Genomic DNA, 288,358 nt, shown 5'->3' with positions numbered 1-288,358 from the left:
CTTGAGTATATTGTTTCTTTTTTAGAAATCACCATCTACCACAATAACTGCAGCAAAGGGAGTAAACGGAATTTGTATTACATGTCAGTAAGGAATATAGTATAATCACAATGGTGGCTTTAATAAGCTTGGCTTGAAACAATGTACTTTAATAAGCTTTATTTGAAAATACTCAGGTAATGCTTTTTCGAAGTCTTTGAAATAACCAATGCACTTCTCTTGCTCTGGAGACTGAACAAGAAGAAATTACTCAACAGACTAGGACACAAGGTTTTATTATACTTATAATTTTCCTGTTGTTTGACAATACATGTTAACCTAAATAGAACAGATATATAAAATGTATTCTGGTGAGAATGAAAAATTTCCTTTTACAAATTTGTTTTGCTTCATTTTAAGATTTTTCTTAAATCTTAGTACTGATTATGTGACTATGAAAAGAAGTCAACCAATCAGCCAAGTTTTTAGCAAGCAGTCTCTAGGAACTGCATGGGTCAATTGTTGTAGGTATTAAAAACACAAACACACACATATCAATCCATACACAACCTAAATCAATTAAAAACAACTTAATTCTTAAATTTCTATAAATAAAAGCTTATTTTAATTCAGTTATACATCTATTTCAGTTGATAATAAACTTTTTGGTGCAAGAAGTTGAATATAATGATCTTTTCAAGTAATAACACATAAAAATGATTATTTTCCCAGGGGAAGATACATATATATATCTTATATAAGGTCATACATACATATATATGATACACATATATATTTTATACATGTGTATATTTATAAATGCATGTATGTATATACATGTATATATGTATAGAGTATATATGTGTATATACATATATATATACACATACACACCTTTGTGTACGTCTGTGTGTATATGTGTATAAGGACAAGCTTAAATTCTGTGATTTGGGTACCATATTGGAAAAATTTGAACTAAGTTTGAACTAATTTAAACAGAAACAAATCATGTTTTCTTTTGTTTTGAAGTGAAAATACAGGTCATGTCCTTTTCCTGAATTCACTGAGGTTGCCTAAATTGACTTGACACTATTGAGCCAGCACAAGCAGTCAGACTTCCCTGAATTTTTAAAATGTGTTAAAATAAAAGGCTCTTCCACTAACAACTTCACTAGAATTATCAAATCTTCACCACTGAAATTTAGTCATTAGGCAGATGGATGAGTTTTTATTCCTCCTATCATTTTTAATTGTCATGGACTTACATTTATCCTCTCTAGACCAGTACAGTGTATGCTGTTCTTGGTTCAGTTGAAAGGGATGCTCCTTAGAAGAGATAAATTATTCCATTATCACCAAAACATTTATTAAATGTCTGTATTTTTAGAAGGCAGCACTGTTATAAACGGGAATTAATTAAGCTCAATTCCTGCCTCATTGGAGGTTTGAGTATGAACTGTCCAGACAGCAATGATGCAAGCGTTTTAAGGCCATGCATTAAACAAAGAGAAAGAGATAAGCAAGTTTTTACCATGAACACTTGCACCCTTGAGCAGAGTATATCAGTGAACTGGGTGAAAAAGGAGACACTTGGGAGATGCATGTCATGGTGATTCACGACCGCATCACCAATCATGTAGGAAGAACCCTCGCTGAAATCCCAGGACTTGACTGAGTGCTGTTCAAATGAGTGTGTGATAAGAAGGGGAGAGGGGCACGGTGGAATTTTTCCTAAATCTTCCATATCTCATCTCAGAAATTACTAAAGGGAAAGGATTGCTAGCTTGCATCTGTTTTACATGTTTTGAAAATGCTTTATATCCTCTGGGGAAGATGGTCAAATCAGAAATAAACTACTTACTGGCAAACATTGCAGCGAACCACAATAGAGTAATGCATACTTTTCATTCTGGTAGAGTTTAAGTACATGTTTAGAGAATTACTCCCATTTCATTATCAAAAAAGTTATATATCAAAATCCTTAATACAATGTCAAAGATAGTGACACGTCACTACCTCTGTTACTCTGCAGCTTATCCTTCACCATTTAGTACAGCCAAATTAACATGGATTGTTAGCCCTGGCTTTCTGGATAATTGTAATACATTTGTAGCTATTTTTCTTTCTAGTCTGTTTACTAATCCTTTGAATAACAGGTCCACACTGCTGACTTGAGATCACTTTTTTTTTTAATATATATTTTATTACACACTTTCCATTCTAAAAATTCAAGAGCTTTCTCACCCGTGTTTCCAAACTAGGGGTTACCAGTAGGTAGAAAGGAGAGAGGAAAGGCAAGACAGGGGCACATGATTAAGAGGTACAAACTACTATGTATAAAATAGATAAGCAACAAGGATATACAATACAGGGAATTATAGCCATTATCTTGTGAAAATTTTAATGGAGCATAATCTGTAAAAATACTGAATCATTCTGTCATACACTGAAACTAATATAATGTGGTAAATCAACCACATTTCAGTAATAAATAAATAAGTAAATAAAACCTGAGTCTCTAAACAATTAGGCAACGAAATCTTGACTCATCACACTAACACATAAATGATCATAATACATTAGTTTTTCGTCAGCCACCTACAGCTCACTATCTTCCCACTCTCCTATTTCAGCCACAAGTTTAATAAGTTTATTATGATTTTTCTTGCTTATCTATATGGGTACCTATTGTCCCCTCTGTTCAGAATATTGTTTCCTTTCTTCTCCACTTGAAAGAACCCTGACTTTACCTCCAATATCAAGTCCAGATATCATTTCTTCTGTGCAGTTTTCCACTATGTTCCAAGGAAGGTGAGAACTCCCTCCTGATTTACCCATGACATTCTATGGGTCTGATTTCTCCACTGTATTGACAGCCCTTAAAAGTCAGACAACTCACCACAGTATTCTTCCCTGGAAAATCCCACATACAGAAGAGCCTGGCGGGCTACAGTCCCTGGAGTCACAGAGTCTGACATGACTTAGAGGCTAAACAACAACAATAAAAGGCAGACACAGATGCTATTCATATCTCCTCACTTGCCAGCATTACCAGTGAATTAATGATGCCATCTTCTCAGTACATGTTGCTTTTGATTCTCATAGTAGTTTCAAGCACAGTATTTCACTTTATACTTTCAATAAGTTTGTAAAGTATCATACAGCAGATTTCATTGTCATGTAATGCAAGGAAATTGAGTGTTAAAGTCAATAAGTAACAGTGAGTTCTTGTTTGTTTTAAATAATGTTGATTTATAATATTACGTTAATTTCTGATGTACAGCAAAGTGCTTCAGTTATACTTATATATGTATGGTTTTTTAATATTCTTTTTCATTATGATTTATAATAGGGTGTTAAGTATAGATCTCTGTGCTATACAGTAAGACCTGTTGTTTGTAGTTTTTATTATTAAATATAACATTTAATCCCACATATATATGTGTGTATTTCCCCCTCCCTGCTGTGGGATAGAAACAAAAATTTCATGGGCTGGTGCACTGGGATGACCTAGAGGGATGGTACGGGGAGGGAGGTGGAAGGGGGGTTCGGGATGGGGAACATGTGTATATCTGTGGAGGATTCATGTTCATGTATGGCAAAACCAATACAATATTGTAAAGCAATTAACTTCCAATTAAAATAAATAAATGTATATTAAAAAAGAAATAAAAATTTCTCCTTTGTACATAGATAGTTCCTTTGAACAGTCATTAAGGATCAGTATATTATAAACCAAAAATCCCTTAGCTTTAATTTTTTCCATTTTGATTCTACCTCATCATGTCCTAAACTATGTCTTGACTGATGATCCAACCAAGGTATTGTAAAACATTTTACATAAGTGCCTTAGGATAGTGATTTATGAAAAATCTTTGAAATCAACTACTATGAATGGAAAATGCCGAAAGTCTTAGTACAAAAGTCCCAATGGATCATATCTTCTCTACACCTTGAGGAGGTAACTATAAATTTATTTTGATAGTTTCTATGTCAGTCAGTATTGTTTTATTTCTTTTTTATGCAAAAGACTGAGAATTAATATAAGTGAAAACCTGTGAATACTAGAGCCTAATTAAAAAAAATAAAACCAGTTAATGTAGTCTCTGCATTTCTGTGTTGAAAATAAACCAAATTTTGTTTTCATCCTACATGGGAGGGAGCGGGGAAGAATAATATTAACCAAATATACTAATTCAGTTTCCTTTTCAGAAACTGTTAAGAGTATACACAGGGAAAATAATGAGAGGAAGAAAACTGAGGCGTTTGTAGGACTCTAAAAGGAAAAGCAAATGACAAGATAATGGGTTTTATGAGATAACACCATATTTTCCTGTATACAAAAAAGTTATCCATGCCCCTTGCTGTGGGGAACGTTGCTTTCATTGCTTCCAAAATAGTTCCATGGTTTTGTCCTGGTTCATTCACGTTTCATCAACCAGTCCCTATTTGTGTGCATAACCCTGTATTTATATGCAGATGCCTGGGATCTGTTAGTGACCTTCTTCTGACTGTGTATGAACAAATATATCTCCTTATCTGAGCATTTAGAGCAAGGTTTGGTAAATAGTGCAAGATTCAGGAGGGAAGACATAAATCAAAACTAAAATCATGATTTCAGCACCTTGAACTTTTGCTATATATTTTGTCATTCTTGGGCTTTACTCAAATGGTTAATGAGATCCAAACTATTTTAAATTCTTGTCTCTAAAATCTAAGTGGGATACAGCTACATTTGAGTAAAGAGCTATTAAAATGATGAAATCATTATATTATATCCAAGGATAAAAGACATTGTAAATATTTAGTCTTTCATAGCCACAAACCACTTAAATGGATGACTATAGTCTATTCATCAGTTTATGGTTCTAATCGCCTCCAGGAAATGTCAAATTCACATACTGTCTCAGAACACAAGATTTAGTTTTGGATTTTTAATTTAACTAAAAGATGTGTAAAAGCACACTGTGATCTAGCTCCCTATTGGCTCCACATCTGTGTAACATTATATACAAACAATATTTGAGCTAGCATAGGCCTCACATAGGCTCATAAGCTCACTAGCTTGAATGTAATTAATTTTTTTTAAGAGACAAAAGACACGAAGAAAGACAAGTTGGAGAAGCACTGTTTTCAGCAATAATCTTACACATGAGGTAAGGCTCCAAGTTGCCAAAATGGAATCTGGAAATAAATAAATCATAATTGTTCTGAAAGTGATTAACTCTAGGTGACAGCCAATGTTCTTTTGATAAAATAGTACTTATTCTGATTCTACAATTCAGCAGACAGGAAATGGCTCACCGTTTGGTAATGAATTAACTCTTTCTTGGAGGGCTACAGTAATTTCAAAATATAAGCCACAAAAATGTCTAGGATGCCAGGAGATGAACGATGTCCATGAGTAGCAGACAATTACTCTTTTTCTATCACTGACTCAAGTTCCTCTTGCTTTTACTCTTTTCTATCTGCAGATTTTGGTGGACTACATATCTATTGCTCAAGAAGTTCCTTAAAAATTGACTCTGCTGGCATGGCAGTACTCTTCGGTGGCTTTTCAGCTTGCAAAAGTTGCACACACATGCATGAAGGAAACTCAAATTTGTTGAGCATCTGCTGCATATCATGCACAAATTATGTGCTTAAAAAAATCTGATAATAAATAAATGTAAGGCAGATTTCTCCCAAATTACCCTTTAATATAATAAGAATTTGTCTTACATTCAGGTCCTTACAAGTTTTCTATATTATGGATGGTCTCTCAATTATTTATTTATTATTTATTAAATTTAAAATTATTGTTTTTTCTTCCAGTTTTATTGAGATATAATCGACATAGAGCATTGTACAAATCTGAGGTCTACAGATGTGAAGATGTGAAGTCGCTCAGTCGGGTCCGACTCATTGCGACCTCATGGACTGTAGCCTTCCAGGCTCCTCCCTCCATTCGATTCTCCAGGCAAGAGTACTGGAGTGTGTTTCCATTTCCTTCTCCAGGGGATCTTCCTGACCCAGGGATCAAACCCGGGTCTCCCGCATTCCAGGCAGATGCTTTAACCTCTGAACCACCAGGGAAGCCCAGGTGGTATGTTTTTTAACATAAGTCTTAGTAGTAATTTTTAGACCTGTCTCCTCAGGCAAGAGAAATAAAAACATAAACAAATGGAACTACATCAAACTAAAAGGCTTTTTGCACAGCAAAAGAAACAAAACAAAAAGTCCATCTACTAAATGGGGGAATATATTTGAAAACAATATATCAAAGAAGGGGTTAATATCAAAAGTATAGCAAACAACTTATGCAATTCAACATAAAAAAACTCAATTAAAACATAGGCACAGAATCCGAATAGACATATTTCTAGAGAAGACATATATATGGTCAATAGGGACATGAAATGATATTCAGCATCACTAATCATCAGGGAAATGCAAGTCAAACCACAAGAAGATATCTGCTCACACCTGTCAGAATGGCTCTTATTAAATAGACAGTAAACAACAAATGGTAAAGATGTGAAGAAAAGGTAACTCTCCTGCATTTTTTTATGGGAATATAAACTGGTACTGCCACTATGTAAAATATTATGGAGAGTCTTCAAAAAATTAAAAATAGAGCTATCATAAGATCTAGGAATTCCACTCTTGTGTATTTATCCAAAAAAGTGAAAACACAAATTAGAAAAGATATATGTACCCTATGTTCAAAGCAGCATTATATACAACAGCCAAGATATGGATGCAACCTAAGTGTCCATCTAGATGAATGGATAAAGATGTGGTATTATATACAAGGAAATACTATTTGCCCATAAAAAAGAATAAAATCTTGCCATTTGCAAAGACATAGATTAACCTAGAGGGTACTATGTTATATGAAACAAGTCAGACAGAGAAAGACAACTATTATATGAAGTCATTTACATGTGGAATCTAAAAAACAAGCAAATGAAGAAAAGTAACAAAACAGAAACAGAATCATAGATACAGAGAACAAACAGGTGTTTTCCAGAAGGAAGCGGGGTGAGTGGGTGAGAGATATAGGTAAGGGAGATTAAGAGGTACAAACTTCCAGTTGCAAAATAAATGAACCACCAATGTAAAATGTAAGATGTGGGGAACATGGCCAATAATTATGTAATATTTTTGAAAAGTGATTGATGGCAATGACTTATTGTGATGATTATTTTGCCATGTATAGAAATGTCAAATCACTATGTTGTGTAGCAGAAACTGGAAGAGCATTGTCTGTCAATTATACTTCAAAAACAAATAAACTCATAAAAAAAGAGATTAGATTTATGGTTACCAGAGGTGGGGATGGGGGAAGGAGAACTGGATGAAGGTAGTTAAAGGGTACAGACTTCCCATTATAAGTACTAGGAATGTAACATGCAACATGATAATTATAATTAACACCACTACGTCATATATGAAAATTATTAAGAGAGTAAATCCTAAGTGTTCTCATCTCAAGGAAAACAATTTTTCTATTTAATTTTATATCTATAAGAGATGATGGGCATTCACTAAACTTATTGTGGTAATCATTTCACAATGCATGTAAGTCAAATCATCTTACTGTACACAAAGTATTAATACTGTGTAATAAGGTGGGACACAGGCAGATAAAATTCCTATAATTTGTCAAATGTAGTCATTAAAGTTGCAGTTAGATCTTGAGAGTTCATGATTCCTGGAATACAAAATAAAAGAGAAACACCAAACAAAACTGGGTTCCTATCATCATACAGTATATTTATGTGACTTTTTTAGACACTCGTCTCCCTATTCCACACCACACTCCTTATACACAACGTTGCCAAGCCCAGGCTGTTTCTTCCCACAGGCATAACTTAAATCCATCTAGAAAATGATTTGATCTGCAGAATGCATATCATTTTAAACTGGACAGAAGAATAAAGCCTTGGAGACAAAACAGAGTGTGGTTATAGTAGTCCAAGTTAAAAATGAGCAGAGCATTAGCAAGGGCTTGGCTGCTAGACTACTGTGGTTATTAATGAACACATGCTCTTTCCTCAACTGGGGAACTGCTTCTACTTTTTGTGGTTATGGGAATAGGAAATGGAAGGAGACAATGCTTTACTGGCAGACACATTACTGACCCTTCAGAGGCAGCAAGAATAATGAGTAGAGAAGGTTTTAAAGAAGACAATCCTGCCAACCAGAATAATTGCTGCAGGAAGTGAAGGATTCCTTGGACATGATGGTGACTGGTTGGGTCACGCTCAATCAGAGTAGGATGGATCAACCAATGGTCTGGTGAATAAAATCATCCTAGAATGCTGAAATCACTGGATACAAAGTAAAGGCATCCTGATTCCTGTCCATTTGAGTCAAGGTAATTTGAAGGAACTAATCCTTCACTTCACGTGACACATCTTGACAGTCACTTGCTGCTCATATATCTGATATGGTCCTGAGTTCTGATATTCATTCTGTTGTCTGAGTATGTCTTGATGTTTTGGTTTAGTAAATATGGCTATCAAAATAATACAGAATGCAGTTTTTAGATTAGTATAACTCTCCAAGATAACATATAAAATAAACAAAATGTTCAGTTTTTTTTTTCTTAAATTACACATTTTAGTAAATACTTTGGACTGGAAAGAAGCCAGCACGAAATTTATGTTTTTAGATTTGATGTTTTGCTTTTTGCACATCTCTAAATTATTTGCTTAGAATTAGATTCTAATAAAAAACGTATTTGGAACTAGAGTCAATAAATATAATGGATGAAACAGATAAAGGAAGAATAAATAATGGAAGAGCATAAATAAAATTAAATGAGAAAGCAAGCCATGTTACTGTAGGCTAAACAATTTCTAGAAGCGGCTTCTCCTTGGGAGTTAGTGCTGTTTAGTGTTTTTATTCCTCTCTCTTTCACTTTGACTTCGGGAGCCCAGAGAATAGCTCTGCCTGGGAACAAAAATACAATTAAGAGAGTCAGGCAGAGGGACAAACCGCTCCTCACCTCTGACACTTGGAACTAGAGGCATAAGTGGATAATTTCTGAAGAAAAATGGCTTTTGCAGAACCATGTTTTTGAGATGTTTAAAATTCTTCCACTAACAATATATTCTTCTACTTGTGATGTATTATTAAATTTACAGCAGAAATTTATCAAAGGTTTTTAGGGCTTCCAAAAACCAATTTGCTTAAATGAAAATGCCCCTGGAAAGGGTCATAACATTATCTGCAGACACTTGGGCAGCTTGCTCTGTAATTGTTTTAGAAAACCTTGCTTTCTGGAAAGAGAAAATAAGATGATCCTCTCAGGAGCTACGGGAAAAGAAAACTAGGTACCTCATTTGGGAAGAAATGGACACAGAAAGAAATCAGAAGTGGCCTTTCCCTGGATCTTTGCCTTTTCTGCAGTGTGCCCCACTCTGACAACAAAGGGGTACACCTCTGGCTGATCCTCTTGATGATATTATTGGCAGTCAGCTGAATGTGTGCACAGAGAATGCCGCAGTAACGGCAAGATTGTTTCTGTATTGAAAAAGCAGAAACAAGGTTCCAGCGCTCCATCAGAAGAGATGTGATTTCCTAACGAAAGAGGAATGCTCAGTCAGAAGAGTTTTTGGAACTTTTCCCTCTGCCATGAAACCTGGTGAATGGTTTGAGTTTCTCCAGAATTACTTGGAATTTAGCTGCTGGGAGGCTCTGCTGATCGTTCTAGCTTTACTTTCAATTTTGCATTTTGTTGGAGGCTTCCCTCAAGTCTTCTGGTGTAGTTCTGTCATTAGTCAGAGCTGGAAGGTTTATTATTTATTTTGACAGTCACCAACCTATTTTGTCAAGCAGTACACATTACTGCTCCAGTTGACAGGTGTTACTCTTAAAATCCTTCAGTTTCCTTTCTCCCTCTTTGAGCGAGGCTTCTATATCTGCTGTCTTGTTTACCTTCCCAAAGGAAGCACAGTACATTTTCTGGTTAATAAAAGCTTCATTTTGTTGCTACCTTTCAGTAACAGGTTAAGCAGCCACTGGCCAAAAAAAAAAAAAAAAAAAATCTTTTTGTGATACAGTCTAAATTTTGATCATGTGCTTAAGCTGGTATCCAGTGGAAGCCTGAAAAAAAAAAAAAGAATAATAAAATGTAGTTGTAGTTAATGTAATGTAAATAGAGGCAAGACAGTAATGTCATTTCACCTACAATATACATATTGTGAGTGCAGAGATCAAAACAAGCTTTAAGTTTAGTGGCATGAGGTTTGGATAAAAGGAAATAAGCTGTATAACATGTTCCAACTCTCCTGGAAGAAAATGTGGTTGGAGATGGTGACGTAGAAGAGGACATCTGCTCAGGTTGGAGAAGTCAGGCCTTTCTGAGGAAGATGGCATGAGAATTCATTTTCAAATGCAAATAGAAATACAGACAAAAGAAAAGAGCAGGGCCTTCTATATCGGTGTCAATATACAGGTGGGAATTTAATTTTGAATATGCCGGTTATAACCTATTATGAAACATTGGGGAATTATTTTTCCTGATATTCATGGTTCATCACCATGACCCATTCAATTCTCTAATTTCCTTTTCTGCTCAAATGTCACCTCCTCAGGAAGCCTTCTCTGATCACCCAATGCAAGCGCTTCTCTACCACTTCCTTGGCAGCTCTCTATCATCAAGTCCTGTTTTATGCTTCTTAAAAGAATGATTCAATTCCTGTCAGGAAGAAAAGGCAAATATTTATGTAATAATTTACTGCTAGAAGAGTCTCTCTTAGCAATAATCAGTAACACTCTACCCTACACCTAGTGGACTAAAATGAAACCCATGTATTAATCGTGATTCTGTGATTCAGAAATCTGAGTGGGGCTCCTCAGAGAGTTCTCCTCGTTGTTGTGTCAGTGACACTCACTCAGATGGCAGCTGGGCTGGAGGATCAGGATGGTCGCCCTCTCATGTTGGGGGCCTTAGTTCTGGACTGTTGGATGGGGCCTCTTTCTCCAAGTGGCCTTTTTCTCCAGATGGAGAGCCTGGACTTCTTTACCAGAAGGCTCAGGATAGCAAAAGAATGAAAGCAGCAGCCACAATATCTCATAGAGCCTAGAACCTGAACTAGCACAGAGTTAGTTTTCCCACATTCTATTGCTCAAGTTAAGTCTAAAGCCAACCCATATTCCAAGGGAGAAAAAAATAGGTTCCAATTTTTAACATGAGGTGTTGCATGCATGCACAGGAATAGGAGGAATTGTTACAGTCCGCTTTGCCAACTACTCATTACACTGCCTAGAATTTGAATTTCCAGATGGCATCATTTTGTTGTGTGGAATCAAGAACATAGTTGCTCATTTATTATTATTATTCATTGTGTCTACATTTAAACAACGTTGAATACCATACCTACATATCCAAGACTGATTTTTAAACTAGGGTTTTAAATATCTATCTAATAATAGAATAATATTTCTTCTTATATGCCCTAGCATTGCTTCAGAAACAATATACACAAATAAACCCATCTCTTCTCTAATGCCAGCATTTTCTCATAATTCTATTCTATAAATGCTATTATTTCAGACTTTTATTATCACCAAGGATTTAAAATATGGAGTTATACCTTTCTCTCTTTCTTTTAAAATCAGAGGGAAAGAGAACCACATTTGAAACCTGGCTCTACCTTTTACTAGCAGTGTGAACATGAATAAATCACTTAGTCTTTCTGATCCTACTTATTCATCACTTAAAATTGATATGATAATTTCTTCTCAGGGTCATTGTGGAGATTAGCTATGAAAAAACTTTGAAAAGTCCTAAACATATTAAGCACACACCGAATGCAAATTTCCAACATCATGACATCTTTTCTATAATGCTCGCAGGCACCATACTTATTGCTAACATTTTCTGTATACACTAAGCGAAGTTGCTCAGTCGTGTCCGACTCTTTGTGACCCCATGGACTGTAGCCTACCAGGTTCCACCGTCCATGGGATTTTCCAGGCAAGAATACTGAAGTGGGTTGCCACACTATACCTCCATAATTAGACAGTAAACTCCTTGAAGGTAGTGACTTCTCAAATTCTTGACATAGGACCATACACATTTAGAACTCCACACATGATAAAGCCTGTCTATTGACTCAGATTAACATTGATTAAAAAGTTTAAATACTATTTTGGGGGCAGTAAATGTGAACTCAGTGGCTTTTTGGAAAAAAAGACAATATATATTTCAGAGTTTTCCATTGTTCTCTATATGGCAAACTGTATTGAAAAGAAAACCATATAGGAAAATAAGATGGCTGGTTAGTGTAAAGGGGAGCACTGGTTTTTACAGCCAGGGGAAAGTTTTTCAAAACCTGATGCCTGATGTTGGGTCAATCTTGGAAGTTATATTCCTTTTAGTTTTACGTTAAGATCCTTATATCTCCTTTAAAAAAGTCTTTGATATTGCAGCAATTATAATTTTAGGAAAAAAATTCAGAGACCAAATGCTTTTCTTCCCCTCTCTGAAATATGATTATTTCAGTTACTAGGAGGAACAATTAATCACTATGTGATTCATCAGCCTGCAGCTGGGATTGGAGAGCTGACTTCCTTTCTTTATTCCTACTTTCTGCTCTGTGCGCAGCAAACGTTCAGTAATAGCAAACAAATAACTTTTCCCTACCTTCAGTACGTTTTCTAATACTAAAAGGGAAGAAAATGTTGAGTATTTTTTCCCAAATACATTTTCCCTTACACATTTCTGAAAAGGAATTATAGAATTACAAGTGATGGTCCATTTTGTTGTAAGAATAAGGCATTATAGAATAAATGGTTCCTTAAGATTTGAGTTAACTGTTCTTTGCTATTTTTATTGCACAACTCGTGTTTAAAGAATGGCTAAATCACTCACTTCAAATGGATAATGATTTTCTATTTCTGGGCTACCTGGCATTTGAACTTCATGTGAATAACATATAAAATGCTAGCTTCATGTCCATTGACAGAGAACAACTATTAGCAAATTCATTAGTTGGATACTATATATACTTTTAAAAATTTCAACAAGCTATTTCCCCGACTTCTAATCTGTGAAGTCAAAATTAATTTAGAAATGTATCTGATTCATGTGATTCTAGATTTATGCCATATTAGTATATACCCATCTACCCAGTAATGAATCATATTCAAATGTTCCAGTGTTCTGATTTCAAGTATGTTGCATTTCCTAGAATTCTGTGAAAAGATATTGTACCCTGTTATGTCATTCCTAGGAGGTGCCAGCAGGTTGGCCTGGGAACAGCATACTCACTAGAAAGGGAGTAAATTCACTTAGAGCAAGATTCTCAATTAAACAATCCACAGACTTAGAACTATCTACAAATGTCAAAGCACAATTTGTGTTATTGGGCATTTTCCATGCTCTTTATCAATTTATCCAACATATTAAAATAAATGCTCTTAGTACAAACCAGAATTTCTTTTCAGGAGAGTGCTGAATTGCTTTCTATTTAATCACATTCATTTGCTCACTTAATTAAAGCCCAGTGTGCCTTGAAAATGTTAGCTACAAGATCTGTAGCCTAAGGGTTCTTTCTCCCACTCTCTTTAATGTAAGTGAAATTATAATTAGTATATGTTAGTAATTTTATATATGACAAAAACATAGAAGGTTCTGAGATGTTACTCTACCTGTGTGCCAAGTTACCATGCTACAGTTCATGGGTGCTGGCAGAAGACAGGAGACTTCAGAAGAAAAGGTGTTTATTACTCATAGGAATAGCAGTTATCAGTATTTGTGCTGGTGCCCATAAGAGCATGCAGACTGAGGCAAGTGCCTGCACACACACACAGTGGTTTGTATTACAGGAGTGGGATTCCAACCTTAGGGAAACTGAATCTTTTATAATGGGCAGTAAACCTGTCTGATTTTTGTCTCCAGGGGAAAAACTATTTTTGTCATACTGAGCAATAAACGTTCAAGACCTATGGAGACTAGTCTTCTAATGGTATCTACCCCTCCATCCAAAACTGTCTTGATATCTGGAAAATTTTCCTCTGAGTACAACCCTCTGTCAGCCACATGATTAATCAGGCTGATAGAGATTAGGACTAAATCTGTTCAATTTGGCTCATATCACATTTCATTATGGCTGATATCAATAGGACTCTGAGCAGCTGGATGAGGAAATATGCATTATTACCCTCAACTGTCCCTCAACCAGCTGAACAAATCTCATAAACCATCTGGATCTACCTCAGAAATCTAGGGTTTTTTTTTTTTCCCTTTAATTCCACATTGACTTTTCAAATTGTCCCATGGCCTTAGTCCAGATATAGCAGGAGTTTTAGAGATTACACAGACTTTACCTTGGCACTCAAGGAGCAAATTTAGGGGCAGTATCATCTATCACAAGCTTGGTCATTGAGTTACTGCTAACCTGAATACATTCCAGGACTACAGCAGTATCTTTGATCACCTCAAATAATACTGAAGACAAATTTTATATCACTTTTTTCTAATTGGGCAACACACATTTCAGGGAAAGCTGACTGCAAGGTGGGTGCAAATATAAGTCAGTTCCCTATCCAGGGAGCTTCCCAAGTCATCATTTTGGGAAGATGGTACAGTCATGCAAGGCCTACATTATCCTAGGGGAATTTTCCTTAAAAACTTGGAGGTCTTTTATGACCATTCCTAAGGTTACAATCAACATTTAGGGAAGAGAAGCTAATGTTTGAGTTTCCACACAAGACATATAGTCCTAAGGGTACATGCGCCCTAAAAGAAATCCTACTGGAGTCACTGAAGAGGGGTCTATATCAGCCGTCCCCAGTGCTTTTGGCACCAAATACTAGTTCCGTGGAAGAAAACTTTTCCACAGATGTGGCAAGGGTGGGGGACGTGGGGGTGGAGGGGATGATTCAAGCACATTACATTTATTGTGAACTTTATTTCTATTATAATTACATCAGCTTCACCTCAGATCATCAGGCATTAGATCACAGAGGTTGGAGACCCCTGGCCTACATCATCCAGGAACATAAGTTGACTCTGTTCCAAGGTGGCCTCATACCCAGCTAGTAGACTTTAGGGCTCTCAATTCAATTTGAAAAAACTGAGTCTAGTTATTGTTTTTGAAGGTAATGCCTAAGGACAGTGAGCCTACTCTCTCCTGCTAGCTGCCTCATCAGCTGGGCAGCTTTTATACACTCTGGAGCATCACTGAACTACAGTGCTTGGCACAGGGTGAAGTGGATACTAAAGGTATTGACAGGAATTTAATTGTGAGTTGTAGAGAATAGAGTTGTTATCTGCCCCTTTGGTAGACTTTTTGGTTATTTTAAGAAATTTGGCAATCAGATGGTACCAGACCTTCTTGCTGGGCGATAACAGATCCTGAAATCAATTAAATTTAAGTGCTCATTAATTTGGGAGCAATGCACTTTTCTTGAGGAAGACTCTAGGGATAGCTTGCAAGGAAAAAAGAAATCTTACTGTCACTTTCTCATCCATGCCTCCCACAGGCTAAGATGTTCCCTCTGCAGGTTTCAGAATGATGCTCTTCCTCCACTGCCATAAAATATCTATGCCACATTACAGCAGCTAAAACTTCATCTTTTCTCAACTATTCCCTACTCACACTCAGAAGGGATAAATGCAAAAGTGACAAAGGCAGTTTAAGAACTTACAGAGCCCTGTTGTGTCTCTTGCTCTGACCAGTGTGGTCTACTGTAGGGGATCATGGCAAGCAGTGTTCTCAACCAAGTGGTCATTATCTTTGTAACTTAACTATGTCACTGTTGGATGAGGCACCTCTAGATGGAGGGTACCAATCTTTCCAGAGATTCCAATCAGCAATATCATCAGTCATGGAGGTCACTTGTGTAGAGACCATGCAGGGCTCACTGGATAGCTTCTAATCCATCCTTTTGTTCTGGGTCCCATCAAAGGATGAATGTTTTTGAACTAACCGATATAATGTTACAAACAGAATGCCCACTTGAGTTGTGTACAGTCTTTAATATTCAAAGTATCAGTTGCTCAGTTGTGTTGGACTCTTTTCAACCCCCTGGACTGTAGCCTGCCAGATTCCTCTGTCCATGGAATTCTCCAGGCACGAACACTGGAGGTATAGCCATTCCCTTCTCCAGGGGATCTTGCCAACACAGTGATCAAACCCAGATCTCCCACATTGCAGGTAGATTCTTTACCATCTGAGCCACCAGAGAAGCCCAAATAATATTCAAAGAATTCTATACATTGTTAAATCTCTCTGTGAAGAGTAGCAAAGAGACAGTAGTTTTTCCTTCATTGCCAGAGGATTTGAGAACTTTGATATATACCCGCACAATCCCAAGATACTCCTTGGCTATCAAGCCTCTAAATTTTGTTGGCGTTTATCAGCCACTCTTGCTGGGAGAAATGTGGTAATGCTGAAGTTAAGGCTGTTCACACTGAAGTCTCAAACTTGCTGACCCACAGGTTGTCATCTATTTACTGAAAAATTCAGACTTAATATGGTAGAGGTATTAGTGTTATCTGGGCCACGCCCTGAAGGCAAAAGACAGGGGAGCTTAGGTACCCCCTGGGGAGGACTGTAAATGTATATTGAAGGCCTTGCTGAGTGAAGGGATATTGGTCTTGATCCTTGACAGCAGGATGCAACAGACGGTGTTGCCAATGTTTAGCAAAGCATACCAAGGGCCATCAGTCTGTGCAATGAATTTATTTGTAGGGCTATAGTAGCAATAACAAGATTCAGTTGGTAATAAGCCACCATAAGACTCTATCTCCCATTATGATTTTTTGCTGGCTGCACAGGATTGTTGTTTTGATTTTGTGATCCATCCTTGCTGTCTTTAAGACCTTAAGACTGTGGTTTTTATTTGTTATCCTTGGATTATATATTGTTTCTGTTGGACAACCTTGGAGTGAATAGGCAGAGGAGCTTGGAAGTGATTTACATGTCCCATAGTGATTTTCTATATATGATACTTCCTAATTGGGAGAATCTATTCTGGATTTTATAAGTATTCACAGTAAACACATATAAATTAATCTAATTGTACATGTAGGAGCAGAAATCACAACAGTATATTGAACTGATCAGAAGGCCCACATCCACAAGGACATATTAACTCTCTTTACCCAATGCGTACCTAGTCCAAATCTCAATACCTGAATCTGGGTATCCCTGTAACTGTAGAACCAGGAGGAATTGGGACTCAGTTACCCTTCTCCAAGGGCTTCCTAGGAAGCTCAGTGGAGAAGAATCTGCTTGCCAATGCAGGAGTCTGGGGTTCTTGCCTGGAAAGTCCCATGGACAGAGGAGTCAGTGGTGTTGCAAAGAGTCAGACACGACTTGGCAACTGAGCGTGCGTGCACTCTTCTCCAAAAGAATTACACACATTTGAATTTCTTCCTTCCTCCAAATTCCCCTGAAGACTTAGATGGATGTGTATAGCCTTTGGTTTTTCATGGAATCGGGGACACCTAGAACTCATCCAAAATCGCCTTTCTCTTTAAAGCGGTTGAAATCAGGTTAATCAAGAGGGAAGAATCAGAGAGCCTGGGGTAATCAAAAGTCAAATCATGTTTACTTTCAGTTGTGAACAGAGTGGTGCCCACATACAGCTCAACCAAATGAAGCTTCAGTGTTTTCAGTCCACCCAAAGTCATAAAAGAGGCCAAGATTATAACTACTGACACCAACTATTTTAGCTTTGAGGAAACTTTGATTCAACTGCCATAGTCACATTGCTTGGTTGAGGCTGTGAGATTTATTCTACTTGGCTGATGTGGATGTTACATACACAGAGGAAACTTTTTTGATTCTACCTTAATTGAGAACATCTGAAATTGCATTGTGAAAATAACAACTTAAGTTCTTATCCAGTTTCAATGTAAGGCCTAAGGGAGTTTTCCAAGGTGGCATCTTTGCTGAGCAAACTTACCAGGTTTCTTTGAGTCCATTTCTTATTTATTAGTGAGTCACTTTCATCAGCCTTGTAAAGCTCACCCTGGGCAGTAAGAGCCCAAATCTTTATGAATGCTGTATCTATGGTTTCCCAAATGAATTTTCTCTCTCGCCAGGAATTCCCCTCATGGTAGCAAAGGCCCAATGCACAAAGCCTAGAGACCACTCATTGTGATCTCTGGAAGTATCTCTGAAGTTGGCCTGCTAGATTGCAGAAAGGATTAAGCCATAAGCAACCCTTCTATAGCCATTCTGCCTTAATAGTCATTACATGCCCAAAGTCAAGCATTATATCCCATTGTCTCATCTCCTCAGCCAAACTAACCAAAATTCTGATGGTTTGTCTGCTTTTACCCTCTGTGGTAATGAAGTCTCTTCAGTCCATTTCTTTAGAACGAATGGTGGTAGAAATTTCTGCCTGAGGATGATCCAGCTGAGAAACTTCAGTTTTTGCTCTTAGAAGAGAATACCTTGGCATCATTTGAGGTTGTGTTTACACTTACTTCCTCGTGCTCGACCTGAAACCATCTCCACAATTCCTGTTAATTAAAAGGAAATAAAATGGAGAATTTTTTATACCCACTTGATCATACATGAACTTTCCTCTTCTCTTTTTAACCAGCCCATGAGACCTTTATCTTTATTCTTGCAGAAAGCCATATCTCTGCCAGCCTCTCATCCATCAGAATAATGGAGGGTTTGAGGTTTTACTTAACTAGCAACTTACTCTCTGTTATAGATTTTCAGAGAACACAAAAGGTAAATAAATTAAAAAACAACCCCCTGGGATAAGAGACAAAGGACTTTATTTCCAGTGACAGTAATAGCAAGAGTGTCAGTATTTTCACAGGTTCCCCAAGTTCTAATTCCCATAGTGCAGCATGAAGAGATTCAGTTGATATCTTGCACATGGTTACAGTATGAGACAAAACATGAGTTAGAGAAACCAAAACCTCTGTAATAGGTAGAAAACATGCCTTCTTTTTACCCAAAGACAAACATGTTTTCATTATAGTGGACAGTAACATAAGGAAATAAGAACAACAAAAACAGTGAAACAATTGAGTGAGTCTCTCAGTCATGTCCAGCTCGGACTGTATAGTCCATGGAATTCTCCAGGCCAGAATACTGGAGTGGGTAGCCTTTCCCTTCTCCAGGGGATCTTCCCATCCCAAGGATTGAACCCAGATCTCCCATATTGCAGGCAGATTCTTTACCAGTAGAGCCACCAGGGAAGCCCAAGAATACTGGAATGGGTAGCCTATCCCTTCTCCAGTGGGTCTTCCAAACCCAGAAATCAGGGTTTCCAGCACTGCAGGTGGATTCTTTACCAACTGAGTTATCTTGGAAGCCTGAAACAAAACACAGAACAAAAAATAAAACTGCCCTTTGCTCCAGGGGGAGAAACTATCTATCTCTTGATGCTGTTTGGTAAACTAACAGCCTCAAAATAATAGTCCAGAACAAAGGCCTAAGCCTCTGCTCAGAAGATGTGCAGAAATGTGAGAAACTCATGGATAACTGTCTCCCCAAAAGGTTTCCATATGAAAACGTAGTAAAGGGCATTTTCTGGCTGTGTTTTTGTTTCCGTCTCTGTCTCTTTTCTTTTACAGATACATAAACACACACACACATAACCTAAATGTTGAAGAAAGTTTTGGAGATATTATAGCTTTAAAATAATTCCCATTAGTTTTACAATAAAATATCAGAATGTTCATATGATATGAGCCTCGGAATTTCTTTAACAGTTGACAAAGCTTAAAAACCTCTTTTTCTGGTAATTATTAATGGGAAATGGAATGAATTCTAACTATCTTAATTACACAGATAAGAAGAATGACTGCAGAGGATAAATGAGAGACTGACATGGGGCAAAATCCAAAGTCACAGAATTAGGAACATTGTGTACAGCTCAGCAGATATCAAGCTGGGGAAATTGGCTGGAATGAGAGATTTTGGCAAATATTTGAAAAAAGAAAACAATTTGAGTTAAATTTATAAATGAAAAGAAATCCCATCAGTTAAGGTGATGGAGGAGGAGTGAGGGGAAAGCAGTCCCGCTTCACTGAGCAAGATAATAGTCTGCTCAGAGTATTCTGGACCCTGGAATTTTACAGACTAAAGATTTAAGGTGGCTATAAAAGCATGAATTGTAGTGGTTGACACAGGAAGGATGAATAAGGATATCAATTGAAGCCTATTCAATGTAAGGAAAATCTGGCAATGTTTCAGAGATGATGAGAGCCTAAACTATACACGGAAGAACAAAAATTCCTCTTGGAATTTGTCAGTACAAAAGCCATTTAACTCACGTGGAAGTGAAGGTCTTTGGGACAGCCAGCTATTTCACAGGACATAAAGATCTTCTCTAGCGGGAGGTAACAGATATAGCCCTCCCAGCGCCTGTCTGAAGATATATGCAGCACAAGTTTAGAAAAATGCTTATTATTATATTATTTTTATTGTGCCATAAATATTCATAGCATCATACCACAGAGGAAAATTGTGCCAAAGGAGAGATAGAATTCCAGAATCAATGAGCTTATGGAGCAATGTAATATGCAGAAGGAACAGAAGGAGAAATGTAATATACTGACTTTTAATTTTTATTTGAGACTGGTGCTCACGGCTATCTAAAGCCAGCCTCATTACCAGAGGAGCAAAATAAATTATATCAGTACAGGAGGGAAGCAACACTACAAATTCCAAACTCTAGGTTTGACAGACTTATTTATTGCATAAATATGATGAAAATGTAACTATTACCATTTATAATTATGCTTTGCAGTCAGGTTTTATTTTCCCTTTGTAAAAATGCACACATGTAATGTGCAAGAGACATTGGATAAGGCCAGTTTAATTATCCTTTCAAGAACAAATATCTCTATACAGCCAAGAGGATGACACAGGGTGTGCTCATAGGATGGATACTACCTTTTTTATATTCTCACCTGGGCCTGCCTTGAAAGAGAATAAAAGAGGCAAATGCAGGAGCTAATACATTCAGACTGTCTTCCTAAAATGCATTTTACGTCTCAAGAATAAACCCATAATGAAATACATTTCATTTGACTTAGCTTCCCCAAAAGTCATCCACTGCCATTGCTTCAAATCATGCTGCCTATGCAGTTTATCTTGCAACAAAATCTAAATTAATTTTTATCTGTATTACAGAAGGTAAACTCAGCTGGAAGGTAGGCCTGTGAAAATACATTTGTGTACCTTGTCATATACGCAGAGAAGCAGATCTTCTATTTTGAATTCCAACTTTGGGATCCAGTTCTATCAGTAGCTTTGTGCAGACATGAACATACAGTGGGACGGACTGAATTCTAAGCATGTGAATCCAGTCGATTCTATTTGCAATGTCTCTGAAAACCACTGGAGGAAGGAGTATTGTCAAATAAATAAATAATATAATAGCTAATAATCATTTTTTACTTATTGGGCATGAGATAAACATTTATATGCAATTTCTTATTAAATTATAACCACAGGTCTATGTGACAGGTACTATAATCTGTTATCTATATATATATACATGAGGAAAAGCAGATTTTGAAAGTTATATAACTTTCCTGAACTCATAAGCCTGCTAAAAGATAGCATCAACACTTGGGCCAACTTCTCTATGACCTCGGAATGCAAGACCTATACATGATCTTGAGAAACACTTGAATATAGTCTAGGATTCTACAAAGAATGAATCTAAAATTGATTAGAGAAAAAGATGAGGCATGGAATTCAGTTAACTCAGTTTGTTAGAACATATTATTAAAAATGTTTTGCTATGTTTCGTTTTGTTAAAAATGTTTCTCCCACATTAGGAAGTTATCTTTATCAAGAATCCTGAGTCACAGAGTGTAAATCCAACCTGGGAAAGTGCCCTGCAAACACAAGTTGCTACAGGTGATTCAGGATGAAACATTATCTTCTTTTGGAAATCTCATATTCAGTCCATTATTATAATTTCAATGGTATTGTCGATATCTCAACTTTACAGCTGAGTATCTCAGCCATACTTTATTATAAAAAATTTTCTTAAGTTAAAGAAATACCTTATGAAGGTTTCAAGTTAAATATAAAGTCAATGTTTAGGGCATATCATTGATTATAGAGCAGTAATACTTAGGATTTCAATAAATATTGATCAGAAATAAGTTTTTTAATATTGAAAAATGACTTAATAAAATGTTTAAATGATCTATATAATAAATGCACGTAAAAGCTGGACAATTACATGATTTAATTGTGTTCTAATATGTTAATTATTTTCCTGTGAAAATAAGATGAACTCTGATTAAAATATTAATGGAATAAATTAATCACCACTTCATGTAAAAATTAAAAGATAAAGTATTAAAAATAACTATAACTACAATAACTTGCTAATGGATACACAAGATAAAAGATGCAAATTTTAGCATCAAAATTATAAAATCCATGTGTGCATTGGTGGGATAGTAAAAGTGTAAAGCTTTATTTTGCATTTAAAGCTAAGTGGTTAAAGCTTAAAATAAACTGTTAAAAATATGAGACATTTTTTGTAAGCCTCATCATAATCACAAAGCAAAAACCCATGTAAATAAATGAAAGATATAGAGAAGGGAATCTGAGCGTACCACTACAGAAAATCATCATATCACAAAAGAGGAGAGCAAGGGAAGAAGAAAGAAACAAAGCAATTACAAAATAGTCACAAAACAGCTAATAAAATGGTAAAAGTAAGTCCTTACCTTTTTAATCATTATTTTAATTGTAAGGGGACTAAATTATCTAATCAAAGGGCACAGAATGGCTAAATGGATTTAAAAAATGCAACATTCAGTTATATGATAACTATAAGAGGCCTCAGATTTCAGGACATACAAAGACTGAAAGTGAAGAGATAGAAGATATTCCATGCAAATGAAACTGAAAAGAGGGTAGAGGTAGCTATTTTATATAAGATAAAATAATCTGTAATAAGAGATAAAGGAGGTAATTATACAATATCAAAGGAGTTAATCCAATAAAAGGACATTACATTTGTAAATATTTATGTACCCAAATTGGATCTCCTAAATATATAAGGCAAATATTAACAGATCTGAAGAGAGAAATAGACAGCAGTATAATAATAGTAGAGGACTTAGATGCTCTACTTTCAATCATCCAGATCAAAAAATACCAATAAGGAAACAATGGACTTAAACCACGCACTAGACCAGATGTCCAACAGACATACACAAAACATTCCATCCAGAAGCAACAGAATAGTCATTCTTCTCAAGAGCACATAGAACCTTCTCCAGGACACATCATGTATTGAATCTGAAAGAGGCTGTAGCACCTATGTAGACATGACCAAGCAGGGAAAGGGGATCTGCCTTAGATCATGGTGGAGTGGGAGGACAGACTAACAACTGGCCGTGGACAGAGAAGGATGCCGCCGGTTGATCCAAGGGGAGGTTCTATGAGCTACTAGTGGGCATTGTTGTAGACAATAGGCTGGCTGCTGCAAGATCAGTGAGCTAAAGCAGGTAGAAGGTGAGGTTTTGTGAAGCAGCTGGAAAGGAAAGTAGATTCTACTTTATGAGTGGAACATTAAACTGGGCTAGAAAAAGTACAATTAAGGAAGCTAGAGTATATTCAAACTTTCTGAAGAAAATGAAGTAGATGACATTGAGGCAAATGTGAGCAAAACATTTTTTTTTTTTTTAAAGGATTGTATGAAAGCTGCAGGCACTTCCAAGAGCAGGAAGGTTATCTTGAGGTTACCTGAGAGAGTCCCTTGGACTGCAAGGAGATCCAACCAGTCCATCCTAAAGGAGATCAGTCCTGGGTGTTCGTTGGAAGGATTGATGCTAAAGCTGAAACTCCAGTACTTTGGCCACCTCACGAGAAGAGTTGACTCATTGGAAAAGACTCTGATGCTGGGAGGGATTGGGGGCAGGAGGAGAAGGGGACGACAGAGGATGAGATGGCTGGATGGCATCACTGACTCGATGGACGGGAGTCTGAGTGAACTCTGGGAGTTGGTGATGAACAGGGAGGCCTGGCGTGCTGTGATTCATGGGGTCGCAAAGCGTCAGACACAACTGAGCAACTGAACTGAACTGAACTGAAGGCAGTCTACTGTTTGAGCTACTGAAGCAGCTCAGCACACATGCACAAAGGCACTTAGTAAGGAATTTAAGACGGGAATGAATTTACCAACAAAGTTATAACAACTCAGGAATTGTCACTTTTTAAAAGGCAAGTGAATGAGAATACATTGCAGGCCTTCACTTTCATGGCATCAGGCATAATGATTCCCACTGTGGCACTGCACATGATGGAAATATTTGACACATCTGCAGAGAAGGTAAATGGTGCCTTCACTGTGAAGGTCTGGTGCACAAATTTTATAATTATCCTGTTGTACTAGAAGCTGAAAATGGAGAGAAATCACAACTCGATGGGAAAGTCATCAGTAAATATATGGAATTGTTAATGAAAATATAATCACAAAGTGGAGATGTAGGAACTGGCCAGAAATTGAACTAGATTTTGTCCCCTATCCAAGGTAAAAGGAATTGCAATTTAAATGTAAAGGACTTCCTATCTGTAAAGAAAGAAACATGAGATTTGGTTGGCAGAGAAGCATTTTGAAGAACAAAAGGTTTACTGCAGAAGACTACCCTAGCTGGTTGAATTAGTTAGAAGACTTTATAAGGACATACATCTTGTAATCAGAAAGTGTCAAGTTAACGTATTCCCTATTATTATTTTTAAAAAAGACATTAAAACTCTTAATTCACGTTGGATGAAATTCATGCACTTATACAGAATTTAAAATAATGTTTGAATCTTCATTATGACTAGACTTCACATTGAGTTAAAAGAAGCAAGCAACCTGAAATCAAGTATTAACCTTACTGTCAATAGATGATCCTCTGGGAATAGATTGAGTCCCTGAGGACAGATGGTTGTTTCCCAAGCTAAGCTTATTCTAGGAAAGCTTACTTTCATCTGCAGTTTTAGTTCAGAAAGACAAAAAAATAATAAATGGCATTACTATTCCTTAAAAAAAATATCTTGTCTTTTTCCTCTAAAACATATACTTGAAAAGAACAACAATCTTGCTATGCATTTAAATTGTTCTGCTAAAAGTTCAGGGGAAAAAAAAAAGAATTAAGCACAGTGTTTACTGTATGAATAATACTTTACAATTGTAGTAGTCATTTTGTTTACATTTTGAAACTGAACTTAGAAAGAAAACAGCCCATTCATTATAAGAAAACTTTCAAAGTTCAGATTACAATTTTTTAACAACCTCTTCATTCTCTCTCTTCTGTGAATACTAGAAAGAGTTCAACAACTACATAATGAATTAGACTGTGAAACCAAAGACCCATGTTCTACTCCCAGATTTACCACTAATATTGGTCTGGGTCTCATTTGTTAGATCACAGTAATCTCTAACAAACCTCATTCTTGCCTTTCTGCAGTGTGAAGAAACCATACAAATAACTATGAAATAAAGCCTTTGGCTGTTCTTCAGTGTTCCAGCATGGTCATGGAATCTCCATCTGTGCATAGGGAGGTCTGCTGCTTACTAGAGGGTTGGAAATAATCATAGAAGGGGCCAGACTTGGACCCAGCTCAGTCAGAAGGCTCTGCATAAAATGAGAAAAGGGTTTCTGTGAATGTGAGGATCAGTTTAGAAAACTCACAAGGTTCATGAACAAAACCACAAGGTCTCGGAGGTAAAACCTCAGTCTCCTAGGAGTTCTTGGACTAGGATTTGTTCATCCATGACTCTACTATAAACTTGCTCAGTTCCTTAATGAAAACAATTCTTCCAGAATGTCTTTCAATCTCAAAATTTATATCTGTGCAAAATTTCATGACTTGGGAAGCTTCTGTGCTTCTGACTCCCTCCCTGAGATACAGGCAACCCTCACAAAGGGAGATATAAGCACTGATCAGTTGCCTCTAAATTTCCAGAGAACAGAGGTCTGTTCTTAGCATAAGAAGCCCAATACCCAGGGGTCTGTATAGAAGCAGCCAATTGAGAGGTGCCCAGGTTTTATGTGAAAGATGTTCATTTGTTACCTTGTATCCTACAACCTTGTTATAATCACATATTAATTCCATCATTTTTGCTGTCCACTTATTTGGATTTTCTCAACTGTCTTCTATGAAAAAAGGCAGTTTTATTTCTTCCTTCCCATGCTGTATATCTCTTATTTCCTTTTCTTATTTCATTGGCTAGTACTTCCAGTAGAATGATGAAAAAGGGTTGGTTAGGGCAAATATCCTTGCCTTGTACCAGAGGGAAATATTTGATACTAGCTGTAAGTTTTTGATTGAGAGTATTTATCAACTTGGGGATATTATCCTCTGTCCCTAGTCTGCTGAGTTTTTATCATGAATGGATGTTGGATTTTACCAAATGCTTTCCTACATCTAATGAAAAAGCCATGTTTTTTTTTGTTTGTTTTGTTTTGTTTATTGATGCAATTATTACATTAATAATGCTTTTGACTGATTTTGATATTAGTGTAACTCTGGCCTTAAAGAATGAGCTAGATTGTACTCCATCTGTTTCCATCATCTGAAAATGATTTTAGACAACTGGTACAAATTCTTCCATCAATGTTTGGTAGAATTCACTGGTATGATGCTTTGTGGAAGGTTATTAATTATTAATTCAACTTCTGTAATAGATTTAGACCAACTCAGATTTTTTCTTCTTGGGTGAAAAGTTGGATCTTTCAAGGAATTTGTCCATTCCATCTATGTTGTCATATTTATAGACATAGGGTTGTTCATTGTATTCCTTTAGCTTTCTTTTTTCTTTTTTTTTTTGTCCTTTTATAGTTCATGAAGTTCTCACAGCAGGTATACTGAGGTGGTTTGTCATTCCCTCCTCCAGTGGATCACATTTTGTCAGAACTCTCCACTATGCCCTGTCCATTTTGGATGGCCCTACATGACATGTCTCATAACTTCATCCAGTTATGCAAACCTCTTCACCATAGGCAGTGATCCACGAAGCTGAGACTCCGGTATTTTGGTCATCTGATGTGAACAGCTGACTCACTGGTAAAGTCCCTGATGCTAGGAAAGATAGAGGGTAGAAGGAGAAGAGGGTGTTGGAGGATGAGATGGCTGGATTGCATCACCCATGCAATCAAAATGAATTTGGGCAAACTTTGGAAGATGATGAGGGATAGGGAGGCCTGGTGGGCTGCAGTCCATGGGGTGACAAAGAGTCAGAACTGGACATGACTAGGTGACTGAACAAAAACAATCTTTCTTTTAATGTCCATAAGATCACTAGTGATGTGTCTGCTTTCATTTCGGATACTGTACTTTTTATCCTCTTTTATTTTCTTAGCCTGCTAGAGGTTTTTTTTTTTAATTTTTTTTAATCTTTCCAAAGAACCAGATTTCAGTTTCATTAGTTTTCTCTATTGATTTTGTTTTCAATTTTGCTGATTTCTGTTCTAATTCTAATTATTTATTTTTCTCCTGCTTACTTCAGATTTAGTTTGCCCTTCTTTTTCTAGCTTCCCTAGCTAGAAATGTTATTTTTTTGATTTATATATTTTCTCTTTTCTACTATAGTAATTCAATGAAATATATTTCCCTCTAAGCACTGCTTTCATTGTAAAAGACAAATTTTGATGTCATATTTTCATTTAATTAAAAATATTTAAAAATTTCCCTTGAGAATGTTTTCTTGACATAGGTGTTATTTAGAAATGTATTGTTTAATCTCCACTTACTTGGGGATTTTACAGTTATCTTTCTATCATTGATTTCTGGTTTATCCTCCTCTGTGGTCTGAGAGCAATACTGTAGCAACTCTAGTCTTTCAAATTTGTTAAAACTGTTTTATGACCCAGAACATGCTATATCTTGGTGAATGTTCCATATGAGAAGAATGTGTATTCTGGGACTGTTGGTTGAAGCAGTCTATAGATGTCAATTATATCAAGCTAATTGATGGAGTCCTTGAATTCAGCTGAGTCCATACTGATATTTTTTTTTCCCCTGCTGGATCTTTCATTTCTTATAAATTAGTATTTTTTTTAATCCTTGAAATTCATACATCTCACCAGATTATGACTAACTAGACCCTTCCTTCTTTCCTCTTTCCTTCCTTCCTACCATCCTTCCTCACCTTTGTCTCTTTCTTTCTATTTTTATTTTTTGTCCAATATTGAAGGGCCATTTTTAACCACCAGAACTGGTCTTTAATTGAGGCAAGGTTGTTGATATTACAAAAATGTATACAAAACATTTTTCATTATAATGATGCATTGGATTGAAAGTTCAACATTGTAAAGATGCCATTCATACCAAATTAGTTTATTTTCAACTTATCATTGAATAGAAATACTTTATTTTGTATTACTTGTTTGTTAATTTTTCTTCTCTGCTCTCACTTATTTTTAAATTTTTTATGACGTCTGTTATTTTACAGAAGTTTTAAATATTTTGTAGACAAACTGCTATTGATTTCTAATTTTTTTCCTTCCTAGGGAAGCTATTTGTTTATCAATACTTTGTCAATATATAAATTCCTCTACAATCCTCCTAGAAATTCATTTATTTTTGTTTTTATTTCACATTTCAATATATCTGGAAACTGCTTGTGTGTGTGTATATCAGTGTGTTTTAGATTTATAACCTAATCAATAAAATCTATCTTTCCTCAATGATTTCAAAGATCATGCTCATGATAAGGAAAATTTATATATGCACATAAATCTATTTCATACTTCTGTTTTACTGACTTATTTTCCTATTTCTCTGTGTACACTACAATGTTTTGCTGGTTTTGCTTTATAGTATGATCTGATATTTTGCAGACCACTAATTCTCAATATTAAGTTGCTCCATATCATTAGGGAATATTGGGAGGTGTGAGGGTATTTTATGGTGTCACAATGACTGATGGTGTGCCACTAGCAGTACTAAGTGAAGGCCAGAGATGTTAGCATATTTCAATAAATGAAAGGATCCTATCCAACAAAGAAATATTTCAACTAATATGTTAGCAATATCTTTATTTGAGAAAATTTATTTAAGAAGAAAAGCAAAAAATAAAGCAAAGCAAACCACAACAAACAAATGAAAAACAATTCGGAATCAGTTAGACAAGTTAAAATAACAAAATGAATTTGACTTAAAAAAATATTAACTGTCTTAGAGGAGAATTAACAAGAAAAATTAAGAATTAGGATAGAAACTTTGTATTCAGAAATACATTTCATGCTTTAGAAAAAATTTTTTTTCTCTCCACTTAAGTTTTATGCATCCTTGTCAGATAAATCCATAGGAATCTTGAAGGGTTTTGCTACCACTGTGAGTGGAATTTGTCCTTTATTTTACATGCTATCTTTACATTATATATTTTCACTGTATTTTCTAGTAGTTGTATCTTGTGCATATGAATGGGAAAGCCATCAATTTTACTTTATTGATATACTCAATTACCTTTTAAAACAATTTTATTAGGCCTAACTTAAAGAATTGTTTGTTCCATTAATTCCCTTGTTTGTTGCAAGAGTAATTTTTTCCTATCATTGTAATATCTCTTACATGTATTGCTCTGTATAATTATATTACCTAGGAACTCAAGAAATAGTAATAGTATCATCTTGCTTCTCATTATAATTGCACTGCCATTAATATTTTAGCATCAAGTGTATTGCTGACTTTGTTCCTATTAGATATGCTTAAGCAAATTTTCTTTCTATTTCCAGCATGTTAACAATTTTTATAAAGAAAATTCCATCTGAAGACAAGTATCAGCTCAGAAAAAAATATCCGTTTAAGTATCCATTTAAACATTATGACTTAATTGTTCAACATAAGATGAAACATGAAAGACATCTAATTTACCAGTTTGCTCTGATAGGAGTTTTTAAATTAATTCTAGTAGCAATTGTCTACATGCTCTCTTTTCTTTTTATTTACATATTTGTATTTATTTTCTTCACACTTAAAGAGGTTTTATCTCTCTGCTACTACTACTAGTTAACTAACACGCAAAAGTGCATGTTTTATTCTGGGTACCACTATATTAGTTTTGTGTGTGTTACTCATTTTTTCCTCACAACATCCTCATGAGGTAGATATTATTATCTTCATTTTAGAGATAATGAACCAGTTACAGGAAGGATAAGTGACTTTCTCAAGGTCATACAACTGATAATTGAGCATAATGGAAGATATTAAATGAAGATGGCACATTAATCAAATATCTCTTAATATCCCTTCCCTCTTAATATCAAATAATGAATGCCTCTATTACATTCTTATGTATCACCAACAGAGACAGGCTTCAGTTTCTCTTCTGCTTGATCGGCATTCTTTTTCTTGCTTACCAGTGATTTAAACTGGATTTATGCCCTTTGGATTTATCATCTATCACTTTCTGGTGTGGGTAGCAGTGGTATAATCCTGCAGCAGACTTGTACTATGGCACCATTGGTACATAAGGGGCATCCAAACAAGTGCATTTCTTCAACATCATCTTGGCTGCAGTTCCTCCCACAAATCTTCTGTTGTTTTCTGCCCATTTTCCTAGCAAGTCTTCCATCCTGCCAGCTAACTGTGTGAGCTATCCAACATTCTTTCAACAAATCAATTTTCTCCTTTTATTAGCTAGAGCTGTTTTTGCTGCTCACAATCAAGATCCATAACCGAGAGAAATTGTTACCAAGGAATATGGTGCATTGACAGATACCTGCAAGGGAATATGGGGACCATCAATTGTTTCCTGGCATAGCTGGATCAGAAACTAGTCAAAACCTTGCTTAAATGCCAATATGAGAATTCTTCAGCAGTGAAAAAGCTGATCAAATCATTGCTTGTGGTCACCTGGCATCAAGTGCACAGTACAGGCATCGCTTATGAGAACTGAGTTGCTCTTACCACAGAACAGTAGGATGTACATGTGGAATTTATGGACTTAGAAAAGGAGCAGCTGCTTCAAACATCAATGGGCAGCTTAAAGAAAGAGAATGACAAGTTAAAATCCTTGAATTCTAGGCTCATAGCACTGAATGAAATCCAGGGAATCTTTAGGATCAAGATAAAAGAATCTCTCATCTTTTGTTGTTGCAGGAACTGAGCTGGGTAAAAAATAAAATGTGGTCTTCGAGATAGTAAAAATTAAGACTATCAGCCTAATTCACAGCTTTTATTTCTCTCTCATGTGAAAATTAAAGAACTGGTAGAAAGAGTATGTTGGCAGTCCAAACACTAACTCCCACTGATAGTCCATTGAAACTGAAGAAGATTCAAAGAAACATCCTCCTGCTTCTCCCTAAAGACACCTAGATCCACTTAACAGGGTAAAGGTTCCCTGATGAAAGGGAAATGCTTAAATGAGCTTTAAGCATGTATTAACTCCTTGCACCTATTGGAGGATATTCTTTCTTTATGGTTATCAGGGCAACTTGTGAATCTCCTGGTACAAAAATATGCCACAGGAAGTCCAGTTTTCTTGGTTGCTATCATGTAGACTTTGACAACTGTTTCACATTGCCTTCATCAAGGATCTGTCAGAATTTATAGGTAGTGACTGCTAGTTTTCATTAATAGTAAAGAATCTCAAAGAATACATATTTTGGAGGGGTAGGAAAAGCAGGGATGAAGTTTTTTGAAATGGGCTTGGAACATGAAGAATATCCATGCTACATGCTCAAAGGACATCTTCACTCATAATAATTAGGCATACAGGACAACATGATCTGTAAGTGCCAGTTATCTCTCCTCTATAATATCTTCAGAACTTACCTAATGAGTTATGTGGCTATGGTGAACAATATGGATGCATTCACAAATACAACAAGACAGAATCCCCTTCACCAATATATGAAGACATTTTCCAAAAAGTAGTATGTCTGAATCTGTAATATTGTACAATAATATATTTGGGCATCCGTTGATGATTTTTCTATTTTACTTCCTTTGTCATGGAGAGTTCCTGTGATGCAGATTAGTCATTATACTTAGACTGAATTTGGATTTAGATTTGATTTCTGCATTCATTATGCCTCAAGACAGTATTTTCATGAGTTTTTTATTCAACAGAATACTTCATTCAACATGATGACATTGTTCATAGTTTTTTCCAAACAAGGAGCTCAATTTATCATGAAAGAACTAAGACAGTGGGGTAGTGCCCTTAGGTTACTTTAGTCTTATCATGTACATTACTAAGGAATCAATTATGGCATCAGATCATAGGATGGTATCTATGTTTTGAAGCACTGACAAATATATGGCACTATTTCTTTCATAGTAAGTATTTGTAGGTCCCCAAACAAAGGAATAGGGCTTATCTGATGGTTTAGTTGATAAAGAACCCACCTGCAATGCAGGAGACCTCAGAGATTCAGGTTTGATCCCCGGGTCAGGAAGATATCCTGGAGAAGGAAATAGCAACCCACTCCAGTATTCTTGCCTGGGAAACCTCATGGACAGAGAACTCTGGTGGGCTACATCCCAAAGGGTTGCAAAGATTTGAATATGACTGAGCGACTAAGCACACAAACATAAAACAAAAGAATAAAGTTATAATTATTATAGTATCTCTCACAATTAAACCTAATCAACCATTGACATTTTTAGAAAAATTCTCATCCCTGAGATTGGGAACTACTAATTTACACATTAGTAATAACCATGGGAAAATGTTCTACCAGGGGATTCAGCAATGGTTACATGAAAGTAAATGACATCATCTAGACCATTCATAGTCTCATGAAACCGAGTCAGCAGGCAAAAACAGGGGTTACTCTCTTGAATTGGGTTATTAGATTCTGGAAATCAAAAGAAGAAAAAATAGTGATGCATCAAGGAGGATAGGTTTTTCATGGTCTCTGAGGAATTTTCATACAATCATATCTACTTGTAGAAGACTGAGACTCTGTATAGACAGGACTCCTAAACAGTCAGACACGACTGAACAGCTAAGCACAGCACAGCACACAGAAGAGCTTAGAACTCCTAGGAATAAAGGGTGGATCACTTCACTGGCTAAAAAGCTCAACAAGTGACAATGGCAAAGAAAATACATGGTTTAGAGAAAAAATAAAAGTGATATTGGGAATTCCCTGACAGCCCAGTGATTTTGACTTCATGCTTCCAGTGCAGGGGGTGCGGGTTCAAACATTGGTGGGGAACTAAGATCCCACATGCCACGTGGTGTGGCCAAAATATTTTTTAATAAAAGTGATACACACACACATGCATATATATATATCACATCCACATATGCATATATTATATACAATTTTGTGATCATTGTAAAAATGATCATTAGCTCCAATGATGTATCTTTTTCTTGGCAAACCTTATTATTTAAAATATATATGAAAGTGAAAGTGTTAGTTGCTCAGTCTTGTCTGACTCTTTGCATCCCTGCAGATGTAGCCCACCAGGCTCCTCTGTCCATGGAATTCTCCAGGCAATGATACTAGAGTTCGTAGCCATTCCCTTCTCCAAGGGATCTTCTTGATCCAGGGATAGAACCCAGGTCTCCTGCATTGCAGGCAGATTCTATGCCATCTGAGCCACCAAAATATATATACATAATTGAAATCTCTTTTTGCTTTCATTTCCTTTCCTTTCAGTAGCTACTGCCACAGGAATAAATGATCATTAAATTTATAATTTCAGATGTATTTTGTTGAACATCAACTGGATTCAAGATAACTAGGGTCAGGATGGATGTTACTCAAGGCTCCTAGACCCAGAGCTGGGTGAGGAAGGGAAGAGACCTATAGTTTTCTCCTTTTGAAACGCTGGTAAAAATGGATTTTTGCTATGAGAGGAAATTGCACTGTTAGGAAGTTTTTCCTTTCAAAATAAGAAGAGCATTTTATATTTGGATCGCCAAAGGGATTTTTTTTTACAATCCTTTTATTTATTTATTTTTAAATATAAATTTATTTATTTTAATTGGAGTTTAATTACTTTACAATATTGTATTGCTTTTGCCATACATCAACATGAATCTGCCACAGGTATACATGTCTTCCCCATTCTGAACCCACTTCCCTCCTCCCTCCCTGTACCGTCCCTCTGGGTCGTCTCAGTGCACCAGCCCCAAGCATCCAGTATCGTGCATCGAACCTGGACTGGCAATTCATTTCATATATGATATTATACATGTTTCAATGCCATTCTCCCAAATCATCCCACCTTCTCCCTCTCCACAGAGTCTAAAAGACTGTTCTATACATCTGTGTCTCTTTTGCTGCTGGACATACACACCAAAGAAACCAGAATTGAAAGAGACACGTGTACCCCAATGTTCACCGCAGCACTGTTTATAATATCCAGGACATGGAAGCAACCTAGATGTCCATCAGCATATGAATGGATAAGAAACCTGTGGTACATATACAAAATGGAGTATTACTCAGCCATTAAAAAGAATACATTTGAATCAGTTCTAATGAGGCAGATGAAACTGGAGCCTATTATACAGAGTGAAGTAAGCCAGAAAGAAAAACACCTATACAGTATACTAATGCATATATATGGAATTTAGAAAGATGGTAACAGTAACCCTGTATGTGAGACAGTAAAGGGATATTTTTTAATTTATTTATTTATAAATTGAAGGATACTTGTTTTATGTAATTTTGTTGATTTCTGTCAAGCCTCAACATGAATCAGCCATAGGTATACATATGTCCCCTCCCTCTTGAACCTCCCTCCCATCTCCTTCCCCATCCCTTCTCCAGGATGATATCAACCAATCACCTCTAGGTTGATACAGAGCCCTAAAGGGACAATTTTTAGTGAGCATATTTTGGCCATGATACAAATATTCAACTTACTTGAGAATATTTATTTGAGAATAAAGTCTCCATTATGTCAACCTGGGAGGGAGCCAAGGTTCAAGGTCAGACAAAGGGTCAAAGTCTATTCATTTTTATCTCTGGCACCTAGAGCAGGGCAAGAGACCTACCTTCCACCAAACAGATGCCACCCCTCCCTTTTTTTTTTTTTTCAATTTATTTAAACTGAAAAAAAATGTTTACCCATTTCTCCCAACTTCTACTTCCTGCCTTTGGCAAACACCAATATATGAGCTTGTGTTTTTTTGTTGTTTATTTTTCATTTCCATATATGAGAGACCATGTGATATTTGCCTTTCTATGTCCTTCACTTAGCATAATGGTCTTAAGAACCATCCATGATATCCCAAACAACAGAGTTCTTCCTTTTTAGAACTGAATAGTATTCCATTTTATACATATACCACAATTCTTTAACTGTTCATCCATGAATGAACACTTAGGTTATGTCCATATATTGGATACTGTAAGTAATGCTGTAATGAACATGAGGATGCATATATATCTTTAAATTTGTGCTTTTGATTTATTTGGAAACATACCCAGAAAAGGAATTGTTGGATCATATGGTGGTTTCATTTTAATTTTTTAAGAAACCTCCATATTGTTTTCCACAGTGGCTGTACTAACTTAATCCCATGAACAATGTTCAAGGGTTCCCTTTTCTCCACATCTTCAACACTTCTGACTTTTTGTGTTTTTGAAAATAGCCATTCTAAAAAGTGTGAAGTGATATCTTGTGCTTTTGCTTTGCATTTCTATAATGCATAATAATTTTGAGCATCTTTTCATGTACCTGTTGCCATTTGTATGGGTTCTTTGGAAAAATATCTATTCAGATCTTCTGCCCCCATTTTAACTGAATAGTTTATTTTTATCTATCCAGTTGTATGAGTTATTCATAAGTTTTGGGTATTAGCTTATTATCAGATATATGGTTATATATGTAGAGTTTCCCTGGGAGCTCAGTTGGTAAAGAATCCACCTGCAATGCAGGATACTCTGGTTTGATTCCTGGATCAGGGAGATCCACTGGAGAAGGGATAAGCTATCCACTCCAGTATTCTTGGGCTTCCCCTGTGGCTCAGCTGGTAAGGAATCTGTCTGCAATGCGGGAGACCAGGGTTTGATTCCTGGGTTGGGAAGATCTGGAGAAGGGAAAGGCTACCCACTACATTATTCTGGCCTGAAGAATTCCATGGACAGTATAGTTATATATGTATATAATATGTAATATTTTGCAGATATTTTCTCTCATTCAGTATGTTGCTTTTTCATTTGGTTGATGGTTTCCTTTGCTGTGCAGAAGCTTTTTTAATTTGATGTAGTTTCACTTGTTTATTTCTGCTTTTGTTGGTTTTGCATTTAGTATCAGATTCAAAAGCTTATTACTGAGACCTATTTCAAGGGGCTTACTGCCTATGCTTCTTTTCCAGGAGTTTAATGGTTTCAGATATTACATCCAAGTCATTGGTACATTTTGAGTTAATTTTTGTTGTGCTTCAATTTCATTCTTTTGCATGTGGCTGTCTACTTTTTCCAACAATAACAAAACAAGAGACTCTTCTTTTCTTATTGTAATTTTGGCTCCTTTGTCATAAATTAATTGACCATATAAGTATGGATTTATTTCTAGGCTTGCTATTCTGTTACTTTGGTCTATGCGTCAGTTTTTAATGTTAATACCATACTGTTTTGACTAGTATACTTTTGCAATACAGTTTGAAACTAGGGACCATGATGCTTTCAATTTTGTTCCTTTTTTCTTCTCCTGAAGATTGCTGTGGATACTTGTACTTGGTTTTGCATTTGTACAAATTTGTATATGGTTCCGTACAAATTGAAGATTGTGTCTTCTATTTCTTTGAAAAATACCACTGGAATTTTGATAGAATTTGCATTGAATCTATACATTGCCTTGGGTAATACGTGAATTATAATAATAGTTCTTCTGATGAATGAGCACAAAATATCTTTTCATTTATCTGTGTATTCTTCAATTTCTTTCATTAATGTCTTATAGTTCTCAGTATACAGGTCTTTATTTATTTATTTATTTACACCTTGAGTTTCATTTGGTTCTCACCATTAACAAAGACCTTCCAAATGAGAATACGACTGAAGCAACTTAGCATGCATACATGTATGCAACATAAACACATGCATGAAACAAGCACGCGCTATGCACTGTAATTATTACCACTTTGCAGTTAATTTTAAAAACACTCACGAAATTTTTTTAACCATGGAGTATTTGAATATACAGGTATTTAAATTACTCGGTTAAATTTTTTTAAGATATTAAATTAAATTAAAGGACATTTGCTCCTCGGAAGAAAAGCTATGAGAAACCACTCTGTATAGTCAAAAATTATGGTTTTTCCAGTAGTTATGTACAGATGTGAGAGCTGGAACCTAAAGGGGTCTAAGCACTGAAGGATTGATGCTTTTCTACTGTGTGCTGGAGAAGACGCTTGAGAATCCCTTGGAATGCAAGCAGATCAAACCAATCCATCCTAAAGGAAATAAACCCTGAATAGTCATTGGAAGGAATGATGCTGAAGCTGAAGCTCCATTATGTTGGCCACCTGATGTGAAGAGCTGACTCAATGGAAAAGATCCTGATGCTGGGAAAGACTGTGGGCAGGAAGAGTGCAACAGAGGACGAGATGGTTGGATGGTAGTGAAGGACAGGCAAGCCTGGCATGCTGCAGTCCGTGGGTTCCAAAGAGCCAGAAATGACTAAGCAAGTGAACAACATTACGTTCTTTTAGAAGCAATTATAAATGGGATTGTTTGCTTAGTTCTCTTTATGATAATTTGTTATTAGGGTATGGAAATGCAACATATTTTTGTGTATTGATTTTGTGTTCTATAACTTTATTGTATTTGTTTATTAGTTGTAACAGATTTTTGATGAATCTTCAAATTTCCCTATATATAATCTCATGCCACTGGTTAGCAGTTGCAATTTACTTCTTCCTTCTCAATTTGGTTACTAAATTTATTTTTCTTGCCTAATACAAATGCCACTCCAAAAGTCCCATATTATTACTTTTATTATTATTTATTATTATTATTCTTAAATAATATTATAATTGCTTTCTTTGTCATATTAAAAGCCATATTAGAAAGGAGATTAAAATTTACCTGCAATTGAGTTGGGTAAATTGTAGCCTTACACAGAGTCAGACACGACTGAAGCAACTTAGCAGCAGCAGCAGCAGCAGCAGCAGCCTCACACAGGGCCTTGTGTACAGTAAAAACTCTGTGTTTCGCTAGAGGAGTATAGCTGATTTTCTGCCTGTTACCTTATACCACCTTATTAAGCCATTGCTTTTCAGTTCAGACTGTCTCTTCTGTGCTGTTCTGTGATGCTGCCTGGAAATCTATCAGCTTTGCCAGCTGCCTCTCTGTGTTGGTCAGTAGGAAGCACAAGAGGCAGCTATGAGGATGGAGGAAGAGGGACTTGTTCCATCCTATTTGCTTGTTGCTGGCTTCCTGCCCCTATCAGCATCACGTTGGCCTCTTCTCACTTCTTCCCTTTGGAGGCACCAGTTTATTTCGGTAAAATGTTGAACTAAGTTTTCAGCTTTTCTAAACGTGCTGAACCAACCTTGGTGTGAACCTGCAAAAACTCCAGCACCTTCTGATGTTGTTCATTATCCCTCTTCATGGGACTGGATCCTAGTCCAGTGAGATTTCTCCTCCAAGCTAAGAGATTCCAGTTTAGGTCAAGCAGTGGTCTCTTCTCTGAGTTCTGAGCTTCAGCTTTGTTGGGTGCCTACTCCAAGTTTGTGCATTTGCACTTCTTCCCAAGGCCCTAGGATGGTAGCTGCAGTCTGCTGACAGTCTTTCTATAATCATTTAATTTGCCTTTTTCATTCTTTAAAACCTTACTAATAATTATTTATATATTCTGTTTCTGTTACATTAATTTGATTTTGTCTCCTGATTGGACCCTGACTGATACAAATTCCTTCCCAGGGTAACAGATGCAAAAGCATGCTTGATGGGAACTTAAACTTCTGTTGTAGCCTACTTAAATCCCAACTAGCTCTGACAAGAGCAAGCTTCTGCATGTGTTTCTCTATGTGATATATGGACTCAGAAAACTAGAAAAATCCAGGTGCTTAAGCCAATTCAAATTGTGTTTCCAATTTTCTCAAGTAAAAGATGTAAGGAGGATGTTCATGTTTTACTCTTTTATTTTTGTATTGTTTGAATAATTTATAAGAAGTATCATGTATCAATCAAGGTTCTGTGGAAAACTACTTGTTTTTTGACTACTTGTTCAAATTGGGTAATTTGAGATAAATTTAATTAAATGACTATTTGTAAAAGCTAGCCTATAAAGGTGTAAGGAAACCAAGAGAGATAATGCAGTTCCCCCAGGGCAAGTTACATAAAGAGATCTGTTACCACTCTTAGATCTGAAAGGACTAAAACCCATAGAGAGATCTACTGGTAAGTATCACGTGCCAGGAGCTGGGACTTTTTGCTGAGGTACACAGTCAACCTGCAGTGAAGGGGCTAGGGGATAAATTTCCCTATCCACCACCTCTGATCTCCTGCCAGAGATCTCCATTAGCAGAAATCAACTGGAAACTGAAGGGCAAGGAACTGCTTGATATAGTTCATAGAGGTCATCTCTTGGAGGTCTAGCAGGGTACAGAAAAGAGGACAGGGGACCTGGAGGAGGGGGTGGGGAATGTCTTGCACAATTGGGTTAACTAAAAATACAATGAAAATGTTTTTAATAAAGCCACATATTCAGGAAGAAATTCTCTTTAGAAAATGAAAAAGTAAACTGAGGACAGGGAAAAAATACTGAGGGGTGGGAAGAGGAGAGGAGCACATTCACAAAACACTCCTGGAAGTATAGAAGTTAAATATCGAACAGAAACACTGTCATCTGAAAACATGAAAGGGCATGGAAATATAAGTGTTCTAATATTTTTTTAACAATAAATGCAGATTTTTAGCAAACTCCCATCTTGATTCTGGAAAGCATTTTAGTGTTAAGTAGCATAAAGAAACACTGAAACAGTTTGACAAAGAAACACTGAAACGGTTTGACAAATACCTCCACACATATATAACATGTGGATATATGTGTATTTAACACTTCAAAATATAATATGTGGCAAGTTGCAGAGCATCTATTATTAATTAAGCTGTTTTCACAGCCCTCTAGAAGAATATTTTTTCCAGGATAGCTGAGTGCATAATCTGAGCATGATTTATTTATAGAGTACTAATGAAGACATATCTAATCATCATAATTAATTGGTATTTTTGTGCTTTGAGGTCTAATCACAAAATCTTTCCCATGCTGACTTAAAATTAACCTGGCTATGGGGCAAGCATTTAGGACAAACCTGGCTTGTTGTTTCTAATACACAGCTCTATCATATTCATCTACTTATTCAACATTTTTAGCTGCTCTTATATGATAACAGGACAGGCAGCCCATTTAGTCAATTCAGGTTTACAAAGATTTTCTTGAATGAACCAACAAACAAAAAGAAACCAGAGGAATTATATTTGGCATAGCAGATAAAAACTTGAGTTGTTTATGTTATTTATTGTGTTATATTATTGTCAGAATTTTGATTATCTTGATGTCAAAGCAGACTTTTAAAGAAGCTTATTACTTGTTGAATAAAAATATACATTTCCCTCTTCATATTTACTTGTTAATTTTCCTTTCTTTTTTACTTGTATGCAAAGTAATTCAGACATATCATTAAAAGATATATTAGGATAATTTTGTCCATTTTGTTCTAATTATTGAGAGTTTCTGAGGAAGACTCTCAGAGTACTTTCTTTCAAATTTGGATACTGAAATCAGAAGAAATTACACAAACAATAAATATTTGTAGCAAGTGTTTCTTTCACCAAGTGTCTAAAAGTCAGGTTTAGGACATGGATTATTGTTTCAGAATTAGACTGGTCCTTACCTTTCATTCATAGGCAGCCCCATGTGGAAGACCTGTCCTGGGAGAATAGGGTAAAACTCATGCTCTTTTTTGGCAGTTTCTTGGCTGAATTTATAAATTCCTTAGATCACTCCACCTCCAAGGGATGGGATGAGCAAAGATTTAGAGAGAAACCAGAGTTACACTTGTTGATTTTCTTTTCAAGGTGAGTTGGAAATAAAAGTTTTGGTTCTGTTAAAAAGAAACAGAAAAAAACAGTATTCTGTATTTGCCAACAGATTTATTCAGATTACATTTGCTTCTTTGAATATTTCAGGATTAAATTAGTCTTAACATTTCTTTTTATATGGCTAGTATTAATTAATTGATCCATAATATGGTTACTAAAAAGGGGGATAAACACTTGGGTATTAAGATTCCCACCTTTTTCTATTCATCCAGGAAAAGTGTGTATTAAAAGTTAGTTAAATATATCATTTGTCTAATGGAGCAAGAATTGTGACCAGGGGTTGAGCAGATGGCCAGTGTGGTTTTCCACAGTGAATCAGCGTCTTCAAAAGTAGCCAGGTGATGACCACAATAAGCAGATGATAGGGTATAGAAATGACCGAAAATAGCCAGGGTCATCTCAGTGACTTTAATAGGGTCAACTATATTTTCTCTGGATATTCTGACACAGGGCATCCTTCAGGGTGTTCAGAACTTGCCTTTATCCACACTGTAATGGTAATGGGTAATCTAAATATCTAGCTATAGTGGTGAAAACAGATGTGCCAACCTCATACTGCCTAGCTGTAAGAAAGATGATCGGCAGACATTTCCAGCAGTTAGCATTTTCAGGAGCTTCCCAGAACAGCCCCCATCCAGTGGCTAAATGAGGTGAAGGTAACAAGGCTGGGCCATTTTGGCCCAAGGCTGGTCAACTTTGATATTCTAACGGGCAAGATGGGTCCAGGCTTTGTCAGGTCTGCACCTCAATCTGATTTTTCTCTTCCTAGAGGAGTCAATAGCAAATAAATATCTAGAATCCCAAATTCAATGTTATTTACTTACTTCTACAAAACTTATAATAATTATATCAATTATATGAAGCCCTCCTGAGAAACCACTAGAATGACAGAAAAAAACTGATTGCTCCATCAACAAAAAAGAATCAAACAAAAGAGAGAGTGATTAATAAAACTGACATGGATTAATCTCATAAAATTGTTTGAAAATTCAAGTATTATGAAAATTTGAAGTAAAAGGGGGCATATATTTCTAAATTAATGCACTTATGAATCTGTGAATACAATAAACATGGTAATATGAATTGTATAACTATAGTCAGCTTCAGCTGCTCTAACAATTATCACTGTGTGGCTTAAACTACAGACATTAATTTTTTATAGTTCTGGAGGCTGGAAAGTCCAATGTCAAAGAATCAGCTGATTTGATTCCTGGTGAGAGCTTTGGCCTGCAGATGGCTTTTCTTTGTATCTACACATGGCAAAGAGAGTGATCTCTCTCTTTTCTTATAAAGCTACTGATCTCATCTTAAGGGTCCCATCCCTATGACTTCACTTAGCCCTGATTAATTCCCCAGAGGTTATTACATTGAAGGTAAGAGATTTAGTATATACTTTTTGGGGGGGAGACTTAACTCAGTCTGTAGCATTATTCACAGAAAAGCACTTTATGATAAGTAGAAAAATTCTTTCCAGATTGTGGAGCAACTTTCAGACTTCAGTGCATATATTCATAAAAATGCTGAACGGAAGGTGACCCAGGCTGAGTTCCAATCACAGGGCTGAAAGCCTGCATGACTTGGTATGAGTTGGAAATTGTGGACAACTTTGACCTTCTTCAGAAGTACGATGAGGGTACCCAGAGATCTTTCCGCTGAGTCACTGTGTGTTTCTAAATGGGATAAGGAATAGGTAGTATTAAAACAATCATGGAACATTAAAGGTAAATATCATTTAAATGACTTCATTTTAGAGGCTTATGTGATACATGAACTAAGCTTTATTTTTAAAGTAATTATGATAGTGAAATATTGGTTAGCTGCTGCTGCTGCTGCTAAGTCACTTCAGTCATGTCTGACTCTGTGTGACCCCATAGACAGCAGCCCACCAGGCTCCCCCGTCCCTGGGATTCTCCCCACAAGAACACTGGAGTGGGTTGCCATTTACTCCTCCAGTGAAATATTGGTTAGAGAAAAGACCAACTTGAAGAAGATTTAGTGGTGTGTAGAGAAGTTTGGGGAACTACATCTGAAGCTTTCTACCACTTACTGTCTTATTAACCTTTCTGTGTTCCTCGTTGGATATGTTCTTCCTCAAATGTTATATTTCCTCTCTTTAAAATAGACTGTATGAGATTTTAAATTGTGTGTTTTGCATTCAATTTCTCAAAGCACTTAAATTGAGTTGACTGGTTTCACAAGCAGTGCTGTCAAAACTGATGGGTAATTTGTGAAAGAAACAAAAACAAGAAAACATACAAACATGTGTAGTAGGAGACTGGAAAGAGAGGCATGGCATATTAAGAGGCTCTCCTGATGCAGTTAGAGCATTGAGTTAATTATTACTCCCCAGAAGTTAATGATGACAATGATTGGCTCAAACTTGTGCGTGAGGGAGGAAAAGGACACAAATAAACTCAGTAGTAATTTGTTTTACAAATGTGAGAAAATACCATCTCCCTAGAATGTAACTATTTATTATCAAGGATTGATAGATAACTTTTGGGGACTACGTCCAGTTAGCTTTAGACATTGAAAAGTAGTTTGAAAAGTTTGACATTGAAAAGAACGTGCTGTAACACCTTCTTGATTTGTACTACAAAGAAGATATTTTCTAATTGAACACTTTGCTAAATTTTGATTAAATATAAGCATACACTTTCTTCTACCTCTTTCTTTACTTGTTAAACACTTATCATCAATCCTTACAAATTATGCAGAAGGCACAAGAACTTTTACAACTTAAAAATAATAAACTGTGCATAGGAGATACATAAGTTTAGCTAGCACAGGGAGAAAAAGACCTTCTGTGTTTTATGCCATGTTTATTTATCCAATTATAGAAGTAGAAATGATCCCCCAAACAGTTTGATAGATGATGATTAAGGTAGCAAAAATAATTGTGGCTAATTGTGTTTATTCTGTTTCATGAAGCTAATTGAGAATAAAGGTAGAATCTTCCTCTAGAAAGATTCTATGTTTGATTATATTTATAAAATCATAAAACAGCTATGTCATCCTCAATTTTCAAAAATAATTACATTGGTTTTGAAACTGTCAGAACTTATTTCCTGACTGTGTATAACATAAATAGGTAAGCAATCCAATATGGTGACCTAAATGTTCCATGTTGAGCCATCACAAATTGTGGTGGTTCTTTGGCTTCTCTTTGGAAAGTGCAGCAATTACATCTAACAACATGTTTGTCTTTGGGGAGGCATCTATTGTGACAGCATTCAGAATACTAGAGATTTATATTCTATAAAGGGTCTCAGGAGCTTAACTTCAGCATTAGGGCTATGCATTGTACAAACTTTGATAAAAGTTTTTTTTTTTTTTCCCTCCCAACATAAAAGGAATCATTTAAATTTACTTTAAGAATTCCAAACTTTGGTAGTCAGTCATCTTTTGTTCTCCAACTTTGCAATTCATGACATTTAAACAAAACTTAGTCTGGTGGATAAACTGGCTTAGGTTTTTTACTTCACTGACTGATCAGTTTGAAAATTGTTAATTAATTAGTTTGCTTCCATCTCCCCTGCTTCAATTCTGCCCCTGCCTGCGCTGTTATCAGAGTAACCTATTAGCCTGGTTTTATGTATCAGCATAGTCTCAGATGAAGAAGCTTATCCAAATATATTTACACTTTGATAAAGCACTTGTTCAACAGAAGGGACCATAAAAATACTTATCATATTTTTTATATGTATTAGTCAATAAAATAATTATTCACTGAAATGTAACTGGGTGCAGTCTTAGGTGGGTGCAAGCTCCAAAGCTTCCCTGATGGCTCAGATGGTAAAGAATCTACTTGCAATGCAGGAGACCTGGGGTCAATCCCTGGGTTGGGAAGATCCCCTGGAGGAGGGCATGGCAACCCGGTCCAGTGTTCTTGCCTGGAGAATCCCCATGGACAGAGGAGCTTGGTGGGCTACAGTCCATGGGGTCACAAAGAAGCGGACATGACTGAGGACTAAGCACAAGCTCCAAAGGGAAAGTGAGCGCTCTCCCTGCTGCTGGTAGAGATACATCTAGATCCAGCACTATCACTGTCGTAAGAATGCTGAGAAGCAGAAAGCTGGATAAAATCCTGAATCACAGCTGCTGCTTCACTTTCTGTAAGAGCAGAACTATGCTGATTAAGCCATGAGTATTTGAAGAATTTTTTCCTTCTTCTTTTTTAAAAACAAATTTCTAGCCATCTGTAAATCATGGAAGAACAGGAATGGGTGGCTTTCTCCCTTCAGCATTGGGTCATCAATCAAAATACTCCTCCCCCACACATAATTTTATCTTGGCCAAATTATTTTCCATTTTTTGATGGGATTTTGCATTTTGTTCCATCTTTCATTGTGGTTCTTTCAACTAAAATTATTTATTTCTATGGGCTCCCCTGGTGACTCATCAGCAAAGAATCTGCCTACAATGCAAGAAACGCAGGTTCAATTCCTGGGTTGGGAAGATCCCTTGGAGTAGCAAATGGTAAACCAGTACAGTATTCTTGCCTGGGAAATCCCATGGACAGAGGAGCCTGGTTGGCTACAGCCCATAGGGTCACAAAAAGCACAACTTAGTGACTGATCCATCACCACCATTTACTTCTATAATATACATTTATGAAAAAGCACCAATTACCACACTTTCATCTGTTCTCATATAAACATGAATTCTTAAGAGTTTTTTGCTTATACTATCGTTATGGAATTCTTCACACAACCTATCTAGTCACTAAGTGTAGTGATTTTGTATTCTCAGGAAGAAGAGAACCAGACATTGAAGAAAATAGCAGGGTCTACTATAAGTGTCTTACTTTATAACATTGAATATGACATTCAGCAAAATGAGTCTCTAAACTATCTGTTAAATGAAATGAACAGGTAAATCAATGAATGATCATGGAATAAAATACTACTTAAAAATGACATAAATGTTATGATACAATATTAATTCAAGCCAATAAATATTTATTGAGCATCTACTATGTGATACATTTAGTTCTATGTTTTGGGATGCAGCAATTTTCAACACAGACAAAACCTACTCCTTACATTTTAAGAGTAGAGAGATAATTAAAAATAAATAAGTAAATAAAATAATTTCTAATTGTAATGAGTGCTCTGAAAGATATAAACAGTTAATTTAACAGAATACTAAGGAAGATGGGGAACAAATTTAGATAGAGGAGTCAGAAAGGCCTCTAGAAGAACTGCAATCTGAACATGACAAGCTAAATCTACAAAAATCCAGGCTGAAGAAATAGCAAGTGCAAACGCCCTGAGGAAAGATCTTTTCTTCTTAGTTGATTGATGGGAAATGACATCAGAAATATAAGCAGTTGTCAGTTACAGCAGTATTTTTGTAGGCTGAAAAGAAGAGGTTAGAATTTATTGGAGAGTTGTAAGCAGAAAGCTACCTAATTTTATAGCATATTGAACTTTTACTGTCTTAGGTTGAGTTCCCTACAAGCAGAGCATCAGCCAACCAGCTGTCTCAGTGGAATGGGAGTGAGAGAAGAAAGAATGCAGGCTCAGTGGGGACTGGCTTCATCTGATCCCACTGGAAAACATGAGACCCACACAGCACCACAGAGTTAGTACTGGAGCCGAGGAACCAGACTCCTTTACCCTACCTATCAGTCACTATTTTCTATCCTGGGGCTGTAAGAGAGTACAGCTTCAGGAAAGTTCAGTTCAGTTCAGTCACTCAGTCGTGTCCGAATCTTTGCGACCCCATGAATACCAGCACACCAGGCCTCCCTGTCCATCACCAACTCCTGGAGTTCACTCAGACTCACATCCATCGAGTCAGTGATACCATCCAGTCAGTCATCTCATCCTCTGTCGTCACCTTCTCCTCCTGCCCCCAATCCCTCCCAGCATCACAGTCTTTTCCAATGAGTCAGCTCTTCACATGAGGTGGCCAAAGTGCTAGAGTTTCAGCTTTAGCATCAGTCCTTCCAAGGAAATCCCAGGGTTGATCTCCTTCAGAATGGGCTGGTTGGATCTCCTTGAAGTCCAAGGGACTCTCAAGAGTCTTCTCCAACACCACAGTTAAAAGCATCAATTCTTCAGCGCTCGACTTCTTCACAGCCCAACTCTCACATCCATACATGACCACAGGAAAAACCATAGCCTTGACTAGACGGACCTTAGTCGGCAAAGTGATGTCTCTGCTTTTGAATATGCTATCTAGGTTGGTCACAACTTTTCTTCCAAGGAGTAAGCGTCTTTTAATTTCATGGCTGTAATCACCATCTGCAGTGATTTTGGAGCCCCCAAAAATGAAGTCTGGCACTGTTTCTACTGTTTCCCCATCTATTTCCCATGAAGTGATGGGACCAGATGCCATGATCTTAGTTTTCTGAATGTTGAGCTTTAAGCCAACTTTTTCACTCTCCACTTTCACTTTCATCAAGAGGCTTTTTAGTTCCTCTTCACTTTCTGCCATGAGAGTGGTGTTATCTTCATATCTGAGACTATTGATATTTCTCCTGGCAGTCTTGATTCCCGCTTGTGCTTCTTCCAGTCCAGCGTTTCTCATGATGTACTTTGCATATAAGTTAAATAAGCAGGGTGACAATATCCAGCCTTGACGTACTCCTTTTCCTATTTGGAACCAGTCTGTTCCATGTCCAGTTCTAACTGTTGCTTCCTGACCTGCATACAGATTTCTCAAGAGGCAGGTCAGGTGCTCTGGTATTCCCATCTGTTTCAGAGTTTTCCACAGTTTATTGTGATCCACACAGTCAAAGGCTTTGACATAGTCAATAAAGCAGAAATAGATGTTTTTCTGGAACTCTCTTGCTTTTTCCATGATCCAGCGGATGTTGGCAGTTTGATCTCCGGTTCCTCTGCCTTTTCTAAAACCAGCATGAACATCTGGAAGTTCGCGGTTCATGTATTGCTGAAGCCTGGCTTGGAGAATTATGAGCATTACTTTACTAGTGTGTAAGATGAGTGCAATTGTGCAGTAGTTTGAGCATTCTGTGACATTGCCTTTGTTTGGGATTGGAATGACAACGGACCTTTTCCAGTTCTGTGGCCACTGCTGAGTTTTCCAAATTTGCTGGCATATTGAGTGCAGCACTTTCACAGCATCATCTTTCAGGATTTGAACTAGCTCAACTGGAATTCCATCACCTCCACTAGCTTTGTTTGTAGTGATGCCTTCTAAGGCCCACTTGACTTAGGTGAGTGATCACACCATCATGATTATCCGGGTTGTGAAGATCTTTTTTGTACAGCTTCAGAGTCAGTTTCTATTTTGTGTAAGTCAATCTGCAGAGGAGACCACAATCAGTTGTGTATTATTATTAGCCAGCCTTCAAAATAACTGGAAAAGGAGATCAACCTGGGTCACCAAGCACTTTTACTGTAATCACATGGGCTACGGAGGGGAGAATTGATTGTGGTTTTGGTGGGGTTTGGCAAGAGGTGAAAAAGGACAATCAGTTAGTACACTGTTTTTATACTACAAATGAGGGAAGAAAGGGAATTAAACTGCCTTGGGCTTACAAAAGTAAAATTGGAGGAAAGAAACAGGACATATTTTGGATGGACAGTAATGAGACTAGATGTATGAAATGAGGGCATGTGGCATTTTTTTGTATGAATGACTAGATATTATCATTTACAGAGGTAATTTATGGAGGAGTAAATAAGACATATTATATACCTTTCCAAGATCCTCCAAGATATTTCCTTTTTAGGAAAGACTTCGTTTTCATGTATAGCTTGGATAAAACAGGGTAGAGAGTGTTCAGTGGGCAGGGTGAAGAAAGGAGAAACAGGTCAGAAAAATAAAGATGTAGATAATAAAGTAGAGAAAAAATAGATAAGGGAAGGAGAAAGAAATAAAAACAAGTATGACATGAATGAGAAAAAGAAAGAGCAGAGATATTTAGTGTGAGGAAGTTAAGGGAAGGCAGAAGTACAAATAGAAGGCTACCCACAGAGCAGTTGTTTTCAAATCATGTTGATGTGTGGCAAAACCAATACAATATGTAAAGTTTAAAAAATAATAATTATAAAATAGATAAAAAATGAAAAAATTAAAATTAAATAAAAGTGTGATCTGAGGACATGTGAAGGACCTTGAGACTTTTTCATATGTGTTTAGAGTCAGTCTTTCTTTACATACTCCAACAAAGCAACATATTGCAACAGACTACAGAAGCAAGTATGACAATCCAGTGATTTTCTATTAACAGGCATAGATTTGCAAAAATGCAAAACAATGCTCTTCATAAATTTTTTGGAAAAATATAGTTATTTTTCATAGAGAATTTAATTCATCTTAACATATAATACATTTCTATTATTTTAAGAATATTTTAAAACTTTCACACAGAAACAAAGCTCTAGGTTTGTCACTAGTTTTTTTTTTAAATTAATTTTTATTGGAATATCGTTGCTTTACAATGTTATGTTAGTTTCTACTGTAAAGTGAATAAGCTGTACATATGCATATATCTCCTCGTTTTTTGGATTTCCTTCCTATTTAGGTCATCACAAAGCATTGAGTAGAGTTCCCTGTGCTATGCAGTTAAGTTTTCATTAGTTACCTATTTTAAACACAGTAGTTGTATATGTCAATTCCAATCTTCCAGTTCATCCCACTTCTTCCTCCCCCTTGGTATCTGTATGTTTGTTCTTTATGTCTGTGTCTCTATTTCTGCTTTATAAATTTATCTGTATTATTTTTCTAGATTTGGCATATAAGGAATATTATGCAATACTTATTTTTCTCTTTTTGATGCACTTCACTCTGTATGACAGTCTCTAGGCCTATCCTTGTCTCTGAAAATGGAAGAGTTTTGTTCCTTTTTTATGGTTAAGCAATATCCCAGGGCATAAATGTACCACATCTTTATCCATTCCTCTCTTTATGCTTCCATGTACTGGCTATTGTAGATGCTGCTGCAATGAACATTGGGTGCATGTATCTTTTTGAATTATGGCTTTCTCTGGGTATATGTCAGGAGTGGGATTGCTGGGTCATATAGAACTAAATAGACATTTCTCCAAAAAGACGTAAGGATGGCCAACAAACACATGAAAAGATGCTCAACATCACTATTAGAGAAATGCAAATCAAAACTACAATGCTCTTCATAAATTAGATCATAACAGATCTAAAATAGAGCTGTAACATCATTATGGGCAGAGGGTATTCTAGGGATCCTGCTAAACACAGATTCTCACTTATGGCCTTGTTTGTTTCTTCCTAATGCCCTTTACATTTCTCTTAGTTCTTCTCTTTTTATCACATGGTACTATCCTCTGTATTTTTCAGGTCCAATTCTATAGGGAGGCATTTGTTGCAATCAAGAGAGTCTTCACACAAAGACTCCATCGAGGCTATTGGCCGCACAGTGAAAGTGAAAGTCGAGTCGCTCAGTCGTGTCCTACTCTTTGCGACCCCATGGACTGTAGCCTACCAGACTCCTCTGTCCATGGGATTTTCCAGGCAATAGTACTGGAGTGGATTGCCATTTCCTTCTCCAGGGGATCTTCTCGACCCAGGTATTGAACCCGGGTCTCCTGCATTGTAGACAGGCGCTTTACCGTCTGAGCCACCAGGGAAGTGCCCACCCTAAAATCATCTTCAGCTGCCCCTCTCAAAATTCATCTCAGGTTTGTAGCGGAAAGTTCCAGTGAGAGGGGAGCAGAAGCTGTGGAAGACACCACCGTATGTGGTTTATTTCTTACATTTGCTTAATAATTTTCAAAAGAAGCAAAAAATTTTCAAAAATCACAAAATTGTGAATAATCTTGTGAGTACATATGTTTGGAATTCATTTGTAATATAGTTCTTGTTATTCAGGCCAATTTTTTCTTTCCCCCTTTAATGCTGTATTTAATGTGGATGTTCATGGCTTGGCCTAAAACTGTTATGTTAAAAAATCCAAATTTTTTTCCTCTGGGTCTACTCAAATATCTTAAAATTGTTCCTTTTCTTTGGTTGAGCACACACTTTGTTTATTCTATCAAATGGTAATTTTTGAAGAATTAATCAAAGGAAATGAAACATATTCAAAAGAAGGCAGAGCATTCTGGAAAAATATCCCCCAAAGATGTAGATGTTGTCATAATGCAATATAGATATCAATAGTAGATTAACAAGGTAAGGATGATTCCTGATTTACAATGGTTTAAGATTTATCAGCTTTACAACAGTGCAAAAGTGATAGCATTCAGTAGAAACTGTACTTGGAATTTTGAATTTTGACCTTTTCCATGGCTAGAACTATGCGATTACGTATTCCCCTGATGCTGGTCAGTAACAGCAAGACACCGCTCCCAGTCAACCATGTCATCACCAGGGTATACAACTGATACACTCCACAACCACCCTCTACTCATACAGCCATTCTGAGTACCTTATTCAATAAATTATATGGGATATTAAACACTATAAAACAAGCTTTGTGTTAGATGATCTTGCCCAATTATAGGCTAAAGTAAGTGTTCTCAGCACACTTAAGGTAGGCTACGCTAAGCTGCAAGGTTCACAGCTTAGGTTATTAAATTCTTTTTTGACTTAAAGATACTTTCAATTTATGATGGGTATATTGAGACATAACCTCATATAAGTTAGGAAGAACTGTGTTTCTGTATTTAAAATGTCTGTCATTTCGTACTTAGGAGCAGGATCTATAAAAAAAAAATCTTTTAGTGTAAAGCAGATATTGTGATACAGTTCAAGGACATATTCTCATAGATGTGATAAGAATATTAGTCCCATGGTTATTATCATGATGACCCCTGAAAATAAAAATATAATATAGAGAGCATGATGATACATATATACAGAGGCATTGATTCAGATTTGCAAAAGCAGGTGGCTTCCTGTTTTATTGTACTAATGTTAGATTTCAGCCAGTGCATATGTGTGCTGGAAGTGCAGAATTAACTTCTACTGAGACATATAATCATGGATTGTTTCTAGTTTTAAATTCAGACTGTTTTTCAGAAGATGCTTTTTCCATACCATTTTAAGTCATGAAAACATAGTTTTCCAGTTTTATTGAGATATAATTGATAAAGTATTGTTAAGAGATAGAATGTGATAATTTGATACATGCAAATATTGTGAAATGATCACTATTATGAAGGTTAGTTAGCAAACCCATGACTTCACATAGTTAGTTTTCTTGTGGGTATGTGATGAAAACATTAAAGCTTTATTCTCACAGCAATTTTCAATTACATAATACAACTGTATAAATATTTGTGTAATAATTATACAAATATATAAATGTTTATTATGTAAATATAATAGTACTTTGTTGCTAACTACTTTCACATACTCTACAGTAGATTCCTGGAACTTACACATTTTATAACTGAAAATTTGTACCCTTTCAATATCTCCAATTCTCCCCCACCCCCACCTCTTGCAATCACCAATCTATGCTCTGTTGTTGTGACTTCAACTTTTCTGAATATTTTTTTAATTTGGAAAATGATAATTAGAGATGAGATCAATTTTACTTTTACAAAAGTTTCTTAGACATTTTGATGTCTTAATACGTCCAAATACTTTTGATTTACTTTAACCTTGGATTAACTCATTACTGTGGGAAATAAATTATAGAGAGGAAAGTTCAATTAGATTTACAAAAATACTACAAGGGAAGGTAAACAAATATTCATGATAGTATTCAAAGAAAAGTTTCTAGGTACAAATATTTTAGTCTGAATAAGGTTAATTTGTAGTAAATCATGCATTATAACAAAATATATTTTCAAGTATATTAAATTTCTTCTAGATATCTCCTTTGTTCTATTAGTATTCATAATTTATTCTTTCTCCCTTTACTTTCAGGTCTCATTCTATTTAAATTATCAAAAACTCTATTAGTGAAAAAAATTACATTGCAAAGATTTTAGTGAAATTAAATTATAAATTTCTATTAAAGTACATTATAAAGGAAGTTAACAGAATTAGGATAGTGATTAAGTATTTAAAATAAATATATATTCAGTAGTCATAATTCCCACAACTTCGGTGTATAGGTGTAATATTCATACACACACCCCCCTCAAGTGAGGAAATGTGGGAATAAAGGTTCAAATAGTTTAACTTTGCTAACCCCACACAATAATTTCATTTCAAAATCTACTTTATAATAAACAAATTGGATTTCTTCTTGTTTTGAGGTATAGGAGCCAAGTGTTTCTTACAAAACAAAAACAAAAAAACAAGCTTCTAAACCTTTCCATCTTCTAGCTTTCTCTTCTATAAAGCAGGTTAACATCATTTACTTTATAAATGTGCAAAAATTATTTACCAAAGCCTTTCTTACCCAAGTGTAGTTTTCCACATGCTTTAAAAAAAAAAAAAATTCATGTTGTGCAGGTGGGAAAGAGAACTATATTAATGAAGGGTTTTGGCTGTAAAAAAGTACAGCTGGACAGTATGACGCCAATCTTGTCTCTCCAGATCGTATCTGTGAGAGTTCCACTACAAAGAAAAGTGGTTTCTTGCACTTGGAACTTAGACAACTGTATTTGTTTTCTATTGTTATGTAACTTTTGCATATTTAGTGATAGAAAATTATCACTAAATGACAACATCATAAATGACAACACTCATTTATTATCTCATAGTTTCTTTAGGTCAGAAGTTTGTCCATGTCTTAGGCTGGGTCCTTTGTCTCAGGTCTCAAAGGATGATATCAAGATGTTGGCTGGGGCTCTAATCTCATCTGAAGCTCAAAGTCCTCTTTAAAGCTCTCTGACTTTTGGTACAATTCATTTCCTTATAGATGTAGGATAAAGACCTTTGGCTTCTAGAGGTCATCCACTGGTCTCTGCCACATGACCTTCTCTCCACAACACAGCAATTTGATATTTTCAAGGCCAACATAAGAACATCTGCTGCTTCTTATCTTTTACCTTCAGATTCTCTTTTAAATGCCTCACCTGACTAGGTCAGACCCATCAAGGTAAATTCCTTTTGATTAGAACAAGTTCAATTAAATAGAAACCTCAATTATATCTGCAAATTCCCTTTTCCTTTTCCATATACAGTAATCTAATCATAAGAGTGATCTCATATTTATAGGCCTTTACCCATGACTTAAGGGGAGGATTTATAGAATGAGATCATGTCAGTTTCATCATCATTGACATTTTGGTTGTCTTTTCATTATTTTATTTCTTTCTCTTTCTCTTCAGCAGTCATACAGTTTTGGTAAAATATGTTTTCTCCTGGACCTAATTAGTCCTGGGTCCTAATTAGACCAAGCAAGTGCCTTTTAAGTATTTTTAACTTCACCCCAATGATTAATGTATAAACATGTTAGATTACAATCTAATTCAGTTACACATACAAATGAAAACATCTAGGGTTACTGTATGTAATTCACTCTATTGTATTCTGTTTGATTCTTGTCTAGTCTATTTCATTCCAAAATGAAATGCTAGTTACAGTTTAGCAAGTTAACATCACGAACCCATTAATGTCACCATAGGACATGAAAAAACACTGGATTAAGCCAATCATTGTGATTCCATTCCATTGCCAGTGACTGTTGTAAGAAAGCTAAGCATTTTAGCCCTTAAAACAAATGCAGACTAAAAATTCAAAGGGAATGAGTCCTCCAGTAGAATAATTAGCAGGGAAATTAGGGTATATTAAAGAAATCAGTTAGAATCTGGAACATGAGAATGCATGTAAAAATATTTGGAAATATAATGAAAGACACATTACAAATTAATATTTTGTTATCCTACTATGGCTGCCCTAAATTTTCAGTAAACCACGCCAGAGTGGATGGTGCCCCTATTCATTCTTTATATGCTTCTCAATTGAGTAAAGCAAGATTGTGGCTGAAGTCTTGTCTCATTTCATTCATTTCATGTCGCTATGCTTAGGAATATAATGGGAGACTTGGAAGCTGGTGTCAGACCTCTATGTGTACAACAGCAGTTCCAGATGTCTGAAATTCAGATTTGGAAGATCAGATCTGCATTCCATGAGAAGATTAATTGTAAGAATGTCAGTCTTTTTTGAGTTCATTAAATTATGATACTTAATTAACATCAATGTCAGTGAAAGAAAAAAGTACCCAAAGCTTTCCTAAAAGCAGTTCATATTCAAATATATGTTGATTGATAGAAGCCTATTGTTTCCCAGGGCTTAGTAATGTTCCTTACTGCATATATTACCTGAAGGCTTCACCAAACACTGAGATATTTGGAACACTAATGAAAAAATAGCTTCGGTTGTTAGCTGGAAAGTGCAATTTTATGATCAGACCTAGTGATTCTCCCTATCCATCTACTGAGCATGTATTTACAACTTGATTGATTTTGACACATTCTTTACCAGCTAGTTATTGGTCAGAGAATCCCATGAATAAAAATAAGAATCTATTTGTTGGTTGGCATATCAGAACATGTTAGGAAGGCATGGTTTCAATTTATGAGGTATCATATTGAATTTATTCCTAGGTAATGTGGAATAATAATAAAATTAAAACTATGTGATTGATTAATTAGAATTGAATTATCCAATATAATTTAAAGTAACTTTGTGAAATACTCAGTAAGTGATTGCTAAATAATGAAAACAACTGGACCAGGTATAGGGTAAGACTTTAAAGAAATCATGCTGTTATCAAGGAAAAGCATTAACAGAAACATGAATCTAGTCACATTTTGCTTGAGTTTCTTATTACTGGTTACATAAAATGAATTAGTTCTATGATATCTGTAATAAATAAATAATTCTAAATTCCTTTGCAGAATAGGAAGAAACATGAAGTGATGCAACATATTGAACAATGCAGATGGTAGATATCCATTATTAGTTGCAATGCATATTTGTATGATTTGAGATGAACAGGTCATACATAGTAATCACAATGATCCTACAGCAGAGTAGAGTATAAAGGATGGAAAGGCAAATTAAGTAAAAATCAGATATATTTATTAGGAATTACAAAATATGTGGCATAATTTATTTAGCTTGTAAATACACTGTTTATCAAAGCCTTTGCCATCTGGCAAAATGAATTATTTCTTTCCTTCTACCCCTAAATGCCTTTAAAGTCATTAAAAAGAATAATACAACACTAGAGAATAGGCCTAGAAATAGAAAAAATAAATAGAGAAAATCACAAACAAGAGAATCTATGAACCAGCAATCTAAATCCTAATGAGAGAGGAAAACCATAAGAATAGATTCAAATAAAAGCTACAGTTGTAATATAATATTAACTTCCAAGCAAAATGTAATTAAGTATAGAAGCAAGATGCAGTTCCATAAATAGCTATCCACAATCGTATACAATCGGCATGCCATTATTTTCTATTTGAAAAAATGAGTAAATGAGAATAAAATGCAATATTAAATGTCTGATAGAATTGAGCTCCTAATTAAGTCTTCAACTGAATCAAGTAAGCATCTCCCTTTCACTTTTTCTTTATGTTTAATGTATAGCCTGTTTAAAATACTCAGCATAATTGCAGTCAAAATAGATGTATTTTTGCCTTTTCTAAACATGAAGTTTGTTATGAAATGAAGAACCCACCATAGCCAGATTACTGGATCCTTAAATTGTTCATGCAAGCAAGAAAAATCTATGGCCTCTTAAGCTGGAAAAATAATTATACTTTTGTGATCTTTTCTTTGTCTAGCACATAGTTTATAACTTATGGTGCATCAAAAATAATGTTTTGCATGCATTCAAGCATAAGCAGTTGTTTAACCTACTGAATATCTTCACTAACATTCCCTATATTAATAAATTGTGAAGACATGTCTAAATCCTTCAACATTTTTGAAGGGTAGCTTTTCCCTCCAAATTGGTCACATATCATTGGACTGGTATACTTTGGCCTTTTTTTAATAAGCTTGAAATCGCTATATTTCAGCTCCTAGAAAGTAGCAATTTTGTGGTTGAGGGAACACCAAATAGGACATGTAGCCTCTCACCTTTAAGTTTTACATTTAAATCCAGTGTACATTGTCAGTAACCAAGTATTATTGCATCTCATGACCGTTCTAGGAATGCTACAAAAGATTTAGTTGCCTCAATTTCATTTCTAGTGAACATGCTGTTCTCATTACTTCAAACTAAAACCATGTCTGTCTGATAGTCTCAGCTGCATCTGCAATTAAGTGGGTCAAAAAATAACCAACACTCTGAGTCTTAGTTGGGTGTGGAAGTTCTAGTTAATTTGAGAAGTCTCACTCTTTTATATATTTTCCAATAACTCTAGAAAATGATTCATAATTTACCATTTATATATTTTTAAAAGTTAGAAGTTGATTGTTTTACCCTTATTAAAAAATACATGGGACTTCTGGTTCTGGTCATAGTGAAGTAGCTGGTATTATTTTTATTATGAGTCTCATTTTTCCATCATAAACAACTATAAATACTGGCAATACATATGAAACAATTTTTTCAGGTGTTAGTAAACAACAGAGAGTGACAACTCTTGCGAAAAGAACAGCACATTAAATAAGCTGCACATTTACCTTGACTTTCTCTCAGAAACCACTTTCCAAGTTATGTAAGGCAAAGAGTGTAAACTGAGGTCAACTGCCTTATTGGATGAGGAAGCAGAGATTGTTATCCCCATTCTATAAAGGGAGATGAGTTCCTGGACAAGATAGAAAAGAAGGGAGCCACAAAGACAAAATATTAAAATTCTGCACAGAAACTTCTAACAAATCCTTGGCTAACTGATAAATTACACATAGATAAGGTGATTCCGGCAGGCATACAGACCTGAAGAGAGTAGTAAACTGCTGGGGAGTTACTTTTCCAGGGCAGCCAGAGTGGAATGACCTTGATGACCAATTCAGGCATTGTCTTGGGACTCCTAATGGGCAAGTCCTAGAGTCAGGACTATCCCTAAGAAGCAATTCAGTTCAGTTCAGTAACTCAGTTGTGTCCAACTCTTGGTGACCCCATGAAACGCAGCACACCAGGCCTCCCTGTCCATCACCAACTCCTGGAATCCACTCAAACTCATGTCCATTGAGTCAGTGATGCCACCCAACCATGTCATCCCCTTCTCCTCCTGCCCTCAATCTTTCCCAGCATCAGGGTCTTTTCAAATGAGTCAGCTCGTCTTATGTGGCCAAAGTATTGGAATTTCAGCTTCAACCTCAGTCCTTCCAATGAACACCAAGAACTGATTTCCTTTAAGATGGACTGGTTGGATCTCCTTGCAGTCCAAGGGACTCTCAAGAGTCTTCACCAACAAAAGTATCAATTCTTCAGTGCTCAGCTTTCTTCACAGTCCAACTCTCACATCCATACATGACCAGTGGAAAAACTATAACCTTGACTAGACAGACCTTTGTTGACAAAGTAATGTCTCTGCTTTTGAATATGCTGTTTAGGTTGGTCATAACTTTCCTTCCAAGGAACAAGTGTCTTTTAATTTCATGGCTGCAATCACCATCTTCAGTGATTTTGGAGCCCAGAAAATTAAAGTCTGCCACTGTACCCACTGTTTCCCCATCTATTTGCCATGAAGTGTTGGGGCCAGATGTCATGATCTTAGTTTTCTGAATGTGGAGCTTTAAACCAACTTTTTCACTCTCCTCTTTCACTTTCATCAAGAGGCTCTTTAGTTCTTCACTTTCTGCCATAAGGGTGGTGTCATATGCATATCTAAGGTTATTGATTGCATAGGAACCTGGAATGTTAGGTCCATGAATCAAGGCAAATTGGAAGTAGTCAAACAGGAGATGGCCAGAGTGAACATCGACATTCTAGGAATCAGCGAACTAAGATGGACTGGAATGGGTGAATTTAACTCAAATGACCATTATATTTACTACTCTTGGCAGGAATCCCTTAGAAGAAATGGAGTAGCCATCCTGGTCAACAAAAGAGTCTGAAATGCAGTACTTGGATGCAATCTCAAAAACGACAGAATGATCTCTGTTCAATTCCGAGGCAAACCATTCAATATTATGGTAATCCAAGTCTCTGTCCCAATCAGTAAGAAGCAGTAGCAAGTTAAAATAGACCTATCTCAGAAGGCTGCCAATGCAGGAGATGCAAGTTTGATCCTTGGACCAGGAAAATCCCCTGAGGAAGCAAATGGCAGTGTCGGGAGCCACGTTAGGCATTACTGACAAAATGGAGGCATGGTCCCCAGCCTCCTCTCCTCATTCTGCAGGCATGGATCCCGGGATGAAGGAGTTAGGCCTTGTAATTCTGACTTGTCTCTTCCTCTCCTCAGCTGAGTTGACTGAAAAGGAATATTAAGGTGCTTATTGTTCTTGAGAGGAGCATGAGAAGGCACAAAGCCTTCTGTAGCTGGGCTCAGAAAATAATTCATAAAGTTAATCATTGACATTTGTTCAAGGACTTTAACAAAAGAGCGTTCTAAGATGAGCACATAGGCCGTAGCTTGAGGCCATGGGAGGGATTGCTATCTGAAGCCTGTTTGTGAGGAAAATGTTTATGGCAAAGGAGTTTATTGAATTTAGGGTTTAGAAATAAATAAAATAGTTAGAAGTTAAAGATTTAAGGCATGTTGTAAAGTTAGCATATTTTACTATAGCTTATAGAAGTTAGGAATTTTTAGAGACACTATAGCTAGAAGCCTTTTTAAGAGATAGTGAGCTCAGGATGTTAGGGGCAAACAGGATTTAGGAAGATAAGTAGTAAACTGAGGAATGTAGCATGAGTTACAATGTAATCACAAGTTAACAGTAGGACACATTAGAAGAGGTAGATAATAGATGATAAAGCTGATTCCCAGAGAATCCGTGAACCAGGAACTCTGTTTGAAGAGCAACAGTGATTTATGGAAATAATAAATCTGGGAGAGGGGGAACTGAAAATGTCAAACCTCTGGCCTAATGTTTTTGTAAAAGTATAAAAGAAAATCTTAAACTTGAAATAAACAGGCAGTCCAAAAGAAAATTGAGAGGCTGTCTCACTCACCGACATCGTCCATCTTTTCAGGTTGAATCCCTGGCTGCTGGAGTTGGACTCCAGCAGGCAGTTTGCTCCAGTGTTCTTGCCTAGAGAAGCTCATAAACAGAGGAGCCTGGTGTGTTTCAGTCCAGGGGATCGCAGAGAGCTGGATATGACTTAGCAACTAAATAACAACAGTCCCCAAAGAAGCTTAAAACTATGTCTTGAGGTGATTTAACTGCATATTGGAAAATAAAATAACCTTCATTGGAGGAATATAATATAATCTAGAACCTCAGCAATGGCTAACTTCCAATGCACTGCTGCTGCTGCCCCTATGTCGCTTCAGTCGTGTCCGACTCCGTGCGACCCCATAGATGGCAGCCCACCAGCCTCCTCCATCCCTGGGATTCTCCAGGCAAGACTACTGGAGTGGGTTGCCATTTCCTTCTCCAATGCATGCATGCATCCTAAGTTGCCTCAGTCATGTCTGACTCTGTGAGACCCTGTGGACAGGAGCCCACCAGGCTCCTCCATACACAAGATTCTCCAGGCAAGAATACTGGAGTGGGCTGCCATTTCTTTCTCCAACAGATGCACTAGGCATGTGAAGAAGAAAGAAATAGCTAACAGATATTCAAGAGATAGAATAGTCTGTAATTACAGACCCAGAGAGGAACCTGATATCAATGTTAATCCACAAAATTTCAAATAAAGTTAAATGCTAAATTAAATATTAAGGAAAATAGAGAAAATGTGAACACAATGGACTAATAGAATGAGTAATTACATGGGGTATTAGATTCGCTGAAAAGAATTGAAGGACACTTTAGGACCGAAAACAATATGTGAAATTAAGAACTCACTTGATAGCTCTTGATTTTCATCAAAGATGTCACTATAATTCAATGGGGGAAGGAAAGTACTTCAAATAAACAGAGCTGTAGTAAGTGGCTATCTATAAGACAAACAATAAACCTTGACTCGTATTTCACTTCACAAATAATAATTAATTTGAAATGGATCAAAAATCCTAAACGTGAAAGTTAAAACAATAAACTTCTGTAGTCAAACATATGAAAATATCTTCATACCTTGGAGAAAGCAAATATTTATTACTAATATCCAAGCTAAAAATGAAAGGAAAATATATAGATGTAACTTTATAAAAATGTGAAGTTCTACACACTCAAGATAACATTAAAATTGAGAATTCAAGACAGAAACTAGTGGAAGATATTTGTAATGCACATATCTGATAAAGAATTTTATGAATCATTCATAAATATCTCCTACCAATTTGAAAAAGACAAATAACTTTTTTTTTTTAATGGACAGGAGACTTAGACTTGAAAAAAAAATCAAAAGTATAAAAGAATATCTGAATTGTCAATCAGATTTTTCCTCAACATAATTTATCACCAGGGAAATGGAATTACATTTATAAATTAGAATTAATTTACAACTAAAACATGCTTCTTAGATCAGGTCAACTGACTGAACTGCCAGTATTAAAGGTTGACAATGATGTAGAGACTCCAAAACTCTCCTATATAACTGGTAGGAACTTGAAAAGTATAAGCAATTTGCAAAGTGTTTGATAGTTTTTTAATAAGTTGACACAGTAATTCTATATATTACTAGCTATATACCCAAGAAAGTAAACTATATTTGTCCAATTCAGGGCCAGTTTGTTCACAATAGGCCACTACTGAAAGTAATCTAGCTGAAACACAAAAACAGGAGAATGGATAAGTAAACTGTGATACAGTCACTCAGTGGAATACTACTCAGAAATAAGATTGAAATATTTATACACATAACAGCATGAATAACCCATAAAAAGACTTAAAAAAAAAACCAATTAGCCAGGTAACAGGGACTTCCCAGGTGGCGCTAGTGGTAAAGAATCCACCTGCCAATGCAGGTAGACTTAAGAGACCCGGTTTGATCCCTGGGTCAGGAAGATGCCCTAGAGAAGGAAGTGGTAACTAACTCCAGTATTTTTGCCTGGAGAATGCCACCACAGAGGAGACTGGCAGGCTGCAGTCCATAGGGTTGTACAGAGCGGGACACAACTGAAGCAAATTAGCATGCACAGGTAACAAGAATATTTAGTGATTTAATTTTTTTAAGGTTAAGAAATAAGGTAGGGTAAAGTTGACTTATGAGATAGAAACCATAGAAATGATTACCTCTCAGAAGGGAAAGAGGAAGGAAGGTGATTGACACAAGGGGCTGTTCCAGGGTAATGGATATATTACCATACTGAAATGTGGGTATATGAATATATATGCATATAAAGATTCATTAACCTGTATACTTACAATTTGTACAATTCAATGTATGTCAATTATATTGCAATTTTTAAAATCCCTGGATGGTATAAGAGTTGCTTAGAAACTGCAAGAAAAATCTGATCAGTGAATTCAAGTGTGTGTGTGTGTGTGTGTGTGTGTGTGTGTGTGTGTGTGCGTGCGCACTAAGTCACATCAGTCTAGTCCAACTCTTTGTCACCTCATGGACTGTAGGCCAGGAGGCTCTTCTGTCCATAGAATTCTCTGGGCAAGGATACTGGAGTTGGTTGCCATGCCCTCCTCCAGGGGATCTTTCCAACCCAGGGACGGAACTCCAGTCTCTTATATCTCCTGTATTGGCAGGCAGGTTCTTTACCACTATTGCCACCTGGGAAGCCTGAATTCAAATGCAGGTGAATTTAAAGTATGCAATATAAGCATGGCAAGGTAAAAAAAAAAAAGAATGGGAAAGCAACAAAGTGAGAGACATGTGGGACACTGTTACATGATCTTATGTATTCTTAATTGGAGTTCCTGGAGGACAGCTCCATGAATGTACGTATGTGACTGTAGAATGGATGTATGTGACAAATGAGAATATACTACTGAAAACAAACTGGATTTTAGTACTTTATGGGGTTTATAATACCTGAAGGAATAAAATATAAGAAAACAATAGAATAAAGATGAGCATGATAGATCAAATTGAACTCTTCCAAGGGACGTCACCAAATGGTCAACACTGAAATCAGATTGATTATATTTTTGGCACCCAAAGGTGAAGAAGCTCTAAACAGTCAGCAAAACAAGACCAGGAGCTGACTCTGGCTCAGATCATGAAGTCCTTATTGCCAAATTCAGACTTAAATTGAAGAAAGTAGGGAAAACCACTAGACCATTAAGATATGACCTAAATCAAATCCCTAACTATTATACAGTGGAAGTGAGAAATAGATTTAAGGGAATAGATCTGATAGACAGAGTGCCTGATGAACTATGGACAGAGGTTCGTGACACTGAACTTGAGACAGGGAGCAAGACCATCCCCAAGAAAAAAAAATGAAAAGAAGCAAAATGGCTGTCTGAGGAGGCCCTACAAATAGCTGTGAGAAGAGAAGCAAAAAGCAAAGGAGAAAAGGAAAGATATGTGCATTTGAATGCAGAATTCCAAAGAATAACAAAGAGAGATAAGAAAACTTTCTCAGTGATCAGTGCAAAGAAACAGAGGAAAACAATAGAATGGGAAAGACTAGAGATCTCTTCAAGAAAATTAGAGATACCAAGGGAACATTTCATGCAAAGATGGGCACAATAAAGGACAGAATGGTATGGACCTAACAGAAGCAGAAAATATTAAGAGGAAGTGGCAAGAATACACAGAATAATAATACAAAAAAGACCTTCATGATCCCAATAAACACAATGGTGTGATGACTCACCTAGAGCCAGGCATTCTGGAATGTGAAGTCAAGTGGGCCTTAGTAAGCATCACTATGAGCAAAGCTAGTGGAGGTGATGGAAGTCCAGTTGAGCTATTTCAAATCCTGAAAGATGATGCTGTGAGAGTGCTGCACTCAATATGCCAGCAAATTTGGAAAACTCAGCACTGGCCACAGGACAGGAATTGGACAGTTTTCATTCCAATCCCAAAGAAAGGGAATGCCAAAGAATCTTCAAAGTACTGCACAATTGCACTCATCTCACATGCTAGTAAAGTAATGCTCAAAATTATCCAAGCCAGGTTTTAACAGTATGTGAAGCATGAAATTCCAGATGTTCAAGCTGGTTTTAGAAATGGCAAAGTAACCAGAGATCAGATTGCCAACATCCATTGGATCACCAAAACAGGAAGAGAGTTCCTGAAAATTATCTACTTCTGCTTTATCGACTATGCCAAAGCCTTTGATTGTGTGGACCACAACAAAGTCTGGAAACAAACTCTGGAAATTTGCTGTGTAAGCTTCCTATATTATTTTGAATAACGAGTAAGTGAGAATTCTGACTGATATCACAAGAAATACAGTAAGTGATAGAGGACAAATATAATATCAGTTTGTGCCCTTGGGTGAAGAATATTCTGTATTCCTCAGCTTCCCCTTTAACATTTTTATCACAGTTCAATAATTTCAGTAAGTAAGCATTTGTCTGGGCTTTTCTGGTAGCTTAGTGGTAAAGAATCCTCCTGCAATGCAGGTGATGCAAGAGATGTGGATTCAATCTCTGGGTCAGGAAGATCCCCTGGAGAAGGAAATGGCAACCCGCTCTACTACTCCTGTCTGGGAAATCCCATGGACAGAAGAGTCTGGCAGGCTACAGTCCATGGGATCTCAAGAGTTGGACAAAACCTAGCAACTAAACCACCACTACCACTACTAAGCATTTGTGTATCAGTGTGTATCAGTGTGAGAATTTTGCTACTGATTAAGTGACATAAACCATGCTCAGTGTGGAACTTCAGAAAGATAGTGTCTTAATGTGAAACTGATATAAATCAGGATTCAAGGGTACAAACAAAACTGTAGGGTATCAATTAATGAGGATTTTCAGCCAATGGCTATGTTAGGGTAAACCTATGAAACATACTTAAAGAGTCTTCCACATTCCTTAAGCAAGATGACCTTCACTTTTCAGTCAGTTTAGGTACCCTTCTAGGCCTTAAAAATTCTATAAATATTTGTGAATTGCTCTTCCTGATTTCTTTATGTTTTAGGATGGCATTTTTTTTTTCAGATCATCACCAAGGTACAAATTTGCAAATTTTGATAATTATACTTATAATTGCTGTAGAACAGACAATGCTTAATTATTAGATTGTGAATACAATGATTTTTTTAATGTCAGTATAGAGATACAAAGATAATTGAAAGATAATGTAAGAAAATGCAGAAAAGATATAAAATAAGAAAAGCAGAACTTGGCAATGTTTAAAGACAAATGATTTTTGAGCTTCTAAAATATGAATAGCTTGGTAAAATATGAACAGCTTCTAATCTGATAGTACATTACTTCTCATTGCCTCAGCAAAATTATTTTTGCATCTACAAAGACTTTGCCACCATCCTATTCATGGGAAATCTACCACAGCTCTGCAAATCACTCAAATTTTGCAGGAAATTATAATGCTGAAAATTATCACATAAGGCTCCATTTTAGCTTCAGCCTAGTTCTGTTCTTGGATGTCAGAATATGTTGCAGGTGCTTAATCCTGAAATGACTCCACAAAATTTGGTTCTCGTTACACGTGAAGTAGTCGTTACCTTTCTAAAGTAATCAGTTTCATATCAACTGTAAGTTTATACTTTATGTACTCTCTATAGTTATAATATGTTAAAACATTCATGTTTCTAATTATTTAAAAGTCAATATTTTTATATTAGTTGTTACATGTGAATAGTTAAAAATTATGAATATAACCTTATTCTAAATCTGTCTGCCCTGAGATTGAACATATCATGATTTGCTAGAGATAAAGTGGGATAGGCAGTCTGGAAGTAAGAAAAAAATCTATTTAATGGAGTTAGGCATAAAAGGATGAATGATGAACTTGGAAAACAAGACACATATTTTTTGCAAGTAACAGCTACTCTTACTGGCAATTGCTTTACATAAAATTTTGGAATTATCTTAGAAAGATCAGGGCTTTTTTTTTTTTTTTTTTTTCATTTCTTAGTAACTAAGTACTTTTTGACAGAATGTGGTCCACTAGAGCAGGGAATGGCAAGCCACTTCAGTATTCTTGCCTTGAGAACCCCATGAACAATATGAAAAGGCCAAATGATAGGATACCAAAAGAGGAACTCCCCAGGTCATTAGGTGTCCAATATGCTACTGGAGATCAGTGGAGAAATAACTCCAGAAAGAATGAAGGGATGGAGCCAAAGCAAAAACAATACCCAGTTGTGGATGTGACTGGTGACAGAAGCAAGATCCGATGCTGTAAACAGCAATAATTGCATAGGAACCTGGAATGTCAGGTCCATGAATCAAGGCAAATTGGAAGTGGTCAAACAAGAGATGGCAAGAGTGAACGTCGACATTCTAGGAATCAGCTAACTAAAATGGACTGGAATGGGTGAATTTAACTCAGATGACCATTACATCTACTACTGCGGGCAGGAATCTCTCAGAAGAAATGGAGTAGCCATCATGGTCAACAAAAGAGTACAAAATGCAGTACTTGGATGCAATCTCAAAAACGACAGAATGATCTCTGTTCGTCTCCAAGGCAAACCATTCAATATCACAGATATCCTAGTCTATGCCCCAACCAGTAACGCTGAAGAAACTGAAGTTGAATGGTTTTATGAAGATATACAAGATCTTTTAGAACTAACACCCAAAAAAGATGTCCTTTTCATTATAGGGGACTGGAATGCAAAAGTAGGAAGTGAAGAAACACCTGGAGTAACAGGCAAATTTGGCCTTGGAATGCGGAATGAAGCAGGGCAAAGACTAACAGAGTTTTGCCAAGAAAATGCACTGGTCATAGCAAACACCCTCTTCCAACAACACAAGAGAGGACTCTACACATGGACATCACGAGATGGCCAACACCGAAATCAGATTGATTATATTCTTTGCAGCCAAAGATGGAGAAGCTCTTTACAGTCAAAAAAAACAAGACCGGGAGCTGACTGTGGCTCAGATCATGAACTCCTTATTGCCAAATTCAGACTTAAATTGAGGAAAGTAGGGAAAACCACTAGACCATTCAGGTATGACCTAAATCAAATCCCTTATGATTATACAGTGGAAGTGAGAAATAGATTAAAGGGTCTAGATCTGATAGATAGAGTGCCTGATGAACTATGGAATGAGGTTCGTGACATTGTACAGGAGACAGGGATCAAGACCATCCCCATGGAAAAGAAATGCAAAAAAGCAAAATGGCTGTCTGGGGAGGCCTTACAAATAGCTGTGAAAAGAAGAGAGGTGAAAAGCAAAGGAGAAAAGGAAAGATATAAGCATCTGAATGCAGAGTTCCAAAGAATAGCAAGAAGACATAAGAAAGCCTTCTTCAGCAATCAATGCTAAGAAATAGAGGAAAACAAGAGAATGGGAAAGACTAGAGATCTCTTCAAGAAAAGGAGAGATACCAAAGGAACATTTCATGCAAAGTTGGGCTCGATAAAGAACAGAAATGGTCTGGATCTAACAGAAGCAGAAGATATTAAGAAGGGGTGGCAAGAATACATGGAGTTTGAGGGTGAATTCGTTCAGTCATGTCTGACTCTTTGAGACCTCATGGACTGTAACCTACTAGGTTTCTCTGTCCATGAGATTCTCCAGGCAAGAATACTGGAGTGGATTGCCATTTCCTTCTCCAGAGGATCTTCCCAACCCAGGGATCGAACCCGGGTCTTGGGCATTGGAGGCAGACGCTTTAACCTCTGAGCCACCAGGGATGCCAGAATACACGGAAGAACTGTACAAAAAAGATCTTCATGACCCAGATAGTCATGAGGATGTGATCACTAATCTAGAGCCAGACATCTTGGAATGTGAAGTCAAGTGGGCCTTAGAAAACATCACTACGAACAAAGCTAGTGGAGGTGATGGAATTCCAGTTGAGCTGTTTCAAATCCTGAAAGATGATGCTGTGAAAGTGCTGCACTCAATATGTCAGCAAAGTTGGAAAACTCAGCAGTGGCCACAGGACTGGAAAAGGTCAATTTTCATTCCAATTCCAAAGAAAGGCAATGCCAAAGAATGCTCAAACTACCGCACAACAGCACTCATCTCACATGCTAGTAAAGTAATGCTCAAAATTCTCCAAGCCAGAGTTCAGCAATACATGGACTGTGAACTCCCTGACGTTCAAGCTGGTTTTAGAAAAGGCAGAGGAACCAGAGATCAAATCCAACATCTGCTGGATCATAGAAAAAGCAAGAGAGTTCCAGAAAAAACATCTATTTCTGCTTTATTGACTCTGCCAAAGCCTTTGACTGTGTGGATCACAATAAACTGTGGAAAACTCTGAAGCAGATGGGAATACCAGACCACCTGACCTGACTCTTGAGAAACCTATATTCAGGTCAGAAGCAACAGTTAGAACTGGACATGGAACAAAAGACTGGTTCCAAATAGGAAAAGGAGTACGTCAAGGCTGTATATTGTCACTCTGTTTATTTAACTTATATGCAAAGTACATCGTGAGAAACGCTGGACTGGAAGAAACACAAGCTGGAATCAAGATTGCTGGGAGAAATATCAATAACCTCAGATAGGCAGATGACACCACCCTTATGGCAGAAAGTGAAGAGGAACTAAGAAACCTCTTGATGAAAGTGAAAGAGGAGAGGAAAAAAGTTGGCTTAAAGCTCAACATTCAGAAAACAAAGATCATGGCATCTGGTCTCATCACTTCATGGGAAATAGATGGGGAAACAGTAGAAACAGTGTCAGATTTAATTTTTTGGAGCTCCAAAATCACTACAGATTGTGACTGCAGCCATGAAATTAATAGATGCTTACTCCTTGGAAGAAAAGTTATGACCAACCTAGATAGCATATTCAAAAGCAGAGACATTACTTTGCCGACTAAGGTCCGTCTAGTCAAGGCTATGGTTTTTCCTGTGGTCGTATATGGATGTGAGAGTTGGACTATGAAGAAGGCTGAGTGCCAAAGAATTGATGCCTTTGAACTGTGGTGTTGGAGAAGACTCTTGAGAGTCCCTTGAACTGCAAGGAGATCCAACCAGTCCATTCTGAAGGAGATCAAACCTGGTATTTCTTTGGAAGGAATGATGCTAAAGCTGAAGCTCCAATACTATGGCCATCTCATGCGAAGAGTTGACTCATTGAAAAAGACTCTGATGCTGGGAGGGATTGGGGGCAGGAGGAGAATGGGGCGACGGAGGATGAGATGGCTGGATCGCATCATGGACTCGATGGACGTGAGTCTGAGTGAACTCCGGGAGATGGTGATGGACAGGGAGGCTTGGCGTGCTGCAATTCATGGGGTCGCAAAGAGTCGGGCACGACTGAGCGACTGAACTGAACTGAAGTACTTTTATAAAAAATTAAAACATTTTAAAGATATCATTTGTGAACATGTACTTTTGAATTGTGCTCAGTTAAGGCAAATGTAATTTTTAAGATATTAGAAGAATACCTACAAACGCTGCAGTAGTGCATTAACTTCACAGAATGAACAAATTATCCTACTAGGGCACTAAGATAAAATTAAAAATTTGATATTGGCATTTAATATACCAGAAGACATTGAAAATATATTTATTTTGTGTGGAACAGTTGACTCACCAAATATTAATGTCGTAATTATTATAAAAGTTTTGGAGAAACTGTATGTCTTAGATTTATATCAGAAACTAAAGTTTGTTATAATTATGCATATTCTTATGTGCATTCCAAGTCACTTTAGCCCTGTCTGACTCTTTGTGACCCTATGGACTATAGCCCGCCAGGCTCCTCTGTCCAGAGGGATTCTCCAGGCAAGAATACTGGAGTGGGTTGCCATGCCCTCCTCTAGGGGACCTTCCAAACCAAGGGACTAAGCCATGTCTCCTGTGGCTCCTGCATTGCCAGAGGATTCTTTACCACTGAGACACCCATATTCTTTTTTTTAAAATTTTAATTTTTACTTTATTTTACTTTACAATACTGTATGCAAACTAGTACAGCCCCTATGGAGAACAGTGTGGAGATTCCTTAAAAAATTGCAAATAGAACTGCCTTATGACCCAGCAATCCCACTGCTAAGAATACACACCGAGGAAACCAGAATAGAAAGAGACACATGTACCCCAATGTTCATCGCAGCACTGTTTATAATAGCCAGGACATGGAAACAACCTAGATGTCCATCAGCAGATGAATGGATAAGAAAGCTGTGGTATATATACACAATGGAGTATTACTCAGCCATTAAAAAGAATACATTTGAATCAGTTCTAATGAGATGGATGAAACTGGAGCCGATTATACAGAGTGAAGTAAGCCAGAAAGAAAAACACCAATACAGTATACTAACACATATATATGGAATTTAGAAAGATGGTAATGATGACCCTGTATGTGAGACAGCAAAAGAGACACCCATATTCTTATGTAGATTATTATTCAACTGCCATAGCGATTTCTGTTTTTACAATCTAGAGTCAAAATTTTGCTAAGTTTCCCATAAGATACGAGTAAAGTCAAGCAAGTATAGAATAGCTTCTTCTCACTCTGTCTGATATGTCCAAGTTGATGCTGAGAGCATAGAACTATAAGGAAACTATTGGAATAACATTTTCCAATAATTCTGCTGCTAGGTTGGTGTTATTAGAAACAGAACTATTTTAATAGTCCTGCCTGTAGTGATTCTTACATATTTATTTTTGAAATTATTTGAATTAATCAACCATATGAAATCAATGTATTTGGGCTGGTTTCTCACAATTTCCAACATATTCACCTCTGCTTAATGATATATTTTCGACCATTGGAAGTAATGTTTTTCAGGAAGAAATCCTGGCACTGATCTTAGCTCAAAACCTGAGTCAAGTTGACAAAGCCATGGATGTAAGTTCCTGAGATCATGCGTACAACAGGGAATATCTGACTTTTTAAAGAATTATACCAGTATAGTATAGTTCTAAGGGCTTCCCTCGTGGCTCAGTGGTAAAGAAACTGCCTGCAATGCAGGAGACATGGGTTCAATCCCTGGGTTGGGAAGATCCCCTGGAGGACGGCAAAGCAACCCACTCTAGTACTCTTGCCTAGAGAATTCCATGGACAGAGGAGCTTGGTGGGCTACACAACTGAAGTGATTAAGCAGCAGCAGCAGTATAGTTTTAGAGGAGATAGGCATTATAGTTAAACAAACCTTCATTTCATTCTTAGCTGTGCTAGTTTATATAAATTTGAGGTTTGTGCTAGTTTCATAAAAGCTCTAATTCTTAATTTTCTCAGCATTAAGATGAGTTTATGAATTTAGCAAGGATCTAAATATAGCAAATTGTGAAAGCTGCTCAGTCATATCCAATTCTTTTTGAACCCGTTGAGGTAGCCTGCCTGGCTCTTCTGTCTGGGATTTTCCAGGCAAGAATACCGGAGTGGGTTGCCATGCCCTCCTCCAGGGGATCTTCCTGACCCAAGGATTGAACCTATGTCTCTTACATCTCCTGCATTGGCAGGTGGGTGCTTTACCACTAGCGTCACCAGGGAAGCCCTTGAATATAGCAAGGATGATGTAATGTTGCAATTACCAAAATCAAATAAAGCACAGTAGTACTTGAATAATAAAATGGACATTTTGTAACAGTCAAGAATGAGTCAAACAGCAGGCCTCAGGAGTTCTAGGAATAAGAGTTTAGAAAGACATTAATGATGAATCAAGGAAATGCTCTGTAATATATCTAGGAATAAGTTGTTGCACATCTTCACTTTTCTAACTCTGCTTTTTATTTGCTCTGTAGATAGCCTTTTCTGCTTCAGTTACATAAGTAGATTTATATCACTTTCATTCTAGCATTAATAACACAGTACCATAAATAATCCACAAAACAATCTTACAGTCAATACTAATATTCATGATATAGTTATGAAATCATAGTATGAATAGTATAGAATAAAATAAATAATATAATTGCATTAATCTTGTTAGGAACAAATTTCTAAATGTAATTGGAGAAAACTACAAATATAAAAACAAAGTATAGGCTTATACTTTGAGGAATTTTAATATTTGAGTTGGATATTTTGATATAAACTCATGACACTTATAAAATATACTTTATATTTCTGGCTATTGAAAGGGCCAAAAAGTTTGGCACAACAACGAACATAACTATGCTCAGAAAACTTGGTTTCTAAATATTAGTATATGTGGATCACAGCAAACTGTGGAAATTAAAGAGATGACAATACAAGACCACCTTACCTGCCTCTTGAGAAACCTGTATGCAGGACAGGAAGCAGCAATTAGAAACGGACATGGAACAATGGACTACTTCCATATTGGGAAAGGAGTACATCAAGTCTGTATATTGTCTCCCTGCTTATTTATCTTCTATGCAGAATGCAACATGCGAAATGCTAGATGAATCACAAGCTGGAATCAAGAATGCCAGGAGAAATACCAACAACCTCAGATATGCAGATGATACCACCCTAATGGCAGAAAGTAAAGAGGAACTAAAGAGTCTCTTGATGAAGGTGAAAGAGAAGAGTGAAAAAGCTGGTTTACAACTCCTGGCATCCAGTCCAATCACTTCATGGCAAATAGATGGGGAAGAAATGGAAACAGTGACAGATTTTATTTTCTTGGGGTCCAAAATCACTGTGGATGGTGACTGCCACCATGAAATCAAAAGACACTTGCTCCTTGGAAGAAAAGCTATGATGAACCTAGACAGAATATTAAAAAGCAGAGACATCACTTTGCTGACAAAGTTCTGTATAGCCAAAACTATGGTTTTTCCAGTAGTCATGTGCAGGTGTGAGAGTTGTGTCATAAAGAAGGCTGAGTGTTGAAGAACTGCTGCTTTTGAATTATGGTGCTAGAGAAGACTCTTTTGAGAGTTCCTTGGACAGCAAGGCAATCAAACCAGTCAATCCTAAAGGAAATCAATCCTGAATATTCATTGGAAGGACTGATGCTGAAGCTGAAGCTCCAATAGTTTGGCCACCTGATGTGAAGAGCTGACTCACTAGAAAGACCCTGATGCTGGGAAAGATGGCAGGCAGGAGAAGGGGACAACAGAGGATGAGATGGTTGGATGGACATGAGTTTGAGCAAACTCTTGGAAATAGTGGAGGACAGAGAAGGCTGGCATGCTGCAGTTCATGGGGTTGCAAAGTGTCGGACGTGCCTTAGTGAGTGAACAACACAACAAAGAATCAGGGCTCATTGGGGAAGCAGTTGATTCTGATACCATGAAGGACCATGTGGAGGTCCTGGGTTACAAGGCCTTTGTGTCCCCCATTTCTCTGCTTATAGAAAGAGCCTTCATGATCTTCACTAAGTTCCAACCAGCAGGTTCATGCAGTTGTTATAGTAAAGGGACGGGATGAGACCAAAGAGAAAGAGTCAAGAGCAGCTTTGGGGTGAGGTCCTGTTTCCCCATTAAAGGATACACACAGCAATATCTTTGAGCTATTTTGCAGATACTGAAACTCCCTCCAGGTGGGAGAAGTTAAGGATTAACAATGCTAACCACAAGTGAATAGACTCAGGCCAGTTGAACCTGAAGGTTGATACTGTTGACTCCTATTTACCTCACCACCAACCCATCAGAAGAAAGTCCATGAGCTGATCACACCCTCTTCAGTGTGATCACACCCTTTCCAATTACTGTCTTTGTCACTATCTTTCCCAAGGGGGGATGCATGGTCCTGAGGGCACTGGCCTGCTGTTCCCCTCCTTTGCCAGGCAAAGCAATAAAGCTATCCTTTTCTACTTCACCCCAAACTCTGTCTATGAGATTCAATTCAGCACCAGTGTACAGAGCAGCTGAACTTCTGCCACCAGTTACAGGAGTGAGGAAAATAAAGTCAAATATGAGCTTATAAGATATTTTATAGTGCCAGATAGATAGGATATATTTAAAATACGTTCCTTTAAAATGTCTCCATTCATTTTTGGTATTTTAAAGGAACACAAGGGCCAGCTAAGAAGGGGCTCCCCATGGTCAACTATGTAACAGTTCAAGTATAAGAGATTAAAAAAAGAAGGAAAGAATGAAGAAAGGGAGAAAGAGAGGGATGGAGGGAGGGATACAGGAAGAAAAGGGGAAAGAAAGGAAAAGCCATGATCTTCAAAAGAAGAAAACAAGAATAAATAAATAATCAAAGCTAAAATAGAACATATTAGATTGTCTACCATGGGAGGTGATTACAGTACCAACTTTTTATTCTAAAAATTGGTAACTAAAGAAAAAAAGATATTTAGTCTTTTTTAAAGGAGGAAATAAAGTGAATTTACATGTGATGTGAGAAATTTCTTTTCTACAGAAGAATATCAGCTAACAACTTTTTAAATAAACATTTTTCAATCCTTAATGAAATATTGATAACTGATTCAGGCAAGAGTTATCCATGCTTGCTAAAATTATTCAATGTTCTTACATTGAATAATTAAAATTATTTATATTATTGCTAAATAATATTAATGGTTATAGAAAATTAATGATAAAATTATTCAATGTTTTTATGAAATATAGTTTTAATTAATTGATGGATTCATTTGCAGAACATTTTCTTTGAGGTTTTGTGTCTATTCATGAGGGAGATTGAACTTGTGGGATTTTGGTATCAAGTTATGCTGGACTCACAAAAAGAGTCTGGAATAATTTTACTTTTGAGTTTATGAAAGTGGTTATTTAAGACTGATTTTTTTTTTTTTGGTTTCAACGTTTCTACCTGGAGTTTATCTGGAGGGCTATTTTAATTAGATTCGATTACAATAGGACTAACTAGATTTTCTATTCTATCGATTTAATAAAACTTTTTACTAGGATTTCCATTTAAATTTTCATATTTATTTACATAAAAGCTGTTTATAATATTCTAATTTTTGATAATATATTCCCACAATATCTCCATGAAATAAGCTACAGGCTTAGTGGCTTAAAAAGCACATTGTTTTTTGTGCATTGATTTTTTTGTCTGGAAAACTACATAAATTCATTAATTTTGTTAGTTTAAATGTAGATTTGTTTGGATTTTCTATGTGAAAATGTTGTTTACAAAATATCAAAAGCATTGTTTTTGCCTTTCTAATCTTACACATCAGTTTGCTTGTTTGCTTATTTATTTGTCTTGGCTTTGTTCTTTATGCTCATCAACTTGGCACAATCTTATAGTCTCAGTCCTGCAATGCAGGAGACCCCGGTTTGATTTCTGGTTTGGAAGATCCACTGGAGAAGAAATAGGTTACCCACTCCAGTATTCTTGGGCTTTCCTTGTGGCTCAGCTGGTAAAGAATCCACAATGCAGGAGACCTGATTTCGATCCTTGGGTTGGAAAGATGCCCTGGAGAAAAACAGAAAGGATACCCACTCCAGTCTTCCAGCTAGCAAAGACTCCAACAGGACTGGGTGACTTTCCCTTTCAGTCTTCCCAGGTGGCTCAGATGGCAAACTCTTCCCTGGTGGCTCAGATTGTAAAGCGTCTGTCTATAATGCAGGAGACCCGGGTTCAATCCCTGGGTTGGGAAGATCCCCTGGAGAAGGAAATGGCAATCCACTCCAGGACTATTGCCCGGAAAATCCCATGGACAGAGAAGCCTGGTAGGCTACAGTCCATGGGGTCACGAAGAGTTGGACACGACTGAGCAACTTTACTTACTCAGGTAGCTCAGTGGTAAAGAAACCGCCTGTCAATGCAGATGTGGGTTTGATCCCTAGGTTGGAAAGACCCCCTGGAGAGGAAGCGTTAGTCGTTAAGTTATGTCCCACTCTTTGAGACCCCATGGACCGTAGCCTGCCAGGGAGTTTTCAGAAGATCCCCTGGAAAGGGGAATGGCAACACACTCCTGTAGACTTACCTGGAAATTCCATGGGCAGACTGGTCCAAGAATGTGGCAGGCTATATATGTATGGTCCGCAAAGAGTTGGACATGACTTAACAACTCTACAGCAACAAGCTGTACTTGGAAAGATCACTGATGCTTTCACAGTCAGATATGTTAAACTGAGTAGCTTTTCTGAGCTTAACTGGGTCCTCTTAGATGTCTGGAGCCTCAGCTATGTCTTGGGGCTCATTCTGCTTTGCTCCACATGGTCTGTCATCAGTTCAGACTTGCTTGGACTTGCTCATAAGGAGAAGGTGAAAGTCCAAAAGAAAGAGAGAGAGTGGAATTTGAAAGACCTCTTGAGACCAACTTAGAATTTACATCCCATCATTTCCCACCATATTTTATCAGTTAAGAAAATTACAAGAAAAGGCCTAATTCAAAGGATATTGAAATAGATTGAGCCTCTCTCTTTAGAGACGCTGCAAAGTCACTTTGCAAAAAGCAATGATAGAGGGGAAAAAATGGGAATATAAACAATTTTGCATTTAATCTATCATGCTTTTATTCTCTTTTCATTGCCTTTACTAGTTTAATATTTTCACTTTTTGAAAAAAAAATTAATGTTGATATTTTGTGCTTTTTTTGGTTTATTTCTTGGTCAATTTTTTACAGTTTTTTTTTTCAGTTCTTACTCTTTTTTAAAAATAAAGCTAAATTTGGCTATGCTGAATGTTTTTCTATTTTTATTTTATATTTCATTTATTATTTTTTTCTTTCCACTTTTTGGGAACCTTATCTGTTCTAACACTTTACAGATATTCTTAAATAATTTAATTTTAAATGTTCTATTTTTCTTTATATATGCATTTCAAAACATTTTCTACTTTGTGATGTCATCTCTTATTTGACAAACAAGCTATTTGAGTCCTATTTCTAAATATTTGGAAAATCTCAATACATTTTTATTATTTGTTTATATATAATTCTGTTCTTATCAACAATGATCTCTGCACATTTTCAATCCTTTGGAATTTGTTGGAATTTTTTCCCCAATGTATAATCAGTTTTTCCTGTTTTCATGAGTATTTGAAAAATATGGGAAATCAATCATTGTTGGATTCAGTCTTCTGTGTATATCATTAGGTTAAATTTATTGATCATTATAATATTCTATACTCACATGGATTTTTTTTCTGGTTTCATTCATCCTGAAATGTGTATGTTGCAATTTTCACCATGTTTGTGCACTTGCTTATTTCTCTTTTTCAGTTCCATCTGTTTTATTTTAAATTATAAGACAGAGGTTATTTTGAATAAGAACTGTATATTGGGAAATTATTAATAATTTTATTAGGAATAATAATGTCATATGGGCAAATATTCTTATCCTTAGAAGATTCATGATGAATCAATTAGGGAAAAAGACATTTGACATCTGAAATGTATTATTAAGTATCTTAGGAAATAAATTCTGTTTTTCATACACATGTATAATTTTACAGTAAAATTAACAATTAATAACCTCGATATTAGGTATATGGGAATTACAGTATAATTCTTTCATTATTTCTATATTTTAAATTCTCATACTTAAAAATTGGTGAAAAATCCAGGAATTTTCTAAATTGCTTTCCTAACTTGATTTTTAGAGGTCTCATCATGGTGACTAGAGAAAAAAATTCCTTACATTAGGATGAATGTGAGTTCCTCTTTGTGGGTTTATATCAGTACTCCAGTAGTACTTTAAGTTAATCTTTTCTTTAAAATTTTCCTAATATATTACAGAGCAATCATCTAATCCATGTATCTCTATACTATCAAAGCTTCAGAAAGAGGAAATTTGGGCTGTCATAACTCGTTAATGAGATTGGTTTTAAGCTTCTTTTCTGTTTTAACTTTGTCTTCTTCTTATTTCCTCAGCATCTTCATCTCAGATTTATCAGAAGAGACTATCTGATTGAATCACTCCAATTGATGAATTGTTCCTATTTGGAGAAAGAGTCTTCCGTATTCAATCAGATGCACTTAGGTTGGAGGGTGGGCATAGGCTCTGTGTTTCAAATGGGAAAACCACAAATGTCGGTCAGAGGTAGTTTTAGCAGAGATTGTGTGCTGGAAATAGTGATCACCATCTTCAAAACATCTTTTTAACACAAGCATTGTCAAATTCATTAGCAAATGGAGCCAGTTTTCAACAGTGGTCACTTGGAAAAGCAAAAAGTTTATGTCTGCATGTGAATGAATTCAACTACTATTATAATAAATATTAGAAATTTTTTACATTATCTTATATGTGCCATGATCAGCTTTCTGGAATAAGAGGCTGCCCTGAATAAATTACTTTAATAGTGTGATGAAATGATATAAGATTTTTTGTCAAGGTAAAACAAAATGTTTAAATAAAATAGCCAACTTGAAATTAAAATAGTAATACAAACTGTCCTGTAATCAGATCCACCAATTTGCCACAGGAAGCTCCTTGAATATATGTAATGAAAGGGAAAATAGATTTACATTTATAGCTACTCTTCTACAGAAATGTGAGTCAAAGGAATTTTCTGTTCTTTTTTTTTTTTAATTTTAAAATCTTTAATTCTTACATGAGAGTTCCTATGGATACACTCTGGTTAGACACACCTATCTCATAGAGATATTTTATTAAATTTTGTTAAATTTTATTAAATTTTGTTAAATTCAATTTATCAAGCATATATCTATTACAGACTAAGAATCCCAAATTTGATGAGATCTTTTTTTCAAAAAGGCAATACTCTAATAAATTATTTTATGATTTTAAAGTGAAAGTGAAAGTCACTCAGTCTTGTCCGACTCTTTGCAACCCCATGGACTAAACAAGTCCATGGAATTCTCCAGGCCAGAACACTGAAGTGTAGGAACCCTTCCCTTTTTCTCCCAACCCAGGAATCTAACCCAGGTCTCCCACATTGCAGGTGGATTCCTTACCAGCTAAGCCACAAGGGAAGCCCAAGAATACTGGAGTGGGTTGTCTATCCCTTCTCCAGCAGATCTTCCCCACCCAGGAATCAAACTGGGGTCTCCTGCATTGCAGGATTCTTTACCAACTAAACTGTCAAGGAAGCCCCTTTTAACATTAATTTGTGGACAATATTCTTAATGTATGATGAAGTGTTGATGTATGAAATATAAACTATGTAAAAGAGTAGCTCTGAGCAAGGAATTCTCCCAGACATGATAAATGGATAAGCTTTGGATAAATGGAGGGAAAAAAGGAAGCACAAGCAGGATGGAAAAATTTCATAAATTTTAATTAAAGATTAGTTTACTAAAGACAATAGTCTAAAACTCTTTTATGATTTTATGAGAAATCTTTGCAGAAGGATAAGGAAAATATATCCTCTCCACCATGATTTTTATAGAGGATATTGTTGTGCTTTGTGGAATCAGGACTGGAAAATTATGCTGAACAAGTCAGATGAATTTGAAAAAGATGTTTCTTTTCTTTGCTAATCTAACTGAATATTTAATGATTCAGTCACGATGTGTGTGTCATATTTGTGATTCAGTATCATCTATTTTCACAAATGCCATCCAAATACTAATACAAACACAAAGACAAGCCATGAATTGTTTGCTATCTCTTGGCAATAGTACAGTAAATGGTTTTACTAAATTATATGTTCATTGTTTTTCAAATATTGTAATTAAAGTCTAACAAAAGCCCTGTTAAATAATATTTTTTCATTAAAAATACCACATTTTTGTAGGAGTCTTTTAATTTAAAGTACTGAGTACTTTTGACTATTTTTGCTATGAATCTCTCAGTACCTTGAAAATTCCTTTCTATGGGAAATTAAAAGTTCATATTAAGTAGCAAAATGTTTAATTTATAGTTATAGCTCATGCATTTAAAATAGTTTTTAATTTTTCAAAATGTTCACAGTTTTTAAACCATCCTACACATTTTTAATCTATCAAATATATCTAGCGGTATCTTTTTCAGAGAGTGTCATTTGAATTAAATGAGATATTTGTATAGATTTAAATGAGTAAAACAGTTAATACATTGGAGTTACATTCATCTAAATAAAAATCTAACAACAAAGTACATAGAGAATAGTTTTAATACTATTTATACTGTGCCAAAAAGAATACCTCAAAGATATCTCTTTTCTCTCCAATTAAATTATTAATCAACAAATATTCAACATTTAGAATGTGAGCATTTAAATGCCAAGTTTTCTGTGATTCAAAGTATACCTAAGTTCTGTGTTGTGACTTGACAATGGGAACTGGCCTATAAGAATTCTGAACCAATTGATAAATGAATACAGGTTCAGAAATGATTTAGATATTAGCTTCTTTTATGGACTGGAGAATAAGATAGGTCACTACTGCTACCATGGGGAGGAGTCAGAGCTTATAAGAGCTAGAGGAAAGGTGGAAATTTTTTATCCATACTCCCCTGGGACAACAGAGGTTATCAGGAGAAATTTTTTACATGGACCAAGAAAATAACATAAAAAATAGAAAGAACATGGCCTCCAACATCATGCTATTAATTTCCAGTTGTGAGATAAGATATATATGTATATTTTCAGTGATCAAGAAAACATTTATACTATAAAGGATGTTAAGTGGATATGAGTGGATATATGTATATGTATAATTGATTAACTTTGCTATACACTTATCTCCAGTTGTGAGATAAGATATATATGTATATTTTCAGTGATCAAGAAAACATTTATACTATAAAGGATGTTAATGAGTGTTCTCTGAAGCTTGAAAATGTATGATTCTTTTACATGCCTATGCTAAGTCTACTTTGATCTTTTGTTTCATGCCAATACTAATGTTTTCATCAAATTTCAGTCTCTGTTTTAATAGATTACTGATTCTGAAGCTCTAAAACTCTATTGTTAAAAGTGAATCTAAGCAGAGGGTAAGGAAATTGGGATTGACATATATATTATATTTACTCTATACATAAAATAAGTAGCTAATAAAGATCTACTGTATAGTGCAAGGAACTCACCTCAATATTCTGTAATGACCTATACAGAAAAAGAATCGAAAGAAAGAGTGGATACTGTAGTTCAGTCTCTCAGTCGTGTCCGACTCTTTGTGACCCCACGAACCGCAGCATGCCAGGCCTCCCTGTCCATCACCAACTGCCGGAGTCTACCCAAACCCATGCCCATTGAGTCGGTGATGCCATCCAACCATCTCATCCTCTGTCGTCTCCTCCTCCTGCCCTCAATCTTTCTCAGCATCAGGGTCTTTTCAAATGAGTCAGCTTTTCACATCAGGTGGCCAAAGTACTGGAGTTTCAGCTTCAGCATCGGTCCTTCCAATGAACACCCAGGACTGGTTGGATCTCCTTGCAGTCCAAGGGACTCTCAAGAGTCTTCTCCAATATCACAGTTCAAAACCATCAATTCTTCAGGGCTCAGCTTTCTTTATAGTCCAACTCTCACATCCATACATGACTACTGGAAAAACCATAGCCTTGACTAGATGGACTTTTGTTGGCTAAGTAATGTCTCTGCTTTTAATATGAGTGGATACATGTATATGTATAATTATTAACTTTGCTGTACACTGAAACTAGCACAGTGTAAATCAACTATACACCAATCAATTTTTTTTTTTTAAATACAGGGAATCTATGAATTTCTTCTTCTATTCTAAGGCCAGACAAACTTTCTTTGAGAATAGCCTAAGGAATCCTATTAAGGAAACCCTGCTCTGAATGTCATTAGAGCTTATAAATAGTATTTCAATTAGAAGACCTTTATAATCAGTTAAACAACACTGTTCTTTTTATTTAAATTTTAGGACCTTTCCTGGAGATTTAGCATAGAGATTTTATTAAGAAATAGGTCCATATTTTTTGGAACCTCTGTGAATATATTAACAAGATTAAAATTTTACAAAATAAATTCCCTCTATACCCTACCCACTTTCCTACCTGACTTTCTAATTAATGGGACTTAACCCTTTTTGTTCTTCATATGTTTTAATATTGTTTAGATAGCAATAATTCATCATTCATTTAGGTTTTATTTTTTAATGTATTGAAGATAAAGCTACTGACAACATAATATATTTAATTTATTTTCAAATGATATGATTGACAAAGGCTTAATTTCCAAAATATATGAACAGGACATAGAATGCAACAACAAAAAAAACATCAATCCAATCAAAAATTGGGCAGAAGACCTAAACAGAAACTTCTCCCAGGAAGATATACAGATGCCCAATAGGCCCACAAAGAAATACTCATCCATAATTATAAAAGAAATGCAAATCAAAACCACAACGCCAGTCTATGTCTGACGCAGGATACAGCATGCTTGGGGCTGGTGCATGGGGATGACCCAGAGAGATGTTATGGGGAGGGAGGTGGGAGGGGGGTTCATGTTTGGGAACGCATGTAAGAATTAAAGATTTTAAAATTTAAAAAAAATATATATATAACTGAGAGCTTAACAGAGAAAAAAAAAAAAAAACACAACGAGGTACCACCTCACACTGGTCAGAATGGAAATCATCAAAAGATCTACAAATACATGTTAGAATGTCATTCTCCCAAATCATCCCACCCTCTCCCTCTCCCTCTGAGTCCAAAAGTCCATTATACACATCTGTGTCTCTTTCCCTGTCTTGCATACAGGGTCGTCATTGCCATCTTCCTAAATTCCATATATATGTGTTAGTATACTGTATTGTATACTATCATGTAAGAATTGAATCGCCAGTCTATGTCTGATGCAGGATACAGCATGCTTGGAGCTGGTGCATGGGGATGACCCAGAGAGATGTTATGGGGAGGGAGGTGGGAGGGGGGTTCATGTTTGGGAACGCATGTAAGAATTAAAGATTTTAAAATTTAAAAAAATTAAAAAAAATAAAAAATTAAAAAAAAAAAAGATCTACAAATAACAAATGCTGGCGAGGGTGTGGAAGAAAGGGAACTCTGCTACACTGGTGGTAAGAATATAAATTGGTGCAGCCACTACAGAACACAGTATGCACATCACTCCGAAAATTAAAAACAGAGTTTCCATATGAAACAGTAATCTCATTCCTGGGCATATATTCAGACAAAACTATAATTTGAAAAGATACATGCATCTGTATATCTATAGCAGCACTACTCACTATAGCCAAGACATGGAAAAAACCTAATGTGTATTGACAAATATATGGATAAAGAAAATGTAGTGTATATACAGATACATACACACACACACACAAACACACACACACATATATATGTACACACACATATAAACACAATGCCTCCCACATTGTAGACAGATGCTTAACCGTCTGAGCCACCAGGGAAGTCACAATGGAATACTACCCAGTCATTAAAAGTGAAATAATTCCATTTGCAGCTACTCTGATAGATCCAGAGCTTATCACACTAACTGAAATGTCAGAAAAGATGAATACAATATGATGTAAATTATATGTGGAATCTAAAACATGGCACAAATGAACAAACAGAAACGGACTCACAGACACAGAAAACAGACTTGCGGGTGTCAAGGGAGATGGGGAGCAGTGGAAGGTTTGGTGTTACCAGTTGCAAATTATTATATATAGGATGGATAAACAACAAGATCCTATTGTCTAGTAGAGAGAATTATGTTCAGTATTCTATAATAAATCATAACAGAAAAATCATAACAGAAAAAATGAACACATCAAATTTTCAAGTGTTAGTCACTCAGTCGTGTCCAACTCTTGAGACCACATGGCTCCTCTGTCCATAGAAATCTCCAGGCAAGAATCCTGGAGTGGGTTGCCGTTTCCTTCTCCAATATATATGTACATAACTGAATCATTTCACTACACATCAGAAACTAACACAACTTTGAAAATCAACTATACTTCAATTAAATATGTCTATTTATTTATTTACTTAATATATACTTAATTTACTATTGGTGACTTCAGCTGCATGTCATTAGAAAAATCTGACTCATTATGACCTTAACAATCAGGTAATCCTTGGACTCATAAATGGGTTGTTCAGTGATGGGATAAACTTGATGGTTAGTTTTTTCACCATCTCGGCTCCATTTTTTGTGTGTGATATCTTAATTGTACATGTTAGCTTAAACTGCAGGCAGCATTCCTTAAGGTGGCTAAAGTTTTCTTATTAGTATACTTCAGCATGCAAAAGAGAGAGAGAGAGAGAGAGAGAGAGAGAGAGAGAGAGAGATGAGTACTTTTAACCTAACTTTGCCAGGAAAATGGCAAGATTCACTATGATTTGAATGTTTCCATCATATGTATCCTGATGCTAGTTTTGGGAACAAAGTGTATCGATTAAGTCAAACATGGCCCGTCTTAGGAATTGGAGGTATGGTCAGTTATAATCAAGGCTTGTTTAAGTGCTAAAACTTGGATATCTCAACCAGATTAGGATTTTTTGTTAGTAACAGAAAAGGAGTTGCCTAAGTGATCAATTATAATAATCCTGCCCATCAAAATTATCCTCTTTCAAAATATCTTTTGCCCAATGTCTTTTCTTCATGGGCAAAAGCAGTTTTATTAGAAAGAGCTGCTGTGTGTTAACATGAACAACTTTTTCCCTTTACAAATCTTGCAAGTATATATTTAGTTAACTATCATGATCCTTAGCATCCTACTTAAACTCTCAGGCTAATTATTTCAAGAGTGATCCATTCGATGATTAAAGACAACATTTAGGTTGTTAAGATCTATTGACTATTTGTCTAATTTATTCACGGCGGTAGTGCTTCTAATGAAATATTTCAATCAGAACATGATATCTTACTTATATTCGCTAAACCTGTGTTTTTATACTTATTTCTCAAATATTCTGATGTTCCTATTCCTGGAAAAATGCAAGTAAGTTGACATGATGAAATTAGATCTGGTGTTCCCATAGAAACTACTTTATAACAGGAAGTTATATTGCAGACCAAGGGCCTGATGCATTTTAAGTTTTGCTTTGTTTAAGAAGTGGCTACAAAAAATTATTAAATCAAGTTAAAACATACTTGTAAGACAAACAGTATGATGTTTTTCAGTATGTTTATTGAATTGAACAACCCATGTACATAAAATTTTATGAATTCTGATACAGTTTCTAGAATAATCTTTTTTGCATTAAGAAATTAGAGATATAAAGAAAACATTAATCAAGGATATATAATTTAAATAGATACTTTGAAGCAATTTTAGCAAGAAGCTTTAAGGCATTTTTAGGAATCCCAAGGATGCCTATCAGCAGTCATTTTTGTTTGAATCTTTGTTTGTTTATTTGGAAGCTGAAACATGGGGTTTTATTTTGATAGTTTCTGTTGATCATTACAATATTTTCTACAGAAGAAATAAGCTTAAATCTTTGCATTTTACATTAAAATACATTTCTTCAGTAGTGGCTGGAGAAGATAATTGTGCTGTATCTAAGATACTGCTGTTGCCAATGTTTCAGTTCACTTCAGTCACTCAGTCGTGTCTAACTCTATACGACCCGATAAATCGCACATGCCAGGCCTCCCTGTCCATCACCAACTCCTGGAGTTCACTCAGATTCACGTCCATCAAGTCAGTGATGCCATCCAGCCATCTCATCCTCTGTCATCTCCTTCTCCTCCTGCCCCCAATCCCTCCCAGCATCAGAGTCTTTTCCAATGAGTCAACTCTACGCATGAGATAACCAAAGTACTGGAGTTTCAGCTTTAGCATCATTCCTTCCAAAGAAATCCCAGGGTTGATCTCCTTCAGAATGGACTGGTTGGATCTCCTTGCAGTCCAAGGGACTCTCAAGAGTCTTCTCCAATACCACAGTTCAAAAGCATCAATTCTTTGGCACTCAGCTTTCTTCACAGTCCAACTCTCACATCCACACATGACGACTGGAAAAACCATAGCCTTGACTAGATGGACCTTTGTTGGCAAGTAATGTCTCTGCTTTTGAATATGCTATCTAGGTTGGTCATTTGGCCAAAGTTTAGTGATCTATTATTTTATTTTATTTTTAGTGCATTTGGAAGAGATTGGAGACTTTGTTTGCAGGGATCATTGAGATCGTTCCATTCAATTGTGACCTCCTTCATTAGTAGGATAGACAAATCTTTCAATGATAGGTATTGGTCAGAAACCCGGTTCATACTGAAGCTGAAGCCAACAAAGCACTTTTAATCAGCTCACAGGACTCAGTCATAAATGAAGCTGAGCTAGCACAAGAGTGGACACCAAGAGCACCATCACTCCATTCAATCTCCAAGTGTGTGTTTCATTCTTGTCTCCTCTTGATGATTCTTCACTGTGATAGTGAGCCTGGCTAATGTCAGGCTAATGTCAGGTTAGCTTCAGATTCCAGGAAATGAAGTTCTTTCTGTCTCCACACATAAAACACCAGGCAGTGAAGCCCAAATAGCCATGAGTCATGAGTTCATAATCTGGACTCATAAAACTTAACCTAAGATATAACTGTGATATAGGCCAAAGGCATGTGTCCAAGGAAAAGTGGAAAGTGATGATTAGACTCCTCCCATCAAATCTATGTGGAACTGGAGAGAAGTATTTTGTGAAGTGAGGGTTTCTAAACATGAAATCATTAAGAGATGATGGGCAGATGAAAACAGTAGGTACTGGTACAACCACTGTGAAGAATAGTATGGGGATTCCTTAAGAAACTAAAGCTAGAACTACCATAAGTGTTAGTTGCTCAGTCGTGTCCAACTCTTTGCGACCCCATGGGCTGCAGCCCACCAGGCCTCTCTGTCCATAGGATTTTCCAGGCAAGGATACTGGAGTGGGTTGTCATTTCCTTCTCCAGGGGATCTTCCCAAACCAGGGATTGAACCCAGGTTTCCTGCACTGCAGGCAGATTCTTTATCAACTGAGTTACAAGGGAAGCCCATATAATCCAGTAATCCAATTCCTATGCATGTATCTGGAGAAAGCCATAATTTCAAAAGTACATGTACCCCAATGTTCATGGCAGCACTATTTACAGTAGCCAATACATGGAAGCAACCTAAATGTCAATCTATAGAGAACATATAAAGAAGATGTACTATAGTTAAAAACTACAAAATGTATAATATACATAGTATACTATGATTTCCCTTGTATAACTTAAAAATATTAAGGCTAATCCATGCTAAATAATGTAGAGTCAAGTCATTTTAATTAGTATTTATTATTCAACAGTTTGACCACTGCATATATTCAAATCATTCATTTATATATTTCTTGCTGCTGCTGCTGCTGCTGCTAAGTCGCTTCAGTTGTGTCCAACTCTGAGCAACCGCATAGACGGCAGCCCACCAGGCTCCTCTGTCCCTGGGATTCTCCAAGCAAGAATACTGGAGTGAGTTGCCATTTCCTTCTCCAATGCATGCATGCATGCTAAGTCGCTTCAGTCATGTCCAACTCTGTGCGACCCTATGGACAGCATCTCTCCAGGATCCTCTGTCCACAGGATTCTCCAGGCAAGAATACTGGAGTGTGTTGCCATTTCCTTCTCCCATATATTCCCTACAAAGGAATAATTAGGTTGCCTCTTTTCCCTGTTACAAACAATTAAGATGCTTAAATATTTTCTCTTTTATACTCTTTCATAGTGTTCCCCAAGAACCCATAGATACAAATTACTAAATAATAAGAGATATGCAAGTTTATAACTTTATTAGATATTGTCAGATTGCTTTACAAATGAATTGCTTTCCAATTATATCTCATTGCTCTACTTACAGCAATGTAAGAGATTCTGGTTTGTCACAGTTTCATCACCTTACTGTCTTTAAACTTCCTATTTCTGATTATATGGTTTTAATGATTCTTATAATTTGAATTTTCTGGTTTCTAATGAAATTGAAGTATTGAACATATCATTAATTTGATTTTCCTTTTCCATAAATTTCCTTTTGATATTTTTGCTCATTTTTTGATAGGCTATGCTGATCCTTTTTCACTTGATAGATTTATGGGAGTTTAATATTCTCCAAAGTTTGGACTTTCATTCATTTTATACATTGTAAGAATTTTTTCCCAGACCTTACCTTATTTTTCACTTGGTTGATGGTTGTTTTTATTTATATAGCTGTATATAAGTATATACATTTAAACATCAATGTTATCAAATTTAATATTCTTATCTGATTGCATAAATACATCATTTATATTTTATTGTAATAATATTCACATTTATATCTTTAGTCCATTGGAATTTAATGCATTTCTGTGAGTTATGATCCAATATATAAATTTTCCAGATAGGTTGCCAGGTATTCTGTTCTTTCTCCAATGTTTGTAATTCCATTTCCCGCGTACTAAACTATTTCTGTTTCTAGATTTTCTCATTTGTTACATTACTTCATTTTCCTATGGCATTCTTCAAATTAGTCTCATTTTACTGTGTGTTTTGATATATTGTTGGATAAGTTTTCAAAGTTGCTTACGGTGTTCTTGGACTTTAACTTTCATGTATACATTTTAGCATAAGCTTGCAGGCCAATAAAATATGTTGGAGATTTTGAGTGAAATTGCATTACATTCCTTATTTAACTTGGATAAAATTACATCTTTATAATTTTGAGTATTCTGATCCATGAATATGTTATAATCTCTCCATTTACTTGCCCTCATTTATGCCCTCTAATAAAGTTTTATAATTTTTTCCATAATGAATTTGCATTTTTTTGGTTGGATTAATTCCTATAAATCTTATAATTGGTTTTGATTTTGAGATAGTTATCTTTATTAAGTTACATTTCCTCATTACTTTATTGAGGAAAAGTAATGCTCCTGATTTTGGAAACTGTCCTTAGATTCATTGAGCTTGATTAACTGTATTGTCTTATCGATTTTGAAAAATTACAGCTTTCTTTTTCACTTCACTCTTTCACTTTTTTATTATTGTGTACTACTGAATAAAATCTCTAGGACTGAATAGAATGTCTATAGACACAAAAATCATGAACCTCTTGTTTTCCTTCTGGCTTTAAAGATAATGCCTCCAGAAATTCAACAGTAAGCTTATTGTCCATGTTTTAATTTCAGTTATACATTACCAGATTAAAGAAGTTTATTATTTTGTTTTAAGTTTTTTTTGTAAATCGATGGTATATCTTTTCTGTATTTAGTGACATTATTTTATGGTTTTCTACTTTAATAATTTGGTAACTAATGATAGATTAGCTAATATTCACTACCTGAATTCTGGATATAAATCCAAAAATGTAGAAATAAGTATTAAATTTTTCAATTGCATGGGGATCAGGAGTGTATTTTTTTCAATCTCTGTATGACTTTTGCATATTATTGCACCATGGACAGTTAGGGTGACCAACCATTTCAGTTTTCTTGGGACTATCTTGTGCGCTTCCTTGGTAGGAAGGAAGAATCCCTGGTTAAGAATCTGCCTGCAATGCCAGAGACCCCAGGTTGATTCCTGGGTCAGGAAGGCCCCCTGGAGAAGGGATAGGCAACTCATTCCTATGTATTCTTGGGCTTCCCTGGCAGCTCAGATAGTAAAGAATCCACCTTCAATGTGGGAGACCTGGGTTGGAAATCTGGTTTGGGAAAATCCCCTGGAGGAGGGCATGGCAAGCCACTCCAGTATTCTTGCCTGGAGAATATCTTGATTTTTAGCACAGAACTCAAAAAGTCCCATTTTTTGGTAATAGGAGTAGTGGTTTAGCATGAAAGTACAAAAGTCAAGCTAGAACTGAAAAATAGGTATGAAAGTAACATTGCTTTCAGCATTAAATGTATACTACAGGGATCATTTGACTTCTATAGTCCTTGTTGCTAGTATTTCCTGACCACTGATGTTGACAATATGGATATGAGATGCTTATTCCTTGAAAGGGAAGTGATGACCAATCTAGATAGCATATTCAAAAGCAGAGACATTACTTTGCCGACTAAGGTCCGTCTAGTCAAGGCTATGGTTTTTCCAGTAGTCATGTATGGATGTGAGATTTGGACTGTGAAGAAGGCCTAGCGCTGAAGAATTGATGCTTTTGAACTGTGGTGTTGGAGAAGACTCTTGAGAGTCCCTTGGACTGCAAGGAGATCCAACCAGTCCATTCTGAAGGAGATCAGCCCTGGGATTTCTTTGGAAGGAATGATGCTAAAGCCGAAACTCCAGTACTTTGGCCACCTCATGCGAAGAGTTGACTCATTGGAAAAGACTTTGATGCTGGGAGGGATTGGGGGCAGGAGGAGAAGGGGACGACAGAGGATGAGATGGCTGGATGGTATCACTGACTCAATGGACGGGAGTCTGAGTGACCTCCGGGAGTTGGTGATGGACAGGGAGGCCTGGCATGCTGCGATTCATGGGGTTGCAAAGAGTCAAACACGACTGAGTGATTGAACTGAACTGAACTGAACTGAACTGATGTTGACAATTATGATACAAAGTTTCTGGTAACGGATCACCCAATGTTATATCACTTGATTGATTCAAGGAAAATATACAGCGTAAGTATGTTGTATTTATGATCATTAACAGTTTGGTTTGGGAGACCTACCTGACAGTTCAGTGGCTAAGACTCTGTGCTTCCACTGCAGGGGACATAGATTTGATTATTGGTTGGGGAACTAAGATCCCACATGTCCTAGAATGGGGCCAAAAAAGAAAGTTTGCCTTTGATTTTTCCTCAAGATACTATTAATTTAGTTTTTAATCTTGTGAATATTGTAACCAGCTCTTCTAAAGGTTTATATAAAACTGAGAACAAAATAATACCAACATCAACATTACCCAGACCTCAGTGAAAAAGAAGGCTAAACTGTGTAATTTTAATGTCAGATGGAAGGACACATAAAGGGCTACTCAAGAGCTCCATAACCAAACAGAGCACACTATAAAATATGCAAAATCTAATTTGAAGTTAGGTATAGTGGAGAAAGCACACGTGAAGATTGAATCTTACATGTCAAGACCAGCAGATACTTCTAATTCAATCACAGTACATTTCATCTCCCAAAGATAACCAATGCTCAGTCAGAAATTGTGACTGCTGAATTAACTCGGGCATACCACATGCGTGAACATACATCATCATATCTCAATGAAAATGAGCAAAGTTACATTTTCTGATAAAGAAATAGCAACTAAAAATGCCCTGCATTTAAAACAGAAATAATAAATTATCTGCTGTTTGCTCCTTAGGGTCCCATCTTACTCATGACCATACTTTCTTATGGTGGCATCAAGTGATATGTCAGTCATAAGAAGAAGAACAAAAACTGTTCATCAAGTGATATGTCAATCAAAAGAAGAAGAACAGAAACTGTTCCACTTAGATCTGAGGTACTCTGATTTGCAAAATGAAGGTCTGAGTAGTCTGCTTAATTTCCATGACAATTTTGATAAAAATATAGAAACTATAAACAATAGATTGCTGATATCTGGTCCAGATACAAACAAAGCCATACTCATCTATCTGCATTTTCAGCAGTAATTATAAATATAAACTTTGGCAAATTGCATTCATAAATAAACTTCTAACCAAATGAAAAGAACAGTTCTGACCCGCTAAAAATGCTTCATACCCTTTATGCATTGCTAAAGGAAGGCATGATTTGCTTACCTATCATATACAAGCTTTTATAGGGAAGCATTTTATTTTTATAATTTTTTTATTTCTTCAAAATGTTCAGAAACACATGATGAAGCTTCTGATTTATTGAGAGACAATTTAGCCCAGTTATAAATTAGCTGACACCAGATATCAGCTGAGACTGGACAAAAAGACTGGTGTCAGCTGAGACTGGACAAAAACAAAGATGGAAATAAAAATGAAACTTAAGGTTGATTGTATTGCCTTACTTATAAATAAAAGAATGAGCCCCTAAAGGCTAAAAGCCATCCAGGGTAGAATTACTTAGAAAAGGAGACTGAAAAGGTACAAATGTCCTACTGTATTATGGAATAGAAAGAAACATCATTATTATTTAATATGACAAATATTTGTTTAATTATTTCTATTGTGTTATGGTTTCATTTTCAAAAGTCTTATATTTATTAATTTTAAAGAAAATCTTATAAATCTTTTATAAGATTTTATATCTTATAAAATTTAATGTTCAATAAAAATTTTTTAAAAATTGTTGCATCAGAATACAGAAACATAAAATTTCAAATAAATTCCAATTTTTCATAGTTTATATTAAAAAGAATGTTATATTATAAAGCATTTAATATTATTATTATTGTTGTAATAAACATAAAATTTCTAACAAATTACAATTTTTCATAGTTTATGTTAAAAAGAATGTTATATTATAATGCATGTACTATTATTATTGTTGTTGTTGTAATTATTATTATTGTCTGGTATGGCTGTGTCTTGAGTTTACTCTCTAAAATGTTGGTTATGTTAGGTACTGTCTATATAATATGATATTTGGAATTTGTTATATAGCATTTAATTCATGATTAATTTTTGTTTCAAGAGAATATATTAGCTGTAAGATTTAGGAGTTCAAGTTACAAGTCAGTGTTTAGAGATTAAGCTTGCTATGTGTTTTGTTTAAAACATTTATAGCCTTACTTTTGTTCTGCTTGCTCTATAGCTTCAGAAATAGTGATATCATCTCCCACGCTAATTGAAGATATGTCCATTTCCCACACAATAGAGGTGAATTCTGAATTATGTATTTTGAGATTGCTTTAAGCTTATCCTGAGTTATAGCATCTTGTCAAATTTTACCTTTAATCACTGTGTGTAGTGACTTTATAGTAATCATTCTCTCTTAAATTCAAAATTGCCTGATTAATATCAACTTTCTTCTCCTTAATATTTGCCTATATCATTTTACAGCCTTCTACATGCAATCTTTCTCTGTCATTTTACATGTGCTAACTTATATAACAGGTTTCTTTTCAAAATTCATTTTGAGAGTTTGTCAACTAGTAAAATTGGCTTTTATTTGTTGTGATTACTCTTTTATTTAAATTCATTTCTGCTGTCACTTTTTGTACTTTTTAATTGCCATACGTTTATTTCCTTTATTCTTACTTTTTTATTTAATAAACTTTATTTTTCAGAGCAGTTCTAAGTTGATAGCAAAACTGAGTGGAAAGTACAGAGTTCCCAAATAGTCCCTCTTTCCACACATGTTCAACCTCTCCAGCTGTCAACATTCCTCTCCATAGTGGTACATTTCTTACAAGTGATGACCCTTCAGGACACCTCAAATTCACCCAGAGTCCACAGTTTACATTAGCTGGCTCAGTCCCTTCTGGTTTCTATAACAGAATGTTATAGACTGTTATAGAAAGTTTATAAACAGCAAAAAATTTATTTCTCATACTTTGTGGAGGCTGAGGGGAAAAGGCAATGGCAACCCACTCCAGTACTCTTGCCTGGAAAATCCCATGGACAGAGGAGCCTGGTAGGCAGCCGTTCATGGGGTCGTGAAGAGTCAGACACGACTGAGCGACTTCACTTTCACTTTTCAATTTCATGCGTTGGAGAAGGAAAGGGCAACTCACTCCAGTGTTCTTGCCTGGAGAATCCCAGGGACGGTGGAGCTTGATGGGCTGCCATCTATGGGGTTGCACAGAGTCGACACAACTGAAGTGACTTAGCAGCAGCAGCTGGAGGCTGAGAAACACAAGATAAAGTCTTCAGCAGATGCAATGTCTAGCGAAACCCAGCTTCAACATATGAATTTTGAGGGGACGTAAACATTCAGTGTATAGCTTTAGGGTTCAGTCTTGGTTTGGCACATTCTATGGGTTTGGGTAAATGTATAATAACAGATATTCATTAATATAGTATCATACAGAAGTTTCACTATTCTAAAAATCCTCGGTGTGCCTATCATCTCTCCATACCCTCTAACCACTGGCAAACACTGGTATTTTTACTGTCTCGTTTTGCCCTTTCTGGAAAGCCATATAGTTGGATTTATATAATATGCAGCTTTTTCAGATTGAATTATTTTTCTTAGAAATAAACATTTAAGCCCTTCCCCCATATTTTTTTTTAATGGCTTGATATCTCAATCACTTTTCAGCAGTGAAGAGTCCTGTCTGGATGTACCACAATTTATTTATCACATTCACCTACTGAAGGACATCTTGGTTGCTTTGAATTTTTTCCCATATGAATAAATCTGAAGATTTCTGTGTGGGTATATATTTTCAATTAATGTGGATGAATACTATGGAGCATGATTGCTGGATCAAATGGTAAGAGTACTTTTAGTTTTGTTAAAGCTGACAGACTACCTTCCAAACTAGATGTACTGTTTTTGCATTCTTACTATTAATAAATAAGAGTTCTTCTTTCTTTTTCCTATTCTCACCAGCATTTGATGTTTCAATGTTTTGAATTTTGGCAATTTTAATAGGTATGTAGTGGTAGCTCATTTTTTGTGTTAATTTGTAATTACCTAACAGTGTCAGACTTTAGTTTTCTGGGCTCCAAAAAATTAAAAGACGCTTACTCCTTGGAAGAAAAATTATGACCAACCTAGATAGTATATTCAAAAGCAGAGACATTACTTTGCTGACTAAGGTCTGTCTAGTCAAGGCTATGGTTTTTCCAGTGGTCATGTATGGATATGAGAGTTGGACTGTGAAGAAGGCTGAGCACTGAAGAATTGATGCTTTTGAACTGTGATGTTGGAGAAGACTCTTGAGAGTCCCTTGGACTGCAAGGAGATCCAACCAGTCCATTCTGAAGGAGATCAGCCCTGGGATTTCTTTGGAAGGAATGATGCTAAAGCTGAAACTCCAGTACTTTGGCCACCTCATGCGAAGAGTTGACTCATTGGAAAAGACTTTGATGCTGGGAGGGATTGGGGGCAGGAGGAGAAGGGGACGACAGAGGATGAGATGGCTGGATGGCATCACTGACTCGATGGATGCCAGTCTAAGTGAACTCCGGGAGTTGGTGATGGACAGGGAGGCCTGGTGTGCTGCGATTCATGGGGTTGCAAAGAGTCGGACACGACTGAGAGACTGAACTGAACTGAATGATATATGATGTTGAGCATCTTTTCATATGGTTATTTGCCATCTGTTTATATTATTTGATGAGATGTCTGTTAAGATCTTTGCTCCATTTTTCAAATCAGGTTATTTTCCTATTGTTGAGTTTTAAGAATTCTTTGTGTCTTTTATTTTTATTTTTACTTTATTTTACTTTACAATACTGTATTGGTTTTGCCATACATTGACGTGAATCCACCACGGGTGTACATGAGTTCCCAAACGTGAACCCCCCTCCCACCTCCCACCCCATATCATCTCTCTGGATCATCCCCGTGCACCAGCCCCAAGCATCCTATATCCTGCATCAGGATAGACTGGAAATTCGTTTCTTACATGATAGTATACATGTTTCAATGCCATTCTCCCAAATCATCCCACCCTCTCCCTCTCCCTCAGAGTCCAAAAGTCCGCTCTACACATCTGTGTCTCTTTTGCTGTCTCGCATACAAGGTCATCATTACCATCTTTCTAAATTCCATATATATATGTTAGTATACTGTATTGGTTTTCTTTGTGTATTTTAAACAGTTACTTATCTATGTGTCTCTTGTGAATATTTTCTCCCAGTGTGTGGCTTCTTCATCCTTTCGAGAATGTCATGAACAGAAATTTTTAATTTTAATAATTCTGGCTTATCAATTATTTCTTCCACGGATCATGACTTTGATGTTGAATCTATAAAGGCATCGAAATGAGCAAGATCATCTATATTTTCTCCTATGTTATCCTCTAGGAGTTTTATTTTAGTTTTTCATTTTACTATTAGGTTTATGATTCATTTTGAGCTAATTTTTGTGAATACTGTAAAGTCTGTGTCTAGATTAATTTTTTGCATATGGATGCCCAGTTGTTTTAGTACCATTTGTTTGTTGAAAAGACTATCTCTTCTCCAGTGTATTACCTTTGCTACTTTGTCAAAGATTATTTCACTATATTTATGAGGGTTGATTTCTGGGCTGTCTGTTATGTTCTGTTGATCTATTGTCTTTTCTTTCACCAATACCACAATGCTTTGACTACCATAGCTTTAAGGTAAGTCTTGAATTGGGCAGTGTTAGTCCTCTGACTTTGTTCTTTTTCAATACTGACTTAGTTATTCTGGTTGTTTGGTCTCTCTATATATACTTTGGAATCAATTTGCCAATATTCAAAACTTGCTGGGATTTTGACTGCAGCTGTGTTGAATTTTTCCACAGTTTATTGTGATCCACACAGTCAAAGGCTTTGGCATAGTCAATAAAGCAGAAGTAGATGTTTTTCTCGAACTATCTTGCTTTTTCCATGATCCACCGGATGTTGGCGATTTGATCCATGGTTCATCTGCCTTTTGTAAAACCAGCTTGTACATATGGAAGTTCACGGTTCACATATTGCTGAAGCCTGGCTTGGAGAATTTTGAGCATTACTTTACTAGCATGTGAGATGAGTGCAATTGTGCGGTAGTTTGAGCATTCTTTGGCATTGCCTTTCTTTGGGATTGGAATGAAAACTGACCTTTTCCAGTCCAGTGGCCACTGCTGAGTTTTCCAAACTTGCTGGCATACTAAATGCAGCACTTTCACAGCATCATCTTTCAGGATTTGAAACAGCTCAACTGGAATTCCATCACCTCCAGTAGCTTTGTTCGTAGTGATGCTTTCTAAGGCCCACTTGACTTCACATTCCAGGATGTCTGGCTGCAGAGACATTACTTTGCTGACTAAGGTCCGTCTAGTCAAGGCTATGGTTTTTCCAGTAGTCATGTATGGATGTGAGAATTGGACTGTAAAGAAGGCTGAGCACCAAAGAATTGATGCTTTTGAACTGTGCTGTTGGAGAAGACTCTTGAGAGTCCCTTGGACTGCAAGGAGATCCAACCAGTCCATTCTGAAGATCAACCCTGGGATTTCTTTGGAAGGAATGATGCTAAAGCTGAAACTCCAGTCCTTTGGCCACCTCATGTGAAGAGTTGACTCATTGGAAAAGACTTTGATGCTGGGAGGGATTGGGGGCAGGAGGAGAAGGTGACGACAGAGGATGAGATGGCTGGATGGCATCACTGACTCAATGGATAGGAGTCTGAGTGAACTCTGGGAGTTGGTGATGGACAGGGAGGCCTGGCGTGCTGCGATTCATGGGGTCACAAAGAGTCAGACACGACTGAGCGACTGAACTGAACTGACCTGTGTTGAATTTATAGGTCATATTGGGAATAACTGACCAATTGACAATATTCAGCTTTCCTGCTTATGACAAGGAATATCTCTCAAAATAATTAATTATTTGATTTCACTCATCAGGATTTTATAGTTTCCCTCATAAAAATCTTAAACATATTTTGTTAGATTTATATACAAGTATTTTATGTCAGAGTGCAAATATAAATGGCATTGTGTTCTTAATATGAAATTCCACTTATTTATTACTAGTATATAGGAAAATGTTTGACTTTTATGTATTAACCTTTTATGCCTTGTATCATGTGATCCTGCTATAATCATTTGTTAGTTCAAGGAGTTTTTGTCTTTTATTTTGGATTTCCCAGAGATGTTGACACCATCAGCAAACAAAATCTATTTTATTTCTTCCTCCCTAATCTGTACATTTAATAACATTTTATTTATATTGTTAAGAACACAGATATATATTCATATTATATGATTAATTATTTTATTTCAAATATTTCTAGCCACTGTGGCAAAAGAGTTTTATGCTTTGTCCATCTGTCATCTTGATAGAACTAAATGTCCTATCAAGCATGTTATCGTCAGAATTTGTAGACATCCCAACGAAAGGAGGGACAGCATTCTCGTGCTCAGTCATGTCCTGTGGATTGTAGCCTGCCAGGCTTCTCTTTCCATGGGATTCTCCAGGCAAGGATACTGGAGTGGGTTGCCGTTTCCTCCTCCAGAGGAACTTCCAGACCCAGGGATGAAACTAGTGTCTCCTGCATTATAGGAAGATTCTTTACCCTGAGACAGGCTCTTTATGCTGAGCCACTTGGGAAGCTCAAAAGAGGAACCTAGGTGACCATTTAAAGGGCTGTCTCCAAACCTCTATTATGACCCATTCAGAAATAATAAATGTACAATTCACTGAGGTAGATTGTAAAAGACTTCTTTTAGCTTGTAGCAACCAACCTAGGCACCTGGCCATACCAGGCTCCATCCACCTCCAAGGATAGCTCAGATCAGCAGCCATTTAGCTTATTTATAAGCATATTGTGTTCCTTGGCACACAGCTTAGAAAACTCTGATAACTAAGATGACTCTTTCGCTATTTCCATTTTTTATAATTTTAACAATAATATCATAGTATAATTGCTAGAAAACACCATTTTTCAACAATAAATACATTTTTCAAGAGATGGCTTTACTCATGGATATCACCAAACTGTCAATGCCAAAAACAGATTGATAACATTCTTTGTAGCTGAAGATGGAGAAGGTGTATATAGTCAGCAAAAACAAGACCTGTAGTTGACTGTAGCTCAGATCATTAGCTTCTCATAGCAAAATTCAGTCTTAAACTAAAGAAAGGGGTGTGGCGGGGGGGGACTACTAGGCCAGCAGATATGACTTAAATCAAATCCCCTATGAATATACAGTGGAGTTGATGAATAGATTCAAAGGATTAGATCTAGTAGGTCCTGCAGAACTATGGATAGAGGTATGTAATATTGCACATAATATTGAAGAAGTGAACAAAACTATCCAAAGAAAAAGAAAACCAAGAAGACAAAGTGGTTGTCTAAAGAGGCTTTGCAAATAGCTGAAGAAAGAAGAGAAGTGAAAAGCAAGAGAGAGAAAAGGTACATCCAACTAAACACAGAGTTGTAGAGAATAGCAAGGAGAGATAAGAAGGCCTTCCTTAATGAACAATGCAAATAGAGGAAAATAAAAGGGGAAAGACTAGAGATCTCTTCAAGAAAATTGGAGACATCAAAGGAACATTTCATCCAAAGATGGGTACAATAAAGGACATGAACAGCAAAGACCTGAAGCAGAAGAGATCAAGAAGAAATGGAAAGAATACAGAGAATAGTGGTACAAAAAAGATCTTAATGACTCAGATAACCATGAGATTGTGGCCACTCACCCGGATCCAGACATCCTGGGGTATGAAATCAAATAGACCTTAGGAAGCACTGCTTCAGTCAAGCTAGTGGAGGCAATGGAATTCCAGCACAGCTATTTAAAATAAAAGATGATGCTGTCAAAGTTCTGCACTCAGTATTTCAGCAAATTTGGAAAACCCAGCAGTGGCCACAGGACTAGAAAAGATCAGTCCTCATTCCAATTCCCAGGAAGGCATGTTTGAACTAAGTTTGAACTAAGGCATGTTCAAACTACCATAAAATTGCACTCGTCTTCCATGAAAGTAAGGTTTTGCTCAAAATCCTGCATGCTAGGTTTCACCATTACATGAACTGACAAATTCGAGCTATCCAAGCTGGGTTTAGAAAAGGCAGAGGAACCAGAGATCAAATTGCCAACATCCGCTGGATCATCGAAAATGCGAGAGAGTTCCAAAAAAAACATCTATTTCTGCTTTATTGACTATGCCAAAGCCTTTGACTGTGTGAATCACAATAAACTGTGGAAAACTCTGAAAGAGATGGCAATACCAGACCACCTGACCTGCCTCTTGAGAAACCTATATGCAGGTCCGGAAGCAACAGTTAGAACTGGACATGGAACAACAGACTGGTTCCAAATAGGAAAAGGAGTACGTCAAGGCTGTATATTGTCACCCTGCTTATTTAACTTATATGCAGAGTACATGAGAAATGCTGGGCTGGAGGAAGCACAAGCTGGAATCAAGATTGCCGGGAGAAATATCAATAACCTCAGATACGCAGATGACACCACCCTTATGGCAGAAAGTGAATAGGAACTAAAAATCCTCTTGATGAAAATAAAAGAGGAGAGTGAAAATGTTGGTTTAAAGCTCAACTTTCAGAAAACGAAGATCATGGCATCTGGTCCCATCGCTTCATGGGAAATAGATGGGGAAACTGTGGAAACAGTGGCTGACTTTGTTTTTCTGGACTCCAAAATCACTGCAGATGGTGATTGCAGCCATGAAATTAAAAGACGCTTACTCCTTAGAAAGAAAGTTATGACCAAACAAGACAGCTTATTAAAAAGCAGAGACATTACTTTATCAACAAAGGTCCATCTAGTCAAGGCTATGGTTTTTCTAGTGGTCAAGTATGGATGTGAGAGTAGGACTATAAAGAAAGCTGAGTGCTGAAGACTTGTTGCTTTTGAACTGTGGTGTTGGAGAAGATTCTTGAGAGTCCCTTGGACTGCAAGGAGATCCAACCAGTCCATCCTAAAGGGGTCAGTCCTCGTTGTTCATTGGAAGAACTGAGGTTGAAGGTGAAACTCCAAAACTTTGGCCACCTGATGTGAAGAGCTGACTCATTTGAAAAGACCCTGATGGTGGGAAAGATTGAGGGCAGGAGAAGAAGGGGACGAAGAGAATGAGATGGCTTGATGGCATCACTGACCCAATGGACATGGGTTTGGGTAGACTCCAGCAGTAGGTGACGGACTGGGAGGCCGGGCGTGCTGCGGTTCATGGGGTCGCAAAGAGTCGGACACAACTGAGCGACTGAACTGAACTGAAAGACTTTGACTACGTGTATGATAATAAATTGTGGAAAACTCTCAATGAGATAGGAGTACCAGACCATCTTACTTGTCTCCTGAGAAACCTGTATGTGGGTCAAGAAGCAACAGTTAGAACTTTGTGTGGAAAAACCGACTGGTTTAGGATTGAGAACAGAGTACAACTAGGCTGTTTGTTGTCACCCTGCTTATTTAACTTATATGCAGACCACATGTGAATTGTCAGGCTGGATAAGTTACAAGCTGGAATCAAAATTATTAGGAGAAATATCAACAACCTGAGATATGTGGATGATACTATTCTGTTGGCAGAAGGCGTACAGGAACTAAAAAGTCTATTGATGAAGGTAAAAGAGGAGAGTGATAAAGCTGGCTTAAAACTAAATCTATATCATCACACACACACACACACACACACACACACACATATATATATATATATATAACAAACTAAGATTATGGCATCAGGTCTCATCACTTCATCGCAAATAGAAGGGAAAAGATGAAAGCAGTATCAGATTTCCTCTTCTAAAATCACTGCGGATTGTGACTGCAGGCATGAAATTAGAAGATAACTGCTTCTTGGCAGGAAAGCTATGATGAACTTAGTGTGTTAAAATGCAAAGATACCACTGCTGATAAAGATCCATATAGTCAAGGCTATGGTCTTTCCAGTAGTCGCATATGGTGGTGAGAGTTAGACCATGGAGACAGCAGAGCGAAGAAGACTTGATGCTTTCTAACTTTGTTGCTGAAGAAGACTCTTGAGAGTCCCCTGGACAGCAAGGAGATCAAACTTTTCAGTCATAAAGAAAATCAACCCTGAACACTCATTGAAAGGAGTGATGCTGAAGCTGAAGCTCCAATACTTTGGCCACCTGATGCGAAGAATTAACTCATTGGAAAGGACCCTGATGCTGGAAAAGATTGAAAGCAGAAGGAGAAGAAGGTGACAGGGGGTTGAGATGGTTGGACGGCATCACTGAGGTGATGTACATGAACTTGGGCAAACTCTAGGCAATGTACATGAACTTGGGCAAACTCCAGGCAATATACATGAACTTGAGCAAACTCCAGGGACAGGGAGACCTGACATGCTACAGTCCATGGGGGCTGTACAACAAAAACATATTGCAATTAAAATCTTTGTATCTCTTTGCTTACATTGTAACAAAAGCTATATTTTTCCAGTCTATACTTTATATATTATGGACTGTTGCCTGCCAAACTCCTCTGTCCATTGAATTCTCCAGGTAAGAATACTGGAGAGGGTTGCCATGCCTTCTTCTAGGGTATTTCCCAACCCAGGGATAGAACCATGTCTGTTATGTCTCCTGCGTTGACAGGCAGGTTCTTTACCTCTAACGCCACCTGAAAAGAGGGTTATTTCCTTAAAAATACCAATTCATTTTAAAACACTAAAAAAGAAAAACTTAAATATAGTATTAATAAGTATTACGACACCAAAAGACAAAAAAAAAAAAAAAACCCTTATAATCCCAGTGCTTAAAAAATGTCTAGTAGAGAATATGTGTTCAATAATATTTTTAAATGAATGAGTTCTGTATTTTTATAGATTTTTAAAAATATTTTACTTTGCATATTTCATGTAGTTGCTATCTTTACATATGTAAATACAACTTTATGTCCAACTTTTATTTTTTTACCTAACATTCTAATGGAATTAAATCAAGGCAAATTTGTGTAAAAGTGACAGAAAAGCAAATTAATCTGATATATAAGAAAAGAAGCAATTGCTGGAAAGATATCAAACAACTGAAGGAAATTTTATCTTCAAATTCTGAAAGTACTAGTGTGTTGCTTAGTCTCAGAGGCTGCTAGGCACTCAAACCATCCCAAGAATCTTTCTGCCATTTTTACTGACTTCTTTCTGCATATCAACTTCTCTCTCTGCCCACTACATTTCCCCATATGGCAGGAAGTACGCACACCAAAGATCCCAAACATCCCATATCTTGGCTTCTTCCAGCCAAAAGAGCCGATTTATGATCTCTCTGGTGCCACATTTAAAAAAATAACACAAGCAAGAATTCTGATGGATCACTTCCCAGAAGAAGATAGACATCCTTTCTAGAAGAAAGGAAAAGTGCCTGAAAGAGACAGCAATATATGTATTTTAGAGCATAAAGAATTTTAACTGCTAATTTAAGCTTTTTGTGAATGTTCTTTAAATGACTATTTAATGAGCATTGTAGTGGATGCCCCAAAATTTGCTCACCCTTTATCCTATTTCTAGACAAAACATTTTTCTAATTTTCCACTATTAAAATTAATATTGTAAGGAATGTCTTTTGCATACTTGTCATTTTTACAGAATTTACTTAGAATATATTTTCTAAAAATACCACTAGGAAATACATAATAAATAATGCATTAAATTTTATTTACTTTTTAGCATTGGGCATTATATTTTAAACTTTTATAAATTTAAGTGTGTTCATATTGATTGTCTCTATTTTCGTTTTCAGGAAAGTGTTTTACCCAGTGTTTCATACTGTGTGTACATTGGACATCAGTAAAATGAACACTGGTTTTATATGAATTGAAAATATTTACTGCATGCTGAAAACTATGTTTATATGCAGCTGTGTGATAGAATAAGCCTAAAAATGTACACAAGTTGCCAAATGAAAGTGCTATTCAATAAACTGTATTTTAAACAGATGAAACAAAATATAGTAGATTGACTATATGAAATCATCATTTATATAAGTGAAAAAATCATGAATTCTTTATAGTTAAACCTATATATCAGTTAGAAACTTTTTTAAAAAATCTGCAAATAAGGAATAACTGAGCAATAATAATTTAAGCCAGATAGAAACTTCTTTTTTCCTTACATAGCAAGAATTCTGGAAGTAGTTGCAGATGCTGGTTCAGCAGTACAGTGCCTAAAGAGCTACAAGATACACACTTTTCCCTTCCTTTCTACTCAACTATTTGTGTGTGTGTGTGTGTGTGTGTGTGTGTGTGTGTGTGTGTGTGTTGGCTTTCATTTTTATGCTTGCTACCTCATAATCACAAAGTTGTGGCTAAAACTCTAGATATCATGCCTCCAAGGAGAGAAGAAAGAAACAAACAAGAGACAGGGTAAAGGGACCATGGTTCTAACTCTTTCTTTTTTTTATCAGAAAAGAAAATATTTTTCAGAAACTTTCAGTAGACTTCTGCCTGCAACTCATTGGCCAAAACAGTGTTGTGATCACCTGTGCCTGCAAAGGAGCAGGGATGGCAAGTATTTTGAGAGGTGCATTGCCATCCTGAACAAAATCAAGATTCTGTTGGTTAAGGATCAGAAAGAAATAGACATTAGGAACGCAATTCACAGAGTATTTTCTCACTAAATTCAGTGCCATGGAAACCCAGAATAACATCATAATCTTTACTCATGGTACATATGAAAAAGGACTTTTAACATGGTATGGATGACTTTAGGAATTAAGAAACAGAAATAACCACAATCATAACCTTAGATATTAATACAATATGCTTTGTCATATTGAATCTGCTTATTACAGAAAGAGGTTTATACAATTGTTTCCATAGTTAGTATACCTAGTGATATATTTTCCTACTGAAACACTAGTATTACTTTTTCAAAGGTAATCCTACATAGTAAGCATCTAGAATTCACGCAGCTGGCAATGGCTGTTTCCTACATGGCTAAACAAATCTGGAAAAATTCTGAAGCTGATGAACTGGTTACATCAGGCATTCTGAAGCCTTCTGTGAAGTGCTAAGTCTACATCCTTAAGTAGAAAGAGTCAGCTGTGAGAAGCTTAACCTTAAAACAAAGCTTTTGTATTTGAAAGGAGTGGTGACTCAAAGCCTAGCACTGTTCTAAAACATGATTTGTTTCTCAATCCACACTAATCCTTTCTCACTATCAGAGTCTTGGAGTATAGAAGGAAGGCTTTGTAAATAGTTCACAGTCATACTTACTAAATTAATTTATTAGAACCCTAGTTACTCCCTTTAGAGGCATCCCTGGTGGCTCAGTGGTTAAGAATCTGCCTGCCATTGCAGGAGATGCAGGTCAATCCTTGGGTCAAGAAGCACCCCTGGAAAAGGACATGGCAACTCATTCCAGTATTCTTGCTTGGGAAATCCCATGGACAGAGGAGCCTGATGGGTTATAAGCTGTGGAGTCACAAAAATGTCAGACATGACTTAGCGACTAACTAAGTAATTCCCTTTAGTTAAATATAACATAAAAATGGGAGAAAGGTACTCTTCTCCTCTCAGTTACACAGCATTTATGAGGATCACAGTGATTCTAGTATAGCGGGTGGCAGCAGTGACTAGATGATACAGAGATGCTTGAGAAAAGTCACATTCCCTGGCAGGAGTACCTGCACGTCAGTGTAGGTGGCAATGCCAAGTGTCAGAGGAAGGCCAAGGAGCGATGGCTGCATCCAGCTTAAGTGACATGGATTGAAGCGGAGTCTAGCATAAGGAACTGTGATACTCAGCTGGGGATGGAGGTGGGGGTGCAGGGGCACCACCACATGGGCAAGGCCGCCTCCAGTAGATGGAGCTACAGTTTGAGAGGCAAGAAATGGAGCATACCGATAAGGAAAGTAATCATATTTGTTTCTGAGTGAGTATCTTTTCCTAGAAATTCTTATGGTTACATTTTCAGTAGTCACCAAGTTTTATTTTTATCTTGACTTCTTTCAACCATTTTAAAAAGTGAAAACCATTCCTAAGCTCTTAGGCTATACAAAAACAGACAGTTGTAGATGCTGACCCTTGTTCTAAAAGTAGAAATAAACTTATTTTATCTCTGTAAGAATTTAATGGAGTGGTTATAATCTTTATCAAATATATGAGTTAACTGAAGCCCAGACAGACATATGTTCTTATCAGAGGACACAGTGTGTGGTAAAACCAGTATTCACACAAAAGTATATGTCTGACTTTAAATTCCATGTTCTTCCGATACATAGACATTTGTATTAATTGCCAGTAGTTTCCAAGAGCACTGTGCTGAGATTACTCTGTGCATAAGGATGCGTTCCTGCTCAGCAGGAAGTAGTCCAGAGATGAATTTATGTCTTCCACGAATATGGGATGCAAGAGTGGAGGCATATGCTCTACGTAGCAATTTCTCCATCATTTTCATTTCTATTGTGATTACTCTGTCCTGCAGCAACAAAAGAATCGGCCTCACACCGAACTGAAGAAGGAGAGTTGACCATAGGCTAATAATGGAATATGGTTCATAAAACAAGGGCTTCCGAGGCAGCTCAGTGGTAAAGAATATGCCTGCCAGTGGAGGAGACATGGGCTTGATCCCTGGGTCAGGAAGATCCCCTGGGGAAGCAAAAGGCAACCCACTCCAGTATTCTTGCCTGGGTAATTTCACAGACAGAGGAGCCTGGCGGACTACAGTCCATGGTGTTGCGAAGAGTTGGACTCGACTTATCAACTAAACAACAGCAACAACAGAAGTATGCATGGCCTAATATATCAAAAGGTCATTTTGTTACATTGTTGATGGCCTTGCTCTGCTCTCTCCTGCAGGGCAATCCTCTTCCTTCCTGAATCATTGCCAGTACATGAGATTAAAGTGAGCCAAAAGGCTGAAGTTCTTGGTCAGCTCATGCCCATGTCCATGGGGACAGACTTCAGCATTTTCCAGTTTGTGGTTTCCTTCTACAGTGAAAATAACTAGTAGAACATATTAGGCCACAGGGAATTATGCCTAAAGAGTTGTTAACTACATTGACTTAATCAGTGTCAGCAGGAGAATAAACAGACGATAACATTTGTCCCATTTTACATGGGAGAAACTGGAGAAGGAAATGGCAACCCACTCCAGTATTCTGCCTGGAAAATTCCTTGGACAGAGGAGCCTGACAAGGGTCACAAAGACTTGGACATGATTCAGTGGCTCTCACTCATGTGGGAGAAAACTAAACTCAGATTTTTGTGTGCAGAACTCATTGATATTATAGCTGTGACAGGCAAGTGCCATGCTGTATAATTTTCTATTACCATAGTTACAAATTACCATAAGTTTAATGTCTTAAAGGAATAACTATGTATTATCTTAAGAGTTTCTATTGGTCAGAAAGCCAGGTGGGCTTAGTTAGGTATTCTGCTGAGTCTAACAGGGCTTGTGGGCTGGCTGGGTTCTTAGCTAAAAACCTCTGAGGAAGGATCCTTTTACAATCTCATTCAGGTTTTTGGAATAATTTGGTGTTTTGAGGTTGTAGGACTGAGGTTCTTGTTTCTTTGACATGTTTCCTCCTCTATCTTCAAGCCAGTAATGGTGCTTCAAAATTTTCTTATCTTTTGAATCTTTCTCACTTCTGTCACGTCTCTCAGATGTGCTCTTGTGCTTTGAAGAGCTTATGTGATTATGCTGAGGCTACCAGATAATCCAAAACAATCTATCTTGAGGTCAACAGATCTGTTACCTTAATTATATTGTAAATCCCCTTTTGCCATGTAACATAGTAAATTTGCAAGTGTAACACAAGGGGACAAAGGCCAATATGGGCCAAAATTCTGCCTAACATACATGTTTATACAACATGAACATCTTTTAAAATGATGCAGATTAACATATAGCATAATTATTTTCTAAATTTTCAATATTCATGGACAATAACTATGCTTTGAATATGTTATCTGGCCACTTAGAGAAATAGAAAGGCTTATAATCTTTGTTTGGATAATGTATGATTTGAGATATATCATTTACTCTTTCAGTGCTTCTGTTTTTTTATTGTAAAATGTGAATAATACATTTTATCAGACCTAACCTACTGAACTTATGTAAGCAACACAAGAAATAATAATGGTAAACAGAGTATTTCTGTAATTTATTATCTGCCTTTGATTTCTCATCACTGAGATTAGATTAGAATCATTGCTCTTCATTGAAAAACAAGGGAAGAAAAGTCAATGCTTAGAAGAATGTATATTTAGAATTATTTAACTCTAATGATCTTTGAGAATCTTATAGAAAAATCCATATGGTGTGTGCAAGTGCAAATAGATAGAAAAAAAAGATGAGAAATCTATTTTTTTTCATGTTTTATTATGCCAAGAGATAATGCAGTCCTTGCTCTGAAATCTCATCTGTCACACTGTGCTCTGTAAAGTGACAGGACACGATGTGACATGTTGGTGAGACCCAATGTGGCACAGGGCATGGTTTGTGGTCTGTGTGTAGGCATAGATGATTACAAAAATCCTGGAAAAGGGCAGTTTGGGAAGGATTTAATGAAGAATTGCTGTGATAGATACATAAAAGATAAGAATGAGCCTATCTTTAAAAAATAAAACATACAGTATATTCAGCGATTTCTCCCGACCCCCAAATTGTATAATCACCTGCTTGGCATTTAAACTTCATATATGATTAAGACTGCAACCCTCATACCATAGCCTTCCCTTGTAAGAGGAGAATATGGTGATATGAAGTAATTGAATTTTGTTCTGACCCTCTTTGGCCTCTGTGCAGAAGCAATTTGTGAATTATTTAGGAAAAAAGGAAAAGGATATTTGCCTCAAGAGAGAAATGCTGGGTGCAAAGAAGAATTTAGTTCAGTGGTGCTGTCTCTTAGAATACATCTGCTTTCCCAGCTTGAAATGAAAATCGAAATGGAAATTTCTATTCATCCCTATGCATTAACAAGATCCCTTCCTTTTGCTGCCATGCTTCATATGTCCTCAACAAGACCAACAGCACATCTAAAACTTTACAAATCACGCTGAGGCCTTTGTTATTAAAATGACAATCTATGACTGAACCAGTACAGGAGTAACCCCACTGTAAATAAATTTGGCATGAATATTTGGACTTATCAAATCGAAACTAAAACAAATTAAGATCAGTGTTAATATAAGCATTTCTGTTCAGTTATATCTCTTTATATCTACAGAACTTTTAAAAAGAACTATAGCTTATAGACATGAGAATAGTGGTGAAATGAGTAGAACATATTCCTTTTTTTTTTCTTTTGTCTCTTTCTTTGGTTTTAAAGTATTTTTTTACATTTTTATTACATAACTTAATGTCTGAAATAATAAAAAAATGACAATATTATCAATAAACCTTAAAATAAATCATGAATATGTCTCCAGAACACCATTCTCCAAAGATTACAGATACACTACTTTTTATTGCCATCAACAGTATTGGCATATATGTGACAGCCAAAGGGTCAGACTGAAAATGATTTAATAAAGGAATTCAAAACTAATGTGAAAAATGAAATTGCAAACCAACTGTCATAGCTTTAGAGAGTTGAGGGGCTGGTATGAGATGTTTTGTTTTATTTCTAAAGCTTTGATTGGCCTGCCAACATGCATTTGTGCTGGCACTCTGAGGACCCTTCTAGTATAGTACTGAAGTGGCAGGCAGCTCTTGATTGATGAGTGTTTGCATCCATTTTATTATTTGTTGCATATTTCTTCCCTGACATGTTTAACAGGAAAAAAATTCACACAAGAACTTTTATAATTATGTGAGCCAACCCACTTCAGAATTCTATTTCAGTGTGTTTAAGAAATGGCAGCAAAAATAAACAGGTACACAAACACAACAGTTTATATGGAAATATGAGGAAGATAATGCCAGTTCCAGACCATTATTCATGTAGTTTTGTTGAAGAAAGGGGGGACAAAGAATCTACTACCAAAAATAAAAAAGTTATAAATAAACCAGACTTGGCTAAAAACATTCTGAAATCATTTCTATTTATTTGGTATTATTTTGCTATTTCCTCATTGCAATTTTCATTTGCAAATAGCAAAGGACCTCAAGACTGAGGCTTTGTAGCATTTGATTCTCTAAATATTAGTTAGCTATGTTCAGAACCTACAGTGGACTCATGATCAATGATTCGGCATCCTCATTTCATGAGGTATTGCCGGTTTGAACAGGTTAATGCCTTAAGCCTGTGGGTGGCTCAGGGCATAAGTTGGAACATCCATACCAGCTTCAACTTGGTCTTTCATTGTGCTTCCTGCCTGAATAGAATGCATGAAAAATATATTTGCCCCTTGATTTCTCTCCCCTATTATAATAGTGCAGGCTTTGTGTGTAGTAGAACTGTTGTGTTTCAGTTGAAGAAAAAAAAAGCAACTAAAACAGGCTTAAATGATACGTAAAAAAGAAATGTGTTTTGCTTCTTTGCATTTTGTTTTTACAATCGCACTGTCCAGGATTGGGCAGAAATCAGGACTGACTTGCTTTCGCTGTCATCCTGCTTGCCTTGTGCAGGGTCAGCCACATCTTCAGATTGCCTTCTCTCAGAGTGGCAAAATGACTGCTTGGATTTACATTTCACATGCACTTACCCACTGTTAAAAATTAGACACGAAGCTGGCTTTTTTTTCTCAGAATCTACCAGAAAATTTAGCTGTCTGTAATCAAGTCAGATGTTCTTTCTTGAGCAAATATAAAAAGCATGGTTGACAATCCCTAAATACTAAACACAAAATAAATCTGATTTATGGGATTTTTAAGATTTATGAGTTGATTGGTGTTTTATTAAGCTTGGTGAAGAAGTTTTTGTGGGAATTGAATTGATTAGTATTAAAAGTCTTCCTAAATGTGTTATATTTTTAATAGATGAAGTAGAAAAAAGAAGAAGTGTGATAAACGAGGAGGGGGCAATTGGAGGTGAATGCAAGGTAATCACTCCTTTTTCAATACCTCTGTACATGCATCTGTGATGCACTTAAAAATAACTACCATATCAAGCACTCATTCTAAACCCTATGCTAGGGTCTTTATAAATATTATTTCATATTGTGCAACAATGTTATTTTGAATGAGGTGGTGTGAATGGTAAAGAACCTGCCGGCCAATGCAAGAGATGCTAGAGACTGGTTCGATCTCTGGGTTGAAAGATCCCTGGAAAAGGAAATGGCAACTCACTCCACTATTCTTGCCTGGAAAATCCCATGTACAGAGGAAGCTGACAGGCTACACTCTATGGGGTCACAAGGAGTCGGGCACAACTGAGCTCACACACGTGCATATTATCTTTATTTAGCAGATGAGGAAACTGGTTTCAGAGAGATTAAGTAACTTTTCCAAGATCATTGGTAGAAAGTGATGAAGGATAATTTGAATTTGTATTTTCTAATTTCAAAGTTCACGATGATAACTACTACATTATTAGTGTGGTCAGTCTCTTATTATTGTTAATACCCTAAGGGCAAAGATCTTTCTGCATCATTCACTACCATATCTTCAGTGCCTAGAAAAGAGCCTGGCTTATAGTAGATGCTTACTTAATATTTAAACTTTGCTAATTACAGAATTATATCCCTTTGGCCAGAAAAATGACATTTCATGATTAATTTAGGGCAACCCTGGTATTGATAGCTATATAGGAGGGGAGGAATGGAGTTTTCCATAAGAAAAAATAACTACAACGTCTACCACAATCCTTGAGAGGAAATTCTGTTTTTGAAATTGGCATGAACTTTTAATAGCTATGTAACTGAAATGTGATTTTTTGATCCTCTGTCCCCTCATTTAAAAAATTATTGTAATTTATAGTACTATATCATTGTATTATTGTAAGTTACTGAGATGATTAAATAAAGTAACATATATGTTAGTTATGCTATCATCTGCTGAGAGTAAACATCCACTGAATGTTAAATATTATCTTATTGCTATTACCCTCCTTCAACTTCATCACTATCCTTATCATCACCATCATCACCATCATCACTATCATCATTGCCATCAGCTCAAAGTGGTTCATATATGTATATCTTGAAGGATGCCATTTTAAACATATATTTCAAGTGTAAAATGGTCCTTAATAGCATCAATAATCTGAATCATTTAGATAAGTATGCCCAAGAAGAATATTTGGGCTTATTTGTCCTAAAACAGTTACTCTCTAGAGACTGTTCTCATCACAAGTCATTTAAAATACTATATAATGAGGGCTTTGCAGAAGCAACACAAATAACTTAAAGGACGCTTTTTATATCCAAAGAGAATATATTGTATTCTGACTTAGGAGACCCAGGTAGCTGAAATAAATTACCTAATTTTTCAGTTTCTGGAAAGGTAGACCCTAAGAATTCTCTAAAATACATTTCATTAGGCATATTTAATGAAATTTTATTCCTACTCCACATGACTGATCTTAAATACATCTGTACTTTAGAAATTTTTTAAAATCAATCTTCATACTCTGAAGTGTTACTGAAAATACCTGACATTGGTAGCTGTTTGTCACATATAATCTGACAGAACTAGCTGTTGTTTAATGGGTATTACATTTGTTTTTCCTAAAGTTTTTGATCACTACATATTTTCATAGTGATAGCATCTTTCGATCTTAAAAACATAAAATGTAATAAATTAATGTGTATGTATAAACACACAGTACTTAGGAATGCTTTTTAAATACCCATCTTACATGACAAAGTTAGCGCAAGTAGTTTTATTTTACAATGGAGAAATATATAAATTTCTGACTATTAAGTTACTTATTTAAGGTCACCCATAGAGCATGTGGAAGATCACAGATTTCAGTTCAGGTAAGTCTTAACACTAAAGTCTAGTATTTTGGTTTCTTTTCTAATATAGATATCACTACTTCATGTGCACATTGTTGCACTAGATTGGGAGATATACAAAAGCAGATTCTATTTCTTGATTTCTTTTTACTTCTCAAAATATTCACTGTATTTATCAGAATATACATACTGAATATTTTAAAAAAAAGATTAATTGATAAAAAAAAGAAGCCCCAAAGCAAGTACAGAAGTTGTACATTGGAATGATCTTGTTCTACCTTCTGTGGATATTTAAAAATATAGACAAGGTTGAAATTTAGTTTCTTAGTTTATAAAACATGGAAAATGACACACTCAACTTTGGTGTGAGTGATTAGGGTTTATTTAAAGACACAGTAATCATAAAAGTGTGAATGGAGTACAGGTGAGCTGTAAGTTACAGTATAGGAAACGGAATTTTCTTCATCCTTCAGCATGTAGAGTGGCTCTCGGGTGTTTCAGTAGTAAAGAATCTGCCTACCAATGCAGGAGATGTGGGTTCCATCCTTAGGTTGGGAAGATCCTCTAGAGAAAAAAACGGCAACCACTCCAGTATTCTTGCCTGGAGAATTCCTTGGACAGAGGAGCCTGGTGGGCTACACTATGGGGTCGCAAAGAGTCAGGCACGCACGCACGCACCCATGCTAAGTCACTTCAGTCGTGTCCGACTCTGCCCAACCCTATGGACAACAGGCCACCAGGCTCTGCCGTCCACAGGCTTCTGTAGGCAAGAATACTGGAGTGGGTTGCCAGTTCCGTCTCCATAACGGTATGCTGCTGCTGCTGCTGCTGCTGCTGCTGCTGCTGCTGCTGCTGCTGCTTCTGCTGCTGCTGCTGCTGCTGCTTCTGCTGCTGCTGCTGCTAAGTCACTTCAGTCGAGTCCGACTCTGCGCAACCCTATGGACAACAGGCCACCAGGCTCTGCCGTCCACAGGCTTCTGTAGGCAAGAATACTGGAGTGGGTTGCCAGTTCCGTCTCCATAATGGTATGCTGCTGCTGCTGCTGCTGCTGCTAAGTCGCTTCAGTCGAGTCCGACTCTGTGCGACCCCACAGACAGCAGCCCACCAGGCTCCTCTGTCTCTGGGATTCTCCAGGCTTAGTAAGTAAAAGTAAAAAGTCGCTCAGGCGTGCCGACTCTGCGACTCCATGGAATGCAGCCTACCAGCTCCTCAGTCCACGGAATTTTGCAGGCAAGAGCACTGGAGTGGGTTGCCATTTCCTTGTCCAAGAGTCAGGCAGGACTTAGCAACTGAACAACAACAACAAAATGTAGAATTTGAAAGGAGAACAAGTCTGTAGAGGAGACCCTAGCCACCTAAAGCAATGTCATAAAAGGGAAATAATACACATGGCTTTACTCTCTTTCCTTTCTTCTACCGATCTTTTGCCAGGGCAAACAGGTTATTTATATGGTCCATAGACGCCAATCTACTGGAGCAGAAAAGTAAACCTGGAGGTTCAAGGAGAATACTAAGCACATAGCTCTTTGTGTATAGTTGAGTGAAACAATGAGATGACACATGTAAATGTGCCTGGTAAACTATCAACTGAAGTAAATGGAAGCATTTGTTATTTCATATTATTTGAAAGCTTAAAAATGATAGATAATGATTGAATCAGAGTGCAATGCTTTGTATATATATAAAAAAAGCTTGTCCAGCTAAAAAACAAAATTTTACTTCTAGCTCTATTATATTTTCCAGAACAATATAGTGGTTCAAAATATCTATTTTTTTTAAATTCCTTATTGAACTTGACCCACAATTAATTTTTAAAAAGCACACAGAAAACAAAAATTACATTTGGACTGCAAATACATTCAGCTCATTCTGTTTTCAAGTCCTCCCCACCTACTTTAACAATCCTTTATCTGTGTTAAAAGGACACAAGCAAACATATTCTCATAAAGTTAAGATAAATAAGAGAACAAAATGAAATGACTCAGAATTTTACACTTAGAAGAAATCAAAGACCATTAAGTCCACCATCTTTTATCTACAAATGACGAAAGTGACTTGTCCAAAGTCGTGGAACTACCAGAGGGAACTTAAGGTGAAGGCTCTGACTTCCTGCATGGGGCTCTTTTCATTGGTCCACCTTCATTCAGTTACATTCACTGAAGAGGGCCAATTTACTTGGGCATCACAGATTGTTTTTTTTTTTAAATTGGAGACTGTTATTACTGATTTCCTTTTAGAATTTTTCAAACTAGACTTTTTTTTTATGTATTTCAAAAACCAAATTTAATTTAGAGAACTGATTATAGGCCAACCTTGTTTTTTTAAATTTAAATTTAGTTATTTTAATTGGAGGCTAATTGCTTTACAATATTGTATTGGTTTTGCCATGCATCAACATGAATCCTCCATGGGTGCACTCGTGTTCCCCATCCTGAACCCCCCTCCCACCTCCCTCCTCGTTACCATCCCTCTGGGTCATCCCAGCGCACCAGCCCCAAGCATCCTGTGTCCTGCATCGAACGGTGAGTCACTCCATTGGCCCCCAGAACCAGTTCAGGTTATAGGACAGTCTAGGTAAGGGTTCTGCTTTCTTCTGTGCTCCACTTCATGCTTTTTAATATTAAATCAAACAAAAATGTTGACCATCCATAGATAGGAGGATGAAGATTTTTACTAAAGCCTCTAAACAACTAAATATTATTTAATCAATTGATTATCAAGCATTTATCCATCCCTTCATCATTTACTCAATTTCTGTCAAATCAGTGGAGATACAACAAGGAATGAGATATAATTTCTGACCTCAAATGGTCCACAGTCTAGTGAATAGTACAGTGAAGCAAACTGATAAGACCATAGGGTTATATTTGATCTTTGGGGGTAAGCATTGAATATCATGAAAGCGCTCAGTATGCACCAGTGTCTAAGCAGATCACATGTATTAGCTCAGCTAATATTTGTATGTGTCTGATAGATTGGTATTATTATTTTCCTCATCATACACATTATACAATTGAAATCCAAAGAGATTAAGTAAATTTCTCAATAGTTATATAGTTACCAAAATCAGGGTTTAAAACTTCTAAGATGTCTGAAAACAAATCCAAGCTCACCCCCATGCAATCAAAGTAACTGTGTTTATTATTACACCTCACAAGATTCTACAATATATTGGTGTACATGTACCATTTTACTATTAGATTCTCAGTCACTCAGAGAAAGGAATCGTACTTCATGTATCTGGGACTTACCTACACTATTTAGCATCATGTTTTGGAAATAACTGCTTTAGAAACAAGTTAAGGAGTAAATGACCATTCTTTTTATAAACTTATAATTAAGAAAATAAATGAATAATATAAAGAATCAGACAAACACACTGGGCCAAATTTGCAAATTCATTTTGTAATAGGGAAAAAGTAGGCTCTTATCATAATGCAAGATGATCTCAATGCTCAAAGAATAATCCTGTTCTATTGTTAAATCAAATAGGGACGTCTAATTAGCTAAGCACAGATTTTACTTTCTTTTTTTCCTCCCCCAGAAACCCATTCAATTTTTAAAATATTCAAAATTCCTAAACGAAACAATTTTAATCATCTATCTGTAAGTTGGTAGCATTATAGGAAATTGACAGCCTGGAATCAGAGTTAAACACCCTTTTAATTCTTCTTGCTCCTAATTTGTATCATTAGCATATCTTAGTCTGTCAAAGTAATCAAAGCCATCAGTGGGGGAGAAAAGGTGACTTGTATGTATGACTATCATGTATTTATTAATATGATTATTTAAATCATTTAGTTGGCAAGAACGTGTTTGTAATGAGTCCAGTTGCTGACCATGTATATATTAGCATCTTTGCATCATGGCAAAAGTCCCATCTGCAAGTAAGCAAGATGTAACTAGTATCACGGAGTGATAACACAGCTCTGAGTAGTATGTGTTCCTGCATTCTGAGGACATTCATGGCCTTTGTGTAAGACATAAGCAAGCTAACGAAATCAAATTAAAGCTTCCAGGATAGCATCTCTTATTTCATTATTTTCTAAATAGAATAATGTGAGACCTTGTAGGCGTATTATTTAGAATGAAAAACCGTTTCACCCTGAGCATGCACACATGATGCACCTTAAATGTTGACATAAAATGTTTCTCTTCTACTTAATAAGTGTCTTTCTCAGCTATTACCTTCCAGGGGCTACAACGTGGAGGTGAAGAGGCGGCTTTCTTTATATAACACCAAATGGGGGATTATAAACATTTACCTGCCTTACTCTCTCCCCTGCTTCTTGTGGCATGCGTGTGGCTTTATGCCACCACTGCACATCTTCTGATATGACAAACTGAGTTTGACCAGTGTCAGTCACTAAAATTATCAAAACAGTTTAAAGAAACTAGCATTTTCTTTCGGGTCTTTAGCATGGACTACTTTTTCTTCTTTTTCCTGTCCATTGCCTGATTTCCAGCAACAGAAAAATATACATATGCATGCATATGTGTATAAACTATACATATGAATATATAGTTATATTCATAGATGAGAAACACACACTTACCCATTTAGAATTCCCTAGGAGGAAAAGCCTAACTTAATAGAATGCAGTGTTTTATTTTTAGTTTTGAGAAAGTATTCATTAAGGGTAAAACAGGAAAGACGATCAAAGCACATGAAAGAGAAACTGTATTCTTTGTACTTTCCTTGTTGTCTTGACTGAAATTTAGTCCTCTTCACCTCTTGCCCCACTGGATTCACTAACCTCCAATTTTCTTCTCCCTATTGTGCTAAACTAAAAAATGTGCCTAGAAACTAAAGAATAAGGTTGCCTGTGACTTGTATATGTTTGGAATAGGGAATTACCATAGCTAAGTTTTCTCATATACTTTTGAATTATTTTTTCCCCTCAAGGAAAGGGAATCTTTCCTTTTCTTGTTTCTTTTCTCCTCCTGTTTTCATTGTCAATTTAGAAAATGCCTGAAATAGTCACTGTGAAAACACTGGGTGGCAGTCCCTCTCCCTTCCAGCCACCAACACAGGAATCATCATGGGTACTTGAGCTATATAACATCGTATTATTTCCCTGCCTTTGCTTACTGCAGTGAAACTCCAAACTCTGCCGAAGCCCAGTGTTTCAGTGGAGACAGGGCAGTGCAGAGTGGCAGAAATAACAGGTTTTCTTAAAAGCATGTGTCACAAAGCAAAACCATGAGATTTCCTAGGTCAGCCAAAACATGAAAACTGGAAGTGAAAAATGTCCTGTTCAGTGATCCAGTCAATGGGATTAAATCACAAAAATCCCAGCAGTTGTTTTCAGTAATCTCACCCCTGATTTTCTGAGTACAGATATATATCTTGTGATCCAGTATCTTTTTCTCCATTCCACATCTAGTTCTGTGTACCGTCATCATTTATTTATACGAGTTTCCTGTCATCAAAGCATCTGTAAAGGCTAACTAACATCTGGAGTCTTCTGCCATACTCTTGTTACTTCCCTTTTACTCTCTAAATGCCCCTCCCCCCACCCCATTAAAGACAAGGGTTTGCATTAAGGAACTCCGAAAAACGCACAGTACAGCCTGCCCGCTGGGACTCAGCAGTGTCCCAGCACAGGGCTCAGGAATCAGCTTCTTGCTAAAGTCCCGAACATTGCTGGATGGAAAAATAAAGATTTTTTTCTTCTCTCAATTTTTAAAGATTAAAAATGACAATTCAAGACATTCGGAAAATAATTAAATAGACAACATCTAACACGATATCTATTAATATATTGTAAGTAAAAAAAAAAAAAAAGAAAGAAAGAAAAGAATTCCCCTAATGCAACTTTGTAAATCAAGTATACTTCAATTTTAAAAATCCCATATAGTGTATCTTATATAAGATATTTAATTAAAATAGCTGAAAACATTTGAAGGTCCAGAGATTCTATTAGGAAGAAGTGGGTACTTTAGGCATCATGAAATACTGTACATAAATGGGAGCTAAATATCTTTATCTGTATCTCTGTGTCCAATGTTTTTTTAACTGTTAATATTATGCCACTAATAGCTTAAAATAAAAGTAAACAAACAGAAAAGCAAATAAATAAATTCAAAAAAACAAAAGCATGTTTTCTAGCCAAATAAATTCACCACAAAGAGCTCCATGTCTCTTAAAATTTATAAATTTAAGTGTCAACATCCCTAAAAGAGTTAACGGAGAAATATTTCTCCAGTGTTAGTTGCTGCAAAATTAAATAACACAAATGAGTTGAAAAATTAAAGTATAGTCTCCAAAATCATGGCTAGCAGTCAGAAAAGGAATATAAGAATGTGTTATCCAAGTAATTATCAAAACAATAAGAATTTATTAATTTTTTTTCTTTTAACAAATACTTATTGAGTATCTTCTATGTTTTAGATTTTGGTGTGGTTCCTGGAGATTTCAGTGGTGCACAAAACAGAGGAAGCTGAATTCCTGGGACATACTCCTGATACATCAAGCACCAGTCTCTAATTCTAAGTTAGAAGGTGAGGTAACCATTTCTTATACTTTATTAAATTGTCTAGTACCTTACCTTGTCATCAGAGGTGCTCACATTCTGGTTTAAAAATAATTGCTAAGTCTCTGACAAAGAGAAGCATGCTTGTAAAAGGCAGTATGCTTGCATGTAAAATGATCAGCCAAAAGATTATTTTTAAGTACACAGTTATAAAGGAAAACTGTATTAAAGTCTGTTATTATAATATTATTTATAGTGTGCAGCATTTTGATAGCACATTTCTAGAGTCATTAATACTTTGCTTATTCCCCTGCCTACAATTGAACTTAAATATTTATAATAATATACACAGAAATTCTAACATCTTACTTTTACCAGAAATTCAATATTGAAGTTTTTATATATAAAGTGGAAAATCTTGCCCATGTGACTCATACATTGTGCCTGTGACTTTAATGCCTTTAACAAGACAGCCTAATGGCCCATTATTGTTTTTAACATGCCACCTTAAAATAACCTTTCTGCGAATTTTCTGACATATTTTATCTTAGCCTCCATTTATTTCATTTATATTGACCCCGGTCCCTTTAAAATAGCTGGTTTTTGAGAAACATTGGAGTAAGCATACCATTTCTGCAAAGACTTTTGGATTCTTCCAGTAATTCCACATTGATGCTGCTTAGTTTTATGGGTAGCAATCTGCTCTTCTTTTGGAATCTGTCAAGATCAGAAAAATACACATTAATCATTTACTATAGGAGCCTGTACTGCTCCAAATGTCCCCTATTTCAAGATGACAATTGGACACTTATCAGGAATTACTCATGTCCTCACAAGTGAGGAGCTAGTTATGCAGTGTTAACCGTGAACTGTACCTTCTCATCAAATGCTGTTCTTAGTGACCCAGGTTGGACTTCTATAGGTTCTCATGTAAGTACAGGGCTGTCATATAAAATGTACTTTGTTTATGATACACTATAGGGACTCTTTCACTTCCAGACTGAGTCTAAACCCAGACTAAATTCCAAAGGAGCAGTGCAGCTTTTCAAGATTCCTCGGGTCAAGACCAGTGCCACCTGCCAAAGACCTCTTCAGACTGAAAGTGAGCCTGGGAGTGGAGAAGGCTGGGAAATCATGGTTCTAAGCTGGACAAATGTTGTTGTGGGAGTTCAGCGACAGACTGATCTGGTTTATCCCTCAAAGATGTGAAAACACCTCTTTGACTGTTTGATATTGTGTGAAGATGCACCCCATGAATCATTAACAATTATTTCTAGAATAATTTTCACCAACTGAATGTCTTTATATTACTGCTACCTTTGAGACTCTTATCTTCTATTACATCCTAACCTAGGTTCATAGCCTTTTAATTTCTCATGCTATCTCTAGCAGGTAGCATTATCAATCAGGGGGCAACCCTTCCACATTGCTCTTGGAAATGCAAAACACAGAGTCAGCAATTTAGAATGCAAATATTGCTCTTCTAAATATATCATAAGGGAATCACTCTTAGCATACAAGCCTAGCAAAACACTCAAAAGAAATACGTGTATCATTTCTTATTCCTGGATCATTCTGTCTCTGAAAGTACAAAGTTTTCTATTCTTCAAATTGGGCCTCATTTTATCCCCAAGATTACTAGGTTATGCATAGTATGACTTCTATCCACATATCCAGATATATGTTTCAGTTTGAAAGAGAGAGAAAAAGGACAAAGACTTAACACATCTATTTACTTCATACCTATTTTCAGATTTCATTCACATCTATTCCATTCTATTCAACATCAAGTGTTTCAAATTGGAAAGTAAAGATTAAACATGTAGTAAAAGATAAATTACAACATGGAGTGATAATCAAGTGTCAGATTAAAATATTGAATGAAAAACTCCCAAACACATGAACATTTTTGTAATGTGAATTCAAGTTTGTAGTCAAATATGCACATGAATAAAGTGTGAGAGGTAAAAGAAATAAAGGTTATGAAAGACATTATTAGAACTTTGGGTCTTTACAAATTCCTTTGGATATTTGTTGTTCACTTGCTTAGTTGTGTCCAACTCTTTGCAGCCCCATGGACTGCAGCATGCCAGACTTCTCTGTCCTTCACTATCTCCTGGAATTTGCTCAGACTCATGTCTATTGAGTTGGTGATGCCATCCAACCATTTTGTCCTCTGTCATCCCTTTCTCCTCCTGCCTTCAATCTTTCCCAGCATCAGGGTCTTTTCCAAAGAGTCAGTTCTTTGTATCAGTTGGCCAAAGTATTGGGGCTTCAGTATCAGTCCTTTCAAGTGAATATTCAGGATTGATTTCCTTTAGGGCTTCCCTTGTGGCTCAGCTGGTAAGGAATCCCCCTGCCATGTGGGAGATCTGGGTTCGATCCCTGGGTTGGGAAGATCCCCTGGAGAAGGGAAAGGCTACCCACTCCAGTATTCTGGCCTGGAGAATTCCATGGAGTCACAAAGAGTTGGACACAACTGAGTGACTTTCACTTCACTCCTTTAGGATTGACTGGTTTGATCTCCTTGCAATCCAAGGGACTCTCAAGAGTCTTCTCCAACACCACAGTTCAAAAGCATCAGTTCTTCAGTGCTCAACCTTCTTTATGGTCCAACTCTCACATCCGTTTATGACTACTGAAAAGTCACCCTTTGGATGACTTTTACATAATATTACTGATAAGGAGAATCAGAGCAGTTTAAATGTTATTCCCAATGAATATGTAATTTCAACACATACTAAGATCTTAAAAATTTTGTTAAATAAATGAAGGAGTGATTAAATAACAAGTGGTGAGATAGTTCAGGGATTATTGTTGTTTTCTGGATTTTATGAGAAATTATATCTGGGATGTGAATTAAATAAATTTGAAAAAATAGACAAAAGAGGAGGGTCCTGTATTGACATGTGAAGTTGAGAGTAAAGAAGTCATCTTTAGCAAGGAAAATAGGAGAGTATTTTTTTAATCATGTAAATAATGTATTTAAAATGACATTCAGGGAAGATTAATTTGGTAAAATAAGAATATAAATTAGTAAAATTTTTCTATTAAATAATTTGATAAAACATATCTAATCTTTTTCATTTGAATGTCAGTATTTGCCTGGCAATCCAAATTTATAAACTTATCTTAAGGAGATGATTGGACATATAAAAGAGTGTATGATTACAGATACTCATTTTAGTATTGTTTTAATGATTAAAGATGAAAATGGTACAAACTGAATAGCTTCAAACAGGTTAAATAAATTCATCCATGAAATGTGTAACTAGTTTATTAAATTTGGAAAAGTGCTCTTACTATATTTATTGAAGAAAAAACAAATTCTAGAAATGAATCATTATATAGTCTAGATGTTAAAACTATAAAAATTTCTAGGTTTTGATTTTTCTGATTTTTTTCATAAATGGTACATTTGACTTTTTATGGCATTTAATTATTCCTTGCTTTGAATTGAATCTGCATTTCTAATATCATGTCTCACTTATTTATCTATTGATCCATCTATCTGTCTACTTATCATCTGTCTGTTGACTTCAGTTAAGAAGCACTTGTCTGTAAATACAAATTGCTCTTTCTTGTTTCAACAGTGCTGCTCATTTACCTCCACTCTGATTACTTATCCACTATAAATAATTTAGATAAATCAGTATTATTTATCTATCAAGGTGCTGTTAAAGCCATCCATGTTCTCTCAGGCCAGACATGATTTCTTTCTTCTCAATGACCTTTGATCATGGGGAGAATCTGATGTCTGCATCAGTAACACAGAAGTTACTCTGTTAATCATCCCCAACCTTTATCTCCTCCAGTTCAAAGTAACAAAATCTGGCTTCCTGAATCTCAACGCTTCATCTTTAAAATGGGGCCACTAAGTGCTAATTGACAGGATTGGTGTATAGATAATATATTTAGAGCACCTAGCATACTAACATGGTTAATGGGCTCCAGGCATGTGAGTTCTTCCTTCAGGCTGTGTATTTGATGGATCTCTAACTGTACTGAATAGTGTTTAAGGGTAAATGAATTCGAACCTTTTTATACCTGGTAGTGTGATGCAGCCATATGTATTTAGCAGTTGTTCAGTAAATATTTGCTGACAGTGTGAATATAAATTCACCATAGTGGAATTTTGAAACAATTTTAATATCCTTTTAGGAGACATACGTCGAGTGGAATATTTCCAAAAATGTACATTCTCTCCTCTTTCCAGATGTCTTTATGTCTCTAAAATGACAGAAAAAAAAAAAAAAAGTTTGCTAATGCTATGGGAAACATTAGGCAGTAATCTTGGCAAAGTGTCCCTTAGTGATTTTATAGTTGGTCGGTCACCTACTCAGTCGGTCAAGCCAATGCTGAGAACCACAGGAGAGGCAGGAACAAGGCTCATTAAAACAACACAGAAGACAGTGATATTTTAATGACCCTATACGTTTTATCCAAATTATGAAAAAGCTTGCTTTTTTAAGAAATGAGATTCCTTAAAAGAGAGTTTTTCTTATTGATGAAATGAGTGAGTCACTTTTGCTCATTGGCTAAAAATTGCTTTCTTGGGCAAGCTAAGGTGTTGTTGGGAAACTACTGTGGTGTTTTTCTTTTTTTGGTTATGTTCAGATATTTCCTTAAGGCAAGAAAGCAGGAAAGAAAGCAAAGAAACAAACAAAAACATCCCTGAAAGCAGAAAAAGATGTCTCCTGACTTTTCTATTAAATACACAACAGAAAGAAACATTTCATCAGATATCTGTAATCTTGTAAATTTATGTTTTTTAAATTGAGATTCAATACAATTTAATATTCTGATCACCACAAGATAAGAAATATTGCTACTGTTTTTAGGCATTTACTTGGCATAATTAAAGGCATTTACCTGGATAAAATGGGCTGAATAACATCTTTAGAGAAAAAAACATGCTTTGTTGAAATGAATATATTTGAGGGGGAAAAAAAAAAAAACTTTGCTCAAATCATTTGAGAAACCAACTACAAACTAAATTGGAAAATAATTGCAAGGTCTGTCTTCCACATTTAGTCAGATGGCAGCTTCTGGACTTTCAGTTAACAAACTATAAATAAATTCTGTAATGTTATTAGTAATTGCAGCATCACATTTCACAAAACAGGCTAAAAATAATAGTAATGTGTAAATCTCCTTGCCAAGAGGCCTCTGGTGCTGAGGCATTTATTTTTCATTGTGTCCTAACCAAAAGAAAAAAAAAATCAAACCTAACAGAGATCAATAGAACTGTCACTGAGTCATCGATGCTTTTTAACTCTGTTCCCACCCAACAGATGCAGTACCCACTGTGCTCCGGTGTGCCCTCCTGCTTGCCTCAGGAGCAATGGTATTTGGTGGCAGTTGTAGGAATCCAAGCAGGGTCTGACTCAGTGTCGGAGAGGCCAATGTATCATGCACTCTCTAGGTAAGAACTGCCAACAAAATGTTCTTAATTCACAATGGACAGATTATGAAACTGAAACAGGAGGACAGAAGCTGTGTAGGAGGAGGGGGGAGAGGAAATAGGAGTAGAAGAAGGAAATAAGTGACAGATGTAAATTTTTTTGTGATTAGTACTGGCTATTGATAAAGTGCTAATGATTGGAATGATTTATTCATCTTTTAAAAAAAGACGATGTTTAAAGACCCATCTCTGGCTAGGTGAAGAAATGCTACATTGAATTCTGGAGTAAGGAAAATGTCATTATTTTCATCTTTATTTTTCTCTCTCCCTGCCTTTCCCTCCTCCCCAATGTCTTTCCTTCCTCCCATCCTCCTTTTTCAAAGTATAGAGTCATTCAAATAAGTTTTGGCTAAATCTTTTTTAAAGGAAGACTGTGTTTTCTTGTTGTGTGTGTGTGTGTGTGTGTGTATGTGTGTGTGTGTGTAGGGTTACAATTAAAGTAATATTTTCTAAACTGTGACTTTGCCAATTTTAAATCCACTTCTCTTCAAGGTTTTCAATTTTGCCATAAATTCATATAATTCTTTACCTAAGCAAGATAATCTGAAGTTTCAAAACTTACAGGTTATATTAGTTTTTCATGTCTTACTAAGATATTAAAATATTTTCATACATAAGCAGGAAAAAAATGATGACTACATTAACTCTTTCTTGAAATAACTTTGTTCAGTGGAAATGGCACAAATTTAGCCTTTGACAATGGGGAGGAAAAAAAATGGTTCACTCTGATTTTACTAAAGCAAAGTCTTGTTACAACAGATCATTTGTAAAGTAACAGAACAAAATTCGAATATAAAGTCTGTAAGAATTGTTTTGTGTTTCTTGGGTCTGGATTACATAAATCTAAATTATAAAATTATTTGATGCATAAAACACTTAGCAAGGTATTGTGCTTTAGAAAGAAATCACTTAAACTACTGCTATTTTCAAAGACCCTTCCAGTCTACAATATATCAAGGATGTGAAAATGACTTTATATGTTAGAAAATTGGCCTTTAACGAGAAAAAATATTAGACAATTCTAAGTGCAAAGCTATTAACTGGCTGATTTCTGATCCCTGACACAGGATGTCATCCTCAACCTAGTGCCTGGCTGCTCAACATCCTGTGGGAACCACAGGCTTCCAAAGATTTCTCTTTACAAATAACAATCAGTTCAGATAGAGGAGACACAAGGAGAGCCAGTTAAATCTTTCACATCGTTACCAGCCTCATTGTTTTGCAAATCAGTAGCATAAAGTAGAACACGTGCATGTGCATGAATCCTCCACTTAAGGTTTCTGAATGCTAGGGATTTCAAATATGTGAATCCTGTTGATTAGCAGTAAATGAATAAGGCACATGACAAATCATTACCTTTACCAGCTAAGTGGCTAGTTTAAATTAAAGATTACAGGTTACAGTTTGAATTCATCAAGGTTTGTCCATCTAAAATGATGAGCCTTTTCCCCTCTTCATATGTCAGACCATCATTATCATGAAGTCTGTCACATCTGATCACTAGCTCACTTGAACAGCTCAAAATAGCATTTTGAAAATATCCTATTTATAGTAGAGATATGTAGAGTAATCTGAAACACTATCTGCTTTAACATGTTAGCCCTCTCTTGGCAAGAACTTCTTATTGGGAAACTGTTTTCTGAAATGATCAAGTCCTGAAGCTGAATGCTGGAACAATGGGACCCAAAGTGATTTATCTGTATTTTAACAGCTGTTTTTCCCCCTTCATAATTTACTTTTACAAATGTAATTATTCACTTTCTGCAGTAGGTGACTAAACTGATCATATTTCACTTATAGGTATTTAATATTCATTTTCTTATAATGATTTTTCAGTACTATTTTCCACAAATGTCAAAATCCTGAGTTGTTTATTTGAATGCTGAGCTATTGCTCTAATAATGAGAAGCTCTAATTATAGAGTACAGTGAACCAGGCAGTAGAGAGCTTGCATCCCAAATGTTACCATGAATATCAAGACATATGAAGTGTCCTAGTAATTTCTTTAAAAGACATCTCCTGCTTTCCGGTTGTATGGATATGGACAGCTGTCTTATTTTTGAAAGGTTGCTGTAAAACAACAACAACAACAACAAAACTCTTATCCTATTTGTACTTTCTTTTCAAAACAGGTTTCATCTCAGTTTAAACAGAAACCTCACCTGAAGGTTACTGCCCCATAGTAACTGAAGTTACTGAAGCACTTTCTCACTCAGCTCAAATAGCAGCACAGAAAGCAGGTTGGCGCTGGCAGGCACCCTCAGTTGTTCTTGTGGGCACCTCACTCTCAAACACTTTTGTTTGTTATGTATATCCAAGCAATATTAGTTACAGGGAGCACACAAGGGGAGAAACCGTTTTCCCCTCCTACTACCCATCTGTTGTGGAAAACACACAGGTTTTTCCACCACAGGTTTAGAACAACCTCATGTCCTTGGAGCACAGACTCTGATTATGCTATAATAACAGTGCGAACCTTCCTCCCACTCCTCAACCCACAAACCTATTTTAAGGCTGCCTTCTGAGAATAGCCTTCACGTGATGCTGTTGGAACACAAGCTACCATGTTAAACAGCAATGGCGTGAGACTGACTAATCCTGGGGAACCGACCATGATTTAATAGCTCCATTAAATAGCTCCTCTTCAGAGCAGTATAGTGACGACAAAGTTATACATCTATGGGTTGCAATGTCCTCACTATCCTTCCAAAGGTAAATGATCCCAAATTAATTCTTACCAAAATAAGAACTAATTTTATAAAATTTTTAACTTAAAGTATTTAAAGAAAGAAGAAAGTGAAATTGTTCAGTCGTGTACAACTCTTTGCAGCTCCATGAACTGTAGCCTACCAGGCTCCTCTGTCCAGGGGGTTTTTCAGGCAAGAGTATTGAAATGGGTTGCCATTTCCTTCACGAGGGGATCTTCCTCACCCAGGGATCAAACCCTGGTCTCCCACATTGCAGGTGGACGCTTTACCATCTGAGCCCCCAGGGAAGCCCAAAGTATTTAAAGTTTTCACTAAATATTTCTGACTTTTTAAACCAAAATAAATGTAATTTTATATCATTTGTTGACTTACTGACTCATCCATGAACTCAATAGTCAGAAATTACACATGAGGGATAAAAATCACTTGTTGTACATATACCTAAGAAACAATGTTGAGAAAATAGCTGATTAGTAGAGCTGAATTAAAACTCATGTCCCTCTCTGTCTCTCTCCCCCTTGAAAAGCACAAGGGACTTAAATGTAGTGTGGTGTGTGAGAAACATTAAGGGGGCCTCTTAATTTAAGATGAAGAGGTACAAATCCAAAACCTGTAGTGTATTCTTGGCTTAATCAGATAATTGTTGACTCCAAAATTATTTTTAACCATTTTTCCAGGTTAAAATGGACTTACATTGATTTAACTATCATTCATTTACTTTAAAAAATACATTTGTTAGCAAGCAACTTTAGGAAAGTTAGGGAAGTTAGCAAGACAGTTTAGGAAAACAAGATGGATATGGTTTTTGAATCTTAGTATTTGTTTTGTTTAAATACACTGTTAGTATCACTCAATAATATACACAAATTAAAATGCCTGAAAATACAAGACATATGACTTCCAATGGCTAATGATGTGCAGTTTATGTTATTATTAGTAATTCTACTTCAAAATTTAATTAATAATGAAATTTTGAGATAGTAAAATAAGTGAAGATTCTACATATAATATTGTTCACAATTAATTTTTTAAATATAAAACTTGAAATTAATGATTGAAGACATCATAAGCAAGTATTAGTACATGGCACCCCCTACTGATTTCATTGCAAGACAAAGACTCGAGAAAAATGGGGATGAGGATGCTTCCTTGATTCTGTTGCACATAATATCAGTTTATTTAAGTATTCATGGGAAAGAAAGCACACTTTATTTTTCCATAAGCTAAACTGATAGTAAAATCTTAAGTTCTGAAGACAGAAATAAAATAATTATTTTATATTTTGAATGCAACTCTAATCTGAAAAAAACCCTCTTGATAGCTAAACTGTATGCCTCCACTTAAGCTTCTTAAATCTTACTTTTTCATAACAAATTCTTCACAGATAGCCCCTTATAATTATTATAATTAACCCTTCATAACTGAAGGGTATGTTTATTATCCTTCACTGGATTTGCTTACATTCCTCCACTGTTCAGTACCTTTGAATAGTAGTAACTGGTGGACGTAATGTCTGTTGGTTGGTACTTTCTTTATGCCACGGTGAAATATGAGTAGAATTCTCTCCTGTAGCTGTGTCTGTAAAGAATGTTGCTGCTGCTAAGTTGCTTCAGTCGTGTCCAACTCTGTACGACCCCATAGACAGCAGCCTACCAGGCTCCCCTGTCCCTGGGATTCTCCAGGCAAGAACAATGGAGTGGGTTGCCATTTCCTTCTCCAATGCATGAAAGGAAAAGTGAAAGTGAAGTCACTCAGTCGTGGCCGACTCTTAGGGACCCCATGGACTGCAGCCTACCAGGCTCCTCCATCCATGGGATTTTCCAGGCGAGAGTACTGGAGTGGGTTGCCATTATTGCCTTCTCCAGCCTAAAGAATATTCAAGTTCTAAACTCAAAGGTTTATTGAAATACTGTTAATTACAAGGGGGTAATGAGAATTCACCAATGGAACCCATCTTCATTAAACAAAAATCAGTTTATACTAATATAGCAATTAATTATATATGTCAAAATAACTTGAAAACCTTTCTTTTGTATTTACAGAGAGCCTAAGTTCATATGAAATAAGTTAAAGTCTTAATTGTGGAGAATTAAATGAAGAAATAAATAGATATCTATATGAACATCAGTGGTGGTCTTATTATAAAACTTAAAAAATAATTAGCAGGAAACTAATGAAAATTTTCAATGAAGAGTCTCCTTTTATCCAAAGTTAGAGTGGGGATAATATATATCTTAATGTCATCCATCTTTTTTTTATCATATCAGTGAGGAATATGGACCAATTCTCAGTAACACTTTGAATACTTAGTAGTTTATGTGAGTTTACACTATGTAAACTTATAACCCCAAAGAACTTGTAATGCTAATGGCATTAACCAGGTATTGTTCATAAAGAATGTGAATAATAGTAGTCCATCTGCTATATTCCCTTTTCAGCAGAGGAATCATACAAATTAATGTTGGCCTGGATGTAATCCATTTAGGATGACTCATGAGAGTAATAAAAAAGATCTTTTTTTTGTTTTAACTCTTTAGCAAGTATTTGTTCACTTTTTATTTTTATACCTTTTTTGTAAAGTCTTTTAACTCTCCCAAATGCCTTGTGACTATCTGTAAAATATCTAATGACAGGACCAACATCATCAAAAATATTAAACTTAAACTAAGCTTATGCTATGGCAATTTAGGAAAGATAAAATGATTGAAGATACATCAACTGCAAGAAAATAGAAAACTAGCAGCAGTCACTGTGTGTATGTTAACTACTTTTGAAATATTAATTACATTGATTTTCATAGTATCCCTTTGACACAGATACACAAATTAATCCCATTTTATAAACAACAGAATGAGAAAGACTAGAGATCTCTTCAAGAAAATTAGAGATACCAAGGGAACATTTCATGCAAAGATGGTCTCCATAAAGGACAGAAATGGTATGGACCTAACAGAAGAAGAAGATATTAAGAAGAGGTGGCAAGAATACACAGAAGAACTGTACAATAAAGACCTTCAAGACCAAGATAATCATGATGGTATGATCACTCATCTAGAGCCAGCTATCCTGGAATGTGAAGTCAAGTGGGCCTTAGAAAGCATCACTATGAACAAAGCTAGTGGAGGTGATGGAATTCCAGTTGAGCTATTTCAAATCCTGAAAGATGATGCTGTGAAAGTGCTGCACTCAATATGCCAGCAAATTTGGAAAACTCAGCAGTGGCCACAGGACTGGAAAAGGTCAGTTTTCATTCCAATCCCAAAGAATGGCAGTGCCAAAGAATGTTCAAACTGTCACACAGTTGCATTCATCTCACACACTAGTAAAGGAATGCTCAAAATTCTCCAAGCCAGGCTTCAGCAGTATGTGAACTTCCAGATGTTCAAGCTGGTTTTAGAAAAGGCAGAGGAACCAGAGATCAAATTGCCAACATCCACTGGATCATCGAAAATGCGAGAGAGTTCCAAAAAAAAACATCTATTTCTGCTTTATTGACTATGCCAAAGCCTTTGACTGTGTGAATCACAATAAACTGTGGAAAACTCTGAAAGAGATGGCAATACCAGACCACCTGACCTGCCTCTTGAGAAACCTATATGCAGGTCCGGAAGCAACAGTTAGAACTGGACATGGAACAACAGACTGGTTCCAAGTAGGAAAAGGAGTACATCAAGGCTGTATATTGTCACCTTGCTTATTTAACTTCTATGCAGAGTACATCATGAGAAACACTGGGTTGGAAGAAGCACAAGCTGGAATCAAAATTGCTGGGAGAAATATCAATAACCTCAGATATGCAGATGACACCACCCTTATGGCAGAAAGTGAAGAGGAACTAAAAAGCCTCTTAATGAAAGTAAAAAAGAAGAGTGAAAAAGTTGGCTTAAATCTCAACATTCAGAAAACTAAGATCATGGCATCCGGTCCCATCACTTCATGGGAAATAGATGGGGAAACAGTGAAACAGTATCAGACTTTATTTTTTGGGACTCCAAAATCACTGCAGATGATGACTGCAGCCATGAAATTAAAACACGCTTACTCCTTGGAAGGAAAGTTATGACCAACCTAGATAGTATATTGAAAAGCAGAGACATTACTTTGCCAATAAAGGTCCATCTAGTCAAGGCTATGGTTTTTCCAGTGGTAATTTATAGATTTGAGAGTTGGACTGTGAAGAAAGCTGAGCACCGAAGAATTGATGCATTTGAACTGTGGTGTTGGAGAAGACTCTCAAGAGTTCAGTTCAGTTCAGTTCAGTTCAGTCACTCAGTCGTGTCCAGCTCTTTGTGACCCCATGAATCGCAGCAGGCCAGGCCTCCCTGTCCCATAACCAACTCCCAGAGTTCACTCAGAATCACATCCATCGAGTCAGTGATACCATCCAGCTATCTCATCCTATGTCGTCCCCTTCTTCTCCTGCCCCCAATCCCTCCCAGCAGAAGTCTTTTCCAATGAGTCAATTCTTTGCGTGAGGTGGCCAAAGTACTGGAGTTTCAGCTTTAGCATCATTCCTTCCAAAGAAATCCCAGGGCTGATCTCCCTCAGAATGGACTGGTTGGATCTCCTTGCAGTTCAAGGGACTCGCAAGAGTCTTCTCCAACACCACAGTTCAAAAGCATCATTCTTCGGCGCTCAGCTTTCTTCACAGTCCAACTCTCACATCTGTACATTACCACTGGAAAAACCATAGCCTTGACTAGATGGACCTTTGTTGGCAAAGTAATGTCTCTGTTTTGAATATGCTGTCTAGGTTGGTCATAACTTTTCTTCCAAGGAGTAAGTGTCTATTGATTTCATGGCTGCAGTGACCATCTGCAGTGATTTTGGAGCCCTAGATAATAAAGTCTGACACTGTTTCCACTGTTCCCTCATCTATTTGCCATGAATTGATGGGACCAGATGCCATGATCTTTGTTTCCTGAATGTTGAGGTTTAAGCCAACTTTTTCACTCCACTTTCACTTTCATCAAGAGGCTTTTTAGTTCCTCTTCACTTTCTGCCATAAGGGTGGTGTCATCTGCATGTCTGAGGTTATTAATATTTCTCCTGGTAATCTTGATTCCAGCTTGTGCTTCTTCCAGCCCAGTGTTTCTCGTGATGTACTCTGCATATAACTTAAATAAGCAGGGTGGCAATATCCAGCCCTGATGTACTCCTTCTCATATTTGGAACCACTCTGTTAATCATCTCCTTTCTTTATTTACTACTAATGTTATCATAGTGTAAATAACTGAAGCAGAGGAGCAAAGATTAAAGTACATGAAAATTTGATTCCAAAGTATAAGACTTTGTTTAAATTGTCTAGATGAGCGATTCCTTCCTTCCCTTTGAGCGATTAAAGGATTCCGCTCATTAGTTCTTACTAGACAGACATATTGTACAGTAGTAAAAGCAAAGACTATGGGTTCACACAGATTGGAATTTAAATTGTAGTTCAAAGATCTACTGGTTATAAACATTTGAACAAGTAATTCTTGTGTTCTCAGTTCAAATGTACATTGGATCTAATGATACCTGTGATATTTATGTTTATTCTATGTCTATTCTTATGCGTTAAAGAAAATTTACGTATTTCACTCAACTTAAAAAATATATTGATGATAACTGTTGTTGTTGTTCAGTTGCTAAGTCATGACCAACTCTTTGCAACCCCATGGACTGCAGCATGCCAGGCTCCTCTGTTCTTCACTATCTCCTAGAGTTTGCTCAAATTCATGTCCATTGAGTTGGTGGTGCTATATAACTAGCTCATGCTCTGCCACCCCCTTTTCCTTTGGCTTCCAATCTTTCTCAGCATCAGGGTCTATTCCAGTGAGTTGGCTCTTCACATCAGGTGGCCAAAGCATTGGTGCTTCAGCATCAGTCCTTCCAATGAATATTCAGGACTGATTTCCTTTAGGATGGACTGGTTGGATCTCCTTGCAGTCCAAGGGACTCTCAAGAGTCTTCTCCAGCACCACAGTTCAAAAGCATCAATTCTTTGGCACTCAACCTTCTTTACAGTCCGCCTCTCACATCCATACATGACTACAGGAAAAACCATAGCTTTGACTATATGGACCTTTGTCAGCAAAGTGATCTCTCTTCTTCTTAATATGCTATCTAGGTTTGTCATAGCTTTTCTTCCAAGGAGCAAGGATCATTTAATCTTAGGTAATGTGATCTGGTATTCCCATCTCTTTAAGAATTGTCCACGGTTTGTTGTGATCCACATAGTCAAAGGCTTTAACATACTCGATGAAGACAAAGTAGATGTCTTTCTGGAATTCTCTAGCTTTCTCTATGATCCAATAAATGTTGGCAATTTGTTGATTCCTCTGCCTTTTCTAAATGTAGTTTGTACACCTCCAAGTTTTCTGTTTACATACTGATGAAGCCTAGCTTGAAGGATTTTGAGCATAAATTTGCTAGCATGTGAAATGAGTGCAAATGTATGATAGCTTGAACATTCTTTGGCATTACCCTTCTTTGGGATTGGGATGAAAATTGACCTTTTCCAATCCTGTGGCCACTGCTGAGTTTTCCAAATTTGCTGACATATGACTGCAGCACTTCAACAGCATCATCTTTTAGGATTTTAAATAGCTCAGTTGGAATTCCATCCCCTCCCCTAGCTTTGTTTGCAGTAGATGCTTACTATACATCAAGTACTTTTCTACTAACAAAATAGAAAATTATCTCACTACTTGTAGAATTTTATATTTTAAAGAGGAGAAAGAGAAAGTGAATAACTGACATAACTAAGTTATTCATATGATAGAAAGTTATTTGGAAAATAAAGAGTTGGATAGAAGATTTAGAAGTGTTAGGTGTGGAACACACTGCTATTTTTAACAAGCAGTGTTAGGTAGGGATCATTGAGAAGGTGACAGAATTGAAGAAAGTAAGAAAGATGGCCATGTGGATCTTCCAGAGGGAAGAGTACAGCCAGTGCAAGACTCCATAGAGAAAGTGCCTCATATTAGAAGAATAAGAAGCAGTGTGAAAAAAAAAAAAAAAAAAAGAAGCAGTGTGGCATGGAAAAGAGCAGAAGATAACTCCCAGACATTACAGAGGGATACAGCTGATGCAGGGTATTGCCTGCAGAGAAACAATCAATAAATGCCACTGTTAATTATTTAGATAAAAAATGTTAGGCTTACCAACAGAAAAAAATGCTGTCCTGTGACAAAAAAAAAAATAAACATAGCATTGTAAGTATCTGTATAACACTGACTAGGCACTGAGCATTGCACTAGTCACTAAATATTATTCTCTTATGTATTTGCCATGAAACTGTATGTGGATAATGCTATTTCTATAACCACAATACAGATGAGAAAGCTAAGGCTCTAATGGGTAAAGTAACTTGTGCAGGTTCACACTCGTATTACGTGACAGAAATGTTATCCATTACCATGATATGATTTCTTTTTGTTTAATGTTAAAAGCATATATCACTTCACTCCCTTCCAAAACTTTCTTGTCACGTTCCTTTGATTTCCATGAGTCCTTTACTTCCTTTTACTTCTCAGTTGGGCTCCTTTGAGCTCTGTATCATTATATCCTTTCCATAAAAGGCATTCTGTGTACTGGTTGCAGAAAATTACTTTTTCACCAGCTCTCTCTTGTGTTCTTCTCTTTTACTGGACTTAAAGGGACTGAATTTAATTGTCCTTTAGCTATAATTAGCTCATTGTGCAGGGATTTTATTTTAAATGTGGCCAAGCAACAGTTTTGTGATTTTGTTTCCTAAATCATATATTTTAGGTCTCCTTTTTTATTTCTGGTGTTTTATTACTGCTGATGATATTCTTACTTGCATTAACATTGGTTTGCTCATTCATTGTATTTTGGATAGTTCTTTTTCTCTGAATGATTTTACTGTTTAAAAAAAATTATTATTAGTCTTTTGTTGAAATTTTTTAATGTTGGCAGTATGAAAAAAGCCTTTTAACACAAAAAATAGATATTATTATATTGTGTTCTCAAATGACATAAATACAACATGTATTTTTATTTTCAAAAATCATCTATTCCCTATTATCAATTTGATATTTTAAAAATTCATCATCAAAGGAACACAGGTTCTAATATATTCTTCTAAATGTAGAATGGGATTTGTTGATCAAAGCATACTATTACAAGGTTAATGTCTCATTATTTTTATATTTCTATATAATTTTCAACATCATGGCTGAATATTTGTAGTCATCTTAATTTCAGTACTCTTGTTTCTAAGTATTCTAAGTATATTCAAACAACAACAACAGAAAAGAATTTAAAACTAACTATGAAAGGATTCAAACTTCAAGAAAGTATAAAGATCCAAAACTGAAATAATTTACTTATCAGAACTATACAAGTGATTTTTGCTTTTGAAGGTATTTAGATAGTTGAATTTTCTACTCTTTATCTGCTTCTTTTAACATGATATGAATAAGCCCAAGTTTTTATTTCCTTATGCCAACCCAATACGATTTTTCAGTATACTGAGGGCTATAACCAGTGCAGCAGGTTCAGAACCTACAGCTTTCAACACAGGATTTTGTGGCTCCCTCCTTCAGTCAGTGTGCAAGATCTCCAAGTGCAAAGGAGATTTGCTGCAAACCCTGATCTCCACTCAATGACTCATGTCTCCAGCAATTAGAGTTGGTATCCAGCAATTAAAATAATTGACTGAAACAACTTTCAAGGTTTAAGGAAATTAAGAGTTTACATGATCCAGTTCTTTTCTGTTCTACATCAGAACCTTGGAGTTCTTACAAAAGAAGAACTTAGTCAAATTTATTTGTGTCCTTAATCTTAAAACAGTTTAAAAATTGCTATCACATAAATGTGTTAACCAGCAAGGTTTGCTGAACATTTAGCATGTGCACAGTACTGAAGTATCAATTAGACCATGGCAAATACTCATGATTTAATATTGAAAAATCTGATTTTCAGAAAAATGAATCTCTAAGATGATTTATAGTTCTTAATGACAGAGTACACAAAAACTCAGAGTACACAAAAAATGTATTCCCTATAATGTTGGGATCTATTAAAACTAAGGGCAGTGAGAGGTGAAAAAGCCAAGGCATTATTGAGATGAAACAGTGAAAATTGAAGATCTAAAAATATAACTTAAATGTTCAATCAAATACTTTACCCAAAGGACAGAAATATCTATCATGTTACAAATGAGAAAGAAAAAAAAAATGACATGTTAAATAAGGAAGGAAAGAACTTTTCTTAAAAGGAGGACTTCAACTATTTCATGCTGTTCTAACCTCATAATCTTAATAGAACACTGAGGGTAAACCTTGCAGTATAAAATTAAAGCAACCACACAAATAAGCAGCTATGAACTGATTTTTAATCAGTTACATTTTTAAGTGTTAGGAATTTCACCTGACATATTAAAATTATCAAATAAATCTCATTTAATTTTACTTCCAATATTTCAAAAAACTCAAAAATTATCACCTATATTTTATCAATTAGGAAACTGACCCTCATTGATTTACTGATCTATTGTATACTACTGAATTAATATGTTAAAATGAAAAAAAATATGAACCTCAGGGACCATGTTTTCCCCACTATGTGAACTTTCTATCTGTCACATATAGAAGAATATCTGCACAGTAAAAATATGTTGCCAGCTAGTAATGACTTCAACTTCATTTTTAGACAAGTTCTTCAAGAAAGATAGTTAACCTTTTACATTTCCTAAAACAATATCTTGGAAAGAAATGGGCTTGTATTCTTAATCCTCTGACCCACAGTGATTGCAGGCTCCTTTAAAAGCCTCTTGTTTTATAGAAGCAGAAATGTGATCAATGTAGGTGACTGGTCATTCTCCCAAAGGATTAAAAGGGTAGTTCACAGTTAGGTTACACAATTAACTGCTAAAATAAAATTTTCTTCACTGTGATACACAGTATGTGTCTGGTGTGAAAGCAAAATGGAAAAAAAAATGACAAAATATGTGTTAGAAATCTAATACATTTTAAATTGTATTTGACTCAAATGATTTTTTTTTTTCTTGTACAACATGGTGCTGTCTTTTTTGGATCTCTTTCAATTTGAGAATATTGTTATTATTCTTCATGTAAGTCAAAGGCCCTTGTTTTTTAATATCTAAATTAATATTTTTATTTGTTCAATCATTGAGTTTTATATAACAGTTAATGAATATGAGACATTGTCCTAGATTCTAAGAACACAACTGTGAAACAGACTGACATTTCTTGTCCCTGAGGAACTTGTGTTTTACTGGTGGATACAGACAAGTAAGTGGTTGAGTATAACATAGGATAAGGATGGCTAATGGAAATATATGGAATCTATAGTTCCTGGGAATGAGAAGAAGAATCAAATAACCTGGACTTGGCACACTCAGAATCTTTTTTCAAAAAGTAAATTTGACAAGTAGAGCAAAGTTTAGTCAAATAATGAGGAAAGGAAAAATAATATACAGAGTGAAGAGAATAGAGGAAGTCAAAGAACTTGATGACTAAAGAGACATGGGAGTGACAGAGAGAAGGGATTCAAGCAACTGGGAGAATAGTAGTGCATTCAGTGTAAAAAAAGAAGGGAGAAAAAACAATGAATTTGGGAGGAGATTTATCTACCTTGATTTTGGACACCCTGAGTTTTTGGTGAATATGGGATAGTTAGTAGAAACATATATTCATATAATAAATAATAAATATACAGGTTATATATATATATATGTATTTATTTTATTTCTTCTAAGTAGCATATTTTTCACATTTTAATGTTTCTAAAATCCAACTGAATAGCACAAGCAAAAATATCTTAGCCAGGGGACTTGCTTTCTTGCTTGTCTATAAAGTATTGGTGCATATTAGAGTGAATGGTGTCTCAGATTGGATGATATATGATATGCCATAGATTTCAGTCTCTTCCTGCAATATTTAATTCAAGCCTAAATCATTCATAGCCAACTTCCAGCCATTAGACATCATTTGTGATATCTCTGTGAACTTCAAACCCTGTTCACCCTGAAACCAATTGCAAATCCAGGCTGCAAAGCACATTCTAAGTGATGATTAGAATCCCCAAACAGATACATTCCAATCTTGCTGTTTGAAAAAGAGTGAGAGCTATATGATCATTTTACAGTTCTCTCTCTCTAAATCCCCACCATGTATCTGGGAAACAAAGGAATATTATTATCTGAGAAACTGTCCAAGTACCTTGCCATGAGTACATTGTGTCTTACAGGCAGAGCCAGGGTAAGAATCAGTGTCTTCCTGACTGCCTCCTGCGGCAATCAACAGTATTCTGAGACTGCACACCACTGAAATTGAGACTGCTGGGATTCACAGCAAATGTCCCCTAGATTTTCTTTCTATCACCTCTTTTCAATTTATTTTTTAAAAAAGAAGCAGGCAGTAACTGAGGAATTTTTTAAATGACTTCCTGCTCCAGCAACTCTATGAGACCTCATGCTAATAAGGGGCTTAGGGGCGATAAACTAACATAAAATATATCTCAGACTCAGTCTCTCATGAGATTCCAGGGAATGTGGTTAGTTAAAGATTAAAACTTGGCTGGAATGTTATACTTGAATTTTTATCAGTCTTCTTGTAATCAGAATGAGTAATGTTTTTCTTTCAACAAATAGAAGGTTACTTAATAACTAAGATAAATTACTCATATTTAACTTATTTTTAAACAATGAGTTAAATAAGCTGTGTCAGTGTGCACATGTTACTAGGAATACTAGTAATGAAAAAATGCAAGACATTTCCTTTCATGGTCATGGACACATATATAAACATCCCTTTTACTGAAGGAAAAGCAGAAAAACAGCAATATTCTTTGAGACTACAAACACACAACTAACTTAATCTGAAGGTGAGTGTGTTTTAAAGAAGGTGTAGCTGAGATATCCTTGAGAGGCAGTTGATTTGGGGAGGACATTGTAGGCTGAGGAATTAAGTGCAGATGCCTGGAAGCATATTATGTGTCCAGGTAATGACAAGAGTTCTCTGAAGTAGGAAAAAAAAATACAGCTTTAATGGTAGTTTATGCAGTTAGAGCCAAACCATTGAGCAATGCTATTGTTTTTATTATTATTTTGAGAAGAATAGAGAAACTACTGAAGGGTTCTTAGGAATGGAGAGTCATGGCTAGACCCAGGCAAAACTTTAACACTGAATAAGACCTCAGATGTACATACACTTATTCTACAAATAAGGAAATTAAGGTCCAAAGAGAAAGCAGGTCTGTGTTAGCCTTGTTAAACATGTTGTCCTACTGCTTGGGAAGTAACAAATTAGCCTGAACAATATTATTGTCACTGATGAAAACGTATAGGGATTCTAAATGAATGAGAAATATTTCCTGACCTTAATACTTAACTAGAAATGCAGACAAAAAATTCTTATGTAGAGACACAGAAACTTCTGCTCACACTCCATTGAGAAAGTCAACAGACAGATAAATATCACAATAGGTGATCCAAGGGGAAAAGAGGTGAATACAGTAACCAAACCTGTATTGATAAAAAATACTTTAGTGTGAATTTGGGGTGAGGAATGGAGAAGTAGAGGAAGAAAAAGAGATGTTGATTTTTATTTCTTTTCTGATTACTTGTTCTAACAATCATTGTATTATCCTCAGTTCTTATTTAAGACATTTTTCTCTATTGAATCAAATCACTGAAAAAAATAATGCAGAAGTATGTAAACTTTTAGTACTACAGCATGAGTATGCCTGATATCAAACTTATTTTGCACTGTTGTAAAATAAATATAGGGTTGTGTTAGCTTAAGCTGTCATAACAAAATACCATAGACTGTGTAACTTAAACAACAGATATTTATTTTATCACAGTTACAGAGATTCAAAGTCTAAGATTAAGGTGCCAGCACAGTCAGGTTTTGGTGAAGGCTCTATTTGTGGCTTGCAAATGGCTGTTCTTTGAATGTGTGCTTATATGGAATTTCCTCAGTGCCGCTGCATAGAGATGTCTCTTCTCCTTATAAGACAATCGATCTTATTGAATTAGGAACATGATCCTATGACTTCATTTAACCTTAATTACCTTCAGGAGTCCTATCTCCAAATACAGTCAGATTGGGGATTGAGGCTTTAATATATGAATTTTGGGGGAACACAATTCATTATATAGCAGGTCATTATAGAAAATTTGGAATGTTCAGGATAACAAAAAGGAAACACCATCATTTTTCAACTCTTCTGTCAAAGATAAACACTCAAAAATTTTGAATTAATAACTCTCTTGTAGCTCAGTCGGTAAAGAATTTGCCTGCAGTGCAGGAGACCCGGGTTCGATCCCTGGGTTGGGAAGATCCCCTGGAGAAGGAAATGGCAACCCACTCCAGTATCCTTGCCTGGAAAATCTCATGGACAGAGGAACCTGGTGGATTGCAGTCCTTGGGGTCTCAAAGAGTCGGGCACGACTGAGCGACTAACACATAACACAATATTTAAAAAACATAGTGTTTGCTTTGGCAGCTCATATACTAAAATCAAAGTGATACAGAGAAAAATACCTTTTATATCTTTAAACTTAAACTTTCAAAGAATTTTAGTGTTCCTTGGTGTAGTTCCTTGAGAGTCCCTTGGACTGCAAGGAGATCCAACCTGTCCATCCTAAAGGAAACCAGTCCTGAAATATTCATTGGTAGGACTGATGCTGAAGCTGAAACTGCAATACTTTGGCCACCTGATGTAAAAAAACTGACTCATTTGAAAAGACCCTGATGTTGGGAAAGACTGAAGGCAGGAGAAGAAGGGGACGATAGAGGATGAGATAGTTGGATGGCATCACCAACTCAATGGGCATGAGTTTGAGTAAACTCTGGGAGTTGGTGATGGACAGGGAGGCCTGGCGTGCTGCAGTCCATGGGGTCACAAAGAGTTGGACAAGACTGAGCAACTGAACTGAATTGAACTGGTGTAGTAAAAAAAAAACAAAAACTGGAAATAAAACTGAGGAAGTCAGATCTGTTTAGATAAAATGATTTGTGTATATTAATTCACTAATTCATTCATTTACCTAGGATTTGCTATGTATGAGGAGTCATTCCTGGCAATTTGGCAAGGAACTGGAGAGACAGGAACTAAATAAAAAATCACAGTTTAATACAACATCAGTAAAGTCAATGAAGGAAAAATACAGGGAGTATATGACAAGTAGACTAAAAGTAGTGTGCATGTGTGGGTAAAGAGATCAGAAAACTCTCTGAAGAGAAGTGCTGTTAGTACTGTTGAGGATATCTTGTATGTGATGCATCATTTTACTCTTGCTGCTTTTAAAACTCTCTTTCTCTTTGGCTTTTGAAGTCCAACTATGATATATCTTGTTATGGATTTCTTTGAAATTATTTTACTAGGAGTATTTGAATTTACAGGATGTGTAGATTAATATATTTCATCAAATATGGGAAATCCCTAGCATTATTTTTTCAAATGTACTATGTGCCCATTTCTATTTTTCCTCTCCCTCTGGGACTCCCATTCTGCCATGTCAATATACTGTATGGTAAACCACAGTTTGGGAGGGTTTGCTTGTTTGTCTTCACTTATTTTTGTTTCTATTCCTTAGGCTGGATTATCTCTATTAATCTATCTTCAAATTTACTAATTCTTTTGTCAGTAAGTTCAAATTTAATATTGAGCCTTAGTGAATATTTCATTTCAGCTATTTTATTTTTCAACCTCAAAATTTCTGTTTGTTTTTTTATTATAGTTTCTGGCTCTATTGATATTCTCAATTTGGTGAGACATTATTGCCATATTTTCTCTTGATTTTAAAAAAATATGGATTAGTCTTTTGAATATAACTAAAATAACTGGTTTAGCATCTTTGTCTTTTAGGTACCAAATCTAGTTTCCATAGTGACATTTTCTATTGATTGCTTTTATTCTTGTTTACAGTTTATACTTTTCTGTTTCTTTGAAGTCACTTAATTTTTTTCTGAAAATTGGATATTTTAGATAATATAATATATACAGCAACTATGGCAATCATATTCCTCCCTCCAAAAATTTTATTGTTGTCATTATTTTCGTTATTTGGTTAGTGACTTTCTTGGTCTAATTTTATAAAGTCTGCATTTCATGTAGCATATGCAAAGGCCCTGAGGCAAGAAAGGGCTTAGTGTCTAAGAGAAACATAGAGAAGATTATTATTGTTGAATTATATATTATCATAAAAAATGGAAGGATAAGGTCACAAAAATGATTCCACATATTACAATAAAATTATATGGGCAACAAATGAAAGGTAATCAAGAGGTAATGTAATTAGACATTACTATAAAAATTATTCAGTCTACTGTGTGAAGAAATAATTGGATGTGGTAAGATATATATTGAGTATACAGTTAGAAAAGATCTTCCATAAAGCAAGCTGGAGATGATACTGGCTTAAAAATATAATAATAGCTAAAAGTAGCTGAAATGTTTTGAATACTGTTTCTGTGCTGATTTATGTTTACTTCCACAATATCCTATAAAGTAGATACTATCATTATTATACTATTTTGCAGATAGGGAAACAGAGATAAACTACTTTAAAATAGTAAAACAGGGTAAACTATTTTTCCAGGGTTGCATAGATGGAAGAGGAAGAATTGAAACCCAGGCAGTTTGACTATGAAGTCTATGCTCTTACATACCATAATATGCTACCTACAAGTTAGGACTAAATTAATATGAAGAAGCTGGATAATTTTTAAAGCTGAAGAGGATATTTTGAAGTAGGACTTTTAGGCATTGGATACATATTGGATTGGAAGTATAAAGGAGAGAAAATTGTTTTTGCAGATTCCTGGCATAAAGTACTTAGCTAAATAAAGTTGCCATTTACCGAATGGGGAATGCTGAAGATAAACGGTTTTGGGGAAGGAGAAAATTTTGGACTTTACTTTGAGATGAGCAAATATTCATATATAATATGTGTATTCATCTATGTAGAAATATTAAATAGACACCTGGAGTTTGAGTCTTAGAGTACACAGAGACAGTCTGGATTGGAGACATCAGTGTGTGGTGGGATTGAAGGTCATGGCAGTAGGTAAGGTTGCTTAGCAAGAAAAGGAGTCAGAAACTTGCTGCTGAGATGTGCCAGTGTTTAAGGTTTGGACAAAGATTTCTGTAACACAAACACAGAACAATTACTTCTCCCTAATAAATAATGATCATTATAATAGTATACATATGATTGACTTATTTTATACATTTTTTATTGTATTGATTATAATCCATTACCATCATTATTTGTTTTAATGTTTGAATCATTCCAGATTTGGGAGTCTCTTAAAGCTGACTTCTGTTCCTTGTGATAATCTTTGACCACCTCTTCGTTTCCTGGTTCATCTTGCATATTTCCTGTCCCAGACCTAGAATTATCAATTAAACCGAGGATTTTTGTTTTATTAATGAATTATATTTAGTAGATAACAACTACTGTGGTATCGCTGCCTTCTAGGCTGTTAGTGACTTTATATATGCATGAGACACAAACATCTGTTATATGTGCATGTATGTAAATGCATCATATATGCATTTATGGACATATATATACATGTATGTGTGTGTGTGTATATATATATATATATACAGTGTAGAATCTATTTTATGTGTAGAATCATGTTTATACTAATACTTCTATCCCTAATTTAACAATACAGGGTTTATCCTAATTTTCTGCCTTTCCATATTTGTAACTTAGTTATCTGGCAGTGATAAACCTGAAACTTACTATTTTTAATATATTTAACTTGTTTAATCAACCAGTTAATAAGTATATAAGCTCTTGTTACTGCCAACCCTCTTTTTCACTCCTGTCATGTTAGATATCCTCTGCATCCTACTCAAGGTCTAATACCCTACACTGTGCCATCACATCTGTTCCCTTATTTAGACAACTTCTTTTCCTTGTCAAGATTCCAGCTTCTCATTTCTCCCATCTCTTGTAGGTTGCTGTTATGAATTGAACTATATCTCCCCCAATTTCATTATTTGAAGCCATAATACCCAAAGTGACTATATTTGGAGATAGAGCCCCTAAGGGGGATGTTCAGGTTAGATGAGGTCAGAAGGGTAAGGCCATAATCCAATATGACTGGCATGCTTATAAGAAGAGACTCCAAGGGTATGCATGCATAGTGAAAAGCCCATGTAGGGACATCATGAGAAGGTGACATCCACAAATCATAGAAAGAGTCCTCCTCAGTAGAAACCAAACCTCCAAAACCTTGATCTTGACTTTTAGGTCTCCAGAACTATAATGAAATACTAAGAAAGTTCTAGTTTAAGGCACTTGGTCTATGGTACTTTGTTATGATACCATACTTTGATTATGTTCTGGTACATTACTTTGTAATGTTATGGTACCATTAGCAGATTGATACGGTTGCCTCCTTACACTGCTCAAATTCCAGCACTCCATTCTACTATGGAGAAGTTCTCTATCTCTCAGGTCAGGCTTCAACAACTGTCACCAGACCAACTCACTCTACTGGCTCCCTTCATATGCTTCCAGGTTACACTGTGGAAGCCCTATTCACACTATTTGAGTTCCAACTCTCTTGTAGCTCAGGTGGTAAAGAATCTACCTGCAAAGTGGGAGACCTGGGTTCGATCCCTGGGTTGGGAAGATCCCCTGGAGAAGGGAAAGGCTACCCACTCTAGTACTCTAACCTGGAGAATCCCATGGATTTTATAGTCCATGGGGTCACAAAGAATCAGACACGACTAAGTGACTTTCACTTTTCACTTTCTCCACTGTATGTCTTCCCTGTGGAAGGATTCTTTTACATCATAGTAGACTTTTCCAATCCTTACAGTCTGACAACTCATTTTTTCATTTATGGGTAGATGTTGTTCTCAACTGGACTCCCACAAATATAGCCAGTAGGGACATCAGGTCCTCCTTCCACGTGGATATCATTCTTAATATTTTCAGATTTGAACAACTTGTATGAAATGCTCATGCCACACACATTGATGGCTTTCATGCTAGACTATGATATCTCATACTGAGAAGTCCTTCCACGTGGATTTATCTTCATCCTGCTCATGTTCTAACTCTTTGCATAACTATGAAACCCCCTTCTCCACTCCATTCCTCTCAACATGTGTATGTATGTTTCATTTTGTTTGTCTACACCTCATGACTTCAGAATTTTTTTCCAGGAAGGAAAAGGAAGAGCAAAGAAAGAAGAGGAAAAAAAATGAATAAAAGGAAAATTAGAATTATATTTATGTAGATATAGCTGTTTAATTCCATTTTTAAGGGTCTTTTGCCTCCAATTTCCACCTGCATTTTGCTGCTTTCCAGTTATCTTCAAATATTTGTGCTTCTGTGTGTGTTTAAAAGTTGAGTTGTATTTAGAGAAGAGCTAATGCCTATTCCTTCTAAAATTATTTCAAAAAATAGCAGAGGAAGGAACATTTCCAAACTCATTCTACAAGGCCACAAGGCCATCATCACCCTGATACAAAAACCAGACAAAGACAACACAATAAAAAGAAAGCTACAGGCTAATATCACTGATGAACATAGATGCAAAAACCTCAACAAAATTTTAGTAAACAGAATTCAGCAACATATCAAAACACTCATACACCATGATCAAGTTGGGTTTATTATAGGAATGCAAAAATTCTTCAAATTATGCAAATAAATCAATGTGATACAACATATTAACAAATTTAAAGATAAAAATCATAAGATAATCTCAATAGATGCAGCAAAAGCCTTTGACAAAATTCAGCACCCATTTATGATTCAGTTCAATTCAGTAGCTTAGTCATGTCCGACTTTTTGCAACCCATGAACCATAGGAAGCCAGGGCTCCCTGTCCATCACCAACTTCTGGAGTCTACCCAAACCCATGTCCATGGAGTCGGGGATGCCATCAAACCATCTCATCCTCTGTCATCCCCTTCTCCTCCTGCTGTCAATCTCTCCCACCATCAGGGTCTTTTCAAATGAGTCAGCTCTTCACAACAGGTGGCCAAAGTATTGGAGTTTCAGCTTCAACATCAGTCCTTCCAATGAACACCCAGGATCGATCTCTTTTAGTACGGACTGGTTGGATCCCCTCGCAATCCAAGGGACTCTCAAGAGTCTTCTTCAACACCACAGTTCAAAAGCATCAATTCTTTGGCGCTCACCTTTCTTTATAATCCAACTCTCACATCCATACCTGATAACTGGAAAAACCATAGCTTGATTTGATGGACATTTGTTGGTAAAGTAATGTCTCTGCTTTTTAACATGTTGTCTAGGTTGGTCATAACTTTCCTTCCAAGCAGTAGTGTCTTTTAATTTCATGGCTGCACTCATTTGCAGTGATTTTGGAGCCCCCAAAATAAAGTCTTACACTTCTTCCACTGTTTCCCCATCTATTTGCCATGAAGTGATGGGACCAGATGCAATGATCTTAGTTTTCTGAATGTTGAGCTTTAAGCCAACTGTTTCACTCTCCTCTTTCACTTTCATCAAGAAGCTTTTTAGTTCTTCTTCACTTTCTGCCATAAGGGTGGTGTTATATGCATATCTGAGGTTATTGATAATTCTCCCGGCAATCTTGATTCTGGCTTATGCTTCCTCCAGCCCAGTGTTTCTCATGATGTACTCTGCATACAAGTTAAATAAGCAGGGTGACAATATACAGCCTTGACATACTCCTTTTCCTATTTGGAACCAATCTGTTGTTCCATGTCCATTTCTAATTGTTACTTCCTGACCTGCATTTATGACTAAAACTCTTCAAAAAATGGGCATAGAAGGAACCTACCTCAACATAGTAAAGGGCAAATATGATAAACCTACAGCAAATATTATTCTCAATGGTGAGAAACTGAAAGCATTCCCCCTAAAATCAGGAACAAGACAAGAGTGCCCACTTGCACCACTATTTTTCAATATAGTTCTGTAAGTCTTAGCTATAGCAATCAGAGAAGAAAAAGAAATAAAAAGAACGAAGATCAGAAAAGAAGTAAAGCTCTCACCATTTGCAGATAACATGATACTGTACATAGAAAACCTTAAAGATAGTATCAGAAAATTGCTAGAGATAGTCAGTGAATTTAGCAAAATTACAGGATACAAAATCAATACACAGAAATCACTTGCATTTCTATATACTAAAAATGAAAAATAACAAAGAGAAATTAAGGAATCATTCCCATTCACCATTGCAACAAAAAATAATTAAATATCTAGGAATAAGCTTACCTAAGGAGACAAAAGAACTGTACAAAGAAAATTATAAGACACTGATGAAAGAAATCAAAGTTGGCATAAAGAGATGGAGAGATAGTCCATGTTCCTGGGTAGGAAAAATAAATATTATACTACCAAACACAATCTACAGATTCAATGTGATCCCTATCAAATTACCAATGGCATTTTCCACAGAATTAGAACAAAAAATTTCACAATTCATATGGAAACACAAAAGACCCCAAATTGCCAAAGCATCTTAAGATAGAAGAATGGAGCTTGAGGAATCAACCTTCCTGACTTCAGAATATACTACAAAGATATAATCATCAAGACAGTATGGTACTGGGACAAAAACAGAAATATAGACAAATGAACAATATAGAAAGCCCAGAAATAAACCCATGCACCTATGGGTACCTTATTTTTAACAAAGGAGGCAAGAATGTACAATGGGGCAAAGACATCCTCTTCAATAAATGGTGCTGGGAAAACTGGGTAGCAAACGTATAAAAGAATGAAATTAGAACACTTCCTAACACCATACACAAAGATAAACTCAAATTTGATTAAAGATCTAAATGTAAGACCAGAAACTACAAAACTCTTAGAGGAAAACATGGGCAGAACGCTCGATGACATAAATCAAAGCAAGATCCTCTTTGACCCACCTCCTAGAGTAACAGAAATAAAAGCAAAAGTAAACAAGTGGGACCTGATTAAACTTAAAAGCTTTTGTACAGCAAAGAAAACTATGAGCAAAGTGAAAAGATAACCCTCAGAATAGGAGAAAATAATAGTAAATGAAACGACTGACAATGGATTCATTTCCAAAATATATAAGCAGCTCATACAACTCAATACCAGGAAAACAAACAACCCAATCAAAAAGTTAGAAAAAGACCTAAACAGACATCTCTCCAAAGAAGATATACAGATGGCTAACAAACACATTAAAAGATGCTCAACATCACTCATTATTAGAGAAATGCCAATCAAAACCACAATGAGATATCACTTCACACCAGTCAGAATGGCCGTCATCAAAAAGTCTGCAAATAATAAATGCTGGAAACTGTGTGGAGAAAAGGGAATGCTCTTGAAATGTTGGTGGGAATGTAAATTGATACAGCCACTATGGAAGATGATATGGAGACTCCTTAAAAAAGCTAGGAATGAAACTATCATATGACCTAGCAAACCCATTACTAGGTATATACCCTGAAGAAACCAGGGTTAAAAAGACACATGTATCCCATTATTCATTGCATTACCCTTTACAATAGCTAGAACATGGAAGCAACCTAGACATCCATCAACAGATGAATAAATAAAGAAGTTATGGTACATATACACAATTTAATATTACCCAGCCATAAAGGAACATATTTGAGTCAATTCTGATGAGGAGAATGAACCAAGAACCTATTATACAGAGTCGTGAGTCAGAAAGAAAAAAATAAATATCATATTCTAATGCACACAAAAGGAATCTAGAAAAATGGTTCTGAAGAATTTATTTACAGAGTAGCAATGGAGAAACAGACATAGAGAATAGACTTATGGACATGGGGAGATGGGAGGAGAGGGTGAGATGTATGGAAAGAGTAACAGGGAAATTTACATTATCATATGTAAAACAGCCAACAGGAATTTGCTGTATGATGCAGGAAGCTCAAACAGTGGCTGTGTATGGACTTAGAGTGGTGGGTTGGGGAGGGAGATGGAGGGAGGTTCAAAAGGGAGGTAATATATGTATACCTATGGTTGATTCATGTTAAGATTTGACAGAAAACTATAAAATTCTATAAAGCAATTATCCTTCAATAAAAAATTTTTTAATGAAATGAAAAAAAAAAAAAGCTGTGTTGTGTTATGAGCCTTTAGTTGTTACTAGCAGGAGGTTCAGTTCAATACAAGTACCTTCACCATTATCATTATTGGGACTATCCCTCTTATTCCATTTTAATATCTTTTCAGATTGTTCTGAGTAGTTTCCTTTTACATTTTTCTTCTGTCTTAAAGTGTTATATTTTGAAGAATCATTGCAACTGTTAATCTTGTAAATAAAGATATAAAAGTAACATGTACGTATTTGATTTGGAAACAAAAACTTCATATATATTCTAAAAAATTCCTTGAAACTTACTAATTATGAGTTTGTACCTTTCTTTGAGTTGAATAATTAGAAAAAGTTTATATTTAGAAACAACTATTACAAAGATATGAAATTGCAAAATATATTTTAAAATAGGAAGAATATTTGATTTTAAAAGTATAGGGGCAGTCCTAAGATGGCAGAGCAATAAGACAGGGAGACCACTTTCTCCCTCACAAATTCATCAAAAGATCATTTGAACACTGAGAAAATTCCACAAAACAACTTCTGAATGCTGGCAGAGGACACCAGGCACCCAGAAAGGCAGCCCATTGTCTTCAAAAGGAGGTAGGAAAAAATATAAAAGATAAAAAGAGAGACAAAAGAGTTAGGGATGGAGACCCATCCTGGGAAGGGAGTCGTAAAAGAGAAGTTTCCAAACACCAGGAAACCCTCTCACCAGCGGGTCTGTGGGGAGTTTTGGAATCTCAGAGGGCAACATAACCGGGAGGAAAAATATAAATAAATAAAACCCACAGATTATGTGCCTAACCACAACTTCCAGCGGAGAAGTAGCCCAGATGCTCACATCCACCACAAGGGGCTGCATTGCTTAGGGCAAGGACCAGGCCTAAATGCCCTGAGGACAATCTGAGGGAACTAATGTGAGATAGCAACCCAAACTGTGGGATAGCCAGAAACAGAAAAAAAAAGAGAGAGAGAGAGAACTTTCCCACGAAAAGCTCTAACCTAAGCCACAGCCTGGCCCACCCACAGAACAAAGGATTGAGTGAATACCAGAGGAGAGATAGCCAGCTGTGGACCAGCCCATCTCTTATCAGAGGCAGAGAGACAGGCAGGCAACAGCCAGAGCCAGTGGGGGGCAATCTTGGCCCCAGAGACGGCATCCTCTACCAAATAGTGAGCAGGCTCCCAGTTGCTAACCACGCCTTCCTGGGATCCTGGACGGTTGATATCTGCCAGCAGGGTCACAGCCAGACATCAGCTCCCCAGAGAAGACACACAGCACACCTGAGATGGCACTCCTGCTGAGCACCCAGGAAACCGAGTGGCTGGGACCAAGGAGGTGAAAAGATGCACAGCCCCACCTGGGGAGAGTGTGCTCGCCAAGCACCTGGTCGCCTGAGCTGCTTGGACCTGGGAAGGGCACAAAATGCAGGCCCAACCAAGTCTGTGCCTTTGTGGAGTATCTGAGAACATGAACCTGAGCAGCTTAGACCTGGGAAGTGTATGCAACCCAGGGCCTGCTTTAGAAAGTTCCCCTGCAGAGCAACTTGGAACCTGAACAGTGTAGACCGGGAAAGCACACACGCCGTGAATGGGAGCAAAGCCAGTGTGGCCCAGACACTGTGAGCACTCCCCACACATGCCAGTGATATTTGTTTGCAGTGTTCCTCCCTCCCCACAGCACAACTGAACAAGTGAGCCTAAATAAGTGACCACCTCCATCCCCTTGTGTCAGGGTAGAAATTAGACACTGAAGAGACTTGCAAACAGAAGAAGCCAAAATAAACAGAAGGAACTGCTTGGGAAATGACAGGTGCAATAGATTAAAACCCTATAGTTAGCACTGACTACATTGGAAAGGGCATATAGACCTCGAGAAGAAGTATAAACTGGAACAAGGAACTATCTGAAACTGAACTGACCCCACACTGCTCTCAACAGCTCCAGAGAGATTCCTAGATATATTTTACTATTATTAATTTAATTTTTTATTTTAAGCCCTTTATTACTCCTTTAATTTTCATTTTTATAACCTATTACCTTGCAAAAAAAGACATTACTTTTCAAGCAAATTTCATACATATTTTTTATAATTTTTGTGATTTTTAAAAAAATATTGTATTTTTGAGAGTCTAAACTCTACTCTAGATTTTTGCTTTTTGGTATCTGATATCAATTTTGTATCTTTAAAAATCCCATCTTCAGTACCCATTTTTACACAGGAGTGTGATTACTGTCTTGATTGACCTCTCCCCCTTTTCACTCTCCTTTTTCTCCCGCAGGTCACCTCTACCTCTTCCCTTCACTTTCTCTTCTCTACCCAATGCTGTGAATCTCTTTGGGTATTCCAGGCTGTGGAGAACACTTAGGGAATTGATTACTGGCTAGATTTGTCTCTCTCCTTTTGACTCACCCTCTTCTTCTCCTCATCACCTCTATTTTCTTCCACCCTCTTCTCTTCTTTATGTAATTCTGTGAACTCTCTGGGTGTTCCAAGCTGTGGAGAGCACATAGAGAATTGATTACTGGCTAGATTGTTCTCTCCCCTTTTAATTCCCCCTCTTCTCCTCCTGGTCACCTCAATCTCTTTCTTCTCTCTTCTCTTCTCCATGTAACTCTGCAAATCTGAGTGTCCCTCACTGTAGAGAATCTTTTCTCCATTAACCTAGATGTTTTCTCATTGGTGCAGTATGGATAGAGAAGTCTTGAGGCTACTGCAAAAATAAGACTGAAAAAACAGAGGCAGGAGGCTTAAATCCAAAACTTGAGAACACCAGAAAACTCCTGACTCCAGGGAACATTAATTGACAAGAGTTCATCCAAAAGCCTCCATACCTATACTGAAACCAAGCCCCACTCAAGAGCCAACAAGTTCCACAGCTAGACATACCATGCTAATTCTCCAGCAACACAGGAACATAGCCCTGAGCATTAATTTACAGGCTGCCCAAAGTCACACCAAATGCATAGATATCTCAAAACTTACTACTGGACACTGCATTGTACTCCAGAAAGAAAAGATCCAGCTCTACCCATCAGAACACTGACACAAGCTTCCCTAACCAGGAAACCTTGACAAGCCACTTGCCCGACCTCACCCACAGGGAGGAACCTCCACAATAAAGAGGAACCACAAACTTCCAGCATACAGAAGGGCCACCCCAAACACAGTATTCTAAACAGATGAAAAGCCAGATAAATATTCAGCAGCTAAAGGAACACAATAAATGCCCAGCAAACCAAACAAATGAGGAGGGGATAGGGAGTCTACCTGAAAAAGAATTCAGAATAATGATAGTAAAAATGATCCAAAATCTTGAAAACAAAATGGAGCTACAGAAAAATAGTCTGGAGATAAGAACTGAGAGGATGCAAGAAATGTTTAGCAAGGACCTAGAAGAAATAAAAAAGAGTCAGTCAATAATGAATGATGCAATAACTGAGATTAAAAATGCTCTGGAGGGAACCAACAGTAGAATAAATGAGGCAGACGATAAAATAAGTGAGGTGGAAGATAGAATGGTGGAAATAAATGAAGCAGAGAGGAAAAAAGAAAAAAAGAATTAAAAGAAATGAGGACAACTTCAGAGACCTCTGGGAAAATATCAAACACTACAACATTCGAATCATAAGAGTCCCAGAAGAAGAAAACAAAAAGAAAGACCATGAGACAATACCTGAGGAGATAATAGTTGAAAACTTACCTAAAATGGGGAAGGAAATAGCTACCCAAGTCCAAGAAAACCAGAGAGTCCCAAACAGAATAAACCCAAGGCAAAACATCCCAAGACACATATTAATCAAATTAACGAAGATCAAACACAAAGAGCAAATATTAAAAGCAACAAGGGAAAAGAAGCAAAAACACACCAGGGGATTCCCCATAAGGATAACAGCTGATCATGTCATGAAGACAGTATGGTACTGGTACAAAGAAAGAAATATAGATCAATGGAACAAAATAGAAAGCCCAAAGATAAATCCATATGTCTATGGACATCTTATCTTTGACAAAGGAGGCAAGAATATACAGTGGAGAAAAGAAAATCTCTTTAACAAGTGGTGCTGGGAAAACTGGTCAACCACCTGTAAATGAATGAAACTTGAACACTTTCTAACACCATACACATTAATAAACTCAAAATAGATTAAAGAGCTAAATATAAGACCAGAAATTATAAAACTCCTAGAGGAAAACACAGGCAAAACACTCTCTGACATAAATCAGAGCAGGATCTTCTATGACCTACCTTCCAGAGTAATGAAAACAAAAATAAACAAATTAGACATAATTAAACTTACAAGCTTTTGCCCAATGAAGGAAACTATAAGCAAGGTGAAAAGACAGCCTTTGGGATGGGAGAAAATAAAGGCAAATGAAGTAACTGACAAAGAATTAACCTCCAAAATATGCAAGCAGCTCATGCATCTCAATACCAGAAAAATAAACGACCCAATCAAAAAATGAGCCAAAGAACTAAATAGATATTTCTCCAAAGAAGACCTACAGATGGCTAACAAACACATGAAAAGATGCTCAACATCACTCATTATCAGCGAAATGCAAATCAAAACCACAATGAGGTACCATTTCATGCCAGTCAGAATGGTACCTTTATTGTTGGTATCCATTTATTGTATGGTATCCAGCATTTATTGTTGGTATCCAAAAGTCTACCAACAATAAATGCTGGAGAGGGTGTGGAGAAAAAGGAACCCTCTTGCACTGTTGGTGGGAATGCAAACTAGTACAGCCCCTATGGAGAACAGTGTGGAGATTCCTTAAAAAACTGGAAATAGAACTGCCATATGACCCAGCAATCCCACTTCTGGGTATACACACCAAGGAAACCAGAATTGAAAGAGACACGTGTACCCCAAGGTTCATCGCAGCACTGTTTATAATAGCCAGCACATGGAAGCAACCAAGATGACCCTCAGCAGACAAATGGATAAGAAAGCTGTGGTACATATACACAATGGAATGTTCAGTTGAATTCAGTTCAGCCGCTCCGTCGTGGCTGACTCTTTGCGACCCCATGAATGGCAGTATGCTGTACTCAACCATTAAAAAGAGTACATTTGAATCAGTCCTAATGAGGTGGATGAAATTGGAGCCGATTATACAGAGTGAAGTAAGCCAGAAAGAAAAACACCAATACAGTATACTAATGTATATATATGGAATCTAGAAAGATGGTAACAATAACCTTATATGCCAGACAGCAAAAGAGACACAGATGTAAAGAACAGTTTTTAAAAAAAAAAATTTATTTATTTTAATTGGAGGCTAATTACTTTACAATATTGTATTGGTTTTGCCATACATCAGCATGAATCTGCCAAAGGTGTAAACATATTCCCCATCCTGAACCTCCCTCCCACCTCCCTCCTCATACCATCCCTCTGGTTCATCCCAGTGCACCAGCCCCGAGCATCCTGTATCATGCATCAAACCTGGACTGGAGATTAGTTTCACATATGATATTATACATGTTTCAATGCCTTTCTCCCAAATCATCCCAGCCTCGCCCTCTCCCAGAGAGTCCAAAAGACTGTTCTATACTGTGTCTCTTTTGCTGTCTCGCATACACGGTTATTGTTACCGTCTTTCTAAATTCCATATATATGCGTTCAGTTCAGTTCAGTTCAGTTGCTCAGTCGTGTCCGACTCTTCGCGATCCCATGAATCGCAGCACGCCAGGCCTCCCTGTCCATCACCAACTCCTGGAGTTCACTCAGACTCACGTCCACTGAGTCAGTGATGCCATCCAGCTATCTCATCCTCGGTCATCCCCTTCTTCTCCGCCCCTAATCCCTCCCAGCATCAGTCTTTTCCAATGAGTCAACTCTTCGCATGAGGTGGCCAAAGTACTGGAGTTTCAGCTTTAGCATCATTCCTTCCAAAGAAATCCCAGGGCTGATCTCCTTCAGAATGGACTGGTTGGATCTCCTTGCAGTCCAAGGGACTCTCAAGAGTCTTCTCCAACACCACAGTTCAAAAGCATCAATTCTTCAGTGCTCAGCCTTCTTCACAGTCCAACTCTCACATCCATACATGACTACTGGAAAAACCATAGCCTTGGCTAGACGGACCACTCTGCAAAGTAATGTCTCTGCTTTTGAATATGCTATCTAGGTTGGTCATAACTTTTCTTCCAAGGAATAAGCGTCTTTTAATTTCATGGCTGCAATCACCATCTGCAGTGATTTTGGAGCCCCCCAAAATAAAGTCTGACACTGTTTCCACTGTTTGTCCATCTATTTCCCATGGAGAGATGGGACCGGATGCCATGATCTTCGTTTTCTGAATGTTGAGCTTTAAGCCAACTTTTTCACTCTCCTTTTTCACTTTCATCAAGAGGCTTTTTAGTTCCTCTTCACTTTCTGCCATAAGGGTGGTGTCATCTGCATATCTGAGGTTATTGATACTTCTCCTGGCAGTCTTTATTCCCACTTGTGCTTCTTCCATTCCAGCGTTTCTCGTGATGTACTCTGCATATAAGTTAAATGAGCAGAGTGACAATATACAACCTTGATGTACTCCTTTTCCTATTTGGAACCAGTCTGTTGTTCCATGATCAGTTCTAACTGTTACTTCCTGGCCTGCATACAGATTTCTAAAGAGGCAGGTTAGGTGGTCTGGTATTCCCATCTCTTTTGGAATTTTCCACAGTTTATTGTGATCCACACAGTCAAAGGCTTTGGCATAGTCAGTAAAGCAGAAATAGATGTTTTTCTGGAACTCTCTTGCTTTTTCCATGATCCAGCGGATGTTGGCAATTTGATCTCTGGTTCCTCTGCCTTTTCTAAAACCAGCTTGAACATCAGGAAGTTCACGGTTCAGGTATTGCTGAAGTCTGACTTGGAGAATTTTGAGCATTTCTTTACTAGCATGTGAGATGAGTGCAATTGTGCAGTAGTTTGAGCATTCTTTGGCATTGCCTTTCTTTGGTATACTGTATTGGTGTTTTTCTTTCTGGCTTACTTCACTCTGTATAATCGGCTCCAGTTTCATCCACCTCATTAGAACTGATTCAAATACATTCTTTTTAATAGCTGAGTAATACTCCATTGTGTATATGTACCACAACTTTCTTATCCATTCATCTGCTGATGGAGATCTCGGTTGCTTCCGTGTCCTGGCTATTATAAACAGTGCTGGAATGAACATTGGGGTACACGTGTCTCTTTTAATTCTGGTTTCCTCAGTGTGTATGCCCACCAGTGGGATTGCTGAGTTATAAGGCAGTTCTATTTCCAGTTTTTTAAGGAATATCCATACTGTTCTCCATAGTGGCTCTACTAGTCTGCATTCCCACTAACAGTGTAAGAGGGTTCCCTTTTCTCCACATCATCTCCAGCATTTATTGTTGGTAGACTTTTGGATAGCAGCCATTCTGACTGGAGTGAAATGATACCTCATTGTGGTTTTAATTTGCATTTCTCTGATAATGAGTGATGTTGAGCATCTTTTCATGTGTTTGTTAGCCATCTGTAGGTCTTCTTTGGAGAAATGTCTGTTTAGTTCTTTGGCCCATTTTTTGATTGGGTTTTTTATTTTTCTGGAATTGAGCTATAGGAGTTGCTTGTATATTTTTGAGATTAATTCTTTCTTTTGCTATCATTTTCTCCCATTCTGAAGCCTGTCTTTTCACCTTACTTATAGTTTCCTTTGTTGTGCAGAAGCTTTTAATTTTAATTAGGTCCCATTTGCTTATTTTTTCTTTGATTTCCAATATTCTGGGAGGTGGGTCATAGAGGATCCTGCTGTGATTTATGTCGGAGAGTGTTTTGCCTATGTTCTCCTCTAGCGGTTTTATAGTTTATGGTGGTACATTTAGATTTTTAATCCTTTTTGAGTTTATTAATGTGTATGGTGTTAGAAAGTGTTCTAGTTTCATTTTTTTACAAGTGGTTGACCAGTTTTCCAAGTACCACTTGTTAAAGAGGTTGTCTTTAATCCATTATATATTCTTGCCTCCTTTGTCAAAGAGAAGGTATCCATAGGTGTGTGGATTTATCTCTGGGCTTTCTATTTTGTTCCGTTGATCTATATTTCTATCTTTGTGCCAGTACCATACTGTCTTGATGACTGTGGCTTTGTAGTACAGCCTGAATTCAGGCAGGTTGATTCCTCCAGTTCCATTCTTCTTTCTCAAGATTGCTTTGGCTATTCGAGGTTTTTTGTATTTTCATACAAATTGTGAAATTATCCGTTCTAGCTCTGTGAAAAATACCGTTGGTAGCTTGATGGGGATTGCATTGATCTGTAGATTGCTTTGGGTAGTATACTCATTTTTACTATATTGATTCTTCTGATCCATGAACACGGTATATTTCTCCATCTATTAGTGTCATCTTTGATTTCTTTCACCTTTCTATATATAGATCTTTCTATATATAGGTCTTTTGTTTCTTTAGGTAGATATATTCCTAAGCATTTTATTCTTTTTGTTGCAATGGTGAATGGACTTGTTTCCTTAATTTCTCTTTCTATTTTCTCATTATTAGTGTATAGGAATGCAAGGGATTTCTGTGTATTGATTTTATATCCTGCAACTTTATTATATTTATTAATTAGTTCTAGTAATTTTCTGGTGGAGTCTTTAGGGTTTTCTATGTAGAGGATCATGTCATCTGCAACAGTGAGAATTTTACTTCTTCTTTTCCAATTTGGATTCCTTTTTGTTTCTTTTTCTGCTCTGATTTCTGTGGCCAAAACTTCCAGAACTATGTTGAATAGTAGCATTGAAAGTGGGCACCCTTCTCTTGTTCCTGACTTTAGGGGAAATGCTTTCAATTTTTCACCATTGAGGATAATGTTTGCTGTGGGTTTGTCATATATGGCTTTTATTATATTGAGGTATGTTCTTTCTATTCCTGCTTTGTGGAGAATTTTTATCATAAATGGATGTTGAATTTTGTCAAAGGCCTTCTCTGCATCTATTGAGATAATCATATGGCTTTTATTTTTCAATTTCTTAATGTGGTGTATTACATTGATTGATTTGTGGGTATTGAAGAATCCTTGTATCCCTGGGATAAAGCCCACTTGGTCATGGTGTATGATCTTTTTAATGCATTGTGGGATTCTGATTGCTAGAATTTTGTTAAGGATTTTTGCATCTATGTTCATCAGTGATATTGGCATGTAGTTTTCTTTCTTTGTGGCATCTTTGTCAGGTTTTGGTATTAGGGTGATGGTGGCCTCGTAGAATGAGTTTCGAAGTTTACCTTCCTCTGCAATTTTCTGGAAAAGTCTGAGTAGAATAGGTGTTAGCTCTTCTCTAACTTTTGGTAGAATTCAGCTGTGAAGCCATCTGGACCTGGGCTTTTGTTTGCTGGAAGATTTCTGATTACATTTTCAATTTCCGTGCTTGTGATGGGTCTGTTAAGATTTTCTGTTTCTTCCTGGTTCAGTTTTGGAAAGCTGTACTTTTCTAAGAATTTGTCCAAGTTGTCCATTTTATTGGCATATAATTACTGTAGTAGTCTCTAATGATCCTTTGTGTTTCTGTGTTGTCTGTTGTGATCTCTCCATTTTCATTTCTAATTTTATTGATTTGATCTTTCTCTGTTTGTTTCTTGATGAGTCTGGTTAATGGTTTGTCAATTTTATTTATCCTCTAAAAGAACAAGCTTTTGGCTTTGTTGATTTTTACTACAGTCTCTTTTGTTTCTTTTGCATTTATTTCTGCCCTAATTTTTTAAGATTTCTTTGCTTCTACTAACCCTGGGATTCTTCACTTCTTCCTTTTCTAGTTGCTTTAGGTGTAGACTTAGGTTATTTATTTTACTATTTTTTTTTTGTTTCTTGAGGTATGCCTATATTGCTATGAACCTTCCCCTTCAGTTCAGTTCAGTTCAGTTCAGTCGCTCAGTCATGTCTGACTCTCTGTAAACCCATGAACTGAAGCATGCCAGGCCTCCCTGTCCATCACCAACTCCTGGAGTTCACTCAGACTCACATTCTTTGAATTGGTGATGCCATCCAGCCATCTCATCCTCGGTTGTCCCCTTCTCCTCCTGCCCCCAATCCCTCCCAGCATCAGAGTCTTTTCCAATGAGTCAGCTCTTTGCATAAGGTGGCCAAAGTACTGGAGTTTCAGCTTTAGCATCATTCTTTCCAAAGAACACCCAGGACTGGTCTCCTTTAGAATGGACTGGTTGGATCTCCTTGCAGTTCAAGGGACTCTTAAGAGTCTTCTCCAACACCACAGTTCAAAAGCAGCAATTCTTTGGTGCTCAGCTTTCTTCACAGTCCAACTCTCACATCCATACACGACTAGTGAAAAAACCATAGCCTTGACTAGACAGACCTTTGTTGGCAAAGTAACGTCTCTGCTTTTCAATATGCTATCTAGTTTGGTCATAACTTTCCTTCCAAGGCATAAACGTCTTTTAATTTCATGGCTGCAATCACCATCTGCAGTGATTTTGGAGCCTCCCTCCATCCCCCCCGACACCCCCCACCAAATAAAGTCTGACACTGTTTCCACTGTTTCTGCACTTATTTCCCATTAAGTGGTGGGACCAGATGCCATGATCTTCGTTTTCTGAATGTTGAGCTTTAAGCCAACTTTTTCACTCTCCTTTTCCACTTTCATCAAGAGGCTTTTTAGTTCCTCTTCACTTTCTGCCATAAGGGTGGTGTCATCTGCATATCTGAGGTTCTTGATATTTCTGTTGGCAATCTTGATTCTAGCTTTGCTTCTTCCAGCTCAGCGTTTCTCATAATGTACTCTGCATATAATTTAAATAAGCAAGGTGACAGTACACAGCCTTGACGTACTCCCTTTCCTGTTTGGAACCAGTCTGTTGTTCCATGTCCAGTTCTAACTGTTGCTTCCTAACCTGCATATAGGTTTCTCAAGAGGCAGGTCAGGTGGTCTGGTATTGCCATCTCTTTCAGAATTTTCTACAGTTTGTTGTGATCCATACAGTCAAAGACTTTTAACACTGCTTTTACAGTGTCCCACAGGTTTTGGGTTATGTTTTCATTTTCATTTCTTTCTATGCATTTTTTATTTCTTTTTTGATTTCTTCTGTGATTTCTTGGTTATTCATCAGCGTGTTGTTCAGCCTCCATATGTTGGAATTTTTACTAGTTTTTTTCCTGTAATTAAGATCTAATCTTACTGCATTGTTGTCAGAAAAGATGGTTGGAATAATTTCAATTTTTTTGAATTTACCAAGGCTAGATTTATGGCCAAGGATGTGATCTATCATGGAGAAGGTTCCGTGTGAGCTTGAGAAAAAGGTGAAATTCATTGTTTTGGGGTGAAATGTCCTATAGATATCAATAATGTCTAACTGTTCTATTGTATCATTTAAAGTTTGTGTTTCTTTGTTAATTTTCTGTTTAGTTGATCTATCCATAAGTGTGAGTGGGGTATTAAAGTCTCCCACTATTATTGTATTATTGTTAATTTCCCCTTTCAGACTTGTTAGCATTGTCTTACATATTGTGGTGCTCCTATGTTGGGTGCATATGTATTTATAATTGTTATATCTTCTCCTTCGATTGATCCTTTGATCATTATGTAGTGTCCTTCTTTGTCTCTTTTCAAAGCCTTTATTTTAAAGTCTATTTTATCTGATATAAGTATTGCTACTCCTGCTTTATTTTGGTCTCTATTTGCTTGGAATATCTTTTTTCAGACGTTTACTTTCAGTCTGTATGTGTCTCTTGTTTTGAGGTGGGTCTCTTGTAGACAACATATATAGGGGTCTTGTTTTTGTATCCATTCAGCCAGTCTTTGTCTTTTGGCTGGGGCATTCAACACATTTATGTTTAAGGTAATTATTGATAAGTATGATCCCATTGCCATTTACTTTGTTGTTTTGGGTTCGAATTTATACACGCTTTTTGTGTTTCCTGTCTAGAGAAGATCCTTTAGCATTTGTTGGAGAGCTGGTTTGGTGGTGCTGAATTCTCTCAGCTTTTGCTTGTCTGTAAGCTTTTGATTTCTCCTTCATATTTGAATGAGATCCTTGCTGGGTACAGTAATGTGGGCTGTAGGTTATTTTCTTTCATCACTTTAAGTTTGTCTTGCCATTCCCTCCTGGCCTGAAGAGTTTCTATTGAAAGATCAGCTGTTATCCTTATGGGAATCCCCTTGTGTGTTATTTGTTGTTTTTCTCTTGCTGCTTTTAATATTTGTTCTTTGTGTTTGACCTTTGTTAATTTGATTAATATGTGTCTTGGGGTGTTTCGCCTTGGGTTTATCTGGTTTGGGACGCTCTGGGTTTCTTGGACTTGGGTGATTATTTCCTTTCCCATTTTAGGTAAGTTTTCAACTGTTATCTCCTCAAGTATTTTCTCATGGTCTTTCTTTTTGTCATCTTCTTCTGGGACTTCTATGATTTGAATGTTGGGGCATTTAACCTTGTCCCAGAGGTCTCTGAGATTGTCCTCATTTCTTTTCTTTTTTTTTCTCTCTGCTTCATTTATTTCTACCATTTTATCTTCTACTTCACTAATCCTATCTTCTGCCTCCATTATTCTACTATTTGTTCCCTCCAGAGTGTTTTTGATATCATTTATTGCATTATTCATTATATATTGACTCTTTTTTATTTCTTCTAGATCCTTGTTAAACCTTTCTTGCAGCTTCTCAATCCTTGTCTTCAGGCTATTTATCTGTTATTCCATTTTGTTTTCAAGATTTTGGATCATTTTCACTATCATTATTTGGAATTCTTTATCAGGTAGATTCCCTATCTCTTCTTCTTTTGTTTGTTTTGGTGGGCTTTTTTGTCTCTTCATCTTGTTTATATTGCTGTGTTTGGGGTGGACTTTCTGTATTCTGGCAGTTTGCAGAGTTTTCTTTATTGTAGAGTTTCCTTGCTGTGGGTGGGGTTGTACACGTGGCTTGTCAAGGTTTCCTGGTTAGGGAAGCTTGTGTTGGTGTTCTGGTGGGTGGAGCTGGATTTCTTCTTTCTGGAGTGCAATGAAGTGTCCAGTAATGAGTTATCAGATGTTAATGGGTTTGGAGTGACCTTGGGCAGCCTGTATATTGAAGCTCAGGGCTATGTACCTGTGTTGCTAGAGAATTTGTATGGTATGTCTTTCTCTGGAACTTGTTGGCCCTTGGGTGGTGCTTGGTTTCAGTGTAGGTGTGGAGGTGTTTGATGAGCTCCTGTCGATTAATGTTCCCTGGAGTCAGGAGTTCTCTGGCGTTCTCAGATTTGAATTTAAGCCTCCTGCTTCTGGTTTTCAGTCTTATTTTTACAGTAGCCTCAAGACTTCTCCATCTATACAGCACTGTTGATAAAATATCTAGGTTAAAGATGAAAAGTTTCTCCTCAGTGAGGTACACCCAGAGAGGTTCACTGAGTTACATGGAAAAGAGAAGAAGGAAGAGGGAGATGGAAGTGACCAGGATGAGATGAGGTAGAATCAAAAGAGGAGAGAACAAGCTAGTCAGTAATCACTTCCTTATGTGCACTCCACAGTCTGGACCACTCAGAGATGTTCACAGAGTTATACAGAGAAGAGAAGAGGGAAGGAGACAGAGGTGGCCAGGAGGATAAAGGGGGGAATCAAAAGGAGAGAGACAGATCCAGCCAGTAATCAGTTCCCTAAGTGTTCTCCCCAACCCAGAACACACAAAGAGATTCACAGAGTTGGGTAGAAAAGAGAAGGGGGAGGTAGGAGATACAGGCAACCTAGTGGAGAAAAAGGAGAGTCCAAAGGGGGAGAGAGCAGTCAAGCCAGTAATCTCACTCCCAAGTAAAAATGGGTACTGAAGATTGGGTTCTTAAAGGTACAAAATTGACAACAAATACCCAAAAGCACAGATTAAAAATCTAGAGTAGAGGTTGGATTTTCAAAAATACAATATTAAAGAAAAAAAAGTCACAAAAAGTATAATACATATATATATATATATATATATGAAGATTGCTTTAAAAAATAGAGTCTCTCTATTTGCAAAGTAATAGTAGGTTATAAAATGAAAATTAAAGGAGTAATAGAGGACTTAAAAATTAAAAAAAATTAAAGAATGATAGTAAAAATTGTAAAAATATATCTAGAACTTTCTCTGGTGTTGTGGGCAGTGTGGGGTCAGTTCATTTTTGGATAGTTCCTTGATCCGGCTTATATTTCTCAAGATCTATAGGCCTCTTCCTATGTAGTCGGTACTAACTACAGGGTTTTAATCTATTGCACCTGTCCCTTCCAAGGAGGTTCCCTCTGTTATAGCTTCTTCTGTAAGCTGGTCTCCTCAGTGTCTAATTTCTGCCCTGACATAAGGGGGCGGTGGTGGACACTTTTTTAGGCTCACTAGTTCAGTCGTGCTGTGGGGAGGGAGGAACACTGCAAACAAATAACACTGGCGTGTGCTCGCAGTGTCTTGGCACACTGGGTTTGCCCCTGCTCACGGAATGTGTGCTTTCCCTGTCTACACTGCTCAGGCTCTAGGTTGCTCCGCTGGGGACTGTCCAAGGCTGGCCCTGGACTGCATGCACCTCCCAGGTCTAAGCCACTCAGGTTCAGGCACTCAGGTAGTACTCAGAGGTGCAGACTCAGTTGGGCCTGCGTTTTGTGCCATTCCCAGGTCCGAGCAGCGTAGGTAACCAGGTGTTTGGCGAGCATGGTCTCTGCGACTTATTGCCTTCCTTGTCCCTGCCACTTGGTTTTCTGGGTGTACAACTGGCGCACCTTCTCAGGCAGATGTTGACCGTCCAGAATCCCAAGAAGTCTTGGTTAGCAATGAAGCTTGCTTGCAGTTTGGTAGATAATGCCTCTGGGGCTGCAATTGCCCCCTTCCGGCTCTGGCTGCCTTTGCCTGCCTGTCACTGGAGGGGGATGGGTCAGTCGGCAGCCAGATAGCTCTTCTCAGTCCTTTGTTCTGTGAGTGGGCCTGGTGGTGTCTTAGGTTAGGGCTTTTTGTGTGGTAGCTATCCCACAGTCTGGTCGCTATCCCAAGTTAGTTCCCTCAGATTGCCCTCGGGGCGTTTAGGCCCAGTCCTTACTCTAAGCAATGCAGCCCGTGCTTCCCTGCCCAGTTCCTGCTTGCTAGTGGTGGATGCAGGCATCTGTGCTGCTTCTCTGCTGGGGGAGTTACTGATGGGCATGTAATCTGTGGGTTTTAATTACTTATTTATTTTACCTCCCAGTTATGTTGCCCTCTGTGCTTCCAAGGCTCACCATAGACTCGGCAGTGAGAGTGTTTCCTGGTGTTTGTAAACTTCTCTCTTTTTTAAGACTCCCTTCCCGGGATGGAGCTCCATCCCTACCTCTTTTGTCTCTCTTTTTATCTTTTATATTTTTTCCTACCTCCTTTCAAAGACAATGGGCTGCTTTTCTGGGTGCCCGATGTCCTCTGCTGGCATTCAGAAGTTGTTTTGTGGAATTTACTCAGTGTTCAAATGTTCTTTTGATGAATTTGTGGAGGAGAAAGTGGTCTCCCTATCCTATTCCTCTGCCATCTTAGGACTGCCCTCCAAGAACTGTCTTTTGGACTCTGTGGGAGAAGGCTATTGTGGGATGATTTGAGAGGGTAGCATTGAAACGTGTATGTTATCATTTGTGAAGTGGATCGCCCGGCCAGGTTCAATAAATGAGACAGGCTGCTCAAGGCTGGTGCACTGGGATGACCCTGGGGGATGGGATGGAGAGGGAGGTGGAAGGGGGGTTCTGGATGGGGAACACATGTGTGCCCGTGGCTGATTCATGTCAATTTATGGCAAAAACCACTACAACATACCACTACAACCACTACAATAAAAATTTATTTTTTAAATTGGCAGTTCATTAGTTTAATTAACCTCCAATTAAAAAAGTAATTTTTGAAAAAATGTAATAATAAAATAAAATAAGAGTATATATTTTGTGCAAAAAGTTTCATGCTTATGTATTTGTTAAAATTTAGTTAATTTATATTAAATTTTTAATTTGACTCAAATATATTAATTTTTTTTAAAAGAACACAATTGAGGGTTCATAATATCAATGAATTTCTCATTCTTATACAACTGGAATACCAATATGCAAACCTAAATATTATCAACTCTATCTATCTCTATCTTTCCATGCATATATAAAAGAATACCTATCAGTTCAGTTCGGTTCAGTTCAGTTGCTCAATCCTGTCCATGTATGCATATAAGTATGTATACATGTATATGCACATATATGGGTTTCCTGAGTGGTGGGGATGGTACAGAACCCACCTGCTAATGCAGGAGACCAAGAAATGTGGGTTTGATCCTTGGGTTGGAAAGATCCCCTGGAGGAGGGCATGGCAACCCATTCCAGTAATTTTCCCTTCCCTGGAGAATCCTGTGGTCAGAGGACCGGGTGCACTACAGTTTATAGGGTCACAAAGAGTTGGACATGACTGAAGCAACTTAGAACGCACACAAGTATACACACAAATATATATTTACACACATGCAATTTCTTTGTTCCTTTGACATTTTTTTATGAGTTATTTTTTAATAAAACTGTTTCTAAATTTTTGATGTCCAAGTGCTAATTCTTATTAAGATTGTGATCTTTTATATACCTTCTTTTCATGCACTTCTAAAATTATTTATGATATTTGTTATTATGCAATAAATATTTTAATATAATATATACTCATGTGATTATATTAGTTCTTATAGTGCATATTATTAGAAAAGGAATTGCTATATCAAAGAATTTCCATAAGTTGCATTTTCACTAATACAGTCAAATAAATTTCAAGTCAGGCTAAAATGGTTTTCCTTATATATTTCAAAAATTAAATAATTTAAATTAAGTAGTTTCATTGTATATGGCTTAACTTTGTAAGGTAGTTTAGATGAAAACAAAATGTCACATTGTTTTTTTAAGTTGCATTTTTCAGATATTTACTTAAACATAGAACCCTTTAGCACTGAGTAATTAAGCTATTTCTGTTACATTTGTCTTAAATAGTTTTATTTGTCCATTCCTTGTTTTGAAATGCATTCTTAGATAATTTAGCATGTAGACATTTTTTCAATCTTTTTAAACAAATTTGTCAGATTTTCTTTTTGTTTTGAGTTTTTGGTACTTTAGAAAGACCTTCCTATCCTAAAAGTATGCATATAAAAAGATTTTGCATGTCTTCATAAGTATAATATAGATATTAAATCATTATTCTTTACTTTCAGTAATTTAATCTAAATTTCTTTTGTGTAATGTGGATTGTGATAAATATAATATATTATCTCCCCAAATGGTTCACTGGTTGACTCAATAAATTTATGTGTTGTATGTCTTTGTTATTTTCCATTACATTACTTGTCTACTTTAAAATTTTACATTTTTAATTTATACTTTTAATACTGTTAATTGAAATAAATGAAATGATTTCTATTCTGATCAAAAATACCTTGTTGTTATTATTGTGTTATTCAGTTGCTAAATTGTGTCCAGCTCTTTTGCCACCCCATGAACTGTAGCCCACCATGCTCTTCTGTCCATAAGATTTTCCAGGCAAGAATACTGGAGTGGAGTGGGTTGCCCTTTCCTTCTCCAGGGGATCTACCCAACCTAGGAATCAAACCCATGTCTCCAGCACTGGCAGGTGGATTCTGTACTACTGAGTCACTAGGGAAACCAAAAAGTATCTCAGTCATGATAAAATTTTACTGTAAATATTTAATCAACTTTTTTCATTTATATCTATGTATTTTTTCAAAAATATTTTCTTTGTAAGTTATCTGTCTACATTTTTATGGATTCTTATGTATATATTTATAAGTGTATTTGCACCCTGCTTCATAGAGAAAGAAATTTAAAGCAGCTTCAAAGATCATAAAATACAAAGACATAACTATAAATGAGATGAATTTGTGAGATAATAAAGAAAAATATTTTAGACATAAAAATGGTTATATTAGTGAGCTAATGAAACAGAAAGTAAAACAGTTATTTATATATGTACCGAACCAAGGCCATAGTTTAGTTATGCATTTTTTAGAAATCAATGAGAAAAAAGAAACCTAAAAACTAACCAATAACCATGCACACAATAAACTGTGGAAAATTCTGAAAGTGATGGGAATACCAGACCACCTGACCTGTCTCTTGAGAAATTTTTATGCAGGTCAGGAAGCAACAGTTAGAACTAGACATGGAACAACACACTGGTTACATCAAGGCTGTATATTGTCACCCTGCTTATTTAAGTTATATGCAGAGTACATAATGAGAAACTCTGGGCTGGAGGAAGCACAAGCTGGAATCAAGATTGCTGGGTGAAATATCAATAACCTCATATATCCAGATGACACCACCCTTATAGCAGAAAGTGAAGAAGAGCTAAAAAGACTCTTGATGAAAATGAAAGAGGAGAGTGAAAAAGTTGGCTTAAAGCTCAACATTCAGGAAACTAAGATCGTGGCATCCAGTCCCATCACTTCATGGCAAATAGAGGGGGAAACCTTGGAAACAGTGGCCGACTTTATTTTTCTGGGCTCCAAAATCACTACAGATGGTGACTGCAGCCATGAAATTAAAAGACACTTACTCCTTGGAAGGAAAGTTATGACCAACCTAGATAGCATATTCAAAAGCAGAGACATTACTTTGTCAACAAAGGTCCATCAAGTCAAGGCTATGGTTTTTCCAGTGGTCATGTATGGATGTGAGAGTTGGACTATAAAGAAAGCTGAGCACCGAAGAATTGATGCTTTTGAACTGTGGTGTTGGAGAAGACTCTTGAGAGTTCCTTGGACTGCAAGGAGATCCAACCAGTCCATCCTAAAGGAGATCAGTCCTGGGTGTTCATTGGAAGGACTGATGTTGAAGCTGAAACTCCAATACTCTGGCCACCTGATGTGAAGAGATGACTCATCTGAAAAGGCTCTGATGCTAGGAAAGACTGAGGGCAGGAGAAGGGGGTGACAGAGATGAGATGGTTGGATGGCATCACTGACTCAATGGACATGGGTTTGGCTGGACTCTGGGAGTTGGTGATGGACAGGGAGGCCTCTTGTGCTGTGGTTCATGGTGTCACAAAGAGCCAGACACAACTGAGCGACCAAACTGAATTGCCTGAACCAATAACCCAATATATATATGTGTATGTGTGGTGGTTTTAGTCACTAAGTCATGTCTGACTCTTGCAACCCCATGGGCTGTAGTCCACCAGGCTTCTCTGTCCATGGGATTTTCCAGGCAAGAATACAGGAGTGGATTGCCATTTTCTTCTCCAGGGAATCTTCCCGACCCAGGAATTGAACCCATATCTCCTATATTGCAGGGAGATTCTTTACTGACTGAGCTATGAGGGAAGCCCCATATATATATGTGTGTGTGTGTGTGTGTGTGTATATATATGTATACACATACACATATGTGTGTGTATATATATGTGTATATGTATACATATATATGTGTGTGTATATAATAATACATATATTATACATATATGTATGTGTGTGTATATATATATATGGTGCTAAGTTGCTTCAGTTGTGTCCAACTCTGTGCCACTCCACAGATGGCAGCTCACCAGGCTCCCCCGTCTCTGGGACTCTCCAGGCAAAAACACTGGAGTGGGTTACCATTTCCTTCTCCAATGCATGAAAGTGAAAAGTGAAAGTGAAGTCGCTCAGTCATGTCTGACTCTTTGCAACCCCATGGACTGCAGCCTTCCAGGTTCCTCTGTCCACGGAATTTTCCAGGCAAGAGTACTGGAGTGGGGTGCCTTTGCCTTCTCATATATTATATATATGTATATATATGTATATATATGTATATATACATACACACACATACAATAAGTAAAATCTATTAAGGCTAAATAAAAAATAAAATTATTTCTATAACATAAAATAAATGAAAGTAAGAACTATATTTCATATCTTTTTGATCCTAAAATTTCAACTTAAACTCTAGAAGGGCTAACAATTATTGTTAGGTGTAACAATTTAGTATAGTAATAACATTTACTTTTGCTATAATAAACATTATAATCAATGAAATAATAAATACTTTATTCATATTGATTTTTAAATTTTCTAGATATCTTGACAAGAAATGAAAATATATTTTAAAATAGTCTGTATTTTGACATTCTTTGCATAGGAAAATAACTAATTCTTGGGCTAGCTAGAAGTGATTGCTTCTATAGTTAATTTGTGTTTAAATACCAATTTGAGATTTTTCCTTTTGACTACAATAGAGTTTCAAGAATCTTGACTTTAAATAACCAGGATACTGGATGAAATACATGAAATCACTGTTTAAAACATTGGTCAATAGGTAGCAGTGAGACGTTACTGAGATAAGGGAAACAAATGAGGGAATAAGACCTCACCATCTCCTGCTTTGAACAATTTCTTGAGAACTGACATTAAAGAATAATAACTGAAGATAGTCCAATAGCATCAATAATTTAAGACATAGGGTAAACCTCATCCTTGTTGTTCCTTCACAGTCAGAAACAGAGGTTGATAGAGGTTGACAATTAAGTATTGTATTAGCTGAAGGTCTTTCATTAATGTGTTTTATTAGATTAAGAAGTTTTCTCCTTGTCCTAGTTTATTGAAAGTTTTTCAGGAATGGATATTGAATTTTATTAAATATTTTTCTTCATATATTAATAATATAGTTCTTTTTCCCCTTACTATCTGAAAATAATGAATTACACTGATTATTTTTCTTATGGTAAAACAACCTTGCATTCCAAAAACATGAACTACTTTGTTACAGTGCATTGCCGTCTTTTAATATATATTGCTGCATTTGATTTGTTAAAATGTTTGAAGAATTGTAACCTCTGTATGAATGAGGTGATATTGTCTCATTTTGGTTTTTTACTTTTTTAGTGTGATACTCTTGTCTTTGGTTTTGGTATCAAGGTAACACTGGAGTCAAATTAGTGAGTTGAAGTATTTACTATATTTCTGTCTCTGAAAGTATCTGCATGAGATTACAATTTTTCCATCATCGAGTGTTTGATAAAACGAATCAATGAAGCTATCTGAGTATGGAGTTTTCTTTTGGGAGAGGTATTCAACTAAATATTTTATTCCCCAGTTAAGTACTTAGGACTCCACACATACTGGATGCAGTTCAAATATCTTATCACTTTGTATGAGTTTGAAATTACTCATTTTGAAAATCTATGTTTGGTCTTTGCCCTTGCATGTATCCTTTCATTGGATACATGTATTGCCTAGTGTCAGGAGCTGCATTAGGCATTACACGGCCCCAAACCCCTCTCCTCATCTCGCAGGCACAGCCCCAGGATGAACGGTTAGGCCTTGTGATTCTGACTTGTTCTTTCCTTTCTTCGGTTGAGTTGGCTGGAAAGAATGTTAAGGTGCTTGAGAGAAGCATGAGAAAGCACAAAGCCTTCTACAGTTGTGCCCAGAAAATAATCTATAAAGTAATCATTTACATTTGTTCGAGGATCTTTACAAAGAATGTTCCAGGATGAGCACGTAGGCTGCAGCTTGAGGCCATGGGAAGGATTGTTATCTGAGACCTGTTTGTGAGGGAAATATTTATGGCAAAAGAAGATTGCTGAATTTAGGGTTTAGGAATAATTAAGAATAGCTAGAAGCCTGTTTGGGAGATAGTGATCTTAAGATGCTAGGGGCAAACAGGATTTAGAAAGATAAGAAATAAACTGAGGAATATAGCATGAGTTACAATGTAATCACAAGTTAAGTACAGTAAATCTGGGTGGGGGAAACTAAAAACATCAAACCTCTGACCTAATGCTTTTGTCAAAGTATAAAAGAGAACCTAAAGCTTGAAATAAACATGTAGTTCTGTACTATGAGTCAGAGACTACACCATCGTCCACGACTACATCATCGTCCGTGACTACATCATCATCCGCCGATCTAGTTCTGTACTATGAGTCAGAGGCTACATCATCGTCCACAGACACCACTCACACCTTCAGGCTGATTCCCTGGCTGCTGGAGCTGGACTCTGGCTGCCTAGAACTCAGCAAAGATTAAAGGGGATGCTTATGCTTTTAGGAAGTCTTTTCTAAGTATAGTCTCCTTTCTGGAATTTTCCCCTGCAATTACCAGCTGTCTCATATTCCCCAGAATCTCATCTTATTTTTCATCCTTTGAGGCTACTGGACTCTCATTGAGTTGTTATTATTTATGTCTGCTCTCAAGAAATTTATGTTGCTCTCAAAGCAAGAGCTGATGTGGTCATAAGGCTCCCCTCATTTGTTTCCTTTGTCTCAGAAATCAGGTTTCGCTGCTACCCATTGACCGATGTCTTAAAACAGTGATTTCATGTATTTTGTCCAGTATCCTGGTTATTTAAAGTTAAGAGTCTTGAAACTCTATTGTGATCAAAAGGAAAAATCTCAAATGGCTATTTAATTTCTAACTGTGAACAAAGAAGGATGAAGTTTACCCTATGTCTTAAATTACTGAAAACTTAGAAAATTACTTGAAAAGATGGCTTTGTATAACTAGTTAATAGGTCGTGATTTCTAAGAAATGAGGAAGAAATGATTTGAGCCCCATGAGAGGGTTTCCGTATTGTCTAGAAAGATTTTCCAAGCTGTAATACAGAAAGAGGGAATCAAACAAAGCCCAGAAGTCTCAAAGAGTAGAGAAAATATGCAGTTTGGCACTCATGGAGGCCAAGGAAGCTAAATTTTGCAGAGCAACATACCAAAGTGAAGGAACCTGCAGAAAGAGCTGCAGAAAATCACCATTCTAGTGATTTCTGAGGGGGTTACCTCAAGTCTTTAATAAAATTCTCATCAGAACCAATAAGAAAAGTACCCAAGAGGGTGATGATAGAAGAATTACTTAAGATGAGATGGAACAATTTCTGAAACTCACATAGTGCTGGAAAAAGTTTTTGTTCTTCCTAGTCAAAGGTATATGTCTTTTTAATACTGGCCCCATGTAGAATCCTCAAAATGGGATTACCTTAGTTATGGAGATAACTAATAGTTATGGGGATAACAGATTCTCATGCTCTGACCTTTAAAGGTAAGAAAATAAAAAATAATAGTTTTCCATTCATATAGAGATAAAATGTTGCTAACAGAAAATAATTGTGTTATTGAAGGTTTTCAGGAACACTGTGGTCAGTCCTACCTGAACAACTACAAGAGCAAAGAATTTCTATACCAAGAATTTTGCCACCATCAGCCACACCTCTTTCCCCTTTAGTATAAAGTAGTATAAGTTGCAAAGAGTCAGACACGACTGAGATTCTGAACTGAACTGAACTGAGTAAGAGTATAAAAGAAGCTTAAATTACAACTCCATTTATGTGTTTCTTTGGGACAGTATTCTGCCTTATTCTTGGTTTTCTGGCTTTCTGAATAAAGTCACTATTCCTTTTCCTCCAACACCTCAGTTCAGTTCAATTCAGTCACTCAGTCGTGTCTGAATCTTTGTGACCCCATGGACTGCAGCACGCCAGGCCTCTCTGTCCATCACCAACTCCCAGAATTTACTCAAACTCATGTCCATTGAGTTGGTGATACCATCCAACCATCTCATCCTCTGTCGTCCCCTTCTCCTCCTGCCATCAGTCTCTCCCAGCATCAGGGTATTTTCCAGTGAGTCAGCTTTTCGCATCACGTGGCCAGAGTATTGGAGTTTCAGCTTCAGCATCAGTCCTTTCAATGAACACTCAGTACTGATTTCCTTTAGGTTGGACTGATTGGATCTCCTTGCAGTTTAAGGAACTCTCAAGAGTCTTCTCCAACACTACAGCTCAAAAACATCCATTCTTCAGTGCTCAACTTTCTTTATAGTCCAATTCTCACATCCATACACGACTACTGGAAAAACCATAGCCTTGACTAGAAGGACCTTTGTTGGCAAAGTAATGTCTCTGCTTTTTAATATCCTGTCTAGGTTGGTCATAACTTTCCTTCCAAGGGGTAAGCGTGTTTTTATTTCATGGCTTCAGGCATCATTTGCAGTGATTTTGGAGCCCAAGAAAATAAAGTCTGCCACAGTTTCCACTGTTTCTCCATCTATTTGCCATTAAGTGATGGGACCAGATGCCATGATCTTCGTTTTCTGAATGTTGAGCTTTAAGTCAAACTTTTCACTCTCTTCTTTCACTTTCATCAAGAGGCACTTTAGTTCTTCTTCACTTTCTGCCATAAGGGTGGTGTCATCTGCCTATTTGAGGTTATTGATATTTCACCCAGCAATCTTGATTCCAGCTTGTGCTTCCTCCAGCCTAGTGTCATGATGTACTCTGCATATAAGTTAAATGAGCAGAGTGGCAATATACAGCCTTGATGTACTACTCCTTTTCCTATTTGGAACCAATCTGTTGATCCATGTCCAGTTCTAACTGTTGCTTCTTGACCTCAAGAAGCAGGTCAGGTGGTCTGGTATTCCTATCTCTTTCAGAATTTTCCACACTTTATTGTGATCCAAACAGTCAAAGGATTAGGCATAGTCAATAAAGCAGAAATACATATTTTTCTGGAACTCTCTTGCTTTTCGATGATCCAGTAGATGTTGGCAATTTGATCTCTGATTCCTCTGCCTTTTCTAAAATCAGCTGAACAGCTGGAAGTTCATGGTTCACATATTTCTGAAGCCTGGCTTGGAGAATTTTGAACATTCCTTTACTAATGTGTGAGATGAGTGCAATTGTGTGACAGTTTAAACATTCTTTGGCTTTGCCTTTCTTTGGGATTGGAATGAAAACTGACATTTCCAGTCTTGTGGCCACTGCTGAGTTTTCCAAATTTGCTGACATTTTGAGTGCAACACTTTCACAGCATCAGCTTTTAGGATTTGTAACAGCTCAACTGGAATTCCATCACCTCCACTAGCTTTGTTCGTAGTGATGCTTCCTAAGACCCACTTGATCTCACATTCCAGGATGTCTGGCTCTAGGTGAATGATTACACCATCATGATTATCTCGGTTGTGAAGATCTTTTTCGTACATTTCTTCTGTGTATTCTTGCCACCTCTTCTTAATATCTTCTGTTCTGTTAGGCCCAGACAATTCCTGTCCTTTATTGAGCCCGTCTTTGCATGAAATGTTCCCTTGGTATCTTTAATTTTCTTGAAGAGATCTCTAGTCTTTCCCATTCTCTTGTTTTCCTCTATTTCTTTGCACTGATCACTGTGGATGGCTTTCTTATCTCTCCTTGCTATTCTTTGGAACTCTGCTTTCAAATGGGTATATCTTTGCTTTTCTCCTTTGCTTTTGGCTTCTTTTCTTTTCACAGCTATTTTTAAGGCCTCCTCAGACAGCCATTTTGCTTTTTTGCATTTCTTTTTCTTGGAGATGGCCTTGATCCCTGTCTCCTATACAATGTCATGAATCTCCATCCATAGTTCATCAGGCATTCCATCTATCAGATCTAGTCCCTTAAATGTATTTCTCACTGCCACTGTATAATTGTTAGGGATTTGATTTAGGTCATACCTGAATGGTCTAGTGGTTTTCCCTACTTTCTTCAATTTAAGTCTGAGTTTGGCAATAAGGTGTTTATGATCTGAGCCACAGTCAGCTCCTGGTCTTGTTTTTGCTTACTGTATAGAGCTTCTCCATCTTTGGCTGCAAAGAAAATAATCAATCTGATTTCAGTGTTGACCATCTGATGATGTCCATGTGTAGAGACTTTTCTTCTGTTGTTGGAAGAAGCTGTTTGCTATGACTAGTGCATTCTTTTGGCAGAATTCTATTAGCCTTTGCCCTGCTTCATTCTGTACTGCAAGGCCAAATTTGCCTGTTACTCCAGGTGTTTCTTGACTTCCTATTCTTGCATTCCAGTCTCCCATAATGAAAACGACATCTTTTTTTGTGTCTCGATACCTAGTCTCTCAATTTATTGGTTTTTGGTGTGGGAGGCAGAATAGCATGGTCTCAGAAACAGACCCACCCATTTATACATGACAGATTTTCATGAATGCTTCCAAGGGAATTTCACAGAAAAGGATAGTTTAAAATAATGTTTAGAGAAATTGATATCAAAAGCATAAATAAACAAATAAGTTTACTCATATTATACTAAATGGAAATATTTACTCCAAATAGATCACAATTTTAATCACAAAAGTACAATATGAAACACTATAGAAAAATGGGGACCATAGGAGGAAATCTTTATTTCTTTGGTTAGGCAAAATTTTCTTATATCACAAAGAGAATAAAATGGTAAATCAGCCTTCATGAAAATTAAAGGATAATTCTGCTCTTTAAGAGATGCCATATGCCCCAACCAGTAATGCTGAAGAAACTGAAGTTGAACGGTTTTATGAAGACCTACAAGATCTTTTAGAACTAACACCCAAAAAATATGTCCTTTTCATTATAGAGGACTGGATTGCAAAAGTAGGAAGTCAAGAAACACCTGGAGAAACAGGCAAATTTGGTCTTGGAATGCGGAATGAAGTAGGGCAAAGACTAATAGAGATTTGCCAAGAAAATGCACTGGTCATAGCAAATACCCTCTTCCAACAACACAAGAGAAGACTCTTCACATGGACATCACCTGATGGTCAACACTGAAATCAGATTGATTATATTCTTTGCAGCCAAAGATGGACATGCTCTATAAAGTCAACAAAAACAAGACCGGGAGCTGACATGAACTCCTTATTGCCAAATTCAGACTGAAATTGAAGAAAGCAGGGAAAACTGCTAGACCATTCAGGTATGACCTAAATCAAATCCCTTATGATTATACAGTGGAAGTGAGAAATAGATTTAAGGGTCTAGATCTGTTAGATAGAGTGCCTGATGAACTATGGAATGAGATTCGTGACATTGTACAGGAGACAGGAATCAAGACCATCTCCAAAGAAAAGAAATGCAAAAAAGCAAAATGGCTGTCTGGGGAGGCCTTAATAATAGCTGTGAAAAGAAGAGAGATGAAAAGCAAAGGAGAAAAGGAAAGATATAAGTGTCTGAATGCAGAGTTCCAAAGAATAGCAAGAAGAGATAAGAAAGCCTTCTTCAGCGATCAATGCAAAGAAATAGAGGAAAACAAGAGAATGGGAAAGACTAGAGATCTCTTCAAGAAAATTAGAGATACCAAGGGAACATTTCATGCAAAGATGGGCTCGATAAAGGACAAAAATGGTATGGACCTAACAGAAGAAGAAGATATTAAGAAGAGGTGGCAAGAATACACAGAAGAACTGTACAAAAAAGTTCTTCACGACCCAGATAATCATGTTGATACGATCACTAATCTAGAGCCAGACATCCTGGAATGTGAAGTCAAGTGGGCCTTAGAAAGCATCACTACGAACAAAGCTAGTGGAGGTGATGGAATTCCAGTTGAGCTCTTTCAAATCCTGAAAGATGATGCCGTGAAAGTGCTGCACTCAATATGCCAGCAAATTTGGAAAACTCAGCAGTGGCCACAGGACTGGAAAAGGTCAGTTTTCATTTCAATTCCAAAGAAAGGCAGTGCCAAAGAATGTTCAAACTGTCACACAGTTGCAATCATCTCACACACTAGTAAAGGAATGCTCAAAATTCTCCAAGCCAGGCTTCAGCAGTACGTGCACCGTGAACTCCCTGATGTTCAAGCTGGTTTTAGAAAAGGCAGAAGAACCAGAGATCAAATGGCCAACATCCTCTGGATCATCAAAAAAGCAAGAGAGTTCCAGAAAAACATCTATTTCTGCTTTATTGACTATGCCAACGACTTTGACTGTGTGGATCACAATAAACTGTGGAAAACTCTGAAAGAGATGGCAATACCAGACCACCTAACCTGCCTCTTGACAAATCTGTATGCAGGTCAGGAAGCAACAGTTAGAACTGGACATGGAACAACAGATTGGTTCCAAATAGGAAAAGGAGTGCGTCAAGGCTGTACATTGTCACCCTGCTTATTTAGCTTCTATGCAGAGAACATCATGGGAAATGCTGGACTGGAAGAAATACAAGCTGGAATCAAGATTGCCGGGAGAAATATCAATAACCTCAGATAGGCAGATGACACCACCCTTATGGCAGAAAGTGAAGAGGGGCTAAAAAGCCTCTTGATGAAAATGAAAGAGGAGAGTGGAAAAGTTGGCTTAAAGCTCAACATTCAGAAAACGAAGATCATGGCATCTGGTCCCATCACTTCATGGGAAATAGATGGGGAAACAGTAGAAACAGTGTCAGACTTTATTTTTTGGGGCTCCAAAATCACCTCAGATGGTGACTGCCGCCATGAATTAAAAGATGCCTACTCCTTGGAGGAAAAGTTATGACCAACCTAGATTGTATATTGAAAAGCAGAGACATTACTTTGCTGACTAAGGTCCGTCTAGTCAAGGCTATGGTTTTTCCAGTAGTCATTTATGGATGTGAGATTTGGACTGTGAAGAAGGCTGAGCACCGAAGAATTGATGCTTTTGAACTGTGGAGTTGGAGAAGACTCTTGAGAGTCCCTTGGACTGCAAGGAGATCCAACCAGTCCATTCTGAAGGACATCAACCCTGGTATTTCTTTGGAAGGAATGATGCTAAAGCTGAAACTCCAGTACTTTGGACACCTCATGTGAAGACCTGACTCATTGAAAAAGACTCTGATGCTGGGAGGGATTGAGGGCAGGAGGAGAAGGGGACAACCGAGGATGAGATGGCTGGATGGCATCACGGACTTGATGGACATGAGTCTGAGTGAGCTCCGGAAATTGGTGATGGACAGGGAGGCCTGGCGTGCTGTGATTCATGGGGTCACAAAAAGTCGGGCACGACTGAGCGATGGAACGAACTGAACTGATAGACACCATTTAGAAAATCAGAAGGCAAGTCACTTGCTGGGAGAAAATATATGCAGTAAATATACCTGAATAAAGACTATATATAGAAGATGTTAGTATCATTTAAAACTCAATTATTAGAAAATAACCCATGAACCTAAACAAAATATTTTCACAAACACTTCATAAAATGAGATATGTGCTAAGTCACTTGAGTTGTTTCCCACTCTTTGTGACCCTATGAACCATATACCCTGCCGGTCTTCTCTATCTATGGTATTCTCCAGGAAAGAATACTGGAGTGGACAGAGTGCCTTTCCCTTCTCCAAGGGATCTTCCCAACCCAGAGATTGAACTCACATCTCCTGTGTCTCCTGCACTACAAGCAGATTCTTTATTGATGAGCCACTGGGGAAGCAAAAGTGAGATAGAAGAGAGGTCAAAAAGCACATGAGAAGATATTCAATGTCAGTTATCAGGTAAGATGCAATTTAATATGAGAATGGAACAAGAGACTGGTTCCAAATAGAAAAAGGAGTACGTCAAGGCTGTATATTGTCACCCTGCTTAATTAACTTCTATGCAGAGTACATCATGAAAAACCCTGGAATGGAAGAAGCAAAAGCAGGAATCAAGATTGCCGGGAGAAATATCAATAACCTCAGATATGCAGATGACACCACCCTTATGGCAGAAAGTGAAGAGGAACTAAAAAGCCTCTTGATGAAAGTAAAAGAGGAAAGTGAAAAAGTTGGCTTGAAGCTCAACATTCAGAAAACGAAGATCATGGCATCCGGTCCCATCACTTCATGAGAAATAGATGGGGAAACAGTGGAAACAGTGTCAGACCTTATTTTTTTTGCTCCAAAATCACTGCAGATGGTGATTGCAGCTATGAAGTTAAAAGACACTTACTTCTTGAAAGAAAGTTATGACCATCCTAGATAGCATATTTAAAAGCAGAGACATTACTTTGTCAACTAAGGTCCGTCTAGTCAAGGCTATGGTTTTTCCAGTAGTCATGTATGGATGTGAGAGTTGGGCTGTGGAAAGGGCAGAGCACCAAAGAATTGATGCTTTTAAACTGTGGTGTTGGAGAAGACTCTTGAGATTCCCTTGGACTGCAAGGAGATCCAACCAGTTCATTCTGAAGGAGATCAGCCCTGGGATTTCTTTGAAAGGAATGATGCTAAGGCTGAAACTCCAGTACTTTGGCCACCTCTTGTGAAGAGTTGACTCATTGGAAAAGACTCTGATGCTAGGAGGGATTTGGGGCAGGAGGAGAAGGGGACGACAGAGGATGAGATGGCTGGATGGCATCACTGACTCGATGGACATGAGTCTGAGTGACCTCTGAGAGTTGGTGATGGACAGGGAGGCCTGGCGTGCTGTAATTGATGGGGTTTCAAAGATTCGGACACGACTGAGCGACTGAACTGAACCAATGTGAGAGTTGAACTGTGAAGAAAGTTGAGCACCAAAGAATTGATTCTTTTGAACTGTGGTGTTGGAGAAGACCCTTGAGAGTCCCTTGGACTGTGAGGAGATCCAACCAGTCTATTCTGAAGGAGATCAGCCCTGGGTGTTCTTTGGAAGGAATGATGCTAAAGCTGAAACTCCAGTGCTTTGGCCACCTCATGCGAAGTGTTGACTCATTGGAAAAGACTCTGATGCTGGGAGGGATTGGAGGCAGGAGGAAAAGGGGACGACAGAGAATGAGATGGCTGGATGGCATCACTGACTCGATGGAGATGAGTTTGAGTGAACTCCAGGAGTTGGTGATGGACAGGGAGGCCTGGCGTGCTGCGATTCATGGTGTTGCAAAGTGTTGGACACGACTTAGTTAGTGAACTGACTGATTGACTGACTGACAGGTACTTTAGAATGTCTAAAATAAAAAGACTGTCAAAACCCATAACCTGGCAAAATTTTGGAGCAAGTGAACAAAAATGACTGTCTCCTTTATGATTCCATTTATTTGAAATTCTAGCGAGGATAGATGAACTCATTGTGACAAATGGAAGTGCAATAGTTGCTATGGATGAGGGTGGATTGGACTGGGAAGTGTTACAAAGGAAATACTTTGGCATGTTTTCAATCATCTGTAGGTTTGTAACAGAGAAGAACAAACCTGACTGGATGTTTCTTTAGCTCTAACTTTTGTGCTCTGTTGCCCATGCTTGTCATGTTGGCCCTGTACCATTGTAAAATTCTGTTGCCTATAGCCTGAAACACACATGAAAGCCCATTCTCAAGGTTCTGCTTCCCACATTTGACCTTTAAAGGCACAGTACTTTTCATTTATATAGAGATATAAAAGGTGCACAATAGAGAATAATATTCATCTTGTTGGAGGTTTACTTGACCAGCCCTACATGGACAGCTGCAAGAACAAAAAATTATCACTTCCCTCTCGGGTCTGGCCAGCTTGAAAAGTTCTGCAACAATCGATTTCAGTGCCAAGAAGATTTCAGTTTTTGTCTTCTTTGAAGAAAGAATTTCACAAAGAGACTGAGATTGTAAAGCAGGCATAGACATTATTAGAAGCACAGTATGTGTGGGAGAGCATACAAAGAAGCAGTTTATTTACAGCAGAAGTGAAAGTTACACACTCAGAGAATAGTGTGGACATCCCCTCTAAAGAGGCGCACATAATAGGGGCAGCTTAGATTGTTAACATGGGGTCAGTCTTCTGGGAATTAGATGATGGTGATTCCCTTTTTCCCTTCCTTGTGATCCTGTTATCTTTAATTCCTTACCTGGGCTTCCACCAGCTTCCATTTTGAATCTTTCCCGTGAGCACCCAAATGAAACCCACACGATGGGGGGAACAATACCACAATGCTAATGATATTATAATGATATTATGATGATATTATGATGTGGCCAGTGTTACTGGAGGATGACTTGAGACCCACTCTGCACATGTATCAGGCTGGAAAATCTCCTATACTACCAGAATGTGGAGACTGTGGTTGGTTGCTTTTCTCCTTCACTCACTCATCGTCCACCTGTGCATTTTTATTTGCATGTTTCCTGGTTTTCAAGGTTGAAGATTCTTGTTCAGTTGTTATAAAACTTCTGTTTTAGATGTCATTCCTTCATGTGTCATGCCCTCATTAAGGGCTAAACAAGGAGGTGGCTTTGCCTTCTGCCTAATGCCTATGCATGAGGAGGCTGCCCTTGGGCCCGGCCCTGTCTCTCCTGTCACACTCTCTCTCTTGTTAGTATAAAAGAAGACTGAATTCTAATTGGGGTAATATGGTTGTTTGGGACACTAGCATGACATCTTATTGGTCTATTGGGTTTTCAAATAAAATCACTATTCTTTGCCCCAATGCCTAGTCTCTGAATTTATTGACCTGTCCTGTGGAGAACAGTAGGAACTTGGACTCAGTAACATTTTGATTGAAGTAGTGATTACCTGGATATGCCAATTTATCAAAATTCATGAGTGTGTTGTGTTGCAATTTGAACATGGTTATAGGCTTAGCAAAATAAACTGACATGAAAAGAACTTTCTTCATGCACCATAGAGATGCAGTGAGTTGACCAAAGTATGCAATAGCTGTCTAGAAAATTAGCATTCACATATCAGATTAAAAAAGTTAAAGTTTAAGAGCTTAATCAAGAAAAAAATTTGAAAAGTTTGTAGAGAATTCTTAATATATGGAAATGCTTATATCAGTAGTTCTCTGCTATGCCAAGCAAAGACATAATCTGTAATACTTGATTATATAATTAACATTTTGAGACCAAAGAACACTTTTGATACTAAAAATTTATTGAGACAAATATTTTTATTAGAAGATATCCTGGGGAAAATGGTGGAACACATCCAGTGTTTAAATAGCTTGAAAATTTGTCGGATGCTTGCTTCTCTTTTTGTCACTATTCTACGACATTCCTATATCAATAGGAGTATGCTTAGAGAAAAGAAAATACTAGTTCCTCAACTTGTGTTAACAGGTTAAATCCACTGTCATGTCATAATGCCCTTTTCCAAAAATCAGTAGCTCTGACATTCTTCTATAATCTAAAAAATAAATCTCAAATTTAACTATACCATGAAAAATCTCATTCCTGAAATTCCCTTATTTAAAAAAAAAAAAAGTGAGGCCATAGTGAACTAACTGGCTAAGAGAAGGACAGACCAGACCAAGAGTTAATTTACTGTAGAAGAAATAAAGACCAAAATAAATACTGCAAAGCCAGGTGGCCTTTATTGCCTGGATATTGATGGACTGTTTATTTTAATATAAATTTATTTATTTTAATTGGAGGCTAATTACTTTACAATGTTGTATTGGTTTTGCCATACATCAATGATGAACTGTTTAAAATCAGATAACTGCACTGGTTTATTATCAATTCTAAAATTTTTATGTCCTTCTATCTATGCTAGTTCACTTTTTTAGTATCTCCCTCAAAAAATATTTTTATTTTCAATTCTCTTAAAATAATTCAGTGCCTCTAGCTGACTTTCCTGCCTGTATCTGGTGTTGCCAGTTTTGTCTTTCTCTTTCTTACATTAAGGCCAAACCTTCGCTGCAACTTCCCTAAACTTTCTCTTTTCCAAATTATTTTTAAATGAAAATGCCATCTCTTTATATATTTAATTGAAATGAAAGAATTCTTCATGAGTGCAAATAATTTCATATAAGGCTAACCTTTAATTACCCTAACATAGAAGGCACACACTCCTTGTCTATTTTCTCACAATAGTCTGGACAAATCTGGATACAGTAAATATTTTGTTATAACTAGGTCTTGGTAAATTGATATTACAAAAAAAAGAGTTTCCAAAATGTGAACTATTTCAGTGCTGAATAACAAGTAATTATTGCTTAACAAATGTGGACCTTTTCTTTTTGGGGTATTTCCAATTACCAAGAAAAGAGCCCTATTTTCAGGGAGGGGACTCTGAAATCCTTACTGGGGATAGTATCTGAGCCTAAGTTTGGTAACTTAGGTGAATAAGAATTTGTCATGGGAAGAAATTTTATTTTATTTTTTAAATGGCAAAATTCCTTTGTATCCTTTTACATATTATAAACTCACTTGCAGCTTTTCATGCTACAAAGTATGCATTTATATGTTTTAATGCTTTACATCACATTACACTTTAACACACTATATTAAATTAATATAATTGCTTTCTAGGTCCTTATTCTGTTACTGAAAATGTTTTTTTCTCTACATTTATTCTACTCTCTTTTCAACAAATATTTATGCTGTATTTACCTGCACTATTCTACACACTGGGGATATAGTAAATATTTTATGAATATTTTGTGAATAGACAAAATTCCTCCTCTATTGATTAGTGTGGAAGGAAGTTTTCTATGTGTCAGTTTTTTTAATCTGACTTCCTGAGCTTTACTTTTACCTAATAGCTTTATTACTTGGACATGATACTTAAACTCACTGTCTCAGTTTTTTTCATTTATAAAATGGGAATAGTAATGTTGGGGAGGTTTGTAATTTCCTCAGTTCTGTCTTGCTGCAGCAAAAATTTGAAGCGGTGGATTGACCAGTGTTACAGTTCTGTTACAGCTCAGTTTTATTTGGCAAGCAAAGGAAAATACCTCCTTGAGTCACGAGGGTGGGCCAATCCAAAAGAAGCGAAGAGAAGAGAAGCCAGAGGCTCAATTTTGGCTCCTCTTTTTATATGCTTTTCTCTCCTCCCCCTGTAAATTGGGCTGGCCAGGAGGGCTGTTTATTTCGCCTGAGGTTCTCACTCTTCTTTGGACCTTCCTTTGTTCTATTTTCAAGGGCTTTGCCTTTGCCTTTTAGCCACCGCTATCCTGGACTCCTTTTTCCTATTCTGATTACCTAACAGTAACATAAACTTCTCATGTTTGCGCTGAGAGTTCCTAGGACTGAGGACTATAGACAATTTAGTATGAAATAAATGTTAAAAAAAAGCAATCAAAACAACAAAAACATGTTCAAAGTATTATTGAGTCCAATAGAGCTTCCAGAATTTGCCACAAGTGTACTCATGTCCTCTGGTCACTAGTCTATACTACTACTTCCCTGCCTCTGGAACTTCAGTGGAGTCTCCTTGGTCAATCATCTTATTTTTAAATCTGTATTTTTCAAAAAAGGGGGTGTCTGCGCTATAGTGTTACCTCATCCTAATTTTACATAACTATGGGAATCTCACAAGCTTTCCAATAGAGTTAAGATGATAGACTTCAAGGTAATTTTCTGACCCAATATGTAATAAATATTTAACCATTTTTCTAGGTAAAGGGAAAAGAATTTATGTACATAGATATGCAGGTATAAATATTTTTGTGTCTTGGTAGATACAACATTTAATAGAAAGTGATTTACTATGATTTTGTTGCCTTGACCTTCTGGTTTCATATAATTGTGCAGCCTTTGTCTTCTTTAAATATTGGGTTGGCCAAAATTTTGTGTGTGTGTTTTTCCATAAGGTATTATAGAAAAAAAAATGAATGAACATTTTGGCCAACCCAATATATTGGTTTTTATAGTGTGTGGGAAAACATTATAAATTATAATGAAGAATTTATCTGAATGTCTTCCTCTCACTGTTTCTCACACTTCTATCTTTCCTATACATGTTATCCTCTCAATAATCATGTTGCTTGTAATTATTTAACATCAATTGCATATTTTAACACTTCCCTTAGGTGTTATTTTATATCAAAACACAGTACTTGAGCTTGATATTTCATTTTTTCTTTTTTTTTTAATTTTTGGAGGAGGGATTTAAGTGCCACTTAGCTTCCATTCTCTCATAATAGAAATGCTAAAAGGCATTTTAGAGCTAAAATAACTATTTCATTTTCCTTACATTTATTATTATAGACTCCTTTAAACTCAGCAGTTTTAAAGCTTTATTTTTAGAAGCAAGTCACTCTAGATGGCAGGGGACTGTTATTTGGCACTGAAACAATGAACTGTGTCCCATTCTTTGAGGGTTTTTTTTTTTTTTGGCCAGCAAATAGCCGATTGTGAAGGATCTATTTTTCTCAGTTTTGAGTTCCAAAGTCCCATCAATCATACCAGACCTGAGGGGGGAAAGCATCATGTGTGCACTAACATTTTCAAGCTCAAAGCTGTGTTGTTGCTCTCTCTAGCAGTACCATCTGCTCTGAGCCAAGTTTAAAGCCAAGGGACTCCAGTAAACCCACACGTCAAAACCTTCCCACTATGCAAGGAAATCATCATACAGGATCTGTGTGAAATGTGAGCCATACACTTCAAAAAGAAGGCGAATGTTTGGAATAACATTGTAGAATTCAAACAGAGTCTATTTCAGAACTTGCAAAGAAGCTGCTACACCAGGAGGTGGCACCCTCAAAGAAAACTGCCAAAATTAAAAGGGTATTTAAAAAAGATAATGATCTCAATATTATCATTATATAAATGTGAGCATACTTAAATGATACTGAGAGCAAAAATAACTTTCTAAAGTTATGAAAGTAGATTAAGATATTTCCTCAACCAAAATTGTATCTCCCTTATATTACTCAGGATGATATTTTAAAGTAATATTTAGTGATATTCAATATTTGAAATATTTTAAAAGCATGCAATGGTACTAACTAAAAATACTTACAAGGCAGTCAAGATGAGAACTAATGTTTAAGGAGTCCTAAAACCATGAAAAGATCATGTTATGGGCACAGAACTTAAATGAAAGTTAAAAAAATATCTTATTTTCATGTAGTTGTTTACAGCCATACAATGCTTTCATTTTAATGATTTAGTGGTCTTTAGATCCTTGTATTTAAATGTATTTTCCTATATAAATAAAGATATATAGGACTTATGTCCCTAATCAGAACTTAATATACAAAATTATATAAATGAATTGTACATCATATTTAATTGGGACATACATTTTTCCTCCAAAGTTTACCATGGTAACACAACAACTTGGAGTCCACTTTTTATTTTCTTGTAATTGTTTAATTTTATCTTATTTATAGGACATTATCCTTGTAGAAAGGTCATGGTACAGCTTAGGGAAAAAAGGCTAGGTAATAGAGTTTTGTTAGAGGAAAGAAGAACAAGAAATCGTCAAGAAAATGACAATGCGGAAACTATGAGCTTCAGAGTTCATCAATAAAGGAAAATTTGAAAGCAAGAAAGTCTCCTAAAGTGGCTTCCCTGGTGGCTCAGAGGTTAAGCATTTGCCTGGAATGTGGGAGATCCGGGTTCAATCCCTGGGTCAGGATGATCCCCAGGAGAAGGAAACGGCAACCCACTCCAGTACTCTTGCCTGGAAAATCCCATGGAGGGAGAATACCTTGGAGGGAGGAACCTGGTAGGCTACAGTCCATGGGGTCGGAAAGAGTCGGACAAGACTGAGCGAGTTCACTTCACTTTACTATATGCGACAAGATTAACCAGAGATGTGGGTTTTTTGTTTGCTTGCTTTTGTTTTCTGTTATAATGCCAAACAATGCCTCAGCTACCATTTTGCTGTAGAATAAATCAGTCTAAAATTTAGTGACTTAATATAATATTTATGATTATCTCTCACAGCTGTTTGTGTTGACTAGGATTGGCAAGCAAAATTTCACTCAGTCCTTCATGCACATGTAACTCAGATGGCAAAACTATTATTTTCATAATGTCAATTTAATAATTAAAATAAACATAGTATATTTTCTGTGAAACACACATCAATTATGAGTCTATTTCTGGATTCTTCTTTTCCATTAACCAAGGCACTAAACCCATACCACACATCACAGTCTCTTGATATCTATGCTCTATTGAGGCTAAGTTGCTTCAGTCGTGTCTGACTCTTTGCGGCCCTATGGACTGTAGCCCGTCAGGCTCCTCTGTCCATGGGATTCTCCAGGCAAGAACACTGGAGTGGGTTGCCATGCCCTCCTCCAGGGGATCTTCCCGACCCAGGAATCAAATCCACATCTCTTATGTCTCCTGCCTTTGTAGGCAGGTTCTTTACCACTAGCACCACCTGGGAAGTCCCTTGATTTCTATAGCTTTATAATAAATTTTGAAATAGGGTAGTTTAAGTCCTCCAATTTTTTCCTTCTTTTTAAAAATTGTTTTGTTCCTATAGGTCATTCATCCATAAGCAATATATCTTTTTCCTGGGAGCATTTAATACTGTTTATCTTTCGTGTTTGTAATTGTAATGCTATGTGCCTAGTTTAAAAAAAAAATATTAATAGTTTGTTTTACTTTGAACTCAGATGCTGTTTTCTACTAGTAACTCAAATTTGATAATCCCTATGGGGATTCATAGACTCATTATGTAAGTAAAATTTTTAAAGGACTAAAGTGAAGTGAAGTTGCTCAGTTGTGCCCGACTCTTTGCGACCCCGTGGACTGTAGCCCACCACACTCCTCTGTCCATGTGATTTTCCAGGCAAGAGTACTGGAGTGGGGGGCCATTTCCTTCTCCAGAGGATCTTCCTGACTCAGGGATTGAACCCAGGTCTGCTGCATTGTAAGCAAGACACTTTACTGTCTGAGCCACTGGGGAAGTCCTTTTAAGGGTCTAGTGTTCAACAAAAAGATAGAATATACCCTGCAAAGTAAGAAATAAATTATTTGTCTTACAAAGTGCTATCACCTGAATAAGGGGTAGGGCTCTGTGATCTGGGCTTCCCAGCTGTCTCCAGTGTTAAAGAATCCGCCTGCCAATGGAGGAGACATATGAGAGGCAAATTTGATACCTGGGTTAGGAAGACTCCCTGGAGGAGCCATGGCTGCTCACTCCAGTATTCTGGCCTGAGGAGTCCCCATGGACAGAGGAGCCTGAGGGACTACATTCTATAGGGTCTCACAGAGTGAGACATGACTGAAGCAACTTATCACACGTTCATTCAGTGATCTGAGGCTGCATATTACACACTTGGGATACTTTTCCAACCTTTCATTGAGTAACTTGCATGGCTATCATGTTTGCACAAGGTCAAGAGCAGGAAAGAGCTTTGCAGCAGATATAGGGTTCAGTCAATACATTACTGCCCTGAAGGCTAAAAGTCTTGAATTATCCTATGGAGGAATGTATGTAGATAAGATACATGAAGAGTTTATGACAAGTCCTAGTGGGGAAATCTCAGTATACACATCTAAGTTTTGAAAATTATACACTATTCAAAAAATAGTCACCTACATGCTAATGAGCTCTGGAAGAGATTGAAGTTCTTACTGTGGAACATAAATGACTGAATCCAGATTTTAACAGGTCACAAGTCTAGGCAGATAAAGGAACAATTTATCATATGATGGAAGTTATAATTATAGAATTAGCCCTCAGATCCAGAGGGCACAAATAGACTTTAAAAAGAGTCAAGCAAATACACCTGAGACCACACGAAGGGGTTTCTTATGCTTAGCTGACTGTAGGAAGAAAGCCAAGCTTGTACCATGAGTGAGTCACACTGGTATGTGAGTACAAGATGAAAATGGATTGCTGGTATTCTATAGCCCCAAACATTGATCACCTACTTTGAGTGAAAGGCAAAACTTGGCCCAAGGTTAAATTTACATATAAACTCATGGACAGTGATGCATGATTTGGCTATTCAGGCAGAGGATTTGAAAGAGAATATATAAAAAATCATGGGCTGCAGAATGGGAAAAATATTTGTAAATACTGTATCTGATAAAGGGTTAATACTCAGATTATATATAAACTCTTAGAACTCAACAACAACAAAAAAAATAACCTGTTTAAAAACAGGCAGTGGACTTGAATAGAAAGGTTTTCAAAGTTGATATACAAATGGTCAACAGCATATGAAAAAATGGTCAATATTTCTTATCATTAGAGAAATGCAGATCAAAACTATAATAAGATATCACCTCATACCCGTTGGATTGGATGCTGTTAGATTTAGTTAGGGTGTCCATTGCAAATATCACAAAGTTGATGACTTACAAAAAAGCAACTTATATTCCTACAATTCTGGAGGTTAGAAGTCTTAAGATTAAAGAATTGACAGGTGTGATTATTCCTGAGGCTTCTCTCTCTGGCATGCAGATAACTGCCTTCTTGCTGTGTCTTCCCATGGCCTTTTCTACTGTGCGTACACCCACCAAGATGTTTCTCTTTGTGTCTAAATGGCTTTATTTTATAAGGATTCCAGTCAGATTGAATTAGGGCCCAGCCTAACAGCTTTATTTTTACTGAATCACTTCTTTAAAGGCTCTTTCTCCAAATAAAGTCATACTCTGAGGTACTAGGGGTTAGAGCTTCAGTATATACATTTTTGGATACACAATTAAGAGTATGACAGCTACTATTAAAACAAACAAATAAAACAAGCAAACAAAAAACAGAAAGCAATGAGTGTTGGCAAGGATGTGGAGACATTAGAATCCTGCTGAACTCTAGGTAGGATTATAACGTTATGCAACCACTATGGAAAATAGTATGGCAGTTCTCCCTGAAAAGAGAAATAGAACTACCATATGACCCAGAAATCCCATTTCTGGATATATATGCAAAAGAATTAAAATAAAAATATCTAGGAGACATTTGTGTACCCATATTTATATCAGTGTTATTCAAACACTCCAGAGGTGGAAGCAACTCAAGTGTCCATTGATGAATGAATAGATAAACAAAATGTGGTCTATACACACAATGTGATATTATTCAGCCTTAAAAAAGAAGAAACTTCTGTCACATGCCACAATATACATGAATCTGAAGACATTATTGTGAGTAAAATTAACCAATCACAGAAAGAAAAATAATGTATGATTACACTTGCATGAGGTATTTAAAGTAGTCAAATTTTTAGAAACAGGAAAGTAGAATGGTGATTGTCAGGGGTTTGGGGAAGGGGAAATGAGAAGTGGGGAATTGTCAAATTAGTATAGAGTTTCAGTTTTATAAGATAAAAATTTAGAGGGTTCTGTTGTACAACTGTGTGAATGTACTAATCACTATTGAACTATAGTTAAAAATGGTTAAGATGGCAAATTTTTACCAGAATTAAAGAAAAGTGATTGGAAAAACCAGAATATCATGTCCTTATCTTGGGGATGTGGGTAGGTGGATTTAGTTGCTCAGTCTTGTCCAACTCTTGGAGTGCTGGCGACAGAATGAAACACCAACACTGCAGAGTGGTTTAAATCTTTATATTTTAACACTTGCTTCTTACAGCTGCTTTATTTCATATCCTTTGCACAACAACCTACAGGGCAAGCTGCCAAGCACTAGGATTCAGAGACTATACAGTGCGCAGGCGCAGGGCGAGATAACCTTTACCTTGACTTATTTACTGCAGCTAAGACTTTGTTTTGGGGAACTTCCTTATCAACTTAGAATCCGTTTTGTCCCAGGGTCTGTTCCTTTTGAGGAATCAGAGAAACATCCTTGTGTGCAAGAAATGTTCTTTTCCCATGGGAACAAACAGGATTCTTAGCTGAACATCTCGTTTGCAAGAATGTTCAGCCCTGGTTGAGAGTCTCGTTTGCAAGCTCTTCTCAACCTTCCTTAAACCTAGTTCCCTACACTGGGCAGAACATCTCGTTTGAAGAATGTTCAGCCCTGGTTGAGAGTCTCATTTGCAAGCACTTCTCAACCTTCTTTATACCTTGTTCCCTACATTGGAGACCCCATGGACTTGTAGCCTGCCAGGCTCCTCTGTCCATGGAATTCTCCAGGCAAGAATACTGTAGTGGGTTGCCATTTCCGTCTCCAGAGATGGGGATGTGGGTAGGCACTAAATTTGAATCAGAATTTGAATCAGAGAGACCAGAGGTTATAAACAGTAATTGCAGTAACAATGTCTATTAATACAACCTAGTTGATTCTATAATTCAGCATGCTCCTCAGTTTGGGGTCACAATTTGCTGCCATTACTGTGAATTCTTCAAATTCTCCACTGGCTATATTCATTTTCAAATTAAAGGAATTTTATAAAATCTTATAATTGCTAAAACAGATGACCTCTCCAAAAAAAAAGAAAGAAAAGAAAAAGAAAATGATGAAGAAAAAGGGTTAGGGGTGAGACATGTACAGACCTATGGAAGAAATCACAAAGTCTGTAGATTATTGTATCTCATGTTTATATTACATGTCAATCTCATGTTACTATAGATCATTTCCTATAGAAGATACAGTAAAAAGTAAGTCAAATGGCTTGATTACTTGACATTTTAAGTTTGACTCAAAGGGAACTTAAGTGAAATGTCAATGATGACATGAAGAAAGACTATGAATAGGCCCAAGACCATGGGCTTCCATTTCACTAAGGCCACTACTGCTGAACGGTCTACCTTCCAATGACCAATGGTAAGGATGTGCATTTGTCAAGGTTCTCCAGAGTAATAATAGAACCAATAGGAAGTATATAAGAAGTATGTGTGTATGTGTACAGATATAGATAGATGAGCGGGAATGAGGGAGAGGAGAGAGAAAGAGAAAAAGATTTATTTTAAGGAACTGTCTCATACAATTATGGAGGCTGGCAAGTCCCACAGTCTGCAGGATCCAGGAGGGCCAATGTGCAGGCCCAGTCTGAAAGCTGGGAAACATGGGATCCAAGAAGACACTCAGAAAAGTGTCTGAGTCTGAAGTCCTGAAAAGACTAACGTCTCAGTTCAACAGTCAGGGAGCAGGAGTCCTTTTTCACCCAGCTTTTAAAATTCGATTTACAATTGTTTGGATGAGGCTCACCTACATTAGGGAAGGCAATCTACTTTATTCAGTCTATCAACTCAAATGTTGAGCTTATCTAGAAACACCCTCACAGGCACACTCAGAATAATGTTTAATCAAAAGTCTGGGCACCCCATGGCCCAGTCAAAAAAACAGGTAAAATTAACCACAACAAGAACCCAATATGGGATTATTCTCAAAGATATCAACCAGCTTTTTGATGGTAATTTATTTCTTTGGACCCTTTCCACCTTGGAAGGAACAATGCTTTATCTTGACTAGAATCAAAATCAACACATTTCAAGTAGAGGTTTGACTTCAGTCTGCAGGATCTGAGCCAGGAGCATTATTCAAGGGCATTCTGAACCAAAGAACCCCCTTTACTACAAAAGAAATGCACCAGTGAGCATAGTACCGTGGTTATCTATTTGTCCTATCACATACCTCACTTCCCAAAAGTTGTTAGACTGATAGAGGGATACAGACACAACAGAGGCACTGATTTGGAAATGAGAGCCTGTTAAGAAAGAGCACCATCCTAGAAAACAATGGATACACCACAGATGAAAAACAATTATATGGTGTTGTATTCTCAGTAAGTTGAACACCTAGGTTCAAGAACCAAACGATGTAAGTAGTAATGAGCCTACTGATCATGGCTCTCAGTAAGCTACTTGGAGAATTTGTGTTTCTGCTCCCCCAAATCCTTGGCTCTGCAGGTCTACATATCTGTTTCCAGATGTGTATAATTCCAGTAGGGCACGCAGAAAGTAACAAACTACACTTTAAGCAGTGACTTCTACCTAGTCTCTTTTGGACTCTTCATGCCAGAAACCAGTAAGGGAAAAAAAAAAAAAATCTCACAGTTCTGACAGAGGTAATTTACCCTGATCATCTTGGGAGATACACTTGCTGATTTAGAGCAGAGTTGAAAGACTATAAATACAACCAGAGTGAGTCAATTGGCTGCTTCTTGGTATTCCCTTGATCGATTTTGGTAAATGGGCAGATGTAGTAGTCATAGCCTAAGAAGCATATGATGAGAACTCGGAACCCTTAGAATCTTCATCTGAGTATAGCACCAAGTAAGGGACGTAGATCAGCAGGGATGGTAGCTGAAGGTGAGAATCTAGGAGTGACAGAGAAAGGCGATGATGACTGTCAGTGCAGCTCTCTGTAAGGCTAGCTGTGGAGGTGAAGACTTTAGGTCACTTTTTTAGCCTTCCTCTTAGATACCCTAGGAAATGAGAACAACCATTGTCTTGAAAGGGCTATCCACACTAGTAGAAGTTTAGTGCACGCTGTTTCCTCCTCTAGGACTGTGACATTCCTTCTCTTACCTTACCTAAACCCTGCAATCTCAGCTCCATATGATCGCTTGGATTTAACCAAGTTCTCTTTTGCAACTGCATCACAGTTTATCTTACACTTTTTCCCAGTCTAATGTTTTTAACTCCCCTTCAAGTGTTATTCAGAAAAAGGAACCTCCAGTAAAATTCCAGCAATAAGATCTTCACCTCATATCCTGTTTCTTGGGTAATTTCACATGTGTACTTTAAGAAATATGTTTGCTGGAATACTCTATAAAATTATTTCCTATGAAATGAAATTTATATTCTAATCTTCCATGTCTTAATTTTTTTAGCATTAGAATCCTTTATGTAGTTTAGAATTTTGGCATGCTATTTCTTTTTTACAGTCAAAATTATGGTTTTTTCAAGTAGTCATGTACAGATGTGAAAGTTGGACCATAAAGAAGGCTGAGCACCAAAGAAGCTGAGCACCAAAGAATCTGAGCACCAAAGAATCTGAGCACAGTGTGATGATTTTTGAACTGTCATGTTGAAGACTCTTGAGAGTCCGTTGGACTGCAAGGAGATCAAACCAGTCAATCCTAAAGGAAATCAACCCTGAATATTCATTGGAAAGACTAATGCTAAAGCTGAAACCCCAATAGTGTGGCCACCTAATACGATGAGCCAACTCATAGGAAAAGACTGATGCTGGGAAAGACTGAGGGCAAGAGGAGAAGGGAGTGACAGAGGATGAGATGGTTGGATGGCATCACTGACTCAATGGACATGAGTTTGAGCAAACAGGGATATTAGCGAAGGACAGGAGAGCCTGGTGTGCTGCAGTTCATGGGGTTGAAGACAGTCAGAAGTGACTTAGCGACCAAACAACAACAGTTTATTTTGAGTGGGCAATTTGTTCTCTCCCTCCTTTCATGATTTTTTTCTCCTTGTTTAGGAAATGTCTCCATCATGGTTACCTTTATTTATGCCTTCCAAGACAGTCACACATACAGTCTGTGGTTTATTCTCTGCAGTGAGGGTGCGTATCCAGTCTTCAGGCTTTATTTTGCTCTTGTATCATGGTTACACATTTGTCTTCCCAACCAGGTAGAACTGCAGTGGATCAGTAGCCATGGCATCAGCCATATGACCCATGACAGTATTCTTTTTTATTTTTAATTTTCCTCAAGAATGGGGGAAATACACTCATAAAACCTTAATTCAACCAGTGAGTTGGGATTGGAGACTGTTGTTTTGCCCTTTATCCAGAGCAGTCAGACTCCTGGTTACCAGCAGCAAGAACCCTGCATCAGTATGGCTTCAGCTCTACAATCACATTCTCTTTGTGCTTGGGAAGATTTTTCTCTGCTTTGGAGATCCTTTTATTTTGTTTTCCTATTTGATATGTTATTATCATGTATATAGGGAAGAATCAGTAGCAACATTGCGAAATCCTAAAATCATCTAACAGCTCTCCCTGTCTTACTCAAGGTATGTTTTTATATGTCAGTGTATACCATTCTTCTTCAATAATGCAAATATGTACTTATTTTCAGATTTGAGGCATTATGAACTCTCCATGTGATCAGCATCTTATATCTTTCATGATTTTTAACACAATGACTTGTACAGAATAGAGTATATTAAATATGTGTTAATAATGATGAGTTTAAGGACAGTTCCATACAGAGAAAGAAAACAGCAGAAATATAAGAAAGATGTAGGCTCCCCCAAGGTGAAGTCACCTTTAAGGTCTATTCTTTTTTAAATATTTTATTTCTTAAAGCACTCAATTAAATTCTACACTACATCGTTGTAGAGTAGGAATGAACATATGGCACCAGGAAATATAGAACAGGATTTTGTTAGATTTTCTATAATAGTCCTTAGAAAAGAGAAAGACCATGAAAAGGGACACATACAGTGTATGGGAGAGAGGGTGCCAGGAAATATCTAAGCATTTCATGTTACTTAAAAATAGAATTCTTGATGGGTTCTCCCTTTGCGTGTGTGTGTGTGTGTGTGTGTGTGTGTATTGGCTATGGGGTACAGGGGCTCCCTTGGGCATAAGAAGCCAGTGCAAGGGTGCTGGGAACACAGAGCAAATAGGACTTATTACCACCAACACTGACAGGTTCTCAGTTTTGCTGAGGGCAATCTTGAATTGGTTGTAGTGCTTTTTTGCTAGTTAATTTCCCTTAAACACACTAATTATTATTTTTTCCATAAGAAACTACGTATATATTTAGCTCCTTTAAAAACTAAGTGGAGGTTTAAATTCAATATGAGTGAAAGGAAGATAATATAAAAATATAAAGGATAAGAAAGAAACTACTATCTAAGGATTACCCCTAATTTCTACAGCACTTAAACAATTTTGGATGGAAATCTAAGCAAATGACCCATATCATTTTAATTTTGCCTCCATGGCCTAATGAAATATACCATCAGAATACCGTCAGAATCTGAGCTTATTAAAACCATGGTTCTTCAATAGACAAAGAACTCTTCTTTTTCTTTTTTTCTTTATATCTGGCTTAGTTATTTGTTTTGCATTTTGACTAACCTAAAATATGTTCATTTAAATATTATTGCATATCTAAAACAAGGTTTTATTTTACTGCAACTGTATTTTCATGCTTAATTTTTATTGCCACCAATTTTTCAGCCATTCAATAATCCCACTGTGGTTTTTACAGTGAGATAAAAGAACTAAAAAGACAAGCTTTGCAACCAGCTGCTTACCAAGCTAAGCTCTGCACAATTCCCAAGCTTAGATCCCTACACTCATAGGACCTAAAAATTATTTTGAGTTTTAAAAAAGTCATGACACTGAGATGAAAAGAAAATCAATATAAAACATTTGAAAATATAAAACTGGACTAAAATATAAAAAATTCTCTAAGGTAACAAATCAAATACACTCATTTTTACAAACCAAACTCAATTTATTACAAGTGAAGTTTTAGAGATTTATAACATTTAATGTATCAACCACCTGTCTAAACTGATATTAATTCAGTTAATGTAGTAAAACTTGTTTAATAATGCTTTTACAAGAGGGAAATTAAAGAAAACACATTGAAAATTTTGTTAAACACTAGTTTGCTAATATAAACATAAAGGCACAGTTGTGGCAAAATATTTTGAGGGAAAGTGTATATAATATAATGTGCTATGTGTAATTTTGGCCTATGCACTGAGTAAAGTACCTACTTATAGCAAATCATCAGAAAAATCTGATGACACCTCAAGGCACCAGTGTCAGTGACCTCAAGGCAGAAACCATTAAATTGGTGAGACAGACCTCAGAATGTGGCTACCCCTGACTCTGATACTAACTAGCCTTTCCATAATCTGGGTAAATTATTGAATTCTCTGTGCCTCAGTTTCCAGTTTCCTGGAATATTGGGATGATTATAATAATGGCACTCAACTTGCAGAATACTTGAGAGATTAACAAAAAGTCAATAAGTGAATATGTGGAATGTGTAAAAATTTATCATGATGCTTGAAATACTTGTGTTCTCAACCAATATTAGCTCTTATAATTATTGTTCATATATTTTAAAAACTTAAAGTTAAAAAATGAGAGAAATCTGTAGTAGCTGCGGTAGCCTTTTTGTTAGCTTTACTGATGCCATCATAGCTGAAAACCTATTTATGAGTCTTTCTTTGAAACTGCTTTCATGGATTGTAAAACAAAAATATTCAGCCTGCATTGAATAATTCGTATATACTATATGTAGATAGTATTCTTGGTGCTGGCTTTGAAAATATGAATAAGACGTAATTCTTACCCTCAAAAGGCTTATAGTCCAGTGGGACAGAGAGAATATACAAATAAGCCCACAGCACAACATTCTCTAGCTATCTTAGTATAGAACTTTTGACATTGAGTCATAATTGAGAATTTACATGCATTTTTTATTTTCATGGGACTGAAATCTATTTAAAGCAGAAATTTCCCAATTATTAGAATCGGACAATTTATTGGGTTCTGACCCCATGTAAGCCTCAAATAAATGAATGTGGAGAGAATAAAAAACTAGTAAATATACATAAAAGTGAAAGTGATGGTGGAAGTTGTCAAATTTTCTTAAGAATAGATAAGATCATCATTAGGTTTTAATTGCTAAATACCAGTTAATGAGGCAGAGAATTGCAACATAATTCTTTCTGTGTTCAGAGAACTTTAGACAACTTGACATTGGTATGAGAAAAAACATCCATAATTTTTTTTCTAAGTCATCCCATAAGTAGAGCACCTTCTGAAGGAAGTTTATCTGGAGAGGGGCGTTTGGTGATAGGAAACTGAAATCAGGCCACAGGAGTTGAGAAAGAGAGGACGGATCCTGAGACATAGGAATCACTATGTAAGATGTGATTAATTGAATGTGGGAGGGGTAAGGGTGAGAGAAAGAAGACCCTTAGATTTCAGACTAGGACAGGGCTTTGAATGACTGAAATGGTAGCAACCCTTTGTATTTTGATGGCAGGTAAATTTTAGAAACTATTAACATTTTTTTAGAGCTATCCTCGTGTAAATAAATATTTCATCTATTGAAAGAAAGATCTTTGAGGTGCACATTAGTGTGTTAAATCAGAAGAGCAATGGCCCCTGAATGGCTCACAGTTAAACAATCTGGCAGCCAGAAGTGCTTTACAAAGGAAAGGAACACTCTGATAATGAACATGCCCAGGGGGCTCCCTTGGACTTGAGGCATCCGATTCTAATTTCCCCTACAGGAACCCTGGAGAATAAAATGGCAACCCACTCTAGTATTTTTGCCTTGAGAATTTCATGGACAAAGGAGCCTGGCAGGCTACAGTTCATGGGACTGCAGAGTCAGACATGACTGAGCAACTAATACCTCATGTAAATAAAGGGAATCATTATGTGGCAGCCTGGATAGAAATGGAATTTGAGGGAGAATATATATACATGCATATGTCCCTTTGCTGTCCACCTGAAACTATTGCAACATTGCTAATTGGCTATATCCAATACAAAATAAAATGTTAAAAATAAAATAACCATGGGAATTTGTATAATACCTATATGGGGTTGGGCTTCCCTGGTGTCTCAGATGGTAAAGAAAATGCCTGCAATGCAGGAGACCTGGGTTCGATCCCTGGGTCAAAAAGATCCTCCCCTGGAAAATGGAATGGCAACCAACTTCAGTATTTTTGCCTGGAGAATTCCATGGACAGAAGAGCCTCAGTCCTCGAGGGCTACAGCCCTCGAGGTCACAAAGACTTGGACACGACTGAGCAACTAACTCTTTATAAAGATAGAACTTCATTATAAAGATAGAACTCCATTATAAAGATAGAACTTCATTATAAAGATAGAACTTCACTGGGTAAATAAATTCCAGTTAATTTAATGTTGTCTTATGATTGTCATAAGGGTTTGATCCCTGGGTCAGAAAGATCCTTCCCTGGAGAAAGGAATGGCAACCCACCCCAGTATTCTTGCCTGCAGAATCCCATGGACAGAGGAGCCTGGTAGTCTTCAGTCTATGGGGTCTCAAAGAGTTGGACATGACTGAGCAACTTCAGTTTCTTTATGATTGTCATGTCATGTTACACCTCTATGATGTTAGGAACTCAGGAATGCGTTCTAAATACTCTCATTAACAAAGAACTTTTCTTTTTCTTGCCTAATGCAGAGTTCCAAAGCTGATAGAAATTAAGAGGGCAATGTGATTTGTGTTGGAATCTCCATCTAATCATTTATGCAGGTTTATTTTCAGAACATAAGAATACTGGGACCTATCATCACTTGCTCTCTCTGTGCTTAAAGTCTATATATCAGAAATAACATATTTTTAAGGCATTTGGTTACTAATATTTTAGCAGAGCCATTTTAAGTTTTCATAAGTTCTTCTTTCCTTGTTTAAGCTTATTTCCTGTGTTCCTTAAACTGAAGAAAATAATGTGTTTAGAATATTTGGTGCTAAAGTTTTGTCAAAGTTTGTACAGCTACAATTGCTGAATTAAACAATACAAAAAGCTTTGTGGGGGTGGTGGAAATGATTCTAAAGTTCAGGACACTTCCAGAGACTTAAGGTTTTAAAAATTTGAGGTGGCAAAAATTACATTATTGTACATTTACTATATGTATAAGAAGATAAATTCCAGATGGGAATTGAAGTTAAAGAATTTGACTATTGACATTTTTCCTTCAGCTTTTTAAGTATTGCCTTTACTAAAAATAAATGCTGATGGGTGCACTCAGTTCCTGGGGATATTTTTTAAACTTCTTATGAATGCAAGGTATTTATATACAGCCCTTAGCATAGCTATATAATCAAGACCCACTATGGTACCACTATATAAAATACAATTATCACAGACAAGGTACATTCAGTATAGCAAAAATGGTATATATGCTTTATATAAAAAAGACACTTTTCGATAATTTGGGGGTAGATTAATTGTTCTCAAGTTACTCTTAACCTAAGCCACATAACATGTTCCCAAATTGGACCATAAATGACTCAGTCTGTTTCATATAATTTTTATTCAAATTCCAATGATTTTTTAAAAACTATATTTTATGGAGCAGCTGTGAAGCCTGAACTTCTTTTGTCTTGAAAATAAATAAATAAATAAAGGCCTCATTTAGCTCCTGGTGGAGCTCCAAGCTGCAATGTGTTTGTTAGTCTAATGCATCCATCCTTTGTGTAGCCAGTAAGTCCAGACAGTGTCATGACTCCCTTCCCTACTAAACTATGTGAGAAGACAGTAGGTCACTGCAGTAGTCTGCCATCCAACAAAAGAAAGAGAGGTGTGAGGAAAATGTTTGTGTACATTTGAAATGCAGTGACTATAGCTAAGTAATTAGCATAAGACAAAGGCTGGCCCATAACCACAGGAAGGATAAGAAATTTTACTGACAGCTAAATTGGAACTCTGCTAATCTGACAAAGATTGTATAGAAAGAATGCTTGTATTTAGTTACCAGTGACATACTATTTACAGTTTCCTTTATTGTAGTAGATATTTAACATTCTCAGTGAAAGCAGGCAATGTCCTGATCTGTGCAGTATAAAACCATGGTCAGTTGTCACCATGACTACACTATCGTGGGGAAGTCTGACTGACAATGGAATCCACTAATTATAACTTTATAACCCTACCCTATCTCTAGTTTACCAAATTCTTCACAGGATTACTGCATTTAATTTGTTTCTTAGTGAATGACCTGGAAACTCCACAGCTCTCTTACAAATCTTATCAGAAGAGCTATATACCATTTCCAGAAACCTCCCCGAGCCCAGCTATAAGACAACCTTTAGGCTTTCCTTCTTACCCAGATGCCTTTTCAAGCAGTACAACCGTCTTTCTACTTGGAAGATTTACTCCACCCATTAATCATGTGTAATTGTTTCCATGTTACAGAGTCTTTAGTACATTCTCAGAGATGTGATTTATTAAATTTTAGGTTGAAAATGACTTAGTTATGTGTAGAAGCAGTAAAAGACATGCATAGTGAATTTAGGAAACACAACCCTGAGTTACAGGTGGTAATTACCTTAACATACTCCAGTGATTTCTTCCATTTCAGAGTCATGATTCACAACCACTTTTATGACTGGATTTTAGGATACTTGGAGTAAAAAAGATGAACTTTTATTAATCTTTATACTTTTATACTTTATACTTTTCATGTTCCTACATATTTGTTAGTGGCCAAAAATAGTAATGATGGATTTAACACTCCCTAAATGATAAGATGAAAGTTCACACTGTGATTTCACATTATGACTTTTGCTTTGTTAGTTAGAAATTTTAGTATCTCTAATGTCTGAATTATGAAGTAGCCATGAAACAAACTATGTTTGAAGTGTTTTTAAATACAAAATTGTATGTTTGGATTGTTAGCAGTAAACAGTGGTCAAGGTAGTTAAAACATAAAACATCATTATAGCTAAAGAAAAAATAATCATAGCAATAGAAACAGATATCAGAAAGAGACAAACTTAACTTAAATCAAACAGGGAGAAAATACATCTTATAAAATTGTTCTAAAAGAAGAAAATAACTCAATATGTTATATCAGAAATCATAATTTTCCTCTTTAGGTCCAAAGTTCCATATAACTTTTTATAGATATGAATTCCATTTTAATTTACTATATATAGAATCTAAAATCCTTACATTCTTTCTAATAGTTTGATGTTACTTGAGAATTATGCCTTACAGATTTTTAGGGAAAGAGCTACACTAGAAACACTAGATTGAGAGCAGTGTGGGTAATTAAATGCCTGAAGGTAAACATCAAAAAGAGGGGAGAAGTAACCTGACCTTTGAAACTGCCAGGGACTGAACTATGCACTCCTCAAATTCATAGGTTGTGTCCTTAACCCCCAATATGGCTATATTTTGCAGATAGGGTTTTTAAGAGGTAGTTAAATAAGTCCCAATCCAAAGGGTTTATGACCTTATAGAAGAGGAATAAAGAGAGATCTCTCTTTCCATGCACAGAGAAAAGCCCATGTAAGCACATGGCAAGAAGATGACCATCTGCAAGCCAGGAATAGTCCTCACCAGAGTCTGACCCTGCTGGCACCCTGACCTCAGGTTTCTAGACTTCATAACTCTGAAAAAATAAACTTCTGTTGTTTAAGCCATGCAGTCTATGATAGGTATTTTGTTAATGTAGCCCAAGCTAGCACAGAAGCACAATATATAAATTATTCATTTATATCTGAATAAATTGCATGTCATAAAAGCTATAAAGGTCTATGCATTGAATACTTAATTAAAAATACTGTTTTCATGATTGGATATAGAACAGAAATGTAAAGCACGGATTACTGTGTCACTTTGTAGCAAGAGATTTGCAAAAGAATTTCAGTCTCAGTAGTCTTAAGTGGGTTGCCATTTCCTTCTCCAATGCATGAAAGTGAAAAGTGAAAGTGAAGTCACTCAGTTGTGTCCGACTCTCAGCGACCTCATGGACTGCAGCCTACCAGGCTCCTCCGTCCATGGGATTTTCCAGGCAAAAGTACTGGAGTGGGGTGCCATTGCCTTCTCCGAAAATATAAGAAGTAAGGATTTATTCACCACCTTCTCTATCTTATTCAATCCTACTTTCACAGATCTGAAAGGTGAAATGGACACATAGTGTACATTAAATATTCTTGGTTATAATGATGCTTCTTGTTGAAGGACTCTTACTGAGATATGTTTTTGAAGAGCAGTGGTAATAGTTTTCCTTATTCCTTCCTGAGTATATAAAGATTATGGTGTATAAAAAGAAATAAACAACAGTCTATGAAAGTGATAAAGTTAAGGAAAATAACAGTTCTATATGTAAGGTAGGATATTAATAGTTTTTCTTAAAGAAAAGCTGGTATAAGTTTTTGATGACATTTTCAAATAATAGTTAATCAAATTTATTATTGTGGCTGATGCATAGAGTCCCCTTTGAGGAGCAAGGAACTCATTCCCACAGCTGCCTAGAAGCTTGCTGCTGACAGAATACACATCTTCTCTTGATGAGAATACCTTTGAAAAGAGGAACTGCTTTACCTGAGGTCTTACCCTTCCTCAGGAGCAGTCTACATACACTGATTAACTGATGCTGGAAATGAAGACTGGCTCCCCTACTTAAACTGGGGACATTTCTGAAGAGCAGTTTCAGCTCCAGATCTCCTGAGGGGTGAATTGATGACTCTTGGGAGGTGATCCGAGTTGGAATTCTCCATATATCCAATTTTGCTTCTCTCACTCTCTTATAGCTGGGGTTTCTCAGAGCATTGTCCAAAAATCTCTTCTGGGAAAATCTTCACATCAACTGTCAATTTCTCAATTTCTTACTGAAAAATATATTATATAAAAGTTACTTGTGGAGTATTTGCATGTATGCTCAGTTGCCCAGTTGTGTCTGACTTTTTGATCCTATGGACTATAGCCTTCCATGCTCCTCTGTCCCTGGGATTCTCCAGGCAAGAATAATGGAGCCTGTTGCCATTTCCTCCTCCAGGAGATCTTGACACAGCGATCGAGCACATGTCTCTTGTATCTTCTGCAATGGCAGGTGGATTCTTTACCATTGTGCCACCTGGAAAGGCCCTTGGGAAATATTTGATACATATAAAATAAGAGATTATGAAGCATCAGTTGAGAGTAATGGTGTTTGCAATTATTTAAAGGGTTTACTACCATGTTTTAAACATTTTGTGAGTGATACTATAGTGTACTTCCTAGACACCCTAGGAATATAGGGACTATTTTCTAAGCTGCTGGGAAAATTGTCATGAAAATAAGTTTAGCTTTTAATCACCTTTGTGGATTTCCTCAGAGGTTTTTTTTTTTGTTTTGTTTCTGTTTTTTTTTTTTTAAAAAACAGAAACAAAAACTGCCTTATCCAAAGCCTTGGCTCTTTCTGTGACAGCCTGCAACCAATGGCAGATTTTGGTGGTGTTAAAGGCAGTTCTGAAAGGTTGTCCCAGCTTCAGAATTATTGATGGGTTTGACTAAGAGGTAGGGTTGCTCCCTTTGGCCAAGGGCAATACCAGAAAGAAAAAGTGCTATATCTTGTCAGCATCCAGCACTCTAACGAGCTGTAGGAATAAATTCCTGGTCCTGAAGCAGGAATTTAGGAAGAGATCCACAACATCTGCTTCCTTCTGCTCAGTCTCCCCTCCCTTCCCTTCTATAGTCATTGGTTCCAACAACACTCAGTAATAAATATCTTACATGCTAAGTTTTCCCTAGTCTTCTTCCCTTCTTTCAAGGGAATCCAATCAGTGATTATATAATACAAATGTGCATATATATAATATTATTTGTGTGTATATGCTCATTTTACCAGGTACCTTTAATTCTGTTGCATTTTTAATAGTTTAAGTTTTAAAAGTTACCCTTTTTGCTCTTTTACCACCTAACCAGAAGTACATTTGGCAGAATTTTATATGGTACTTTGTATAATTAGAGTTGAGCTGTACTCAACTTCTTTTTCTGTTTTTCTGTTCATTAAACACTTGGTTTTCAATTAAACTTAATATGCACAAGTTGAAACCCTGCTTGTGGAATGAATTGCAATTCTGTACTCAGTCTTGCTGTCGTATAAGTAGGTAACTGAATCATTCTTTCTCCCTGGATAACCATGTAGGTTTAGTGACATCCCATTTTCTTCCCCTTTTTCTTCTGGAACACTTGGCAAACGCATACTGCTAATTTTTGTGATGATAATGGTAATGCAAACAAAGAACACATCTTCAACTTATAAAGCTCTCAGTACTTGATAGCTTTGATGTAGGGCTATACAGTGAAGATGCTAAGCAGTGTGCTTGGCCTTTTTCATGTTATCTGTACTATACTACCATATTCTGGTAGTTCCATATGGTGAATTGCTTTTGCATAATTATTTGTCAGTTATCTAAGAAACCAATTTTGGGAAATCCTGTCTAGAATAGAAATAATATGACTCACATTTCAGGTTGTCAAGTACAATTCCATGTTATATAGTTATATAGGTCTAGAGTGGATCTGCACTGGTTACAAACCAGTTTCAGATGCAATTATCAGAAATGTCAGATTGTAGCTAGGTCTTTATGAGGCTTGGGAATAGTGATTCTGATAAACAGAGAGAGTTATGATGTACATACATGTAACACATAATATGGATGCTCTTGGTCTAGTGGAGTATACAGAAAGTTCCCTTGGGATAGGTTGGTTCTTCATTTGAGCGTCAGTTATTCCCTGATAGCTCAGTTGGTAAAGAATCCACCTGCATTGCAGGAGAACCCAGTTTTATTCCTGGATCAGGGAAGATCCGCTGGAAAAGGGGTAGGCCACCCACTTCAGTATTCTTGGGCTTCCATTGTGGCACAGCTGGTAAAGAATCTGCCTGCAATACAGGAGACCTGGGTTCGATCCCTGGGTTGGGAAAATCCCCTGAAGAAGGGAAAGATTACCCACTCCAGTATTCTGGCCTAGAGAATTCCATGGACTGTATAATCCATGGGGGTCACAAAGAGTCTGACAGGATTGAGCGATTTTCACTTTCACTTTCTAGAGAAATTAGATGGGAAAAAAACCAGGGTTATAGCAAGTTACTAACTAGCCAGCTTGCTGGTGCCTTATATTTTTAAAAATAAGGTTATAGTACATTGGTTGATAAACTATAAAGTGAAGAAATGGTGGAAGAATATGTTCACGCTTTCAGTGTAATAAGGAAGTGGTCAAAGCTACCTACCATGGTCAAAATATGCTTCCAGATTCACAATTGACTGAAAGATACCCTTAAGAAAAAAATACCATTGTTATATAATTTAATAATGGTAGGTATAATAGTTTTAGAATTGTTTTTACAGAGGCAACAATATGTTAGAAAATCATTTCCAAAAGACAATTAAAAAAAATGCATGGTTCTGTTTACAGGTAGATGAAACTTTAGGGAAACATATAATAGTGGGAGACTATTAAGTGGGTTATATTAACAATTGGGGATTTAAATGGAGAAATTTTATTTTATGGAGCAAGAGGATGATGTAATTTTAGAAATAAAACAAATTAAAGTAGCATGCTTAAAATTAAGGATATCATACTTGGCAATAACAATGCAGACCAAATAGAAACAATAATCAGGGTGTGTGCTTGGTCTCTCAGTTGTGCCCAACTCTTTGTGACCCCATGGACTATAGCTCCTCTGTCTGTGGGGATTCTCCAGGCAAGAATAAAGTGAGTTGCCATGCCCTCCTCCAGGGGATCTTCCCAACCCAGGGATCAAACCCAGATCTCTGGCATTGCAGGCAAATTGTTTAAAAGCTAAGCTACCAGGGAAGCCCAATAAAAGGGAGTGTACTATAAATATTTACCAAAGAACTTAAGACAAGAACACAACAGGAGTTTAGCCAAGTAGAATTTAGTAACATGGCAAAGTCTCTGAGAATGAAATCCTCACTTTACAAAGAGAAATATCACATTCAAATGAAGTAACCAGAAACTAGATGCTAAGTCATAGTCAGTTCAACTAGCTCTCCTCTGAGGGAAGGAGTGAGAAAGAATCTGACCTTGTGAGACAATCAAAGCATAAAATGAAGAAGCAGAGAATCTGAGTTTATGCATGAGAGGTTTAAATTTAGTTTGCAAATTGAAAGTGCTCTGGGGGAGTATACATAGAACTTGGATTTGTCCTACTGAGATCTTTACAAGTTAATACAGCTACATTTTCAAGTAGTTTCAAGTGGTTTACTTCTTGACAAGCAAGATATCAAGAAGAAAGTGTCAGGAAGAAAATACCAGGAAACCAAGACTGCACAAATGCTGATGTTTCTTCTGCTTTCTGTATGAGCTAACTTTTGGACAAGAATTGTGACAGTTAGTTCTGAGAATCTCTCACTGAGTTTACTTTCACCCTGAGGAGCCACAGTGGGAAAACAACAGGGACCAAAGACATTAAATTAACTCTCTTTCTGAGTAGACATAGACTTCTGGGATTAATTCTAGTATAGAAACTTCTTTCAAGGATTTTGTTCAGGCAACCCCCGATTAATTCTTTTAGGATTCTAGACTCTCATGTTTCAATGTTTAAAATTTTTATATTAGAATAGTAACAAACTTATTATTTAATTTACTTATATAAAATCATATGCTGATTTGGAAATAGATGACTTCTTAAACTTTCCATAGTAATTTCTTTGGCTTATATAGCACATGCAATCATATATTACAGTCATTTTACCAAATGTCTTATTTTGGCAATTAAAATATAAGATCCCTGAAGGAAGGTTTGAGGATAATATCCAGCACTTTGTCTTTAAACTATATATATCCAATACATGTGTATCCAGGGAATATATTTGAAACATCAACCAGTAAGAGGATAAGGAATAAGATGTGGCTACTATAGCCTGTAAGAAACAAAGCCTTTAACTCTTTGACAGCTCCTGACATTTATAGGCCAACTCCTGAGGGCCATATTGGTCATAATGTCAAGTTGAATATACCATTAATATACCTCACTGGAAAAGTCTAAATGTTATGGTTTTTATCATCAGTGTGAAGGCCCATAACTCAAAAACTGCCAACCCAGTTGAGTTATTAAAGAATTTCTCTTGGGAGAAAAAAAAGCTTAGTTTATGATGAGATTTTTGTTGGTGAACTGCTCTTTTTAAAAATGGAAAAACATAAAACCTAGTTTTAAGATAAAAATGGAATGTTAGGAAAGTATAAGTTCAAATAGAATTGGTTACAAAGTATTCACAAATTTTTTTACAAAGCCCACTGGGAAAGGCCGTGAATGATTTCATGAGGCTTCACTCTTAAAATAGACTGGGAATCTTTGAACACTGAACAGTTTAGTATTTCAAATATCATGGCATACATGTTCAGTTGCTTCTAACATGAATAAACCAGTTGCTAAAAAGATGTTGAATCATGATTCTCAAAGAGGTAACTAACTTCTATGAAATTTGGTTTATGATAGTGGTTTTACTTATTATCTCCTACCTAATATGCAGAACAGAATCAGCATTACTATGTTTGTCTTGCGAACCTATGCAGACAGAAAGCTCTGACATATATTTAAATTAGACAAAATGTACAATATGTCTGAAAATATTAAAACTCTAAATATGAAAGATTTAAAAGTAAATTGCACTTAAAATTGCTTTAAATTTCAAAATAATAATATTTTTAAGTATCCCAAATCTCATAATTAGAATGAATGATATTTCTACTTTGGTATGATTTCTTATAACTTTTATCTATATATTTCTTACTAAGTTGAAATCAGAGTATATAATTATCATTTGTATTTTTTTTCACTTAATGTGCACATATGATTCTCAGGTATCTCAAACAGGACATTTTCAGTTTGTATATATCTTCTTTCTTTTATATTCAATCTATCCCCTCCTGGTGTTCTCCAATTCAATAAGAGATACTACTCATCACGTTGTTTATGACAAAGGTTTAGAAGTCATCTATAGCACTGTTCTCCTTCTACTGTGCTCTTGCTTTGGCAGAATCACTCCTGCCCCTGACAATACCATTTTCACACAAGTCCAATGAGTTTTAAAAACCACACATATGGTCTTGCTCTCTGCTTAAAATATCTTAATGACTTTAGCTTGCTCTTAGCAAATTCTTAACACAGGCCCATGTGATCTCATCCTTATATCTTTTCAATCTCATATTTCCCATTCTGGTCTTCTTTCAGAAGGAAATAAACTATTTGAAACCCCCTTATACTCTGGGGACATCTGTGAGTCTGCTCCTTCTGCCTGGAATGTTTCCTTTGCCCCTTTTACTTTGTTAATATTCTCCAGGGCCTGCCTGAAACATGTCACTTGTTCACAAAAATCTTTCCTGTTATGTGTTTTTTAAAATATTTCTTGTACTTCTGCTTAGTAGCACTTATCAAAACTTGACTTAAATACCTCCTTGTGTAATATTTATTGGTCTGTCCCTCACATTCTAAGCTCCACCAGTACAGAGGAGTGTGTGTTTTCTATAACACTGTAGTTAGCCCAACATCTGACACTTCTGGGCACTCATTAAATGATAGTTATAAGTCTGAATAAATGAGAGAGGATACTGACTCTAGAAATGTTTTTGACACATTTGTTACAAAAGCTTTTTCTAGTTTGTTTTTGACTTGTTACTACATAGTCTTATTTATAAAATGTTTTTGATTTGATGTATTTCATCGGTTTTAAGCTTGAATGTCCTCATCCACCCAGTTATTTTGTAAATAGTTGTTTCTATTTCTCTTTTTTGTTTAAATATTATATAAAATTAATAAATCCCTATTGAATTTTTTAATTTTTTTTATCAGGGTGAACAATTGTCATAAAACCATTTATTATAATGTGCTTCCATTTCTGCTCTGATCTGTGATGTCACTTGTTATTGTATTCCTGTCTATGCCAAAGTTCTGACTCATTGTCTTTCTCACTGACACATATCAAGAGGATCAGTTGTGCATTTCAGACTTTGGAATTTATCCAAATTATTATTTAAACATTCTTTCAGTTATACTGTGATTTTCTTCATAAATGGCAGACCTCTAATTTTAGTTGAAATTACACTCCACACACTCTACTACAACTTTGTCATTTTTCAGTGTTTTATGCATGGGTGTGCTTCCCTATGCTTATCTTAATGAAATACTACTAGAGAATTTAGCAGAGGTTGTAGGATGCTTCTACTATAACTTGGGAATTTAAAGTTTTATTATTTGTTTTAATTAAATGGAAACCTATCTAAAACTTTGATGAACTTTCTACCCAAATCTTCCTCCTTTCTAGTCTATGTTCAAACAAAGTATTCTTTTCTTGATTACTCTATGTATTCTTATTTCCCAATAAGATTGTATTCTTCTCACTCCTATCTTGTGATTATTATGGTTTAATATCATTTCTATCCATTGTCTTGCCCCAACCAGAATTAGAATGGTCTAGAACAGTTGGTAAGCCATCTAGCCTCTCTTCTGAAGAAAATGTTGCTCTGTGTCTTTCATTTTCTGTTATATGTGGCTGCTAGGTGATTAAAATATAGTATGAAAATATTAAAAATGTATTCCACCCCACAAACTCTTAAAGAAGTAACTTTGGGCCAACTCTATGCCATGAGCAGTGCTAGGCAGTAATGTATTATTTAAATGCAAAGTCATAATTAACAGGTGTTAAAAAAAATTTAGAATTGGAGAGGTTAAATAATTTCCTAAAGCCTAATAAGTTTTGAGGTCAAAATCTGAATCTAAGTCTTATACTCAAAAAAGTAAGTTACTTCACTATCTATATACTGTGGTACAAAATGATAGTTATACTACTCATCCTATAAGATAACTTAAGAGCATGTTCTTTCATATATTATATTAAGTTTTGGTAGATCCAGAAAGAAGATTATGAAAATCATGCACTATAGTGGTTGGTATATTAGGAAATACAGAACTAAATATTTGCTCTAATACTATACCATATATATGTGTGTGTGTGTGTGTGTGTGTGTGTATGTATGTGCATATATATATATATATATATATATAGGCTTCAAATAAAGATGGAAAGATAAAGAAAACTGTGAGACAAATAAAGACAACTTTCTGCTTAGTGATTGAATTAGTAAAGTACCCTTCACTACTGTAATATCCTACATGTAGTAGACAATTGACAAATATATTAGGCAATAACCTAACCTGGTTTAATTAATAATAACTGTTAGAAATAAATGTGTGGGTTAACATCTTCCATTTTGTTTAATGGAAATAAAAATAAACAAATGGGACCTAAATAAACTTAATAGATTTTGTACAATGAAAGAAACTATAAGCAAGGTGAAAAGACAACCCTTAAAATAGGAGGAACTAATAGTAAATGGAACAATTGACAAATAATTAATCTCCAAAATATGTGAAGCTCATTCAGTTCAATACCAGAAAAACAAACAACCCAATCAAAAAGTGGCCAAAAGGCCTAAACCAACATTTCTCCAAAGACATATAGATGACTAATAAACACATGAAAAGATGCTCACCATCACTCATTATTAGAGAATGAAAATCAAAACCACAATGAGGTATCAACTCACACCAGTCAGAATGTCTGTCATCAAAAAGTCTACAAACAATAAATGTTGGAAAGGGTGTGGAGAAAAGGAACCTTCTTACACTGTTGGTGGGAATGAAAACTGGTACAGCCACTATGGAGAATAGTGCAGAGTTTCCTCAAAAAACTGGGAATAGAACTGCCAGACAATGCAGCAATTCTATTACTGGGGATATACCCTGAGGAAAACAGAACTGAAAAAGACACATGTACCCCAATGTTCACTGCAGCACTATTTAAAATAACTTGGACATGGAAGCAACCTAGATGTCCATCAGTAGAAAAATGGATAAGAAAGTTGTGGCACATATACATAATGGAATATTACTCAGCTATAAAAAGGAACACATTTGAGCCAGTCCTAAAGAAGTGGTTGAACCTAGAACCTATTACACACAATTAAGTTAAGTCAGAAAGAGAAAAACAAATACTGTATATCAACATATATGTATGGAATCTAGAAAGATGATGTTGACAAGCCTATGTACAGAGCAGCAAAGGAGACACGGAAGTAAAGAACAGACTTTTGGACTCAGTGGGAGGGTGGGGTGATTTGCGAGAATAGCATTGAAACATACATATTACCATATGTAAAACAATAACCAGTGAGAGTTTGATGCATGAAGCAGGGCAAACAAAGCTGGTGCTCTGTGACAACCTAGAAGGATAGGGTGGGGTGGGAAGTGGGGGTGTTCAAAATGGAGGGGACACATGTATATCTAAGAATGATTCATGTTGATGTACGGGAAAACCATCACAAAATTGTAAAATAATTATCCTCCAATTAAAACAAATAAATTAAAAACAAGAAATAAATATGTGAGTTCGGAGGGGAAGGAATGTATTATTCCATAAAGTGAAGTGAAAGTGAAGTTGCTCAGTTGTGTCTGACTGTTTGCTACCCCATGGACTGTAGCCCACCAGGCTCCCCTGCTCATGGGATTTTCCAGGGCAGAATACTGGAGTGGGTTGCCATGCCCTTCTCTAGGGGATTTTCCCAACCCAGAGTTCAAACCCAGCTCTCCCGCATTGCAGGCAGATGCTTTAACCTCTGAGCCACCAGGGAACCCGCTCCAGTATTCCTGGGCTTCCCTGTGGCTCCGCTGGTTAAGAATCTGCCAGCAATGCAGGAGACCTGGGTTTGATCCCTGGGTTGGGAAGATCACCCGGAGAAGGGAAAGGCTGGCTACCCACTCCAGTATTCTGGCCTAGAGAATTATTCCATAAGTCACATCTAAATGATTGCTTTTCAAATTGTTAAAAAAAATTAGCACACCCATTATTTCATATATTACATCAAAACAATCTTCAAATAAATTGAAAGTGAAACTCACTCAGTCATGTCTGAGTCTTTGCAACCCCATGGACTATACAGTCCACAGAATCCTCCAGGTCAGAATACTGGAGTGGGTAGCCTTTCCCTTCTCCAGGGGATTTTCCCAACCCAAGGACTGAACCCAGGTCTCCCACATGGCACACAGATTCTTTACCAGCTGTGCCACAAGGGAAGACCAAGAATACTGGAGTTGGTAGCCTATACCTTCTGCAGATCTTCCCAAACCAGGAATCAAACCAGGGTCTCCTACATTGCAGGTGGATTTTTTTTTAATTATTTATTTTTTTATTGAAGGATAATTGCTTTACAAAATTTTGTTGTTTTCTGTCAAACCTCAACATGAATTAGCAATAGGTATATATATATCCCCTTCCTTTTTAAAAACTTCCTCCCATCTGCCTCCCCGACCCAGCCCTCTAGTTTGATACAGAGCCCCTGTTTGAGTTTCCTGAGCCATACAGCAAATCCCCGTTGGCTATGTATTTTACGTATGGTAATGTAAGTTTCCATGTTACTCTTTTGATATATCTCACCCTCTCCTCCCATCTCCCCATGTCCATAAGTCTATTCTCTATGTCTGTTTCTTCACTGCTGCTCTGCAAATAACTTCTTCAGAAAAATTTTTCTAGATTTCCCTATATATGCATTCAGTTCAGTTCAGTCGCTCAGTCGTGTCCGACTCTTTGCGACCCCATGAATCGCAGCATGCCAGGCCTCCCTGTCCATCATCAACTCCCTGAGTTTACTCAAACTCATGTTCATCGAATCGGTGATGCCATCCATCCATCTCATCCTCTGTCGTCCCTTTCTCCTCCTGCCCCCAATCCCTCCCAGCATCAGAGTCTTTTCCAATGAGTCAACTTTTCGCATGAGGTGGCCAAAGTATTTAGACTACAATATTTATCTTTCTCTTTCAGACTCACTTCACTCTGTCTAATATGTTCTAGGTTCATCCACCTCATTAGAACAGACTCAAATGCATTCCTTTTCATGGCTGAGCAATGTTCTTTTGTGTATATGTACCACAACTTCTTTATCTATTTATCTGTCAATGGTCATCTAGGTTGATTCCATGTTCCAGTTATTATAAATAGTGTTGCAATGAACAGTGGGATACATGTGTCTCTTTCAATTTTGGTTTCCTCAGCGTAAATGCCTAGGAGTGGGATTGCTGGGTCATATGGTGGTTTTATTCCTAGTTTTTTTTTTTTTTGTTTTTGTTTTTTTAAATGAATCTCCATACCATCTTCCATAGTGACTGTATCAATTTACATTCCCACCCAAAGTGCAAGAGTGTTCCCTTTTCTCCACACCTTCTCCATCATTTATTGTTTGTAGACGTTATGATGATGGCCATACTGACCAGTGTAAATTGATACCTCATTGTGGTTTTGATTTGCATTTCTCTAATAATGAGTGATGGTGAGCATCTTTTCATGTGTTTGTTAGTCATCTGTATGCCTTCTTTGGAGAAAGGTCTGTTTAGGTCTTTTTCCCACTTTTTAATTTGGTTGTTTGTTTTTCTGGCATTGAGTTGTATAAGTTGCTTGTATATTTTGGAAATTAATCCTTTGTCAGTTTTTAAATTTGCTATAATTTTCTCCCATTCTGAGGGTTGTCTTTTTCATCTAGCTTATAGCTTCCTTTGCTGTGCAAAAGCTTTTAAGTTTAACTAGGTCCCACTTGTTTACTTTTGCTTTTATTTCCTTCCATTACTCTAGGAGGTGGCACATAGAGGATCTTGCTTTGATTAATTAATGTCATCGCTTGTTCTGCCTATGTTTTCCTCTAAGAGTTTTACAGTTTTTGGTCTTACATTTAGGTATTTAATCCATTTTGAGTTTATCTTTGTGTATGATGTTAGGAAGGGTTCTAATCTCATTCTTTTACATGTAGCTGTCCGATTTTCCCAGCACCATTTATTCAAGAGGCTGTCATTGCCCCATTGTATATTCTTGCCTCCTTTGTCAGAAATAAAGTACTCCTAGGTGCATAGATTTATTTTGGGGCTTTTAATCTTGTTCCATTAATCTATATTTCTGTTTTTGTGCCAGTACCATATTGTCTTGATGACTGTAGCTTTGTAGTATATTCTGAAGTCAGGAAGGTTGATTCCTCAAGTTCCATTCTTCGTTCTCAAGACTGCTTTGGCTATTCGGGGTCTTTTGTGTTTCCATATGAATTGTGAAGTTTTTTTTTCTAGTTCTGTGGAAAATGCTATTAGTAATTTGATAGGGATCTCATTGAATCTGTAGATTGTATTTGGTAGTATAGTCATTTTCACAATATCGATTGTTCCTACTCAGGAACATGGACTACCTCTCCATCTGCGTTTATGCCAACTTTGATTTCTTTCATCAGTGTCTTATAATTTTCTGTGTACAGTTCTTTTGGGTTAGTTTATTCTTAGATATATAATCCTTTTTGTTGATTGATTGGTGAATGGGATTGATTCCTTAATTTTTGTTTCTGATTTTTTCATTGTTAGTATATAGAAATGCAAGTGTATTAATTTTGTATTCTGCAACTTTGCTAAATTCACTGATTAGCTCTAGTAATTTTCTGATACTATCTTTAGGGTTTTCTATATACAGTATCATATCATCTGCAAATGGTGAGAGCATTACTTCTTCTTATCCAATCTGGATTCTTTTTACTTCCTTTTCTTCTCTGATTGCTGAAACTAGGACTTCCAGAACTATGTTGAATAATAGTTGTGACAGTGGACACCCTTGTCTTGTTCCTGATCTTAGGGGGAATGCTTTCAGTATTTAACTACTAAGAATAATGTTTGCTGTAGGCTTATCATATATGGTCTTTACTATGTTTTTATCTTTCAATTTGTTAATATGGTGAATCACATTGATTGATTTGCATATATTATAGAATCTTTGCATCCCTGGAATAAACCCAACTTGATCATGGTGTATGAGGTTTTTGATGTGTTGTTGAATTCTGTTAGCTAAAATTTTGTTGAAGGTTTTTGCATCTATGTTCATCAGTGATATTGACCTGTAGTTTTCTATTTTGGTGCTGTTTTTGTCTGGTTTTGGATTCAGGGTGATAGTGGCTTCATAGAATGAGTTTGGAAGTGTTCCTTCCTCTGCAATTTCTTGAAAGAATTTTAGAAGGACAGGCATTAGGTCTTCTCTAAATGTTTGATAGAATTCTCCTGTGAAGCCATCTGGTCCTGGGTTTTGCTTTCTGGGAGGTTTTTGATCACAGCTTCAATATCAGTGCTTGTAATTGAGTTGTCCATAATTTCGATTTCTTCCTGGTTCAGTCTTGGAAGACTGAACTCTTCTAAGAATCTGTCCATTTCTTCCAGGTTATCCATTTTATGCCATATAGTTGTTCATAATAGTCTCTTACAATCCTTTGTATTTCTACAATGTCTGTTGTACCCTCTCCTTTTTTATTTCTAATTTTGTTGGTTTTATTCTCTCTTTTTTTCTTGATGTATCTGGCTAAATGTTTGTCAATTTTATTTATCTTCTCAAAGAACCAACTTTTAGTTTTATTAATCTTTACTATTGTTTCTTTCACTTCTTTTTCATTTTTTTCTGCTCGGATCTTTATAATTTTTTTTCCTTCAACTAATTTGCGGAGGTTTCGTTCCTCTTTTCCCAGTTGTTTTAGGTGTAAAGTTAGGTTGTCTATTCAGTGTTTTTCCTGTTTCTTGAGGTAGAGTTGTATTGCTATAAACTTCCCTCTTAGAACTGCTTTTGCTGCATTCTGTAGGTTTTGAGTTGCCGTGTTCTCATCTTCATTTGTTTATAGAAATTTTTTGATTTACCTTGTGATTTCTTAAGTAATCTGTTGGTTATTTAGAAACATGTTGTTTAATCGCCATGTGTTTGTGTTTCTTACAGTTTTTTTTTTTTTTCTTGTAATTGATATCTAGTCTCATAGCATTGTGGTCAGAGAAGATGCTTGATATGATTTCAATTTTCTTAAATTTACTGAGGTTTGATTTGTGACCCAAGAAGTGGTCTATCCTGGAGAATGTTCAATGCGCACTTGAGAAAAATGTGTATTCTTCTGCATTTGAATGAAATGTCCTGAAGGTTATCAATGAGATGCATCTCATCTAATGTATTATTTAAGACTTGTGTTTCCTTATTAATTTTCTGTTTTGATGGTCTGTTCATTGGTGTGAGTGGGGTGTTAAAGTCTCCCACTATTATTGTGTTACTGTCAATTTCTCCTTTTAGGTCTGTTAGTGTTTGTCTTCGAAGAAGGCAATGGCACCCCACTCCAATACTCCTGCCTGGAAAATCCCATGGATGGAGGAGCCTGGAAGGCTGCAGTCCATGGGGTTGCTGAGGGTCGGACACGACTGAGAGACTTCCCTTTCACTTTTCACTTTCATGCATTGGAGAAGGAAATGGCAACCCACTCCAGTGTTCTTGCCTGGAGAATCCCAAGGAAGGGGGATCCTGGTGGGCTGTCGTCTCTGGGGTCACACAGAGTCGGACACGACTGAAATGACTTAGCAGCAGCAGCAGCAGTGTTTGTCTTATGTATTGAGGTGCGCCTATGTTGGGTGCATAGATATTTACAACTGTTACATCTTCCTCTTGGATTGATCCCTAGATCATTATGTAGTGTCCTTCCTTATCACTTGTAATCTTCTTTATTTTAAGGTCCATTTTGTCTCATGAGGATTGCTACTCCAGCTTTTTTTTTGCTTTCCATTTGCATGAAATGTTTTTCCATCCTCTCACTTTCAGTCTACATGTGTCTTTAGGTTTGAAGTGGGTTTCTTGTAGACAGTATATATATATATATATATATATATATATATATATATATATATATATATATATACATATATATATACACATATATATATGCATATATATATATATATATATACATATGTCTTGTTTTTGTATCCATTCCGCCAGTTTGTGTCTTTTGGTTGGAGCATTTAATCCATTTACATTTAAAGTAATTATTGATATATATGTTCCTATTATCATTTTATTAATTATTTGGGGTTGATTTTGTCGATTTTTTTTCTTCTGTTGTATTTCTTGACTATTTAAGTCCCTTTAAAATTTGCTGTAAAACTGGTTTGGTGGTACTGAACTCTCTTAACTTTTTCTTGTCTGAAAAGCTTTTTATCAGTTTTGAATGAGATCCTTGCCAGGTACAGTGATCTTGGTTTTAGATTTTTCTTTCAGTACTTTAAAACTATAAATATATCCTTCTATTCCCTTCTGGCCTTCCCTTCTGGGTTTCCCTTATATGTTACTTGTTGCTTTTCTCTTGCTGCTTTTAATATTATTTCTTTGTGTTTAGTCTTTGTTAGTTTAATTAGTATGTGTCTTGGCATGTTTCTCCTTGGGTTTATCCCGTATGGGACTCTTAGTGACTCTTACACTTGATTGACTATTTCCTTTTCCATGTTGGGGAACTTTTCATCCATAATCTCTTCAAAAATTTTCTCATACACTTTCTTTTTCTCTTCTTCTTCTGGGACACCTACAATTTGAATGTTGGTGTATTTGATATTGTCCCAGAGGTCTCTGAGACCATCCTCAGTTCTTTTCATTCTTTTGTCTTTATATTGCTCTTCAGATGTTATTTCCACTATTGTATCTTCCAGCTCACTGATTCATTCTTCTGCTTCAGATATTTTGCTATTGGTTCCTTCTAAAATATTTTAAATTTCACTAATTGTGTTTCCTGTCTTCATATGTTTATTCTTTAATTCTTCTAGTTCTTCACTGATTCATTATTGCATTTTCTCCATTGTGTTTTCAAGGCTTTTGATCATCTTTGCTATCATTATTCTGAATTCTTTTTCAGAGAGTTTGCTTATTTCCTCTTCATCTTTTTGGACTTCTCAGTTTCTAGTTTATTCTTTCATTTGTCTAGTGTTTCTCTGCCTTTTCATTTTTTATTTTAACTTATTTTGTTTGAGGTCTCCTTTTCCCAGGCTTCAGAGTTAAATTATTTCTTCCTTTGGTTTCTGCCCTCCTAAGGTTGGTCCAGTGGTTTGTGTAAGCTTCATATAAGGTGAGATTTGTGCCAAGTTTTTGTTTGTTTTTCCTCTGATGGGCAAGGCTGAGTTAGGTAGCAATCCTGTCTGCTGATGATTGAGTTTGTATTTTTATTTTGTTTGCTTTGTAGATGTAGTAATCAGGGTGCTATTGGTCTTTGGGTGGTTGTATTCAAGTGGTTTCCTTTGTGTGACTTCTCACTATTTGATACTTCCTAGGGTTAGTTCTCTGGTAGTCTAGGGTCTTGGAGTCAGTTCTCCCACTGCAAAGGCTCAGGGTTTGATCTCTGATCAGGAATGAAGGCTCCACAAGTGGTTTGTTATGGTATTAAGTGATATTAAAACAAATATTAAAAAATGAGAAACCAAAGATGAACCAGATCTATGGCAGTTACAAAATTAGGCAAATATTAATTAAAATAATAGAATATACTCATATACTGCTACAATCATGAGGAAAGTCAAAACAGTCCAACAAAAATAAAGTACAATAGATTGACCCGGCAAACAAAGGAAATCAAATATTATATTTACCAGTTAAAAACAAAACTAACTAAAGCACAAAGTGGAAAACAAAACTAAAACAAGCTGCCAAGTGGGGAAGAAAACAATGAAAACAAAACAAATATGTTGAGAGGAAATGAAGGAAAGAAAGTATAGACATGTAAAGTTAAATAGAAGTAGATCAAGAGTATTTATATATACTAAAGATTAACTGTAAGGGTAAAAGAACAGTAGGAAAAGCAAAGGAATAAATGTAGAAAGATAATAATGTTTAAAAAATTAAAAATTAAAATTAGAAAAGGAGGGAAAAAAGAAGAAAGAAAAGAGGGATAAAAAAGGGAAAACTCTGCAGAACTGCAACAGTCTAATGTAGAGGCAGAGATTTATAACAATATAGAGTGTAGCTGAATATACACATATACTTATACACCCATAAGCAAAATCAAAGCAGTCCAACAAAAATAAAGTGCAATAGATTAATCCAGCAAACAAAGGAAACCAAAAATCATGTCTACCAGAACAAAACTAACTAAAGCACAGACTGGAAAAGAAAAAGCAAGGTGCCAAGTGGAGAATAAAGCAACGAAAATAAAACTAACAAATATGTTGAAAGGAAAGGAAAGAAAAAAAAAGAAAGAATAGATATGCAAAGTTAAATAGAAGGAGATAAGGAAGATTTATATACATTAAAGATTAACTGCAAGGGGAAAAGAACAGTAGAAAAAGCAAAGAAATAAATTTAGATAAAATAATAATAAGTTAAAAATTAAAATTAAAAGAGAAAAGAAAAAAAAAAAAAGGGAAAACTCCCTAGAACTGCAAAAGCCCAACGTGGAGGCAGAGGTTTATAGCAACAATAAAATATGTGACTGTGGGGAAAAAAAAGAAAGAAAGAAAAAATGTTACAAAGCTTAATTAGATTTCATAGTGTCAATAAAATCAACAATTAAAACAGCATGGGGGTGGGTGAAAAAATCCAAGAGAATCTACAGAACAGGTCAAAACATAAGAATAATAAATGCTTTTCTTGAGTCACTGCTGTCTGAGTCCTTTCCCTTTCTGGGAGTCACAGACAACCTCACCTCCCTAGGATGCCCTCCAACACTGTGCTGATCTCTGGACCTGTGGTGGAGGCAGCTCAGATTCTAATCTTGTCCTACTTCTGTGCATTCTTGCCTCCAATGTCCACAGCTATCAGAACTAGTGCCTTTTCTTTCGTGGGAGCTCTCAATGACCTTTTGTATATTCCATAGACACTGAGTCTGCCTAGTTGATTGTGTGGATTTAAACTGCAGCTTGTACAGCTGGTGGGGAGGTTTAGGGTCTTCTTCCTTAGTCACACTGCCCCTGGGTTTCAATTGTGGTTTTATTTCCATCTCTGCATGTGGGTTGTCCACTGAAGTTTGCTCCTGAGGCTGCCTTGAAAGACCTGGGTTTGCCTTCTGTGAGGGCCAGGTATGGAGGTGGAGCAGCTGTTTGTGTTGCAGGGGTTCTGGCAACACCAGGTACTCAGGGGTGTTGGCAGCTAAGGCAGCAGGAAATATAGTGCTCTAAAAGAGTATGGCAACCAGTATTGGCCAATACACTCCAGTATTCTCGCCTGGAGAACTCCCCACCCTCACAGAGAGGCCTGGTAGGCCACAGTCTACAGGGTCGCAAAGAGTCAGACATGACTGAAGTAACTTTGCACGCATAGACGCAAGACTTTTTTGCCTGTGGCAGCTCTGCCCCAGTGAGAGTTGAGCATGAAGGTGGTGCAGCTCCTTGGCTTGCAGGGACCCTGGCGGCACCAAGTGTGCAGGGACACCAACTACCTCTTCCACAAAAGTTATGGCCCTATCAGAGTCTTTTTTCGAGCCTCTTATAGCTGGCAATCAGAAAGCATCTTTGGCCAGTCTTTCTCTGTAGCTCCGCCTGTTCAGGCACTTAGCAGACTCCCTTGCTTGAGATCCTTATCTGTTGTTCAGTGCATCAGGCAAATAGAGGGGCCACCCTGACTGGGGTCCTTCTCTGTAAATTGGCACATTAGGCACTTAAGGGGCACCCTGGGTAGGGTCCTACTCTGTAGTTCAGTGCATCAGGCCTTTGATCAGCCAGCCTCTCTGTTGTTCAGCTTCCAATGCCAGCGTTTGGGTGGAGAAAGGTTTTGGCTCCATCCCGTAAGTGTTACTCAGCAGTGTTGCCTTGCTTCCATGGCTGCCTGGCTTTCCTCCACAGGCATTTCCCACCACCATCTCCTCCCTCAGATCCCCTGGATCTGTCTCTCCACAGTCAACAGTAGTCCTCGCCCTGGGATTGCTCCACAATCCTAAACTCCATCTCCCAGCCATTGCACCTTCCAGGAGATCTACGTCCCTGACCGGGGTATGTATGGCTACAGCAAGGACTGTCTGATTCTCATTTCAGTTAGGCTGCCACAGATCAGCTGTTTCACTCCCAGCCTTAAATGTTTCTCCTCTGACTTAGACAATTGCCCCAATGTGGGAATTGGACCCCATGCTGCAGTTCTCCCACCCACCGAGGGCAGGTCCAGTCCAACTAACACCTCTGTTTTTTCCCTAGTTGCTTCATCCTACCGAGTTTTGCGTCGGTCTATATATTCTTTTCCTCTGGTCAGGCACTCCTGTCTGCTCTCAGCTGGTGTTCTGCATGCACTGCTGTGTCTGAAGGTGTATTCCTGTTCTATCCATCGAGAGAGATGTACTCCACATCTACCTACTCCTCCACCATCTTTTTCTTTCCATTGCAGGTGGATTTTTTTTACCAACTGAGCTATCAGGGAAGCCTATTCAAGTACATTGAATATTTATATATTTATAAAAACAGAAGAAAATTAAATGAATATCTTTTAATCTGGGTGTGTTTGATGGGAAGCAATTTTCTAAATTCAGAAACAATGAGGTAAAATGCAATAAAAGTTGACAAATATAAGCACATTCTACGTTTTTAATTTGAAGAAAAATTAGTATGTTTTAAAGCCATTTGCTGCAATATAGAGTAGACAATTAAAAATTAAATCTTATAAATTTATGTGCAACACTAAAACTTCAAAATGCAAATGGTAAAAAATGTCAATAGTCATCATAAATAATATCTAACTTAAAAAATCATGATACTTATTAGGAAGTAAAGAAATGACAATTTAACCATGAATGAAACATCTATTTCAATTTCAGTTCAGTTCAGTTCAGTTGCTCAGTCGTGTTCAACTCTTTGTGACCCCATGAATCATAGCACACCAGGCCTCCCTGTCCATCATCAACTCCCGGAGTTCACTCACACTCACGTCCATCGAGTCAGTGATGCCATCCAGCCATCTCATCCTCTGTCGTCCCCTTCTCCTCCAGCCCTCAATTCCTCCCAGCATCAGAGTCTTTTCCATTGAGTCAACTCTTCGCATGAGGTGGCCAGAGTACTGGAGTTTCAGCTTTAGCATCATTCCTTCCAAAGGAATCCCAGGGCTGATCTCCTTCAGAATGGACTGGTTGGATCTCCTTGCAGTCCAAGGGACTCTCAAGAGTCTTCTTCAACACCACAGTTCAAAAGCATCAATTCTTTGGCTCTCAGCCTTCTTCACAGTCCAACTCTCACATCCATACATGACTACTGGAAAAACTATAGCCTTAACTAGACGGACCTTAGTCAGCAAAGTAACGTCTCTGCTTTTGAATATGCTATCTAGTTTGGTCATAACTTTTCTTCCAAGGAGAAAGCGTCTTTTAATTTCATGGCTGCAGTCACCATCTGCAATGATTTTGGAGCCCCCCAAAATAAAGTCTGACACTGTTTCCACTGTTTCCCCTTCTATTTCCCATGAAGTGATGGGACCGGATGCCATGATCTTCGTTTTCTGAATGTTGAGCTTTAAACCAACTTTTTCACTCTCCTCTTTCACTTTCATCAAGAGGTTTTTTAGTTCCTCTTCACTTTCTGCCATAAGGGTGGTGCCATCTGCATATCTTAGGTTATTGATATTTCTCCCGGCAATCTTGATTCCAGCTTGTGCTTCTTCCAGCTCAGGGTTTCTCATGATGTACTCTGCATATGAGTTAAATAAGCAGGGTGACAATATCCAGCCTTGACGTACTCCTTTTCCTATTTGGAACCAGTCTGTTGTTCCATGTCCAGTTCTAACTGTTGCTTCCTGACCTGTATACAAAATTCTCAAGAGGCAGGTCAGGCGGTCTAGTATTCCTATCTCTTTCAGAATTGTCCACAGTTTATTGTGATCCACACAGACAAAGGCTTTGGCATAGTCAATAAAGCAGAAATAGATGTTTTTCTGGAACTCTCTTGCTGTTTCCATGATTAAGAAACACTTTGGAGAAGGCAATGGCACCCCACTCCACTCTTGCCTGGAAAGTCTCATGGACGGAGGAGCCTGGTAGGCTGCAGTCCATGGGGTCGCTAAGAGTGGGACACTACTGAGCGACTTCACTTTCACTTTTCACTTTCATGCATTGGAAAAGGAAATGACAACCTACTCCCGTGTTCTTGCCTGGAGAATCCCAAGGGTGGGGGAGCCTGGTGGGCTGCTGTCTATGGGGTCACACAGGGTTGGACATGACTGAAGCAACGCAGCAGCAGCAGCAGAAGCAGCAGCAGCAGCAAGAAACACTTTATGTTAGTAAAAGAGAAGTAAATGTGCATATTTTAACTTCACTTGTAGAAGTGCAATTTATATAACTAATTTTAAAAGTAATTTTGTAATATATGCTAAACAACATAAGCAAATTCCATTTCTTGAATTCTAACATAAGGAAATTACATGAGGGTGGTAGAAGGGTGGAGAGGTGGAAAGTACTAAGCAAAATTTATTTAGGGAGGCATTATCCATGGTATTTAATTTTAGAAATGACTTTAATATCATATAATTGGGAATGTTTGTAAACAGTATAATATTTATTCAATACAATTCAGCTATTAAAATTATACGTTTAAAGAACAATAGGATCATCTACATTTTCATGCAATTTCCCTTTATAATTTGAAGAAATCTAGTTCAATACAACGGAGAAGGCAATGGCACCCCACTCCAGTACTCTTGCCTGGAAAATCCTATGGACGGAGGACCCTGGTAGGCTGCAGTCCATGGGGTCGCTAAGAGTCGGATACGACCGAGCAACTTCCCTTTCACTTTTCACTTTCATGCATTAGAGAAGGAAATGGCAACCCACTCCAGAATTCTTGCCTGATGAATCCCAGGGACGGGGGTCACTCTGGGGTCACACAGAATCGGACACGACTGAAGTGACTTAGCAGCAGCAGCAGCAGTTCAATGCAAAATAAGATTGGTTCACTAAGATTTTCCTAGGAAAAAGAATTGCCCTGTTATTAAAAGAAATTGAGAGAAAATTTTAAGAAATCATAATTTTAGTTGTTTAAACGCTGATATGTAGTCCCCCTTACCCATGTGGGTAAATTATTTTAACATAACTCAAAATCTCTTGGATTGTGCTGCTACTTGCAAGTGTAGGAATTCAGTTTCCACAGCTGACCCTGGCACACAATCCATTGCCAAGATTTCAAGAACTCTGGAGAGTTTTCTGGCGTCTATGCGTGCTTACGACAAATCCTACTTTCTTTGGGGCAACAGCTTCTTCTCTGCTAGAGCCATTTTCTGTTTCTAAGAGTTGGTATTTGTGTATATTGCACAGATCACCAGGACTAGCCATCTCTAGTGGGATCAACATGATTTTTACCACTGTGTTAGATTTAGCTGCCCCACCCCCCACCACCCCCCCACCCCCCACCACCCCCCCTCCTCGCCCGCAGCACACTTCTACTCCACTGAACGTTGCAGTTTCTACTGCTCTTTTATGTGTCCTCAAAGTTGCCATGATTAAGCCTGCTGCTTCCTGCTTTCCATGGCGTTCACATCCCCTTGGAAATCCCTGATGCACTGCCAAAAAGTCAACTTCTTCATCAAACAGCTCAAAGTTTTTCACCAGTTACAGGAATGTTTTCACTGTTTTCCCAAGTATATTCTTCTGTGTTCCATGCCGGTGATTCTGTCTTTCACTTGTCCCAGCCACCAAGCATTCATGGTTCCAAAATAGTATAACAACTATATCAAAAGGGATATAACAAGGAAGAAATCTTTTTTTCCCCATAATACCACTTCCCACTAGAGGGTCTCAAAGCAGTGCTGCTTGAGATCCAAGCTTTACAAAGTGAGATTACCATTTTCTCCCCTTCACATTCATTTTCATTTCAAAGACCTAAATTCAAGTGACAGACACCCAGCTGTATTCATAATAGCTAGTCTTTTTTTGTTTTTTTGATGATTTAAATCTTTTTGACTAGATTAGATCTCACATCTGGCTTTATGCCTTCCACATCTTCCTAGTAATCCAGCTGTCCACTTCCCATCTTTCTTACCAAGCTACTTTCTTGAACAGAATCTCCCCTTTCCTGTACATCCCAATGGGAAGCATACACACACGCTCTTCCTGGGGAAACTCTTGAGTTCAGGCTAAATCTGAGGCGGCAACAACATCTCCTGTAGGTCATCATCAGAATACTCACTTAGTTCCATTGCTCACATTTTAGATTTTGCACCCAGGATTCAGGTGAAAGATTTGAGAATTAGACAAATGGCTCTCAGAACTCACTTTGGGAATATAAGTTTTTCTCCCTCCTCATAGTTCTATCTACCATATTAGGGTCTCAGCAGAACCTCTCTTTTAATACAAAGTTACATATTCTGAGTGTTTGTCAACACAATCACAATCCTAAAATTCAATCAAATGACCAGTCTTATGCATGTAAAAGTAATAACCAATTTGATGAGCTTTATTTTTGTTTGTATTTTAACAGAGCAGATTATATTATTGGGGCTGTATCTACATGGTATCTGAATAATCAATATGTTTTCCCTTTGACACTTTCACAGCTGGCCCCTGATACACTGCCAAACACACATGTTGATTTAGGACAAGCTGTAGAATAGACAATTGAACTTCAAAATTTCATAAAAATGTTGCTTGCAAGACGCAAAGTTACTAGATTTCTCAAAAAGAAATCAAAAAATTATCACAGTATTGAAAGTAAGCTCAAATTCAGGATGGTTCAGATTATTTTTCCTTGAATATAATTTTTATACTTCCCTTGGATTTGTAATTAGGGTCCTTCTTAAATAATAATAAGAAATGCTAATATTACATAAAGAATGTTTCTGTTGGCAACCTATTATATAAAAGTCATTATGAAAAGACTTCCCTGGTGGCTCAGATGGCTAAAGCATCTGCCTGCAATACGGGAGACCCAGGTTCGACCCCTGGGTTGGGAAGATCTCCTTGAGAAGAAAATGGCAACCCCCTCCAGTATTCCTGCTTGGAAAATCCCAGGGATGGAGGAGCCTGGTAGGCTATAGTCCATGGGGTGGCAAAGAGTCGGGCACGACTGAGCCACTTCACTTCATGAAAAGTCTTAATCAAAGTGATACCGAGGTACTGCTGAACTTCTGAAAATAGCTATAAAATAAATCAAATCTCCATCAAATCTCCAATTAAATCCCCCTTGAAAATAAGCATATTGATTTGTCTTTCACATAATACAATTTTAGGTGTCTAAAACAAGATGCTTGAAGAACAATTTCATGTTTCATCCCTAATAATTTTAAAGGCAATGGGCTATGAATTTCCATGCTTCCCTGGTGGCTCAGATGGTAAAGAGTCTATCTACAATGCAAGGGACCCAGGTTCAAATCCCTGGGTGGGGAGGATCATCTGGAGAAATAAATGGCAACCCACCCTCATATTCTTGCTTGGAAAATCCCATGGAAAGAGGAGCCTGGCAGGCTACAGTCCATGGGGTTGCAGAGTCAGACACAACTGAGCAAGTAAAACTTTCATGTCCATGAATTTCCATTTAATCTTCATATATATATACATATAGATAGATAGATATACATATATATGTGTGTGCATATAAAATCACAGATATATGGAACACATGTATACATAGAATATGCATATGTTTATGTCCATATAGAATATATATTTTATATATGGAATACTAAATGCATATATAAATGTATATGCATATAAATATAAATACAAGAAAACACATAACAAAATTATATTAAATGTTTAACCATCCCTAAATTTCTGTCTATTGGATTCTTACCTAATTATTCTTTAGTTTCATACTTGCATTCCTTAAAATGGTAAGTAAATTTCTGTTGCTATGGTTTAGAACTTTGAACAGAAGACTGACAATTATATGATTCAAAGTAGATGACAGTTTGCCTTTTGGAGGTAGTATTTATAGTCTAAAATAATAATTATCTGTAAGATTGTCAAGGGGTTACAAAGTTATTACAATTATTAAACACTTTTATTCATCATAGTAATTTGGAATGCAGCTTTAAATGGTTAGTATCTACCTTTGTAGTAGAAATTATAGATTTTTATATAGTGAGTGAAGAAAAAGATTGAAAAGAGAAAATCTAAGTAAGTTAGACATTGATAACTAGTCATAATAATAGATTCTTTAGTGTAAAAGACTTGCCATACTAATCAGGCCAATGGTCCATCCTTCTCATGATTCAATTTCTTGGAAAATTTTCCCAGAACACTTTATATAATAGTAAAGTCAAGATGTTGCCGTAAATATACTCAATGATCTGTTTTTGGCTATCCAATAGGAATTTAATTTAACCCTTTATTCTGAGTAATATTTGATGGTGAGGAAATCTATATGTTCTCGATCTACGGGTAAAAGAATCTTTCAAAAGACTTATTTTTAAATGACCTCTTTCATAATTTATAAGAAAAATAGTTGTTAGAGATTTCTGCTATTTATAAATAATAATGTCAATATCCTTTGCAATTCTATAAACTTAACCCATCTATTAATTCTACCTTCATTTTTTAAAAATAAAAATATTTTATGCTATGTCTTCGAGAAGGCAATGGCATCCCACTCCAGCACTCTTGCCTGGAAAATCCCATGGATGGAGGAGCCTGGTGGGCCGCAGTCCATGGAGTTGCTAAGAGTCGGACACGACTGAGCAACTTACACTTTTCACTTTCATGCATTGGAGAAGGAAATGGCAGCCCACTACAGTGTTCTTGCCTGGAGAATCCCAGGGACAGGGGAGCCTCATGGGCTGCCGTCTATGGGGTCGCACAGAGTCAAACACGACTGAAGCGACTTAGCAGCAGCAGCAGCAGCATGTTATGTCTAATAGCAGAATTTAATCTGTTCCCTTGATTTTCTTAGTCTTATAAATTCCTTTCCTTTCTCTGCTTTTCTTTTGAATTTGTGTTTTAATAACTGGTAATCAAAAAGTGTATTTAAATATTCCTATTTGAAGGGTGCAATATGGGAAAAGCCTCAGTCAGTGTGGTATAGTGAAAAAAAAAAAAAAAAACTGTTCAGGAGTTTTTAAGTTCATGATCAAAATCTCAGCTCCCCTAATTACAAGGCATCAGTTCAGTTTAGTCACTCTGTTGTGTCCAACTCTTTGCAACCCCACGAACTGCAGCACCCCAAGCCTCCCTGTCCATCACCAACTCCTGGAGTTCACACAAACTCAAGTCCATTGAGTCGGTAATGCCATCCAACAATCTCATCCTCTGTCATCCCCTTCTCCTCCTGCCCCTAATCCCTCCCAGCATCAGAGTCTTTTCAAATGAGTCAGTTATTTGCATCAGATGGCCAAAGTTTCAACATCAGTCCTTCCAGTGAACACTCAGGACTGCTCTCCTTTAGGATGGACTGGTTGGATCTCCTTGGAGTCCAAGGGACTCTCAAGAATCTTCTCCAACACCACAGCTCAAAGGCATCAATTCTTCAGCACTCGGCTTTCCTTATAGTCCAGCTCTCACATCCATACATGACTACTGGAAAAACCATAGCTTTGACAAGATGGACCTTTGTTGGCAAGAAATGTCTCTGCTTTTTAATATGCTCCCTAGGTTGGTGAAGAAAGCTGAGTGCCGAAGAATTGATGCTTTTGAACTGTAGTGTTGGAGAAGACTCTTGAAAGTCCCTTGGACTGCAAGAAGATCCAACCAGTTCATCCTAAAGATCAGTCCTGGGTGTTCATTGGAAGGACTGATGTTGAAGCTGAAACTCGAATACTTTGGCCATCTCATGCAACGAATTGACTCATTGGAAAAGACCCTAATTCTGGGAAGGGTTGGGGGCAGGAGGAAAAAGGGACGACAGAGGATGAGATAGCTAGATGGCGTCACCGATTCGATGGACATGGGTTTGGGTAGACTCTGGGAGTTGGTGATGGACAAGGAGGCCTGGCCTGCTGCGATTCATGGGGTCTCAAAGAGTTGGACACAACTGAGCGACTGAACTGAATTGAACTGAGGTTGGTCATTACTTTTCTTCCAAAGAGCAAGCGTCTTTTAATTTCATGGCTTCAGTCACCATCTGCAGGGATTTAGGAGCCCAGCAAAATAGTCTGTCACGGTTTCCACTGTTTCCATCTATTTCCTGTGAAGTGTTGGGACCAGATGCCACAGTCTTAATTTTCTGAATGTTGAGTTTCAAGCCAACCTTTTCACTCTCCTCTTTCACTTTCATCAAGAGGCTCTTTAGTTCTTCTTGGCTTTCTGCCGTAACGGTGCTGTCATCTGCATATCTGAGGTTATTGATATTTCTCCCAGCAATCTTGATTCCAGCTTGTGCTTCTTCCAGCCCAGTGTTTCTCATGATGTACTCTGCATATAAGTTAAATAAGCAGGGTGGCAATATACAGCCTTGACGTACTCCTTTTCCTATTTGGAACCAGTCTGTTGTTCCATGTCCAGTTCTAACTGTTGCTTCCTGACCTGCATATAGATTTCTCAAGAGGCAGGTCAGGTGATCTGGTATTCCCATGTCTTTCAGAATTTTCCACAGTCTGTTGTGATCCATTTAGTCAAAGGCTTTGGCATAGTCAATAAAGCAGAAATAGATGTTTCTCTGAAACTCTCTTGATTTTCTGATGATCCAACGATGTTGTCAATTTGATCTCTTGTTCCTTTGCCTTTTCTAAATCTAGCTTGAGCATCTGGAAGTCCGTAATTCATGTACTGTGGAAGCCTGGCTTAGAAAATTTTGAGCATTCCTTTACTAGTGTGTGAGGTGAGTGCAATTGTGTGGTAGTTTGAGCATTCTTTGGCATTGCCTTTCTTTGGGATTGGAATGAAAACTGACCTTGTCCAGTCCTGTGGCCACTGCTGAGTTTTCCGAATTTGCTAGCATGTTGAGTGCAGCACTTTCACAGCATCATCCATCTCAACTGGAATTCCATCACCTCCACTAGCTTTGTTCATAGTGATGCTTTCTAAGGCCCACTTGACTTCACATTCTAGGATGTCTGGCTCTAGGTGAGTGATCACACCATCATGATTATCTGGGTTGTGAAGATATTTTTGTACAGCTCTTCTGTGTATTCTTGCCATCTCTTCTTAATATCTTCTGCTTCTGTTAGGTCCCTACCATTTTTGTCCTGTACTGAGCCCATCTTTGTGTGAAATATTCTCTTGATATCTCTTATTTTCTTGAAGATATCTCTAGTCTTTACCATTCTATTGTTTTCCTCTATTTCTTGGTTCTGATCAGTTAAGGGAGGCTTACATTTCTCTCCTCGCTATTTTTTGGAACTATGCATTTAAATGGGTATACCTTTCTTTTTCTCCTTTGCCTTTCCTTTCTCTTCTCTTTAAGTTATTTGTAAGCACTCCTCAGACAACTATTTTGCCTTTTTGCATTTTTTTCCCCTTGGGGATGTTCTATATTCCTCTCTCCTGTACAATGTCAGGAACCTCTGCCCATAGTCCATCAGGCACTCTGCCTATAAGCTCTAATCCCTTGAATGTATTTCTCACTTCCCCTGTGTAATCATAAGGCATTTGATTTAGGTCATATCTGAATGGTCTAGTGGTTTTCCTATTTTCTTCAATTTAAGTCTGAATTTGGCAATAAGGAGTTCATGATCTGAGCCACAGTCAGCTCCCAATCTTGTTTTTGCTGGCTCTATAGAGCTTCTCCAATTTTGGCTGCAAAGAATATAATCAATCTGATTTTGGTATTGACCATCTGATGCTGTCCATGTGTAGAGTCTTCTCTTGTGTTATTGGAAGAGGGTGTTTTCTATGACCAGTGCATTCTCTTGGAAAAACTCTACTAGCCTTTACCCTGCTTCATTCTGTATTCCAAGGCCAAATTTGCTTGTTACTCCAAGTATTTCTTGACTCCTTACTTTTGCATTCCAGCCCCCTATAATGAAAATGACATATTTTGGGGGTGTTAGTTCTAAAAGATCTTGTAAGTCTTCATAGAATCATTCAGCTTCAGTTTATTCTGCATTACTGGTAGGGGCATAGACTTGGATTACACTGATATTGAATGGTTTCCCTTGGAAAAGAACAGAGATCATTCTGTCATTTTTGAGATTGCATCCAAGCACTGCATTTTGGAATCTTCTGTTGACTATGATGGCTCCTACACATCTTCTAAGGGATTCTTGCCCACGGTAGTAAATATAATGGTCATCTGAGTTAAATTCATCCAATTCAGTCCATTACAGTTCACTGATTCCTAAAATGTTGACATTCATTCTTGCCATTTCCTGTTTGATCACTTCCAATTTGCCTTAATTCATAGATCTAACATCCAGGTTCCTATGCAATATATGTCTTCACAGCATCCAACTTTGCTTCTATAATCAGTCACAACTTCAACTGGGTTTTTTTTTTTTTTTTTTTGCTTTGGCTCTGTCTCTTCATTCTTTCTGGAGTTATTTCTCCACTGATCTCCAGTAGCATATTTGGTACCTACTGACCTGGGGAGTTCATCTTTCAGTGTCCTATCTTTTTTCTTTTTCATACTGTTCATGGGGTTCTCAATGCAAGAATACTGAAGTGGTCTGCCATTCCATTATCTCATGGACCATGTTTTGTCAGAACTCTCCACCATGACCTGTCCATCTTAGATGGCTCTACATGGCATGGCTCATAGTTTCATTGAGTTAGACAAGGATGTGGGCCATGTGACCAGATTGGCTAGTTTTCTGTGATGGTGTTTTTCAGTCTGTCTATCCTCTAGTGGAGAATGGTAAGAGGCTTAGGGAACTTTCCTGATGGGAGAGACCAACTGAGGGGGAAACTGGGTCTGCTTCTGATGGGTGGAGCCATGTTCACTAAATCTTTAACCTAATTTTCTGTTGATGGGTGGAGCTGTGTTCCTCTCTGATTCTTACCTGGGGCAAACTATGGTGGTTTGCCTTGGAAACAAACAGAGATCATTCTGTCGTTTTTGAGATTGCATCCAAGTTCTGCATTTCAGACTCTTTCGTTGACCATGATGGCTACTCCATTTTTTCTAAGGGATTCCTGCCCACAGTAGTAGATATAATGATCATCCGAGTTAAATTCACTCATTCCAGTCCATTTTAGTTCACTGATTCCTAGGATGTCGACGTTCACTCTTGTCATCTGCTGTTTGCCTACTTCCAATTTGCCTTGATCATGAACCTAACATTCCAGGTTCCTATGCAATATTGCTCTTTACAGCATCGGACCTTGCTTCTATCACCAGTCACATCCACAACTGGGTACTGTTTTTGCTTTGGCTCCATCTCTTCATTCTTTCTGGAGTTATTTCTCCACTGATCTCCAGTAGCATTTTGGGCACCTACCGACCTGGGGAGTTCCTCTTTCAGTATCTTATATTTTGCCTCTTCATACTGTTCATGGGGTTCTCAAGGCAAGAATACTGAAGTGGTTTCCCATTCCCTTCTCCAGTGGACCACATTCTGTCAGACCTCTCCACCATGCCCTGCCCGTCTTGGGTGGCCCCACACAGCACGGCTTAGTTTCATTGAGTTCGACAAGGCTGTGGTCCATGTGATGAGATTGGCTAGTTTTCTGTGATTATGGTTTGTGTATCTGCCCTCTGATGCCTCTCACAACACCTACTGTCTTACTGGGGTTTCTCTTACCTTAGTCGTGGGATATCTCTTCACGGCTGCTCCAGCAAAGTGCAGCCACTGCTCCTTACCTTGAACGATGGGTATCTCCTCATAGACACCCCTTCTGACCTTGAACGTGGAGTAGCTCCTCTCGGCACTCCTGTGCCCGTGCAGCCACCACTCATTGGACATACCATTCAATATCACAGTAATCCAGGTCTATGCCCCAACTAGTAACACTGAAGAAGCTGAAGTTGGATGGTTCCATGAAGACTTCAAGACCTTTTAGAACTAACAGCCCAAAAATATGTGCTTTTCATTACAGGGGACTGGAATGCAAAAGTAAGAAGTCAAGAAACACCTGGGGTAACAGGCAAATTTGGCCTTGGAATATGGAATGAAGTAGGGCAAAGGTAATACAGTTTTACCAAGAGAACGCACTGGTCATAGCAAACACCCTCTTCCAATAACACAAGAGAAGACTCTACACATGGACAGCATCAGATGGTCAATACCAAAATCAGATTGATTATTTTCTTTGCAGCCAAAAATGGAGAAGCTCTATAGAGTCAGCAAAAACAAGATTGGGAGCTGACTGTGGCTCAGATCATGAACTCCTTTTTGCCAAATTCAGACTTAAATTGAAGAAAGTAGGGAGAACCAGTAAACAATTCAGGTATGACCTCAATCAAATTCCTTATCTTTATACAGTGGAAGTGAGAAATAGATTTAAGGGCCTAGATCTGATAGAGAGAATGCCTGATGAACTATGGATGGAGGTTTGTGACATTGTACAGGAGACAGGGATCAAGACCATCCCCATGGAAAAGAAATGCAAAAAAGCAAAATGGCTGTCTGAGGAGGCCTTACAAATAGCTGTGGAAAGAAGAGAAGCAAAAAGCAAAGGAGAAAAGAAAAGATATAAGCATCTGAATGCAGAGTTCCAAAGACTAGCAAGGAGAGATAAGAAACCCTTCCTCAGCAATCAATGCAAGGAAATAGAAGAAAACAACAGAGTGGGAAAGACTAGAGATCTCTTCAAGAAAACTAGAGATACCAAGGGAACATTCCATGCAAAGATGGGCTCAATAAAGGACAAAAATAGTATGGACCTAACAGAAGCAGAAGATATTAAGAAGAGGTGGCAAGAATACACAAAAGAACTGTACAAAAAAATGTCTTCATGACCCAGATAATCATGATGATGTGATCACTCACCTAGAGCCAGACATCCTGGAATGTGAAGTTAAGTGGGCTTTAGAAAGCATCACTACGAACAAAGCTAGTGGAGGTGATGGAATTCCAGTTGAGCTCTTTCAAATCCTGAAAGATGATGCTGTGAAAGTGCTGCACTCAATATGCCAGCAAATTTGGAAAACTCAGCAGTGGCCACAGGACTGGAAAAGGTCAGTTTTCATTCCAATTCCAAAGAAAGGCAATGCCAAGGAATGACCAAACTACCGCACAATTACACTCACCTCACATGCTAGTAAAGTAATGCTCAAAATTCTCTAAGCCAGGCTTCAGCAATATGTGAAACATGAACTTCCAGATGTTCAAGCTGGTTTTAGAAAAGGCAGAGGAACCAGAGATCAAATTGCCAACATCCGCTGAACCATCTAAAAAGCAAGAGAGTTCCAGAAAAATATCTATTTCTCTTTTATTGACTATATCAAAGCCTTTGACTGTGTGGATCACAATAAACTGTGGAATATTCTTAAAGAGATAGGAATACCAGACCACCTGACCTGCCTCTTGAGAAACCTATATGCAGGTCAGAAAGCACTGGTTCCAAATAGGAAAAGGCGTATGTCAAGGCTGTATATTGTCACCCTGCTTATTTAACTTATATGCAGAGTACATCATGAGAAATGCTGGGCTGGAAGAAGCACAAGCTGGAATTAAGATTGCCGGGAGAAATATCAATAACCTCAGATATGCAGATGACACCACCCTTATGGCAGAAAGTGAAGAGGAACTCAAAAGCCTCTTGATGAAAGTGAAAGAGGAGAGCGAAAAAGTTGGTTTAAAGCTCAACATTCAGAAAACAAAGATCATGGCATCTGGTCCCATCACTTCATGGGAAATAGATGGGGAAATAGTGCAAACAGCGTCAGACTCAATTTTGGGGGGCTCCAAAATCATTGCAGATGGTGATTGCAGCCATGAAATTAAAAGGTGCTTACTCCTTGGAAGGAAAGTTATGACCAACCTAGATAGCATATTTAAAGAGACATTACTTTGCCAACCAAGGTCCATCTAGTCAATGCTATGGTTTTTCCATTGGTCATGTATGGATGTGAGAGTTGGACTGTGAAGAAAGCTGAGTGCCGAAGAATTGATGCTGTTGAACTGAGGTGTTGGAGAAGACTCTTGAGAGTCCGTTGGACTGCAAAGAGATCCAACCAGTCCATTCTGAAGGAGATCAGTCCTGGGTGTTCATTGGAAGGACTGATGCTATAGCTGAAACTCCAATATTTTGTCCACTTCATGCAAAAAGTTGACTCATTGGAAAAGACTCTGATGCTGGGAGGGACTGGAGTCAGGAGCAGAAGGGGACAACAGAAGATGATGTGACTGGATGGCATGACTGAAGCGATAGACATGAGTTTGGGTGAACTCTAAGCGTTGGTGATGGACAAGGAGGACTGGCGCGCTGCGATTCATGGGGTCGCAAAGAGTCAGACACGACTGAGCGACTGAACCGAATTGAACTGAAACTATGGTGCTGGTAATGAAGATCACGGTGACTTCCTTGAAAAGGTCCCATGCTTGTACTGCTACACACAGTAGCAATCCTGCAGCAGGCCACCACTGCCTTATGCCTTTGCCAGAGACTCCTGAACACTTACGGGCAAATCTGGGTCAATCTCTTGTGAGGTTATTGCTCCTTTCTCTTGTGTCCTGGTATGCACAAGTTTCTGTTTGTGCCCCGCAAGAGTCCGTTTTTCCAGTCCTGTGTAAGTTCTGGCAGCTCTCTGTTGGGGTTAATGGCAACCTCCTCCAAGAGGGCTTATGCCATTATCAAGTCTGCTGTACCCAGAGCCCCTGCCTCTGCGGCAGTTCACTGTTGGCCTGTACATCCACAGAAAACACTCAAACACTGTTCTGTCTCAGTCTATGGGATCTCTGGGTCCTGGTGCACACAAGATTTGTTTGAGCCCTCTGAGCGTGTCTGCTGGGTATGGGGTTTGATTCTAAATGCAATTTCACCCCTCCTATCATCTTTCTGGGGTTTCTCCTTTGCCCTTGGACATGGGATGGCACCTCAAAGTCTCTCCAGTGCTGCACAGCCACCACTCCAGCAACTACTGTCTTGCTGGGGCTTCTTTGCCCTTGGGCAAGGGGTATCTCTTCACAATCACTCCAGCACCATGCAGCCACCACTGTAGTGCCACAGTACAGCTGCTGCACCCTACTGGGGCTTAGAGAAACTTAAGTTCCTTGCACAAGCAGTGGCAGGTATCTGAAACTTGAGAGAACAGAAAAGTTTAAAGTCAGAATAACTGGATGAAGTGATGCCTCAGTCTCTTTTTGGTTGTGGAACCCAGACACACCTGCCATGCTAAGAAATACCTGATGACAGCAGCTGAGAGGGCATCTAGCTACTTGAAAAGAAATCAGCATGTCCCAGGGTCACAGGGAAGAATGTTGTCACTCCACTCAGTCCCTGGGCTGTTGCAATGTTGTCAGGGATACATCCATCACGGGGACCACACCTCCTTCCCAGGGTCCTGCCCTCAGCTGACTGAAAGCCGATGTGCACCTGCCATAAGCCATGAACTGTCAGACCCATTACCAGGCATGACCTCATGAAATTCATTTTGGCTCTGACTCTTTCTTTTGCTACTTATGAAATATAATAAAACTTCCTCATTGAATTTTTATGATATATAAATAAGATAGTGTCTTATTTAGATGTTTAGATCAGTGTCTGTCATGGCACGTTGCATAGAAATTCAGTGAACAGCAACCTTTATTATTAGACTCGATCAGGGACAAAGCATAGATGCCCAACTCTCTGACTCCAGTAGTGTACAATATTACCTGTTGACCTTTCTGGCCATCTTCTTTGTCCTTAAGTAGAAATGCTGATACAGATAGTTCAAGAGCCAGCACCATAATCCTAGATGTGTTCATTATTTCTGGAAACCCATTTCTTAGGATGTTCATATTTCTTCCACTTGTGAATCTTGGGTAACTAACTGCTCATTTGGAAGATAACTACTGGACCAACATTTCACTAATTCTTAGGGAAAGCTTCTTCTGTTCTTACACATGAGGATACGCTTTTCTTTGGACTGACTTTCTCTTACTATCCAAATTTTAGAATAGATGTAGACTAGGAAAAAGTGGAAATGGGGTTTTTGTTTTTAACTTAGACAAAAGAATGCCTAATCAATCTAGCTTAACAAAAGATAACATTGGACTTTGGTGGCCAAGTGTTATAGTCAAAAAAATATATATAGATTTGGTCTTGGGTGCTGCATACATATTTCTTTGAAGAGCCTTAAAATGGCTTGATGATAATAGAACAAGATTGCATTTTTACATGACATTAAAAATCCGTGGTCAAATATTTAATAGAGTCCATATGATACAGAATTGGTTCAGTTAGTTCAGTCGATCAGTCTTGTCTGACTCTTTGTGAACCCATGAACCACAGCATGCCAGGCCTCCCTGTCCATCACCAACTCCCAGAGTTCACCCAAACCCATGTCCATTGAGTCGGTGATGCCATCCAACCATCTCACCCTCTGTCGTCCCCTTCTCATCCTGCCCTCAATCTTTCCTAGCATCAGAGCCTTTTCAAATGAGTCATCTCTTCACATCAGGTGGCCAAATTATTGGAGTTTCAGCTTCAGCATCATTCCTTCCAAAGAAATCCCAGGGCTGATCTCCTTCAGAATGGACTGGTTGGATCTCCTTGCAGTCCAAGGGACTCTCAAGAGTCTTTTCCAACACCACAGTTCAAAAGCATCAACTCTTTGGCACTCAGCTTTGTTTATAGTCCAACTCTCACATCCATACATGACCACTGGAATAATTGTTATTTTTTCCTTTATGACTCTGACCTAGGTTGACCAATTCTCAGATAGCATGTTTGATCAGTGGTTAGTAAAAATACATGTAGATTTATTTCTAGCATTTACTCTCACTTTTTCCTTCTTTCCATTATCATCTTCTCTAAGTTGCATTTGTTTCAGTGACAGGATTTGTATTCCTTTGCTTTGATCTTTGATACACACCCTAGAGTATAACTTTCATTTAGTTTTATAAACAAACAAAAGTTACAATATGATTAAAAGTTTGACCTTCTGTGTAACCACTGTCAGATCTCTGGTCTATGACTACCTTGGTAAATGGTCCAGATGGACATAGAGTGGACCCCCTCAAGGAAATATCTAAATTCTATGCATTTTAAAACCCATCTTATTGTTAAAGTATAACATGCCTATATAAAAGTATTCAAATAAAAATTTGAGCTTTTATCATAAAATGAACACATTGACTGACTTAGAGGAAGATACAGAATATAGCTATCACCTTTGAAGTTTCCTTTCTGTCCTCTCCCAGCCCCTCTCATCTGTTCTTCCAAAGAAAACCAATATCTTGGCTTTTATGATAATCCTTTATATGATATTCTTTAGGTTATTGCTATGTAATTATGTGATGTTAAATATTAGAGTCAAGCCCCCCCCAGTCTTTTAAATTTTAAATGAAACAAAAAATATGTAAGTTTTAAAAACTGAGTTTCTTTCACTAAATATTTTGTGAGTCACTTATTCTCATTGTGTGGAGTTTGTTGATTATTCATACAATGTGTGAATATTTCACGTTTTAAGTATTCTTTCTAGTTTGTTGGGCATTTAAGTTGTTTGTTAGTATTTACCAATATGAAACTCACTGCTCTAAGCATTCCTATTCCTCTGTACTTTCACACATATAATTACACAGTTTTTCTGGATATAATTCTAGACGTGAGTTTGCTGGATCATAGGGTAAAAGTATGTTCAAGCTTACTGCTGCTGCTAAGTCGCTTCAGTCGTGTCCGACTCTGTGCGACCCCATAGATGGCAGCCCACCAGGCTCCCCGTCCCTGGGATTCTCCAGGTAAGAACTTTACTAGATTGTGTCAAAACCTATCCCAAAGGATTATACTAATTTGCATTCCAACCAGCAATGTCTGAGATTTCCCTTAACTCTACATCTTCTTCAATTCTTGTAATTTACTGACCACTTAATGTTAGCCATTTTGGTGTATATAAAAAAACTAACTTTAGTTTTAATTCACATTTCCCTGATAATTAATAACAATGTAAATCTTTTCAAATATTTATTGGCCGTGTGAAACTGTCCTATTTTGTGAAATGTTTTTTCAAGTGTTTTGTCCATATCTTCCCTATTGGATACTTTCTCTTTTTCTAATATTTGGAGTTTGTACATACTTTGGATATGAAGATTTTCTCAGTTACATATATATATGTATGCCAAGTATCTCCTCTCAGTATGTGATCTGTGTTTTCACTTTCTTAGACATAGTTTCAATGAATACAAAGTTATTAATCTTAACTATATAGCTATGTATTTGTATAATGGTTGTTCTTTTTAAAACTTTGTTACATAACTTGAGTAAATGTAAAAACTGTATGCATTCTATTACACATAGTCAAGAGAGTTAAGTTATATGCTCAGTATAGAATGTTTTTTAAGTAATGGTTGAACAGTGACGACTGAATATGGATCATGATGTTTCATTATGAAAACATTTCACTATTGAGAATTTTCAGCCTTATTATAAGTTTTGAATGCCTTCCTTGTCTTTTACACTAAAGAATAAGAGTGGCTTTAATATAGCATTCAATATTCATTTTTTAAAACTCCTATTATTGTTTATTCAAACTCTGAATCAATGAAATGAAATAGTATCCTCAAACTATGTGGTAAGTTGTTTAAAAACAGAAACTTACTATTGGTAATTATTTATCTATGTAAGTGAAATTTTTCTCTGTATTTTGCAAAAAAAAGAAAACTGATCAAATGATAGACAAAAAAGCTAGAAAATGAATTAAAGTTTATCTTCAGATTAAAAGGTAGATATTTAAAAATAAAATACTCTGAGGATCAAAAGCTTTGATTATAGAATTTTGGTCTCATCAAAGCATTCTCATGGATTAAATTAATTATAAAGAAATACAAACATTTTAACTTAAACATATATCAATAAAAATATGTTTATCATAATTTATGGATATAATTTCTATTTAACCATTGAATCAAGCAAGCACAGAATGCCATTGCAACAAAATATGAAAGTGAATAATTCAAAAAAATCAAACAAACAAAAGCCATATTAGTTCATGGGGCTAATCTAAGCTTTTTTAGATTGATGCTAAAAATGCTACTTTCTCTGAAAGATACAAAGTTTATGAATATGGAATATCTTTTAAAACCAGGCCTGTTAGTTTCTGGATCATGGAATCTGAAGGAATCCTCAGAATGGCTTCATATTGTTTCTGGGTTCCCTGAAAATTTCTGCATAATCTTCTATCTGTATTTTGAGGGATGCAAGAAGAGTATCCAAAGCTTTAATTTCATTTCCAGTCTAGGTATCCTAAATGACAATATACTGAAGAATCAAAGAAACTATTCACCCCCAGCCTCAAGCAAAAGAGAACAAGAGAAACAACGATTTTTATAACTTTATAGGGTCTGTGTAGGTTACAGTGATACTTCATATTTGTTCAAGTGTTCTTTTTTTTTTTTTTAAATTTTGATCCCTTTACTGTCATTGAATGAGTCTAATTTGTCAATCCATCTCTCCTGGTTTTGATGATTCACTCATATTCAGAAAGTTACTGATGCTATCTATTTATTAGTAACTTTTAGTATCTCATGCCAAATAATTTGAGGAAATATTCCTAAATAGCCAGAAACTGTTTATCAAATCAACAAAATAACTAACTAAATCCCAACATTTTCCGTAATTTAAAAAGCATCTTTTAATTGGCAGATTTTATCTGTGTTAATCATTCAGTTGGGATGATTAGAATAAATGAAATAAGAATTATAACTATTTTAAAGAAGAATAACAAAACTTAAAGGATGTGCATCTTAAGTCGTTTAACAAATTGAAAAATTTAGCAATGGATATTACCACTTCTCTGTGTCTATTTAGTATACTGTGATAAATCTTAAAAACTGGATTTGTAAGATTCTATGTTGTGTTGAGAAATGAGCCATGTTTATACTTAATGTACATCATTGTTGAAATTCCAACATTGAAATTTAAAACTGTGATCTAGCTTGCAATCTAATTTTAACAATAAAACCTTACACATATTTTGCTAAAAGGAGAAAAAAAAAATAACACTTCCTATTAATTCTATCCCTTTTAAAGTAGTTTGCTCTTTTTAACATTTCTCTTTAATCTTGAGATGGCAGTGAAGGGTTTTTGTCCCTTCATTTCAATTTGTCTTCTATTCTTTTTATTAAATATTCTCAAGGCATTAGTGAAATTCAATAACTCAGAAACAAAATTATTAAAAGTCATTTTGTAAGATGACCAACAAACAACATACCACAGCACTGATATCTCATGAAGACTTTCAAAAATATTCTCACTAAATCACTATTTCTTCTAATCATCAGAGCATATAAAAGTTAAATTATTTAAAAATTAAGGACATTTTCAAAAACTGTACTTAAAATGTTTTTAAGGAGTAGAAATTTTTAAGAAGTAGAATTTTTTTAAGGAGTAGATCCCAGAGAAATTAAGCAGATAAAACTTCACAAGAGCATTCTTTTTGTTGTTAAAGGCAAAAATCAGTGATAATGTTGGCAGCTAATTGCATAACAGTGAAGATTTGACATAGACCTCTGACAGCACATTTTAGCTTCCATTTATTATGAAGACATTCACCAACAAAAATAGGAAGGGATAGTTTCCCTTCCCATCCCTACTTTGGTGTGTTACAGCAAAAGAAAATTGATTTAAGTGACAAAGTCTCAAATATCACTGTTCTTTTCACACAATATTTAATGGATTCTAAATCTGTGCAGAGAATCATATTCAGACAGTGCCTAATTCTAAATAGCATCCTAACCATAAAAATGGGACTCCCCTGTCAGCACAACGCAGATCTCCTATGGAAGATTTTAAAAGAGCCATGCACAGAGCTGCAAATATTTCATTTTAACTTCCATACCATCTCATGCTGTGATGTTTTCCTTGTTCCTTATGTGCAGGTCAGTCTGCATATTTCCCACAGAATTCCCGCAGAGGACCTTTGACACTTACATGAAGTTATAAAAACATTTGGTTGAGCCAGGCTGAGAAATATGGAGACATATTCCAAAATTTTACCCACTATAATCCTATAAAAATAACTTACAAAGGAAAAGCTAATTAACCTGAGTGAGAAGGTGCCTTTATTCGATATCTTTACTGTAAATTTTAAGATGTTGTTTCCACAGATATCAGTGGAAACTACAGTCAGTAACTAAAATTGAAATAGACATATTTAAACATGTTTTCTTTGCCTGCTTTGGTGGCATGAAGATGATAACAAAGGAAAGACAATGCTACTTTTTTTGTTTGTTTGTTTGTTTTGGGTGATCTTTAATGTCAAGAATAGTACTGTATCATCTAAATACACTCTATGGCTATTTGGTTTATAATATTGAAACCATCATTTTCTTTAAGTGAAGATACAAAAGGTAAGCCAATACCACAGTTATAATACATGTATATGCAAGGACACATAAAATATGGTACAACTGGAAGTTGTTTAACAAAACAGATCCTTGATTGGAAATAATATATTTGGATTACAACTGATTCTGTTAATCTGCAGTTTCATCTCTTAAAACATTATTTGTAGACCATGTTAGTGATATATTTCACCTATTTTTATGTTGAATATAAATATTAAAAAAATAATTTTTGCTTTTCAAAAGGTTTAACTTTACAAAAATTTAAAAAGATAGTTCTCATATACCCAACACCCACTTTCTGCTGCATTTTGCATCTTACATTAGTATGGTACATGCATTACTATTAACTAACCAATATTGATGCAGTATTTTAAATTAAAAATCCATACTTTATTCAGATACAAAAGCTATTTTTAGCGGAGAAAAATTGGAGGACTTATGGAAAATGATGAAATCTGTAGTTTTACAGACCTGGGCTTTGATTCACTTTCTGTTATTAATATGTTTTGTGTCCTTACTCACTTTCTAGCTTCTATGTTCTTCATCTGTAAAGTTGTAAGACTGACTATTGTAAACTCTGCTTCTTCACTATGAATTATCTGATTATATTAGTCATAAGAAAATTATGCAATAGACATTTAGTAATATATTACTTAAACTATAAGTACAATAGATAAAGCTTTGCTTATTTAGTCTTTTATAAAATGATTATTTATAAGAATCTGATGAAATTAAGATACTATATGTGATAAACGTTTATATTTTTAATTAAAAAGAACAAATGTATACGTATATATTAAATTTTATTTTTTTCTAGTGAAGGAAATCTAGTTGAATAATATGACTCCCAGATTGAACAAGACATTGTATCTTTCCACCAATAATGACCTACATTTGCCTCTCCCTGAAACTTAAACATGGTAGACATAAATGAAACTATTCCAGAAATGTTTATCCCAAAAGGCACTGAAAAAACTGCAATTGTTCTGATAATCTGAGTCCCAGTATTCAAGATTTAATAAATATCCTTGATTTTTTGAAGCTCTATCAAATGTAAATAGTGATTACGAACCAGAGTTGTCTATTAAATACTACCAGTACTCCTTCTCCTTCAGTAATATATTTTTCTGGCTATATATATATCTAAATATACATATTTTCTTTTTCCAGGTAACCTAAATCATGTAGTCAAATAAGTACTGACAACTTCTTTGAATACTGAAATTCCCAGGTGGCGCTAGTGGTAAAGAAGCCACCTGCCACTGCAGGAGATGTAAGAAATATGGGTTCGATCCCTGGGTTGGGAAGATCCCTTGGAGGAGGGGATGGCAAACCACTCCAGTATTCTTGCCTGGAGAATCTCAGGGACAGAGGAGCCTGACAAGCTATGGTCCAAGTAAGTCCAAGCTATGGTCCATCACATCACTTGCTTTTAAGATAATTGGTTTGCAAATGAGATAGCATGAGAGCTAGACCCAGAAGAATGTTTCAGAACCCAGCAGGGGGAGGCCAATGGAAAGGGAAGTGTTATGAACAAAGGTAAAGCCGTGGAAACATTTGTTCAGCAACAAGACAACCCTTGATAGGAGAGATGTTGAATGCAGAGCTAAATCAATAGACTTGAGTATTAGAAGAACTGGAATTTCAAAATTATGTATTTCTACATAGTTCAGTACAGTAAGCAATGAGGAATAATAAAATAATTCTTGTGAATTTGAAAGTGAGTTCCCTTTTAAAAAATACTGTACAATGACCTTAGATACTGTTTTAAACTTAGAAATAGGGGATTTATATCACAGGGGTTAATGTGAGTAAAAATATCTCATCTTTCATATGAGAGAATCAATAGATACTATCTTGAGCAGATGAATCAAGAGAAAACACCAAAATATTTAGAATTATGGAGGTAATTACCGGAACAAAAAATAGAAACGTAAAGAGGTCATCCCATGGAAATAAGACTAGAGAGGAAGGTGTGGGATTGGATTCTCTCACTTCACACTTCACCATTTCTTATCCAGAGGAGGGTAATAAGGATATAAATGACTCTCACATATCACTAGCACAAACATTTCCACTGAGGTACAGACTCACATATCACTTGCTTATAAGAATATTAGCTTAAATGTCTCTCAATCTCAATTGAAATCCATTTTAATGGAAAAAGTGCAGTTATTTGGGTGATGATGACAAAGCACAAAGTCAAAGCTAACTAAATACGTTAGACCTCTTAGGTAGTATAATATTCTTGGCTCACTTGAAATATGAAATCTTTTCAATAAGTGCCTGAAAAATCGTGGGAGTTTTTAACATAAGGGCAAACTAGCAGAATGCTACACAGTAGATATTTTAGGCACATTTTGGGTGTCACTTAAATCTTATCAGTGAAGTAATTTTCTGTTTCCATATAAACTAGGCCTTCCCATGACGTCAAAACTGAGTAGTGGAAGAGTGAACATGAAAAGCATTAACTAGATAATTCATACATCAAAATAAAGATTGGTTTTGGAACATAAATTTCAACCTATCATTTTCATGAATATTATTTTTTTATAAATTAACAGTAATATTTTATTTTTATTTTTTTAATTAATTAATTTATTTTAATTGGAGGAAAGTTACAATATTGAGATGATTTTTACCATACATCAACATGAGTCAGCCATGGGTATATGTGTGTCTCCCCATTCTGAACCCCCTCCTAATTCCCTCCCCAACCTATCCATCTGAGTAGTTGCAGAGCTCTGGCTTTAGGTACCCGGCCTCATGCATTGAAGGTCTTTGGTCATCTATATGGTAAAATACATGTTTCAAAGCCATTCTCTCAAATTATCCCACCCTCACCTTCTCCCACTGAGATCAAGAGTCTGTTCTTTATATTCATATCTGCTTTGCACTTTGGGTCATTGGTACCATCTTTATAAATTCCATATATATGCATTAATATACAGTATTTGTATTTCTCTTTCTGACTCGCTGCACTCTGTATAACAGGCTACAGTTTCATCAACCTCATTAGAACTGACTCAAATGTGTTCTTTTTTATAGCTGAGCAATACTTCACTGTGCATATGCACCACAACTTCCCCATCCATTCATTTGCCAATGGACATCTAGTCTGCCTCCACGCCCCAGCCATTGCAAACAGTGCTGCAATCAGTAATATTTTAATACACTGCTTGCTTATATCAACTGTCACTGTTAAAAACTCAAACAAAATATTTACATGTATAGGTGATGCCTGAAACATGTGTGACTAGGGTTGGGGCGAGGAAGGAAATGGGGTGTGAACATTTACTATTCAGACTTGATTACCTAAAAGCTTGAATCCATACTTCAATTCTCAGGAAGCAAAATATTAAAAATATTTGTTTAGTCCAAATCAGGTTATAGTCTCTCTTTAGATTAATTTTCCCCCATCAATTTATATCATCCCTGCTGATATTTTAATAAGTATTTTGACTGCAAAGAAGCTTAAGAATAGCTGGTCAACAATTCTTAAAATCTCCACTTGTATACTTCAAGGCAGTTATAAACTCACTCTTCATATCTCCTTTATAATCAAACATTTCAAAGAATGCTATTAGTTCTTTAAAATTCCAAATTTCTAATCACATAATCTTACTTTTATATTTTGGGCCATATATAAATTCCCCAGATTTCAGTTGTCCAAAATTTGATACACTGAGTTTTAAACTAATGAATGTAAAATGTAGATGAAGTTTTATCTTCAGAATTTTTCATCAGAATAACTTCCTTATAGCATATTTCAGTCTTATGTGTTCAAGCCTCTAGAATAATTCTGTTGAGCTGAACTATGTTCAATTCATGTCCCCTGTGATCTCTAGGTTCTTTTCTGCTACAATAATGCCTAATTAGTCATTCCCTGTCTTATACTTATCATGTTTCTCCTTATAATAGTTCCTGCTTTATACCTGACCTCAGGATTTTCATTATTTCCAACTACTGTTCAAACTAGTCAAGATCAATTTGAGTTATAATCTTCTCCTTGAAAGGGCTAGCCAACCCACTCTTTTATTCTTCTAAGTCACTGATAAAATATGAAAAACGGTATACAATTCATAACCTATGGAATACACCTTAATACTTCAATACAGTAGGTATTAATAGTGCAGTGTTAATTAGAAACACGTCTCTGTAGTACCTGACTAGATGAAGAATGCCAAGGTTGTAACTGATCTTATACCAAAGCAGTGACTTTCCTATATTTCATAATCATAGACCTTACTTCTGACCTTCCCCACAAATGATATACAGATTCCCCATGAACATATAAAGGTTCAACATTCAAAAGATAAACTGAATGTCAAGAACATTAAATATCATAATGCTACTTAAAAGATATAGCCTATTATAAGAAGTTGATACACCTACCAGTATCAAGATACTGACTAAAAATGAAAGCAAAGGTAGACTATCAAGATCAGTAACTAAACTAATAGGCTGCCCAATCCTAAGTAAGAGAAATTACAGTAAGAAACATAGGTTGAATAATTAAAAGGAAGAGATGATGTGATAATTTATTCATTTCTTCAGCCTTATGACTGTCACCATATATAGTGATCTCAATGAAGCTATGTTGAAGTTTTATCTTGACTCCTTTAATGAAATGAATTTATGAACCAAGTGATTTTGAAAACACAAGTAATACATATTATAAGAAGCAGCTTTTCTCCTTGCTATAATTCTAGATAACATTTTGTATGCATAGAGTATAAATCCAAACTCTAACTAGAAATTTTTATACAAAGATTATTCATACATATGTTGAGTTGCCATTTTCCTTGACATATAAAAATTGCTTGTAAAAGAATAAACTTTTCTTTCAGATCAACACAGCCTGTGGATCTTTTTTACTTTCTATTAATCTTAATTTTCATGGACTTATGCTTATCTCATGTATTTATGTCATATATGTAAAACGTACCACACAGAGGAGTTAAAGTAAAAGTTCCTTTAACTCCTCTCTAACCACAGCTCTTACTGTTCATTATTTTCTCCTGTTCTTTTAAAAAAATAAAATATTGGAGTATAGTTAATTTATAGTGTTGTGTTAGTTTGTTGTGCAGCAAAGTGAATCAGTTATACATATATATAAAAAATCCACTCATTTATTTACTTACTATTTTTGGCTGTGCTATGTTTTTGCTGCTGTGTGGGCTTTTATCTAGTTGCTGTGAGCAGGGGCTACTCTCTAGTTGCAGTGTGAGAGTTTCTCATTGTAGTGGCTTCTCTTGTTGTGCAGCATGGGCCGTAGGGTGTGTAGGCCTCTGTAGTTGTGGCTCCCAGGCTCTTGAGCACAGGCTCAGTAGTTATGGTTCATGGGCTTAGTTGCTCTGCAGCATGTGAGATCTTCCTGGACCAGGGATTGAACTCGTCTTCTGCATTAGCAGGAGGGTTTTCTACCGCTGAGCCACCAGATAAGCCAAGATTTTTTCCCCATATAGGTCATTTTGGAGTACTGAGTAGAGTTCCCAGCCTACTATTCATTGTATCCCACTCCATTCACAGTGGCTTCCTTACAATTTTTCAAATACTCAGTTATACATGTACCTTAGGACATTTATACTGGTTTTTCTCTTGATCTAGGACTCTGTACTCTAGACACGAACATGCTCACTGTCCCTTTTTAAATAATTTATTCCAATGTCATGTGAATAGAGACATCTTTCCTAATTACCTAATTTAAAATTCCAAGTTTCTCTTATCATTTCTCAGTCAGAACCCCCTATATCTCTTACCTATTTTATTTAAATGACATTAATAGTTGAAATAATACATATTTTTTATAAATAATTTTGACTTCCTTTACTTGACCAAACTATTGATTGTTTTAATCAGTTTTGTTTCGTTTTAGATTTCTAATGCTTAGAATGGTACCTGACATATAATCGCTTTCAATAAATATGACTACAAAACCGGTATTAGGATTATGTATCAGTATATGAAAGATGTAAAGTGGTTAAAATATATGCTCTTAAATCAAACAGCATAATGCCAGAGTCTACCTTCATCACTTTCTATTGTAATTGTGTAACTTGGAGCAAGTTATTAATATCACAGGGCTTTGGTTTCCTTGTCTTTAAATTGAATAATAACAATTGCTACGTGTATTACTAATAGTTTCCTGTATTAGCTGTAACAAATCACCACACATTGGGTGGCATAAAACAAATCTTTTACATTCTCACATTGTAGGTGCTCAGGGTCTCATGTCTGAAGGACTATGCTCCTTCTCCAGGCTCTGGGGGGAGAATTTTCCAAGCCTTTCTCCTAAATCTTGGTGCCTACCATCAATCCCATTTTAATCTTTGTCTCCACTGCCAGATGCCCTCCTCCCCTGTGCCTCTCTGTTTCCAATATTTATAAGTCTGTTAGCCATTGGCTTTAGGACCTGCTCACCCTAATCCAGTATGATATCATTTTAACTAGACTGTACTGCCAGAGACATTTCCAAATAAGGTCATATCCAGGTCACTGCAATATAAATGATAATGATGAGAAAAATAGTGTTAAAATAGTTATCTCACACTACATATGAGACATGCTATGTGCTATTCTATGATTTGCATGAGTTAAGTCCTTCAATTAAAAAAAAAAGTCTCAGACTTTATTTTTGGGGGCTCCAAAATCACTGCAGATGGTGACTGCAGCCATGAAATTAAAAGACACTTACTCCTTGGAAGAAAAGTTATGACCAACCTAGATAGCACATTCAAAAGCAGAGACATTATTTTGCCAACAAAGTTCCATCTAGTCAAGGCTATGGTTTTTCCATTGGTCATGTATAGACCTGAGAGTTAGACTGTGAAGAAAGCTGAGCACCAAAGAATTGATGCTTTTGTTTTTTTGTTTTTTTGTTTTTAATTTTTTTTTATTTTTTAAATTTTAAAATCTTTAATTTTTACATGCGTTCCCAAACATGAACCCCCCTCCCACCTCCCTCCCCACAACATCCCTCTGGGTCATCCCCGTGCACCAGCTCCAAGCATGCTGTATCCTGCATCAGACATAGACTGGCAATTCAATTCTTACATGATAGTATACATGTTAGAATGTCATTCTCCCAAATCATCCCACCCTCTCCCTCCCTCTGAGTCCAAAAGTCCATTATACACATCTGTGTCTCTTTCCCTGTCTTGCATACAGGGTCATCATTGCCATCTTCCTAAATTCCATATATATGTGTTAGTATACTGTATTGGTGTTTTTCTTTCTGGCTTACTTCACTCTGTATAATCGGCTCCAGTTTCGTCCATCTCATCAGAACTGATTCAAATGAATTCTTTTTTACGGCTGAGTAATACTCCATTGTGTATATGTACCACAGCTTTCTTATCCGTTCATCTGCTGATGGACATCTAGGTTGTTTCCATGTCCTAGCTATTATAAACAGTGCTGCGATGAACATTGGGGTACATGTGTCTCTTTCAATTCTGGTTTCCTCGGTGTGTATGCCCAGCAGTGGGATTGCTGGGTCATAAGGTAGTTCTATTTGCAATTTTTTAAGGAATCTCCACACTGTTCTCCATAGTGGCTGTACTAGTTTGCATTCCCACCAACAGTGTAGGAGGGTTCCCTTTTCTCCACACCCTCTCCAGCATTTATTGCTTGCAGATTTTTGGATCACAGCCATTCTGACTGGTGTGAAGTGGTACCTCATTGTGGTTTTGATTTGCATTTCTCTAATAATGAGTGATGTTGAGCATCTTTTCATGTGTTTGTTAGCCATCTGTATGTCTTCTTTGGAGAAATGTCTATTTAGTTCTTTGGCCCATTTTTTGATTGGGTCGTTTATTTTTCTGGAATTGAGCTGCAGAAGTTGTTTGTATATTTTTGAGGTTAGTTGTTTGTCAGTTGCTTCATTTGCTATTATTTTCTCCCATTCAGAAGGCTGTCTTTTCACCTTGCTTATATTTTCCTTTGTTGTGCAGAAGCTTTTAATTTTAATTAGATCCCATTTGTTCATTTTTGCTTTTATTTCCAGAATTCTGGGAGGTGGATCATAGAGGATCCTGCTGTGATTTATGTCTGAGAGTGTCTTGCCTATGTTCTCCTCTAGGAGTTTTATAGTTTCTGGTCTTACATTTAGATCTTTAATCCATTTTGAGTTTATTTTTGTGTGGGGTGTTAGAAAGTGATCTAGTTTCATTCTTTTACAAGTGGTTGACCAGTTTTCCCAGCACCACTTGTTAAAGAGATTGTCTTTACTCCATTGTATATTCTTGCCTTCTTTGTCAAAGATAAGGTGTCCATATGTGTGTGGATTTATCTCTGGGCTTTCTATTTTGTTCCATTGATCTATATGTCTGTCTTTGTGCCAGTACCATACTGTCTTGATGACTGTGGCTTTGTAGTAGAGCCTGAAGTCAGGCAAGTTGATTCCTCCAGTTCCATTCTTCTTTCTCAAGATTGCTTTGGCTATTCGAGAATTGATGCTTTTGAACTATGGTGTTGGAGAAGACTCTTGAGAGTCCCTTGGACTGCAAGGAGATCCAACCAGTCCATTCTGAAGGAGATCAGCCCTGGGATTTCTTTGGAAGGAATGATGCTGAAGCTGAAACTCCAGTACATTGGCCACCTCATATAAAGAGTTGACTCATTGGAAAAGACTTTGATGCTGGGAGGGATTGGGGGCAGGAGGAGAAGGGGACGGCAGAGGATGAGATGGCTGGATGGCATCACTGACTGGATGGACGCGAGTCTGAGTGAACTCCGGGAGTTGGTGATGGACAGGGAGACCTGGCGTGCTGCGATTCATGGGGTCACAGAGAATCGGACACGACTGAGCGACTGAACTGAACTGAAGTCCTTCAAATCAAAACTCAGTTGGTTAGTGTGATTACTTTCTCTTGATTACTGGCTGAAAATGGAGACGCAGATTAAATGAATTGTGTGGTCACACAGTTAATTAGTCGTAGAGTTGAGATAGAGTACAGCATGTCTGGAGCTCTAGGTTTGGTTCTTATTCATGATCTTCCACTCCATTTTAGTAATATAATCCCCTTTTATTTTCTACATTTCTCTCTAAACTGTGAGAGCAACTGTCTGCTCTCGTGTTTACCACTGTGTACCACAATCTGGCACACTTCCTGCATCAAATAGGTGCTTTAAATTGTTACTAAATGACTGGCCTGTGGGTCGGGTATAAGTTTATACACTTTATGATTATAAATAAATACTGAGCAGAAACTTTGATCCTAATTTCTCTCTAAATTAGAAAAGAATAAGCTTGAAAACAGTAGTCCTTGTCTGAATATTGTGGATGAATCATTAATTGGTAAACTCTGAAAGCCATGTAAGTCATATTATAATCAACAATCCATTTAGTAATAGGTGTGAAAACATTTCTCAATTAATGATTTCAGAAGAATTACCATCACAAATGTAATATTCCTATTTGATCATATCTCCTCTCCTAAGATATCTCATTTTCCTTAATTTTAGTATTCCTTTATAGCAGGAATAATTATGTTTCTAATCACTGGTTAATTTAAATTGTTCAAATCTTTTAGGAGATTTTCAAATAAAAAATGCAGAGTATTCACTTGCTATGTACTGTAAGCAAAACTATCATTCATTTTGCCATACTGTAACTTCTTTGATTTTACATGTAAGAGAGTAAATATATGCAGAATATCTTCAGATTAAAGATCTCTCAAATTATTAGAGCATTACCTCTAAATACAAACTAAGTTGTTTGTTAAGAATAGTAGGTTGATAATTTATAATATTATAGTATTACAAGTAGTAAAGTATTACACATGTATATGCAGATAAGTTTATATACAAATATACTCTATATCAACAAAATAACAAGTGAAAATATTCAAGATTTAATAGAAGCCAGTACATACATATGGGAAGAGGAAAATATATATGTCAATATTTGTAGAATGCATGAGTATAAAAGTGTAAAAATACAGACAAATTGGACAAAATAAAGAGCTGAGAAACAAACCCTCATATATATGGGAAATAGAATGACAGAGATAGAAAAATCTCAAAGGAGAAAGAGATTCTTCAGCAACTGTCCTTCAACAAGATTTGACTATGAGAAAATAGAACCACTGTCATGTATTAAAATTTATTACATATAAATGAAATAATTAAACATAACAATTAAAATAATGAAAAATCTTAGCTGTTAAATGTGGATATAAAATATTAGACTTTAAAACAAAGCAGTGACAGATTTTTGAAACAGGATAGGAAAACACAAACTATTAGAACTAAGTTTCATTTAACTACATTAAAATAAAAAACTGCACATAACAGAATGTACCATACACAAAATTATAAATCATGCTAAGGAGTGCCTAGGAGAGTTTATAACACATGTGTTTACAATGCAAGTAATAGCAAAAGAATAGCACCTTGACACACAAGTAAGTCTTTACTTCATTTATTTTTTTAAAACTTAAGTAGTACCTGTTTTATGTCAAGCACAGTTGTAAGCTCTGGAGATATAGTGATGAACAACAGAAAAAGAGATACCAATCTTTTGAGAGTTTACATTTCAGTTAAGAGAGATTAGAGATAATAAATAAGTGTCATGTGGGGGGAGGAAACAAACTATTAATGAGAACTGGTAGGATGGAGACTGGAAGATGAATTGCAATTTTAGGTCTAATGGTCAGGGTAAGAAGGCTTTATGAAATCCTTCTGAGTGAAGACTTAAATTTGAAGTTAGCTTTTCACATATCCACTGTTGAGACATACAGAAGAAATGTTGCAAAAGCTCCAATGCTGGAGATATGAATGGTGTTTTAAAGGAATACAATTTCAAAATAATAAAGATATTACAAATGACACAATTGTAAAGTGAGAAAAAGACATAAATGGGCAATTAAAAATAGAAAAGCAGGTCATTTTATACACATATGAAATACGCTCAAACTCACTGGCATGCATATTAAAAAATATTCTATAGTCATACAAATGATAAAATTTTTGAAGTCTGATCATACCATATGTTGGTGATAATGGGTTTTCTTGTACACTTATTATGGGAGTACAAATTAGTACACATATTTTGGGAAATCAATGTGAAACCAAGTAGTCTTTCATCTTCTTAGTCTTTCATTTCCTTGATTAAGTTCATCCTTAAGTATTTTATTCTTTTATTAATGCTATCATAAATAGAATTGGTTTCTTGATTTCCTTTTTAGATGAATTGTTGTTGACATAAAGAAATACAGCTAATAAAGACTTTGCATCCTGCAACTTTACTGAATTCATTCATTAATTCTAACAGTTTTAGTGGTGTCTTTAGGATTGTCTACACACAGGATCATGCCATCTATAAACAGGTATAATTTTACTTCCTTTCTGATTTGGAGTCTTTTTATTTCTTTTTCTTGCCTGATTGCTCTTTCTAATCATTCTAGTACTGTGTTGAATAAAAGTGGTAGTAGTGGGATTCTTGCCTTATACCATATCTTAAAGGAAAAACTTTCTGTTTTCCCTATTAATTATGATGTTCAGTTCAGTTCAGTTCAGTCTCTCAGTCGTGTCCAACTCTTTGCGATCCCATGAATCAGAGCACACCAGGCCTCCCTGTCCATCACCAACTCCTGGAATTCACTCAGACTCGGGTCCATCGAGTCAGTAATGCCATCCAGCCATCTCATCCTCTGTCGTCCCCTTCTCCTCCTGCCCCCAATCCCTCCCAGCATCAGAGTCTTTTCCAATGAGTCAACTCTTTGCATGAGGTGGCCAAAGTACTGGAGTTTCAGCTTCAGCATCATTCCCTCCAAATAAATCCCAGGGCTGATCTCCTTCAGAATGGACTGGTTGTATCTCCTTGCAGTCCAAGGGACTCTCAAGAGTCTTCTCCAACACCACAGTTCAAACGCATCAATTCTTTGGCGCTCAGCTTATGTTAGCTGTTGGGTTTTCATAAATCGCCTTTATTTTTTTGAGTACATTTTCTTTTGTAGGCGTTTCTATCTATTTTGTTGAGAGAGTTTATCATGAATAAATGGTAAGTTTTGTTAAATGCCTTTTCTGCATGTATTAAGATGATCATGTAGGTTTTATCTTTCTTTCTGGTAATGTGGTATATCACACTGATTGATTTGTATATATTAAATTCACTTTGGAATGTAGTTTCTTAATGTGTTATTCAATTTTGTAAGTATTTTATTGAGTTTTTTGCATCTATATTCAAGAGGGATTTGACCTTAGTTTTCTTTTCTTGTAGTATTTTTGTATATCTTGTGTATCAGGGGGATGCTGGTCTCATGAGTTTGGTATTAAACTCTCTATTTCCATTTTTTGAAAGAATTCAAGAAAAATCAGTATTAATTCCTTTCTGAATGTTTGGTAGAACTCAGCCTTGAAGTCATCTGGTCCTGGGCTTTTCATCCTTGGGAAATTCTGATGACTACTTTAATCTCCTTATGTATTACTGTTCAATTGAGATTTTCTAATTCTTCTTGATTCAGTCTTGGTAGGTTGTATGTTTCTACCGATTTATCAACTTCTAAATTACCCACTTTATTTGCATATTATTGTTTGTAATTGCTCCTTATTATCATTTTTATTTCTGAGAAATGTGCTTAATATCTCCTTTCCCATCTCTGATTTTATTTGAGTTTCTTTTTTCGCTTAGTATTTTGTTGATTTTGTTTATTTCCTCAAAAAAATAAAAAAGCTAACTAACTTAGCTTTTCTAGTTTTTTTAAAATTGTTTTTCTATTCTGTATTTATTTCTGCTCTATCTATATTGTTTCTTTGCCTTTATTAACTTTGGTTTAATTTCTTCTTCTTTGTCTATGTCCTTGAGGTGTAAAGTCAAGATTATTTATTGAAGATCTTTACTGTTAACATAAACATTTATTACTATAAATCTGGTTCTTAATGCTGCATTCCATAAGTATAGTAAGTTGTGCTTTCATTTTCATATTTTGAGATATTTAAAAAATATTCTTTTGATTTCTTCTGCAATCCAGTGGCTTAAGAGTGTGTTCAGTTCAGTTCAGTCGCTCAGTCGTGTCCGACTCTTTGTGACCTCATGAATCGCAGCATACCAGGCCTCTCTGTCCATCACCAACACCCGGACTTCACTCAAAATCCTGTCCATTGAGTCAGTGATGCCATCCAGCCATCTCATCCTCTGTTGTCCCCTTCTCTTCCTGCCCCTAGTCCCTCCCAGCATCAAAGTCTTTTCCAATGAGTCAACTTTTTGCATGAGATGGCCAAAGTACTGGAGTTTCAGCTTCAGCATCAGTCCTTCCAATGAACACCCAGGACTGATCTCCTTTAGAATGGACTGGTTGGATCTTCTTGCAGTCCAGGGGACTCTCAAGAGTCTTCTCCAACACCACAGTTCAAAAGCATCAATTCTTAGGCGCTCAGCTTGCTTCACAGTCTAACTAACTCTCATATCCATATATGACCACTGGATAAACCATAGCCTTGGCTAGACAGAACTTTGTTGGTAAAGTAATGCTTTTGAATATGCTATCTAGGTTGGTCATAACTTTCTTTCCAAGGAGTAAGCGTCTTTTAATTTCATGGCGGCAATCACCATCTGCAGTGATTTTGGAGCCCCCCAAAATAAATGCAGCCACTGTTTCCACTGTTTCCTTGTCTATTTCCCATGAAGTGTTGGGACCAGATGCCATGTTCTTCATTTTCTGAATGTTGATCTTTAAGCCAACTTTTTCACTCTCCTCTTTCACTTTCATCAAGAGGCTCTTTAGTTCCTCTTCACTTTCATATCATATGGTGTCCTCTGCATATCTGAGGTTATTGATATTTCTCCCGGCAATCTTGATTTCAGCTTGTGCTTCTTCTAGCCCAGTGTTTCTCATGATGTACTGTGCATATAAGTTAAATAAGCAGGGTGATAATATACAGCCTGGATGTACTCTTCTTCCTATTTGGAACCAGTCTGTTGTTCCACGTCCAGTTCTAACTGTTGCTTCCTGACCTGCATATAGGTTCCTCAAGAGGCAGGTCAGGTATGTTAGTTTCCTATTATTTGTGAATTTTCCTGTTTTCTTGATTTTATCAATTACTGGTTTCATTATATTGTGCTTACAGAAGATCTCTGGCATAATCTTGGTCTTTTTAAGCTTATTGAGACTTGTTTTGTGATCTAACATTTGTTCTATAATGGGTTATGATCTGTGTACATTTCACAGTAGCATGTATATTCTACTGTTTGGTGAATGTTTTAAACAGCATATGGCAAGATTTTTTTGCTCCATGGTATTTAAAATATGCTTTCCCCCCTGTATCTTAATGTACATGTTATAACAAATGTCCTTTTACTCTATATGTTAAAATAAATATTAACTAGAGGGCTTCCCTGATAGCTCAGTTGATAAAGAATCCACCTACAATGCAGAAGACCCCAGTTTGATTATTGCATTGGGAAGATCCCATGGATCAGGGAACGGCTACCCATTCCAGTATTCTGGCCTAGAGAATTCCATGGGCTGTATAGTACATGGGGTCGCAAAGAGTTGGACATGACTGAGCAACTTTCACTTCACTTCATGATTTCAGGACACTTCCAATTCTTTCTCTTTATGAAAATACTATATCAAATATAAAAAATTAAAGAATACTGAAATACAGAAGGAAAAATGAAGTACTTATAAGCTTATAAGACAGTGATGATAGCTATCATCTTTTTTTGTATTCAATTTGTGATAATTTATTACCAATATTTTACTTGTTTCTATAACCTTCAACAACATGTGGCATTTGAATTTGGATTTTATAAGTAAAATCTGACTGAAATCTTTACTAACAAAGTCTTACAAAATCCTTTAACACATATTTTTAGATATTCAGTTAAGGTCTGTTCATATCTAAGTTCTTATACATATTTCAAATTGTTCTTTTGAAAAGTATTCATTTATTCCCACTTCAAATATATGAAAGGGCTCATTTAAAGCCCTCATTTTCCAACACTGAATCTTATATTTCATTCTCTTACCGACTTATGGATCATAAAAATAGCATTTCATTGATTTCATCTGAATATACGTAAAAATTAACCTATCTTTGAATATGCTTCATGAGCATTTCAACTTTCTTTTTACAGTTTCTTTTAGTTTATTTTATCCAATTTGTTTCTGCATTATCGTAACTAAAATATTCTTCAATAAAATAATCAGTGCAACTCATTTTATTTTCAATTTGATTTTATGCCTACTTACTTCATTATTTCACTTTCGGTCTTATCCCCAATTAGACTAGGATATTGCCACCTTTCTTTCTTCCTCTCTTTGACAAAAAAGATATATAAACTTCCCTTGTACCCCTAGCTGCTGATTATATTCTTTATTAACATAGATTCTTCATTAATTCATTTAATCTTCAACTTCATGAAAGAAACATATAGATTCTGGCATAAAAAGTGAGGACTAGAGTACACTTTCATTTCCTACATTTTGTTTCTACTTAGAAATATTATGACACGGAGTTGTTACTTCTAAATTTTGTAATACAGTTTTGATGCTGATCTTATCTCCTTCTAATTGACTTTTCAGATATTTTTAATACATCTGTCATCCTAATATATGAGGATCTCCACTATTTTTTTAAATAAAAACTCTCAATAAATTAGCTTCTTTTTTTTCTTATATCCTTTCTCCTCCACCTTAATATCCTAATTTAATTACTTCAACATTCTTGCAACACACAGATTTTACTGACCCTCTCCCTTTGTTGCCTCAACAAATTTAACCCTAGATGAACGCAATTATCAGTTTTGTTTCAATATTCATTTTGGCTTGTATCAAGGGAAGTCAAATCTATTGAATAAAGTCACACAAAAAGGATGCATACACTAGAACCATACAAAGTCTCTGATCACTCTCAGCTCATCACTAGGAATTTCTATGATTCTGTACATAATTCATATATTTACCATCAACCATAAACACTTCAAACCATCTCGAATCCCTCAAACATCTGAACAACTGCCAGCATTTCTTTTCATCTTGCCTTATACTTCTCAATAACAGTAGTAGCCATCAGATCTATCAACATGAAAACTTACCCACATCTATCTACACCCATCCTGTTCTTCTTTCCTACTAAAATGAAGGAACTCTCTCTTCCCATATTGAGGATCAATTTCTCATTTGGAATTTACCCTTCTGCTGCTTACTCTCAAACAGATCTTTGTCATTGACTTTTAAACTAGTTTAACCTTTTTCACTAGAAAAACCTCTCATCCCTCTTTGCATTGCTATTACCTGGTCTCTTTACCTTGCATGAAACCTGTCTTTATTTCCCTACTGCTCATGTGTCTTCACTTCCTCGAATTTATTAACTCCAAGGTCACCAACAATCTCTTTGTTGCTGAGCACACTGGTGTGTGAATACATGCTCAGTCATGTGTGACTCTTTGCGACCCAATGGGCTGTAGCCCCTAGTCTCCACCATCCATGGAATTCTTCTGGCGAGGATACTGGCGTAGTTGCTGTTTCCTCCTCCTCGGGACCGTCCTGACCCAGGCATAGAAGCTGATCTCCTGTGTCTCCTGCACTGGCAAGCAGATTCTTCACCACTGTGCCACCCGAGACAGTTATTTAATTGCGCTGAAATCTTCTCTTCATCTGCTCATAATTTTTAGCTACTTCTGGCCAGAGTCTCCCTGTTTATGGTAAAGATTTTGGCAACAGGGTTTACTTGGATTGATGTTATCCTCAAAATCCTAATTATCAGTGGGCTTACCAAATCAGAATACTTTTTCAGTGTTGCTTAGCTACTGGGAAAAGAACAAGCACAGGATTAAGGCAAAGTTAATCACAAAAATGTGAAATGCTAGGCTGGATGAAGTACAGACTGGATTTAAGATTGCTGGGAGAAATAGAAATGACCTCAGATATGCAGATGACACCACCCTTATGGGAGAAAGCGAAGAAGAGCTAAAGAGCTCCTTGATGAAAGTGAAAGAGGAGAATCATAAAAGTTGACTTAAAATTCAACATTAAAAAACTAAGATCATGGCATCTGGTCCCATTACTTCATGGCAGATAAATGGGGAAACAATGGAAACAGTGACTGACTATTTTGGGGGGCTCCAAAATCACTTCATATGGTGACTGCAGCCATGCAATTAAAAGATGCTGGTTCCTTGGAAGAAAAACTATGACCAACCTAGATAGCATATTAAAAAACAGAGACATTACTTTGCCAATAAAAGTCTGTCTAGTCAAAGCTACGGTTTTTCCAGTAGTCACGTATGGATATGAGAGTTGGACAATAAAGAAAGCTAAGAGTCAAAGAATTGATGCTTTTGAGCTGTGATGTTGGAGAAGATTTTTGAGAGTTCCTTGGACTGCAAGGAGATAAAACCAGTCAATGCTAAAGGAAATCAGTCCTGAATATTCATTGGAAGGACTGATGCTGAAGCTGAAACTCTAATATTTTCACCACCTGATGCGAAGAACTGACTCTTAGGAAAAGCTCCTGATGCTGGGAAAGATTGAAGGCAGGAGGAGACGGAGATGACAGAAGATGAGATGGTTGGTTGGCGTCACCAACTTTATGGACATGAGTTTCAGCAAGCTCTAGGAGTTAGTGATGGACAGGGAAGCCTGCGTGCTACAGTCCCTGGGGTCGCAGAGTCAGACATGACTGAGTGGCTGAACTGAACTGAATCATTAAAAATGTGCCAAGCACATTTGGGAGATTATTTCCCTCATCACTTCTTAGGAAAATTATACAAGCAATATTACCAAGTATATTAATAGCTTTTGCTTCTGAACTTGGTTGTTGAACAGCTTTACTCCTCTCTTTCATGGAAAGAATTAGATATATAATCTACATATTCTTTACATTGACATAGCTTTCATTTCTTTCTTTTTGTCACACTGTTTTATAAACTTTATGTTAGCCATAACTTTATGGGTTCACTTTTTATCTATTTATTGGGTATAATAAAGTTAATCCTTGGTTCTAGTAATGTGATTATCTCTTAGACTTTATTCCATTTAATTGAGACTCTTACTTTTGTATATCTTTATATGTTTTTGAACAGGAGCAGACCTCAGACTTTGTTAACTATCTGCCATTTCAGCTTATTTTTCTTTATGATTTTTTATCATTGCTACTAAAAGTTACTATTGCTATTATTATCCTGAATTGACTCCCAAACATGAGTCAAATTTCACATGCTAGTAAAGTAAGGAACAAAATTCTCCACGCCAGGCTTCAGCAATATGTGAACCATGAACTTACAGATGTTCAAGCTGGTTTTAGGAATGGCAGAGAAACCAGAGATCATATTGCCAACATCCACTGAATCACTGAAAAAGCAAGAGACTTCCAGAAAAACATCTATTTCTGCTTTATTGACTATGCCAAAGCCTTTGACTGTGTGGATCACAATAAACTGTGGACAATTCTGAAAGAGATGGCAATACAAGACCACCTGACCTGCCTCTTGAGAAATCTGTATGCAGGTCAGGAAGCAACAGTTAGAACTGGACATGGAACAACAGACTGGTTCCAAATAGGACAAGGAGTACGTCAAGGCTGTATATTGTCACCCTGCTTATTTAACTTCTATGCAGAGTACATCATGACAAACGCTGGACTGGAGAAAACACAAGCTGGAATCAAGATTGCTGGGAGAAATATCAATAAACTCAGATATGCAGATGACGCCACCCTTATGGCAGAAAAGGAAGAGGAACTAAAGAGCCTCTTGATGAGAGTGAAAAGGTTGGCTTAAAGCTCAATATTCAGAAAATGAAGATCATGGCATCTGGTCCCATCACTTCATGGTAAATAGATGGGGATACAGTGGAAACAGTGTCAGATTTTATTTTGCAGGGCTCCAAAATCACTGCAGATGGTGACTGCAACCATGAAATTAAAAGACGTTTACTCCTTGGAAGGAAAGTTATGACCAACCTAGATAGCATGTTGAAAAGCAGAGACATTACTTTGCCAACAAAGGTCCATCTAGTCAAGGCTATGGTTTTTCCAGTGGCCATGTATGGATGTGAGAGTTGGACTGTGAAGAAGGCTGAGCGCCAAAGAATTGATGCTTTAGAACTGTGGTGTTGGAGAAGACTCTTGAGAGTCCCTTGGACTGCAAGGAGATCCAACCAGTCCATTCTGAAGGAGATCAGCCCTGGGATTTCTTTGGAGGGAGTGATGCTGAAGCAGAAACTCCAGTACTTTCTTGCGAAGAGTTGACTCATTGGAAAAGACTCTGATGCTGGGAAGGATTGTGGGCAGGAGGAGAAGGGGACAACAGAGGATGAAATGGCTGGAAGGCATCATTGACTCGATGAACGTGAGTCTGAGTGAACTCCGGGAGTTGGTGATGGACAGGGAGGCCTGGCGTGCTGCGATTCATGTGGTCACAGCGAGTTGGACACGACTGAGGGACTGAACTGAACTGAAGCACTTTATATGTACTCTTTATTTCATTCTTCTATTAATCCTTTTAGATTATAATTATGTCCATTTTACTAGTAAAGAAACTGACTTTCAGCTATGTTACATGAATGATAATGAGCACAGAGCTATTTAGGAGTGAAAAGGGATTTGAAGTCAGAGTCTCTTATCTAATATTTTTGTAAAGCACTTTAACACATATGCTTGGTATATGTATGTCTTTTTAGAACTTAATTTTTGGCAAATCACTTCATATTATTATTTATAGATAACAGCATGAAAAATAAATAAATCACTAGAGGTAAGTCCATAGTACAAAAGAGTAATAAAGTACCTACATTTTGTTGATAAATTTAAAAATTGCCATTTTGCTTCATTTAAATAGGTTTTATTTTACATTTTATTTATTATATTTATTTGTTTTCTACTCACTTTCCATAACAGAAATACAAAAAATGTCTCTATTAGTTTTAAATAATTGCAGTAGTTATTTGTATATTAATGTATTTTCTCTCACAGTTAAATTTATTAATACAAATTAATTTTTATCTGGGCATTTTTTTGATTTTTCATGAAGTAAGTTTTTTAATATAGCACATTTCAATCCCAGAAATAACAACTGGAACTTAGTGAATTTCCTGGGAGATAGATTCATGTTGCATTAGTAGTGAATGAATAAGATATTTGATTACAAAGTGACAAGTGACATTTTGGAAACAGTAGTTAATATTAACCTGATTAATATTAACTAAGGCAAATGGAGAAGGAGAAATTTAGTGTAAAGATCTTCTTTTTATAATGATCAAATATATACAGGCATTGTTAGGAGTAATATATTTTTATTCCAGAACTTACATATAAAAATCAATCAAATTCATTTAAAATAAGTGTTATATGTTCCTTTTTATTGTATAAGTTGTTAAATTAATTGTCCACCCAAATAAAAACACAGTAAGAGGTAATGGCTTTTCACAAAATATGTTTATATTGGAAAGAACCAGAGAGACGAGATCTATAGCACCTGGAATTTAAATACAAGCTTGTATTCCTTCAATTAATTGAATCTTGGAATAAGTGGAGAATTAGTTGAAAAAAACTTTGGGATACATATTTGAAAATAATACCTCATTTAGTTCTCTTTGATGTATATATAATTTGACTTTTATTTATTTGCTTATTTTTAAAAAGGTTTCAGGTAGAAAAATTGCTAACTAAAAATAGAGGGAAAAAATGATATCTTGAATACAAGTGTCTTTTCCCAGGTATGTAAAGCCAATTATAACAGCTTCACTTAAATTTAGAAGGAAAGAAAATAAAAACATAAAAAATGAGTCTGGTGGGAATTATGTTAGGCAATCATTAAAAGAAGCTCTAAATGCGGGTGGAGATGTGAATAGGGAGTCATACCATCATTCTTATTTTATAATCTAATCTCTGGGAATTTGCAAAAAGAATGTTTAATTACTTTTCTGTATCAAAACTATGTGAAATATAGCCATAATTATATAAGATCTTATATCTTAGTAAAATAAAAAAAACCAAAGGCATGGTTTCAATGGTCAGTGTTAACTCAGGTTAACTGCCTTTTTTTAAAATTTCAGGTCATAGAGTCAATTTTAAGTCAAAGAGATTGAAGTTAGATATTAGTACTTGAAAATTAATATAAAACCTAAAGTACCTACATGGATTTGACTAATATGTTTATTAATTTGTATATATCAAGTTTAACCATGCCATTTAGGATAAGTGAAGTCTGGGTAAAATTTAGTTTGAACTAAATAGATGCAATTATCCCTGAATTTTTGCTGCCAGGAAGATGTTTAATGATGTGGTACCGGAAGTATCAAGTCATTTCCCAATATAGGGTCAACTTTCTTGGAAATGAGATGAGAAATTGCTTTCCCCAACAGAGGAAGCAGACAAACACCCCTGCCTGTCACTGACATAGAGGAGATAATGTTGACTACAATTCAGGGCAAAGATTCCCTGAAGAGTCCTTCAATAGAGAAGAGGTTCTATTTGCAAAAACAAAATGAGACAAAACAAAATAAGACAGATCTTCACAAAGCATAAATGAAGAAGAGCTTTATTAAATTAAGATGTTAAAAGGTTCTTTAAAGTTAACTCTTAAATCCATTATAAATGTATTAGCAGCATCAATGATACAAAATAGCCACTAACACAAGGTAAAAACTGTGGAGCAAGGAACTTTGTCAGAGACTGACAGAACAACAGCAAAACTTGGGGAGTAAAGAAAAACAATGGCACCCCACTCCAGTACTCTTGCTTGGAAAATCCCATGGACAGAGGAGCCTGGAAGGCTGCAATCCATGGGGTCGCTGAGGGTCGGACACGACTGAGCAACTTCACTTTCACTTTTCACTTTCATGCATTGGAGAAGGAAATGGCAACCCACTCCAGTGTTCTTGCCTGGAGAATCCCAGGGATGGGGGATCCTGGTGGGCTGCCGTCTATGGGGTCGCACAGAGTTGGACACGACTGAAGTGACTTAGCAAAGAAAAACAGGTAAACTAGGCCACAAAGAGGAAACCTCAATCACTGGAAATTGATAGTATTTATGGTTCTCATTATAACAATAAACAAAGGTGTATACTTTTCATGGTAAACTATTGGCTTAAGTTTTTTCCAGAAATATTTTTTTCTTTAAATATCTCAAGTTATTTATCCCAAGTATTAATACCCATAGATCATTCGACAGGGGGAATGAAGATTAAATAGTAAAAGGAAAAATCCAGATGTTGGTGATTATGTGAAGGAACTGGCACTCACATTGCTAGAGATAACTTGACAACATGTAGAAAACATTTAAGTTTTTAGATTCTAGGACAGAACAATTTCTCTCCTGGAATTGATCCTAGGGAATAATAAGTAAGAATAAATATTCCTATGTTAAAATATTCATTTTAATTTTCAATTATGAAAAAATGGGTATGATGGTTAATTTTATATCAACTTGATTAGACCATGGGGTGCCCAGATATTGTGCTGAACATTATTTAGGGTATGTCCATGAGGGTATTTAATAAATTTAAGTCAGTGGATGTGAGTAAATCATATTGTTCTCCCTATTGAGGGTGGGCTTCATATAGTTAGTTGAAGGTCTGCACAGAACAAAAGTCTGAGTAAGGACAATTCACTCTCTCTGTCTGTCTTTGAACTGGGATAGTAGTGAGCCCCTCCCTGCCTTTGGACACAGACTCAGACAGGTACTACACCATCAGTTCTCCTGGGTCTCCAACTTGGTGACTGCAGATCTTGGTATTTCTCAGCCTCCATGATTGTTTGAGCTAATTCTTTATAAATACTCTCCTCATTTATTTTCTATAATTATACATACATGCCTATTGGTTCTATTTCTCTGGAGAACCCTTAGTAGTACAAGGGTTAATCTAATTCTTCAAAAACAGATAATGGGTTAAAAATTTACACTGATGAGTACAAACACAAAAAACCTGGAATTAAACACTGACTCTCAAATACTCTATACTATTTTCAGAATCTTACTGTTAAAATAGAGTTTTATGCACAATTCTCTGCATATTAAATCAAGTAAGCTTTTACTTTCCTCTCTAAGGTATTGCCTGGATTGGTTGCTTGATACATTCCTTACCAACTATAGTGGATTAAAGATGGCCAAAGTGTTGTCACTCCCCCCTGAGAAGTGCACTATAATTCATCATCTCACTGACTCTAGACTTCACATATATCTTTTGTGACCAACAGAATATTATGGAAATCATAATGTGCCAATTCTGGGTATTCTTTAAGGAACTTTTATTTTCTGTCTTTTGTAATATAGTCAACATGCAGTCACATGGAAAGGTTCTTATGGCAGACTACTGCAGTCTCCTTTTAAGCAAACCTCCTAATCTCTAAGATAAAACTAGAATCAAGTTTCTAGCCGAAAGAGTAAGTCATCTTCAAGTTGACCCACCAGTTTCAGTTGAGCCCCCTGAGCTGAGGTTACATAGACCAAGGGTGAACTATCTCCTGAGATCTGTGTAAGTTTGTTGTTGTTTAGTTGGTAAGTAGTGTTTGACTTTTTTACGACCCCATGGACTACAGCCCACTAGGCTCTTCTGTCCCTGGGATTTCCCAGACAAGAACACTAGAATGGTGTGCCATTTCCATCTCCAGGAGACTCTTCCTGGCCCAGGAATAAAAGCCATGTCTTCTGCATTTCAGGCAAATTCTTTACCACTGAGCCAAATCATAAGCACATTAGTGACAGTTATTTCAATATAAACTTGTGGTTTCCAAACAGATCTCAGGGTGCTCTAGTGAACCCCCAAAGGTTCCACAGACATTTCAAATTTTCAGGAAAAAACACAACATATGAAAACCATCAGATATTGTATGATTCATTACTTTCATGTAGTTATTAGTTTCAACATTAGAATGGATCACAATTCTTTCAATGCCAACATATCTTCACAAAGCTGGGTTTTTGACAGTCCCAGGTAGAAAATAAAGTACTCTGTGAAAATTATTTGAAAATACAGTTTCCAATGCTTGAGGAGTTAAGCAGTGCCCAACAGGTACAGACATCTCATTTGTAAGTAGTTATAGTTATTTAACTGAGAGGAGCTAAACCACCTCTGAGGTCAGGGGTAGCGGCCGAGAGGAGCTACCCCATGTCCAAGGAGCGGCAGTTGCCTGGGCTCAGGAGGGCTGAGAGGAGCTACTCCACGTTCAAGGTCAAGAGGGGTGACCTCAGCCAAGGTAAGGAGCAGCGGCTGCACTTTGCTGGAGCAGCTGTAAAGAGATACCCCACGTGCAAGGTAAGAGAAACCCAAGTAAGATGGTAGGTGTTGCAAGAGGGCATCAGAGGGCAGACACACTGAAACCATAATCACAGAAAACTAGCCAATCTGATAACATGGACCACAGCCTTGTCTAACTCAATGAAACTAAGCCGTGCTGTGTGGCCCATGTCACCCAAAACAGATGGGTCATGGTGGAGAGGTCTGACAGAATGTGGTCCACTGGAGAAAGGAATGGCCAACCACTTCAGTATTCTTGCCTTGAGACCCCCATGAACAGTAAGAAAAGGTAAGATGATAGGATACTGAAAGAGGAACTCCCCAGGTCAGTAGATGCCCAATATGCTACTGGAGATCAGTGGAGAAATAACTCCAGAAAAAATGAAGGGATGGAGTCAAAGCAAAAACAATACCCAGTTGTGGATGTGACTGGTGATAGAAGCAAGGTCCGATGCTGTAAAGTGCAATATTGCATAGGAACCTGGAATGTTAGGTCCATGATCAAGGCAAATTGGAAGTAGGCAAACAGCAGATGGCAAGAGTGAAGTCAACATTCTAGGAATCAGCGAACTAAGATGAACTGGAATGGGTGAATTTAACTCAGATGGCCCTTATATCTACTACTGTGGGCAGGAATCCCATAGAAGAAATGGAGTAGCCATCATGGTCAACAAAAGACTTCGAAATGCAGTACTTGGATGCAATCTCAAAAATGAAAGAATGATCTCTATTAGTTTCCAAGGCAATGGGGATCCAAGCCTATGCCCCAATCAATAATGCTGAAGAAGCTGAGGTTGAACAGTTCTATGAAGATCTATAAGACCTTTTAGAACTAACACCCAAAAAGATGTCCTTTTAATTATAGGGAACTGGAATGCAAAAGTAGGAAGTCAAGAGACACCTGAGGTAATAGGCAAATTTGGCCTTGGAATATGGAATGAAGCAGGGCAAAGGGGAATAGCAAGTTTTGCCAAGAGAACACACTGGTCATAGCAAACACCCTCTTTGAAAAACACAAGAGAAGACTCTACACATGGACATCACCAGATGGTCAATACCGAAATCAGATTGATTATATTCTTTGCAGCCAAAGATGGAGAAGCACTATACAGTCAGAAAAAACAAGACCTGGAGCTGACTGTGGCTCAGATCATGAACTCCTTATTGCCAAATTCAGACTTAAATTGAAGAAAGCAGGTAAAACCACTAGATCATTTAGGTATGACCTAAATCAAATTCCTTATGATTATACAGTGGAAGTGAGAAATAGATTTAAAGGACTAGATCTGATAGACAGAGTGCCTAATGAACTATGGGTGGAGGTTCGTGACATTGTAAAGGAGACAGGGATCAAGACTATCCCCATGGAAAAGAAATGCAAAAAAGCAAAATGGCTGTCTGCAAAGGCCTTAAAAATAGCTATGAAAAGAAGAGAAGTGAAAAGCAAAGGAGAAAAGGAAAGATATTCCCATTGGAATGCAGAGTTCCAAAGAATAGCAGGGAGAGATAAGAAAGCCTTCCTCAGCTATCAATGCAAAGAAATAGAGGAAAACAACAGATTGGGAAAGACTAGAGATCTCTTCAAGAATATTAGAGATACCAAGGGAATATTTCATGCAAAGATGGGCTTGATAAAGGACAGGAATTGTATGGACCTAATAGAAGCAGAAAATATTAAGAAGAGGTGGCAAAAATACATAGAACTGTACAAAAAAGAGCTTAATGACCAAGATAATCATGATGGTGTGATCACTCACCTAGAGCCAGACATCCTGGAATGTAAAGTCAAGTGGGCCCTAAAAAGCATCACTATGAACAAAGTTAGTGGAGATGATGGAATTCCAATTGAGCTATTTCAAATCCTGAAAGAGGATGCTGTGAAAGTGCTGCACTCAATATGCCAACAAATTTGGAAAACTCAGCAGTGGCCATAGGACTGGAAAAGGTCAGTTTTCATTCCAATCCCAAAGAAAGGCAATGCCAAAGAATGCTCAAACTACTGCACAATTGCACTCATCTCACACACTAGTACAGTAATGCTCAAAATTCTCCAAGCCAGGCCTCAGCAATATGTGAACCGTGAACTTCCAGATGTTCAAGCAGGTTTTAGAAAAAGCAGAAGAACCAGAGATCAAATTGCCAACATCTGCTGGATAATCAAAAAAGCAAGAGAGTTTGAGAAAAACAACTATTTCTGGTTTATTGACTGTATGGATCACAATAAACTGTGGAAAATGAAAGAAATGGGAATACCAGACCACCTACCTGCCTCTCGAGAAAACCATATGCAGGTCAGGAAGCACATGTTAGGACTGGACATGGAAAAACAGAGTGGTTCCAAATAGGATTAGGAGTATGTCAAGGCTGTATATTGTCACCCTGCTTATTTAACTTCTATGCAGAGTACACCATGAGAAACGCTGAACTGGAAGAAACACAAGCTGGAATCAAGATTGCTGGGCAAAATATCAATAACCTCAGATATGCAGATGACACCACCCTATGGCAGAAAGGGAAGAGGAACTAAAAAACCTCTAGATGAAAGTGAAAGAGGGGAGTGAAAAAGTTGGCTTAAAGCACAACATTCAGAAAATGAAGATCATGGCATATTTATTTTCTGGGGCTCCAAAATTACTGCAGATGGTGATTGCAGCCATGAAATTAAAAGACGTTATGACCAACCTAGATAGCATATTAAAAAACAGAGACATCACTTTGTCAACAAAGGTCCGTCTAGTCAAGGCTATGGTTTTTCCAGTGGTCATGGATGGATGTTAGAGTTGGATTGTGAAGAGAGCTGAGCGCCAAAGAATTGATGTTTTTGAACTGTGGTCCTGGCTGGTGAGTCCCTTGGACAGCAAGGAGATCCAAACAGTCCATCCTAAAGGAGACCAGTCCTGGGTGTTCATTGGAAGGACTGATGCTGAAGCTGAAACTCCAATACTTTGTCCTCCTCATGCAGAGTTGACTCATTGGAAAAGACCTTGATGCTGGTAGGGATTGGGGACAGGAGGAGAAGGGGATGACAGAGGATGAGATGGCTGGATGGCATCACTTACTCAATGCACCTGAGTTTGGTTGAACTCCGGGGGTTGGTGATGGACAGGGAGGCTTGGGGTGCTGCAGTTCATGGGGTCACAAAGAGTCAGACATGACTGAGCTACTGAACTGAACTGAACTGAAGTGATAGTTATTTAGGAATTAACTGTTTTCCTTTATTTTATGTGCATTTTTTTTCAAATGGTATTAGGCTATTGCTCTATCAACACTTATTAAGCTGTTTATCCCACTTCTTAACAAATAAAACATTTTTTGTTATAAGTACTATGACAGAAATATTGAGAGAGAGCCCCATAAACTGAGAGAACCTGGGGAATTCTGCTACAAATCCTTACAGAATGCTATTTGTTCCATAAAATAAATATTCAATTCATTATAAAAATGTATATAGTAAAATGACTAAGTTAAAATAATATGCAAAATAATTTATATAACATACAGTATTTTAGTATATCTGAATTCTCTAAGAACTTAATGTAGATATACTTTTTTTAGATAAAGGATTAAAATATATATTTATTTCTGGCTAATGAATAATGGAATGTAAAGAACAAAGCCTCAGGCTCTAAGGACAGGCTCCTTGTCTAAATTTGATAACTTACTACTGGTGCATGGATGTGTGCTCAGTTGCTGCAGTCTTGTCCTACTCTGCCACCCTACGGACTATAGCCTGCCAGGCTCCTCTGTCCATGGGATTCTCCAGGCAAGAATACTGGAGTGGGTTGCCATGCTCTTCTCCAGGGGAATCTTCCTGATCCAGGGATCAAACATGTGTTTTCTTTGTCTCCTACACTGCAGGTAGATTCTTTACCCATTGAACCACCTGGGAAGCCCCAAATGGATATAACTATAGAACCAAATTCATGGTGTTCTTATGGAAATTAGTTGTTAAAATTGTTAATAATAAGTAGCATACAATTCAATACATGTTTGCAATGATTATTAGTATGCTTTGTTGTTGTTTAGTCTCTAAGTGTGTCCAACTTTTTTGACACCGTGGACTGTAGCCTGCCACCTCTTCTGTCCATGGGATTTCCCAAGCAAGAACACTGGAATGTGTTGACATTTCCTTCTCCGATTAGGATGCTTACTTATTTCTAATTCTTTCTTTACTCTTCATGAAATGAACTACTTTGTAATGCTAAATATATTAGAAATGTTATTAATATTAAGGCAGAGCCATTCATGTTACTCCTGTATGGCTGGTATTTAAATGCTTTTTCCAGTTTCCTCCCTTTCTCTTTTTCCTCCCCATTTTCCTGAATTCTAATCTTGCTTAAGAAATGTGATGGAAATACAGCAACGGGTATCATACACTGGACTGTACTGAAACTGCATATTCTAAAAGGAACACCAGAACAAGACTGCCTTATATTTTAGCAAGGGGTTTTCCATGATAATAAAAGAAGAAATGAATTGAATACAGATCTGAAACTGAGCCTTGAATGTAGCGAGGAACAGTTCCAACTGTAGATGGGAAGATTTAGGTGGAGAGGTTCAAAGTAAGAAAAGATGTGGTGCCACAAATGAGTCTTGGCAAGTGGTGAGGAGCAAGAGTGACTGGAGAGCAGGCTCCGATGTCCGCTTCACATGCGCGCCATTTCTGTTTAGGAATGTATGTGTGTTGGGGAAGCCCCCTGGTGGCTCAGCAGCAAAGAATCTGCCTGCCAGTGAAGGAGACTCAGATTCGAATCTTGGGTTTGGAACATCCCTGGAGAAGGAAATGGAAATCCACTCCAGTTTTCTTGCCTGAGGAATTTCATGGAGAGAGGAGCCTGGTGAGCTATGGTCTATGCGGTTGACAAGAGTTGAACATGACTTAGCGACTAAACACGCACACACACACATATGTATGTGCATATATGTGTACGTACATAAGTGTGGGTTTGTGTGTATGTGTGTGTGGTGTAGGGAACACCTAGTTTAAATACAGTTGGGAAACTCTTCCTTTTAATGCTTGTCATTATCATATGGGATTATTGTACCTGTAAATAAGTGTAAATTTAACTCACGATTATAAGGTTAATGGGTTTGAGGAAACATGTTTTAATATTGATCAGGGAAAACAAAATGTCCTCCTGCCTTATTGGAGCCTAAGTGTAAAGATTTCTAAAGTATGGCCTGTGAGTTTACTTCACATTCTAAATATTGAACAAGTCTATTCTTAAATTCATGATATATAAAGATATTAGAAAAATGTAAAATATTTGCTTTACTTTACTGCAAAATGATACTGAAATGTCATCTATAATAATGATGTATATTTTATTTTATTATTTATTTAAGCAAAAATATGACTTACAACTATATGGAATGCTTAAATGTGACATGAATCATGAAGCTGATATATGACTAACTAAAGTTTGTGAAACACTGCATTAAAAAAATGGATTTGACAAATTAGAGGAACAAGAGCATGAAAGTGATGAATAATACTGTGTCCTGAATATTTTGATGGAGGGATTAAATAGCTTCGTTCTCCCTGTAACTTCACTTTCCTAGTTTACTGAAAATACCTACAGTTCCTTGCCTTTGATGTGTGATATTGTTCATGTGTCACAGCAAAGGCCAGTGTTTGACTGGTGATTTTTTCCAGATGACTAGCAAGGGCATAAGGGGTTCCACCCCAGCTTGCATCAGTCACCCAAGAGGGCACAGCTTCCTGCCACTCATCTCATCTGATTAACACTCCACAGGCTGATAAATATGCTCCCTTTCATAGAATTTTTAATTTTCATAAGAAGGGCATATCTCAATGCACATAATATCTGTCATTATAGAGCAAGACTTACACAGTAAAAAATTTGAGTTCTTCCCAATTCTAGTCAATTTCTGTAAGTACTTGTTCTATCATTCTTGACAAAGATAAAATATATTTTTGAAGCAGGAAATTAGTTAATGCATAACTAAAAGCCCTGAGTTTTATACAAGTAAAGGAAATAGTGAAACTTAGAGATGTTAATACAAATATTGTGGATATGCTTGAAAACTGGAAATATTTCCTAAAATAGGTTGTGACATTCTAATGTCATGATATTAAACATTTCTAATTTTTCTAATATTTATTGCCACTTCAAATTCCATTACTTCTCAAGTAGCATTAACATCTCACTGGGTGGGAGGGAGATTCAATAGGAGGGGATGTATGTATAGTTTTGGCTGATTCACATTGTAGTATGGCAGAAGTCAACACAATACTGTAAAGCAATTACATCCAATTAAAAACAAATTTTTAAAAAAAAGCAACTTTCAAGATAATTGGAAAACTGTATCTTGTACATTTTTTAAATAAATATGAAACTTTAAGGAAATGCAAAGCTATAACTCATAAGTTCTAAGTCTATTCTGGTCAATATAGTGTAAAATATGCCATGCTTCTTTAGATGTCTCTTAATAAGATGTTAATTTCCACAAGGGGAATGACTCTAGTAAATGTTGTCCATGGTGTACACTTATCTTCTCTTAATCATCTATATAAAGTCTTTATGTTAATAAGAGGAAAAATGTATACCAATAGTAACCATCCATTATCATCTCTCCCTCTCCTCTACCCTGTAAGAGTAACAAGCTTGTTAAGAACAGATAAACATTATGGCAGTGAACACAACTTCTCCTCCTTATTATTTATGATAATTATAAAATATGTTATGTTATTTGTGAAGGCTTAAAGATATAAAAATAAAATTATGTATTTTTAATTTATTAATAATTTCCCTAATAATTGTTTTAGCAATTCCCAATAATTGTTTTCTTTTTGGAAAACATTTATACTAACATAAATACTTTTAAGTTAACTCAAAAGTGTAATTTTTTTTGTTGTCTCATCAATAAAATGGACACTGTTTACAATAACAATTTTGCATAAGCTCAGTTAATATCTTTAAATTGCTTTACCAAGCAATTTTGAAGTATCAGGAAATCATATATGTTCTTGAAAAAATGTACTTTTGTATCAGAAATACTCATAGTAGAATTAAGAGAAATTTAGTAAAGACTAAAGCAGAATTAGCATTTCCCTGTGTGACAGAAAAATTATTTTAAATATAAAAACACTGTCATCAGTTTGTACAATTTTAAGCTCCACCTCCCACTCTACCCAGTGCTACTGGTTTCTTCAAAGGAATGAAATGCTTTATCTTTTTGACAGAACAAATTGACTGGAAAATTACATACACCCTTCAGCAGATGTTCTTTCCACTTTGTTTGGAAATATGTACTGCTGTACAGTGTTTCCAAGACCCATGTGGAGATAGGTTTGGAGGAGGCAATCAATGTAGACTGCATCCACTTCAATGTAGGCAAAGGTTACTCCTAGTTAGTCTTTGGTTGGACACTCAAAGACAATTTGAGGTACAAAATAATACTATTTCTTACTTTTAAAAAATTATTAAACATCCAAAGAATTTAAGCTGTTCAAATTAACCCTAAAAACTTAAGCATTTCCCTACTCATGTGAAATGTCAAGGTCCGAATTACTAGAAATGCATTTGCCATAATGAATGAGTTGAAGTTAAGATTGTCAGAAAGTGAAGAATAGGAAAAAGAAACCAATTGTGACTTGCAATCAACTGCATCATGTCTTTATTGATGTGGTATACTGATCAGTGGAAATCAGATGGCATCTTAAGTATTACAATGCATACCATTGAGTTAAGCATCTGTATAACAGTCTGAGGAGAAGGGAATGGCAACTCACTCTAGTACTCTTGCCTGGAAAATCCCATGGATGGAGGAGCCTGGTGGGCTGCAGTTCATGGAGTCTCAAAGAGTTGGACACGACTGAGCACCTTCACTTTCACTTTTCACTTTCATGCATTCAGTTCAGTTCAATCACTCAGTCGTGTCTGACTCTTTGCGACCCCATGGATCACAGCACGCCAGGCCTCCTGTCCATCACCATCTCCCAGAGTTTACACAAACTCACGTTCATCGAGTCGGTGAGGACATCCAGCCATCTCATCCTCTGTCGTCCGCTTTTCCTCCTGCCCCCAATCCCTCCCAGCATCAGAGTCTTTTCCAATGAGTCAACTCTTCGCATGAGGTGGCCAAAGTATTGGAGTTTCATGCATTAGAGAAGGAAATGGCAACCCACTCCAGTATTCTTGCCTGGAGAATCCCAGGGACAGAGGAGCCTGGTGGGCTGCCGTCTATGGGGTCGCACAGAGTCAGCCAGGACTGAAGCGACTTAGCAGCAGCAGCATAAAAGTCTGAATTGTCATCCAGCTCTCTGTGAACAGTGCACTGGAACTTAGTGTCATTAAGTTCAGTTCGGTCACCCAGTAGTGTCTGACTCTTTGCGACCTCATGAACTGCAGCAGGCCAGGCCTCCCTGTCCATCACCAACTCCTGGAGCCCACCCAAACCCATGTCCATTGAGTCGGTGATGGCATCCAATCATCACATCCTCTGTCGTCCCATCTCTTCCTGCCCTCAATCTTTCCCAGCATCAGGGTCTTTTCCAATGAGTCATCTCTTTGCATCAAGTGGACAAAGTATTGGAGTTTCAGCTTCAACATCAGTCCTTTCAACGAACACTTAGGACTGATCTTCTTTAGGATGGACTGGTTGGATCTCCTTGCAGTCCAAGGGACTCTCAAGAGTCTCTCCAACATGACAGTTCAAAAGCATCAGTTCTTCGGTGCTCAGCTTTCTCTATAGTCCACCTCTCACATCCATACATGACCACTGGAAGGAAAGTCAGTTAATGCTAAATGGCATTCATCTACATAGTCTGCTTCTCTGTCTAGCATGGTAAACTTGTAATTGTATTTCATTTTGCTTTTTTTAAGGCTTTGCAAAAGTGTATTTTGCCATGCAGTTAAAACCAAGAAAAAGTAACATAACCAGCTCTCAGTAAAAGGCTATCAATCTATAAAAATAAATTCCATATAAAAAAATCTCAAAGGAGGTGTTCATATCCCCAACACATTGCAAATTCTTAGCAACTCTATGCAATGCATTGGTATTTTCAGATAAAGAGATCATTTTTAGAAAAGGGGAGTGAGACACCCTAGAAGTAGAATAAATGTTTTAATGGTAATTCCAATAGTTATAGTAAGTCAGAAAAATATCAAAACAATATTGGTATAAACTAAAATAATGATTGCCACAGTAACATGATTCATAGACAGGCACTGTTCTATACATGAGCTTTAATTATGTAAGCTGGGTTTCTACTGAGCTGTTGATTATGAATTATAAAATTAACAGTTCTTGGAAATTATCACCTTCTAAAAGGAAATACTCAGATTGATAGTTCAATCTGAATAGACTTTCTAATAAAAAATTAAGAGTTTATTTGTGTGATTTCTTCCTTTTGCTTTATCTAACCCCAGGAATAAAAGAGCAATTTTTTTCACCATTTTTTCTTGAGTCAGGGTTTTGTACTGATAAAGAGCTAGACTTGCCTCCAAAATACTTAAGGTCTACTTCATGCTTTTCCAGTAATTAAAAGTGATTCATTATTCAAGTCATTCTCTGGATGCTATGCTTCCCAACTGTAAAATTATGGAGTTCCTAGATTCTCCCTAAGATCCACTAGGCACAGTGCAACAGAAGTTCAGAGACACCAGCAGAAGGGAATCTTTGGGAAGGCTATCAAGTAATATGGATTTCATTCTCTAGGTGAGGGGCCTCTTAATACGTTTCAACCACAGAGGCAACATCAGTTATCAGTTCCTCAAAGCTACAGGTTTGAAGAAAGCTCAACAAAGTAAAATTGACTTATGAAAGTTATGACTACTAAGTAATAATTGATAGAAAAAACATTTTGTATGATGTTATTAAATAGGTAGAATGAAAAGAAAAATCAGCTGGGAAAAATATGTAGAAAGTGGATTTTTTCCCTTTGATTTCTGCTTCATTTCCCATGATGGTAAAGATTTTCTTGAAATATCCTATATTTTTTTTTCCTTAAGGAGCAAATAGGTTCTTTTGAGATGTGATTTGGTTTTATCTGCTTTCATATGCCACAATTTAAAAAAGCCTTTTGTTTTATTTGTATAATTATCTGTGTATCATCATTTAAATATATATTAAATTGTTCTTTTTCTTATATAAAAAAGAAACAATTGAATCTGGTGAATTTCTGAGAGTATTCTGTTATAATTATATCAGTACTAAATTAAGTATTCTCAGTTTAGTAAAGCCTCTGAGACTCACTACAAAATTAGAATGTCTTTCTCTAGATCAGTGGCTAAACTATGCTAATAGCCTAATCCTTTTTTTAAGCACACCGTTTTTAAAAGCTTTAAAAAAAAGCTTTAAATGTTTTAAAAAAACTTTTTTTTTAAGTTCACCCTTGTGGCTCAGCTGGTAAAGAAACTGCCTGCCATGTGGGAGACCTAGGTTCAATCCTTGGGTTGGGAAGATCCCCTGGAGAAGGGAAAGGCTACCCACTCCAGTATTCTGGCTTGGAGAATTCCATGGACTGTATAATCCATGGGGTCACAAAGAGTCGGACATGACAGAGTGACCTTCACACTACCAGCAAAATAAATATAGAATATAACTTCTGAGTAATAAGGACATCTGGTAGGGCTATCTTTATTATTTTTCCTTTGAATACTCTGAAAACTTAGGCAGTGTAAACAGAAAGCTCTAACTAATGTTAAACGTACTAAAATCTGCATTATTATTTATCACTACAAGTGCTTCACACGTTACACTTTAAACCACACACGGTTGTGATGAGATTTCAAACTTATCATTGTTCTGGAAAATATGTGGACCAAGCAAATACAAGTGAAAAAACAATGGCCCTCAAAGCAATAACAGCATTGTTTCAAAATGATAATACCACATCACAAAAAACTTTTTACCATATCTAAAAAACTTTTATGAATTATAATTTATCTTGAATAGGTAAATACTACATGCTTTTCTTTAAAAATACTATCTTTGTTTCTACTACTAATAAACATGAATCAACCTAAAGAATTGTATAATCTGGCATATCAGAAGTATCACCATTTTTATGGAATAATCACCTTGCTTAGGTTTTTGTGTTGTTTTTTTTTTTTACATATACATAGTAATTCTTAAACTTGCAATTATTTAAAAAATAATAATGTGGGTGGCAATACTTTTATCTCAGAGGCAAGAACTCTTTACTGTTTAATAAAAGTTCCAGGTAAAGTACAAAAAACTCACCATAAAAAAGAGATGTTCAACCATGATAGAATGAAAAAAAAAAAAATTCCTGACTCTATAGTGAGATAAAAATTCATGTTTCTATAGTCCCATGGCTCTTTAAAGCTGAAGTTTACTGGATGAATTTCAACAAAAGAAATTCAGTTTATTCAGGGCTTCATCCACTCATATGCTGTATCTCTGATTTAGATTGCTTTATATAACTCTTTGACTTGAAATACATTATCCATCAAATCTTTTTCATATCATCTGACTGGAATGAATATTATCTATTTTGCTATGTGCTCTTTCTGTTTTAATCCACCTCTATTTCCAAACACCAGCATATATGTTTGTTCAGCAAGCCTTGATTTTGTCTGATCATCAGTCCAATTATTTACACATCATTTAAATTTTAATAACTTAAATCATATGAATTTAAAGAATAATGGGGCTCAGTAGAAGTTAGTAAATATTCTCTTGCTAGAGATCTTCACACATCATATGAGTTAACACTACATTGACCAAAGTGTGTACGATTACCCTGTACTTGCTAAAATTCTGGAGATGCCTGCTTCCTGCCTACAGCTGACAGGCATCAGGACACTTGAAACTGGAAAGTGGGCAGAATTTCTCAGGGAATTCTATATCCAAAGTGTAAACAGGGGCTCACTCAACTTTCTGTAATAAACAAAATGAATACATCAAAATATTTGATATATGTAAATGAGAAATAAAAGCTTTAACCACTTAAAATCAAGCCAATATTATTTTCTCCTCATATTTTCTCCTCAACCAAGTTCGTTTAGTTTATAAAACGTGAAAAACCCTAAGAATTCACTATGCCAGATTTTTTTTTTCCCCATTCTCTAATGTATTTAATGCACTCAGTTTCAAAATTCCAGTCTTAGGAATATCCTTGAGATTTCTTCAAGGTCAAAGGTACTACATAAACCATGGCAGAGACTCCCTTTACTACTAGGGTTACTGCCAACATTCTCAGTGTAAATTATTTTCCACAAAGATAAGGGTCTGTGAGAACTAATAGGATTTAGAGTTTAGAAGTGCATTACAGAAAAAATGTGATCTTATTATTGTTCTCCTTTAAACAGTAATCTACAAGTGCAGTGCTCAAAAATCTTCAAGCTAGGCTTCAATAGTATGTGAATCAAGAACTTCCAGATGTACAAGCTGGATTTAGAAAAGGTAGAGGGAAAAAAAAAAGGTAGAGATCAAACTGTCAACATCAGCAGGATCATAGAAAAAGCAAGAGAATTCCAGAAAAACATCTACTTTTGTTTCACTCACTATGCTCAAACCTTTGAATGTGTGGATCAAAATAAACTGTGGAAAACTGTTAAAGAGATGGAAATACCAGACTATTTTACCTGCCCCCGAGAAATCTGTATGCAGGTTCAAGAAGCAACAGAATCAGACATGGATCAACAGGAAGGTTCAAAATTGGGAAGGGAGTATGTCAATACTGCATATTTCCACCTGTTTATTTAACTTATATGCAGAGTGCATCATGTGAAATTTTGGGCTGGATGAAGCACAAGCTGGAATCAAGACTGCTGTGAGAAATATCATTAACCTCAGATATGCAGATGAAACCACTCATGGCAGAAATTGAAGAGGAGCTAAAGAGCCTCTTGATGAAGGCAAAAGAGGAGAGTGAAAATGTTGGCTTAAAACTCAACATTCAAAATAATGAAGATCATGGTATCTGATCCCATCACTTCATGGCAAATAGACAAGGAAAATGGAAACAGTGACAGACTTTATTTTGGGGGGGGCTCCAAAATCACTGCAGATGGTGACTACAGAGTCAGACGCAACTGAGCAACTGCATAACAACCAGGAGAGTAAATAAGCCAATTGAAAATTTATGTTACTCTCAGTTGTGTTAGGTTATCATCACCATATTTTATTTAAAAAGGAAGATAAATGAATAGAGCACATTTAGAACACACCAAGCTAGTATTCTAAGTGGGTGTTCAGATGTACTACAGCCATTTATAATAATAAAAACTTAATTTGACATAAAAATAATAGTCAAGGAAACTCAGTTGCTTTATCTTTGATTATACAGAAGTACTTTGAAAAAAATAATTTTTAAGCAACTCATGTAATAGAAAAATAGGTGGTATTTATTTGAAATTGATAAATATTTCCAATTGACTATTGAATTGGCATAGAAAAGACACAAAAGGGTCTGTGTGTGTGTGTGTTTGTATGTGTTAGGGACAATGAATTATAGTGACTCAATATATAGCATAAAGATGGCAAAGGTAAAATAACAAAAGGAAAATAAATATGTTGTTCAGCTAAAGATGTGTCAAATAACTGTTAAGAAAAAAATAGTCAAAGATACTATAGAGGGATTTCTGTGGGTCATGTTTTATCTATACTCTATCTCCCTTTTAAGTGAACATTTAATAGTTACACTGAAAATTATTCCACGGTGCAAAATATAAGCTCACAGATGTATAAATAAATGGACAATAAATGCTACTCTACAAATAAATACACGTTGGTGGTTTTATTCTCTGGGGAAATTTTTCCCTTCTTGAATATTACTATTGTAAAAACTCATTAATTTGAAAAATGGAATATTTGAAAAAAACAATTTAATTTATCTAAAATTAACATCTTGTGCTAACTAAAATAAACAGTTATCTTTTATTCATTAAAGGAAATCATATCATTTCCAATTTTCAGCCTGACTAGATCAGAGTATAAAATGGAATACTGTTATTTTAAATATATAATTATATTTATTAATAATACCATCAGTTTCAGGTAAGCATTATTTCATTAAAGTAGTTACAATGAACTATGCTGGAAAAGAATCTGATGCTTGGGAGGGACTGGGGGCAGGAGGAGAAGGGGACGATAGAGGATGAGATGGTTGGATTGCATCACTGACTCGATGGACATGAATCTGAGTGAACTCTGGAAGTTGGTGATGGACAGGGAGGCCTGGCGTGCTGCAATTATGGGGTCGCAAAGAGTCAGACATGACTGAGCGGCTGAACTGAACTGAACTGATTGAACTATGCAATATTCAGAGATATTCAGTTCAGTTCAGTTCAATTCAGTTGCTCAGTCCTGCCTGACTCTGCGACCCCATAATTGCAGCAAGCCAGGCCTCCCTGTTCATCACCAATCCCTGGGGTCCATCCAAACCCATGTCCATCGAGTCAATGATGCCATCCAGCCATCTCATCTTCTGTCATCCCTTTCTCCTCCTGCCCTCAATCTTTCCCAGCATCAGGGTCTTTTCCAAGGAGTTACCTCTTCACATCAGGTGGCCAAAGTATTAGAGTTTTAGCCTCAACATCAGTCCTTCCAATGAACACCCAGGACCGATCTCCTTTAGGATGGACTGGTTAGATTTCCTTGCAGTCCAAGGGACTCTCAAGAGTCTTCTCCAATGCCACAGTTCAAAAGCATCAATTCTTCGGTGCTCAGCTTTCTTTATAGTCCAACTCTCACATCCATACATGACTACTGGAAAAACCATAGCCTTGATTAGACGGAACTTTGTTGGCAAAGTGATGTTTCTGCTTTTTAATATGCTATCTAGATTGGTCATAACTTCCCTTCCAAGGAGTAAGCATCTTTTAATTTCATTTCTGCAATCTCCATCTGCAGTGGTTTTGGAGCCCAGAAAAATAAAGTCTGACACTGTTTCCACTGTTTCCCCATCTATCTGACATGAAGTGATGGGACCGGATGCCATGATCTTAGTTTCCTGAATACTGAGTTTTAAGCCAACTTTTTCACTCTCATCAAGAGGCTCTTTAGTTCTTCTTCACTTTCTGCCATAACGGTGGTGTCATCTGCATATCGGAGGTTATTGATATTTCTCCCAGCAATCTTGATTCCAGCTTGTGGTTATTCCAGCCCAGTGTTTCTCATGATGTACTCTGCATAGAAGTTAAATAAGCAGGGTGACAATATCCAGCCTTGACGTACTCCTTTTCCTATTTGGAACCAGTCTGTTGTTCCATGTCCAGTTCTAACTGTTGCTTCCTGACCTGCATATAGGTTTCTCAAGAGGCAAGTCAGGTGGTCTGGTATTCCCATCTCTTTCAGAATTTTCCACAGTTTACTGTGATCCACACAGTCAAAGGCTTTGGCATAGTCAATAAACCAGAAATAGATGTTTTTCTGGAACTCTCTTGCTTTATCCATGATCCAGAGGATGTTGGCAATTTGATATCTGGTTCCTCTGCCTTTTCTAAAACCAGATTGAACATTGGAAGTTCACAGTTCACGTATTGCTGACGCCTGGCTTGGAGAACTTTGAGCATTACTTTACTAGCGTGTGAGTGCAATTGTTTGGTAGTTTGAGCATTCTTTGGCATTGCCTTTCTTTGAGATTGGAATGAAAACTGACAGAGATATTAGAGATGCTTATTTATGTCTTTTTAATATTTATTTTTAATAACAATTTATTCTTCTGAATATAGTTTATCCATTCTGTAAATAAATGTAATGTTTACACAGGAGTAGCTGGTTGCCTATTAGGACCAAGAGAAATCTCTTTTTTCCTACTTCTGTAAATCTGAATTCATAAATACATACAGGTACACACACATACACACATATTTAAATTTTGAAGAGCATTTTAACCTAGGTAAATTGGTTGTGAAAGTTAGAAAATAATACGATATCAAATGTGAAATATTAGGTCACAAAGAATTATTCTGCTTTGTGTATTTTCTGGCAATAAGTTTCTCCATGAAAAAGAGTCCTTAGTCAGTATAAATTCACATCTTTTTGCTATTAAGCACAGATTTCCAATAAAATTCTTCCAAATTTGTTAGACATGACACTAGCTATTCAAAGGTACACTGCAGACAAAAATAAAAATCATCATTGAAATTATATTAACTATTCAATATTATCAATATTGAATAATGGCATATATTCAATGCCATTATTTGAAAAGTTAAGCAATAATTTTAAAACATCAGTTTCTTGTAATATAGAAACATGAAGTATTTTGGATTTTATTTTAAAAACTGGATGTTTTAGTCGACCATTAAAAAGAATACATTTGAATCAGTTCTATGAGGTGGATGAAACTGGAGCCTATTATACAGAGTGAAGTTATCCAGAAAGAAAAGCACAAATACAGTATACTAATGCATATATATATATGGAATTTAGAAAGATGGTAATGATAACCCTGTATGTGAGACAGCAAAAGAGACACAGATGTATAGAACAGTTTTTTGGACTCTATGGGACAGGGCAAGAGTGGGATGATTTGGGAGAATAGCATTGAAACATGTATAATATCAGATAAGAAACGAATCACCAGTCCAGGTTTGATGCATGATACAGGATTCTTGGGGCTGGTGCACTGGGATGACCCAGAGGGATGGTACAGGGAGGGAGGTGGGAGGGGGATTCAGGATGGGGAACACATGTACACCCGTGGCAGATTCATGTTGATGTATGGCAAAACCAATACAATATTGTAAAGTAAAACAATAAAATTAAATTTAAAAACTGGATGTTTATTCAATATTTCCAGTCTTCTAAATGCATCTGGTAAATACACATCTGTAGGTGCAATCTCTAAAGTTACTTCCAGAAGAACAAAGTTACTAATGTTATTCCAGAAAAGAAACTGTGCCCTTTTATGCTTCTTTCTTTGAACCAGAAAATGGAAGGTATTCTAAACTAGATAGGAGAAGACTTAAATATCTCTACTACAGGAAATATATATATATACACACACACACACATATATATAAGTCCATGGGATCGCGAAGAGTCAGACACTACTGAGCGACTTCACTTTCACTTTTCACTTTCATGCATTGAAGGAAACGGCAACCCACTCCAGTGTTCTTGCTTGGAGAATCCCATGGACAGGGGAGCCTGGTGGACTGCCATCTATGGGGTCACACAGAGTCGTACACGACTGAAGCGACTTAGCAGTAACAGCAGCACATACGTTGAGTAGGACTAAATGAAGGGAAAACAGCGTGATACATGCATGATTATGAAATACAGCCTTGAGGTTTCACTTAAAACTATAGAAGCTAGTAAGAGTTCAACATTTTCTTGAATGTACCAGTTCCTCAAACTCTTCTGAGTCTTTCTTTGATTGCTGCTGCTGCTGCTAAGTCACTTCAGTCGTGTCCGACTCTGTGCGACCCCATAGACGGCAGCCCACCAAGCTCCCCTGTCCCTAGGATTCTCCAGGCAAGAATACTGGAGTGGGCTGCCATTTCCTTCTCCAATGCATGAAAGTGGAAAGTGAAAGGGAAGTCGCTCAGGTGTGTCCGACGCTTAGTATGGACTGCAGCCTACCAGGCTTCTCCATCCATGGGATTTTCCAGGCAAGAGTACTGGAGTGGGGTGCCACTGCCTTCTCCTTTCTTTGATTACCACAACTATAATGACAAATTTTACTAAAAGACCTTGATGATGAAGATTATTATTTACCATGTGTGTTTCATAACAGTGGTCCTTAAAATATTTTAGGAGAAGAGGAGCTTTGTATTACAGTTTTATGAAATTTTGTATAGGATATCTTAAATTTGGTGACTTCTAATGGACATTTCCTTTTGACATTGCATCATGAGCATGTTTCAAGTATATTCATTAGTTTTTTAACACATTTGGAATAGCTACATAGTCAACATATATATATATATATATATAATATAGATTCCATAATTCATCCATTTTCTACTGTTACCATAAAGGTTTTCCAAAGCTTGCTTTTATTAACAGTACGGTTCGTAAAGTTTCATACATACTTCTTATGGTTTTCATGGAATAAAACACTAAATTTGGAAAAAATAAAGGGTAATAATATTAGAGTACTGCAACATTCCTAGTAAGTATTTCTAATTTGCCTTCCAGAAAGTCAAACTCACATATGACTATATTATCGTATATATATTCTTAGTGTCATAAGAGCTTTTACAAATCAATATAAAAATCCCAAAGAACAATAACCAAATCAAATGATTGTTAATAAAAAGGTAATTTTCAACTCTTGCATAATTAAAATAATGCAAATTAAATCAATAGCTAGATATGTTTAACCAGTTAGATTAACCGAAGTAACTTAAAAATTAAAAGGATATTTAGATGTTCTTACATGGTGCTACGGAGAAGGCAATGGCACCCCACTCCAGTACTCTTGCCTGGAAGATCCCATGGATGGAGGAGCCTGGTAGGCTGCAGTCCATGGGGTCGCTAAGAGTCGGACACGACTGAGCGACTTCACTTTCACTTTTCACTTTTATGCATTGGAGAAAGACATGGCAACCCACTCCACTATTCTTGCCTGGAGAATCCCAGGGATGGGGGAGCATGGTGGGCTGCCGTCTATGGGGTCGCACAGAGTCGGACACGACTGAAGCGACTTAGCAGCAGCAGCAGCATACGGTGCTCATGTGATGTCAAATTGACCCAAAATTGCGGGAAGATAGTTTAGCAATATTTATTATGATTTCTAAAATAATTTATTTCCTTTATGCTTTTATAATTAGAAAATTATAAATATGTCTACAAATATTTTAAGTGTTATAAACACAGCATTATTAAAGCAGCTATTTTTTTTCTAAAATGGCCAAGAGTAGATGAATATTATTCAAGAATAGAATAGATGTTGATATTATAATTATTGCCTTATGATTCCTTCTCTCCTACTTATTTTGTTAAAGTAACCCTCAAATGTTAATATATGACCATCTAGAAAAAATAATTCTAAGCCTTCCTTTCCACTAGGGTATTAACGTGGCTGAATTCATGCCAATTGGATATAAGCACAAAGTAAAAGTGCAACATTTGTGGATTTACAGTGGAAGGTAGTTTTCTACTACTCCTCTCTCCTTACTCTAATGTGGACTTGACAGAATGAGCTGAAACAACCTTCTTCATCCATGAGATGGATGTATGGATAGGAGAGGAACAAATTACATGAATATTGGATCTCTGATCATTTTAGTGCTGCAGGAAATTTGCAGACCACCTATCTTTGAGACTTTTGTATGAAAGATAAATAAAAGTCTGTCTTATTTAAACCACTGATGTTTTGACTTCTTTTGTTACAGAAGATGAAACTACCCCTTAAGCATATGATGGGCTTCCCTGGGGGTTCAGAGAGTAAAGAATCCGCCTGCAATGCGGGAGACATGGATTCGATTCCTGGGTTGGGAAGATCCCCTAGAGGAAGGCATGGCAACCCACTCCAGTATTCTTGCCTGGAGAATCCCCATGGACAGAAGAGCTTGGCAGTTCATGGAGTCATAGAGTCAGATACGAATGAGCAATTAAGCACACACATGCGCGCGTGTGCACACACACACACACACAAGTATATGACACATACTTGTAGGAATTTAATGTAGCAACTGAAAGTTTCCTAATGGCATGAGAAAAACCAATAAAATAATATTTCAGAAAGAGAGCAACGTATAGTAATGATAATTTTTCACATTATATCATTCCAAAATAGAAAGGAAAATAATCTCCAAAGTGTTAGTGGGAGTAAAGTTTTGATGGTATAATTAGGGATGATTTTTAAGATGTGCTTATTTCAGTCTAATTTTGAGAAACATATCAGATGAATTCCAGTTGAGGGGCATTTTACAAAATATCTGACCTATAATTTCCAATACCATCAAGGTCATCTGAAACAAAGTCTGAGAAACTGTTATAGCCATGAAGAGCTTAAGGAAACAAGATAACTAAATGTAACATGGTATCCTGAATGATACCTTGAAATGGAAAAAAAAATAGTGAAAAACTTAGAAAATCTTGAAATGAGCTTTAGCTAATAATATATTAATGCTAGTTTATTAATTGTGAAAAATTTAATATAGTAACGTAAGATGTCAACAATAGAGAAAACTGAAAACTGGGTGTGAGCTCCATGGGACCTGTTATACAGAAACTGTTGAGCAAAACACAGGGCATTGCAACGAATGCAGGGAAAGGACACTAATTACATGGAGGATAGCAAAGATAGAAAAAAGAGACGAGGGTAGCAAAGGATTAGTTGGTTAGAGAGCATCATTGGCTCAATGGATATGAATTTAAGCAAACTCTGGAGCCACTGGAGGACAGGGAAGCCTGGCATGCTGCAGTTCATGGGGTTTCAGAGTTAGACACAACATAGCGACTGAATAACAGCAACAAGCAAAGATCATCACAAGGCCAGATACCAGGAATGGAAGTCCAAACAATTCTGCCCACGGTTTCTTGGTATCTGAGTCACCAAATAAAGCACCACACAGCCAAGCACTCGATGGGATGAGGCTCATATGGTCGTCATCATTGTGAAGTTGCTCAGTCGTGTCTGACTCTTCGTGATCCCATGGACTTTAGCCCACCAGAGACAGAGCAAAATCAATTCCAAGAGTGTGCGACAGTCCCTCATGTCCAGGCGGCTGCCTCTGGCAGCAAATACTAGGCATCTGGTCTATATGTACGCCTCTAGTACTGCCCCAGAAGAATTCTGACCCCTCCATTGTCAAATACTAAAACCTGAAGACATGCTTGAAGGCCACTGGCATACACTCCTAAGCAGAACAACAGAATCCACACTGAACTTGAAACAGATCTTGGGCTCTTTCAGTAAGTTCAGTTCAGTTCAGTCACTGAGTCATGTCCAACCCTTTGTGACCCCACGAACCACAGAACGCCATGCTTCCCTGTACATCACCAATTCCCAGTGTCCACCTAAACTCATGTGCATTGAGTCAGTGATGCCATCCAGCCATCTCATCCTCTGTCGTCCCCCTCTCCTCCTGCCCCCAATCCCTCTCGACATCAGGGTCTTTCCCAATGAGTCAACACTTCGCATGAGGTGGCCAAAGTATTGGAGTTTCAGCCTCAGCATCAGTACTTCCAATGAACACCCAGGACCGATCTCCTTTAGGATGGACTGGTTGGATCTCCTTGCAGTCCAAGGGACTCTCAAGAGTCTTCTCCAACACCACAGTTCAAAAGCATCAATTCTTTGGTGCTCAGCTTTCATCACAGTCCAACTCTCACATCCGTACATGACCACTGGAGAAACCATAGCCTTCATTAGACTGACCTTCTCTGACAAAGTCATATCTCTGCTTTTTAATATGCTCTCTAGGTTGGTCATAAATTTCCTTCTAAGGAGTAAGCATCTTTTAATTTCATGGCTGCAATCACCATCTGCAGTGATTTTGGAGCCCCCCAAAATGAAGTCTGACACTATTTCCACTGTTTCCCCATCTGTTTCCCATGAAGTGATGGGACCAGATGCCGTGATCTTCATTTTCTGAATGTTGAGCTTTAAGCCAACTTTTTCACTCTCCTCTTTCACTTTCATCAAGAGGCTTTTTAGTTCCTCTTCACTTTCTGCAATAAGGGTGGTGTCATCTGCCAAAGCAAAAATAATACCTAGTTGTGGATGTGACTGGTGATTGAAGCAAGGTCCAATGCTGTGAAGAGCAATATTGAATAGGTACCTGGAATGTTAGGTATATGGATGAAGGCAAATTGTAAGTGGTCAAACAGGAGATGGCAAGAGTGAACGCTGACATTCTATGAAAAAGTGAGCTAAAATGGACTAAATGGGTGAATTTAACTCAAATGACCATTATATCTACTACTGTGGGCAGGAATCCCTTAGAAGAAATGGAGTAGCCATCATGGTCAACAAAAGAGTCCGAATTGCAGTACTTGGATGCAATCTCAAAAACGACAGAATGATCTCTGTTCATCTCTAAGGCAAAAAAATCAGTATCACAGTGATCCAAGCCTATGCCCCAACCAGTAATGCCAAAGAAGCTGAAGTTGAATGGTTCTATGAAGACCTACAAGACCTTCTAGAACTAACACCAAAAAAATATGTCCTTTTCATTATAGGGGACTAGAATGCAAAAAGTAGAAAGTCAAGAAACACCTGGAGTAACAGGCACATTTGGCCTGGTAGTACAGAATTAAACAGGGCAAAGGCTAATAGAGTTTTGCCAAAAGAACAAACTGGTCATAGCAAACACCCCCTTCCAATAACACAAGAGAAGACGCTACACATGGACATCACCAGATGGTCAACACCGAATCAGATTGATTATATTCTTTGCAGCCAAAGATGGAGAAGCTCTATACAATCAGCAAAAACAAGGCCAGGAGCTGACTGTGGCTCAGATCATGAAGTCCTTATTGCCAAATTCAGCCTTAAATTGAAGAAAGTAGGGAAAACCACTAGACCACTCAGGTATGACCTAAATCAAATGATTATACAGTGGAAGTGAGAAATAGATTTAAGGGACTAGATCTGATAGATTGCCTGATGAACTATGGACGGAGGTTTGTGACACTGTACAGGAGACAGGGATCAAAACCATCCCCATGGAAAAGAAATGCAAAAAAGCAAAATGGCTGTCTGAGGAAGCCTTACAAATAGCTGTGAAAAGAAAAGAAGCAAAAAGCAAGGGAGAAAAGGAAAGATAATTCCATTTGAATGCAGAATTCCAAAGAATAGCAAGAAGAGATAAGAAAGCCTTCTTCAGCAATCAATGCAAAGAAATAGAGGAAAACAACAGAATGGGAAAGACTAGAGATCTCTTCAAGAAAATTAGAGACACCAAGGGAACATTCCACACAAAGATGGGCTCAATAAAGGACAGAAATAGTATGGAAACAGAAGATATTAAGAAGAGGTGGCAAGAATACACAAAAGAGCTGTACAGAAAAGATCTTCATGACCCAGATAATCATGATGGTGTGATCACTCACCTAGAGCCAGACATCCTGGAATGTGAAGTCAAGTGGGCCTTAGAAAGCATCATTACAAACAAAGCTAGTGGAGGTGATGGAATTCCAGTTGAGCTATTTCAAATCCTGAA

Source organism: Capra hircus, chromosome 9, assembly GCF_001704415.2.
Source record: "Capra hircus breed San Clemente chromosome 9, ASM170441v1, whole genome shotgun sequence".
Lineage (NCBI taxonomy): Eukaryota > Metazoa > Chordata > Mammalia > Artiodactyla > Bovidae > Capra > Capra hircus.
Note: the sequence above shows the minus strand (reverse complement) of the source record.